This window comes from Corvus cornix, chromosome 3, assembly GCF_000738735.6.
Source record: "Corvus cornix cornix isolate S_Up_H32 chromosome 3, ASM73873v5, whole genome shotgun sequence".
Lineage (NCBI taxonomy): Eukaryota > Metazoa > Chordata > Aves > Passeriformes > Corvidae > Corvus > Corvus cornix.
The window spans coordinates 70,456,850-70,713,904 of record NC_047056.1 but is presented as its reverse complement, the minus strand read 5'-3'; the positions used below and the strand labels follow the sequence as shown (position 1 = coordinate 70,713,904).

The window sequence follows — 257,055 nt, the reverse complement described above, 5'->3', positions numbered from 1 at the left end:
TCTGTGTTTCAATGGAAATACTTGAATGCTATCTGTCTCAGAGATATGTGACCAGGGTTCTCATTTACATTTTTCCAAATGATTGTCATTTCTGGCCTGAAACCATAACCACCAGGACCACAATGACACACTCAAAATGTCAGTGTGAGACCACTTAGTCCTGTCTCAGCATGGTGGGAACTGCATTCAAAACAAACGTGGATCTGTTGTTAAGTGCTCACAAAGGAGATGTGAACACTGCACTAAATCCAGGGGAAGGCCAAGTGTCCACCCCTCCCTCCCCACCTCAGCCCAAGAGTAACAGCAGGCCAGGATGCCCCAGAAAGCTAATTCAACATTTGCTACTTCCATCATTTACCGTGAGATCTAAACCAGAGAGGCCATGTGCTGCCCTGCCCTACCTGAATGTTAAAGAAATAACGTTCCTGCGCATATTGAGACACTCAGCGCCGTATGATGTTTTAAAAGTATTTCACTGTCCTCTTAAAAAAATTCATTTAAACATCTGTCTCAAGAATTTGAAATACTGCCAACACCGAACTGTGGAGTTAAGAAAACCAGAGCACTGTTGTCATAAACGTGCCAAATGCAGCATGTTATATTCCCATATTCGACAGAGCTATTGCTGTAATAATTTTTTGTAAAAAACATAGGATAACCATTACCGCCATAAATCATACTTCATTACTTGGCAGAGCGTTACGTTGTGCTGGAGAGTTATGTCCTGGGGACACTTGTAAGCTTTAGAAGATGTTTAATAAAACACATTACATAAAAAGACAATGCACGTTATAGATCACAGCCTCGCGAGGCCGAGCCCGGCAGCTGCTGCCTTGGTTTCTGGCGGCCCCCAACCCGGATGGAGCCGCTGATGGCATGTGCTCCGAGCAGCAGTACAGCGGGATTCAGCCATGGCAACACCACCACCACCAGGTCGGATAACCACAACAGCGTTAACTAGGGGCAGGGGGGAAAAGCTAATCGATTTGGGAGCTGCCACAAAACGCAGCCCTGTGACAGCGCGTGCCCCAGCACGGAGCCGCTGGCTGCCTGTGGGCGGGCAGGCCTCATGCCCGTCTTGCTGCCGTCAGTGTGAAAATGTTCAGGGGCCAAACGTGTTGGGCAATGTGGCCTTGCCAGCTGAGCTGCTTTGCCACAGGACAGGGTGAATTACAGCTGAGATAGACTCAAGCACAGATTTAGGGAGGATCCTGCCGTTCTGGCTGGTTTATAAAGCCCAGTGCCTCTCAGCTGGGTACTGGGGAGACACTGCTAACTCCCAGTGTGGCCAATTATGGCCTTGAGGTCGAAAATGAAAAATGTGACTCATTGAGGGGGTATGAGCCCTTTGGGTTCAAATCAGTGTCTGCCAGTGCACGGCTGCGTCTCAACACGTGCTGGGACCGCGTGGGATGCGGCCCAAAACCTTTGCTGTCATTCAGAGGTGTTACATTAGAGTGAGGGAAATAGTTGTGGCTGTAATTAAAGGCAGCCAGGAAACACTTGGCTAATTACTGCATGAGCTGGAGCTGAGTGGATGCAGTGCAGCTGAGGAATGTGCCCATCATGGGGCAGGTATCTGCAAAACACAGGCTGTCATGGTGGCTAAAGAAAAACTCACTGACAGCATCAAAGCAGCCGCCCTGGCACTGAGGGGGAGGTTTCCCTCCTCTGCCCAGGGTTGGGGTAGGCTGGCAGGGAAAAGGCAGCTGCCTGGCCTGGGATGTGGGGGGCACAGGTTGACATTTTGGCAACTTCAGCACAGTCTTGCCTGAACAGCAGAAAAACAAGACTTTTTGTCAAAGATATGGCACTTCCCAAAACCGTAAGTGTTTAATTTTTCATGAGATGATGAAACAGATCCATCCCGCAACCAGCATGGCTGCTGCCCTTCCCATTCTCATGGGAAGTACATGGAAGAGCTGGCAAGGAGCACATTTGCATCCCAGTTGAGGCCACCTTTGTACCAACTGCCATCAATGATAGAGTTTCCAACATGCTGCATGACTCTGCTTTCACTCATTTTTAAGAGATTGGGGAACATTTCCCAGCAATCCACTGTGGCAGCCAAATGGGAGAGGGACCACTAAGCCTCACCAAGTCCCTGCTGCTGCCTGAGTGCTGCCTTCTGATGCAAAGTTGTATTCTTGTCCCATGATAGAGAGGTCAGGTGTCTGCTGTGAGGTGTGTGCAAGCAGACATTGCCTTCTGCTTCAAAGTCAAAGTATCCTTAGTTCCACCATGAGAGCTTGCACCTTGGCACTGGTTGAACGGTGCTCTGCACAGGAAAACCCAGCCCAGGAAAGATGAAATGGTGCTTTCCACCTCCAGGCAGCACAGGCTCTGCTGGCTCAGGCTGTTCAGCTCTACAAACTTCAGCCTGCACAAGCTCACCTAGGAAAGGCCCCTGAGACATCACCCCCGGCACCCTTTTCTAGAGCACAGCAATACAGCTCCCTGTGCCAGCCAAAGCCCAGAGCCTGAACATCTGTCTCCTGGCACTTCAGAGGCACCTGCCAGCCACCACATCCAGCCACAAATTGCTTTCTGAAGCTGGGGGTTACACAGACTGCCTGCCACGATAGGTAAACAAGGGAGCAGAAGCCCAGTAGTGGCGCAAGGATCTGCAGTGACTGGGTGGGTGGCACACACCCCTAAGAGCTGATCCTCCCTGGCAGGGGGGAACTCTGGCACAGGGCATGCATGAGTTTCTGCTCCTTTTTGACACCAGGGCTTGGGGCAGAAACCTGCCCCAAAGCATGGAGACAGGCAGCACCGGTGTGTGCACTGGGCAGAGATCTCTAAAAAGAGATGCCTGGCCCTCCAGGAAAGGGAGATGGACACTCAGAGCTCCCTCCTCCCCGTGAGCTGTCAGCCAGGCACCTTGGTGACATTTGGGTGCAGTGGGCCTTCCTTCCTCCTCCCCAGCTGCACGTGGAGAGATGGTTGGGATGCCAAACCACTTAGGTAGGTGTGACAAAATAGCCCTATTGAAGGGAGCAAAACCAGTATGACTTCCTTATTGTGCAATGATTAATAAAGGCTTTCAGCTCTTTTTCTCCATTAATTGTGAATAAGCAAGTCCTTGATCATTTCCTTATCCAAGGACCGAGTGAGATTCCTTACAGCATTCCTGCCCCAAAGTGGCCACACTGCGCTGGGAAGAGAAGCGATTCCTGCAATATTGAAACCACGCACAGCAAAATCAGAGGCTGAAAACCTCTTTCCCAGTTCGCCTGTGCTGAGGACTCAGCTGTTAGAATGTGGTACCAGTCTTAGGGTTAAGGAGACCCAACGCTCCTGCCTTTACCAGCTGAATTTTACACACTAAATCCTAACTTAAATGAACAAAGCAGTGGCCAGCTTTTGGGCAGGAAGAGGAGTGTGGCAGGCAGCATTCTGTATGTGATTTCTTGGATATTATAGTTCCCAGTCTCCCTACAGCTTTCCTATGGCAAAATTTTCTGTGTGAGAGCTGTCCTGTGAACTCCAGGAAACATTTTTCTTCCCCCACCTTCACCTTCTTAGTCTACCTTGTGTATTCAGATGACCTTTTGTTTTTAAGGGACAGGTTCTGTACATCTTTACAGACCAGATTTGCTCTTCTTGTCAGCCTCAAAACCCTATGCACAAATTCTTTACTAAGAGAGGGGAGTTTGGTTTCTTCCGGCTACACTGGAGCCACGTCCCTAGGTGGGGACCCAGTTACCAGGCTGGGTGGTATCCCAGAGAGGTCTCACTTTACTCACAACCAGTCATGAAAAAAACAGAAGTTAAAAATGTTGTAGAAACTGCAACCAGGTGCTAAGGGGGGCAAGAATACATGAAAAGTGAAAATTTGCCTTTTTAATAAGCCGTTACAAGTTGGGTGTTTAGGAGGGAACACGCGCTGGTGCTTGTAGTCATTCAGTGAAGATTTGATGTGTGTGCGTGTTTTTAATGAGACCAGAGGGTGCAGAACAGGGCTCCTTTTCTAATCTATATTGCAGCAATTTGTGCATGTCTGTAGCTGTGGGTGTTATGTGCTTTCTACTCTGAGTGGTGAGTTTCAGTTTGATTCTGCTCTTGAGAGCTGTGGGGACAGTTTGCACTCGCCTTATCAATGCAGAATCCAAATTGCTTCACAGTGCACCCAGCCCCCTGACACTGCAAACTGAGAAAATACGCTTTAAGCACAGAGAAGTGAGAGAGGTGACAACCAGAGGGCTTTTTCTCAGCAGAGCATCCCAATCTGCCAAAACCCTCACAACCCAGTCAGTGGGGCAATAAGCTGCCTCTAGAGCCACAACCTCAGTGCCACAGTGAGAGGCCCCAGCCAGGATCCCAGCTAGCAGAGCCAGGATTCCAGGGCTGGGGCTCTTTTCCTACATCCCCTTTGTCCTAAAATCCTGCTTCAGCCCTGTTTCCTTGCACTGATGTCCCAGCACTGGGGTCCCAGCCTGGCAGCTACAAACGGGACAGCTGCAGGACATGCTTGCCCATCCCCATTCTTCCCTGGGCTGGCCCTGAGCAAGTCTGGCCACAAGCCACTGACCAAAATTGTGCCCATGATTAGAGATGGCAGCAAGGGAAAGGCAGGGCAGGTATGTCCATGGCCCTTGGGAAGCAGCTCTAGATTGGCTCCGAAGGCTTGTGGTCTCAATAGTAACTCCTGTGCCCAGCTGTGCAGTTGATTTCCACATGAGCATTGCTATCTTTATATCTGTTTGCTATAAACACCCAGCTTTTAGACTACACACCAATGTCCCTACTGGCTGTCCTGCTGTCCCCACATGGGCTGTGACTGAGAGGAGCCATTCAGGAGGATTTCAGCGTAGCTCCCTGGGGATACCCCAGTTCCTATTGCCCTCCTTGGGAGCCACATGCCACAAATCACTGGGAGACTTGTTCATAAAATACCTGAGTATTTCTAAGATGAAGTTATGACCTACATAGGAACTATGTGCAGATTTCCTTCCTCCCTCAGATCTGCCTGAGTTTGTAATCCCCTCCAGATACAATATTCAGGAGTGACTGTGTTGTTTGCTGCACTGTCGTTTGTCTTGCTTGACCTCAAAAAGGAGCCCAGGAGATGAGGTGGAACAGTGGCTGCAGGTGCAAGTGGTTCAAGATCTGCTGGGCAGGGGCAACACGGCCCAGGCCCTTCTGCTGTGTAGGGCAGGATTATCCTTATCCTGCTAGTGAGCACCCAACAGAGAGGAAGGCTGAGGAGTGGAGGGGACAAACCTTAAAGGAGGCACAGTGCTCTCCAATTTCTTTCAAAATCTTAGCTATTCATCTGAATTGAGGAGGCTAGAAAACAAGGGCCCTCCCTGACCATTAAACCCATTTCCTGAAGCAGCACACACCCCTGCAAAACACTCTAAGTGCCTTGTTAGACATGAACATGCTAAATCTCAGTTTTTTGCCACTGGTCGCTTGTCCATTATCTCCCTCTGCATCCATTAGCCACAAGAAAATGCCTCAACCCCATGCGAGTCTGACTCCAAAAATATATCCAGGGATGGAGCCAGACACAGAGTTCAGTTACAGGTTCTCATTTACCCCAGATTTTGGGTGTTTAAGTCTGGGAATACCAGTTGATGCCATTCCTACTACATTTAAAAAAAAATTAATTTTCAGTGTAATTATTAAATCAGTCTAAACACTAAGGCAGTGATGAGTATCTACATGGGGGAATATATCCGAGATCAAGCTTATCTAACAATGTGGTTTAAGGACAAACTTTTTATTTTTAATCTAAAAAGTTCAGTACTTCAAGGCCAGAGCTAAACAATAAAGACAAGGACCCTGGAGCCAAGATGGCTGTGTTCTGCTTTTGATACGTCCACTAACTAGTAGTGAGGTCTGGAACAAGTCAGTTGACCTTCCCATACAGCACCCAACTCATTTGTAGAATAGGTATAAGACTTGTTCAGGCTGTGGTGTAGGACTAATATTTGTACCTTGTTCTGAGATCCTCTGATCTGTAACTGCATGTATTTTGTTGTTCATAGAGAGAACAATTTGCTTACAGGACTATCTGCAATACCGTAATATTTAGAAATCCTCACTTACGGGCTATGACTACCCTGAACTCAACACAAACTCTCTCTGCCCCAAGGACCTTACAAACGAAGCACTATTAAAAACCCAAAAACCACAGTGGCTAGGTGCACAGCTTAAATTTCCATTTTCTCTCAGCATTTTCCCACGAGGGGATTGCATGTGAGAGCACACAACAGAGAGTCAGATCATGCCCGGATCGGTTGTGCTGGCATGCCATTTGGCAATACAAGAATGACATAAATTAAAGTGAAACCTCTTCACCTCAGCCTAAGTGAAAATGTGAAGAGCAAAGGAGGGTGAGGAGGAAAGAGAGCTATTGATCCATATCTACTCAACAGTCAGATCAGTGGTGTGGTGGCAACAAAAGACATGCCTTTGCTTTTTCAGTAGCTAATAATCTATAGAGAACCATTTCCTTTTCTGCTGTTGAGATAACACATTCGCCACCTCAGCTGCATGCAAATAAATCATGCCTCTGCTTAACTAATTTACCTCTCTGGTGCAGACAGAAGGGCAGAAACCTCCCACCAGCGCTGACTGACATGCTGAACTGAAAAAGGAGCCATCTCACCCAGAACTTTCTGAAATGCTTAAATCATTAGAGGAAACTGCACTAAATGCTCTGCAGGAGAGACATAATGTGAAATTAAATGGGTTATTTTTGCTGGTCTTCAGTCCTGCCTCTGACCCACATGTGGTTTGCAGGCTGGAACTGACACTATCCAAAGAAAAGCATTTGGTATCTCTGCACATAGACCACAGCTGGTCAACAACTCATCCCAGATTTAAACACAGTGTATAACTCTCATCTGTTGCCAGAAATTAATATTACATGGTATTAAAAGCCTGGGCCCCCAGAACTGTGCTGAACTGAGTGGGCCTTCACATTGCTTGGAAACAAACAGGTACCAGGTTGGACATGTGTCTGCATCTAATGGAAACCTTGTTCTGATCAAAACGCTGACACCACTTTCACTCGCTCACATACATTCACCTCTCTCCCTGTGTTACTGCACCACAAGCAAGGTTCAAACGTCAAGCACCAAAAAAAGCTATGAAGAGACAGAATTAATTAAGCTTGTCCACACATAGCTTCAGGAGCAGCCTTGCTTGCAGGGTCACACACTGGTTTTCCCACAGGACTCTTACCTTGCTCAGTGCACAAGGCAGGAAATGCTCATCCTGCATGGGACAGGGCAGAGATGCCATCCCTCTCACCCCATCTTCCTTTCTGGCTACATGGCTCTGGCCTTTGTGCTCCTGCCCCACTCTCCAGCTGGGGCCATTTGCTCTTGAGTGCTTTCAGTAGACTCACTGGAAAGATGGCTGAAGGCTTCACCTGTGTCAGTCAGCATCCATGTGGGAGAGGAAGGTGGTATCCCTAGGCAGGACTGAAAAAGAAAGAAAATACAGGAGTTTGAAGTCAAATACTCTCTTTGGGTGCCCAGAGTTTTCGGGGCAGCTTATCCCACATGTTATTTGACTTAAGCTTATCTTAACCTCAGGGGTCACTGGGAATCCTGAACACCTTCAAACCAAACACAAAACCAGGGATAACTATGCTACATGACCTGTGAAAACTCAGGTTGAGTGACTTGCTCCATGCTATGCACAACTCCTTGGGTAACAGCCAATGGAAAACATTTCCCCTAGGCAGCCCTCCAGTGTCTGGCCATGATAGCCCCTCCATCTATTCCTCCTCTTTGAAGAGACCACCTCCAAGGTGTGGGGTTTACACATTAGAGCCTCCTTTGGTTCCCGATTCCAAAGGCCAAGGGCAAAGGTAACACGCGTCCTGTAAAGACCACATCGTTATACACAGGCATGCAGGACTGACTGACTTAATTCCAGCTTTTCTCAGCCTCTGAGTGCCTGTGATTGCTGCCTCAGTGCTGTCCTCACTGGCTGCCTGGGCAAACTCTGAGGCTTTGGAAAGCAGATGCACTGGCAAGATTTGTCCATTCTGTGGCTGTCCCATGGTATGTCTGCACAACACAGCAGGATTGGCACTTTCCATGTATCAATCCACCAGCTCTGCTAGCCATGGTACTGCTGCTAGGAGAAGCCTGTCACCCATGATGCAGACTGGCATGGGAGGGTGGTGAACCTTCCGCTCTTTCTCTCCATCCCTGTTACCTTTCTCATTCTCCCCTTCCCTGTGCCCAGCCCTGTCCTCTTGCCTTCTAGGTGAGCATCCCTGGGGCTCCTGGATCCCTGCCAGTGCTGCAAGCCCTGCCAGCACACTGGCCATGGGGGACGGCGGCCACCAGCTTCTTCAGTCTTCCCAGAAGGAGAATTTCTGGTGAAGTGAAGCAGTGAAACAGCACCTTTCTTTGGAAAACATGGTGCCTCATAAGTGAGGGGACCCACACAACTAAGGGCAAGGGTGAGATGAAATACTAAGAGAGAGAAAAAGAAAAAAAAAAGGAAGAATATCTTTTCACAGTCTGTAGATGCAAAGTGAAACTGTTTTGATAGATTCAACTCTCCCACATTGAAAGGTCCAGAGTTTCTCATCTCCGACTTTAATCTGAGGCATGAAATTTCACCCATGACTTGACAAACTGTAACATCCATGATGCTTTCTGGCTCCTTGGAAACCTGTTGCCACCCTGCCAGAGCTCTCCTTTAGTATTTTGCTGGGTTGATATTGCCAAATTACTCTTTTTTTTTAGGATTTTCCTTATTTTGACACATTTTGCTAATACTTTTCCCTGGAGCTGGAAATCCAGTGATATGGAGCTGGGGCTCTTGTTAGGACACTGTCATCTCCATGACTGGATACAGGCAGCCAGGGAAGAAAATAACTGGGCCCATGCTAGCAAAGTCTTCCCTTTACTGGCAAGTGATCACCCCCAGCTTTTTTGTGGATGCTGAGAAAATTGCTAAGCTGCTAATGTATGCAAGAGCCATTTGCCTTCAGCCTCTTCAGAGATTCACCTGGCTCAGCAGAGGGCAGATCTGCCCATTGGCAGCCTCATTTTGGATGGTCTTCAACTACAACCCATGTAGTGTACATTTAAATCAAGATTGGCTTCTTCTGAAGCATTTTAAATGACAAGAATTGTGTTTCAACCTGATTTTACAAAAGCTCAGCCATGTGCTTGGCTTCCTGTAGTTAGCTCAAAGGGATAACAATTCCATATACTGCCTTTGAAAGGATTCTTGTTTTGCTCTATTCTATTTTAGTAAATAACTATCTAGCCACAGGGATGAAGGAATTGGTAAATGTTTCGGTTTGGATTGAACATCTTTCAAAAGGAAATGGTCTATCTCAAGGGAGTTACAGAAAGGTTCAAAGGAGTGGGTGAAACTCACTAGTTTGTATCATACAAGGAAACAACCCAGGATTAAAAATCTATTATCCTGGGATTACCCTATGAATTTTCCTCCAAGCATTATGAAAGGTTTCTGTCTCCCTGTTGACAAATCATCTTCTACAATGTTGTCTAAATACACAGTACCTCATCCACTCACTGTCACCATTGTTGTACCCTTTGATTCAGGGGAGATCAGAAGATAAGCCAAAAAAGAGGTAGCTGGTGACTGGTTGTACCACCTGTGAAATATTCATACCTGATGCATTGTTTGCTAGAGTTGATGCTCAGATACTTAGGATATGTTTCCTGCTTACTTCTTCTCCCTCATGACAACGTTCTTATATCATCTTGGTCAGTTTTGGCATTGACACATATAGGAGCCCATGTATGCTCTGCCCTGCTTCAGGGATAACTAATGTACCTCTAGAATGATTTTTAAAAGCTAGGAGTGGGGTAGAACAAAACACAAATTCTGTGCTTTGGAGAAATTTTGTCCTAGTATACACAGAAATCAAATTGTGTTTGTCTCCTCCCCCTGCTCTAAGGACAGAGATAGCATTAGTAATACAGAGCATGTCACTCTTCAAGCTCTCTTGCAGCTTTTAAAACATAGAGAGCAAATGGCAAATTTACCTTTCATCTCCTTCTGAAACTTAAGTTAAGCCTTATTGGTAACAAGTGAAATTAAACTGGTTGTTGCTGTTTAACTTCTCCGTGCTGTTTCCTCACATGAATTAGTCATGACCAACTCTACTTGGCAACTGTCCTTACAAAAAACAGAACAGAGAGAAGGGTTAAGCACTCTCATACAATTTACCCAATAAATTTGTCATACCCCTCATATAGAGTTGTCCCTCCAGTTCTGCCTGCTCCCTAACATATCTGGCAGTTTGAACAATGTTGGCAATATTTGAGCAATTAGGCATTCCAAGTGGAAAGGTTAATACACCTTACCCTCAAATGCAGGGTGTGTTTTGTCTTGTGTCTTTAACCATCCTTGATGAGCATTGATTGCACAACAGCCATGAAGTAGGAAGGTCTTCTTTCAATTGCAGTATGGCCTAGCTTGTTTTGGTTTAGCAAAAGGCCGATAGTCCAATGCAAGGACACGATAAATGCACTTTGACTTGAGAGTTATCGAGGCAGATCAGAAAGAGGAAACTTCACTGCAGTTATCTCTTTCCAAGTGTTAAATGCTTTGGTCATCCTGGCATGGTTGCAAAACCAGGTAAAAGATAACCCATGAAAGAAAACCCTCCAATGGAGCTTGGAATAGGACTGTCAAGGAGCTGTGAGGCTTGCAGTTTATTTCCTACTCTTTTGGTTGAGCAGCATTAGGACCTCAGTTTCTTTTTTGGCAAATTCTCAGAGACAGAGGTCTGTGGTCCAAGCAGCAAGTTCTGGGCAGGAGTGGTCAGGGCTGGAGAGATCTGCAGCCTTGCAGTGGCTGGGACCTGCAAAGATTGCAGTCAACCAGGGTAAAACCACCTCCCAAGCCAGTCAGCCATCCCAGGAGCCACCATCCTCAGCCCAAGCCACTGCTGAAGCTGGAGAGCAACTGTGAATTGCAAACAACAGCACTGCAGAGGAGCAGCCCAGGTCAGCAGGAGGCCAGCAGCTGCTGGACCGGCTGCCACAGCCCTCCTCTGCTGGCAGCAGGGCACACCCAGCCTGCCTGCCCTGCCCAGTAGGGATGCTTGGCTGTGTAGTCAAGACCTAACTTAAGAAAGAAAAACAAATCTAAGCAGCACAGAGGGATGTTTTGCAGATCACAGCCACCAGCAGTGCTGCCCATCTGCCCTGAACCTTCACAGGAGGTCTGGAGCACTGGTGGATGAAGGAGGTCAGGTCTGAGATGTCTACTTACCCCCTCCCACAAAACCTGAATGGGTCTGAATAACCCAACCTGTGCTTGGGTGCTCCTGCAAGGCCCCACATACCTCACCAGGGTCTCTTGTGTGGCAGCCCTGATCAGTAAAAACTGCTGAGAATTGGGCACCCGGACTCTTTACTTGTGGCTGGTGGTATTTCCCTTGCTGGGGTGATGTTGATGTTCATAATGAAGCTTTGGCAGAGAAAGAGAGACATGTTGTAACCATTACCAGACTTCACATTTAGAATTTATCACAGGAAAGGACAAAGGATAAGTCAGCTTGATTAGGTTTTTGTACAAGTTTGGGTCTACACTCTCCATTGTAGTATCAGTCCTGGTCTTCACAATCTTCTTCCTCTGACCCAGAAAAACTTGATCACGAAAATAATGTTAGTTAGAAAATAATGGAACTGATAAGTCATTGCAGGCGCATGTGTGTCTCATTATACATCAGTTCGGTTTCACTATATATTTTACACAATGTAACATAAATTTCACTATGCACCACAAGTATTTCAATATGTGATAGTCAGAAAGTGGCAGTTTACACTAAAAGTTTCAGTATGTGGTAGGATATTTCAAATACTATAAATTCTCCTTTTAAATGAAATGCATTGTGTAGATTAGTAAGAAATGCAGTTGTTTTAGTTTACTCAATGTGGTTTTCTTTCAGAACAGTATGTTAGTACTGTGCTGTTCAATTGCCATGTTTATTTTATTAATACATATTAATGGATAATTAAGTGAAAATTCATTAAATATACACCACACAGGACTCAGGCAGGAGTTCCATTTCTTAGATCTTTTATCTCAGCTCAATTTATACCATATTAACAAACACACTCTATTTACAGAGACTGTATTAATGAAAAGAATAAACTTCCTGCTTGACCCTTGTTATCAGCCTGGTTTTTTAAATGACTTTTCCTTGAGCAAGTAAAATTTGAGGGATCTGAAATCCCCTGTGAGGGTGAATTGTTAGAGTACCAGGCAGGCATATCCAGGGTTTGCACTGATTCACCATTTATTGCACATAATCACCATTTCAGTCACAACCAGCAGCAGAGGAGTTGGCACTGCCAGCGCTGTGCTGCTCCTCACAGCTTTGATCAATTGTCCATAGAAGTATCGTGTCAATCAGGCCTTTTGCTAGCAAACCCCATCCCAGTTACTGAAAAGGGGTGTTCACCATGACCCTGGTACACCAAAAACTCTGTCATGGAGCTACCACATCATCACATTTTCACACGTAATGTACTTCAGTGCCAGTTACCTCTGGGGGATACTTGCCATGAACCAAGAGCATATCAAAAATAATCACATGGGTTAGTAAAGCCAAGGCACATCTGGCAGCAAGGACCATCTCCTGCAACCTCGATCAAAGCTACAGTAACACTTCCAAATTGGTGCAGCAAAGCAATTCCCCCACATCCAATACCTACCATCAGAAATGCAGAAAGAAGAAAAAAATGAGGCTTATTTTTGGTTATGGATTCTCCCTCATTCTCATCTCCTCTAAACAGAAGCCACACCAGGAACAGCCCCATGCAAAGTTCTATTTTATTCAAAAAGCAGCCTCAGCAGAGAGCATGGGGCAATGCTGAACTCCCACCCAAGAGAGAAATATCAGTCAGTTAGCTCTGCTCTGCCTTCTGCCCTTCAAGGTATAATCACACAGATGATTTTCTAGAACTTTTCTCCCAATAATTTCAAAATGTTGATGATCTCTACTGAAGTTCAGCGTTCAGCAGAACTGGAGGCCTCATCTGCCCCATCTCACACTCGGGCGACAAGGGTGACCCTGCACCGACGTGACTTTGGACAAGCTACTTAGAGAGTTACAAAGGTCTGGATTAATTAGAAACGGGGTCCTTTAACTTAACTCCTTGCCCCATGGCAGACCCAGCAGACCTCATTGGCTCCCTGCCAAATAGTTCAAGCACCTCTTAACCAATGAAAAGGTAAAGAGCTTGGGTTGTAACGTGCTGGATTTCAGCCCAGCAGCTTCAAATCTCCTAACCCGCAGGAGCAGCTTATCTGTGTTTGGAGGTCAGAGACCTCAACAAAGCCCTGTTAACAGGTGCATGCTGGCACGAGCTCAAAAGTTTATCTCTCCAGATTGCAGCAGTTCCCAGGTTTCTTACAAAAAGGGCCACCAAAGTGACCCGTGACACACTCAGGGCTGGCTGAGTCTGCTTCTGCTAATTCATTTGGCAAAACATGTCACCACGAGTGCTTCCTTAGCTCACAGGAGCTGGAACTGAATGCATCCAATGCAAGTATAAAGCTTGGCTACCCTACTATTCCAAAATTTAAAACCAAGACCCACAGTTCTTCTTGTCTGTAGTCTCTGACTACTGTAAGAAACAAATTGTGCCCCAGACACACAAATCAAAGTTTGTGAGTTGTGTCAGATGCTTCCCAGGGACCGGGCTGAAGAAAATACAAATGTTTCTGTCACATGTGAGACATGTGGACAGTCCAGGTTTGCAGTGATCCCTGCTTTCATCCCAGACAGGGGCTGGGTGCAATGGGAACTGCCTTCCTCTGCCAAGCCCGAAGACCTGAACTGTGAGTTTCCCCATCTGCCTCCTCCGTGGCTGCTTGAGAGCAGCCCTGCTGTCTGCCTGAGGATCTCTGTTTTGGACTGGGTAAAATCTGGGCTCATATCTCCCTTCAATAAGATATTTGGGATGAAAAAAAGGTAATGGTTTTAAGTGCATGTCTATTTTGCAGCATAACCAAGCCTGAGCTGTCCCTGTTCCTGTTTAAAAAAAAAAGAGAAGCAACAACAGTGCAAGCTTTCCCATATTCACTTGTTCCCATGTTAGATCTGGGCTAAGATATACACAAAGCAATATATTTATGCCCTAGATTCCACTGCTGATACTGCCAGCAAAAGCTAAATTACAGTGATTTTCCTGTAGTCAGGCTGCTAGTCCAACAAGTTTTGGAAGGAAGCAAATGTATTACACACATCTTCCAAGTCCCCTCCTAAGCACTGCTAAGCACTGTCAGGCTATAATTTTAGCTTACTCCTATTAATTATCATGTGTAATTGGTGTTGAGCCATCCTTTAGCCAGCATGAAAGTTACATTATCAAAACTGTTGCATTACTTTCACTAACTCATCCTGCCCAAAGTTTTTAGTATTTCTCAACTGACAAGGTAGAACAGCAACAGAAGCTGACAAACCATATACCAACTCACTGATCAAATCCAAACCTTTTCGTTTGACCCAATTAAGTTTCACTTGTAGGCGAAACCACACAATTTCAGGAAAAGACATTGCCATGCAGCTTGCAGTATCCACTGTTGTGATTTCAGAAGCAGCTGGCGCAGGCTTGAAGACTGCAGTTTCATGTGCACCAATAACATTTAACAAAGGACTTTTCCATCTTCACTGACTGAAGAGTAGGAGCATTCATAGTGTATAACTGAGCTGGTGAGTTTCCATTGTTTTGATTATGACCTACCTTTTTTTTCCTCTTTATTCAGCTCTGAGTGAAGCTAATATCTGCTTATCAAAATCCTTCTGGTTTGAATCAATGCATCTCCATCTATGCAAATATGAGAGGGGAGGTGCTCACAACAGTTCATATTCCTGGTAGCTGAAACATCCCTGCAGAACATCTCTGATGCATTCATGGACATTTCTCTCTTTGAAGTCAGCTTCTACAGGTTTTCACACAGAAAATTATCATCAGTCTAATTTTCTCCAGCTGTAGCAACAAAACATTATCATCAGCATGTAACCTTGCAAAAACTTGATAAAAAATGTTTTCTTGGCATGATGTGAGGATTTTTAACATCAGCAGCTTCCCGCACTATTCTCTGTTGATTTTCACCAAAGCAACATTTCTTTGTTTTAAAAATAGAACAAATATTGGTACTTCAACAACAGACCACAACAAATAGCATTCTGGTGATCTTCTGTGAGAAAAAAGACCAGTTAGACCAAACTTTCTCATTCATTGTCACATGTCCCTGCCTTTCCCTGGTGTTCTCTTCAGGACAGTGGAAGCAGCTTTGCTTCACTTGTAAGATTGCTTGAGAGTTTTGGTGGGGAGAAGGCCTTTCCTCAGTGTTCACACTATGGCTTTTATGCTATGGGATACCAAAAAACTGCAAAATTCAGCATCTGTTGAATTTTGTCTGTGTGGACAGGGAGACAGCTCCCTGTTCTGGAATTGGGGTTTGCAGTATTTTTTGCAAGGATGACAAACCTCCCAACTTTCATTTGCAAAATGCTCCACAGATACAGATGAAAGCCATGAAAGAGGCTTGGGGGGTACTTTTGTATCCTAAGCAAGACAGCCAAGTGAAAAGAAACAGCTTGTCCGCTTAAAGAGTGCTCTGAGGACTGCTCTGTGGCAGCATAATGCATTTTACACTCTGGACAACTGCAGAGGATTACGAAATTGCTTGTTTAATGCTGGATTTCTACACATGGAAACCTGCTGGTTCCCATGTCCTATAAGCATAAGATAACACAGGATAACACAAATTTCATTGTACCACTGTAACAAGAAACAGTCAAAACCAGGACAGCACAGAGAGGTGTACTGTAATCAGCAGCTGTCCTCTGAAGCTGACATATCAAATCATGTTTTATTTTTTAATTTTAAAATTTTGGCATCCCGTTTTTTTCACAGAGCTGGCAGATTCAAAAAGCTGGAGAGGAACAGACCAAATCCAAACATCTTCTTACGTGCAGAAGCATCAGAGGATGCTGCAATCTCAGACTGTGTTTAGGAAACTCAAGAGCTGGGAGAAGTTTCTGCTACATGGGAGTTGTGCCCAAGATTCGTCATTGAGGGCTTTGGAAAGGGTGTTGCTTAAAAGGCACAAACCAATACTGGCAGAAAGGAACCTCACAGGTCTCAACAAACCCCAAATCACCACAGCCCAGGCAAAAATAAAGCATTAAAAGGAGTACTACTCTGAATTCATTCTCAATAAAGGCTGTCACAGATCAAATTCACACCTTCCTTGGAAGCTGACACTTGGAATTTACATTTATCCCTCAACTGCTTCTGTGGAAATAATGCAAAACACCAAAATGAAACTCAGGAATCTATCCAGATTTTTGCAGCACTCCAACGAGGCATATCCTAAACCATGGGTGGTGGGAGAGGGAAGCCACACTGTCTTTCTTGCTCAGTTAGCAGTACCCCAGAGCACACTGAGAGTAATTATTTCCATCTGCCACACACAACCTACAAACCTGAAAATGGTACTGCTGCTAGGAATCTAACACACCAGTGAGTAACCAGAAGCGACCCACTGCTTTCATTGGTGATTGGTCACAGTGCTGTGGAGATGCCACAAGTGCAGTTCACTTAGGCTATGCTTGGTAGGGTGAATGTTTAGTACAAGTCTCCAGACAGAGCAGTGTATCAGGCAACAGCTGGTAGAGAACAGAAATACAGAAAATGCCCAACCCACTGCAGAAATCACTTTTTTTCCTTTCAGTCTGCCTTTGAGAAGTATCGGACTAGTCAATTTTTCCTCTTCTTTTGAGAAAAAGCTGCTAATAACCCAATTATCTATTTGCAGAAAGATAACTGCTTTGAGATTATGAAGTTCTTTGTGCAAACAGCCACTGTTTGTAATAAAAAGTAATTTCAGGATACACGTGTAAGACTTCAGCAGGGACAAACATAAATTGAAGCAGAGCAGTTGCCATAGTTCAGCCCATAAAATCCTCAGGTATTTATATGATCACTATTATTGAGATTATTGACCACTATCAACCAGAGCAGAGATGTCATTCTGTCGATGCAGCAGCACTGCCCTTCATTCCTGTACATCTGACTCAAGCTGCTGCATCCATGTGTGTGCACCATTGCAACCCCCCTTTCTAACAGCAGCACTATGCTGGGTGGGGAGGAGAAGGGAAAGGGAAATGAGCTGTAGGCATCATTTCAGTAGCCCCTTAAGTCTGAACTATTTGATAAAACGAGGACCAGTGCTATTTCTTTATGAGACTTGTGCAAAACATTCCAGGAAAAGCAAAGCTTTATTATCTGAAGGCACAACTTAACCTTTGAACTGCATAACAATTTTCATCTCCACCATAAATATAGGACTACACAGGCCTATCTGCCTTCCACAGTCAGTGAGTGGCTAGGTGCTTTGTGCCTTGATCAAAACAAAGATAACAAAGATGATTCCCAGTCGTTATACACTACTGAGAAGTAAACACGCTAAAGAGGGGAACAGATGGCCTTCTTCAAATGACACAGGCAAAGTCTGGTACCTGGCTCTCTATATCCAGATGTAGACTCTGGATTTACCCAAATTGCCAGTCACCCAAGCTACACGGTGTGACCAGACAACCCTCGGCATTAAGACTCAGTCCCATGCACAGAAGATGAGCTCAGATTGAGTTACCTGGCAAAGAGCAAGTGGCTGGTTTAGCAGGACTGGCAGAATTTTAAATAAAAGATGAAAACACACCTTTTTTAAGAGAAGAGTCTTAGCAGCACATGTATAAAGCAAAGTTCTCACATTTGCTAGAGATGATATTTTAACTGATGAAGAATCTGCTCCCATGAATTTCTCAAAAACTGGGAAGTGGACTGGCTAGAAGCAGACAAGCTAAGGAGCCACTCTCCTATTGTCAAAATAATTGGGATGTCTCAAGATCCTCAGTTAAGATAACAAACGAACTCTTGTGGTTTGATCTTGTTGAAATATTTTGGATATTCTGCTTCTGACAGTCCAAGGAATTTTTTCTTTTTTTGGACAAAACAGGCAAAAGCAATAGATTTGCATGATGAATCCCCAAACAGTCAGATTGAACAGGACCTCTGTCTCTGACTGCAATATTCATCCATCCCCTTTCTTATTTCCTGGGAGCTGTATTTGTCAGACACAGTATTTTTCAGAAGGGAAGGTAGGATCCAGAATCTAAAATACTAGGAATGCCACCTCGCCCTAACCATACATACTAACCCCAGCCTTATCAAAGCAGACAAGAAAAACTGAGGGTGCTGCACTGCGTTGGTTCAAATTAAACAAGCCAAGCAAAAGATTTTTTAAATTTTATTTATGAGATGTGAAAAAGTTGCCTTCTACTCGCCAAACCATAGTGCTAAATACCAAAGACACTGTGAAAGGGGCGCCTCTATTATTCAAAAAATATTTGTATGCTTTTGGTGGATTAATTGCATTTAACATTTTGGTTAAACACACAAACAAGCACAGCTTTTTGTTGTTGCTTCAAATGAAGCCACAAAGAGAACAAAAGGCATCCAACTGAACCAATTTAGGTTTATAAACATATTAATTTTAAGAGCACTATGTGTACACTTAAAATGAATTTAAAGCAGTCGACCTTTGCAGTACGATGCCCATTTTCACTGTATCCAAATTATCCATAAATCCAGATGCAAGTTGTCACAGACACTTCTTTGGAGAGCTTGCAAAGCTAAAAGTTAATGTTTCCTATTAATTAATAATTGTTTTCAGCTGTTTTGGCAAGTGATTAAAACAAAGTGTCTGCCTTTAATGTTACAATATAAAAGTTTTCTTCCTCAGCAGCTTGAGTGCCAAGTGGGATTTGCCTCATTTGCAGGAAGGTGTCATGCGTGATTGCTTGGGGCATTTGTAAGCAAATAAGGTGAGCGGCTATTGTACTTGCCAGTGCAGTGATTTCCATTCCACATAGGCCTGGCTCTGGCCAGGACAGGGTTAATTTTTTTTGCTGTAGACAGGAGGATGCATGGCCAGGACCTGGAGGCTATTCTGTACCCCCACATGGCATTATCCGGGGACAGGGGAAGGACTCCCTCCTGGATCAGTGTAGCATGGTGGAGGGAGCAGCCAGGTGTTGTCAGGGGGGTTTCTGTGTGGGGATCATTCGCCTCTTTCTTGTACCCTCTGCCATTAATGTTGCTGCTCTTACTGTTTGTTTTCTCATCTCATTGCTGTTTCCAGTAAACTGTTCTCACCTCAACCCATGATCTTTACCTTTTGTGCCTTCCATTCTCCTCTCCATCCCGTGGCAGGGGGAGGGGGAAGTGAGCAAGCAGAGCATGGTTTGGAGTGGCTTCACTGGGAACACTAAATTGTGGAATACCATTCCTAAACCGTGACACTCATCCATTAAAATTACCCACCAAGCAGTTTCAGAGGAACATCAATGGAGATAAATAAAACAATGCTCCTCATGTTAATGGTGTACCATGCCTTTAAAGAGTCGTTCCATAACAAATACATACAGGCTGTGCATCACTTACCAAACCCTGCCATCCTGCAAATTCAGTATCACAGACTCTTCAAAGTTAGCACTGCAAAGCATGATCTGTCCCTTCTGAGGCCGAAGCCATCACACAGGTATTGCTGACAGACTTGTTTGACAGATCAGAGGATGGTTCAACACAAACCCAGTTCTGACCAGCACCTGATCCACAGCAGGATTAAACACGGCTCTGAGAAGGATCCTCTGCCATAAGTAACCTTCTAGACATCATCTTTTATTCCCAAGCTTCTACCAATTCATTCCCCCAGTAAAACTGAAATGGCAGTTCTCCTGGAAGCAGAATTTCCACATGCATGCAGAGGAAGGACAGCAGATTCATGGCAGAAGCTGATAAGCTCTGCTTGCAAAGTTGAAGGTACTGACATCTACATAAGCAGCAGTAAGACCCCCAGTTCTCTTCCCTACGTGAACCCCAGACAAGTTATTGGGAAACCTTTCTCTTATGCTGCATCAAGAAGCTTGTGAAGTGATGAAAAGTGCATGATTTGAGTTTTCTCTCTTTCTGGTACATCATGGGAGGTTGCTGCTAGCTCCTCCTAGCTCTAGCTTCTCCCTCTAGTTTGAAAAACTTTTAAGGTGTTCTTCAGCTGTTAAGGTAGGAATTTTTCAGAATAAAGAGCAGGCTTTATCTCTGCAAGGCAATAAATCCAGAAAAAAACCTACAGACTTGCTGAGCAGCAACAATGTGGCTTGTGCTCAGTGAGATTATTATTGTCAGAACTCAGAAGAACCAGACTCAGGTTTAGGTCAGCCCCTATCTTGGGCAAGGAGATTTTTCCACCAGAATAACACCCTTACTATGTGATCTGAACGGAAGAGTGATAATTCACCACTCCAGGCAAACAGTGACCCTCCAAAACACTCAGCAGAGACAGCACAGGCAGGAGCATTCTCTTTTTCCTGTGATCCTATGTGACACTACAAAATAAATATTTCTCAAGAAGTTTCCAGCCACACCATTTACACTTAATCTTATCTCATTCCACAATGAAACTTCATAAAAATTTTAGTGACTGATTTGCTTCAAATAATTAGCACCAAGGCTAGTCTACAAAATTATCCCAGGCCTAAGGTTACTTCAAATCCCTGAGACCCTCTTTGATATAAATAACAAAATCATTCAGAAGAAATCCTGCAGGTAAAGATGAACACTCAGTTTCATTCCTATTGGGTCAAGATGCATCCGTGTGCCTACAGCATGTCTGGCAAATCCACAGTAATCATTCATCCCTCCCTGGCCAGTGCCAGAGAAAGCACTCCACTGCTCTCAGAGACACTAGCAACCTGTTTACCCCGGGACAAGGGAAGGTAAAAGTTCCCCATCTTGGGGCAGCTCTGAAAAGCTTACGCCCTTGTTTATGATGTGGCAACTGCGGCACATGCCCATACATTAAGGTGTTAAGGATCTTCTCCTTTATTGATGGTATCCACGTTCATTTCAGCATAGCGCCCCACAGCGCATTAGGATCAAAGCAGAACACATAAATATATTACAGTTCATTTCAAGCAAGTAGTATAGTAAAGAAGGATTTTTATCCCATCCAGATCATAACTTGCAGCAAAGATCTTCTTGTTGATGCTACACACTCGATGCCTTTTATTACTTCAGCATTTTCTAATGCTGAAGAATAAACTCCCTTTAAAATATAAACAATTTTTTTTCCTGAATGCTCAAGTGTCCTGATACCATCAAATGACATTTTAGAATAGGAGCTGCTGTGGTTTTGAGCACTGTTAATTGCCTGGACTGACACAAGCAAGGGCTGAGCTGGGCGCGGGCAAGGGAGTTGTGCAACAGGCATCGTCCATTCCCTCCACACGATGTCGGTGACGTTTGCTTTTTGAAAGTATCCAGAAAGCTGATTACATAGAAACAGCAAAAACAGCCTGAATGAAGGCTGGGGATACTTCCATTTACATGAGTGCCAATTTTAAAAGATAATTTAATTTATACCTTGTGTTATCTTGTTGGGAGCTTGCATGGCTACCCCAGAACAAGTCTCTGTTAGAGGTGTGGCTCAGAAACTTGAAAGATCTAAATTTCAGAGACCCCCAAAATGACAGCTGAAGAATTAATCATTATGCTCAGTAGCTATAGTTCACCTGGTTTGTTGTCCAAAGCATGCAACAAAAAAAAAAAAAAAAAAAGAAGAGAGAAGGGTTGCACGATGGAAAATTGCGGCATCTCGTTTGTGGAAGGAGGGAGGGAAGAGTGCAAGTAGCTAGGTTGCAGAGAACTATTTTCCCCTATACCCCAAAAGACACTGATCCCAGTGTGATCTATGGAGGCCAGAAGGGACACAATTCCTGCTGCACCTCCCTGAGGAAGCCAGTTGCAGCAGAACCCTTGAATGCATTCAAGTTTCGCTAAGAGAAAGAATAAAAACCAAGTAGTTCTTGTTATTGGCATATTAACTAAAAACACACTATAAAAATTTCAAGGCAATTGTAGGCTGACCTGTTAGGATTGTTCCCTCTTACCACTGAAATAACTGAATGGACAACCAGAAGCAGGACATCACTAATTTCACTGAAAACAGACATTAAGATTTCTTACTGAAGGACATTCCATTCGAGCAATAAATTAAGCTTTCCTTTTTTTGTCATTTGGTTGTTCCGTTTTTTTTTTTTTTTCCATTGCCATTATGGCTGTTCTTCCAGTCATTTTCTCAACAGCCATCAAGTATAAATTTATATATAATAAACCAAAACTGGAGAGTTTCCATAGGGGAGCAGACCTCCCAAATTGGCAGAGAAACTGCCTGGGTGGTTCAGCAAAAGCATGCCTCAGCAGAAGTCCTCATGTATCTTCATATTGAAAGGTGTTGAGACGTACAGTGAAGAAATGCTGATGATTAAAAAGGACACATCCTCTTTCTACTGCCTGTACAGACTCATTACAAATATTGACATCTTGTTTTACAACTAAACCCCATATAATGGAATTTTATTCTGTCTGGAAAATGAAACAGAAAAGGCTTGTGACCAAAACTGGGTTTGGTATTTATTACCCACATTGAAAATGTATTCTGCTGTTCTGTATGCAACATTCAGAACAGCATAAAGTAAAACTTCAGAGCCACGAAACACTAATTTTCATGAAAAAAAGGTCCTTGAGTGACTCCATCCATCCATCCATCCATCCATTGAATAAAAAAGCCATGCCCATGAGTCAGTATTCCAGGATACAGTGTATTGAAACAGTGAGTGACCCGTGGTGCCTGAGCAGGATGCTTGTGCAGCAGGACCTCCCCATTCTGAGTCCTCACATGAAGGAAGCCCAGGCCGAGGATCTGCTGCAGAGGAGGAAGCTCTGAAACAATTCTTGAAAATAAAGGGCTCCTTCAGCAATGTGCTAAACCATCAAAGTTAAATACACACTCAGTGCACTGCTCACTCCAGACAACACCAGAGGTACCAGACACTGCCCACAGGTGAAAGCCATTGCACAGTATTCATGGAACAGATGGAAAGGAAAGCACGTGGTAGGAGCTGTAAGGTGATGAGTGAATGAGAAACCTGGGTGAGATCAAGAATCTGGCTCTGTCATTTCACTCCCCACAAAGTATTTTCTCTCAAGCCCCACCTTCACTGTTTTTTAATTCCTCTCGTTACCCTCTCTCCTCCTCTGCACCCTTCTCTCACTACTTTCCTACAGGGCCACCCAGTTTGTGGTAAGAGCCAGCAGAAATGAACTCATCCTCTGCTGGTGAAGGAGGAGCTGTGCGAGAAGTGCCAGGGAGGGCTCCAGAGATGGGGGTTTTAGTCACATGCAGGGCACCAATGGCAATCCCACAAGGGAGAGACAGGAGCTGCAGAGCCAGGGGCAGGCACAGCCTCATCACTACTCAGCTGAGGTCAAGGATCAGCTAAATAAAGAGAAGCTGCAAATTAAAGAAGAATCTGCAAGGATTTATATGATAAAATGGCCGCTGTGGAAATGGTGAAGAAACCGTATGACTTCCTGTGTCATGCCAGGATTTCAAGGCTTTAGGCTCACCCCCATGGCCTGATCTCCTCCTCCTGTTTGCCTTGTACAGACTCAGATAAACTTTAAAATTAAGGAAAACTAGCCTATTTTGCTAATTTTGAGCTGTGGAAAAAAATCCAGTGAGGGTGTACGTACATATGACTGATGGAAATCAAACCTCTGAAGTGCAGATTATTTTAATTATAGTCAGAAAAGTATGTAAGGTGCAAGTTTCAGCCAGATAGTTTCCATTCTGATCTTTAATTTTGTAGTAATAAAAATACTTGAGTGCCTCTGTCTAGCTGAAAGAATAACAAGTTGTCTGGTTTTTTATGTCAGCTGGGACTCTAAGTAGCAACACACACAAGGAGAAATTATATACAGCTCTGTACAAAATAAGACATCACCAGCTCTCCACATGTCTTTCACTGTAAGGCAGCCACTGAAGGCACAGGTTTAGTGAACAGCATTATTGATTCTTTTTTCTCCCACTACAGCCCAATCTTCTCTGAAGAACCAAGCTTCTAGAGGTTTCTAATCTAATGAGTGCTTGTGAACTTGCAAAACACACTTGTCAGAAGTTTAGCAAGCAATCCTCCGAATTCCCACAGATGCAACCAAACTACATTGCATATTGGCTTTACCCTTTCCACCATGTTATACTCACAGTTATGGTGAGATCTGAGGGTATAACGAGTATTAGTAGCTTGATCACAGATTTGTTTCCACAACATATTCATTCTATTGCATCTGTTGACGTAGATTAGTGAAATGATGCAAGGATTAAGGCTTTAAACATCTTCAGAGGAAAGTGCTACTTCAAAATTAGACACATTTTGGCGGTTTCAATTGCAGTCAAGATCCTCCAACCCTAACATGGTGTTTGACTGCCTCTCTTTCTACCCTAAGTGTTTTTTATACATATAAATACTACTAAAAGCACACCTTTAAACTCCATATAATGCTAGTTATTTTATACATATAAAAACCTGACATACACCAAATTCTTCATGTAGCTGTTTGCATAGCTGGTTTGTATTCTCTTGTATCCTTCAATCTATTGTTCAGGGAAACTGGTGTTTCATTACACAGTTAAAAGAACTTAATTACTTGAATTGTAGAGACATGAAAGGCAAGGGAAGGAAAGAAAACATCTCTCTCATTTTAAACTCATATTCAAACAGGCTAATTTGATAGTGTAACTTGAAAGCACAGAAATCTGAAATCTAGTTCTGAATGTCTTTTTACCTCTCTCTCAAGAGATATTACTCAGGTTTAGTGTGACATTTTGAAATGTCACCATGCCTATCTCAAAACCAGGTATTTGAACATAGAAGAGATACCTACCTGCTTTAATTCGGAACCCATTCTATATGTGATGATATTCTAACAACCTCTTTTAAGAAGTTCCTACTTATTAAGTATTAGTTAAGTACTCTTGTCATTCCATGACAAAGATCCTTATTTAGCTGGAAATAAAGACAGACTCAAACTTTGTTTTATTTTTTAATAAAGTTTAAATAGTTAAAGTAAGAGTAAAGAGTATGTTTTAAAGCCAAGCTATTTCTTTGTTCCATGCTAGGCCTTAAAGTTGGATTTACTGGCAAATATGGGCCATGAGAAGAGCTGTATACTTAAAGTGCTGGTGTAGAATATATTAAAATAGCCAGTGACTCACTCCAGATTACCTTAAAACAAAGGAAATACAATCTCTACAGTTTTTGAAATGTATTGCCTCTTATCCTGATTAATGGAAAAATTATCCCTACAAAAGTTTTTTTTTTTTAATATGAAGACTCTACAAAATATTTGCTTTATCCATTGGCAGGACTTTGAAATTCTCCAAAATATTTAGATATGTGTGCCTAAGAAAGTTTATAAATGCCAATCCAACACTGCAACAAAAATTCCAAACAGAACTGGAAATTAGAATAACTCAACCAAATCATCCCACCATAACAATATTATATTTCAATTCTGCATAAACACAGACCAGCACGGTTTGTTTTGTTTTAAAAATTCTTCATGTCCTGCAGAATACAGCATAAGTTTGTTTCATTAGTATCTTTACCCTTCCATTTCCTTAATTCTATTTCCTCATTAACATTTAAAACAGTATCTAATCTGTCTACTGACTTTTTCTGCCCTCAGGGCTCTTCTTAGCCTCAACCCTATCCTCACTAATGGAGATCCTTCCCCTCTTGCTTCAGAAAGAGGTTTTTGTTCATTTGATTGATTTTCATTTTCTTCTTTTTCAGACACAGGTAAGTATTCTACCATAAAAGGAGCATGGAAACGAATGGGAACAGCACAGGGAGTTACTGGGACACTTACAAGCCAAGACTGTGAGTAGGAGCTTCGACAGCCTCTATTTTTGAAAGAAAAATGTCATGCTTTCTTTATACTGGATAATATTTGACATATTGGATAATATGTCTACAAAAACGTAGTTTTGTGCCACAAACAGCCACAAACTGCAGACAAAGCAACAGAGCACAGAGTTTGATGAATTTAGTGTAACACAGAAAAAATTGGTAGAGTTTGGGTAGCATCTGCAATGGCAACATTTAGAAACCAAGATGATCCAATAACCTAAAAATACATCTGCTGTACTAAGAAAAAAAATCTGTGCAATGAGATTAGAAGCTTCCAAATTTTGGACTGATTGCTCAGGGACCACAGATGTAAGAAAGTATTAGCGTGGAAAAGCCTCAGCTTTCCAAAATTCAAAATTATTAAGAAGCAATCTGTCCATCATTCTATGATTTAACTGTTTCCTAGTCTATGGGAATTAACAGCAGGATACAATCCTATTTGCAACATCCATGTAGGTTTAAAAAAAAAAACCTTTTAAAAGTAAATTAAGAAAATATATTCTTAGAGAAAAAAAAATTAGATGAGCACAAAAAAATGCCATGACGAATCCTGAGACAAATTATCCTACATCATTGCTAGTCTGTGAAAACTGGTTTGAATAATAAACACACTGGAGTATTCAGTGACAGCATACAAATCAAAAGTATTTGTAATTTTTAAGTTGTGCATGTTTTTAACTGACAAAACATGCTCACGGGCTTACTTTAAAATCTCTCACTGCTTGTTATCAAAGTTAAAAGATCATTTGCATACCAATACATATACTGTAAACATGAACTTCTCATTAAGGAAAGATGGATTTACAGTAATTTGATCTTTTACAAAAAGCTATTGGTAACCAAATCTCTCAGTGTCTAACTTTCTAGAAAATTAAACCAATGTTTCCACCCTCAAAGCTGAAACACTACCTCTTTAGGAAACAGCCCTGTTTATTTGTTAATCAGAAATACAATCAAGTGGCATATTTCCATTTGCTCTTCAGCTGACAGTTTCAGCTTCATTATATTTTACAAGAAAACAGCAGACTTGCAGAAGTCCTGTAAATTCTTTCATATCGCAACTGATTTAATTACAGCGGTGAACAAATGCAGCAGTGATGCAAAATAAGACCAGCCCAATTGCCCTTATCTGATGATAGGATCTCTCTTCCTGTTTGGCTTACAGCAGTGAGGACTTCTTGTTTTGTTTCGGCTTTTTGTTGGTTTCTTTTTTTCTGGTCAGGCTGCTTCTGTCAAGACTGACAGAAGCAAGGAGTTGACATGCCCTTAGAATTCCAGCTTGAGAATGATCCTCATACGAATATAGCTGAGTTTCAATCAGTGGGTCGGGGAATGATACTAATGTGGAGAAAATTATCTGGATAGCTCATATGTTCGCTTAGCCACTGAATGGGTGTTTCCAGCATTGGCTCAATTCCATGAATCATCACTTGAGTCTTCTGCTCTCCATCTAATTCAAAGAAAAAGAGAAACCACTAGTATACCATTCAAAGTTCACAGAACGATTAAACATTTACTCAATTTACGGTAGTTTTAATTGGTGTTACAGAGTTTAACATTTAACAGAATGAAAAGTAGGAAATATCAGTGTGGAGAAAGCTGAGATTTCTATAATCTAAAATAGAAACTTTGAGCTAAAATTAATTCCAAGAAAAAACTAGAATTAAGTGAAACTCGGTGGAAGTGCCACTCTTCTTTATTAGTCGCAAGGGACTTTTTTTAACTCTACAGTGATCACAGCTTGTTGTCAGCTCAGTTAAGGCATGTCCATCTCGCCCAGCTGTAAAGCATATGAATTTTACACAGATCATGCTTAAAATGTTGAGCTTCCTAAAACATACTGGTAAGTTGTATTCTTAATACTGTGATCTCCTGAAAGCGCTGGACTATGTGTAATATGTCACACATATAATACATGTATTATTCCTGAAGTAATTTTTGTTTTGCTAAGAATAATTTACAAGAATCACTAGCAATATTTCAGAATTACTCTGAAGGCTGACTTGGCACCGGTTTTTTCTCACTTAGTTTCATCTCTTGGAAAAGCTAAGTTAGCAAATGATTCCCAGTATAACAAGAGTATTTTCTAAGAATATTTCAATTCTTTTTATTTATACTTGTCCCGGAGGATGCAAGTACTTTGATCCTTTGATTCAAATGATGGGAACCAGCTAAAGCAACTGACATAACAGTCATGACATGAACTAAAACAACAAAAAATGAAAATTTATTTCAGAGCCATGGGATGAGAAGAGCATATGAAATATGCTTCAAATAATGGTTAGGGGGGAAAAAGTAAGCAGTGACCTTTCACTCATGTTATACTATACTATACTATGGCATTCTCACATGGATCTACCACAGTGAAATTCACATTCAGTACTCAAAAGTATCACTGCATTTACTAATTGGCATTTTATGTTCCCCTCCAGTGTCTATATTACAGAACAAACCACCATCCTCGTCAAGAGCGGCATGGCAGAGAGCAGAATCTAGAAGTGTAGGTACCATTACTGGCACTTTCATTCAGTGACCCCAGTTCTAACATAATTTCTATTTTATAACACAGACAAAATCATATTTGTTTGGTAGCCAAAATGATTTGACAGCTGCCTGAAAATGTTTGTACCATAACCAGCTATCAATGCCAGCATAGCTAAATTACACTGGTAAAAAAATCATCTTTAAATATGTAGTTGACTTTATGCCAGTAATAATTCTTCCTGCAAGAGCAGACAGTTTTGTTTGCCTAAAATGAAGCATTATGCTTTTGTTACTTGTTACCTACATATGGTATATTCTGTACAAAGTCCTGATTCTCTAAATGGTATAATACACACATTATCACACTAAATTAAGCATAAACATTTGCTGGTTTCTGGTTTTATTGCGGACAAGTCTGAAGAACAAAACACATCATTTAAAAACAAACTTCTTATTTCTAGCCAAAACAGGTATTTATTGGGCTGAAACACTACCAGTCAGATTGTCAAGAGAATAAACTCCAAAAGAAAAGATCTCAGAAACCCAGTTGTGGTGTTCATTTACAATACCAGTTCTCTTTATTCTTAGAAGTGAGGGAACACCTAAATATTTTTAAGTAACCTCCAAATACATGTAATAAACACTTTAAAATGAAAATCTACCTATGGTATTCTTTAAATGGGTGAGAGTTAGTGACATTTTTTTTACATGTTTCATAGTAATATTTAATTTTCAGAAACAACTAATTTGCATAAAAACAGATGACAGAATGCTGTTTCAGCATTAGCACTGTGATAGCAACCTACGCACATCTGACTTTTTAGCCATAACTTGCAAAAAATAGATTCAAAGCCTTAGAACCACAGTACCATTTTTTTGCCATTGGAAGAAGAGCTTATAAATGAGAAACATTTTCTTTGGCTCTTCCATTACTGTGCAACGTAATATTTTTGGATGTGTGTGCATGTGCCTACTCTTGCTTAAAAATGAAATGCAAGTAATCTTGGTGTCTCTGTTCCTTGTTCCTTACCCAGCTTTGTCCCTTTCTCATACAAGTCTTTTATTCTGTTCCTTGGCAAATTGAGAAGGCCTCAGAGGTCAATGAAGAATTTACAGTTTAATTAAAATCTAAATCTCTGCATTAGCATTGTTTGTGCTTTAGTATTATCTCTGACAAAGCATCACTTCTCCTTAATTCCTTTTCCCCTTGAGGCCTGACTGAAGAGATCTTATCTCCCAATTCTGTATTTACTGCAGCCTTCTTTCACAAAATCCATTGTTTTTACTTCAACATTCTTCCCTCTTTTTGTTACTAGGAACCATAAACTCTCACTTAAGGCACATTGACCCAAACTTTCCTCAACTTTCATGTTTTCAGTCACACATCCGATTTTAAATCAGAGTCTTTCTCATATAGACATCTTTTCTACTTTTTGTAGCAAAACATTGTCAACAGCAAATACACTAAAAAAATTACTGAAGAGTATTCTTGCTTTCTCAGCAGCTAATTCTTACCCATTTCCACTGTGATCTGAGTACTGAATGATTTGCTAGCTATCATGAAAACTTCATCCACCTGTTTTAGAGATATAATAGATTAACAGATTTACAAAATATTTTTTCTTTCCATGATTTTGGATTCATCTTGACACACCAACCGCTGTCCTCTTCTTCCCCACCCCATACTCGATGATCACGAGAAGTCTTTTTAAAGTGGCAAAATGCATTTACAAAGTGTACAAGTTGCCAAACACAAAATATATTTAAATTAAGTGGTATAAAATTTAAATGACCTAATTACAAAGGGTAATGCCACTCTATATCATTGGCTCATGCCTGTGAAAATTAGGGCAAACAACTCTGCTTATCTGCAGCACATGGGGTCCAGACCTGATGATACCATTACTGTCAATACCCATTTTACAATGTTCAGCAATGTAGTGAAAAAACCCCCAGGATTTCCTCAAAACCACTAAGTTCAAAATTTCCAGTAACTTCATCAACATTTTCTGTCCTCTAAAAATCCTGTCAGAACTGAGTTACATGTTATTTATCACATGACCTAAGGTTTTTTTTTTTTGCTTTGCTGCAAATTACTCTTGGGAATAAGATGAAGTGGAAATACAAGAAAAAAAAAAAAGCATAGCAATATATGTTTTCTAAGTTTTCATAATGTTACTTAAAATCAGAGTATTTTTATAGTACTGAAGTGATGCACAAGTAACAAACACTGTTTGGCATTTGCAAAAAGGAAAAAAAAAGCTGAAAACAAATTAAGTCATCTATCAGAGTGGTTGCCCCAAGATTAAAAGATTTTTTTTCTTCTTTTCTTGTGGAGCTGTATCAATAGAGAAGGTACTATAGCCCCCTGAAGTTACTAGAGGCAAGCTATAAGCACGGATGGTAAAGCTTTTTGGTAAAACTTAACAATATTCCATCTCCAGAAGGCAGATAACTATGGTTACATGTTATGTACTAAGACATTTTTGAGACATTCAGCTCACTTAACTTAGACCCTAACTCAAGGCTGCAACACTTTAAAGTGTTGACCAGACCCAGGCTAATTAATCATACCATGTGTAGTAGCCAGCTTCAAACCATGACACCACCTAAAGACAGAAGAGTTTTCCAGCTCTGTACAGAAAATGGAGAGAAACAAGAACCTCTGAAGTGAAGGGCTTAAGAAGAGATCTGCTTCACTGTCACCTACAAGGTGGCTCAGTGTTCCTGATGAGGAAACCACTACAAGCAAGTACAGGCAAAAGACTCTCTTTTGCAGATAGGCATCTGCTGAAGGAAGCAAGAGAGAGTGGCCTGTTGCATCTTCAGTGAGTCCTTGAGAGTGGCTCAAAGCCCTCCTCAATCTGAGGCAGCTTCAGTCCACTCTCCGTTCTTTAAGGGGAATGCCCTAACTACAATATTCTCTGCTGCTAATCCCCAGCTTCCTTTAAAACCCCTCAATATCCAGGAATCAGTGAGACACAGTGGAAAAACAAACAAGAAAATTTGTAGTCTTCAGAGAACGTGGCGAGATGTGCAATGTCATGGTATCACACAGTAAATTTTTCTATTTCCTCCAGCTATATAAGTTGTTGCTTGCAAAGTAAACTACTCAGTATTAGGAAAATTAGTTTATTCAGCATCAATTCAAATTGTTGCACAAACCATTGATATATCTAAATAAATTTTTCCACTGAATTACATTATTATTTAAAAGAAAGAATTGAAGATGAAGGGAAAAGATTGGCTTAGTTTTGAGATAGATTCAAGTGCCTGAGAGCAGAATAGTGAGAAGGCACTGCCTCTGTCACAGGTAATTATTTCAGCCAGTTTTTACCCAGATTAACACCTCAATGCTCACCAGCGCTGCAGTGACATACTCCCTTTCACCTACACAAGATCAGCTCCTCTAGCCAGACTATATCTGTGATGTACCACTTAAAATTCTTTAGTGGGATGAAATACCTCCCTTCAGATTTGTGGCCTCAAGCAATCACCTGTCAGGGCAATTTAGCAGGCTTAAATCCCTTAACTGATAGACAATACAAGATATTCAGGCTTTAGCAAAAGTGCCCCTGTAGTACTCAATTAGAATCCTCAGTATGCAAGTTCTCTGCATAGCAAGTTCTAGAATCTGCCTGTAGTCAGCGGCAGCCCCACTTATAAAATCGGTTTTACAGCCCTAAAAAGGCAAATAGAATCTGGTACTTCAAATTAGGGGCAAACAATGCATTTCTTGTATGATACAAGGCCATGGGACTATAGACAAGGACACTAAAATGTGTAAGGAGTAAACACAACCAAGTTTCATGCAGTAGCAGCATTTTAATAGCATGACATATTTAGATGCCAACTTTTCCAGCTGTGAAGTGGGCCATAGGCATTTGGTTGCTTATCTTCAGAACATATCATATGTTCTGGAGAAGATGATACTAAAGGTATTCCTGATAATAGGCTATACCATATTGTAGGAAAACTCATCTTGGGACAGCATTATAAGGAGCAGAATTTTCTTTTTGTGACTGTGGTGTGGCTGCTTTCCTCCCCATTTCTTCTGCTCCTCAGATTATCAGGCAGGAGAACAGAGTGTGCTCAGTACCTGGTGCCTCGGACATCTCTGAATCTGAAGAGACACACCAACATCTTCACTGGAAAGATTTTAATCTACCTCTGTAGGATCTCTTAGGAAATTACTTACAGAAACATAGTTTTCAGTAATATGCTTCATGTGAGTAACATAGTGTGCAACCATTTACTGAAAGATATTGCTGACCCAATTTTGAAAGCCTAAAGCCAAAGCTGGGCAGGGCTAAATCTCCAGTAAGCAAAAGTGAAAATTCCCTTCTTGGAAGCTAGGCTTCTGGTGTAGCACCAAGGATCACACATGAATCTGTGCACTTATTTACAAAAGATTACTCTATCTTAGCAAGGAAATTCAAATACTGTGTTCTTATCTGTAACCACATGTGGTATGAAAGCACTGGACACTGGCTGAAGTTATTCTTTCCCTCTCTAGGCACCTCAGGTTGGATATTCTAGGACATACAGAGGAGAGACAGCCCCAAACAAGCCTCACAGTCTAAAGAAATTCTCCACCAGTAACTTCTGCATTGGTAGCAGAAAAGAAACAAACAAACATTTCATGAATGTACTTCACTTTTTGTAATTTTAAGTAGGTAGCATCTCTAAAAACCCTCAAACCTCAATATAGTCAGCAATGGTTTAATTCATTAGCCCTGAAACTCACAAAGATCATCCACCTCATTTAACAGTAACCTGTCCAAAACTGGAAACAGCTCCAATGTCCAGTATTAAAATTGACAAAGACAGGATACCATTTACAACAAAACAAGCGTTGCAATTATTTTCATTGTGTGTGCTACAAAAAAAAATCCTGTATTCATAAAATACAAAAAAAATTAGCCTAAGGAGTATTTATGAACATTTTCACATCACTTTTGTAGTACTGACTATAGGCAGATACCATATATTTTTTAATTCATGGCAAAATATTTCTCTGCTTAGTGAGCAACCATAGCTACAGAATTAATTAAACCCATGTATAAATCAAATATTCATGCTTTACTTTTCTTCAGTACCTTTAAAAAAAATACTAGAAATTCACACATATTATTACAGGTTTCTCCATGCATAAACTCCAACCTAACTGGAACATCTGCAATCAGTTTCCAGCATGTGTATGTGTAATAGTGACCAAGGTACAGAAATATGGTGAGGTGTTCTGATTCCACAGTAACGACAACCTCAATATAAAGGGATCAAATAGAAAACCAAATTTGTATACTGATCAAATTTTACTTAACCAGCTGAGTACTAACAGGAGCTCAATACCTATGTAATTTCATGGGAAGTGCATAAAAAATGTTGATTTTGGTCAAATCTTGTGGCCAAATGATATTTTGCTCTTTGAATGAACTCAGCAGAAGTACTTTGGACAGCAAACATGTTCTCTTTACTAAAACCAAATATTTCATACTCAAAAAACTATAGCTTCAAGGTCTACGTTTGCTACATGTTCTATTGAATAGAGTTTTTTTAGAATTTTTTAACTAGGAATAAAATGTTATGAGCTTTCAGAAGCTTCACACTAGCCTATTTCAGCCAGCATATCCCAGGCTGTCCTTACTTTTCTGTGAATTCCATCCAGTGCAAAAAGGACCCTGCTTCTCACAGTAGTAGGCTCTGTTGCTAGAAGTAACTAATTTTCCATAGCAATCCTAACATGGTTTTAACCTCACATCAACCACACAAACTACCAAAATCCTTATTCTTTTTGTCTCCCCTAAGTTGGAATGATTATCAGTTTAAGGAGACACACAGATGATACACTGCATCATGTCAGCAGAAATGCTGCTCAGTATCCTCTGACCAAGAGCAAGAACGCACAACAAGTTCTGCAAAGCCAACTCTACAATAGCCTAGCCACAACAAAAGGTTCCTCTGACCTCAAAATTTTAGATGCTGCTATGTGACATGAAAGCACAGGACTGACTTTTCCTTCCTGCCTACATATCTCACCAACACTGGGGAAAGCCACTGAAGCTGACTTAAGGTGAAGAACTCACACACAGAAATGCAAGGTCAGTGCATTATTCAGTACACGTTTCTTTCTCAAAATGATTCCGTGTCTGAAATAAGCATTGTTCCAAACACAAGATGTGGTTTGAAGAATAAGAATTACAGTTCCTGGATAGACTCTAACTGCCTGACATGAATATAAATAAACCATTACATAAATTTAGTTAACTGTCAGCAACAAGACAATATCACTCATTTTAACCATTGGTAGTAACATGAGTTCAATTGCTCAAACTGAAGGTCATAATTTTCCTAAATGTATGTTTTCAGTTTGGGGTATGGCAAATAAAATCTACAACTCTGAATTTTGTTTTAAAAACTCTTTTAAAAGGAATGTTAATTTTTAATACATTTACTGAACAACTTACAAATAACAGGAGTGCTCAACCTATCTTTTCTAACTCATTAATTTGATTTTTTAAATTCTTGTCCAAAATAAAGAGTTAGAAATGTCAGTCTATCTGTCCTGGAGTGTTTTGTCACTCATATTACATATCTCAGTTTAACCCTTACAGCACCTTCATGTCATCTTACCAGAGCCCCTCATAAGAACTACTTCTCCAAAATGCTATGATAGAACTAGACCTGTATCAACCTCAGTGAATACTATTCTTGCAGAGTACCTGACTACAAAAGCCCAGCTCCAGGCAAGATATAAATATGGATCCATATTCACCGACTGAGCTTTAATTATTACTCTACTTCTTTACCTGGTTTTCACACAGGCCAGTTGGCTGATATCTTCATGATTGTCTCATGGTATAAACATCTCAACTTCAATTTAGACATCTGTGACTTAACGGAGAGGAAAAACACTTTCTTTGTCACAGTTCATACATGATTACATCCCTTGGATTATATTCAGCTACAGTCCAGGCTTCTCTATCCCCAAAATATAAGTGCAATATTGTCATATGCAGTATTATCATCATCTACATTAAATATCACTAAATACTGAGATGGAATCAAATATTTGGCATCACCCCATTCATAATTTTCTTCTCCATGCAATTTTTCTCTCGTTATTTCCTGTCATCTTCTACCTCAAGTCTATCCTCAGGTTAGATAGCCACATTTCTGAAACATAGCAAAAAAAGCAGATTAAAGTAATCACCACAAGTTTATGATACTTTGGAGCAGCTTATGAGAACTTGGCTTACACTTCTAATCTCATAGGAGCCAGAAAGCATGTAAATGAACTAGAAAACTTTTTTTCTAGTCCACTCAAAAAGTTTTTAGAGAAAGTGAATTTGGCCTGAAACACCACTAAGCAGACTAAGCCTGAGCAGACTATTTTTTACAATTCCCCAAAACAGTTAACACTGAGAGTAACACCATGTAACACCAGGGAACTTTTCCTTCTGTAAAAGAGTTCAGCAACTCAATGGAAAAGTAGAGAGAAGGTGGAAATGGGTTAAGCTTTACTTAACTAAACTTTGGTGTTGTTGCTTTTTTATTATTATTTTATTCTTGTATATTTCACAGATGTTTTTTTAATGGGGTTCTTTGAATAAGTCCCAAACTAATTTATGACAGAACCTTAAAATATTTTTCTTAAATATCTGACATCTTAGTCTTTAAAAGTTTTAGAAGACCTTACAAGGCCAAAGATGTTTCCCATCAAACATCCAGCTTCAGGCAGAATAAAATAAAGGTAAGATTAAGACTATCCCAGGGAATATTATAACCCTTCATCCTTAGCATCAGTGTCTTAGCCTCAGCTTTGAACTAGCAATAAACCTGTGGTAGTTTATAAAAGACTGGGGTTAGCAGCTGAGGCTTATAAAACAATTTTCTTCTTCTTTCATGGGAATAAAGTGACAAAGTTCAATGTAAATCGTGCTGCTGTTCCGTGGAACAAGCAAGCACACAACACATTGAGATACACGAGGAACAGGCAGGGTGTGCATCTAAAAGATAAACACTTGAATGCTTGACAAATTGAGGCCAACTCATCCATGATATGTTTTCCATTGTTGAGGGAGAGCTAAATCACTTTTAAGAGTTGTGTAGCTTTTTTGAACAGCAGGAATCTTGACTTACAATAAGTTAACCCTTTCATGCACTATGCCCTTAATTAGATTTGACGTTGCCCTTCCCTCCAAACTGTGCAACTGACCTTCAGAAATTAGGGCTATCTCTTTACATAGCTAGGGAGCTAAACGTGATCAATGTGGTTCTTGGAAAAAAAAAAACAACACCAAAATAAAAAAGAATCCCATTTGATAAAGATTTTTCTCTACAAAGTTTGGTCTAAAGCAAATCATCTTGCTGTAAAAGACCTTGTTACTAATAGTTTGTGGGAACTTTTATAATGTCATTGTTTTCAAAATAGTATTATGCCAAATAATTAAATAACAAATTTTCTATTAAATATTATATATCCCCTAAGTATATGCACATTCATACACTTTTAAAGGTTTTTAATGGCATTCTTGAACTTTCAACCTCAAGCTTACTTCATTTTCAAGTTACTATAATTCACATCATGCCTGCAAATATTCTGTGATCCTAATGGCCGTCCATCTTTTATAAAGAACTTTTCAGCTAATCAAATGATGACCTATTCCTAGCAAAGCAAAGAAGGATTACTGTTTCTGAAAAATCACTCTCAGTACAGAAGAGACCAGCACATTTACTTGTTTTCAAGCCATAACACTAATTGCTCGTTTATCTGCCCAGTTTAATACATCAAATTCAAAAGTGGACATTGGGACATAATTACCATTTGAAAACATTTGGCTGAAGAGTGATAAGCAACACATACAGATCGGAGGCTTAATGGCTATTATTTCATATTTTGTGCCTTCCCCTATTTAACTAGAGAAAAATAAACTGTTTTTTCCTTTTTAAAAATGCTACTTCCAGGAATATTATTGTATTATTTATCAAAGTAAACAACTTCATAAGCAGACTACATGTGAAAATTGAGGTGAGCTATTCAATTATACCCAAAGTATGGACAGTTTTGTTCCATGTCTGACAAATTCTTCAACCTCTGCTAAGCTGATCAGTAAAAACTCAGCTAATTGAATCCATCGATGTGAAAAACCACAGGCTCAAGTCTGTACTGCATACATCAGGCTGAAGGATTTCTGCTCCAGCCACGGCAGTAATAGTCAGTGGGGTCAGGTCAAAGAGGGTTAAAGTGAGTCAGGATATAGCCAAAGGAATACATCAAACACTGATTTTAAAAGGGCAATTAATCTTAGACAGAAATGCTTCCTGGGGAATGAGATCTCAATCTTAAGAGCACACTACATGATGTAGCAGTAAAAATGTACATATACAAGCTTAGAGAGCTTTCATCCTGTGATCACAAACAGAAGGGGAGTGCTGTTTATCAGAGAAATACAAACCCTTGCTAAAATACTTACATTAGCTTCTTCCGGGCTCTTACTCATTGAAAAATAAATTCTGTAATGAGCAGGCTGTGGAGTTTGCACACATGAAATACCTTTTTTTTGTACATGTACTGTAGGTTCTTTTGAGCTAACAGACTGATGTATTTAGAGATCTCTACCAAAGTAAAATTAAAGAATTTAGCATTGAAAAATTCAGGAAAGAGTGGTGAAAGGAGTAATGGAATACCTGCAGGACTCGTTACACTGAACACTAACTTAAAAAAAAATAACAACCCCTTCTCAAAACAGCTACCTGGTCAGAGTCAAAATTGGAAATAAATTTTCATCAAAAGTTCTTTTTGGCTTTTCCATTCTGAAAGAATAAGACAGTTAGCTGCAAAGCTGATAGATTATAATATAACCTTTATTTTTTGACTCATAACCTAAATATTTTTTAGAGTTCAGAACATATTTTTCCACTTCAGAGTAGAAAAATAGATCCATAAAGCTTAGAACACAAACATACAGCACTTGCAAACAAAATTTGCTAAGTTAGCATCCTCAATTAGTTAGCAAGATTACTAGGAATCATTAGCTATGTAGACAAACATACACAGCTCTGAAATTAATTACCACTGCTTTGGCTGCATTAGTTCGCAGCACTAAAGAGAACTGGCTTTGCAACCACCCTCCATCTGAGGATACTGATGCCCAACATCACAAGTGGCAGAAGGGCATCTATTTGTGTATCTGGTCCATACATGGGGCTTCTTGGCTTAAATGGCTGCTGCCAGCTTTCACAGAGATACTGGACCTAGTGAAGTTTCCTATAGTCTAGAGACCCGCTGCATTCTGCCATTGTAAATGTGGTGATGATAACATCAGGAAAAAGGACAGGGAGCACAAGTGCATTCAGATCTTTACTGACGTAGCCCCTCTGTGCATGGGCCAAACCACTGCATAAGACTTTGGCTTTGATGTAAGGAAAAGTTTTACCCCTATTTTTTAACAGATATTCTCCAAATGACTACAGGTGCAGAGCAAAATATAAAGTTATCCACTGAATGTGAAGTTATTAAAATTTCTGATTAAAATGAGATATTCAAACAGGGGACAACTACTGTTAGCAAGTGCTGCTGAATCCTTAGAGAAGAGAGTAGGACACATAGCAGATTGTTCTCCTTTACATTATTGGTAAAACTGCTACTTTTCTCCTAATTATTTTTGTAGGTCCTTTAGTTTTGCAGGTTCTATTCTTTCCAGCCCTGTAAGAGGTTTATCTCCTGGAAAAATCAGGTGATACCTATATGCATCAAGGCAAAATAGAGCCAGACTGTAAGAGAGATGCAAGGAAGATGGGAATGATTTTACTCAGACAACCCCCAAAGACACAGTACGTGCACCTAATTTAAAGGTATAGATATAATTCAAAAAATGGGCCAGAACTCACTCTTCGAACTTCAGGGCAAATGCCAGAGAACAAACAGCTCATGCCCGTTCAGCTAAATTATCTCCCTCTCTCTATTGCCTATCGAGAATAGACCCCAGACTGTTAATCCATGAACACTGCTCAAATTTTCTGGGAGAATATTAATTTGCCTTGACCAAAATTATGCCAGAGAACTGCTAATGGTCATACAGCACAAACAACACATGTTCTAACCCTCTTTTGTTTACTAGTATAAATAAAAACACTGAGACCACAACATTTAAATCCGTTTGTGCACTGCAGCGTCCTGGTTGAGAACTTCACAGAGGGTTATTAATGTCTCTGTGGGTCTTCACAGAGGGTTATTACTATCTCCTGAAAGCTTTGGTAGACCCAAAACTCCAGTTACTCTTGCACCAATTACAGTACTAAAGGAATTGTCACATTTTCTATGAAACCAACCATAAGAAACATCCTGTAAATCTATGTACTTTGTATACTTCAGCTGTTACTGACATGATTGTTTCTGTGAGCAACGATATATGAGAAACTAGAAGGAAGGTTTGGTTTGGGTTTCTTTCTGTGAAGTTTTTGATGGCTCAGTCATACTGAGTGACCTCTGTGGCCTCTTTGGAGTAAGACAGACTGACTTAGATCACAACTCAATAAAATCCAATTCTTAACTCTGCTACTGACCTCAATGTGACCAGGTACAAGCCACATCACCCCTCTGTGCCTCTTAATTTCTCCTTCCTTTTTGTCTCTCTTCACTCATCTTTTATCTAAGTGATAAGTTCTGTGGGAACACACTGCAACGTGTACAGTGCATAAGGAACCTGAGGTCTCCTCCTAAAACACAAAAAATACTCATTTTAAAACTGAAAATTCAGCACAACCAAAACATTTTGTCAAGATGCTTTGAACCCAACCATTCTCCTAAAACTCACACACATGGCAGATTACTAGAAATCAGGCAGGTTTTCTGTCAGTAATTTTCCACAATCTTTTCTTAACTGCCTGGACTTCCAGCTCTATATAGCATTCAGTCAGGAAATTGGTGGTAGAACACTGATGTTCCCAGGAAGAGCAGACTATTCTAGGACAAAAAAACCCCACCTCTCTTCTGGAGAGAATTTTACAAATGCTAGCTTGTGATTTTCAAACAAAATAAGTTCAATTTTTGAAGAAGTTATTTTGCTCTGTGGAGGATTTTACTTTCTCCATTTCATACTACTACTGTTAATGATAGACTTGAAAAACTTTGTTGTGCCTGAATGAAGTCATTGGCCTTTTGACTAATTTAAAGAGAATAGTCTGGAGTCTGATACTAATAAAACTTATTGGGTGGCCGGCAGAACAAATTTAGCTGAAGCTGAAAAAATTTCCGAAGGCTTGTCCGAGAAACAGGATTATTTCCCTATTTGCTGTACCTCTTCCTACAGTCTACCCTTCTGAATGTGTGTGCCTGTGCATGCCCAGAAACCACTTCTAAGTCACAAAGAAACAGCACATTACTCTTGTGATGTTAGCAAAGTTGCTGGATGCAAGAGGAAAGACTAGACTAGAATAGACTACTGCAGTTGGAAGGGACTTACAAAGATCATCTCATCCAACTGCCTGAGAAATCTAGGGCTGGCCAAAAGTTAGAGCATGTTATTAAGGGCACTGTGCAAATGCCTCTTAAACACTGACAGGATTGGAGCATCGACCACCTCTCTAGAAAACTGTTCCAGTGTTTCACCACACTCATGGTAAAGAAATGCTTCCTAAGGTCCAGTCTAAACCTCCCCAGCGCGGCTTTGAGCTATTCCCACATGTCCTATCACTGGATACCAGGGCAAGAACTTAGCACCTCCCTCTCCACTTCCCCACCTCTGGAAGCTGCTCCTCACAGGACATGCCTTCCAGCCCCATCACCAGCTTTGTTGCTCTCCTCTGGAGGCACTTGAGTACCTTAACATCCTTACATTGTGGAGCCCAGAACTGCACACGGCACTCCAGGTGAGGCTGCACCAATGCTGAATACAGTGGAACAGTCACCTCTTCTGACTGTCTGTCTGTGCTGTGTTTGATGCACCCCAGGATGTGGTTTGCTGTCTTGGCTGCCAGGACACACAGCTGCCTCATACTGAGTCTGCCACTGGTCAGCAACCCCAGACCCTTTTCTGCAGGCTTGCTCTCCAGCCAGTCCTCTCCCAATTTATATCTGTGCTCCATGCTACTCTGTCATAGGTGCAGAATCTGGCATTTGGACTTATTAAATTTCATCCCATTTGCCAACAAGACAGGAACAAAGGACTCACAAGATACCAAGTGGATAATCCTTGTAGAGTTGATTGAGGTGAAGTTGGTGAAGCCCCTAAAACCAAGCTATGTTCACTGTTTCCCAAGAAATTGTATGCAGAAAGATCACAAGCAGCCCCACATACCCACTATGTTTTCTTTTGAGAGCAAGTGAGCCAGAACATTCTGCACACAACAGAAGCCCTCTCTGATTATGTAAAGAATTTGTTTAGAAATTAAGATGGCTAACAAGAAGCACAGCTGCCACATTATTCTCAGATTATTTGCACCTTTCCATGTGGTCATGACAAATTAATACTATATTAATTAATTCTGTAGTCACGACTATTACTTCTGTAATCTCAAGCCAACCTCTGGACTTCCACCCCTTTTGATCAAAAAGGACTACTAAATTAAAAGGTACACAATTTTTACACAGAAAAATGTTTCCACTTCAACTTGAAAAAGAAAAGGCAACTGGAGCAGGTAGGTGTTTGTGGGTGTAAAAAAAAAAACAAAAATCAAAAAGTTGGCAGTAAGATGAAAGTCAGATGCAGAAGAATAATCCAAGCAGATGGCCTAGTTAGGAAAAGATAACAGGCACAAATAATGACTCACACCAGAAAGGAGAAGTACAGGATGACCTCCTCCAACATGGAAAGCACCACTGAGCCAAGGATGTGAGGAGGAAGGAATAGCTTAAGCAGTGGTCTGAAGGTCAGTTGTGGCCTGCAAGATGACTCTCACAGTAGAGGAGACAGTGGACCAGAATTCGTATCACTGGTGAGCTTTAACCATCTTTTAGTACACACCCACATTCTACAAGACCTCTAACCCTTCACAATGCTCTCACAGCTTTGTGGGATGAAAGTGTGGCTAATAAACTGCCTAAAACTGCCCAGGGCTTGTTATATTTCTAAATTTAGGTAGCCTGGGAAAGTATTTCCACACTGTACCTCAGCACAGCACTGAAAAGCAGAGACCAGTCTGCAGAGAGCACATGCAATCAGACTTACTAGTTAGACATGGGGAGCAAAGACTTCCTTCTGTTTGCTCACTGCAAGAGCAGCAAGGACTGGGATGGTGCCGTGCTGGTCCAATTCCCACAGTAAGCCCACAGTCAAGCTAATTCTGACCTCAGGCAAAGCAAGCCCAGTCATATTTCATGTCTATCCAAACACATTCACACTGCATAAATTTACCTCCTTCTGTTGCACCATTTCTCATTTGTATCAAAATTAGGAGCCTACATGGCAAATCTAATCTAAATTCAATTTTCTGTTTAACTAATTTACTGGAAGTCAATGCTTAGAAAACTGAGGGAGAACAAAAACAATTAATATGTAGTCTCTCATACATTATACATTAAAAAAAGCTGAGAGTTAATTGAAAACAGTTGATCCCTAATTTTACAAAATCATTCAGTACAGCAAGTCTTAAGAGAAAAATCCTGGAAGTCTTTTTGATCCTTGTTTTATTTCTGAAAGAACTAATGACACTGCTGTAGAAAGAGGTCAGTTCACACAGCTTTTCTGAATGAACAACAATGCTGTGAAAACTGGGATTGATTGATAGCCTACTGTTTGCGTCATTATATCCAAATGTTTACCATTTGAGTCTTCAAGGAAGCATGAGACAAAAATCAAAACAAGTTTTATGAAGACTTCAACAACACTGGCAAATTAAAATTGTATCCAGAATTGTTTAGACATTATAGCAGTGGAAGAAAACTGCTTTCTTCTGCATTATACAGTTTTTATCTTTGCATTATGCCCAATGTCTTAAATTCCTGGTGTGGAAGAGGAAAAGTCTTTCCCTCCCCAGAACTCTGTTTTCCATCATTTTAACCCTTTGCCTCTTCAAAGCATTCTGTTGAACTCAACACTGTTTCCTCTTGCAGTTGTTGCTTTGTAGTTATGTAAGATCATACTGTGTTCCTCCCTTTCTCCTAACAAGATGAGTCACTATTTCTAAATGAACTGTTTATAATATTAGGATGTTCATTTACAGGAAATTCATAAATCGGTACTAAACAAAATATTTTTTTTCAATAGTTGTGAATTATTCACTTTTTTTTTTTTCAATTTGATAAATGCTGACGTTCAGAACTGATATTACTTCTGGAAACAAAGGCCCCTTAACTGGCAACAGGAACACTATCACCACATACAGAAAATCATGGGGAAACACAGCATGACTTCCTTGAAGCAACAGATAGATAACAATTTTATTATCTGTCATAAATGACAGTGTTGCTGTAAGTAGGTGGACTATTCCACCTAATCTCAGAAAAACAGAGGATTTTAGACAGTGGGGGAGAGTAGCCATGGTATTACCTCCTTCAGGGATGGATAATTTTGTTATTCATCAGTTTGGGGAAGAATACCCATAAGTAACATGTTCTACCATATCAGGTATGTGACCTTATGCTACAGTTGCAGGTAACAACATGGTCTTAACATCTTCTCTTCCTTACCTGCATAGAAACTACAACAACACAGTCTAAGAGACCACAAGCAATATCAAGCTTCATCTTAGCCTGTTCCTGCATAAGCCACTAAATCTTCCCACAAATAGTAATAACTCTGAAGTTATTTAAATGACTGCCTAAATTTCTGGAACTGGAACTACTGCAGACAATTGCACTTTACCACACAAGAACTGTCCAATTAAAGAATCAACTTTTGTCTGTGCAAGTGCCATCCACAAGCATAGGAAAAAAGATCAGACAATGAGTTTACAGGCTGCAGCATGAATAATCAGAATAATCTAATTCTAACCCTGGAGTCCTCATGAATGGGTGTTTCATACTAAAATAAAAAAGCCATCTGTCATGAGCTTAGATTCAAAACTACATGATGCACAGCCTGAGAAGCAAAACTATAGGATCTTTGACTGTTGGCTGGAAAGGATACTTGTACAATTTCAAGAGTGTAAAACGGTGAATGAGAAGGGGGACACTAGGCAACTTTATTCTGACTTCCCTGAGTAACTAACCAGGAACTGGTCATCTTGGGGGACAAATTAAAACCAAGAGAAACTGGTAAATTGAAGAATGCTGATAGAGAGGCACAGCCCCTAGGTGTCAAAATATTTTAGATTTTCATATGCAATGATACAAAAAATTGTTGGAAAACTCTAGGAAACTGAAGTAGAAGTCTAGATAATAGAACACCACAGGACAAGAAGACAGAAAGCAAAAAGAAAAAAACAACATAGAAGTGACTACTGACTAATTACTACCCCAGAGAACCAGATCTATTCCTGTTAGGAAATCAGCCAAGGTCTGAAAATCTACAAAATTAGTTAAATAAATTACAGTGAGCTTAGTCAAAGAAGTAGGAAAGTTTGTTTTAGAGGATGCAAAAGCAGATACTAAAAGAGTAACAAAGACAGCAAGAGCTATCTATTACTAGAACAGATGATGAAGGAACATGAGCCAGAAAAAGAAGAGACATTGATAGAAAATGAGTCAATGCAAGTTGAAAAAAAGAACTGAAAAATAAGTACCCCTCTTTCCTGATGCTGCAATTAGGATCAAATATAATGGAACACCCCAAAACCTAACTGACCAGCTTGCCTCAGATTCAAGTATGAACAACTAGGGAGAAGCAGATATAAAACCCACATGTACACACACTCCTCCAACAGAGGGTGATCACAACTGAAAACTAAACACAATTTGCTATGTTCAAAGCACAGAACTTATAAAGTTTTACCTTAAAACACTGAAAACTGAAATGAAATTGCCCATCTTCCAGTAAGGATTTCCAATAACTCTAGATGGTCAGGAATAGTAGTCCATGAACATCAAGCTAAGTATTTCTATATAACTACACAACTCCCAGATTTGATTTCAATTATATGCAGCCTTTAGACAAACTGAATTAAACAATAATTATGGAAATACAGCAAATAAAAAATATACTCATACACAATATAGATTTATCCATAGTAAAATTTCAGACTGAGGTGACTTTAATTTATGAACTGCTGCATAACTGATAAAATACAACTTATTACTGCAGTATCTAAACATAAAAATATAACATGCCTTAAAGAAAGATTAAAGCAGGCCACAATTCAGAGGAAGTGATTATTGGATTAGTTTGAAAATACTGATTTTAATATTTATTAAACATGACAAGAAGGACTTCACTGCTTCTCAAACTTTATGTCAACACAGGAAAATCAGAACAAAGCAAATAAGTGGAACAAATGAAATGTATCAATATTCAGTGGAAGGTAATGACCTGGTCTTACTGTTTCTGTTGCCACATAACCACAACCACTGCCTATGAAGCAGCTAAATAGGAAAAAAAGAAAAATTATTCAGCTAATGAGCAAACAGCTGATTTAACACATTTACTGTCTAAATACTCATTTAGACACAAAATTAGAGAGGGTTATATTAGATCTGTTCTAACCTAGCCTTCTGGAAGAAAGTACTGTACAGTACTGCAGCAGGAGCAATGCAAGGTGAAATAAATGCATCTTCCTTGAAGGGTCTCTGAACATTTTATTACTCTTAAAGATGTTTCCAGTACCTAAAGCAGGCCTACAAGAGAGCTGGAGAAGGACTTTTTACAAGGGCATATGGTGATAGGACAAGGGGAATGGTTTTAAACTGAAAGAGGGCAGGTTTAAATTCGGTATTAGGAATAAATTCCTTACTCAGCTATAATTCTAGCTGTAATTTATAATTATATAAAGAATAATATATAATTTATATAATTTATAATTATATAAAGAATCTATTCCTTACTCCCTGTCTCAGGTGGAGATAGCAGCACAGGTTGTGCAGAGAAGCTGTGGCTGTCCCATCCCTGGCAGTGTTTGAGGCCAGGTTGGATGGGGCCTAGAGCAACCTGGTCTAGTGGAAGATGTCCCTTCCCATGGCAGCAGGGCTGGAACCAGATGAATTTTAAGACCCCTTCCAACCCAAACCATTCTATGATTCTGTGTTTGCTACTAACACAGACAGCCATTCTCATTGCAGCTTTAGAAAAACAGGGTATTCTTCACAGTCAAGACAATTAATGTAATTGCCAATAGTTTTAAGAACTACACTGGCGTCTTGGTGCTTGCTCTAATTCCAAGTACCGCTTTTCTTTACACTTTCTGACCATTACTACTAATGCATGAAATGCTTCATACACATTTTGACAAATGAGTTCCCAACTACTGTGCACTCTGCTCCAACTCCACTGCAGTGATTGAGGACAAGAGAAGATAAAGCCAACACTCCTCGCAATCTGAGGAGTTAAAGGATGGACTCTAAACAGAAGCCACTCTTTGCTTTGGTATAACAATGCCCATGACAAAAAGCCTTTTGCCCACCAGTTTTTCTCTGATTAACAGTTTAAGGAGATAAAACTGTTTAGCAACCCAGAAAGGTGAGCATTGTACAGAATTCATTACGCAAAAAGAAAATATTCACATATACATGTTTTTAAAATATATATATAATTAAATAAAAGACCAGTTTGAGGAGAGACAGGAAAGTATGGGTTGAGAGAATAACAGTACAAGTTTTCATTTTTTACAGCACTTCAACAAACAATAAAAGCTTTGAATAAATAGTTTCATAAGCTAATTTAAATAAAATGCAGTTTTATTTAAAACAGTTAGCTAAACAGTTACCCACAGTCTGTAACAGTCCAAAATAATATTGACACAGCATTTTACAAAGACCATTTTCACTATCAATCTTTTAATGTCATTATTTAACCTGTTCTTTTGACAATGCTCCTTACGCTGTGTTTCCAACAGTTGGTAATCAATGCATATATTCAATCCATGTATATATAAATATATTTTTTCATTGAAACATTTTTCTCAGCACAGTTAAAAGGAAGACTTAATTATATCCATGTTTCCTAAAGCAAAGGCATATAGACACTGTGGGTGGTTCTTGAAACCCTTCCCTCCCTCTTCTTGTGGTGGTCCCTAAGAATCTGGCAGCAGGAACAGCTCACATAATACGGCTACAAATGCTGAGTCTGAAAACCTTATATTCTCTGTGTTCCCACGGCACAAAGCTCAGTTACGGATGTCACCACGGACAAGCAACCACCACAATTACCATGAAGCTTCCAGTTGAATGAAAAGTCATTGGAAAAGAGAAAACCATAGAGGAAAAAGGAAAAAAAAAAGTGAACAGATGGAGAAAAACAGAAAGAAAGAAGTTCATATTGATTATGTTGCACTGAAGAAAAGATGAAGTTAATGTCACCAGTGAATTAATTCACTAAAGAGGGAGGTTAAATACAGCTTGGAAAAATACCTAAATGACTTTGATAAGAAGAGTAAAAAGATGAAAAACCACCTGCTTCTCCAGTATCTATTATACCTTTAAGCATATCTTTGATGAGATACTACTTTTATCCCCTTTGTTTAGAAAAATTAAGTAAATCTAAACTTTGATAACTGAATAGTCTGAAAATCCAGATGTGAAAAAGTTTTTCATAATTTTCTAATAAACCTTTGATAATGTATTCTGTTCTGTTACAATATTATTTTAATGCCTCCACCGAAATAAAGTGTAGATTAAGACAAAACATACAAGTTTACAAGAAAAATATTAGAAGATACTAAATAATGTCTAAAGAGACAATTTTTAATGTCTGACTACAATCTATTTTTCCTTCAGAAACCATTTTAACAAGAGTTTCCTTTAGAAAGAGACTGAATTATCATCATTTTAGAGATCACAAACTGAAGTCAAAGTGATCTTATGCCCAGAAATATTCATTTTTTGGAGGGTGGGACAGAAGGATAGTTATGAGAGGCCTAAAATTTACTTCAGAAAGTGCCTGGGGTTTGCACACTCAATGGCCCAGAGCTCTCACTGATTACAAGTACAAGCAAGCAAACTGTTCAGCAGAACATTCATCCTGATCACTAGATTTTTCTGATGCTCCTCTCTATAAAATGTGTGGGTTTGTGACACTCAGCTTACCTGCAATCACATATGAATGAATTCTCCAGGAAAAAAGAATTAAATTCAGCTCCCAAAGGCAGTATTCAGCTGTCTAAATTATAATACTTCCTGAAGCACATTAATTCTTGATTTATCCTTTCAAGAATCAGGACTGTGATTTTTCACTACACACACCTGACACTAAAACATGCCCAGTCTGGGCAGAAAGATAATAGTCTCACAGAAGACAAAGAGATGAGAGGCAGAGAGCTCATTCATAAGATGAATGGTAAGTGTGTAAGGAAATTACAATTGTATAGGCAGTCTACAGCTCTGACACCATCTAAACTTCAAGTATTCAACTTCAAATGGAGACAACTGCTTTAGAAGTACAACCTTTATGTGTAGTATCCCAGGTTTCCAAAACATGCTTGCAAATTAAACTCTCCTACGCTGATATCTCCTCTGTATTTTGAGCTGATGGAACATCTTTGACAGAGGAAGCTTGTTAAATTCTCAGTGATCCAGCATCAGAGAGAAAATGATTTTACTGAATGGGTTTCATGGAGACTTCAGTAGCACAGATGTACTGTGGTTCTGTAGTCTCAGGAGTTTAGTCTATTTGATGGAAAAGGGTGATGCTTTTCCTTGTTATGGCTGCTAACATTTCTACAGGCAAAACTCAAAAGTGGCACTAAGCAGTCTGGAGAGTTAGTTGGTTTTTTAACAGCTCAAAGCTGCATTAGAGCATGAACATTTAATATGGGGCACATTACATTTGAATAATTAATGAGTGTATTTAGTCAAGCAAGAGAATAATCAAATTCACTTACTGGCTAAGTTGAATAATCAGTGAACAGAGTATGATGACCTCTAGCAGTAAAGCCTAAACCAGCACTGTCCTTTCCTGTCTATGATCCTTAGCAGTAAGAATCAGTGCTGTCATGGGCATCCATCTTTTCAGGTCAGTTTCCTTTATGTCTGAACCTTTCTCTATCATCCCTCTGGTTTGTTCTAATTCTGCTTCTTCCTTTTTTTCTTTCCATGTTGCCACGCCTAAAATTTCTACTTTGTATTCCTGTCTGGGGTACAGCAAACCCTGAACAGGTTTTCCTCAATCCTTTATCTGACTATCCCCAGCTCCATCTGAACACCTCTTTACTTGCATCTTGTCAGCACAAACTGCCCTTCTTTTCAACTTTTGAGTCAATTTGCTCCTCCAAATCCCTTCTTCAAATCCCTTGGCCAGCAGGGTATCTACTCACCATTCTTTCACAGATGTGCAAACTCTGTGCATGTCCCACAAGCAACACGCTTCTTTTCCTCCCTCATCCTTTTATCATCTCCTACCCCACTTCCTCTGTCCAGGTGTTCGCATTTATAACAACAGGTTTTGACTTTTGCCCCAATCTCTTTCATTCTGCCACATTGTTTACAGTCACTCTCCCCATCACATTTAATGACTCCCAGATCTGTCATTTTCTTCCACATTACTTGTTCAGTCAGTCTGCCTCCCCGCTCCACTGGCTCTATGTATCAGTCTAATCCCACTCCTCCTGAGGAGCCCACATTATTTTCTGCATTTAGCTCAGACAGTTTTCCTTCTCTTAAGTACCAGAAGGGGCAGAGAACACTCATAATACAAGACGAACAACTGAATGACACTACAATACAAAGCTGCATTACAGGAGAAAATGTGCCGAGTTTTGGATAGCTCACACCCATGTGAGGGACCAGATTTATTAAACTGTTAAGTTTGTGAGTTGCTCAGTAAAAACTGGGCCAAATTTAAGCAGATGTATACAGGAATAGACAAGCATATTCCAACACTCCAAAACCCCCCAAATTTCACATCCCTCCTTGCAAGTATACGAATAGTACCTACTTTAGTTTCTCCCAACTTTTTTTTGTCTAAGTTGAGTAAATACAAGGTTTTTTAGCTTTTAACAGAAACTAAGCAAGCAATTAGCACAGCATATTTCTGTTCTGCTATTAAAGACTGGTGCTTTTGTCGACATCTGAAAAGAAGGCTGCTGATGGGAAGCATCATCACTGGTATTCAGATAGAATTACATTACATTCACACTTTTAATAAGGGCAGTAACTAGCACATTCATCATCTGCAGCTTTGGCAAATCCACATAAAAATTATCATCCCCTAAATCCTGGAATAACTTGTGCATAAATGCTTTTGACTTTCTTTCATCTAATTTGTGCTCGACTGCCTTCCAAGTTAAAATGCATCCATCCTTTCAATTGATTTTTTTTAAACTCCCTCTGTACATTTTCAGTAGGGTCTGTATGATACTGACAGTTAAGTACTTAAAGATGGTTAAACTGGTGCTAACATTCATGTATCTATGGGTATCTCCTTTATCTTTTGGACAGTTAGTGGAAAGCGGTGTTGGGGTCCCTCCCCCGCCGTGTAGCCCTGGGAGGGCAGAGACACAGGGTTTCCCTGCCCCTGCTCAGCCTCGTTCCCATTGGTTGGTTTGTGTTCCCTGTGCGGGCAGAAGGACCCTTGTCCTGTGACTGGAACAGTTCCTCAGCAGAGCTCCGGCCATGCGGCTGGAGAAATAAACATCTCTGAAACATCTAGCAAGAATCTGTCTGTCCATATATATTTCCTTTCCACGGGACTCCTGGTTTGATATATGCGTGTTGCAGTATCCCCACTGCAACAAATGGTGGAGAATGCGGGCAGAACGATCCCCGATCCCTAAGCGACTGATTTGTGTGAGTAAACCCTGGAAACTTTGGATTCCTCTTCTTGGTTTTGCTTTGCTATTCCGTATCTAAACTATGAAGGAACGGTGGGAAGACTCTTGGCTCTCAGAGCCGCATATGGACATTTATCTTAAACTTAAAATGATTCTTGAACAACGATTTGTAAATTTTAGCTTGATTCAAGCTCAAAAAGAACTGAAACACTTCCTGGCATGGTTGTTTAAGAACTTTTTCTATGTTTCTTGGGATTTAATTCTTACCAAGGGCTTTTGGAAAACCGTTTGGACACAGTTAATATTGGAGTCAAAATATATGCCGATGGAAGAATATTTTCATGAATATTATTTAGTTACCGAGACTGTTGAGCAATGTCAGCTGTGTCCTGGCGAAGGGAAGCCTGGTGCAGGGACCGTGCAGCCCAGGCCACGTGCGCCAAGCGCTCTGCGAGCAGCAGCGAGGCAGTTCCCGCCCGTGGGTGGAGCCACGCGAGCCGCAGTGTCGGCGGCGGAGCGAGGCGCGGCGGGACCCGGCGGTGCCCGCACGGCCCAGCACAGCGCGTGGTGGAGCGAGCCCCGTGAATGCCCGACCGAGAGAGGCGGCGCGCGGGCGGCGGCGGGCGCGGTGGCGGTGGAATGGAGCCGCGCCCAGCCGAAAGGCGCGCTGGAGCAGGGCGCGGGGGAGTCGTCGCTCGGGGGCCCGGCCGAGACGTGGGTACAGCGCCTGGCAGCGGCAGCGAAGCTGCGACCAGAGGAGGCGATGCACGGAGAACTGAGCGGCACGGCCCGGCCCGGCCCGCGCAGCCCCGAACGCGACCCTGGGAAGAGCGCGCAGGCACCAGCAGCCCCGACAATTCCAACACGGGAGCGACCGAAGGAGAGAGCAAAGACGCAGCGAGACAGAAAACAGCAGCCACTCGGAAAAAGGAAAAGATCATAGTAACTAAGACCTTAGGGATAGTAAAATGGTATAATGTTAAGCAAAACTATGGTTTTATAACAAGGTGTGACAACCAGCAAGACATATTCGTGCATAGAACTGCTATTAAAAAGAATAACCCTGAAAAATGCATCCCAAGCTTGGGAGATGGAGAAGTCGTGGAATTCAAAATTGTTCTAGGGAGAAAAGGGTTACAAGCATCGCAGGTCACTGGGCCTGATGGTGTTTCTGTGAAAGGCAGTATATATGCAAAAAATCGTAGTCATGTTAGACAATATCTCCATTGTAAGCCCCCCCTACAGTTTCCCTTTCCTAATCCCACCTTTCCCTTTTACCCTATGTCCTATTACCCCAGTGTATTCCCAATCTGTTTTTTCATCCATGGTTTCCCTCACAAAACCATGCTTTTGCCAATTGTTTCCCCAAAAATCCCTTTCCAATGCCGAGTGGGGGATGAAAAGGGGGAGGGAAGAAGTTAAACCCTCTCCTGCCTCAGTTTCCCCACAAAGCATGCTCAGAGAGTTCTGTCTCCCTTCTGTCAGCCCTAAGATGTTCCACAGAATCTGATTGGACATTTAAAGACTCAGGAGGGTGGCTTGTTTTGTCTTGAAACGGTTCTTGTTATGTTTATCCAGTTGTTTTCATTCTCCTTTTATTAAAATAAAACGGGTGAGGTGTTGGGGTCCCTCCCCTGCCGTGTAGCCCTGGCAGAGGGGCCCTGAGGGCACAGACACGGGGTTTCCCTGTCCCTGCTCAGCCTCGTTCCCATTGGTTGGTTTGTGTTCCCTGCGCGGGCAGAAGGACCCTTGGTCCTGTGACTGGAACAGCTCCTCAGCAGAGCTCGGCCATGCGGCTGGAGAAATAAACATCTCTGAAACATCTAGCAAGAATCTGTCTGTCCATATATATTTCCTTTCCACGGGACTCCTGGTTTGATATATGCGTGTTGCAGTATCCCCACTGCAACAAAGCATTACTTAAAATAATGCTCCAAAATTTATAATAGCTTTATGAAAAATGGACACATGGTTAGCAACATTCCATATTTTTCTTACCTTTTGTTATTTTTGGAAAATGTTCCCATGTGTTAACAAGTATTAAAAGGGTAAAAAAATACTTTTGATATTTCAGTGAATTTCTAAAATCACAGTATGTGAAGAAATCCATGACAACTGTTTAATTTGAATCAAGTGGCTTCTGTGTACAACAGAATTGTACAGATTTTTATACTGATTTCAAATTTAGTGCTTCCCTGTCAAAAGATGCTGATACTACACCAGTAAATTCTGTGCCAAGATCTTCTCCAGAATATCACACATTTCTCCAAAGTTCCTCATTTACAGGTAAGACAACAGCACAAACAAGATGAAAAACCTTTTGCATTAAATAATTTTGATCTTAATTTGCAGAGAATGTAACTGTTACATTTACCCCCCCAAAAATGTATATCACAGCTCCAACACATGTAAGCTTTGAGACTAAAATGACATCAAAAAATGTCTATTTTCTGAGTAAGTGCAGATCAGCAAATTGTATGAAATAATACACTACATTAATTGGTCACACAATACCACTTTGTAATCATACATAAACTATTATATACTTGTAAAAATCTCTTTCTGGTACATTTTAAAAGGCTGGACTTCAAGAAGGGAAAAAAGCATTCTGAAAACATCTTCAATTTCTATCAGTTTTGGAGTTTTACATATAAAAAGTTTCTGGAATACAAAATTAAAGGTAACTTAAAACCTGCTGACACTTTCAGAATTTTTTTTTTAAAGTGCAGAAAATAACATGTGAATGTTTTTATTATGACCAACATAACGGCAAAAGAGTACAGGAATTTTAGAATAAAACTTCTAGCAATTAATTCTTCAGGAGTGACTAAGGACTCAATCTTATCCTCTTGAAACCATGCAGATGATGCAGGGCACACTAAAGAGCCAGGAATTAATGAAATCTGAAACTCTGGCACTGACAATTAGTTCTACCTTCAAAATACAAAAAAAACCCCCAAAAAACCCACAAACAAACAAACACCAAAAAACCCAATAGATCAACAGAAAAAGAATTATCTTATTGGACAAAAAGTTATTTCTGCAGTACCTTCAGGGGTGATAGCACTAGGACACACATCTTTTAGCAGGTCTCCCAAAGTATGCAACTGTCCTCCTGAAGCAATTGGTCGAAATAGCTTCTGTATAAAAGGTCTCTCTGTTGTTGCCTGTTTTAATAAAAAACAAACAAAACCAACAATTTAAGGACCATGCAAATATGTAGTATTAGCATTTGAGACAGGTAGATACTAGGACAGACCTAAAGGTTGCAGCAAAAGAAACATCAGGTATTTCTCCATTCTCCCCTTCTCCCATCCGCCCCCCCCTTGCATTTCATCCACATCATGAAATGCAGGTAAGTTTTTGCTTATTAACAATTGCAAGTAAGCCATCACTCCAGAAAAACTGTGAAGATCATTTACAGACAGTGTCATGGATGTAAGAGTGTTAATTTTTTTTTTGAAGCCCCAGACCTCTGTTACGGGAATATAACCTGCTTTAAAAAACCACTTGAATATATCCTTAACTTAAAAAAAACCAAGAAGGGAGCACAAACTCAGGAGTTCAACACATCCCTATATATTTTGCCAGGTCAAAGCAATACTGTACCCTTACAGCTCAACAGGTGATTTCTTCCCAGTAGATTTTATATTGAAAATTTCAAACTATTTCAGGTGCAAGAAACACTACAACTTAAGACAAAAAAAGTCTTGTGCTCTGACAGGCAACCTAGAACCTTCTGCCTACTTAAGGCATCAGTCATATGTAAAGAACATATATGGCCCACTTCTGCTGCAGATATGCAAAGGAATTCATGATTTCAACTATGCATCCTTCAGTTTAAAGCCATTCCCCTTTTCCTAGGGCCACATGCCCTTGTAAAAAGTCCCTCTCCAGCTCTCTTGTAGGCCACCTTTAGGTACTGGAAGGCCTCTTGGGAGTGTTCTCTCCTCCAGGCTGATCAAGCCAAATTCCTTATTCCCCATATGCATTACCATAGTTTCCAGGAGGATTTGCTCCATGACTTCTGCTGGGCACCAAGATAAGACTGACTAGCCTGTAGTTCCCCAGGTCTTCCTTATTTCCCTCTTTTAAAAATGGGGTTACATTTCAGTAGGAACTTCACTGGACTGCCACAACTTCTCAAATATGGATGGTGGCTTAGCCACCTCATCTGCCACTTTCCTCAAGATCTGTGGGGATGACTCTCATCCAGTCCCACAGACTTGTGCACCTTCAGGTTCCTTAGATGTTCTTGGACCTGGTCTTCTAGAATGGGCACTTCTTTGTTTTCCCACTCCCTGCCTTCTCCCTTTTGTGACTTGGGCAGTGTGGCTGGAATACTTGCTGGCGAAGACTGCGGCAAAAAAGACACTGAATACCTCCATGTTCTGGGTAAACAGGTCTCCCATTTCCTTCTGGAGAGGGTCCACAATTTTTCTAGTCTTCCTTTTATGCCTGACATTCCTATAGAAGCTCCTCTTGTTGCCCTTAATGTCCCTGGCCAGATTTAATTCTATGAGATCTTTAACACTTATTTAAGAACTGTGGTTATGGTAATTAAAAATAGAAACAAAACAACTCAACATCAAGAGGTATTTCATCTCCCAGAGAAGGTTTTTGGGGAGAAAAAACAACCACTTAAACAAACAAACCCCTGCCAAACAAAAAAAAACCCTGAACAAAGCATAGCAAAAAGTTTAAAAAAAAAAAAAAAGTTAAAAATTATTTTTGAAAGAAAGTTATATGGTGTGATCTCTGTCAGCAACAAGCAGATCAAGAATGACAATACAACTGTCACTCACTCACAGGCAGGCAGAGAGCTTTTGCCTAAGAGTGGTACACTACCTCAGAAGTAATTCCAGGGCAGTACAGTGCAGAAGTGTTGACACACAGCTACTTGTTACTTCTTGCTAATAGTCTTCAAATATGGAAAAATAGTCTTTTCCCAGTTTTTCTTATGAAGACTAATCAGAAGTAGTCTCCGAGCTGCTGTAGTCAATTCTCTATGTCCTCAGGGAAGCAAATGTGGATATCAACAGTGGTAGTCAAATATGTGAAAATTTCAAAGATGATGGGAGGCACACAGCCAGCAAGATCCATCCACCTCAGACAGACCCACAGAAGTGAACTCTGGCATATTATGTTGAAGAAATGTACATGCAAAACTTAAAAAAAAAAAGACAAAAAAAAAAAGGACAAACCCCCTAAAACACTGTTTTAGTCAAAACAATTTTGTACCAAGTTTAGTTTTTAAAAATAATTGGATATTCACAGAAGTCCAGTCATAACTCCCAAGTGTTTAATGTCTGAAGTAGCAGAAGTGGAAATAAACAGACGTATATGCAGGCAAAGATTGTTATCATCAGACTTTTAAGATAAGAATTTCCCAAGTGTGTACTGCAGTTTCTCATTATTTATTAATAAATTTTGGTTAATTTTTTCCATAGTTATAATAATTTAATGCCAAGAGGAAAAAGCCAACGTTGTTTTTTCTCAAGTCTCCCACATAGTTGCTGACTGCTGCAAACAATATCCTTAGCTGCTATCATGAAACATTACAGAAAATGAATTCAATTTTGCATTTTAAGTGTTAAGCAACAGAGATGTGGTAAAGTAAATAAAAATCACTGGTCTTCATCAATGTTAAAATGATAGAAGTAACTGCATGTTGTTTATACAATGACTGTGATTCACAAATCTAATCCTACAGGCAGAGTATTAACCCAACATGCTTACACACTTCTTCCCTCACATGCAGCAGAGGCTTTATGCATTAAAAGAATCAAAAGAAAAGTCCCATCTACATTCCACAACGTTTACAGGATAACTCTTCAAAGTATCTCAGTCATACAGGAGCATATATAGTTTTCAAAAAATCTTGCCACCACCCTTTTTCAAGGGTAGTAATGTAAGACCAACTTAACTACAACTTCCTACTCTATTCCCATCCCTGCAAGTGTCCTGGCCAGGCTGAATGGAGCTTTGAGAAACCTGGTTAAGTGCAAGATGTCCCTGCCTGTGGCAGGTGGGCTGGACCAGATGACCTTTGGAAGGTCCCTTCTGACTCAAACTATTCTATGATTCTATTTACTACAACAAGACATGAAGGAACAGCCACATGAATAACTGCTTACATAATGTTGTGGTTTGTGCAATATTTGCTTAATCAATCATGAGAAAAAACACTACCTGTAATTTAACCCATAAACCCACAGCATAACTGATGATTTTAAATAATCTACATCAGATCTAAAGCAAACATTCATACGATGGCTATCATTTTGTCTAATAAATAATCATAACTTCAACAGAATGTAGCACTTTTTAAATGATTTTATTTTACAGTGTAGCCTCCATGTAGCTGTGAGCTGTTCAAAAGATTCCAGATGCATTTGCAGGATACAACAGGTGAAAGTCTATCAGTAATTGCCAACCTGTACAGAGCAAATGCCTTCAAGTACATGAGCACATGAAGACAATCATTCAAATTCAAAAATTGCAGCGCATTTCACACTGATCACATCCACAATTTAGTATCAAATTATTGAATTTATAGGAAAGCAAATCTTCATCTCTGAATTAACAAATTTTCTAGAAAGTTGGACTTCACTGCAACTGCAGTTTCTCATTCTTCTCTACTACCACAAACCTGATGATTTGCAGAACAAATGAAGACTTTACTCTTTTTAAAAGAAAGTTTAAACCCTAACAATGATAGGAAAGTGACAGTGAAAACAAATTACACCACAGTGAGAAAGGTTAAAGTTACCTATTCAGGTATACTGGCATTGAGGAGAGTTACAGGTGACGGCAACTTTTAAGAGACACTTTAAGGCAGTGTAAAGCCTCAAATGATCAGAGACAAGCTATACAGTTACATACTGTGCTAAGAATTGTAACTCCTCCTTCCCTATCATCCTGGCAAAAAAAAAAAAAGGAGTTGTCAGCTTGCCTGGTCCTTTTCAGAATCAACACATCAAACACTGCATGAAATCCACAATTTAATTAGTCAGATATTTATACAGGATGTGTCTTAAAATGAAAAACATAACTCATGAACCACTGGGTTTTAATCTGGAAAAATCACAGTTACCAGTATTTTCATCAAGAGGACGGGATTTCGATTTTCTGCTTAAACACTCAGCTGCTCCTCAATATTCAAACAAATAAAAGTTACCATACATACTGAACTCACAAAGTAAAAAAAGAATTTCTTACAATCCCCACATGTGTATAAGCTGGCAACCTAAAACCATAAAAGTTGAGACTTCCCTATATATTCTATCATATTTGCAGTAACTTGCCAAATTCATAATCTGTGCAGCTTTGTAATGAACAACTTTACACTAGAAAAAGCTCTCTTAATTTCATAGAACCATTTTGTTTAAAGTCATTTAAGCTCAACCAAGAAGCTTTAGAAGTAAGAGTTTGCATAATGATGCAAGTTATTTTATATAAAAAAGAACAGGAAAATTAACTAGTGCCTGAAAATAAAATTATGCAAATATTTGCTCAAAAATATTTTTCCATACATTTTAGATGTCTTCTTTCTAGTTTGTAGAAATGTTTTCAATAAAAAATCTCAATGCACAATGTAAAAGTGACTAACTGAAAAGTTGTTGAGTTGCTGTAGTCACAGAACCATCACAGCACCATGCCTCTCCAAAAGCAAGATACTGCAAATCCGCATCCGAAATACTGGTCTTTCACTGGTGCTGAAAGGCTGGGGTTTTGCTGGTGATTCAGGATGGGTATCTTTGACTTTTTTTTGCTTAATAGTAGACCAGACTCATTGAGTATTTAATTGTGGAGAAGACACAACAATGTTTCTGGGTGGGAGTTGATGGGTTTTTGTTGTTTCTTTCCTCTTAAAAAAACTTTTAAAAATAAACTTCCATCTCTTTCATAAAGGTGATTTTCAGCTTAACAAGCTAAAGTACACACAAAAATGATCTCGTTTTATCTATTTGAAATCTGTCAGCTTTCAAATTTTATTAGTATTTTTTGAGCTTCTATTACAAGAGGCATAAAACATGACAATGTGATATGCCTTTATCCTGTAATCATTGCTCCTCTCCTTCAAATCTTCCAAGAAATAGAGGGCTTCTCCCAGACAACCCACTGCTTTATTCTATACCTTTGACAATCTATTTCACTTACTCTTTAAGACATTAGGACTGGAACAACATTCCAAAAAAACAAAAAGACTATTTCGAGCATTTCTTTAGTCTCTGCAAAGTCCATCAAGTAGATGCTCTAGTTACGACTTTGTGGGCTTTGAATAAGCCTGGCACTGCTTTTGTTAGCATTCAAAGTTTTGAACCGCTTACCTGCAACACCACATCCGTGTTCAGAGAACAAAGTACAACTCAATGTAAAACAGAATTAATTAAATTTTTTTTAATAAGAGAACCAAGTAATGCTTTTATATGTCCAACATGTAACTAAAACTCGTAAGACAAAAAGAAGAATACACGTTCTCAACACATCTACCCAGAATTACCACAAAAATTGAGTCACTGACAGGATGTACTGTGGGTTGCAGGACTAGTTGTACAATCAACAAACGTGTTAAATCAAATTATCTGGTTTTCCCATATTACATTTCAAATTTCTCTAATAAATTAGACATTTTCAGTGGCTGTAAAAGTTACAATATATGCCTGAGTTAAACCTATGGAAAAAAAAAAGAATTCTGTCACCTTTTTTTGAGTTTGTATCAGAATTTCTGCAGTTATGTTGCAAAAAAGATGCTTTGGTTTCCTCATTAAATTGAAGGTTTTTATCATGATGGACAGGAATTTTACACTCCCTAATATTTTTAAGAGGCTAGAAACAACAACAACAACAACAAAAGATTCAACAAACAGGCTACACTTTATACATTTAATTACATTAACTCCAGTCACCTAAATTAGTAGTGCAGAAGTTTATCCCTAGTTTGAAGCTGAAGATAATTCTATGAATAGATGCACATATGCTTTAATATGGTCATGCTAAATGTGTATTTGGTTACTTCTTTAAAACTCCTTAGATGGGGAGGTAATCGTCGTATCAATCACACATATCAAGGAAATCACAACATCAAGTAAAGTGAAAATTCTGTTATTGTTGAAAGCACTCCTAATAGTATTACACAAGCTAGAATGCCTTTAGGTGGTGTTGAACATTAATGATCACTGGTTTAAAAGCAAGATGAATTATGTGTTTTCTTGGTGGAAGCTTTAACAGACCTCAACAATGGCCCCCATAACATGTGGCAAGTATTACGCCAAGAATTGATGCAAGTAATAATGTCAAAATTATCTAGTATCTTAGCCAAGACTGTAGTCAAATTAAAGCCACAACTAGAATTATAAACACATCTGGAATAAGGTTAAAATTTTATGTAGTAGGGCTTATTACAGTTATGTCTAGACAATAATATTGAACCATTTTTGATCATGAACGGTTAAGGACTCTTCTCCTATCATTCATGGACAATAACTCGTGTCTTCCTTGATGCCTTTCATTGAAGAGAGCACACTTATGAAACAACTTCAGTTCTATCCTAACTTTGTACACAACTAACAATAGTTTAGCATTATTATAAACCTACAGAGAAATATGGCAACTATTTCAGTTAATTCTCCCTTACATTGTTGAGGGCAATTACTTGCTCATCTTTTTAAAGATTAAAGAACCATTTAAAATATCACCCTTTTCCATATTATTTAAACTGGCAGAGAATGCTTCCTTACAATCATTTAGAAAAAACTTTACGTAATAGCAACAAAATGAGTAATTAGAACCATTTAAAACATTTGAAAGTTAAAGTCCTACCACATGTTTTACTTATCTGAAAAAGATATGTGTAGTTAGAAAGCAACCCTTAACAGATTAAAAGTTTAATGGGCTGAGCACATTGTGACACTTCAGAATATTCTGAAGACATTGCTTCAGTTTCTGTAACTCCTTGTAAAGATGCATCATGTTGTCCACATTGATTTTGCACTCACAGTATTTTCTGATATTCAGACAGATATCCACATTGATGAGAACTCCCCACCCCCAAATATTTTCTTCTCTAGGTTGAACAGTCCCAGTCCTGCAGCCTTTTTTTCTCCTCTCACATTAGATTCAGCCCAATCACCTCAGTGGCACTTTACTGTACTCTCATCCCATAGTTTCATGTCTCTCTTGAACTGGAGAGCCCAAAACCGGATTCCAGGTGTGGTCTCACCAGTGACAAGTAGACTGGAGGGATCCTGTCCCTCCAGCTGCTGATAACTCTCATCCTACAGCAGCCCAGGACACAATTTACCTTCCTTGTCATAGGTCTCACTGCTAAGGCCCTGTTATAACTTGTGGGTCATTTTTAACAAGAGTATGTATTGCCAAAAGTTCCAATTCCATACAAAAAACTGCGAAAGTACCACTCAATATGCTTAACAAGCATGTCTGACCACATTCTGGCTGTTGCCTGGTTTTTCAAATGATCTATCAAATTTTCTTGTGCAGGGAAAGTATTCTCTGAACAACTGAATTTGCATTATTTAATGTCAGGTGAATTGGACAGATCCTAGAAGCAGAAGGTCAACACTTGAGACACAGAGCAGACAACAGGCAACCATCATATAGCCAGAAATAGCAGAGACTAAATACAAAAAACAGCTTGAAGAGGCAGTTTTGTTGAGCCCTGAGAAGACAAACACACCTACAATAAAAGCATGGCCTCAAAGTATTACATTTCCTTCCCAGGAAAGAATTTGTATTTGTAACTGGTAAAATATCAACATATCTGAAGAGTCAGAGACAACAAATCAATAGTGCACTTCACAGCTGCAGCATTTTATGTGCACATGCAGACTTAAGGCTCACTTAACAAATGAGCAATTGAGTACTGACTACCTATGAAGCAAACAACTTTAGAAATGGATTTACATCCACAAAAGCAAACACTACATTGCTTGCTTAAGAGCAGTGAAGAATACAATACTTCATAAACCACTTTCAAGCTACTTTAAAACCATTAAATCCAATATTTCTCTGTAGTTTCCTACAATAATGATTAACTAGAAAGAACTCCTATAATCAAGGGCAGCAAAATTTCAAAAATTTGTTTGCTAATTCATATTGTACTTCTAAAGTATGGTGTCATATCCCACTTCCTCATAGGTTTGTTCCATTCCACATTTACCTGTAGGGAATTTGCTTTCAGTCTTCTGGAAAGTGCAAATAGAAGTCTTGGTACTTTCCAAAAAACAGAAACTTTCTCTATTTCCTAATCCTCGATTCTGTGCAAAAGTTAACCTGCTTTATTCACCTATTTTATTTAAAAATAAGTAAAGGTGGCACACTGATATTGATAAGTCAAAACAAGTACTGGCTGTGGCTTTCATCTATGCAGAGTTTTGCATCAGCATCATAGGCTAGCTAGGCTTAGTTCTATAGGCATTGCTTATACTGCACAGCCACAGAAATAACCCTTGAAGATGACATTCCTCATCTCTCTGAAGAAAAAATTCCGTATCAGCTTTTTCCCTTTTTCTAAGTAAAGCAGCTCATCAACTACTTTTTTTTTTTTTTCAATTTTGCTATTACATCAGAGTACAAGAGCCAATCTCTGAGGAATACAGCTCCACATTAAGCTTCAGGTAGGCAAAGTCCCTTTTGCCACAACATAAGAACCTGCCCACATTACAAAGTATGCGGTGAAAGTGGCAAATCAGATTGTGTTGACTAAAGCAAGTGAAATGGAAAAGTAAAGTGATCACCTTTAATGATCAGAGGAAAGGCAGCAATATACTAAAGAGCAATGCATTTAAATTATAAGATCTATGAGTATCTGTACACAGACCCATCTCAACTGAATTACTGCTTCATTCCTTGTCTTCATCACAGCTTCTCAATGTATTGATATTCTTAAGAATGAAGATTCAAGGTTGAGGTAAAAAGTGCAGGTTTTTTTTTAATTGCATGCATACACTTGTTTTCCTAACAAATTTAGGATTATATATAAATCTACAAGAGTACCACTTTAATGAAACAGTTTAGGGAGCCACAAGAATTCAAACCTCATGGTTTAAATTCAACTTGTTGCACAAACACTAACCTGAACTTATTTACACCAAACTCCATTCTCATAAGACAATCCAAAGAAAAGACAACAATTGAAGAATTTTATACAGTACCAATTGGTTAAAAAAGTAACAACTCATTTGTAATTGGGGGTGTGTAAGAGGTAAGATTAAGGTATTTTCAAATTGGCAACAGACTTTTTTTTCCCCCCACAAAGTGTTCATTATTTCATTGTAAGTCAAGATGTACTTTGACTTTAAAAAAATCTATAAAACTGTTTACACAAAGTTAATTTAGTAACTAGTAGGATTCTATCAGTTTTTCATATAATTAGATTCTTCTGAGATCTACGAGTTACTTAAGTATTGCAAAGATAAAAAAAGGATTTAAAAAAAAATACTACCCATTTTTTTCCCCAATATGCAGAATCGAGTATATCCTAATTTCTTTTAAACTAGATATAATGTAACTTAGAACACCTCAACAAACTGCTTCTCATACAAGCAAAACTACTTTATTCATTGTATAGAAGTTACATCTACACTCAACTCTGAAGAATTACTGTAGCTCCTAGTGACAAGCCTGAACTAGCTTAAAACCATCCAGCTTGGTAACAGCTCACACAGCAGGGAATCAACCTCAATCGAGGTTTTACAGCTCCATCTCCTCTGCATCTCCTTCCCTGAGCACTGTGCAACTTTTACAATAGCTTTGAACTAGGCAGATTGACAGATTTACAGACAACTTGGGCATATTTATGGAAACTTTAGTCACATTTTGACAACAAATACAGTTTATCATCTCAGAATTTTTCTTTGAAACTCTGATTGACAGCTCCCATCCTGTACCAAGATTCTTAAAGGCACAAGAGGCTGATCTTGCACATGGGTTCCTTAAGTCTTCTAAGAGAGCTGCACGAGCCCTCCTTAATATAGAATATGTAAGAAAAGTCATCTTTAGCAGCTCTGGTTTGAGCCAGCTCATTTCATTGAGCATTGAGATGCATTAAGAAAAGCTTATGCAACTATGGAACCTCTGGTGGAATGTGGTGACAGTGACCTTCAACTCAAGGTGACAACTAGTCACATTGCTATTACTTTCAGCACAGAACAAAACAACCCAGTTCAGAAAACAAGTACATAAGGATCACACTGCCCCAGTGCAATATGTAATAGAAGGGTTTCTTTCTTTTTTCCCCCAAACATGAGGCACTAGGAAAAATATTACCTGACAAAGCTTTTAAACTTTCTTATTCATAGAGCTTTGATTTTGAAGTAATTTAAAACTGGTGAAAGTGTGCTACTGTTTCTTTAGTACTGAACCATCAATTATTAGAATAAATCAGAGTCCATTTGTTTATCTTCAGCACAGAAATTCAGCTGAGCCCAGTTCTGTTACACAAATCAACATTTCACATGATTTTCCCATTCGCTCAAACTTCTTCCTTGTAAAAGGAAGTTCTTAAGAAACAAAATGTCTATTTTCAGCAGGTCCTTTATTAAAACATCATTTTCAATAAATAAGAAAAAAAAATAAGGCACTGCACACACATCTGTTCAAGAGCATTCTACACTAGCCAACAAAATGCTGAAACTTGCTGTGTTGTGCTGCCCTCTTCAGGTTGACAGCACTTATATTTTCTAGTTCTTTTGCTTGACGAGTTACTGCATTGCAACTTCTTTCATAACACTTTTCAGATCTGAAGTTTCAAGTAGCAGCTAACTTCACCTGTATTCCGCCAGTGCTTGAAGCACTTTTGGCTTAATATCCTATAAATATAAGCTTTACTTTTGCCCTTTTTGTCTCCCCAATGTCAATATTAATCTTGAGGATTATCAAAATATCAGCTAGCGTTTGAAAATATGACTAAAAACCTACTTCAGTACTGATAAGAAAGTCTCATGACAAAAGGCTTAAAGAGTTCAATTGATTCAGCTTACCAAAGAAAGCTCCTGATATGAATCCATAAGTGAACTTGGGAGGTCAGAAAGTCACATGACTTTAACGTGGGGTAAGGCAAAACAATCTATAAACTGAAGTCAGACAAATTCAGACTTGAAATGTAATGGAGACTTTTCAACAATAACAACAAAAAAAAATTCATAATCTACTAGCACAAAAGGGTAGATTTATTATTACTTGAAAACTTTACAGGTAGACACAATATCTTTCCAAACAATCTGTTTTCATCAGTTTTTTTAACAGTTGTCATAACATGGGCCAAACTGTGCTGTTGATTTGCATACTTGTAATGGGTTTTGCAGTTGCTTATCCGAGCTCTGCCAATTAAATGTGGAAATATGGATAAAACAGTCTTCAATTGCTTGGAAGTGGCCACGCTTGAGCTTCTGATTCATTTATTGAGACAGATATTAATAATGTCTTAAAATGTTTCATTTCCCACTCCCACTTTGCTACTTTTAGAGGACAGGTCATGGTAAATATTTATGTCTACTTAGACATCTCAATACTGCAGCTTTGACATAAAGAGCAAAGTGTTGAATTTAACTGATATATTATTAGGTATGGAGATTTTCCCTCATGTTACAAAGGAAGATAAACATTCTAACAATTTGTGACTGTACAACTTAATCTCAACATTTTAAGGGACTTATGATAGGAAAACCTGTTCAAAGTTAAGGCCTACTATGTAATTAAGCAATAAGATGAATAAGCTAATCAAAACCCTTACAAAATAGAAGCAAAGGAAATGCTCATTCCAGTATCAAATGAAGGAAGAAGCAAACAATCGCAGATCATCCCTTTTTGGGCAAGCAAACATACAACAGCCAGCCTGCCTCAATCAATTGTGACTCTAGAAAAACTGAGGAGAACTTGTCATGAAGAGTTTTTGTCCATTTTTTTTCCAATACTTTTGTAATTTTAATCTCAAGAATGAAATACAGTATGCCTCTTTAAATCCCAAACACTCACAGGGCAGAGTCCAGAGAAAAGCAAGATGAAGTGAGCATGACATGGGGAGAGAGCAAGACACCAAAACTGGGGGATGAGTGCAAACTAAGTCCACAACAACTGAGACTCAAGAGTGTTCCCACAGCAGGCAGCAGCTCATCAGAGCAGTCTCTGTTAGCACATAGAGACTCCTCTCCTGACTAATATGCCCTGTCACAGTGCCTGGAGCCAAAGACTGATGAAAACTTTCAGCCACCTATCAGCCAGTTTGTTCAATTAGACTGTGAAACGTCAGCTGGTCTTATAAACACAGGGGGAAATTCCACAAGCCAAACTAGCTCTAGTACTGGACATGAAAAGCAACACTTGAATTCAGAATATACTCAAAATGTTACTATTATTTTCTCTCTCGCCATTAAAGAACAAATGCAAAAAGCACTCTATTCTACAGTACTATCAGATAAAAAGGCAAAAAAAGGTTTTGTGCACCTGCCAGCTGAAGACAAAGCAGCTTACAGCTCTGAAGTGATGAAGTGGGGAACTTCTTTTTTGATACATTGAAGTAAAAGTATCACAAAAATGTAATCACTATTTTTAAACTGTCTCTGGTAAAAGAAGTTTCCACCTATGTCAAAGGTTTATCTGGTTCAAGTTCCAGCTAACTGAATATGACAGCTGGCAGTAAAATCTCCAAGATTTCTTACCTAACTTTAAAAATTGCAAATGACTTGATCCTTAATGATTCTCAACCTTTTTTTAATATCATCTACTAGAGATGCCAGGATGCTGGTCCAATCTTAGCTGCTATTCTTAAAAGAAGAGCTGCTGGACAAGGGTTTTTAAAATTACCCACGGTTAGTTTAGTTCTGACTTACCCAAGTACAATGTTCATGTTTTTGCCATTTCTTTCACCCACACACTCCATCAGATTTGGTCACCACAGGAGGTATGATTCATATTACTCTTTAGAAATGTATTTTAATAGACAAACTTTACAACTGAAAGAGTTCTTGAGTTTTTAAAATAATTAATTCTTCAGTGCAAAAAAAATCTATCAGATCACTTTATTGAATGCATTTTTTCTGCAGCAACTTTGCCAATTCACATTTAGTTGCTGCTAAGACTGTTTCTTCTTATGTGATATCATAATCTAGTATATTTCTTTGAAGGAAAACAAATTCATCCACCTTGTATTGCCAAAAAACAATGTAGACAGTTCCCTTCACAGAATTTCCTTCTAATAATTTGGGGTAATAGAAGGTAAGGAGAGGACAAGGAGGAGCTCTCCCCACTGAAAGCAATGCATCATCATTTCCTGCCATCCACCAGTGTATCATTAAGTATCTGTAAGAACACTGTGTGAAGACACACAGGGAATAAATATCCACGGCAGCACAAAATCAGGTTACATCAGGTGGGGATATACAAGCATCCAATTAGAATGCCATGCTTTACCAGCACTAATGCAAATTAGATGCATTCAGAGTGGTGGTTAAATACATCTGAAGAACACTTTAGAATCAGTTATTTTTCCATATGCAACTTTGTCACTAAGTACTGTAAAATTATGTTAAAACTACAGGAATTAGCTGCTTGTTTGGAATTAAATTATAATCTCACCCTTCCTAAGGCTTTCTGAAAATTCCTTTAAACACATAGAACAGTAATCAGTACACACACTAACAAACCAAACAAAAAAGCTAGAGACATCTGCATCCACTTTTTAAGAAAGACTGGAAATATTTAGAAATTGTAAGAGCAGCATTACTGAAAATAGTATAAACCAACCTTCTCAAAAGTTGTCTCAGGATCATCTTTATTTATGTTTGGTCTTCAATTCTTAGTTAGATATTCAGGGGTTAAACTATAGCAAGTAAGGGTTTCCAATTGAAAAGGTAATGGGAATCAAGATAAGTACTACTGGTTCAAGTGATAGATTTTACTGATTTATTTATTTATTTATTTTTAAAAATCTTTACTAGCTTGAAATCATGTGGTATCACAGAAATCTTCCCTCACGCCTTGAAGATCTGCAATCTATTCGGACAGCAAAACCTCTTTTTTTGCAAACCCATTTACGTGATTTCAACGAAAAAACTTTTAAAAAATCCCACACCTATCAGAGAACAAGCAAATAACTTAGTCACCAAACAAACAAAATGCTGTGAGTACTACTTTTCGTGATACATACTTTTTGATTCTTATACAAACCTTGCCATCTGCTGCGATCTCTGACAAAATAACGGACTTCCGTTCTCAATCTAAGGTTTCATTATGACAGTAAATGTCTTATATCTAACATTAAAAGCTACCCCAGTCCCACTGCAAGACTGTATAGGCTCCTATGGTCATTATGACCTGTTACAAAGTAGTATCAGAATATTCACTACAATGAATAAAGGACTTTCTTTTCACAGCTAGAGGCGCAAAACTTAAATACAAATAGATTAAAATATTCCAACAGAGCACAACTGTTTAATTTACAGAGGCTACACAAGTTTTTGTATAAGCTTTTAACCATACATTATTCCAAACTTCATTGGGACCTTAATGCTATAAAAACTAAGGAGATGTTGAAAAATTGTAAGGATTCCAAGGAATATGTCTCCAAACAAAATGCTGAGAAAAATAAAGTGCTGGTGTATTAAAACAGGAAAATAAACCCCACATTCAAAGCTAGTTTTGGATTCTAAGTATACAATTAGAAGACAAAGGTAAGAACTAGATGCAAGACCTATGCCATTACTTCCACCTTAAAATGCCTACAAGAAAAGAAGCCCATACAGCAGTTGAGGGGAAAGTGTTGCTCCTGAGGTGTTTGGCTTAGACCTTTCACAGGGTATGCTGCATCTAAAGCACTCTTCATAGTTACTAGTTATTTTTAATAGCAGAATTAGGTTGTTGGATTGTTTTTTTAAAAACAACAGACAAACATCATCTACACCAGCCATAGCATGTTCTCTAGTATTACACACTTGCAACATAATGAATGTTAGTTACCTATTAGAATAAATACAGTCTATTTTGTTTGCTAATCCATACGACTCAAGGGTCCAGCAAAGATGAGCATGCAAAGTTTTGCCATAATACTAGAAAAGGAAACATATAACTCTGAAAACAGATTACAGTATATGACATCTCAGTGGAACAGTTTGGTTTTACTTTGTTGTCTCCTACCTGATAAATTCTAAATGGGATGTATCGAAATCCATTATCTTCTGGAGGATACTCCATGAGTTTTCGATTTATTGCCCAAAACTGCTCAAATTTATCTGTGAAGGTAAAATTAGGCTTTGTCAGTATCAAGAACATATTTTTTTTCAGCCTAAAGAGGTAAATGAGACACAATTGCAACAACATGCAAACTTTTCTTACACAAGTTTAAGCTGTATGAATTTATTTTTCCCACACATCTCTTCCCTATTTAGCCTGAAGCCAAAGGTAGGTCATCTGCATTCTCCTATGAAAACAGTGATGTGGTGATTTATTGAACTGAAAAAGAAAGCAACTTTAACTCATATTTTATCTCCCACTGTTAAGGAAATATTGGGCTATAAATTATGGATTGCATTACCTCAGCTAACAGTGCCTGTTTCTCCACTCCTTGCTGTTACTGGTCCATACTGTCTCATAGTCTGCTAAAAACATCTAATTGTTCTTAGCTATAGATGAACAATGGGTGTAAAGTACAGAGAAACTTAAGCAGGAGAAATACTTTTTGAGTGGTTTACATTTGGATATATAGATCTTAAAATAATCTGCAACAATGCATGACAGGATCAGAAAATACACTGCCAGATTTATGACACAACCTGAAAATAAAAGTTTATGCTTGAAACATATTTTTGTTATTATCCAAATAACTAGAGTTAGTACAATAGCCTGCACACCATTTCATGTTGTTCAGGCATTACAAGAACTGAATAGTTTATTACATTTAAAATGTATTAAGGACAGCATAAGGACAACTAAGAGTAATAAAGGCTTTTATACATGCAAATCAATTATTCAAATGAAGCAAATAACTAACATCAGAAGTGATAGAAAGGAATACAAAGAGCTAAGATGAATAAAGCTGATGCTAGCCTCACTGGAGAAGGCAGCTTTAGAAGGGGAAGAGCGACGGATCAATTTCCCTATAGGCCCTAACGCTCCAAGACACCAAGCACAGTGGATGTTTCCACAGAAGGAACACACAGTCTCCAATTTTCCCTCCTTGGCACAATGTTCAGCCAAGTCTTAAGAAGCTGGGCTCTTACGGAATATACCCATTACAGAATTCAGCCCCACCGAAGCAAGGTAAAATTCAGAAATGTATTCACAGGACAAAGGTTCTTCCTGCTTCCAAAAGTACTGATTACACTTAAAGCAATTGCAGAAAACAAGTTTGAGATTTGCTTCCCTCCAGCATACAACACAGGTGCCTGTCAGTGCACTAAAAGGCACAGGTTAGTATATATTGCAGGGTTTATAATACATTGCTTTTCCTGACTGAATGCAACACAAGGCAGGAATTTCCAAGAAACTGTGAGCAAGCTCCTGCCAGGTATGCTGTAGGAGCATTTCCCGATACTTATCTCAGAAAGTACTTCCACACGCTTGTTTCCCGATTAGCAGCAAGTGCCTCTTGACAGGCACTTACCTGAGCTACCGTCAGCACCACCAGGCAGGCACCTGCCCGGCATGAGAAGCTGCCTGGATGCAGGATGTTATCCCATAGCAGGGTGCTACCCCATCATTCACTGGGCTGGGAGTGACAGTGACACCCCTGGAGCAGACTGTAATCAAGCAATCCCACATTTGGGAACTCCAGTCTACAGAGTCAGAGGTTTAGCCTTAAAATGTCCAGCACAAAGGATGACTGCCTCCTCCTCAGGAACTCCTTCAGAGGGAAGGTGAAGATTTAGCATGCTTCCTTTATCCTCGGAGGCAGCACTGAGAATGGCTTGCAGCTTTCACTACAGATGTGTGAACAGGCATTCCACAGTAGGCACTGATAGATTTATACTTCAATTACCACTTCTAACTCACTTGAGAAAACTGTTTTGGCGATACAAAAAACAAAACAATCAAGACCTACTTAAGCTAGTGAGCTTCAGCAGACTTAAATAAGGAACCTCCATATTTGGAGACATCCTACTTGAACAGAAGTAAAACAAACATTAACTCAATTTACTTGTTTAATGCTCATATTACAACAAATAGGAAAATTGGGTGAACAGCTTACTGTTCTCAAAATTCACCAGAAATGAGCAACACATCTTACAGATTAGAAGAAAAAGAAATTATGAACAAATGAAAGACTTATGTCAGAAGATTAAGTATATTGACCCTTGTGGCATGCATGTACAGCAAACAAGGGAGGATCTGGATCACAAAAAATGTTCAACAGTGGTAATGTGCAGTTAACTCGCTTCTGTTCTTCATTGCTGCTCCCTCACCTCCCACAAAACATGCTGGAAATCAAGTAATCTTATTTAAGGCAGTTAAACTTAAAAATTTATCTCTCTCAGATTATTCTCTGAACACTTAGGCAGTGCTTAAGACAATCTATTGTTCGAAGTTCTAATTGTTTCTGTAGTTTCCAAATACAACAGTGATAAATCTGCAACAGTTGAATTATGAACTTGCTGCATTTTGTAATCAAGCATGTTCTGTCAATCCACCTGATATCCCAGGCATTTTAGCTAGACATAATTGAGTCAGGTATCTTAAGACAGATCTCCACTGTGTGTACAGCACTGTCTGAAGACCTCTAAACAAATTCCTCCTCACAACCTTATATTGCTGTCTTCCAAACATCTTTCCAGGGATACAGTATTTTTACTACAGGAAACAGAGTTGGGTGTAAGAGAACTAAGACAAATTTTTAAAGCAAGCAGCAGAAAAAAAGCTATCCAGTTTGCATACTGATATATACAACCTGGCAAGAGCTTTTATTAGCAGACTGGCTGACTGCCAGAATCCTAAAGCTCCAAAAGTACAAAATGCAAAAGTGACTGCTTTTCACAGAATCCTTAAGACTCAAAGCTTAAAATAAACAAACAAAACCCATAACACTGACGAATATCCCCCCCAATCTCTTTAAAAATCTAAGCGAAAGGATTCTTCCTTCTCTCATTTTTATGTATCAGTACCCCCTGTTTTTGCAAAGTCTCAAGGAAGCTATTAGTGCTACAATGAGCTATAAGAACTCATTAGTTTATTGGCTAGACAAGACAAAGACAGAAGGTGCTGGCCAGAAATTTAACAATCAAAACAAAACTGAGTTTTCATCAAGCCAGTAAACAAGGAAGAGTTCTCTACCTATCAGCAAAAGCACTTTACACATTTGTCTCCCTCCCTCATGAAAAGCTTATGCAGTCTGCATGACACCTAAACCACCGTAACAGTCAAATCTGATTTCTTTTGTTTTTCACAGTCCATCTGTTTTTAAGAAAGTGCTTGCTTGAAGTGTTAGAGTTTCTGTATTAGCAAAAAGCAGTACTCGCAAAAGGCAGATGTCCATATCTGAATAACAATGTTTAAAGTAATGACAGTAAGATTTGAACAGAAGTGAGATTAATGACAGTATAAAAGTTTCATGACTCCACTAATCATATTTCTTAAACAAGAGATGATAATTGCTATATAACTTTGCCTAAAATGAAATTTAAAAACTTCTCCATGTATTTTATGTCAAAGTTCAGAAAGTTTATAACCAAAAAATTGAGAAGAGAAACTTATCAGCCAAGTCCCTTATATTTATAACTATTCATTTCTTAGAAATGCAGTCACTGAATGCCCAAATGCCAGACAGACATTAGCCTTCACTACTACAGAGATGCACAGAATCTAAGGAGAACTTTGAAATTAAACTTTTTATGTATTTTAAAAAAGTATGAGTTGGCAAAGACTTGGTGTCACCCATGACAATAATCTCAGTACACAAATTCATTAAGCAACAAAGTAAACTCAAACATAAATTTACAAATACAGTATGCCACATTATGCATGTAGGGTTCAGAAACCTATCAGTAAAATTACTCATGCCTTTAAAGTACCCATTGAAACAGCTGAAAAAACTACTGACACAGGGAAACGCCGAAACTTGTTGTTTCCTCCGTTAAACCAGACTGGAGATCCTTTAGTAGTCATTGAAATTAATCCAAATTTATACCTTGTTATGTTAAAAAGTTCTTGGTAATACCATCATACTTTATTGTTAATAGACAGCAAGTGCTGAACCTCTTACTAGTGAGCAGTGCTAACTAAGGATTAGTCCAAGCTAAGGGCTAAAAGGTTGGGTCTCTTTTGCCCCTGGGTCTCAGCCTGAAATGTTCTTCAGGCAACCACAAAAATTAGTTTCACTCATACTAGCCTCTTACAGTCATTTTCTGAAACTCAAGTGCTGTCATGCTTCAAGCAACTTGAAATTTCACATGGATCTTGAAGTTAGACACGTCTCCTTCACCCACATGAGGCTACAACAGGATGGATCACTTAGAGGGTAAAGGGCACTGCTCAAGTGCTCACCATCAACATGTGCATTTCACTGCAGCATAGCTTTAAATCTGCGTACACAAACAATCTGAGCAATTATCACAGAATGGAAAAATACATCTACAAGTACCTTGCAGTGAGAAAAACCCTGGTAAGAGCATATAGACAGTTAAAATGGAGTTCCCACTGCAGCATAGTAAGCAAAAGAACTAAAAAACCCCATCCCAATCTTCAACCTTATCAACAAAAGTATCATAATAGTAAGGAATTATTTTGTTTCTATATTTGATAGTGATGCAACTGCTATCAGACTATCAGTCTCTAGGACTGGACATATTTCAAGAAGGCTGTTGAAAGGGTTTTTAAAACAGAAGGAATTAATACAAAAATGAGGGAAAGACTTGAAATCCAGAAAGGAAATACTGATTTCATGGCTCTTGTATTGCAGTATCTTTTTAGAAAGTCAAAGAAGTGAACAAACTGGTGCAGCCCTCAGGGTAGCACATATGCACAATTTTGTCTGGACTATCATGGTTTCGTCTTAAAACTAATTTTTAATACAAATTAAAAAGAAAGCTTGGAATTAAATTGTATCCATAGCTCTATACAAGCCATACTAACTCACAGCTTGCATACAACTATGTCCAATATCGAAGTTTAAAAAACACAAAACTTGCCCATTCTCAGTGGTTCACCACTGTCTAACAACCATATGAACCATAGAAGTACTTGGGCAGAATCACACACAGCACTAAGAGACCAAAGACCGACATACAAGAACTGATGTACAGGAACCACATTAGTTTGGAAGTGCCTTTGGAGGTCAAGCTTTGGAATAATAGCTCCTCACCCTGCCCCAAAAGAGCTGCCTACACAAAGTTAAACTAGTTTGCTCAAGGCCTCGCCCAGTGAAGTTCGATTGTCTCCATGGGTTTCAACTCAACCACTTTCACTCCCCCAGCCCATCCCATCCCATCCCACCCCACCCCACCCTCCCTTCCCAGGGTCCCATCAGACTTTCTCCTGCTGTAACTAGTAACTGTTTTTTCTTTGGTAATTGCCTAGCTCCACTGCCAGTGGAGACAAGAGTGAGAGAAGTCTGACTCCATCTGCCCTAGAGGCCTTCCTTTCAGGTAGTGGAAAGCTGGTATTAAATCAACCGTCAGCTTCCTCATCTTCAAGCTGAACAAGGCAGTTCCTCCACTCTCTAACACAGCATATGCTCCAGCCCCTAATAATTTTACCAGCACTCTGCTGCATTCTTTTCTGTTTGCCCACATTTCTTTTGGCCTGGGGTCCCAAGAGGACACAGCACTCCCGGTGCAGCTTTACAACTGCTGAGCCAAGAGGGGACACAAGGGCTTGAGTAGCTCCCCACTTAATCTTTATTTATGCAACACCACACAACAGGCTTTCAACTCAGTTTCTTCTTCACCATTACCCACTTCCAGAAAGCTGCTTCCCAGTCAGTTCCTAGACTGCGATGACGTATGGGCTTCTTCCTGTCTCTGGTGCAGGACTTGTCTGCAGCTCAGGGAGGGTCCAGCCCATCATGATCTCTCTGAATGGCAGATCTGCCCTCCAATCCACCAACTGCTCCCACCAACTTTTCCTCTCAGTCACAGACAAACTCAGTAAGGGTTAATCTGTCACAGATATATATATAATCAAACTGTAGGATACAGAGAGCTGCAGCTGAAAGTCAAGGATACGAAGTGTATTTCCTTAACATTAAAGCAAGCATATTTTCTATTGACTCATATTTTAACAAGCATTGCTTTTAACTGCTATAGCCAAAAAGAAGTCTTCTCAAAATTTAGTAAAAATACTACTTCCACATTGTTCCCAGGAAGACTAAGACTCTGCATGCATGCATAGTTCTGCTCACTGCTATTTCTAACCAATTTTATAAAAAGTTAAGTTCTTGTGTGGTATGCCTCAAGCACGAAGGAGCTTTTGTTGATGACATAAATATTTTGAACATTTTAAAAACGATTACTTTGCTATTCAGAAACATTATTTAAAGCTGATTACTATAATTTCTCACCTATTTAAAGACCTGTCTCTAAATTACTTAGTTCACCTAAATTCACCATTCATATTCTTGTTTTACAAAAACACTGATAATTACAACTATCAAGGACTTCAGGAAGATTCTGGTACATATCTGACTCTCAATGACTACTACAGTTAGTGACAGCCTTTTTGAGAGCACAGCTTGAAGTACTGGTATGGCATCATTAAGATATTGACTTTTCTCTTCCATTTTGCACATTGCCACAGTTAAAATATTCTTGCTATTAAACACTTAGTTCACTTGGGCATTTTGAAAGATCATGGTATATAATACAAATCCACCACTGAAGAAGGAACACAAGTTTACTGAACTGTTCAGGCTATCTTCATATATGAGTCACTATCAGATATGGAGAGACAGGACCTTAGAACAGTTTTGACTTAATGTAGCAGAAGCCACAGAAATACATGAAAATATTCTTCTTGTCACAGATAGCAAAGTAACAACATTCAACGTAAGAGGACATTTTGAAAACTGTACAAGAAAGCAGCATGTCATTCTTCAGATTATCTATCAGATCAAAAAGGCATTTTCCCCCTATTTTCTTATAGTATACACAAGGGAGCCATATCTTACCAACATTCTTTTCACTTATTAAACGTACTCACAAACCAGAAGTTTCACTTTAAGTACATGGTTTCCTTAACAGCACCTCCCTTCATTTCTAGGTCACTAGTTTACCTGGAAAAGGTTTAGGCAAAGAAAGTCATCAAGATGGACTACTTCCTTTTTTTTATTCAAATATAAAAATGCATACATCCTACAAAATTTAAGCTTTCTCTATAGTCAAAAAGCAGATGATCTTGGGAAGTACTGTTGCTTAAACTAAAAAGAAAGCTCTCATGACCAACAAGTATAATCCATTTTTGAAACACATAGCCTACAGGTTGTATAGGAATTAAGCAGCAGTGCTTGTTACAGACTTTCCTAAGTCAAAGGGAAAAGGACTCCTGACAATTTTATCCATCCTCCAGCTCTCTGCTCCATGTCTAGGATAGCCTTGGAATTTTGATTTCTTCATCTCTAATTATGCTTTCTACATATACATGAAAAAAGAGCAGCATAACAGCATGTAACCTTCTAACCCACTTTGCTTTCCTTGTACTACGCTTTTTCTAAAACAAAGCTTTTCCTAAAAGTTAAGGAACCTTTATATTAATGCATATTAATAAATTCAGGACTTTACTAGCAGAAGATAACTTAGATGCATTTCAAATTGAAAAACAAGAAACCCTCAACAACTAAAGAAAGTTAAATTTAAAAGTGAAGTCCGTTTTTTAGAGATAGTTTACTCTAAATTTTAGTTAGACCATACACATCTTTCAGGAAATGACTTATTTTGAGAGCGAGGGGAGGAAGAAAAGCAGAATGCAGCAAAAAGAGACCTCGAAGTTTGCTCCTTCATAGTGTAATGGTTTTTATTAGGCACATGGACGTCTAACACCAGATGGTGAAAATGCTAGAAACACTAGCTCTGTCTGCCTATCTCTAAGCAACCTCCTCTCATAGCAGAGACTTCAGCAGGATTGTGCACGCTGTGTTACTTTTTGCTTTCCTTCCTTCTCTGCCTTCATACAGTTCATGCTCTCCTTTGAGACCCACTAGTTCTCACTGGCCTCAGACAGAGCAGACCTGCTCTGCCCTCTTGTTTGAGAGCAGAGGAGAGAAAGCCAACGGGGAATGCAGGCTGCCATCAATTCCCCACCTTTGTGCCGCAGCAAAGGGCAGCTATTCAAGTAGATACCAGGCCAGCACAGAGGAGTAACAAAGTCAAAAGCAGTTTCAGGGGGATGGCAGTTTAGACTCACAATACTGCACCCATGCAAGTGGAGCATTGGCTTAGTCATTTGTGCAGAAAGGGTAACAATCCCATAAACACTGCAGAACTAACAGTGAGGTCTAGGTCACAATCCATTACCAGAAAAACCACCACAACTAACCAAACCCCAAACAAAACCCACCGCCATGGAAGAAAAACCAAAAACATCCCCAGGAAGGCCTGCTCTGACACAGCTGACTCATTCTGCAGGTCCAGCCTGCCCGAAACCAGACCCTGCTCAACACCAAACCAGTACTGGGCTGACTTTGTGCAGGGCTGTCTAAATCACATTCCCTCAGTTCCATGGTATCAGCAGCACTGATGTTTGGGGTGTGCCGTGCTATCTTAACTCCAGAATAAGCAGATACTGACACTAATTATAAGGCAACTTGTTGCATTTTGGGAAATTTTTAACTAACAGGTAAGGTAAGGATTAACAGGAGGTAAGGATTGGGTTTTTTACATCTCTTTTAACCAATACCCTTGCTTTCAAAGCTCAAAGGAATTATTTAATCTTTCTTCACAGTTAACCAAACCTCCACAGATTGAACACGGAAAGAACTCCCCATTTTGACAGCAATACACGGAAGAAGCAAACAAGGTAGCTTTGTGATTTAAAAACTAACAGCTTTTTTATTCATTCTCCTGATAAACTCCAGAAGATTTTCTAAGCAAATTTTAAATTACAAGCTGAGATCACAGAGATTTGCTCAGCTACTAAAGCATGCTCATCATAAGGTAAGGAACAGCATTGCTTCCACCAGCTCTCTATGAAGAGGAGAAACACACCTATCAAACCTGAGTGGGTCAGGTGTACACGCCACAAGAAAAGCTGATATTGTAAGACACTTCCTTTCACAGTTCCAACATTTCTAAACAGAAATTTGATAATTGAGAACAAACACAACTTCTGCCTCTCAAAAACCCAAGAATAGTTTAGATAAATTTTGGAACTAAATGCAAGACAACACAGGCTTAATTCTGTCAGTAAGACAAGAAAGATCACATGATTAAAAGATAAAATACTGTATATTCTGAATGCTTGCAGGATTTTTCTCCTCTAATAAAAACAATTCAATACAGCCACTTAACTTTTGGTAAGCCCTACAGCATGAATGAGCATTACATTCTTTTTCCATAATATTTTCAGTAAAATAATGACTTCATTATATTTTATAATATATAAAAGAAACCTTATAATGGTTATGGGTTCTTACTGTTTATTTCTCCCACTCATGTATCAGAATTACCAAGTCCCAGTCTTCATTGGTGATAAAAGGATGCCTGTGAAAATTTCAGGGTACAGTTGCTTCTGTTAGTCCACAACTGATAAAAAGCAGATGTGCTGAATCTAAATCCCCTCATTTATCAGAACTATTATATACTGAAGTTAGAGATATTAATTCTTTGAACCACGCAAAAAATGCCGCTCTCCCCCTAGAAAGAGTTGGGATTTCATTCGTTTGATCCTGAGTCATCAGTAGGCCCATAGAGTCTTGGAGTTTCAAAGCTGAAAGCCTTTATTTTTCCACACAAAAGGCAAGAAGAAAATAACCCACCCACTTGAAAATCCTCTTTATCCATGGTAAAAATGGCCATAACTCGATTAAAGCAAAAACAGTAGTAACATTTTCCATGAATTCTAACCAAGGAATTTTAACAATTCTTACAAAGGAACAAAGGTCAGTATAAGTGCACAGTCTGCTTTTATCACTTCCCTACCACAGACAGACATCCATGACGCTGGTCAAAAATGTACCTGTCCCAAAGAAGAGTTCTAGCTAAGAAATATCTGGTTTATGAATCAAAAATTGTCTGTGAAGAGCAAGAAGAACCACAGCACAAAACAGAAGAGTATGTTTTCTTTCCTGATTTGGTATCAGATTAACATAAAACCAGAAATGGTGGGAGGAGGGATGTAAAGGTTGATATGAATAACCACCAGCTGTTACCAGCACAAGATTTTCCCACAAATTCACTATTACAGCTCTTCTCTTAAAAGCCATCTACAGGCAACTGGTAAGTTTCACGTTACCTGTTCAAGTAGTGGCTTCTCAGCAGAAACATTTATACCCAATTACACATTACTTGAGAGTTACATTTCTCCAAATAAATAAAACTGGATAGGTTTTTTTCAAAAGCGTAAATTCAGGGCATGTCTTCTAAGTACAGCTATCACTCGTTAAATAACACTTCCTATAATTAAGAACTGAAAAAAATTGTTTGAAGTTGTAAAAAAAAAAACGGTCTGCAGATGTATCTTTACTTACAAAGCAGTTATCACAAATGCTACTTTCTTTTCTTTTTTTGTGGTCATTCATTCTGTTTCACAAAGTGGTTTAAAATTATTACATCTCAAACGAAAGCCTATAAAAACATATTGAAAGATACAACATGCTTAAAAAGAGTTTTCTTGGTTTCATAAGCTTTTCTTGTTTCTCTTTTATGAAGAGTTGAGAAATTAAAATTAGCATTTGAAAGTATTCAAAAGATTGCTTAAACTTCTCATTCAGGTGTCAGATTCCACAGGTGCAATTTCTCATTAAGTACAGTGAAACCTTGAAATCAATTTTGCTAGGCAACCTCTGTTCTTAACATTATAGAGCAAAACAGAAAAAATCTGCTTTCCCTATAACTGAAGATATTCTTAGACAAATAATCAATGAAAAGATAAAGCCTAAGACAAGCACAAAAAAATAAAGCATGCTGTTCATCTGTCCTCTTACCTTAAATACTGAGAGTATTGAGTTTCTATAACTTCTGGTTAAAAGAACTTTAACTTGTACTGTTTCATAATTTAGTCCACTCTTCTGTCATTATTATACTCATATTGTAACTCTTCACTCACAGTGTAACTCATGTTAAAGGTCTTTTAGTATTCATTTTAAAAAGCATTAATAAAAAAGCACATAAAGTGCACTGCTGGGAACACCTCAGTACAGGGATGAAGTGACAGAATTTCTTTTTGCAACAAATATAATAATCTTTTGAAATAGAAAACAAAATTATGCTGGCACAGATTTTTGCTTCTTGAACTAAACTGCTTGCAAGACAAATTCTATTAGAGCAAAATACTTCTTTTCCCACAGAATTATTAACATTTCTGCTTAAATTGACTTGTAATGATATAAGCTTTAGGGAAACTTCTATTTTTTATACTGATTTTGGCTTTCACTGGACCAGAACTCTTACTTAGTGTGAATTCACGAAATTGAATACAGTATCAATAAGTTTGCTGACTATTATCTATGCAATACAGAATCTCTCAAGAAGTACTTGGAATCGAACCAGATAAAGTGCAACTTCTTACTTGATAAAATTTGCAGGTATGCACGGCCTTCCTCAAGATCCTACTACTAAAATGGCAAATTAAGATAATCCCTCAATTTCTAGCTCTCCTCCAATTAAATAAGAAATAGAAAGCAGAGTTCTAATAAGCATTCAACTTCAAAATTATCACTGGAGTACCTTTAAGATGAAAGGCAGTGCCACTAAACAACAATGGAAAAAAATGCCACACACTCACTAAATACAAACATTAAATCAAAACTAACTTGGAACCTTCTTGTCTAAGCCAAAAGCATGCTTCAAGTCTTCTTGCATTCTAAGGTTCTTCTGTTTCATTTAATTTTTCTTATACACATATGGGAAGATGTTATTACTAAGCGTTCAGTATTTTGTATCTCAACACAGAATAAACATCTTCATGCTTACAGTAAAATGCTTTCAGAAAATAAATTTACTAGTGATAATATAAGTGACAGCTTCAGAAGATGAGAAAAATGCAATAAAAGTGGCATAATCACCCATTCTAGAGAGCAGTTTCTGAAATACTTACAAAAGCTTTTCAACTTACAGGACTCTAAGAACCATGATATGGAAGACACTAAAAACAGAAGTTTTATTTTGTGCTGCAATATAGATTTATGCCATCTGTGCAAAGTAAGAACACTAATTATAAGATCTTGTTCTGAATTATTTTGCTGACTTTTTCAAGTCAATACTTATCTATGCAGAAGTCCTTGTGAAAGACATAAAGCAATTTTAAAAAATGGCAGAGAGAAAAGTAAAATTATTAAATCTACTGGACAACTTTTTTTAAAGTTTACCTGCATTGTTTACCACTGACAACCCACAAGCATTAACTAGAGGACACAATCTCTTGTATGGTCCAAGACAGCTAATACTGAACACTTACACCCCAGGTGTCTCCCAAATAAAGACCATTATTTGCACAAAAGTATACTAGAAAATACTTATCTATTTTGTTTTGTTGGTAGTTTTGGTTTATTAAAACAGCGTCACAATCCAATCCTTGAATAACTCAAGGCACATTTGAATTATCACCAAAGTGATGACTTTAATTAAAAAAAAAAAAAAAAAAACCCCACACCAAAACCATCAATGCTTTCCATGACAGTTGACAAAAATTCTGCAGAACAGTGACGTTTCATATCTCATGCAATAACTAAAATTTGAAGAAATTACTTATTAGTTTGTTTGACCTGAATATAATTAATACTTGATGTGTTGTATTTACCATTCTGTAATCCCATCCACAATTGCTTATGATCCTTTTTTTGCATTTCATTGATGACTTGACTTTTGTGCTTTAAAGCATCTGCTTCTTTTATACAAGCCATAAAATGAGCTTCAATCACATCCTTAGAATGGCAGTGTAGAAGATCCTTTTCTGGAAAATTCTACAAAGAGAAATGACAGATCAAGAAAAATAAATGCATCACATACTTTGTATGATGAAAAATAAGTGCTAATTTTAAACAGGCATGTATTTATGCAAAAGAAGCACACTGGCATCTTCTACTTACAGAAGAATGTAACAACCATTCTCTCACTCTGCTGACAAGAAACAGGTTGCAGTAAAAATGTTTCAGGAAAAATAAAAGCTGAACAACTTTCTGTAAAACCAGAATTTTAACATGTTTTCAAGCAGATATTCAATTCTCAGACAATAAACAGGAGAAAATGATGAGAAGTAAGTGACAAGCACCTATTTTATATTGGCTCTCTATGATATTTTATCAACCATTTCTATGCAGTTCCTTGAAAACCAAGCAGAATCACCCAAATATATCAACTATAGCATATCTGCCACTTACAAACATTTTTCATTAGAGATACTGGAAATCTTTGTCAGCTCCAGCTTCACCTAATCCACATGACTACTGCTAGCCTGTGTGATGTTATTTTAGACCCCTTTTATTTGGCTAGAACTGGGACACAGCATTCAGCATTGCAGATGTACAACTACCATTCCTCAGGTAACTTTTATCCCTTCAGTAAATGACATCTACCTCTCCTAATTAATTTATTAAGGAGTTATAATAGTAAATCTCATTCAGGCACAAAAAAGATTTCTTTGGAAATTAACTGATCAGAAGTCCAGTATTGTAGAAGTTGTGGTTTGCCTTCCTCCAGTTTTTCTTCTATCAACACTTACTATCATTTGCCATTTTATAAGAACACAAGCATTCACTAACACAAATCCAGTCCTTTAGTTTTCAGAAGTTTTAAAACCCACCTTTATTCCCTCCTTATTCATCTTATTTTCACAGTTGCTTATGATCACGCTGAATGAAGCAAACCTCAGAGCCAAACCAGGGTGGTGGCATCATCAGTACCCCCCTTTCCTAACAAGGGCTTGCCACATTTTTATACTTGAATTCTCATTCTATTCCAACAGAGGCCCTTTCCTCTTAACCCATAACAAATTGGCACTTTAAAAAGCTTTTATTAGGGATTGTCAAAAGCATTTTGGAAATACAAGTACATATAATGGGATATTTTTCAAAGGCTTTTACAACATAGTTAACATGTCAAAGTAGGAGAAATCTAATGCTGGAAAAAACCCTACCTTCACTCCCCCGCATAAACCCAGGAAAAATAGTGAAGACCCCTTCAAAATATAGAAACCCAAAGTATCAAAAAAGGGAGCTGGGGATTGCCTTACCTGAAGGAAATTCTGAGGATAACAGTGATAGTTCCCTCCTCATTAAGTTATTGAGAAGAGTTGGAAATTAAATAATGAAATTTCATATAGTGATTCCTCCTTATGACAGTGAGAACCCAAACTCTGGAAACTGTGGATCAAAAGGATGAGTATTTTCCAAAAACAGGGGCCTAAAGAAAAGATTCCTAATATCTTTTCCACTGAAGTTTACATGGTTTGGTGTTGAACTTGCAAAAGGGAGTGCTGCTGTTAGGACTGATGTATGTTAAGATGACTAGAAATCTGAGGACAGAGGTAAATCTAACTTCTCACATGAGAATGGCCAAGCAAAAGACATTTAAAAAGACACAACAATAAGGAAAGTTCTTCTGGGGCAGATCTTGCTCCTGTTCTACCCTACAAAGCTGAGTGTCTCAGCATAATTGGGCCCAAGATTACTAGGAAAACATTACTGGGATTGTTACTTGCCAATTGACATCTGCATAGGCCTGTAAAATACTTTCAGAAGTTCAATTTACTCACTCAAATAAAAATGAAAAGTCTTGTAACCAATCCAGAAGAAACAAAGAGACAGAAATAGCATACTTAAAGATCAAAAAAGTTCTTTACATGCAAGAATTCAAAATGAGACACTGGCATCCCTCAAAACAAAGGAAGAAACAGTGGTATGTACCTAATGCCAAGTAATATAAGAACCTAGAAACTGACTTTCATAGTTAAAAACTGATGTTTGAGCTAAGTTTAAGAAAACAACAGTTTTGTTACAACTGTTTCACTACACATATGTCTAAATATTGAACTGCAGGGTCTTTTTTGGGACATTCTTCTCTTTCAACAGGTAGACGTCTTCCTGCTGACCTTCTTCCAATGAAATTCAAATTGCAGGGAACATCACTCCGTGGGGATGAGTTCCAGAAATCATACACAGTGTAGTCTGCAGAACAGCAAGGATCTATTTAAAATTGGTCAGAGCTAGTTAAGCTAGTGTAAAGAATCTAGACACAGTAGTAGAACTAGGTATGGCATGATTAATTTTCCCAGCCTCTAAGCAGTAACACTGTGAAACACTGGAAAACACTCTTGAATCTCAGTGCTGTGTACTCTTTCCTTTAGTAGGAAAACACTGACACATTTCTAAGAAGTACTGTGAGTAGAAGCTGAAAAACCTAAACATGAAAGTGACAACTTAGAAAAAAACACTGCACGTGTGCAAGAAACATATGAAACAGTTTCACCTACAGGAGACTGCCAACAAAAAACACAGTATCCCCACTGATTTATCAATCAGGGCACAAAATAATAAGTTTTATACTTAAATGTGGATCATGTGTATTTTTTTTTTAAATTCTACTTGCCTTCTTTCAACCTGAAGAAATAGTGATCCATCATAAATAATTTTATTCAGTTCCCTGAAGAAAGGGACAATTGTAAACAAACTGGTAGCCACCCCTGGCTGTACAACTAGGAGATTTGCAAAACGTATTAACAGATAACATAGGCAGCTTTAATTCAAGTACTCTTATTGGTGGTGTCTTACTCCCTGCATGTCCTGCATCTTTGAAAGAAAAGTTACTAAGGGTTGACTCCCATTTTCTTAGAAAGCTCAGAGAGTTCTGTTTTTTATTATCACATACCAGTAGACCCTTGCAGCATGAACTGGTCACAAAGAAATAGGTATCATTTGTACAGACAGGAGTACTAAATGACCTCTCACATAAAACTGTACCAAAAACATCACAGGCAATTTCAACAGTCTGGTTTCATAACTCCATTCCACCCATATTTATCTCTCAGTTCTAGTTCACAAAACATCTGTTTATCCTGTGACAGTCTACTTGCTGCACTGGACTACATTTACAGAAAATAGGTCATTAAAAACCATAAAGAATGTATCCAGTGGCAGGGGGTGCATCTATGTATTTGTGTTTAGTTACCATCAGTGGTCTTTCCTTTAAATAGATTAATTTCAAAAAAACCCCATTTATAATTCTGGCTTCCACAATATCTCCTAGCAGTTCCACAATTTATCCATATGCTACACGGAAAAGTACTTCCTTTCCATTCCACCTGACCCAATTTTCACCTAAAAAAAAAAAATCACAAAGATGATGACTGTCACAAAAAGACAGATGCTGTCTCTCCTCCTGTACGTCAGGTCATGGGTGGAGAGGCAGGCACCAGCAGACAATGGCTTCAGCAGAACCTCAGCCTTTCCCCTGGCACACACGACTTCCTCTCCCCTCCAATAGCACTACTGTTTCCAGACCAGTTCACCACTTCTTATCTACTGCCCAAAATCTGGAGAGGTGGTTACACTGAGAACGTGAATAGCGTTTAGCAGGCTGCAGAGTAAGGTGAGATGATTGTAACAGGAAGGGATAGAATTTCCCTCCTTCCCGTAAAGCCACACCTGGGTAACAAAAGCAACTTCCCAGGCTACATCTTCTCATGATTCTCACACCCCAGTACGCTGTTCAGCCTCATCCTTCTGCAACTATTTAATGCAACTGTTTTTCAACTTTACAAGATACAATGCATGTAATTTTATTGCATACCAGAAGTACAAATTAACAAACTGTTTCTTCAATGCAAAAACTAAGCGTGTTTATGATTTGGTCTGCACACATAACACAGCAGGACAATTACAAGCATCTATCAACTTGAAAACTTTTGCTGAACAGAAATAAACCTTTTCCATGTTTTTAACATCAAACAAAGAAACATGAGAGGGGGAGTCTGACTTTTAAAAAAAAAGTTGAAAAACACTCTTTACAGATGCTTGAAGGATCTGTTGTTGACTCCGTGCATTGGTAGAAGAAAGGAGACAGCCATGACAACAAAAGTTAAACCCCATAAAATCTAACACTGTTTGATTAAGCCAAATAAAAATTACGGCTCTTTGACAAATAACTACACAGAAATGAAAAGAATACTCAAGTCAGAAATCCCACACCTAAACTATTCAGCTGTAAGGAACTGTAACACATGAAAACCTCTTCAATATTTTGACATACTTTGATATCTTTCAGTTATGTTTTGACTTTAAGGATTCAGAGGAGTTTTATTTAAATAAAACTTTCAGATTACATCAAAATAGGAAGAGAGATTATGCAGGTGCTAACTCCACAGTATTATATTACTAAATTACATCAACTTTTTAAATGATACTACCTTAGCAGTTAATTATTTCTGCTGATCTTTAATGTATACCTTTGAGAAAAACTTAAAGTAGCAGAGCTTTTGGCAAGCAGCAACACAAGGACATTAAAGTCAAATTTATGTTGCTGTGTGAAATTAAAAAGTACTGTGGTGCTGCAACTTAATTCTCAAGATGCCTCTACTTTGTGATGGCAACATCCACACATTGCCACTGTTAATATCCCAGAGCTCTCAGAACATAACAATTAAACCATGACTTATGAAACTAGATGCCCTACATTTTCTTCAGAACATTCTGGAAGTTTCTTCATCCCAGGTCTCTAACATTTATCAGACAAATGTAGCAATTATAATGGTTTCAAAAACATCCCCAACTTCAGATCCATTAAGTCAGTCATTTTAGAAGTTTCAACATGTAGAAATACATATAAGAATGTATGGTTTCAGCGTACACTTCCAAAAAGAATCAGATTACTGTTAGAAAAAGCTATTCTAACACACCTTCGAGAATTGTTTCAATGAAAACGTTCAACACAAGTGCTTCCCAATATGCTTTTCATTTCACTCAAATCTTTCACACACTAAAGTCAAGCCTATTAATGTAGCATTGTCCTTCAGATCAGCTTTCCTATTGCATTGTTTCTTTTATAATGGAGAAATTAACATTTCAAAGCTAAATATCATGATTTGTAGTTGTGCTTTTGACTTCAAAACATACGTGGAATTACAGTCTCAATGCATTTCAGGGCACGCAAGAATCCTGCACCAAAGCTAACCCTGCTCAAGTACCCTTCTGAGCAAAGATCAGTAGTGCTATTAAGTCATACCTAATGGTTTTACAATGCATAATCAAAATAATGCTTCTCCTGTGACTAAGCTGTCACAAGACCAAACTCATTTCACTCAGTTCTCTAAAAGGGACCAACATTAAGTACAGCAGCATTCCTGTCTTCAAGGACTTCTACAGCATCTCATATCCATGCTCATCTGACTCAAACCAATTGAATTAAGAACATTATAGAAAGTTCTTCTCTTATATCATAAGTCTCATAACTTATCTTGAAAAATAATCTTGGATTTTGAGATTATAATACAATAATTTTCTAAGGAATCTCATTAATCTCATGGATGGACAATCTCACAGAAAATAGCTGCAGATTTACAGAAACCTTTATATGCTTCCTGAACAATGAATATTCTCCCTTTCAAATCATACCATTCACTTGTTTTATAAAATAGCTATAAAACCTTTACCTAGCTCCAAGATGTCATGCAATCTTATGCTCACTTGTTCTTAAAAAAGGGTCTGTGTCAGTTTTACCTTGAAATGCACTGTGATGCTCCAAGGAAGGGCTGTATTTGATGCATGGAGATCAAACAGTAAACCAATTGGGTAATGCCTAAAAATGACAAGATATTAATTTAATATAGAAGCTGTGCATTTAATTCTACATATCACAGTTAACATACCAGCATTTACACACACACACACACACACACACACACACACACAAAATAGCTGTTTGACTCCCACAATTGGCATTCTTTATTGCTTACTTAGAAAAGTTACACAGGCAAGTTTAGATGACCGACAGGCAGAATCAAGTCTGGAATTTACATGTTCAGTATCTAAACCAGTGGTCTCCAAGCTGTGCCCACAAAACACTGCTACTTTTGCAACAGCTTTAAGTGGCCTACAGCTGCTTTGTGGAACCTCCCAAAACAGTACTTTTAGTTAAAAAGCATCAGACCAGGAATAGCTGGTCTGACAGAAAAGCACACATGCTTTCAGAAGCTTGAGTGTCCTGCATTTATACCACACTGACCCTTAACATCCCTTCCCTCTCCCACATGCCTGATATGTCAATGTAGAGAATAAGTGGAAAAGTGAAAAAATCACATATCTGTAAAAGGGCTGAGAGAGGATAGATCAATATCGACTCCATATCTTTACTATCAAATTAAAAAGAATGAAAGGGGAGGAAAAAATTAATTGGAGTTTTGTAATTCAATGGTATTCTAGATTAAAGGAGTTAAGGAGTTACACACAAAATAAAAAGCTTTCTTCTGGCAAATATCCACTTCTGTCTCATAGCTTGGTCTCTTAAATTCATTACAGTATACAGCCCCTAGCAGTATATGGAACATATATCACACACACAAAACCTCCACAGGCACTATAAAAAAAGCTCTTCCTTCAGTTTTCTCACCAACAGACACTGTCAAGATTTTTGATAAAATATTTTTTTTTTACATTCAGCATATCAAGACCCAGTCTCTTTATCTTTCAAAAACTAACATGAAGAGCCTTACTAGCTTTTCATCCTACTAAGAGAGAAACACATGCTGAACTGTAAACTCAGTAGTTTCACTGAATTAAATGGGACTGATCACAGGTCACAGAGCCAAGCACGTACAAAAGTTTTGAAAGTTCCAAGAGCACTAACCGAGAGTGTTGCTTTAACAGCACCTGTGCCAAGCTATTTTCCAGAGCGGTAAACTCTCACACAACAGTGCTTTAGCACCCTCTGTGGGTGAGCCACCCCAAAGCTAAGACAAATTCACCACAACAGCAAAATAAAACCCAAAAAATTACTACAATTCCTGAGCTTACCTGAGAATAAAGAATAAAGAGAATGCATATCCAGATTTATCCTGATTCACTGCTAATGCTCAAGTTTTTACCACGAAGACTTTTTACTACTGTCAATCATGTCCTAAATACTTAACAGGGATTCAGCAAGAGTTCCATGAAAGAGTGGTTTTCCAGGTGAGTTAAGCAATAAAAATCAGATTTGATAATTAGATAAACACAAATTTCGAACACGAACAATGACTTCCATTACTTTCAATTTATACAACAAAACAGATAACTAAGAAAAAGAAAACCAAAACAAAAAACCCACACAAAAACTCCTGCATCAGGTCTTGGCCTACATCTGTATTTTCTAATCAGTTTAGATTACAAAGTGTAATCAAATTTCTTCAGTAAAATCCCTGTGCTTTGCAGAGGTGATACATGCCTGATCAAATAAATGGTGCTTTGACCTTTTGTTTTCTGCTAATTTATGAACAGAAAGGGTCAAGCATCCATCCAGTTGGTACTAGAGAGGCACCTATACAACTACCAGGTCTAGAACACAACCCACACAAAAGGGACAAAAACTCCACTGAAAGTCATGTGCAAGTGCTCAGACAGGATGGAAACAAGCTGCAGGTGTCATCCCCTAGCATCTGCAGAAAAAACTACTCCAGCACAGAGTGGCATCACTCAGGGAGGGCTCCTGAGAAAGGCTGCAGCTCTCCAGGTCTCAAGGTGCCAGCAGAGCTTGGGACCTCTCCTGAGGGTTGAGGCAAGCAGAGGGAATGTCCTTGCCTAGAGGAGGTGCACATTAGTGAGGAGCTGTCACCAAGTTAAGGAGCTGTGGGAGGTCAGAGAGCTGCACAGCATCAGGGAGGATATGGAGATTGATGGCATCTTCACCAAGATCTCAGAGATGAGAACCTGGAGAGAAAGAGTCAGCAGTCATTGGAGTGGTCAGTGGGGACTCACAGGATGGGGAAGACCAGAGTTGTGTGAACTCTGGTGTTGAGGAATCCATTCAGTGCCAGTAGCTCAGTGTGCAGCTGCAGAGGGAGCTGCAGGTTGAGCTCTGGGTGATGGAAGCCCCAGACAAGAGGACGGGAACTGGTGCCGACCCTTTGCACAGGAAAGGACATGGGGACCTGTGGCCCTGCCAGGTGACCGGACACCAGAGACACGGCAGGAGCCAATGACCCAGAGGAGAATCCCCACACTATCGCACACACAGACTGTGAGCGTATAAAAGCCCAGGGGTTCTTTGCTTTGGGGTCCTTGCTCAGGGGCACCAGCTCAAGCTGTTATTCTGTTGTTGCACCATGATTAAGGTCTTTTAAGGATCCTGATGCCTGAGGCTCTGCTATGGGAAACCGAGGGCTGAGTGGGTAAGGAAACCTTGCCTGACTATGTGGGGTGTGTAGGGAGTCAAGCGAGGCACCCATCAGCTCCCTGAAGCTGCCTGCTGTGAAGGGGCCTCGGTCCCAGCTCAGGTGGTCTGAGTGTATGACTGCCAGAGCAGCTCCTGGATGGTCAGAAAGAAAAGTTTCCTTAACCTCTGGCCAAGAGAGGGCAGGCCTTCTCCAACCACTGGCAGCTTCAGTGGCAGACAAGAGGCTGGAAGTTCTGAGGAAGCATCAGAGCTGTCTGAACAGCACATCCACAGCCAGAGGAAGCAGTCATAGCACTAGGAGACTCCGTAGTACGAGGGAAAGAGCCCCATCTGCCAACTCCACTTGATAACCTGCAGAGGTTTGCTGCTTGTTAAAAAGTTGCAGACCGGCAAAGTTTGTCCTCTGCTCGGATTATTAGTCCTTGTTGCTCACCCACATGGGCACAAATTTTCATTGCTTCAAGGGAACCCCTGAGTGTATCAAAAGTAAACTGTACAAGTTCTAGCGGCAAGGCGGCATCTCCACAATTTTACCATTAGAGGAGACCGGTTCAGAGAGGTGTCTCCAGGTCAGGAGTTGGTTGTGCAGCTGGTGCAACAACAAGGACTTGGCCTTTACAGACATGGGACACTCTTTGGGGATAATGGACTACTAGGGAGAGATGGAATCCACCTAAGTTAGACAAAAGTATCTATGCCTTCAGGTTGCCCAGCCTGGTGAGAGCTTTAGACTATCAACAACAGGAGTGTGAATAACAACCAACAGATAAATAGAAATTAATGGACATGGGTGGATAGCAAGTGGTGAAAGGTAACAGCTACAAGGGAGATGTCAAAAGAAGATAAAAGAAGGTAGAAGAGAGCCCACCACAAGTATCTACATAAGTGCACACAGCTTGGGAAACAAGCAGGAAAAACTAGCATTGCACATGCTATGATATTACTTTGAGAGTGTTGGTCTACCTGAGGTACAGTGAGACAGCTTGCACAACTGGAATACTGCTGTGGAAGGACATAAGCTGCTTAGTAAAGGCAGGCAGGGCAAATGAGGACAGAGGGTTGTCTTCCATGTGAGGGAGCAGCTTAGATGTATGGGACATCATAATGGGACAGACAACAGGTTGGTTAAGTTCTTGTGGTTCAGGAACAGAGGAGGGACTAGTAAGGGCAACAGATCATGCAATCCAGGTGAGAAAATAAAAAAGTCTTCTTTAAACAACTCAGTAATGTCTACATCACAGATTCTGGTTCCTGTTAATCTCTGACATCTGCTGGAAAAGCAACACAGTGGGGCACTAGTAGTCAAGATTTCTTGATACAGACACTGGATGAACCAGACATAACCCAAAGCTGAATCTGCTACTTATTATTAAGACAAAAGAGTTCTGGATGTGATAATCAGTGGCAGCTTTAGCTGCAGTGACCATGAAATGGCAGAGTTAAAAATACTGGAGAAAGGACAGGAAGCAGAATATGGACTTTTCACCTAATTTTTCAGTTCCTCCTGGTGCCCCTACAGAGTTCAGGCTCAGCCACATCAGATGGATCACTGGACAACACTTTCAGTCCTTCACCTGCAGTCAGAGCACCGAACCCATGCTGTACTCACAGAAATGCAAGCATAGAAGGAACAGTCCTATTGCGAGAAGTCATAAGCTTCCAGCTCTTCCAAATCTTAGGAGACTGTTTTCTAATCCAGTGATCACAGTCTTTTCCTGCATCTCCTTCAGTGTGGTTGTAGGTTTAGTCTCCTGTTGCTGCAGGATGGCCTGAGGCTTGATCCATTTCCTTCTGTAGTCTCTAATGCTGCATAGTCTGATAACCTCTTCCTGAAATTCCTTACCTTGGTGACACAGACCCTCCCCCCCCAGCACACACCTCCTGCAGGCAAAGAAACCATTTTTCCTTGTCCCAACACTCTCAGCAGGAGAAAGAACCCAGGCCCCTGTAACTCCAGGCCCTGAGAGCTTCACTCTCTTTTAGGAACTTGACCCACCACCGCAAAGCCTGAAGTTGAAACTATGTTTCAGACTTCCTCCAAAATCTCACTGAAAAATGGAAGAGCTGCATCTGAACAGACATAGACTTCACCCCAACCAGGTGTGAAACTGCACAGACAGTAAGCAATAAGACCTCACAGAGCAAAGTAAATAATTAGAATAAACAATATTATTAACGAGTTCTATTTGATTCTGAATGCACAAGTCATAGCTAAAAAGATTAAACATTAATGCTCACTATTCTTTCTCCACCAACTACTAGCTCCATCTAATTGTCAGCCCTGGTGTTTGGGTCTTCCCCAGAAGCAGCTTTGGCTCTTTACGGGACTACCATTCTCCTAAAATACTGGTTTACAAATAGCACTTTCCTTAGAAAAGCAGTTCCACCAAAATCAGTGGAGCTGTTCCTGGCAGATTATGCTTTGTTTTTCTGAAAGATGAGAGCCTTAATTAGCAGATCATCATTACACTATATATTTTCATTTCTGTGTTCAATGACTTTAATAACTCTTCACTTAATTTTAGAATTACAAGTTATATTTTTACTCTATACCTATATTCTATAGTTTGGATTTTTTTATTCTGGTTTAAACATCATGGTATTTGAAAACTTACAGAAAATATGGATCTATTTATGGTTCAGGTACAAAGCCTCTCTTTCCCTTCTTTTTACAACTTCACTGAAAACAAGTTTCCTCCCAATATTTACCTGGGATTATGAACACACTGGGATAAACATGGTACTTCGCTGTTTATTTAGGTAGTATCCATGACTCAATGTTACTATGGCATGTAAGAAACCATTTCTTGCTAAATTCCACATAATTTAAATAGATGTCTAAAGTTGGTTTTGCCAGTCAGTTATAATAACAGTTTAAAGAGCTAGTTTTTATGGGTTTCTATTTACATATTTTCAAGGTTTACACTAGGTTGGTCTCAAAGAAACAAAAGACTAGAAGAGATCTACTGCATCACCAAGTCTACAAGGACTCCATGATGTGATGCTTGCTAATCCCAAGACAATCCAGGTTCAGTAAGATAAAAAAACCACTAGTTTTCTTTCCTATGATGATACATGAAATAAAAAGAGATAAAAATCTCTTCATCATTCAAAATACTAAATTCTGGAGGGCTAATGCTATCTGTACAGAACTAGCAAACACTGCAGCTCTCAAAGTATTTTCTTTAAAACTCTTTAACAGCAGAAGTAGAAAACCTGATGAACAGTATTTATGAAAATTAATTAAATGAAACAATGTCAGTCCAAATCCCTAACCTCTCACAAAAAAACCAAACCAAAACCCCAAAAGAAGATAATTTTAATAGACTATAGAACAGAATAAAAGCAGAATCAACAGCAATTAGCTCAGTAAAGTTGAATTAATTGAATACAACAAAAACTTGCAGATCAATATTAGATTTTTACAGTGCAAGCACATATTATACCGGTGAAAAGAAAAGGCTACTCATTTTTTATTACCTTCAATCATATAAGCTATTTGCATTCAGACTCCAGAAATATTGCTTCCTATCCGTGTTATTAGACATCTTTCAGGAAGGTGGAATATGTTAAAGATTTCTTTGGCAATTCTACTGCAAGCAACGGTAAAGCCAGAACCACAGGCATTCTGAATTATGGTTAACAACTAGAACAAACCCAGTAAGTGCAGCACAACACCCCTGTCTTACACATACACTAAAAATTCAAGCAGAATAATAAAAAAATATATTCAACATTAAACCTTCTTTTGTTTTTCCCCAAAAACATGCATTTCTTACCCTCCTCCTCTTCTGCCATCTTTGAAACCCAAGGGAGTGATTACTTTAGGAAAACTACTGGCACTGTGCTGAACCTGGGAACTCTCTACATGATAAACCGCATAAAGTACAAAGTTCAATAAACTCACCATTTCAGTGGTGTACCTTCATATTCAAACCATATTTCACTAACTTCCTCTTGTCTCATAACTTTCTGAAAGTGTTTCTTCACTTTGTCTGTCACCAGTGTCAAGTAGCTTATCCTTGGCAAAAGCAACTGAAAAAAATTACAGAAACTTTAAGTGTAAATAAAATACAATGAAGTAGTAAAGACCTGTAACAAGTATGCATTTTCACAACCAAAATTCAGTTAGCATTCTCTTTTTCCCCTTTTTAAGGTAAGAAGTCTTTTAGACAGTTTACTTATTAATGGTCAATGAAAGGCTATAAAATGGTGTACTCAGAAGATGCAGAATAGCAGTATTTAATACATTAACACAAAAAAAAGTAAAAAAATAAGTTCTTGATTCTTTCAGTGGGATGGGAGGGAGAACACTGGAGCTCAATTTCTGCTTTTCTGTATTTAAATAATGAAGTTTTAAACCTTTTTCATATGAACACGTCAGAAGAGATTCTAACTTCTTATTGAAAAGAATGAGCAACTGTGTATCAGCTATTATTTCAAAATGGAAATTCCTACACAAGGAAAAAAAAAAATGAAAACTAGATGCTTAAGGGCTTGGTTTCCAAGTGTTTTGTACTTCCAATAGCTGGCAAGTTCCATTTTCTTTGCACTGGGTTTGCCAATTCAACCTATTAGTCAAGACTACTATTCTTCCACGACTTAACCTTCACCCAGCAACTAAAATCAGAAAGAAAACTGTAGATATTTTATTAGTTGAAACAAGACACCTTCTTACAGCTTTGTCATATACTGTCTTCTTTTATCAAGTGTATAGTATCCAAATCAGAACATTGTGCTATTTTTATTTACAATATCTTCCCCACCATCATTTTTTTTGAAGTCTCATGCCTAGTAGGAGTGGTTAAGCACTCTGTAGCAATCAGTGCATTGACTGATGACTGTGTGGCACATTTACTAGAAATAAATCAATCCATAAGCATTAACAAACAATGCTTTTCTGTGTCTCAATGAATAAAGATTAACCTCCCTGTAAAATACCAATTTGCTTTAGAGCAGACATTTTAAATTAATAGTATTCATCCTGTAAAGTTCTGCTTCATAATTATTAATAAAATAGATGGGCCTAAGGTATATATAAATTATATTTTGCATGTTTAGAGAAACACTTGTTTTCCAGTGTTCCTCATAACCAGTGTTGTTTCTTAAAGTATTTTCTTTATAGTATATGAATAATGCCAGGCCCTAAGTGAATGTCTGTGGTACAGACATCCCAAACCACGTAAGGATATATTTTGCGTGACAGAAAACTTGATCTCTGCTGCAACATTTTTCCATAATTTCTCCAATAATTAGACCACAGTTTGATATATAAATCAGGTAATATTTTGGCCATGATACTACAGTTCATAAATACCCAATCCATAGAGAAGTATGGAGAGTACATCAAATTCCTGGAAGAACAGATTCATCTTTTTGATAATGCCGCATTAGGTTACATCTGTGACACAGCTAAATTTTATAATTATATAAAATTACATAAGGCCAAGTGTCACCACTATCACAGCCATCATGTCAGTTAACACTCCTTTTTTCATGTACCATATGGTTTTCTTTTTCCAACTGCTGCTTTTATTACCACCATCACATCGTTTCTACCTTGTTTCATAGGAGCAATGTAGTCAAAACACAGCCTTAATTTTCAAAAGGCAAACAAGCTCAATAAATTTGATAAAGTTATGTACACACTCAAGTGAAAATTGTTTGGTACTTTAATGACTTGAATGACAACATAAGCTTATCCTTTATTTATCTCATTCCACCTATCTTCACTGATTGTTCTTGAGACAATACAGTCCAGGCTATACCAATCAAACCTATATTTTTTTGGTAATAATTTCATGTTATTTCTGCATGATATGTACAGTTAAATTAATGCTGGTGTACTCTGATAAGACTTACTAGGACTCATACAAAAGCCAATTTTCAGCATGTTGCATGTAGCACAGTCATGCTGGAATTGATAAATATATTAAAGCATTATTTATTGCAACAGTGTTCCGCATAATCCTTTAAACTGCATAGCTTCCTTTGTAAAATATTCTACTTCAGTTTGTATTGTGAAAGAACAACCCAGTTTCTACTTCAACACAGAGACCACAGACAATAGCCAATGGCATTTAACTGAATTTAACAGAACACGGCCAGCACTCCCAAAAGGCCTCAACAAAAACTGTACAAAATCCAAGTTAATCGGGTTAAGAGGGACTACCTGTTTTTCAGAGATGCTAAGCACTTGTAGAACCTACTGAGTTCTTTGTTTGGTCTCCCCACTTCTTTTACCTCGCTATAGTTTTCCCCTTCAATGGGAGAAAGGATCCAATTCTACCACTTTTCTAGCTTTAATTATCTTAGAGATTTACAAGTATACTAAATCTGTTAAGTGAGATCTTTAAAATCAGCAGTTTAAATACATTTTCACTTTGTTACCCCTTTTAATATCGCTTCCCCACCCACTGAAAGATAACGAATAAGATCATGAGTTCTCTTCATTAAATTAAGAAAATTCAATCTCCAAATACATCACCAAGCAGAATAGATCCTCGCAGGCATCCCTAAATGCCATCCCCAAAAATTACACAAACTGCAACACCTTCCTTTTGCACACTGTATATTGCTACAGTATTTCATCACAATAACCACGAATGTTTTCTTATTCATCAGGAGGTTAAATGAAATACAAAGAACTCTGAATGCCTAAGTAAATACTTGCAATATAACTTCGTGTAAACAGAGTACCTCTCCAGGTATCTCCGCAGGGTTTGCTGCAGAAAATACAGTATTTTTACATGGAAAGCCCTAAAACAGAAAAATTACAGATTTAACTGGAACTGGACTGGTCTGATCGCTAAAGTATTGAGGAAGCTGAAACAAAGCATCCTAATGTGGAATGGCTTCACGTTGTTCACTCCTACAGACATCTTAACAAAATAATACTTTTGACATCGAGCAAGCTAAAGAGTGGTCCTGCTAAAGACCAGTCCCTTGGGCAGAGCATCATTCTAAGACTGTACCCTGCTGTGGTTTTGTTCTTTATATGCCTGACAAGTCTCAGCCAACGAGTCTCTGCTTCCTGTATATTTCTTTCCTTCTTTTCTTTCTAAGTGTTGCTTGCACCAAGAGGCAAACAGTATATAATTTTAAAATACAATGCACAGCAATTTTAAGATAAATCAGCAACAAAAGTAGTTCCACCTAACTGTTCCTAAATACTTTGTCACTCAAAACAAAAGTATCTGTTTGAAACACTCCAAAGAAAATTATGTATCCATTTCTCGTGTAACTGCAGAAACCTACCTGACTTGACTGTAGCAAGACCCAGGACAGTGTTTTACCAGAGCTGCCCAGTCTTTACGTCACTACTCTTTCCAAAAGATAGACAAGTTAATTTTCAATTACTTGTCCTATCCCCGTGCAGTGCCAGAAGGTGACACACACATGCATCACTCCTGTGCTGCACTAACCCATCTGACAGACATGGCTCTCCTGTCACACCACTCACAACAAACCAAAACCCATCCCACAGACTCTGGGTTGTTTTTCTAACCCCTCACCCTCCAAGTCCATGTCATCCTTCATGTTCATAAAGCAAGTTCCTCAGAGCAGAATCCTTTATCCTCTCTCAGCTTAATGATGGCAGTATTTCCTTCCCACGTAGTCTTTCCATTTACAAAAGGCAGTCTGGAATACAGAGCATGTATCTATACTAACAACTAAGAGAGAGACAAGTAAAGCCGAAGAGCTGATGTCAAAGGCTGGAATATTGACTACATATACTTTTATACTTAACCCATAATTTTAGGGAGTTTGATGATCTTTTACTTTGATTTAGCTCAAGTTTGCTCCCATACACCAAATGTCCATTAGCAACTGAAGCCCATCTGCTGCTTCAGCTTCACGTGAAAATGATACGGCCCATGGGCTATCAGACTGCTCTGTGATGCCAGCCTGGGCACAGGAAGTGGAAAGAATGAAGACTTATTTTAAATGCACTCCAGATCTGAACAAAGACATTAATGCAGACACTCTGAGACTATCAGAACTATACCATGATTTAAAACCTTGATTGCTATTCTGCCTCATACTACTATAAATCCTTGGTCCCTCCAAAGACGCAAAGCTGTATTATCAGCTCCAACATGAACTGAAAAATGAAGAAGCTAAAATTTTAGAACTGTAATCTGTAAGTAACCAGATTTCACAGAAAGAAAGAATTAAGCATTGAGAATTTTTGAGCACACTTTACAAGGAGTAAATAAAAGAAATCCTACAACCTTAAAACCATCTCCTTGACTTAGAAAGCTGGCCATACCACGAAGATAACGTGGTTTCATGGTTTCCATGCCCATGTAAAACAGATCAAGGCTGCATGCCCCTAAACTTTAACTCATACTTTTGTGTAGCTCTTACACAAAGTATGCAAACATATTTTAACTCATATGTATAATTTAAAGTCTGAGACTTCTAGGTAGTTTAGATGTATTTGGCAACAGGTCAAATATGAAGTAAAGTGCTTATCTTTTACCAGTGATGGAACTAAAATATACAAAGATGAGTACTATTATTGCTGAACAAAAAGCACTAATAGTTTATCATGTTTCAAAACAACACATGCAAATCAGAAACTGATGACACAAAGATGCTATTGAACACAGAAAAAAAAAGTTCTATCTCTTGTGGAATGGGATATGATAAAACGTAAGAATTTCAGAATCCCATAAAAATTAAAAGGTCAAGATTTCCCTCCCACATACTTGTTACGTTTCAAATTTGCATATCACTTTTTTTCTCAATTACATGTCTATTAGGTGCTGAAAGAATGAAAACTGATGAGAACACTATAAATAAATACACAATTATAGAAGGCACTTCCATGTTACAACTCAAATACATCCATCATCTTTTTTTTTTATCACCAGCTAGCAATCCTGTTCAGGCAGTGCTCTGAGTAGCTTTTCTCACTTCTGAGCTAGATCTCTCATGGCTGCTAGCATTTAAAGAAAAGAAAATGAGCAGAAGTCATCCATGGAGCCAGTGTTCATTATGAGTTTGTGTTACACAGGTAATGTTTAATATTTCATAAGTCTCTGACTAAGTTATTTCTGCACTAACATAGAAGTTCTCTCCCTTCGATTGTTCATTATCCAAGAACATACAAACTCACATACAGCCTCCTCCTTTACCTAGTCACTCACTGACTTTCTCAGAATTTTTTCACCGATCTTAATCATCTGTGATAAATTTCTCTCACTAGTGGAACAAATCTGAAGTTTTCAATCTGCTGTGAAGAAAGACAAAATCACACAGCATGATTATATGTTTACTTTCAGAAGCTACCAGGAACAGTAAGAAAAAAAGCTGGGTTTTTTCATGACATGCAGTTGTACACGTGATGAGAATGAAGGCAACAAACATAACCATGGCACTGGGCTATTTGTGACTACCTTTGTCATACTCACATAGTAGGGTTCGGCTTCCCTTTCAGTTATCTCATCCTGATACAGAGTGAAACAGGTCGGTATTCTCCCAAACCACACATCTCGAAGTACATCTTTGTCATCTGTCATTCTTCCAATGGACAGTGAAGTACATGTAGATCAGTTTGTTTCTTCAGCTACAACTGTAACCCATTACCCCCACCCCCCCCCAAAAAAAAAACAAGTCAGCACGACTGCAGATAAAATACATCTTGTTAAAGGTTCTTCCATAGCTACGTTCCTGCAGGCTGACCAACGCTGTCACCGGGGCACTAAATGCATCACTTGATACAAAGAACGGGATGAATTAAGTTCTCAACTACAAACACATGGTGGATAAGGACTGAAATATAAATGAGCATTTCCTAAGGGGGCACCACGCCCCACCCGCAGAGCCAAAAGGTCCTTTCCCGTTACCACCCCGCAGTCAGCCGGCAGCGCCGGCACCCCGAGGCCTCTGTGCCAGGGGCAGAGCCCACGTCGGCAGACGGGAGGGCGGGAACACCGAAATGAGCGGGGCTCGCGGGGGCGGGGACCGGCCCGGAGGGTTACCGAGGCCGCAGGACGGGCCCCAGCATCGCCCAGTGCCGCGCTGAGACCCGGGGGTGTCCAGGGCCCGGCCAGGCCCCGTGGAGTCTATCAGTCTGTCTGTCTGCCCGCCTCCCTCCCTCCTTCACTGCCGGCAGCCGCCCGAGGTGAATCAGCGGCACTCCCGCCCCACGGGGCCGGGCCGCGGAGCGCCGCGGCGGCAGCGCCAGGCGCGCTGTCCCGGGCGCCGGCGGGGCGGGGGCCGCGCGGCCGGGCCGTTACCTCTGTCGCGACCGGCGACACCCGCCCGCCCGCGCGCGGGGCAGGAACCGAGCGGCGGCCACGCCCCCGCCGCGGCCACGCCCCCGCGCACGCGCCGCCCGCCTTCCGCCCGGTGCGCGCGCCCGCCCCCGCCGGCGCCGGAAGCGGCGGGGCGGGGCCTCGGCCGGCCTGGGGAGAAGCGCTGGAGCCGGGAGTCGGTGTCGCTGCTGCTCCCGGAGTCAGTCCCGAGCCGCTCCTGGAGCGCTGTTGGTGCTGCTGCGGCGGCAGCGCGGGAGGCGGAGAGTCGCTGGGCTGCAGCTGTGCTGGACCCGGCCATGGGCCCGCTCCTGAGGCATCGGCGGGGTCGCTGAGCCCATAGACCGCGGGTTTGAGGATTTTGAGCACTTAGTCTCTCTGTTTTCTCTTACCCGATTGTTCTTTTTCTTACGTCCCCAAGGAAGCAGTCATAGCACCAAGCCTCACAGAGTTCAAGAAGCGTTTGGACAATGCTTTCAGGCACATCGTGTGACTTTATAGAGTGTCTGTGCAGGGCCAGGAGTTGGACTCGATGGGTCCCTTGCAACTAGGAATATTCTATTACTTTTTCTGTAGTAGATCTTACCCACCGTGATAGATGGAGCAAGTCCAGAGGAGGCCACAAAGCTAAGAGGACTCTGGAGCACCTCCCCTACAAAGGCAGGCTGAGAAAGTTGGGGATGTTCAGTCTGGAGAAGAAAAGGTTGTGTGGAGACCTCATGGCAACCTTCCAGTATCTGAAGGGGCCTACTAGGAAGCCGGAAAGGCACTCTGCGTCAGGAGCTGTAATGACAGGACAAGGAGGAATACAAACGGAAAGATGGGAAATTTAGGTAAGGTATTAGGAAGAAGTTCCTTATTGTAAGAAGTTCTATTGTAAGGGTAGTGAGGCACTAGAATAGGTTGCTCAGGGATGCCCCAGCCTGGCAGTGTTCAAAGCCAGGTTGGATAAGGTCTTGAGCAACCTGGTCCACTGGGAGGTGTCCTTGCCCATGGCAGGGCAGATTGTGACTATATCATATTTAAGATCCCTTCCAGCCCTTCATAGTCTATAATTCTGTGATTTTATACTATGTTCACAGGAGGATGAACCTGTTGCCACCAGTGACCTCTCTCACATACCAAAGCATCATGCTGCAAACATTCTGGTTTTTATCAGCTCAGTAGGCGCAAGTTCGCAGTGAACGCCACCTCTGCATTTCAAAGAACATCTCCCGCAATTCTGTCGCTCTGCAAATCCCCATCTCGATGTCCTACAACTGTAGGAGTGCCGGGGAAGAACAACGCTCGTGGCGGGGAACATCATAGCTCCAAGGAAAATATGTATCCTATTGTGCTACACACTAGCAGTTGGCAAAGCTGGGTTGTTCCGTGGCAAGATGTACAACTGCAGCAAACATCTCACAGCGGGAGTTCTGGCGCTTTTGGAGGAGAGCTGATACGGTGTGGTTTCAGCGAGTGCTCACGCTGCAGTTTCAGTAGTGCCACGCTCTGGCCATGTTGCTTTGTCGCCACCAGATGTCATGCAGTGGCCACGGCTGCTGAAGGAGTCTTCGGGAATTCGGGAACTAACTGCAGTTGTTACGGACATTTGGTGGGGTTTACCTAAAGACAGGCATTTAATAAGTTTGTATGTTGCCGATCCAACGGTATGCAGAACTCTAGTATTTTTTCAGTCATCTGAAGGATTAGAAAGGTCTGAAAGGCTCATTAAATTTTTTTTTCCAGTTTAAATAAGATTGTTACGATGACCTCTTTTTGATAAAACATAATATTCCAAACATGAGCCGTAAACAATCTTGCTAGTGCTCTATAAGCAAAAAGTTAAGCTGTGGCACTTTTGTGATTTGGGACATACACAAGGTAGCTTTCCTTGCCTTGTCTCCAAAGGTTTTTGTGACACATTAATTTAAAAAGCAGGTAAACGGCTGTAAACCTGAAGAAACCAAATTAGTATTTGGTATGGCCAAAGGATAGGGAAAGAAGGCAGAGAGCACATGTGGTATTGCAAAGGCTTTATGCTCTGAAGGAACTAGTTCCCTTACACTCCTGAATATGGGCAACTACACTCACCTTGCGTGTGTTGGGTATGATGGTGGCAGGGGAGAGGTTCCTCCAGAAGTACTGTGTGTGCATTCACAAGTTTTAACTAGTGTGCATGGTGTGGAAATGACTGTTTTGCAGACCTGAAATGGCAGGAGACCTGCACAGAACTGATCCCAAAATTACAGAGACATCCAACCTGGAAGCACTGCACATTACTAAAGGCTTCTCTGTTTCTGCAAGGAATCCCCTTAATGCTGTTACAGATCTGCTGAAACCAGTCTCAGGAGGATGCACTGACCAGAGGAGCTGCTGTGAGATGCCAGCACCACTGGAAAAACAAACAAACAAACAGAAAACCCTGACTGAACAGACAAAAAAATAACAAGATGTTTACAAATATTTTTCCTGGTTACAAGATTTGCCAACTTTCAGAAAGCTTTGCACATATGGATATTCCTACAGGAAATCAAGGAGAACCACAGGTTTAGTCTTTGCCCTTTCCTCCTATGAGCTCCTCAGATTTCTCCTACAGAAAAGGGTGGTTTTGGTAGGGTTTGTAGGCTGAAGGGTTTGATTGATCATTGTAGCAGCATCACTAAAGGTAACGCCAGGTGATTTTTTTCTCACAGGCAGGCAGGAGTCTGCAGGTTATTATCAATGATACTGTTAGGATGTGACTCCTTGATGCTGCCTGTGCTCACCTCCTGAGGTCCTACTTAACCCCCACTGCTACAGTTCTTGAAGCACGATATTGGCCAGCTAGACTGTGTAATCAGCATTCTGTTGATTACTGATGGCAACTACCAAACAGATTAAACATTTACTTTTGCATTTTTGTCTCGTGTATAGTATAAGGAACAGAAGCACCTGACTCAGGCGTACGGATTCCACTTCATAGGCTGAAAACTGAGCTCCATCAAGCACCCAAGTCTTTTGCTGGATCTAGATACAAGAAGCCAGGTAGAGAATAAAACAGTTAAGTTATAAGGTGAGATAACTTGCTATTTAAATGATCTTCCTGTTTAAACGCCCTACTGGTGTAGTTACCAGACACAGATACAGCAAAATACATTGTCCATGTGCGATTTTAAAGACAATAGTTCTATAGGTGAATGAGGCTCTGTTACTGAGACAAAATTGGTTGTAGATAAACACATGAGATATAATTGACTACTGAACAAATAAACTAAACCTGAAGTGAACGCCAGCTTTGCTGTTATTATGACTACAAATAAAGAATCTGAATCTAATCATTAGAAATAATTGCTAAGATGTAATGTCTAAATAAATACAATTAAAAGGGAATTAACTTCTTTGACATATTGTTTTCCACATTGCTATCTAATGCTTTAAGTTGCACCATCACTTGGCACAATGGGCCTGTGTAAATTGGAAGAAGAGCTCAACAAACATATTTCCAATTCCAAAGATCCTCAAGCAGTATTCCCTCATTTTAAACGTCATCATCAGACACCACACAGTGAGTCATTGCCTAATGGCAACTGAATCAAAATACCTGTTATTGAGTACATATGGAATGTGAAGATGCTTGTAACAAACAAGATTATAATTAAAGATGCATTAATTCTAATAAAAATAAGAGAAATTGAACAGATGGTTTACATATTTGTGGGCAGTTATGTTTTTGTGTAATGGTAGTGCAGATGAAGATTTGTAAGCAGAATCAGTGTATAATTTACTTTGGAAGGGACCTCTGGAGTTCTTTCCTGACATCTAGGCCAACACCCTTTCTCCAAGCAGGAGTAACTACAAAGTTAGAACATACTGGTAAAGGCAAACCATGCTAGCATTTGATTGCTGAAAAGTTACCTGAAATAAAACATGAAATATTATTTCCTTCTGTATTTTGCTAGAACTGGAATAACTGATATTCATTGTTTTGATCACATGGAATGAATTTAATGGTGCTTTCATAGAATTGGTATTTTGTGTCACCTACACATACCACAAAGTAAGGATACTTTGTATGTATATAATGTATATACTTATGTAAGTTATACATACGTGTATGTATAGCAAATAGCCTTGACAGGTGGACAAAAGATTCCAGTTATTCAGTCCTGGCTCCTCTCTCTGTAAAGCAACTCCATTAAATCATTGGCAAAACACACAGATATGTGAAACTTAACCTGTTCTAGTGTTGTTTTATTAGCAACTGATCAGCAATCACCATTGGTTTTTTCCCTTCACTTCCCTAACAGTTTTCAGTGGAAAGCAAAACGTACTTTGATTTTCTACCTATTGTCTTTTGAGTGTGTAAACAAAACCACATTGTGAGAATCATTAATGTACACCTTTTAACATGCAACAGTAAGAGTCAAATGAAACTCATAAAGCTGCTATTTATATCTAGCTAAATAGTTCATTGTTGCCTACTCCCAGTGAATAGTTAATTTGATTAATTACATGAGAAGCTGATTCATTAATCTGAGAACTTCCTGGAAATATTATGATATGGCACTTAATGTTTTCCAGATACAGCTTATAAATTAAAGTTTGTGGGAGCAAAAAGAATCACTCTTCTCTGGATGTAGTTCTCCTTTCATGCTCTCCCCACCTACTAATATTTGTTTTCTGTAACAGGGAATATATTTGGAAATATTCTACACTGGTTTTAAACTCCTTCTTGTCTAAATAACAGGTGTGCTGACAACTGTCCTAGTTTTCACTCACAGTTGTTAACTCTTTTTTACTTTGCTGATTTCATAGAATCACAGAATGGTTTGCATTGGAAAGGGACCTTGAAGAACATCTAGTTCCAACCCCCATTTCCTATTTTAGTCCTAACTTAAAATTCCAAAGTCATATTTCAGACTACCAAAAAAATCTTTTATTGCCAAACCAAGGGACTGGACATTAGGAAATCCTAGTTCTAGGTCTGCTGCTTATTATTTACCTTGAACAAAATTTCTTGGTTTTGCTACTTTGTTTTAGATTCATGAAGACCTCTTGGTCTTAGTGAGGAGGAAGGGAAATACTACTTTTTAAAATTTCACAGTATGTACATATGGAGATTTCTCATGCATGTAGATCAGATCATAAGCTTTCTTTTTTAAAATGTAATGGCAATGCCAACAGCCAGTTGTTCACTTAGCTAGATTTTTACCCCTCTTCATTCTGACTTATTCTGTCAACTATTCTCACTTATCAAAGAAGGGCATTCAAAAGGTGGTAGGATGATGATTCCTGATGCTTCTGGTTTTTTCTGTTGGGAATACTGACAAAAAGGTTAATGGCTTTGTCAGTACTGTCTCAGGATGGGACAGGTTTGGCTCCATCTATGATACATAAATTTAGCCACTTATGATCAAGGATCAGCACTAACTTAGTGCTGAATCACAGCACAGCCAGAAAGTAACACAAAAGTAGAAGGAAGATAGTACAATAATCCTGTGCTGTTTGACAGTTGGAACAGCCTTTAGGTTGTTTACTTTTAGGCAAGAAGAGATTTCACCAGTAACCTACCTTGTTTATACCGTTGAAATATCAGCCGCTGAGCCACAGGCAGTCCAGCCCTTAGTACAAGGAGACACTAAGCACCCATGTGTCACCCAGCAGTCGGGAACTCCCAGAACTGAAACCAGAATTAACTGCTGTTTGTTGACGAGTAATCTTTTATACCTTGGTAAGAAGACTTCTTGCTGTACAGCTCTATATTAAAATCGTTTCTATAAGGACTTCATTCCTTTTCTGTGTTACACTGAGTAATTCCAAGCATCTGAGTTAGACTTGTTACAACCTGGTGTGTTGGTCAAATTATGAAAACTGACTTACTCTTGCAATAAACTACTAAGTATCATATGGGTTCATGGATAAACACAGTGCCAAGTGTGACACAGAGACACCAGCCCAGATTCCCTGCCCATCCAAGTCATCAAAGCTTCAGAAAAGTAATTTTCTATTCTCAGTAAACGTATGTGTCTTACTACATCTGACACAGACCACAGTTTTGTTCTTAGATTTCTGAAAGAAATAGTACTGATTTGTAATAAAACACAAGATTTCTCTATTGCAGAAAAGGGTTTTTTTGGTATGACTGGATGATCTTCAGTAGTTTTACCCAGGGAAAGAATTTTTCTCAGTGATTCCAAATTCACTTTGATAATTCTGTAGTACTAAAGTGTCAATAACTCCAGTTCTGAAGCTCTGATATATCTTTGTTTCTCCACTAATAAAGTGTGTTATGGAGATTTAAATTTACAAAGACTTTTTAGTGAATATAAAATCAATATTGGATGCAAGTTTTTCTGGTTTTCTTTTCCTCTTGGCTGTATTTGTACAACATTTGTTATATGAGTTAGCTATTAAATCACTGATTTCTCAGGGAAAAAAGTAAGAATGCCATGCACATAAAATAGGAGAATGGGTGTTCAAGTTGATAGTGGAAAAAAGTAAAAATCCTAACGTCTATCTTATTCCATAAGAAGTATAATTACTAGTGGCCTCATCAGTGCTGAGGGGGGGAAGGGTTGTTGGAAATCACCTCCCTTGAGCTGCTGGCCACACCATGTCTAATATAGCCCAGTGTATGCCTGATTTTCACTGCTTACACAGGAGTTTGCATTTGCCTCTCTTGAACTCCACGATTCTTCCATCCTCTTGTTTGCTGAGATCCCTGTGAATAACAGCTCAGCCCTCCAACATATCAGTCACTTCACCCCACCCAGTTTGTATCACCCAAAACCCCAACAAGTGTATGTTCCAGCTTGTCCAGGTCAATGATAAACATATTACATGGCTTTGTGACGTGTTGACTGTGGCTGGATGCCAAGTTCCCACCAAAGCTGCTCGTATCACTCCCCTCCTCAGCTGGACAGGGGAGAGAGAACGTAATGAAAGGCTCATGGGTCAACATAAGGTCGGGGAAAGATCACTCACTACTTACCATGAACTGCTCCTGAGTGGGTCCCTTCCATGGGGTGCAGTCCTTCAGGAACAAGTTGCTCCAACATGGGTATGCTATAGGGTAACTAGTCCTGCCAGCAGTCGTGCTCCAGCATTGACTCCTCACCACAGGTCCTGTTAGAAACCCACTCCAGCATGGACTCCTCTCCATGGGACCACAGGTCCTGTCAAAAACCCACTCCAGCATGGACTCCTCTCCATGGGACCACACGCCTTGTCAGGAGCCTGCTCCAGCGTAAGCTTACCACAGGGCTGCAATCTCCTTTGGGCACCCACCTGCTCTGGCGTAGGCTCCTCCACAGGCTGCAGGTGGGGATATCTGTTTTACCATGGACCTCCATGGGCTGCCTCACCATGGTCTGCACCAGGGGCCACAGGGGAATCTGTGCTCTGGCACCTGGAGCACCTCCTACCCTCCTTCTCCACTGACCTTGGTGTCTGCAGGGCTATTGCTCTCACATTTCTCACTCCTCTGCTACTGTTTCTGCAGTGGTTTTTTCCCCTTCTTAAATCTGTTATCCCTGAGGTGCTTCCACCATAGCTGATGGGCTTGATCTTGGTGAGTGGTGGATCCATCTTGGAGCTGGCTGGTGTTGGCTCTGTAGGACATGGGGGAAGTTTACAGCACCTTCCCATAGAAAAACACTGTAGCTCCCCTGCTACCAAAACCTTGGCATGAAAATCCAATACACATTGAATTATTAACCACTACTCTCTGATCCCAACAGTCCAGCCAGTTTTTCACTACCCTTGCAGTCTACTCATCCAGTCCACATCTCCTCAGTTTAGCTACCAGTATACTACAAAAGACAGTGTTGAAAGTCTTGCTTCAGATAAGCTACATCTGTTACTCTCCTTTCATCCACAGACCCAGCTGTTTTATCATAGAAGGCAATCAGGTTGGTCAAGGATGATTTAACTTTGATAAATCTCTGCTGGCTGATTCCAGCCATCCTTCTGTCCTTCATGTGTCTGAAATGTGGAGGACTTTTCCTAGGAGCTGACCATGCTGTAGACCTTCCTTATTGATTTTTTAAAAATATTGATGTGGTATTTGTCTTTAACCAGCAACTGGGGAGTTCCCCCAGTTGTCACAGCCTTTCAAAGGTGACAAAGACGAGCCTCACAAATACATCAGCTGTCTCAACTTCTGTGGATGCATCTTTTCTGGTCCTATGTCCAGAAATATTTAAATTCTTCCTAATTTGATCTTCCTGTAGGATGGGTGCATCAGTTCCCACAATTTACTACTATGCTCAGAGACCTGACCTTGGCAGTAAAAAACAAGGCAGAGAAGGCACTAAGTATTCCAGTCTTTTTTATGCAATTTGTCACTACATCCTTTCCGTCTTGCCTGCATTATTTAGCAGTGAGCTTACACTTTTCTTCACCTTTCTTTCAGGGCTGCTTATCTGTAGAAGCTCTTCTTGTTGTCCTCTATGTTCCTTGGTGGTTTTGACCCCAGCTTTCCTAATTCAACTCTTGAATTCCTGGGTGATGCTGCCAGACTTCCTGATAGCCTCCTTTCTATGTCTGAGCTCAGCTAGGACTTCCCTCTTCAGCCAATCTGGCTTCCTGCCATATCTGCCCAGCTTCTTGTGCAGTCACAATGGAGATTTGATTCAATGCTTCAAGGAGATTTGATTTGATTTGATTTGATTTGATTTGATTTGATTTGATCTGATTTGATTTGCAGACCAATCTTTTGTTTTCTTTCTTGGCTCCTGAGTTATTCCTGCAGACCTATTCCCTGACTAAGCTGAAGTCCACTCTCCTGAAGTTCAGGTCTTTGCTATGTACCTTCCTTGCTTCCCTTAGCATCTTAAATTCAAGCTGTTTTCCCACTTCTTTTTAGGCTCTGATCTGCATACTTTGATCAACCTGCTTAGAAACCTTTCTCAACAGCAAGACTATTGGGAAAGATGCTCTCGCCTTTCTTTCTTATGCTGGTGCCATCACTTCCCACCAGTCCTCACTCCCAGAAGATAATCCATGGACATAGAAGTCAGAGGCTCTCCCTGTCTGTTTGGTCAGCTTTGTCTGACCAAAGCTACACTGGCTTTGGTCTGCATAAAACATCCTCCTTTGGAGCCCATATCCTTAACTGGTAGGGTCAAAGAGGAACACCACCTTGGCCCTTTACCACAGCGCAGAGGTCAGCAGTTGTCTTTGATCTGCTCCCGGTCTCTTTTGACAGCAACACTTGTGCCCAGATGGGTAAGGAGAAGTACACAGTAACAGTGAAAAGGCAGTAATAAATAGCAATAATCCTAAGACACTGTTTGTCCTTCTGTGGTGTCCCACCCCAGGGCCCAAGCAATCAGCTTCCTGACAGCTGCTCTGACCTGCAGGTGGGTACTCTGGCCCCTACAGAAGGAAGTCTTTTAAATAAGACTAATCTTATTAGAGAAGTTTAAGGAAGTCCATTCCTTGTTTCATCTCATATTGATTATTCTTACTCTTTCTGTTTGCCTTTTTTTTCCTGAATCCATAGTAGTTTCCTTGATAACTTATTGGGAAGGGCATGTTTATAAAGGCTTAGCTTAGCTTACTCATTCTCTTTCATCTATCTTTTTGTGGAAGAGCTGATAGATAACTCTCTAATTATTGTTTATTAATGGCAGAAATTTACTGACCCACATTCTCACAGTCACTCTCAGTGTTTGTTTTAAATATTACATCCTTATTCTCTGTAATCGCAACTGGTTATCCTGGGAAAAGCAAATGCTGACGAACAGCTCTACCACTTCATGCTTTTCCTCCCTGGGACTCACAATAACTGGTTTGTTTCATCAGGCTGTTTCAACATCTCCTCTTTGGATAAATTTTCATGGGACGGTGCAAGGTTTAGATTCATCTGGAAAGAGGACAGAGCTGACGGCTGCACAGAGGCTGATGGTTTTCACAGGGTCTATATTATAGACCCTGTGTAATATACAGGAGGAAGAAGTGACTGGTAAACATAACTATGAACAGACAGTTTCAACTTCCTAGTAATGCTCCTGTATTATCTGCAGATACATAAGAACAGTTATGCTTTTAATTACATCTGGTCAGCTTAATATTAATTGCAGATTCTTTAGCACCCGTCTAGGTTACAGAAGACTGGATAGCTGTTGGATTTGTCACAGGATGCTCATATCCCATAGCAATTTAATCAGCTGTGCTTACGTTTCATTCTTTAGCACATTGGCTTTAGACTGTAAATTGCTGAAGATACTGAGCACCTTCCTTCATGTTTGTCCATTTCCCAGCCCATCTGTTAGGCAGTATGAGCAATTATACATAACTGGTAATTCTGTATTTAATTTTCAGGGCTATTGATTTAGTAATATACCTAGAATCTCTATGAAATAATAAATTTTAAATTTTCTGGTGGTTTCTGCCTTCCTTCTTAAAAACTAAAAAGGATTCTATTCTAACTTAAGCCATGCTGGCTGATAGATCTCCATGAGAATATGGTAAAAATATAATAGAATGCCATTTCTGATTTAGTCAAACAAATTAAAAATTATTCTTTAGGGTGACAAATCAATTTCAACCTAGGTGATAATCAAAAATTTAGACCAGAGAAGAACATGACCTATAGCTTTCCTTTTGGGCAAGCATGAAAGTGTAACAGTACTATGCACACTGACCAGTGGTAAACTGGAAAGCAAGAGAAACAAAGCCATTAAATATTAGCCTGGAAATATATACATTTCAGCCAAGCTATATCTACTCAGGAAAACATAAGCACATCTTGATATTAAGCAGTAAATTAGCAATTTTTCAGTATTATATTCCTAATGCCTCATTATTATGTTAATTTGTGGTGTTTTTCTAATTGAATTAATATATGGTCTTACCAGTATACCTTTAAATTGTGACTACAGGAGAACAGTACTAGAATTCACATCCTTTTTGTTTTTCCTTTTACTCAAACTCCAGAGGAGGCTGGAGCCCCTGATGCACAGAGTAGCATTGATGATGCTGCCAATCAGTGGCATTCTGCTCCCATGAGAAGCAGCATGTCCCACCTCCCTCCCCCTTTCCCACCAAGATGGGAAAGAAAAAAAGCAGCCACAACGTGGAACGTTCTCTCCTCTGAGTAGCATCCGCAGCATTTGTTTCTGACTAGTTATATAGTCTGTTTTCTCATAGCTATTTTATCTTCCCCTCTTACAGTTTTGGGGAGGAAAAAAACCACTTATTGAAAATCTCCAGATGCCAAAAAAAATGCTATAATTGAAGCAACATTGACATAGCACACATGAAGTGTTTTACAGATATTAGTGTTCAGCTTGAGACCAGACTCAGAATCTTTATGTAAACCCTTATTGCAAACTGGTAAGTCCAAAGACTGAAAGATCTGAAGAAACTGTAAGTTGAAAAATGCACAGAGAAAACATTAATCTTCTACAGGTGGGCAGAAGAACAGAATACTTGGATACTCAGAGCAAGAATGAAGTGACTTGTAGGTGTTGTCTTTACTTTGTACTGACACGGCACTTCAGCGAAAGATAGTTATCATTAAAGAAAAGTAACACTGGATTGTCATTAACAGGATGAGAAAAGCACTTGGCAGGTAACAGAGAAGAAAACCCCTGAAAGAAATGTTTTCTGTGAGACTTTTTTTTTCCTGTGAACTGAAGGAATGTAAACTACTGCCATGGATGTATTAGCAAGAATAAGAGGGATATTCAACACTGGGAACTCCTGAACATTTCATAACTGAAATCTATTTGGCCATCTGCCTGGACTTATGGGCTGCACCTAGCTGGCGTTGAAACCAAACAGGGCACTCTCACTGTTAACATCACGATGGGAGTATTATGTGGAGGTAGTAATTGATGCAGAAGTAGTTCTCTTGTATGCTAAAAAAACCTACAATGGCTCTGGTTAGCACTGTAAAATTTCATGTTGAAGTCAAAGACCACATGCTATACCTTGGCCTCACTGTGGGACACTTCTAATGGGTGAGCACTGAATTTATACAACCCCATGGATTATATACATGACTTATTCTGCTTGCTTCCCTTGAGCTGTAGGATTCTAATGCAAAAGGCTCTTTAAAGGCCCAAAGATGGGTTGTAGGACTCTTCTTTGAGTAGCTGACAGGAGATACATGGGTAGCAGGGAGGTCTATATGACACTTTTTATCTATGTGAATATATAAGCAACTCAAAGGCTCAGATAAACTTTTGGCGTTCTACAGCAAAAATAAGAGTAAAAAACCATGCTAATATTGAATTGATTAATTGAACATGCTAATTTCCCATTAAAAAGTCTACCCACACCCATCTGCTGTGGAATACTCAGTTTATTAGATCTTATTGATCTTAGAGTGTCAATGGGTTTGGCAGAAATATTCATGAATAACTGGGTTATAAATTAAGCCAAAGCTATCAGAAAAATAAAGGTGAAATCTTGACCCTGATAAGAATCACATCCAATTTTGACTTATCTGATCAATAACTAGCACCTAAGAGATGGGCATTGCATGCTTTCAAGAGAGGTATTAGCTCACAGATGAACCTAAATACCAAAGATCCCAAATTGAACCATGATGGGAACCAGGCAACTTAAAATAGGACCAAAAGCATCCAACACCCAAATCTAAATTGCTGCGTGAAGTAATTACACAGTGGGTACAAGAACAAAATTCAGAGCGTGAGGTTATGTAAATTCACCCCCACTCCAAAATGTCCTCAGAGCCTGAGGTACTTCCATCTACTTGAGCTGCAGTGCCTGTGTGCTCCCCTGTGTATGCCCTCAGGCAATCCAGCAATTCGGCCACCAGACAGACCAGGGTAAGTCATGGCAACTGGCACGCCAATAATGATTGCCCTCTGAGCCTGAGTGATGTTTTGCCCCACCTACCAGGTATGTAAGGCAATCCCAGAAATGCTTGACTTCCAAATTTACTTCTTGGTTGAAGCTCATCACTGTCTGTTGCTTCCAGATTCCTTAGTCCTACTCTCTGTCAAGCTATTGCCATTTTTCTAAAGTCTTTCCCTGTGACATGGAGTTGCTTCCCTTTAAGGGATTTGCCCTGCTATTTGTTTTAATGGTCTCTTTGCTTCCCCGGCTTCCTACATAGTGCTCTTGCTACAGTTCTGGCTGCCACGTTCCTGAACTAATTTGTTCCTAGCCTTGGCTTTTCCTGATTGTAATATTTAGTTGCATTTTCCAGGCTGTCTTTAAACCCCAGGGGTGATCACCCACATTCCGCCATGTCTGATAATTTACTGAGGACACTAATTTATGCCTTTTTTTCTCAAGGCATGGAGTGGGACTCAGTCCTCTTTTCAGGTGTGGCCAGGGAACCTCTAGTCTCTTGTTGGGCCAGAAAACAAACATTAGTGGTGATATGACTGTGAGATAGAACATATTCTTGTAGGTAGGATATTCCTGAATTAAGGCTACCATTTCCATCACTATTTCTACATCACACCTGGAACTCCTGGAAAAAAATGGAAGCCAATATAGCATTTTGTACAGAGCCTGCTGCATGAGTTAAATAAGATCCAAATATGCAACCACAGGGAGTCCCAGCAGAGAGTAAGGCCAAGCAATACCTAGTTTTTAGCCCCTTGTCAGACTTAGGCAAGAAGCAGGCACCAGACAGTCAGTCCTGTGAAGACTGAGGCAACTCTGAGCATGTGGGGAAGTGAATCCCTAAGTACCTGGGGCACTTTCAAGACAAACAGGGAGGCAACCCTGGAATTTAAGTGCCTGCAGGGTTAGGTGTCAAATGAATGTGGGATTTCAGGACCATAGTTTGGGACTTAGGTGTTTTATGTGGGACACAGGCAGGATTTGGGCCCCTGTGTACTTTATTGCCCTTTTACCACCAACTCCAAAGTGTAGAAATCCAAAGCAGTCTTCATATATTCTGACAGGAAATTATCTGAATCTCAAATGTTTGCATGCATGTACCATTTCTGAAGGAAATTTCACACATCTGTTGTATTGGAAAAGAAAAAAAATTGATGACAAAGTTGATGATAATCCATTCCTATTTTTCTGTAATTTGTGTATGGGTTTTAGACTGGAGGTTTGTTTGTTTCAGAGCTATTGGAATAGTTTTATATTAGAACAGTGATTGTTTCTGGTTTGAAAAAATAAAAAGGTGGAATCAATTATTTGAATAAATAGTGTTATCTCAACCAGTGTGTTAGTTGATTTCTGTAACAACTTCAAAGTCTGTATTTATCAGATTATCTTTGTAACTCCAATATTAGCATGTTTCAGATTTGGGGGTTTTTTGGTTTTTTTAAATCTCACATAGAGGTTGCAGTCAAGCTAAACGGATACTGAGTAAGGCAAAGTCTAATCAAGATACTCAATCATCTTCTTTTTCACCATGCTGGAATGATACCAAACAGGAGAAGGATAATTTGTTGCATAATACCTTTCTAAGGTATGAAGTACTATGAAATGTTGCAAAATTGTGTTGGTTCAGATAAACCTAGACTGACTTGTTCTGTTGCATGTGCCTGGATTAAACTGACATAAACTGGCTGCTGACATAAACATGACCATCATTTAAAATTTCCTAAATGACTGGCTAATTCTTACGAATGTCTGTCTTAGCTAATGGTCTTAAAAATGCCTTTCCTGAATTAAGAGATCCAAACCTTCTACATCAGTCAGGTACAACTAAAAGTACTGGGCCTCCACAGATATGTTTGGATCAAAATCACACATTATTCTGACACAGCCATATTTAACAACCAGACTTTAATTTTGCCCAAAGTTTGAAAAATATTAACAACCAAACCCCTTCGCTTACTTCTGTGTATCAGGATTTTTTAGGTTATGTTAACACTGAAGCACAAACGTCAGATACCTCAAGGCTTACGTGGAATGCATATTTCTTGTATGTGTCTCTCCAGAGAGATAGGTAACTCTGCACATTTTCTAGGTACTCTTTGGTGCTAATGCTAATCTAGACCCTGCCAAGATAATCTAAGAGGATTTGAAAAAAAGTGTGCCTTGTACTTCTCCATTTTTGTTCTTCTGTCAGTTAAACTGTATATTTTCAGGCCAAACACACCTATTTTTTTTGGTGTGGAATGAAGTAGCACAGGTCTGCTGAACATACCCTCATCTGCCTGGTCTGCCATGAACTCAAGGTACCTAACAGGTAGAGTGTCAGGGAGAGGACACATCACAACTGAAGTGGCCCAGACTCCTTGCTCTCCAGTGCTGTTTAGGTGAAGTGGTTCACCAACACCAATTAATTTACCTTTGCTCTGGCAAAGCAGAGTCCCAGTTATAACTGGCACCTAAATGGAAATGTAGCACACAGACTCAGTAGTATATTTATCTGGTTTCTTCAATGGTGAATGTCAGAAAATGCCATGGTTATGACAGCTGTGGTCCTCTAGTCAAGGAAGTAGAATGGAATAATTTTAGGCTAAAATAAGAGAAGAATAGCTATTTGAATCTTTACAGTGTCTATCCAATGTCCAAAAATCCTATCCAGATATAGCAGACAGGACTTTCTGCTTTGTTCCTAGCCATCTGTCAAGGACAGCTTCTACCTGCCATCAGATCTCCTGTCTCTGTCCTCGGAAATGCTTAAAATCCAAATGGACATGGTCCTGAACAGCCTGCCCTTGCTGACTCTGCTTGAGCAGGGAGCTGCACTTGACAACCTTCAGAGGTCCCTTTCCACCTCAAGTGTTTTGTGATTCTATGATTTTCATGCTTATGTAGCTTGCTTTACTGAAACTGACTTTTTTTTCTCAATTTCTTATGCAGTTCCTGAGGGTACAATTATCTTTCTTTCCAGTTCTGCCCAGTTTTGGCACGATGCATATTTAATTTTGGGGAAAATCACTTTCTTTTTAAGTCATTCTGTTTAGTTAATCACAAAACAAATAAATTACATCTCAGAAAAGAACTGAATCTGCCGCCCAAACAGGTGTACATATTGGTTGGAGTAAAACAGCAGCATAGGTAAGACTTAGCTGCTCAGCCAACTCCTCTGTATTTTGTGTTCCCCTGCCTTGCTCACATCCTTTTCCTCCTGCCATAAAAAACCAGAATTAACTTATATCCATCAATTTATGTAGTGTTTGTCAATTATTGTCTTAAAATGACTATTGTATGATGAATTTAAAGTTTTTCCAGAACACAGATTTCCAACATTTTTATTACGCCATCTTAGTATTTGTAGCAGACCATTGTAACATCCATGGCCCATCAGTAGCAAGCAAAAATCAGAATTAAAACCACAAGTGCCCTGAAAGCTCCTTACATCAGACAAATGCGTGCTTGTTAGGCGCAATTTAGGATAGACGGTATCCGTCAGCGCACAACAGTGTTTCCTAAGGAAAGCTGGACCTCAGGGTCATTTCAGAGAAGATTCCTAAAAGCACCGAGGAACACATGGGATAGCCAGGTCCTGCCAGGGGCTGGTCACGATACGACCTGACACGATCCTCCCCTCTGCAAGGTGTCTCAGGCTGACCCTTCACGCGGGAGCGGCTCTGCCTCCCTACGGAATCCCTTCCTCGTCCTCCTCGGCATAACGAGCCAGCAGGGCGGTCAGAGCCAATTTATTCCCAGGGAGAGGGATAAGCAGCTAATTAATTAACGTGGCGGGCACCGAGACAAAAAGCAGCGCTGCAAGGTTTGGGGTGTGCTGGCTCCTGAGTCCCTCGGCTGTAGAGCTGACTTTCTTTATTCATGTTTTTCGCCTTAAATTAGGAGGGGCCGGGGGGCGGCCGCGGGAGGCTGCGGAGCCCGCGGTGCGGGCGGGCGTGCAGCCTTTCCCCGCGCCTTGCACAAGTGTCCGGGGCGCGGGGCACACCTCAGGGTTAGAGAAAACAACAACAAGATAATGGCCCCTAATGCGCACCCTGGGCAGGGATCACACGTGGGCCGCTCCCTTCCTGTGCGACCGGCGGGGAGCCCGCCTGCCGCGGCGCTGCGCGGCTCGCTCCGCGGGGAGGGACCGACGCGTCCGGCGGTGGGCAGGGAGGGAGGGAATCTCCTTATTAAACGCATACACCGGGGCGGGCGGCTGCCACCGCCGCCCCGTCCATGCCCGCGGACAGCCCGAGAGCGCCGTGCTCCCCCCACTGCCGCTGCCGCCCCGGCTGCCGGCGGGAGATCCCCGCGGCCGCGCACAGCCCCGCGGAGCCCGGCATGGCGCGGCGCAGCCGCTTCCAGCGCCTCTTCGGCCGCAGCGAGTCGGAGGACTCGGAGCCCGAGGGGGCGGCCGCCGCCCCCCGCCGCCGCCCCTCCGCCGCCGCCGCGCCCAAGCGGCGCCCCGCGTTCCCCCACTGGCGCCCGAAGAAGAAGGAGCAGCATCCCCGGGGGGGCGGCGGTGCCGCGCCCGCCTGGACCCCGCCGCCCGCCTCGCCCCTCGAGTCCCCGGCCCCGCGGTAAGCACGACACCTGAGCGGGCGGCGGGGGGACCGGCGGGCCGGGCACGGCTGGAGGCCAGGGGGTTTTCTCCCGAGGAGGGAAGCGCGGGTCCCGCAGCCGCCTTCCCGTCCCGCGCTCGCCTCAGCCTGCTGGCGGAGCGGCGCCCAGCCGTGTTGACAAACAGCAGCGCCCGTGTGAATAAGTAACATTCAGCCCTGTGCCCGGAGCAGGGGGAGGCTTCCCGGCCCAAACCAGCCTCCTAAGGGCGGCTGGTGTGCGTGAATGGCTTTTACTCTTCTGCAGCAGCGGGCTTGTCCTGTGCTCGCTTTTTCTGGACCTAGTAGAGGAGGAAGATGAAAGAGAAGGATTTGACAGCACTCTGCTACATTGCTCCCCGTAGCTGTTGCTCCCCAGTGTGGTTCCAAGTCTCCCGTGAGTAATGACTATCTAGTGCGTGCTGGCTTCTTGGGGACACAGGCATTCCCCGGGGGCTGTTTACAGCCTGTGGCCGCAGCATGCAGAGAGCCTCAGTGAGACTGTGGGGTTGCCGAGCAGTAAAGTCTCTGACGTGATGGTAATTCACAGTAGCATATGGTGAACTTGAGGCTACGTCAGGAAAGGGTTTAGTTAATACTGCTCAGATCTGAACATCACAAGCCGGGCAGTAAGAAGATGTCAGTGCTGCCTACATTAAAAAAAAAAAAAAGCTGTAAGCTATTGATTTCTCAGGTATTTGGTTCAAATCGAGAAATCTCTAAGTTTCAGAAGGTGGTTTTGTATGAAAATACTAGTACTCGCTGGAAAAATAGGCATCAGGTAGAAGTTAGAACTTGACTAAAGTATTGTCTAATTATGTTTGTATTTGGTATTGAAATGTATTATTGAAGACTTTAAATGCCAACCTCTTTTATAAAAGGAAAAAATAATGCTTATGTTTAGGTATTTGTAGGAAAGAGAAAATGAAATCTGCTTTTCAGAACTTTTAAACCAGGAAATTATGTATTTCATAATGCTATTGAGTGGCCAAGCTCAGGGCAGTTCTGCAGGTGACCTCAAGCAGGAGCAGATCCCTCTTTTGCCTTCCGAAGCCAGATAAAACAGCAGGGTGGAAGCGAGTCCCAAACAAGGCTGGCACTGAGTTCAGATCCCAGTTGCTCAGGACTGTGTCCACTAGAGTTTTGAAATCTTCCAAGAAGAGAGAGTGCACAACAAATTTAGGCAAGCTGTGTTACTGCCTCATGTGAAATATTTTCTTGTGGTAGAAGGCTGGAGCATATTTCAACTCACAGCTTGTGCTGTGCCTGCCATGCACTACTGAAGAGTCTCATGGCTCTTGGTGACCCTCTCATGCATACTGGCAGACAGGCGATGGGTCCTTCCTGTGGTCATCTCTTCCCTGGGCTGAACCAGCCCCACTCCCCCAGCCACTCCTAAGGGCAAGATCTCCAGCCCCTCAGTGTCTTGGGGCCCTGTGCTCAACCTCTTTTATCAGTGCTCATTCCTTTTTATCAGTGTTTTGTATTGAGTGGCCCAAAACTGAGCAGAACATCTAGATGTGGGCAAATGAATGGTGGCATAAGAGAAGTGGCGTAAGTCTTTAGGTGTGGGTTCGTTTTTCTTCCAGATAGCAGGATTTTTTTACTGCATAAATTTGTTTCCAAGTTCTGTGCCTAAATTACAAGAGAAGTCTAGTAATTGCAAGTCTTCTGAAAGGATAGGTTTGTAACTCCTGTTACAAAACACTGGGGGTTTTGGGTTTTGGTCAGGGAACCAATCCTTCTGCTATAAATGACAGGTGGGGTTTGTGCTTCAGCGCATGAAAATACACATATATGTCACCGTCTTTAACTGCAGTTGGCTGTGTTCAGAGAGCACAAGCTTCTCATTTATGTAACTTTCTACCATCCTTGTCTTTCAAAAAAGATGGAATGAACTAAGCCTTTAATATACAGCCAAAAACACTAAATGCATTTTTAAAAATATGTTGAAGATTATAGTAGCATTTCTCAAAAGACATGGTTTGAAGTATTTTATTTTTATTACATCAATGGTAGGTTGTAATGTTTGATCTCAAGAATACTTTACAGGCCAGATAAGGCATCCTGTTAGGAAGGATGGTTTTGAAGATACAAGATGCTTAATTAGTGGCCGTGGTTTTAGCTATGGTTTGGCACATGGCAAGCACGACAGCTGTCAGTTTGAAGACACCTATTTATATGATACGCCAGTTAAAAAATTATCTCATCATCAGCTCTTTTGCTAGTCTTATTGTTGTGTTGTTATGTTATTATGTTATCTTTTCAGGTAGCCAATACTTTTCCTTGCTGCTAATTATTTATCTGGAAGAGCAGTACCCAGTATGGTATAAAAAATATCTTGTGAGAAAAACCAAACAAGTATCAAGCTGCCTTAAACTTGAAACTACAAGTGTGCATTCTCCTGTCTCTACGAAATTTGTGTTGTACTGCCGGTATTCATGGGCTTAAGTCAGGGCAGCCAGATGAACTCCTCTGGTTACTTTTTCCAGCAAAAGCTTGTAGAATCTCTTTCCCTCAGATAATACCTACAAGTCTGAGCCTCTAAACAGAAGAAGGTGCAGTGAAAAAAAAGGAAAAGAATTACAGTTGTCACCATGCCATAGATAACTGCATCATATTATGAAACCAATTTTTACTTGTCCCTTGGAAGTCATGTCTTTACACAGCTGTCATGGTTTGGACACTGAATGATCTCCACCCAATGGCAACTTTAAAAATGAAGAGGATGACTTGGAACTGAACTTTGGAGCAGGCGGTTGACTGCAGGAGGACAAAGAAAACTGTATATCTTTGGGGTGTGTTTGTTTAGCAGTGCTTCTCACAATGTATACTACCCTATGAATCTGGAGCTTTTTGTATTTGATGGTCAAGACAAGACAAGTTACTTGGTCCAGTTATGAGTTGGCTACCATATAAATGACAGTAGCTAGGTTCTTGCCCCAGATGTGTCAGTGTAATCACCATGAAAAAGGAGGATATTTTTGCTGCTTATTACTTCCTCAGTTTCGAGAAACACGGGTATTTGCTATTCAGTGTGTCAGAAATGCTACCACCAGCAACACCCCTTGTTTTTATTATTGCTCTCCCCCGATTAAATTAACTCAGCTCGCCTTCAACAATATATTAAGTATGTGAAAGCAGATAAACCTGTGTGACTATTATTCTACAGTGATTTGGCATGGAAACAAAAACTATTAAGGATTCAGTAATAGCATAAAAATAAGGAAAGGGAAACAGCATTAGGCTGCATCCAAGGAAAGTTAGACTTATCTTGGGGATTATACCTTATCTTGGGGTGGAACATGCACATCCATGAGATATGGTGAATGTGAAGAAACGTTATGTTTTGAGTGGAAAAAGTGTCAGTGAGACCAAGATCTGCTATCTCTTCCCTACTTCCATGTTCTCTAAGTTACTCTTCTGTGACTTCTGTGTTAGGTGAAGGAGCTATGGTTCACAGCCCATGTGTAACATCATCTTTTGGAAAAAGATGAAGAACAAATGCTTCATCCTGTGAAAAACAGAGTGTGTAATAACACAGACCATTAGTAGCCCAATTGACTGACAAGAATAAAATGTAGAAAACTGTTACACAGGTGGCTGTTTTGCAAAGTAAAATATGAGCCCTCAGTTCAATGTACTTTATATGTTTAACTTCACATTTGTGCATCGTCTGGTTGATAAAAAGAAAAAGGAAACATTCACCCATGTTCTTTTGTAACACTGAATATGGATTTCTGCAAGTGTTCCTAGTTGCACTTAGTTAATGGGAAGTGGAAATGGAAAAGGGTAATTCAGTTTGATGTATAATTCTTGGTAATCTGTAATGTAAGCATAACTCATTAGGAATAAAGATGTAGTATTTTAATTTTTTTATAGGGGAGAGAAGATATCTTAAGCTGTCATGATCAAAGAATTAAAAGCAGATTTTTTTTCTGAATTTCTTTGCTACATTGTGACCTAATGAGGAAATTGATCCTTAGAAAAAATATATGTTTCTCAAAGATACTTAGAGGAATGATGTGCTAAAAAATTCATTTGCTTTTTTTTGCATTTTTAAGAAGTAAAAAATACTGTCCTGTGAAAGTGTAATGACATCTGTGCCATGAAAGTAGTAGTCTGTCTCTCCTGCATGAGTTTAACATCAGCTGCAGGTTTGGTGGCTGTGTAAACACCACGGTGAAGAACACTCTCTTTTTCATTTTGTCCTTTTCAAAATCAAATGAGAGTCTGAAAAATATGAAGCAGTAAGACTGCTGGTGTCTTCCTGGTCAACCTGCTTGGATGTCAGGGTATGAAAGGTAGATCCTGGTAGAGAAGAGTGGCACCTCATTCCTGACTGCTGTGGTGCACAAGAATTGCTGACTTTCTTTGCTTGTGCTTTTCCCCTTAAATTAGAAAAGAATATCTTTAAAAAACAAAGAAGTGAATTAATGGACTCATGCCATTCACAGTCAAGGATTTTTTCCTTGGTTTTTTGGGTGCTTCTATCTTTGTTGGATGTTTATTTGAGGAGATGGTGTACCTTACTGTATCTGGGTGAATCTGATCCATGGTAGTGCTGAGTTCCGTTCAGGTGACAGGAGTTCTGTACAGAATATTTAAATGTCTGTTAAAACAAGGACTGTTGTGAAAAGCAGGTTCTATCCTCCTCAAACTAGGTGCCAGTGTCAGATCCACACTTGGAAATAGTGACAAATAAAAATAGAATGCTGTTTTGGGAAATTACTGTTACAAAACATCACTGTAGAAACCACCCAGGAAGATGCACAAACAAAAAGTTCTTATTGAGTGCAGGTACATACAGCTGGCACTTAGTGATGCATGGAGTGCTAAAAACGGTATTAAATACTGAGTGCATACTAATTCAGTGAGTACCGCTTGTCTGAATGAGGAAACAGCAGTTTTCAATTGCTGCTCTTTCTCAACGTATCTATCCCTTGTCTCTTCTTGTCTTGGTCCTTGCTCCTACAACTCTGTCCCATCTTTCCTTCCCTCTCCACCCTCTCAAGATTTACATCATGCAGGTTATGCTGCACATGCTAGTGGGCTCCTGCTTGCACGGAACAGCAAGAGCGGTACTTTATTGCACCTGTGGTGATCTCAGGGAAAAGGCAGGACAACATCTGTAGATAGAAATTAGCATGCTATAGAAAGGGTCAATATAATTCGTTTAATTTACTTCATATACAAGATGACATGCATATCCTCTAATTTCAGATATCTGCATCTGAAATAGTTCTTCACTTTATAATTAAGAAGGGCAAACAGTCATGTCTGGGTGCAATACATCTCACCTTAAGGTGAGTGTCTAAACCAGGCTAAATGAATTGCATCTTAGAAGTGCAAGCTTCTTCTCGTTGACTTTAAAAGCTGCCTGAAGGTGACACCTCCAACATCTAAATCTGGGCATCTGAGTTCCATCGATGTTATCCAATATGAGGGAGTCCATAGGCTGATAGTCCATGTAGGAGATGCTTCAGTGCAAAGTCAAACAGTCATGAGTTTCAAAAACTGTGTTCTGGTTTTTCATGTGCAGCTTTAAGGCACCTTCTTTGTTCACAAGCAGTCTGGTTTTAGAGACTCATTTTTGCATAATTCCTGTTATTCCATATACGCTGTTATTCATTTGATTGTGGTTAAGACTTTCCAAGTTTCTTTAGGGAACTGGGATTGATCCCTACTTCTGCATTTTCTTGGGAAGGCTGGGAAAGGCATGGGAAACAAACCTTCCCCAGACGGCTAGAGTAAGAGAACAGGGGAAGCAGGAGAAAGGGGAGAGGATGCTACTACACCTATGGTCTGATTTGCATTTTAGCCAAAATAGTAATGCTTAGGAAAGTTACATTCTGCTGGAAATATAATCCTGTGATAGGAAAGATGGGGAACTGTTGATACTAAGCAGTTCTTCCTTTAGCAGCTTGCATTTTAAAACAGAATAAAAACATGAGGACCTGTTCTGTCATCAGAGGTTCCTGTGCAAGGAAAAAAAAAGCCTGCTTCAGCTTTCAAAACAGACAGAAGTCATCAATGGTTTGCATGCATGTAATGCATCTGATAGCAGTGTATTTTTGTATATACGATTCTTATATTCATCACACCAGCAAACCTTCTGCTGTACAGCTTATCGTCACACGTGTTTGTTCATGCAGCCACATACTGTGAGCTCACACAATCTATCATCAAATATTTAATCATTAGGTGCTCCCTTGAGACAAGAAGGGAAAGATCAGGCAAAGACTGATCAATAGAAGAGATTGGCCTCCTTTAGTGCTCTCTGAAAAAAACCTCCATAGTATTTATTTAAAGACAATAAGATATCATCTTCTGTATTATTCTGGAACTGTACTTGGAAATTCTGAAATAAAAATTTAAAAAATATTAGTTGGATAAAATTTCGTTTTGGTACCTGAATCCTTTATTCATTTAGAATTCACAGTTATGAAGTCAACCAAACTAAAATTTTAAAGTATCCTGAGCTATGAAAATCTGTAAAACAGACATGTTTGATGAATTCCCCAAATCCTGAGTTTCAGGTAGACCCCAACACCAGAAGCAAAACTTCCATTTTTGTTGTCCCAAAATAGGTTCTTTTACTCTGTGTGCAAGGGGCCAATCCACACATATAGTCAAGGTATTTGATTTATTTACAGTTCTGTGCAGAAAGGGGTGCTGGGTGTCAAACCCACAAAGCCAGCACTACCAAAACTTTTCACTATACATTTTAGCATTGATTCATTGGCTACAAGTTACACAGTTCTCATATTAATTAGTGTTCTATCTTCTCTTGGTTAATGATTCTTTCGCTTCTCATGCTAATCAGTCCCATGGTGTTTCTCTTCTTTTGGGCCGATGGGTTTTTGGGTCGATGAGTCGGTGGTTGGGATCTCCCCCTGCAGAATTACCTTTTACCCAGTCAGAGCTGATTCAGCACAGTTGCTGGGTAGGGTTTATTAGTTTGTTCCTCATCTTGGGGATTCTGTCAAATGTCCTTGTGGCCCATAAATTCTGCATTCTTTGTGTCTGCTGTCAATGGTACATCCTTCTTCCCAACTTTGTTAACCTCCCTCTAGGTGTGAGATGGCTGAAACCTGTCAGGCCCTAAAGCTTAACAAGGCATTTCTACCAACAAGTAATTTGTCTTTGTAACACCTGGACATCACTTAGAGCTTGTTGTCTGCTCTCTGTTTCACAGATTAAATCTCCCCTCTTGTTGATTAGGCTTGAAAGTATACAAAGATCAAATATCAAAAAACTCCTTTCTTAAGAAAGTTTTTACATATTTCACGTTTTCCAACATTTTGACAAAAGAAAATATAAAAATCTCAGTAAGGATACCTTATTGCAGTGCTCCTTGTGCAGTTTAATCACTCTGTAAGTACTCTAAGAAAAACAGGCAAAGAGGGGCCCCTGTGCATCCTTTAATCAGCTTTTTTATAGTTGGTCTTTCTTCTTTGTAAGCTACTTTTTTATTGCCTCCAGCATATTTTGAACTGTTGCTGGTGCCACAGCTGTGGTGCTGCTGTTGAGGCAAGGCTGTAGGTCAGGAATACTGTCCGATGCCATTCAAATCCAGAAGCATAAGCGGCCAAGTCCACAGACTATGAGCAGTTGAGCAGAAAACACTTAAGTTGCATGGCCTAGTGGAAACCATAATTTTCTATTTGTCCCTTCTTTATGGCCAGGAGTAGGTGCCACAATGCAGTCTCTCAGGGCTCATGGAGAGTCATGTAGATGGCTTCTAATTAAAAGATTACTTTTTCTAGGAAAGTGGGAGAGAACCTCTAAAATCAGTGGACTTGTGAGGAGAAGCTGCTTTTTAGGAGGTGAGGAGCTTGTATGTTTTTTCCTGGCAGGAGGCTAGCAGAATTTCTCATGCTTGCACCTTGCAACTTGCACCCCTTGCATCTTAGTCCTTCCCTGTGCACCTCCAAGTAGAGATTGGTCCCTGCTAAGCAGCCAGTTTCTACAGCCAGGTGTTTCTTGTACCTCACACCCCAGCATCTAAGCATCTTGGTGGCCCTTCTCTGTACTCACATCATTTTGTACACCTTTCATGTACAGGAGATGTACAGGTAGCCCACATTGTCACAAGGGCGTGCTGCTGATAATGATTGATAGTAGAATAATATGAAGACTAAGGACTTGCAACGACTCGGCACTGAGAAGTGCAAGGTCACTGTGAACCTGTGGATTTCTGGGGGAGTGCCTATAGTTTCTTATTCTTTGACTTTCAGAAAGTTTTACTGATCTGTTTGGTTTTGTTTCCATAATTTTAATTCCTTGGAAACCACCGGTGGGATTTCACAGTGGACATTCCACAACAGCCAGGGACGTGCTGTGTGATTAGCAGTCCTGACACATTTTCCTACCCTTGGCTGGGAATCCTGTGACACTTACGAATTATTTAGTGAATAACCAGTAATTCTTGTGGCAAAATAAATATTTTGGATTTTGGTACAGTATAAACACATTTGGCATAAAATGAAACCATATGTTTATTAATAAGATTCTGTAACATTGTAGTGCCATCTCCATCTTCTAGGAGAGCATTTTGATGATTCACCCCTGGTTATACTGTTTTACAGATAAAGTACAAATAATTCATTCTCCATGGTAGAGGGAGGACACCTATGCTGGACCTTCCCTGTTGTCCCCTCTTGAAGCAAATTTGTGACCTCCCTTAGCTATGTGCAAAAGCTGAAGGAGTAGGGGAGAAAATAGGGATGGAAATGGTAAGATATCTATCCTATGTTCTCTCTGTTGGAAATGAAATGTTATGTTCTTTCTCTTTGAAGATTTGTGGGCTTGGTGAAGAGGAAGAAATTGTTGAGTCTGGAAGGCTGCAATTAGGTCACCCTGAAGCTGCCTCTTTTCCAGGCTAAACAATCCCAATTACCTCAGCCTTTCCTCAGATGAGAGGTGTTCCATCCCTCTAATCAACTTGGTGTTCCTCCTCTGGACTTGCTCCAGCAGGTCACTGTCCTTCCTGTGCTGGGGAACCAGAGCTGGATGCAGCATTCCAGGTAGGGTCTCGCCTCCCTGGGTTAGAAGTTGTCTAGGAACAAGGTACCTTCTCTTCGGAAGCAACATAGCTGGGTTTGTCTAGCTACCATAAACAAAAATAGCTTAGTGCTATCACATTCTGTAGAGAGGCAGATTGACTGATTGGGCTGATGGATTTGTTTCTACAGCACTGAGAAAAATCTCTTGTAGTCAGCCTGGAAGGGCAAATGTGCAGACACAGCACCCAGCTAACACAGTGACATGGCTTTTGAACTAAAGCTGCTTTTTGCCTGGCTGATTCGGACTTGGGCACATTGAACACAGATGTCTGCTTCACTCCACCTTGTAGAGATATTCTGAGTTAACTTTGTGGGATTCTTCTGATTTGTGGCTGGATTCCTTAACTTATTCAGTGGGAGGTACCCTTGTCTGTTTTCAGTTTAGGCAGTAAGAGATCTTTTTCTCACACCTTTTGTCTGTGTTGTTAGTTTACAGAGTAATCTCTCCCAGGCTGTGGTGGCTTGGGTTGTGTGTTTATCAAATGTCTAGAATAATGGAGTCTGGTTTTGACTATGCAAATAGTAAATAACAGCACAAAAGACCAAAAAGAGTTGGCATCTTTCAAAAGCTCTGAATGAGTGCATATCATTTGCAATTTCAGAGCGGAACTTATCAGGCTTTTTAGTCCTTGTGTAATTTAAAGGGTGTGTATGAGATGACGGATTAAAAAAGAGGCTGAGAGGCCTATGAACATTCCACAGGGGAGTATTTTAAATACAATGTAAGTGACAGTCCTGCAGGTAATAAGTGTATTCACGTGAAATGGACTCTGTGGTTCCTGATGAACAGCTCAGTGCCCATTCCTGTCACGTTACCTGTCAGTAGTAGAGTGTAGCCAGGGCTCTTCTGTATTTGGGTTGAAACCTCCTGATGTTTTCAGGAAAAAGCTGATATTTAAAGTTCTAACAAACCTGAATTGTGGTGATTTCTGTCCTCTCTGTTGGAAGAGTGGAAATCCAAAGGCAGCCAGAGCTGTGTTATTACTCATAAGAGTCTGTCTCGTTGGCACTATCTTAGGCCCCGTATCTGTGGCTTGGAGCGACTGGTAATTGAACTAACCAGTTCTTCAATAAGATCTAGATGATATCTTCCTCTCTTGGGATGAGTAGAAAACTCCACTATATAGCCTTTGAGTTAAGGTAGAGTTAGTCATTTTAACACAGGATTTTCAGTGTTCCAGATGAGATAAATTTATGGGTAAGTTAGATTCTGTGGGAGACACTTCATGTTTTCACTGTAACTCACTAAAAAAGGACAAAAATGAGTAGAGGCACAACATGGCTGTCTAGTGGTTCCGTATAGTTAATAAAACAAACAAAAGACCTAAAATTAACTTTAAAAATTCTGAGGCCTAAATGCAGCTTTTTCTGTTAAGATACCTAACTTCTCATCTTGACTTTCAAGAACGATTTGTTAGTGCAAACATAATATGTTTGGATTGAAGCATAGTCTATGAGGATGCTTTAGTTTTTATAAACTTAGGTTCATAACAAACAGGAGTCTTATCCAAAACAACTTCTACATGTGTGCCAGGGTGCTAAGAATATCTTACAGAGAAATAAAAAATTAGAAAATCAGCATGTATTTCATAATGTAAGTTTTTGTCAGAAGTTAATCTAGTCAGATGATAAACTGGTCTGTTTTTTATGTGAAAAGTCCCCCTTTTCCCCCTGTAAGTACTAACCACAATGTGGGGGTGAGACTTTAATACAAACACATGATTGAAAGGTGACCTCAAGTACAAACATTGTGAAAAAGTGTAGTAATTTAGTCCTGAGTATTTTTATGAATCCTCTGCATCCTAAATGAACTTAGGTATAATGGGCTTATATCTCTTTTCTCCGCACTGCAGAGTACAGTGCTCAGAAGCCATGTGTGAGCCTGGCAGGAGCTGCTGGCGGGCTGCTGGTGCTGGAAGAATGTCCCACTAGCTGCCAAACCAGTGGGGCAGCATTGGAGGCAGTAATAATAGTTCAGGGCTCAGCCGGAGGTATTCGAGGGAGGAGGATTGCATGTTACAGGGGTGCTTGCTTTGGCTGCTGGGGAGAAACTGAAGAGGAAGTGTCCAACAAAACCTCAGCAACTTTGAATTCTTAATTTCTATGTCTACATGTCCTCTAGCAAGTTCAAATATTGAGCACAACAGTATTTTTGATGATGTTATAGTGTTGCCTGATGTAATCAAGATTTTTGTGATGACTATTTATGTTTTAATATTCTGTCAAGTTTCTTCTAGAAGTACAAAATACAGTTAGGCCATGAGAGATGTTTAATTACTGTTAGAAATGTATTTGGATCACTTCTCACTGTTGGATGCCTGTTTACTTTATGTGATTTCTCTTGAAAGATTTATTTGTCAGTTGTTTTCCTTGGAATTGTTTAAATTTTTTTTTTTTGTGATTTTGCTAAGTATGATCAGGGTGATTCCTTAATATCACTGCCATTGTGATTAACTTGCAGTTAATTAACTCTACAGTTTAATTTTGATTGGTTTTGTTTGGTTTTAAAAGAAAAAGAAAGGTCTGTATACCTGTTTGGACATGTCTAATCTCTTCTAAGCTAGATCTGAGTTACTTGACAACCTTTGGCATATTTCCTTGTGTAGTTCTTCTAAACAGCTCTCTCCCCCTCCCTGCCTGTTTTCTGCAGCAGGGCTTCTCCTGCATCCATCTTAAAGCAACTCCTTTATGCTCTAAGGACTCCACATTTTGATAATTGGTTAAGGTTTGTCCAAGTCCAGAAATTTTCTGTTCCCACTGTTCTTTACTGTGTCCCATGGAATTCTTTCTCACCAAATAATGGACTGGATAGGCTTTTCCAGTTAAATTGAACTTTCCTGTCATTACCGTGGGAGAGCTGCCACAGCAATGTGCTATTATGTATTCATTTCTTCCCACAGTGAGATGTATCCATTCTGACTTTGTTTCACATGAAGTAGCAGTTGATAACAGTTTACCATTAGTTTCCTGGTCGACACTCTGCCACCAAGACGGAAGGATTTCTCTCTCATTAGTAGTATTACTTATTTTTTACCAACATGCAATTCCCTCTGTTCTTTTTCTCGACATAATAATCCCCAGACTATCCACCATCTGATCTGTTTCTCTCATATTTCTGAAATACACTTTTATTTATTTCCAGAGGACTCAGTGATATACAGGCTGTATTGCAGCATAGGTGTAGATTTGATATAAATTTTAAAAATATATACAAGACGTAATAATTGCTTTCATCTAACGTGCATTTTGGTTTACTACTGTGTTTTCTTACTAGCAGGATGTCTATTATATGTGCAGATGATTATAAATAAATTTTACTGCTGATGACAAATTAATTGTTTATGTCATCTAATGAAGCAAGTGTGAGCAGTCAGGTGTTGGCAGCAGCATGCCATGATGTGTGTGCCTCCTTTTTTTTACTTTCAAAAGAAATCAGGGTCCTTCTTCAAGCGTAGTTTTTGTTACTTGGTGGGTTTGTTTTGTTTCGGTTTTTTTTCTCTGTGTGTGTAATATTCCATCTAGTGTTTTACTTTTGAAAAGAGCTGTGAATCCTCTTCCAAGAAGCCTCTTACTCAGTTGTGGGAAGAACACATGCAGATGCAGTTGCCTTTACCTCTCCAATCACATTAAGAGTGTCAGGGGAAACAGCTGCGAAATAAAGACTGTTAGGAGTTAAGGTCATGAAAATAAATACTGTCTAACTGGATACTGAAATTTGGATGGACTTACTTGGTTTAGCATTTCTTATGTCTTCCCTGGGTTGCCCTTGCTTGCCTCTTTTCCTTGTGATTTTAGCCTGTGAATACCAAAACTGTGGAGAGACTTTTGAGTATGCCATTTTCTGAACTTTAGGGTCAGGTTTTTACAGGAGATGTTAGAAGTTGGTCAAAAATAGAGAAATTATCATAACAGCTCCTCAGAACAAGGGTTTGGCAGAACCTTTTTCTTTGCACATGTATGTTAAATCGTCTGTTTTGCTTTTGAGCAGTGGTCATCGTTTGTGTTCACAGATGCATGGGTGTGTGGTTACTGGGCTCAAACGTAAGGACTTTCTGATCTAGCAATATCCACAAGGATCCATGGATTTGCTGCTGCCGCTTGTGCTTCCTATCAGAGGAACAAAGGGCCAGATTTCTTCCTATGTTTCAAACACTCCTCAGCCTGAGTGCAAGTTTCTTGTTCTCGCAGAGCTTTTACCTTCAGTTTCCAATACTTTTAATAAGCTGGGGTTCATTGGTTTAGGTCCTTTGTCACCGAGTTCACAAAGCTAAAGAAGGACACATGAACAAACAAGGCAGTGACTGGGTTCATCTGGAGGAGTAGTGAGCACCTCCCAAAACTGGGAACATGAATATTTTCCATTGGTGCTCACGCAGCTTTGGATGTTGGTGACTTGCTTCCAAAGTGCTTGGGTGAGGAACAGGTGCTGTGGCACTGCAGTGCCTTCTCCATCTCTGCCAAGGTCAAATCACTATCAAGGGACAATAAGGAAACAATTTGGGTGCTATCTTCCTGGTAGTATCTTGTTATGTAATCCTTATTATCACTGTGGTGTCCAGTACCATTGCTGGCACAAGCCAGGATGCCAGGTTATATTTGGAAGAGAAGCCAGATTCTGTCAGGGTATGTGAGCAACAGGCAACGCTGACTAATGCTCCAGGACTTGAAACAGTGCTGCTGATGCCATTCAGTTCCTGTCATGACCCTGCTGCCTTTGGCACCAAAGTTACCTCTGTGCGAAGGAAGGGTGTTGCCTTTCCCTATGACTCCTCATCATTCGCGGGAATTTAGGAGGACGTGGTGGGTGTAAATATTCTCAGTCTTTGGCAATATGAGTAGGTCCTGGAAAAAAAAGATGGTTTCTGAGACAGTCTAGGGATGCAAGGCATTTGTGGTGGACAGGGTGGCCTAATTAGAGACTCTTCAGCCCCGCATCCACCCAGGAGCAGTCCCCATGGCAAAAAAATGTTTGGAATACAGTAATTGAGTTCACAGGAGATCCTGTTTCCAGCTCATCCTGTCAAGATCAAGTGACTGTAGATGAGCACTCTACAGAAGATTTCAGAGAGTTAAGGTCTAAGATGTCATGGACATGCCACCACATCAAACAGCCTGACAGTATTGCTGGTAGTCCAGCAGACAGCCTTGGGAACAGGCTCTGTGCCTATAAACAAGTGTCCTCTGGGTGATGGACTTACTGAACTGACCCAGGCTGCTGGGGAAGTAGCACCTCCAGCATGGTCAGAAACTGTATTTATCTTATTTAAGAGGTCCCACAGACAGTTTTACAGTTCCACATTCATGAAATACTACACATTTTCTAAGGGCATCCAAATTTGATGGTATATTCAGAAAAACACTCCTTAAAGTCTTCCTTTCACTTCCCACTTCTGAGTTAACTTATTATTCCTTTGTTATTATTCATGTATGTGCCTGGGGACAACCACAAATAGAAGAATGGAATTTTTTTAATGTGTTACTTAGCTTTCCTGAAGATATGTAGTGCATAGGCACCTTCTGCAACAACCACTTGCTCTACACATATGGCAGACTGGGATCACAGGCTCATGAGGAAACTGAAATTTTGGGTGTGTTTTGTCTTTTATGACACCAATGCAAAGAATATTAAGCTACATATGAAGAATATCAAATGCATAGGTACTGCTACAAAAAGCTCATCAAGTATGTATGCTTCTACTGGAGTGTATTTATGGCCAGTACTGATTTAACTCTGGTATCTTCTTTTTTTCTGTTTAGAACAGTCACACAGGATTGAATTAAAGCAGTTTTCTTTAAGTGAAAGAAATAGTGCAACATGATGGCAAAGTAAAGTAAAACCAGAGCAGTGTACATTTTTGCATGATAACCAAAAAATGGTATGAGTTTCATAAATAGGCACTGGAACATATATAATCTCCTGAGGACATTTTATTGTGAAGGAATCCCAATCCCAGCCCCATGAGAAGGATTTTGTGATGGGTTGACCTTGGCCAGCAATTAAGCACCCACCCACTTCATTCGTTCCTCCCCGTCAGTGGGATGGGGTAAGAACTGGAAGAGCAAAAGCAAGAAAAGACTCAGGGGTCAAGATAAGGATATCTTAATAAGCAAAGGAGAAGAAAAACAATCCCAACTGATGCACAGTCCCTCAATAATTCCACCAGCAGACCAGTGCCCAGCCAGTGCCTGAGCAGCAGCTGCTTTGGAAAGACATCCCCCGTGACAGAGTTTGTATTGCTGAGCATGATGTTACATGCTGTGGAATATCCATCCCTTTGGTCAGTTTGGGTCAGCTGTTCCCTGCTAGCCCACCTGCTGAGGAGAATGTATGAGAAATTGATAAAGCTTTGGTGCTGTACAAGCACCATTCAGCTGAAACTTTGATGTGTTTTTCTGTTTTGCTCTAAAACACAGCACCATATGAGATGCTATGAAGAAAATTAACTCCATTCCAGCCAGACCCAGTGCATGCCCTTAGGTGCTTTTCCATAGTTACTGATTTGTTCTTCACTGAAATATTTATTATATCACTTTGTGATCTGAAAAATTGGTGGAAGAATCTTGATAGTTAAAAGTGTGGTGAGTTTTATGCACATACATACTCTGGAAGACAGAGAAAAAAGCCAAACAGCTGTGACTTGGAAGATCAGAAAAGTCATTATGAAATAATCCAGGTTGCCAAAAAGATGAATATTTTCTTATTTAAAGCTGAGGAACAATATTGTTTTATACATGTTTAAAACCCACACAGAATCTTTAATGTAGGAATCACCAAATTAATAAAGGAATTTTAAGGCTGATTTTTTTTTTTTAACAGGAATTAAGAAATGACATTGTATTTTGAAAGCTCTTGAAATGAACTGCCTGGGGTGCACATGAGGTCAGAGCTGCAACTTAGTTTTAGCAAAGTCCTTGATAATTTTTACAAATGAAAACATTTGTAGTTAGTAAGCTTAGAGCAAGGAAAAACAAATCCTAGACTTCAGAGCTTAATAAGATTGCTTAGGAAAGACAGGAAAGGCTGTTTTTGCTCAGTATGCTTTATCACATAATTAGAGAAAAAATTGCCCCACTTTGTTTATAAAATAAATGAAATAGTGTAATAGTGTCTTTTTAATGCTTTAATGAAACACAGGTTTGCACATCTAACCTTATTTCACTCTCTTTAACTTTTTGTTGTATAAGTTTTCTTTCTTCCTTGTAGACTTCCTTTTTGAATACTTGTTGTTGAACTTCCTGTTTGTATTTCATAATCCATGTAAGCATCAGTCTGGACACAAATCCATGTCCAAGCAAATGGCTGATCACACCTTACCGCAGTGTGACATTCCCTGATGTCCTGCATCACTTAGGTAGTAGTGAAGTGTTATCACTGATACATCTGCTACCCAGGAGGTTACTAGAGATGCCACCAAGTTGGTGTGGCTGTCACTGATCCCCCATGATCCTGATTTGAAAGACCATAGAGATACCTATGTTGTGTTCATCTTGGATGACTCCCGGGAACTTGCTCACGTCCTCTCAGTGGCTTTGATGTTCACACCAGCTGTTACATCGTGTTGGTGCCTCCTGCCACAAGTCTTACCTGGCAGATGCTGGGTCTTGGTGATGATAAATCTGATGAAGCAGCTGCTGGGCTGAAACTGTTAGGATAATTGCAGATGTTTCAGTGTAATTGTGTCTCCTCCCTTCCCTCTTACTGGACATACCCAGTTTTTGGTACAGGGCTTACCACAGCGAGACTCAAAAGACTCTCAGCATAATTGCAGTGCAAATAGTACTAGATTTTACCTCTTACACCCTTTTCTTTTGGCTTTAATGCAGTTTACCTGTTGATTACATTGTATTACTTACTATTTGAGTTTGAATTTTTATGTGGCACCTACATAGAACAAGTGCAGCAGAAAACAACAAATTGCAAAAGCTTGAATCACTGCAGACAATTTTTTAATGTTTATACAAATTAATTTTTCCTGAAATGTCTTTCCATTTCCTCCAAGAAGAAGAAATACATTATTTTAAAAATGGCTTGAGGAGTCTCCTTCTTCTGCTAATTGTTGAAGAAGTCCTCACACTCCTTCATCTCTCATACTTTCAGAAGTGTTTTACTTCTTCCACTCTGGTTTCTTTATGTCTCATATGCTGGAACAGTCTCATTATTTACATCTGCTCAATAATCTGTCCCAAATGTGTTTATTTTGGTTATTTTTGCACCCTTCCTTTTATGCTGGTCCACTATCCTTTAATCTAGCCCAAATTACTATTTAATAATGAAGGTGAGGTTTGAGGAGGAGAGATAGTTCTAGTTCAAAAAGTTATCTGTAAAACAAAAGCCTTCCGCCCTCTCACATCTTTTGGTGTTGTGGTCCATGGTTCAGTCTGTCCAGGCTTTCCAGGGCACTTCTCTGTTGTCTTGTACCTGTGTACAGAGCGAAGTGCAGACTTGCTGCTGCATGTGGCTTACAAAACCAAGGGGGAACTGAGGCTTTTCTTTAATGAAAACTCTGTGCCTTTTTACTAGGGATGAGAAGAGTCTTTTAACAGAAATAGTTTGCTAAGTGCCTGCCAAAGTTTCTGTAGCAAAACTGACTTTTGAGCCAACTCTTTGAGTATTTGCCTAGTAGAGCACTAAAGAAGAATTACTAAGGACATAGAAGCAAGCAAAAGGAAAGCAGAGTATAACATAATCAGTTTGGTTTGCCCCTTCTTGTATTTATCTTCTAGAGGGTTTCCATCTTTTCTTCTGCATCACAACAGCTTTATTAATTTGTTTTATTCCAATTAACATGGGGAGGTGTTTGGCTATACCAGCTATACCTGAGCTGGAGATCTTTTGTTAGGAGATTGATGTTTCATTTTAACCTATTTTGTGACTTCTGATAAATACTGGGAGGATAAAAATGGATTTGGGGTAATATTAAATTATACAGACTTACGTGGTAAGAAAATAAACTTCTAATGAATGAGCTGGTTTCATACCCATAATGAGATGGGTGTGTAAAATGCAGGTTGTTAATTCTAGATTTTTGTGCTGAGATTTGTAAAGCTTGACTTGTGTTTATTGCCTCCATTTTCACTACTCTTCTGACACGTCCTTAAGGAAGACGTGTATTGGGGATACTCGTGTAAGTTATTTTGTACAACTGAACTTACCTCATAAACCACTGCCTGAGAAGGATATAGGGTCTTGTTTCCAGGTACAGCCATTGCTGTTCTGAAGTTCCTAAAAATGTTACCACGTGTTAATTAGTGAGACCGAAATTATTAAAATTATGTTGAACTAGCTCTCATTAGGGAAACCAAGACTTCAGAGTCCTCTTGTTTCTGTAGCTCCTGGGGTTTTTTTTCCCTGTTAATTAATGGAAACATTAATAGAAAATGGCGTATTTCATTTACTTTTCTTACGTTAAAGATTTGTAATTAACAGACTTACAGACCAGGCTACAGCGCTGCCTTCTGATGGAAACAGATCAGCAGAGGTCTTTCAATAAGGCTATTTCTTTATGATGCTTCTGCAAAAGCATACCATTTTCTGTTTATACCTATAATTTACTATTTCATAACATTTAAACTAATGAAATCATCCATCTCAAAAATAAATTTCAACTATTTAGGAATTATTTGTCGTTCTTAGTTACTTCTTCCTGATCTTTGACTTCTTTGAAGTCAGTACTATTGCATTTGAAGACAGCAAAAAGTACAGTTCTGCGTTATGGTTAATGAATATCTCTTGACAGAGATTTCAGGGTCTGTATCTTTGCAGGAAGAAACTTTGCAGTCCTAAAGGTCTGTTGCCAGGTTGACTGCATCTTCACATGTGCATTTACTGCACACAGCAGCCTAGAGGAGGCTTTTAGAGTGCTTGAAGGTCTGGGTTTGGAGACTGGGTCCAAATATTTTGAAATTGTCCCTTGTTTAATTGTGCATGTAATACAATGAAAACACAATGGTTTTCTTTCTTTTCCCTTGCATAACTGATTCCAGTAAGAGAGTGTTGATTACCTCTGTTGTTTACTCATGGTCTCTTTTGGAGATTACTTAGGGGTTTGGAAAGGAATCTGTGGCTCCTTTAGCTGCAGGAATATTTTTAAGAAAGGAGGGGTTTACATTATACTTTGAAAAATCACCGAGACAAAATACTCTGCTGTCTCAAACCAAGTATCAAAAATGTTTTGCCCCCAGATCCTGAGGCTTTATCTGTGGGACATTCTGATTTCTTGTTCCTTGTGAATGAGTTGCCCCATCTGGGTCACAAATGACGAGATAAATGCCTTGTTAAACTGGTTCTAGCCCTTAGAGGGTTGAAAGTAGGCAAATGCAGAAATTAAAATAGAAGGTTTTAGCAGGTAACTACAGAGTTGCTGGCAGATGACTCTGTAGTCAGCTATTGTAAATAGGACATCCTAGATGACTTAAGTCAGTCTTTGAACTGGCTCCAGAACGACTTGCATTTCATGTGTAAAGTCCAAGGCTCATAATGCATTTGTACCACATGATGCTTTAGGATAAAGTTTACTGTGTGAACTATTTTAAAATTAAAATGTGATTGAAATGGTGTAGTAGAATTATTTTTTGTGATTTGAGATGTTTGCTTAATTACCCTTTGTACTCAACTGTCAATTAAACATCTTGCGTAAGACCCAGAGCCAAACTGAGCCACTTAACCTACTGAGACACTGGGATGGTACAAACACCCTTGGCTCCAAAAGAACACCAGAAAACTTTGTATATGGAGCTTTTGCAGTTTTGTTTGTTTTTAAATGGTCACATGGATATTTTAAGACTTGAAGCTTTCAGCAGCTTGTACACTGAAAGCCCATAAAGCTCCCTGAGATGGTATTCACGCACACTTGAACAGTGCGGTTTGTCACCAGAACAATTCATTTCTTGATGACAAAGAGCTGAAGCACGACATTTACTGCAATGAAAATTCCTTCCTTCAGCAAAGACCATGGAGGCTACTCCTGCTCAGTACAGACCAGGTCAGGTACACATAAGAATATGCAATGTTATAGCTGTAGGCTATTAAGAGTGAGTTCACTCTCTTAAGTTTTTGTTTTAAATCAAACGCTTCTTCAAACACTACCATAGTAATCTCATCGTTTTATACACGGCATCTTTAATCAAAGATATGGGGGGTAATATAAAAATTTGCTTGTCACATGGAGAGGGAGATTTCATTAATTACAGACTTGACCCAAACAGAAGAGTAGGTGTGGCTGAAAGTTAATGCTTGTGGTGGACAAATCAAACTTGTTTTCATGCAGAAGTGCATGTGCATTGAGATTAGCCACCTCTGCTCTGGCTGTTTGTTAACTCTAAGAGACAAGATAAACTTATTTTTTGTATAGAGGTGTGGCCACAGATCAGTGCCAGAGATAGAAATAGTTTGTTGTAACCAGCTTCCTCGAAATTAAGACCTTGTTTTGGTTTTTTCTGAGGATTTTTCTTTACATGTAATGATTCCATTATAGGAGCACATTGTTTTTACTCATCACAAAGAGCCTGTGCCTGGTTTACTGTGTTCAGAACTCCTTGGCAGGCTTCAGCTCAGACAGTTAATATAATTAACATGAAGGTGTTTCCTGCTCAGGAGGTATTTAAGCATTCTAGGAAGATCAAGCATTGAGGCTGGAAGATGAGCTGTTCAAAACCAATAGTTGAAGGCCTTGTAGATTAGTAATCCAGAAGAGAGCTGTTAATGAGCAGAGTGGAAGCAACATTAAGTAAGTGAACTGAATTGTAACAAAATGCTCATCATTTTAAATAACAAAGCCTTACACAAAATTAACTGGGCTGTCAGTGTCCCAGTTTAAAAAATATTCTCCCTAGTTTGTCTGCACCTCCTTTCCCAGGAGCCTCCCATTTTCGCTTTTCATTTCCTTGTCTCTTCTGTTTTCTGCATCCTTTCTTTTATCTTCTCTCACTGCCTGCAAGATCACTTTTGGTAGCTGTGGAAAAGAGAAGGAGGTGAAACAGGGGAGTGGTAAATGGATTTGACAAGAGGCAAAGATACTGTCAGGAGACAACTCATTCCTGAAAAGGTGAAGCAAAACAAACTCTGAAAGTGAAGCCCGTGGTCTTCTGGCTCTGTAAAGATGCAGAGATGCAGGTAGGCTGCCTTCAGTGAGCTTGTATCCAGAACAAATCCTGAATTCTGCTGCTATTTACTCGGTAAGCTAGTCCTTCTGAAGAAGCCAAAGTGACTTCAAAGAAGCACTTCATAGTGTAAATCCATGTTATGATGTCTGTTTGAGCTGGCAGAAAGCCTGACCTCTGTGGAGGTATGTAGAAAACCCATCCACATCCATGTGTTTATTTTGATGTGTAACTTTTGACAACTTAAGTAACTGTATTAATGGCTTTTAAAGGAATGCAAGAATGAAGAGCTCTGATGATAATCTGTAGGGCTATGGAATGTACTGTGAAATGGTATCTTACATTGGTGCTGTGCTAGAATTTGTGATAAAGATCACCTTCTGTGATGCATCTGTGACTGCAATTGATACAAGTTTTTGAGTCACCTTTTCATTTTCTCCACTGTTATCCTGTTGGAAGGTCTAATATTTTTCAAGACTTCCCTGAACTACTACTTCTGCTGGAGATGTGACTTGAAAAGCCATATGAAGTATGAGAATAGATTTTTACAAGTTGTATCTAAAAAGATGTCTGTGTTAAAGCATTTTTAAATTGTTTTCATAAATATAACTGTATATACACATTAAAGAAGATTGTTTGCACTAAGACGTGAGAGTCATGGACCTGGCCCATTAAACACTCATAAATTGTGATTCAGTATTGTCATCTTTTAAGAAATGATGCTTCACTCAGATGCTCCATATTGAAATATGCAGGGAATTTAAATGAAAGTAATTAATCTACGATTTATATTAAAATCTCTGCAGATGCGTGTTTTCAGGCAAATGAAAAAATCCGTAGTGATATCTTTTGCAATAAAGTTATAATTACTTAAAGCCTGAAATGATAAGTCCATTATTAAGTCTGGAAGCAACAAAATGTCTCATATTACATGAACTGCCTTATCTAAGTATAACTCTGTGTTTTCCTACTACTTCTTACCAAATATATCATTTCAATTCAGTTTTCCATTCCTGACATCAAAAAGAAGTTGTTTAATTACTGTAGTATAATTGTTCTTCCTTTCTTCTTCAAGCTCAGTAAAATTTTAATGGCCAGTTTTCAAAGCTAAATTTACAAATCTAGGTCTACATTCTGAATTGGTGCCTCTGTAGTGCCACTTGAAAAAAAATGTGATCGCTCTTTTCTGCAGCACGTTTGTAACTGCAGGTTACCTAGGTACTTAGATTGTTGATATTCAGAGGTGACATAAACTTACATTAATGCAATTTGTAATCACAAATCTCCATTGAATGTAAGCCACTGTGTTATTTTCTGAGAAAAAGGTTGCTCAGTGCCTTGTTGCCAAAAGTCTGAGTTTCAATTGGGCTCAGCATAATTGATGCAAATGTGGAATGGCTGGTACCACACTAGTTGCTTCTCTTTGTTCTAGACAGTAGGCTAATTTAGTCCATGAAATCAACTCATTTTAGGTGAGTTCCTTTGCTGAAATTGCAGGGTGTGGTTTATGAAGATTTTGATGCTTAGATAAATGGATGAGTTTATGCAGCACCAGCCAAACCTCACAAGTCCTGGTTGCATCTCATTCATTTGGCCCTTTCTTCGCTCTCAGGCTGTGCTGTCAGGGACTCACCCTCATGCTGGACTCAAAGACCTGCCCAGGGTCTCCTCATTGGCCCAATGGGTAGAGGAGAGGCTGGAGCAGGGGAGAGCATTAGATTGCTCAAAGGCCATGTAATCTTCTAGGATCTCACACTGAACGGGACCTTCCTGTCAGCTGCAGTCCCCAGCTGCAGCCTGGAGCTGTGGTCATTCATTTCCATGTGACAACTGGTGTCCCCACCACAAGACCTAGTGTTCAGGTGTGTGTAACAGTGCATTCCTGCCTCCCTGCTGCCTCTGTACCCATCCTGCATGGCCTTTCCTGCCTTTGGACGGTGGGAACTTGAGAGGCTTGTTGTGGTGTATGCAAATTAGTAAGGCACTGTGGACAGAAAATTTTTTCCCAGGAATTAAAGACTTTCCTACTTGTTGCTGGACTTGCACAGTATTTAGAATTGTCCAGATGAATTGGACTTATTCAAAGTTCTGCTTTGTTTCCACTAAAGTGGAACTTTAGTCCAAGGCAGATTACTAGATGCTCACAACAAACTTTAAATAGTAAAGAGCACAAACTGTGCTGATTTTTTTCAGCTATCACTTTGAACCAAAATGCTAAAACTCTCATAAAAGAGTAGATGGGGAAATGCTGCAAGTGTAAGTCTGTATGTTCAAAAGCATTTTCATGTCCCTGGATTTGTAAGCAATCTTCTGTATCTCCCAATATAGCTACAGAAAGTAGGAAAATGATGCAGTAACATTTCTGTTCCTCAAGTCATGGTGAGTCAATATGAACAAAGGAAGACAAGCATCATGTGTTTAAAGAAATGAGTGATGATGGCTTTTCGTCTCCTCAGTCAAACAGCTTCATCTGGTTCTTTGAGCTTCTTGCTATATAAAATGAGATATTACCTGTGTTAGGTAACTCAATGTGATGATTGTTGTTTATACAATGCTTTAGAGCTAGACCAGAGTATAAATATCAAGATGAGCTTTTCACTCATTGAGATAGTCTAGTGCAGCATAGTTACAATTGACCTCAGGGGCAAGGACATTATTAGTTCATTGCCCACCAAAACTGGAATTTAACTTGGCTTGGGCTTGTTGGATGCTACTGTAATATTAGACATGATTTTTTTTATATTGCTACAAAGCAACAAAGTTCATTATATATTTACTCTGGCACATCTGTCAAAACAATTTCATATACTATCAAAAGTTGCCCATACCTACACATATTCAAAGAATCAGGTTTCCCCTGACAGGTTTCTCTGTACAGATTAATTTTTCCCAAAAGTTAGGAGTTGAAAAATTACAGGGGAAAATCCCAGGAATATTTCACAAAGCCAATATTTAGTAACCAGCTTTGACTGTCTCCCAAACATGGCTGTGTACACGAAGCTGATGTAACGTCAACACTTGGCTGTGGGAGGAATGGAGTGATTATTGAAGGCATCATGGGTTTGTTGGGGCACACCTGGCATCTATGTAGAGGTGCCACCCAGTGGCTGGATGGTAATAATGAGCTTTTCTGATGAATTTTTTAAAAAGGCCAAAAAAAGTAGGAAAAAAAAAAAAGCTTAAAGGAGTACATCTTACATTAATATTTTACTAAGATTGGGGATCTTCTTTAAACATCACTATCATCACTATCAGGAGTTCAGTTTCACAAAAAGTAGTAACTGACAAAATTTGTTAATGGCCTTCAAATTACAGGATAAAAAAGAGCTTCAGTAATTCAAATAGTCTCCAAGTGATGAAATGACAAAATGTGTTTTTCCTTTGAAGTGAGGCTTTAGAAAGTGGATCAGTACATGTTCCCGTTATTTTGTACTAAACCAAATTGTTGTTGGTTGTTAGATTGTGATTTTTTCCTATGCAAATGAGGGCTAGAAATACAACTAGAGAGAAGTGATTGTTTGTGGTAGGCATTAACTGAAATTTATGATGGATTTCCTCATAGTAACGTCAATACAGAATGCTAATAATCTGGTTTGTGGATATAAAAAGAGAAAAAGTGGAGTTGCTGTGAAGATACTTAAGATGACAGCAAGATACAAAATTAAATCTATTACAGTTAATTCCATAGTTGAGAACATCAGGAGGCAAAATAGTGAAAGGGTGATGAGCATCTGGCACAAGTCTGGTATAGATCAAGCTCTATGCTACTACTCATGAATATTTTAACTGGTTATATAATGGCAGGGTTTCTGGGCATCTAACCTCATTATTCTCTAAGTTTCCAGATTATCTAGCAGATAGCCTTGTAATTCAACTTTCTTGTTGGATTTATAATCCATCTTTCTGTAGTGTCTTTCCTAATTAATAGAGGTGCTAAAGGAGTTAACTTTAAACATAATTAATAATGGCAGTAATTTCTATGATGGAGGGGCTTTTTTGTTTTGTAAAATGGAAAAGGATTACTTGGGATAAGAAACCAGAAGCTGCTTGGATTCACTGTATTAAATATTTGGCTACAGAGCAGCACTGTGTGCCTGTGTTAGCCCTCAGAAAAACATGTTTTGAAGGCCTAATGACTGTAGTATTTCCAGCTGAATGCTGTTTGAAGTGCAGGAAAGCCAGAAGCTTGGAGCCATTTCATCTCATGAGCAGTTGCTCAGAGCTTCAACAAACTGCCAAATGCAAACAAATACATTTAATAACCTGAAATTAATATATTGTACCGGGAAGGCGGTAGAAAGAAAAAACAAACACATGTAGGAATGGAAGTGGACAACAAGTATGACAAGTTTGTGGTATTAGAGTGGCTCAGAAAAGCTCTGTGCAGTTTTTGTGTGAGCAAGTGTATCGTGGAACAAAGCAATGAGGCAGTGGATCTGCTCTTTGTGAGTGGAGCAGGGACATTATATCCAGCTCTGGACACATCTTGGCTGGAGAGGTCTTGTCAGAAGGAAACAGAGAGGAGAACATGGAAATTCCTTTACAAAAGGGAGGATGATGCTAAATAAAGATTGAGTGAGAGATACAGGTGAAGTCTGCAAGTATTTAAATGGTGTGAATTTGCCAAACAAAGGAAGGAATTATTCAGGCTGAATTAGTAAGGCACTGTGGAGTAACTATAACAAAAGGTACTTTTAGGTGAGGTATTAACCCTGTTATTAAGATGTATGACAAAACACCTCGAAGTAAGCCAGTAGGAATACTTCTGTGCTGACAAGATGGGACCTAAGGTAGTTTAAACAGACTTTTCTATCTCTAGGATCCAGAACGGTGGAGACAAAAACGTAAAACTTGATTCACCTGTGAATCTGAAGCCTGGCCATTAGATGGCAGGGTGCTGGCACAAGAGGGTGCATGCCTCCCTGCCACTTCTTAGTGCCATGACCAAGGAGGAGCTCAGAGCCATTCATCAGTCCCAAGGCCTGGGAGAAGTTTGAAATGCTCAGTTTCCCTGTAAAAATCACACACACACACGCACACAAACACCCCCTGTCACTCCCACAACAGAGGGTCATGTAGTACATGTCCCCCAAGCATACATCCCTTCAAAGACGTGTGTCTGCTCCGGATTTTCATTCCTTGAATCTCTGTGTGAATAGGTAGGTATGTGCAGAGGTGTCCCAGTGCAGCAACCACTTTGTGTAAGAGCTGAAGTTGGCTCTTCTCTTCTGTAACCAGGGACACAGAAATGGGACTGCTGAGGCAGTGGGAAGAGGTGTTATAAATGTGGTAAGTAGCTTGCTGTAGACTGTGCAGGGAGTCCACATACTGGTTCTGTGGAAAAGATGACAGAAAGAATAACAAACAGTAGCTTTGTAGGGAAAACTTCAGCCCAGAGCAGGCTGTTTGAAATTCTCAAAAGATATTAAGACTGTAACGACAGCAACTCAAATAATGCACAATTAAAAAAACCCTTGTTTAAAATAGTCTACACTGCTAAAGCATCTGCCCCAAGGAGTGATCCTTACGGATGTATCCACACCTCTTTCGCCTCTGGAGTGAACTGTTTGTGTTTGTGCTGCCTAACATTTGACCTGGGTCCCCATGGCTCTAAGATCATAATTATATTTTGTGGCATCAGTTCAAAGTGTCTGAAGTAATGTGAAGGCTGCTTTGTTGCCTGCAAGACTGGTGTTTTTATAGCATTATGCCAAAAGTATGCTGCATGCTCTGGGGTGTGGGGCACACAGAGGCTGTCTGAGGACAGCAGGCTGGTTGGGATGGTGGAGGGAAGGAGAAGCCACTATTGGTCTAGTCCCATCCTTGCTGTGACATCCTTAGGGCAGTCCATCCACAGAGCTGCACCTTGGCTTTTCCTCGGAGGGAAGCAGTCGGTCTCCTTCAGAAGAGAGTCCAAGGACACGGTGATGCATGTGCGGTACAGCTGACAAGGGCACCAGGACCAGGGAGTGAACCAGGGAGGTAAATTATTTGGCAGTGTAGGTGCACCTATCGTAGCCACGAGCACTGAGGTGGTGGATGAACCAGGGGAACGCCCCTTACTGCTCTTCATATTGTTCTGTGTTTTGCAGTAAATCTTTAGTCAGGTATTTTGCTGATCAGATTGATATTTCCTGCTCCCAGGGAAAAATTCTAGTGCTGATATGGTGTGGGAGGGGGAAGATTGGGTAGAGGATCTGAATAAACAAACAAAATATCTTTCCATTTTAATCGAGTTGCTCTTGCTCATGCATGCTCTCTCTTAAAAAATTATACTGTGTTGATTGAAAAGTGGAAATTAGTAGGCAAGAACCATCTACTGGATACAGACTGAAGACTGTTCTGAAAAATAGCAGATGGGAGATGGATCTCAGGGCTGAATATGATGGATTATGAAGGAAGCCATGTCTGCAAAATTTATAAGGATGTTAGTTTAGTAAGCAGTGTTAGTTTAAAATGTATGGCAACCCAGTCTTTTCTTCTTTTTGTTAGTGAGTTGTTTGCTCATTGGTCCTACATTGTTTTTATATACTTTTGTCCGCAGGCTAGTTCCCTTCAAAATTATTTGCAATTGTCATATTTTAAGTCGATATGTTAAGACAGTTAATAAGATAAGGTTGTGTTGCTACTTAGCACTTAGGCAAGGACAGGTAAGAGTGATGGGGCTGAACTGCGTGGTCTGCAACATAAAGAGAGCACTGCCAGATCAGTTCCCATCTGATGGTTTCCTTTTCCAGCCAGAAGTTCTACTGTAAATCAGGTAAAGAGAAGATGTATGTACCTACAGAACTCCTCTTTCCTCCTTTTCGTGCCTCATGCTTTCTCCAACAGCTTGATAATCTCCAAGGCCTCCTGCTTGCTCCTCCTTTGCTTCACTGTAAAATTAGTTGTTACTGTAACTAATAGCTCTATGAAAACATATATGCTGGTTTTGGCTTGCATAGAGTTAATTTTCTCCATGATTGCAGGTATGGGGGTATGGTTTAGATTTGTGCTGGAAACAGTGTAGGTAATATGGGGCTGCTGTAGTTACTGCTGAGCAAAATGTCTGGGAAGGTTTCATAACATGCTCAGTGTGTTGCAAGTACCTTCTCCCCCCAGAGCCTCAGGGCTCTGAGCAAGTGGGTATAGTTACACAAACATGCCTGGGTGAGAAAAGCAAGGGTGTGGGTTGACAGTGCCTCCATTTCTCTATGGTGACTGTCCCCCCATCTGCCCTTGCCCTACAGTGATTTTCTCTGCCATGCGTTGGGGTGAGCTGCTCCGCATCTGGGCTGGAAGGAGAGAATTTGGCTGGGCAGCTGGGGCAGAGGAGGTGCAGCCCTGTGCCTTCACACCCTGTCTTGCCCTCAGGAGCTTGTGTGCATGCCCATGCCTTCAGGTGGGAAGCGTACTGCAGCATTTCCCTGCAGCATTTTCCAGTTTCCCTGGAAAACTGCCCAGTGCCATAAAGTAAGACTTCTTGGAGGCTCTGGTGAGCTCAGCTTGTCAGCAGATTTTTGGGAGGATAGACCTCAAACCGTGAAGAAATTCAAAGAGTACCTTTTCTCACCTGTTTAGAAATCTGGAGCTGGCTGTTTTCCAGTGCAAACATCTTTGGGTTGAAACCTCCCAGGCTGCTTCTGTCAGCTCCAGTGAAATCGGTGTGAATTTGGTGTGAAACTGTGTCCTTTAAAAAAAAGGTGCCTGAAAGAATCAGTGCTGCTTCACTGTATTCTGAAGGCAGCAACTTTCTGGCTACCACACTGTGAACATGCCAGAGCCCTGAGGTCTCATGGTGTCTCAGGGACTGATGGCCATCAGGAGTGGGCACATGGGGCAAGGTGTGATGATGTCCCAAGGAGGCCCAGCCTTCATTGCTGAAAGGGAGCCAGCAGGAGCATCCCAGGTGGATGTTGCTGGCTTGCCTGGGGACCTGCACAGCCCCCTTCTGCAGCAGGACAAAGGGTATCCTGGCAAAATACTATGACTTCCTACCTAGAATGTGTCCAGAGCTTCCTCCTTTTGGCGTTTGGGGATGTGTTATTTTCTGACACATGTTCATTGGATATCACCTGGGGTGCAGAAGCTTGTCACCGGCCCACCAGCACCATGATGAATGGTGGCCTCTTGCAGAGTGTCAGTGTCACCTCAACAGTTGATGGCTCTTCCATCCACTTCCCTTGGTGTGCCATTATTTTCCTCCTCCTTACCCAGACTTCTTATCCACACTTCAGCCAAGTACCTTCCCCATCTCCTGCACATACCGTGTCTCTTGTTCCATTGCTCTGAGTCACGGAGTTGACAGTCCCCAGCCTACTCTTCCTCCCTTCAGCAGTATTGACCTTAGACAGGGTAGGGTGCCACAGGATCTTTCAGCACTACTACTTTCAGCAGCTTTTTAGTGCAACTTTTGAATTGTCTCATATGTAATGTGTGTGGAACCACCCCAAAAGCAAGCTCTATCGGTGGAGGCAGAACACGAAAATCAAGATGGACAGCTCAAAGTCAGCTATGTCCTGCGGAGGGTAATCAGATATTAAGAGTGATGCAGTTTCTTCCTTAGAAATAGGTAAATAAACAAAATAATTGCACATGTTTATTGGGATGTGTTAAAATGTCAAAACATTTTCACCACAATTATGCAATAAACTGAACAACTTTATAAATATGCCCGAGGCTTTCCTGCTCACTTATTTACTCTTTGAAAACTCTATATGAAAGTCAGTTACAAAACTGAATTTGCAAATAAAGCTGTACAAACAGAGCTGGATTTGGGACAATATGATGAGTCTGGAAAAGAAGCCTGTGGGAAAAAAGGAGTTTTGTTCCAACCAAAATGGAAAATATGTGTATTTTAAGGACAAAAAAAACCCCAAGAACATTTTGAGACTTCTTTTTTTCCCCTGAAAGCAAAATATTTGATGAGGGGATTTTTTCTGCCTAAAGACCTCTCAGTGTTTCAAACTGGGGTGAGTTCACTGAATGGCCACCAGTATGGTGGTTGCCTGTGAGGCTCCACTTGCCCTCTGAGGAGAGGATGGAGAATTGGGGCTTGTTCAGTTTTGGAGAGGAGGCGTCCTTGAGCGGTGATGGAGAGGAACCCAGACTTTTCACAGTGGTGCATGGTGGGAAAACGAGAATACTGGGAAAAGTTGATAAAGGAGAGACTCAGATTGGACATAAGAGAAAACATTTTCTCTGTTGTCCAGAGAGGTTGTGATGTCTCTGTCCTTGCATATTTTCAAGAGTTGGTTGGGTAAAGTCCTGAGGGATCCCATAGCTGACCCCCGCTTCAGTCAGGACACTGGACCAGGGACCTCCTGGCATCCATTCAAAACGGAATTGTCCTATGATCCTATGAAAAATTTAGTCCAATTTTGAAATAAAAATACCAAAATACATACAATTCTAAAAAGCTGAATTTTAACCAATTGTTGAATCATCTAAAGGAAAAAAATATATAAGGTGTTGTATTTATGAACCTTTTAATAAAACTATCTTCAGAGAATTCTGGATTCTTGCTACTTCGGTTTTTCAGACAGTGAAGTGAGAGATTTTATAACTTGGTCAGTTTTTACAATTTTATTTCTCTCTTGGGAGGAGACTAAGTAAAATTTTTCACATTCTTTGGATTCAGAATTTGAAAATTGACACTGCAGAATAAACATAAGAAAAATTAGGTTCCTTAAGTTTTAGGACTGACTTGCTAAAAATGAATGTATTGTTTTGAAGATTGTAGACAGCCTCTTCCCAGTAAATGACTTGTTCTGAGAATTCAACTGATTCTTTACTGAGACATCTTCCAGAAGGAAAGTGAATGGAACATGTGATGTAATGTGGAGCTATAAACTCCAAATGTTGTAATCTGCTGTCTCTGAAGAGGTGGAGTGACAGGAGATAAGACGACTAATTTTTCTGCCTTGTGGCTCTGATATGGTTATCCTGCTGAGTACTGTATTTGGATTTTGGTTGCTTTATTATCAGGAAAAAGCTGACAGATTAGTTTCAGAGAGCTAAAGCAGGTGGGATGAATTAATGTCTAATAAGAGGAGCAAGTAGTTTGGCTAAAATAAAGCAGTAAACTTTAGAAGTACCAGAGGCCCGGAGCCACTGCAACAGGAGAAAACATCTTAGTGTTTTCTCAGAAATACAACGAATACTAACTCAGGCTTTATTTTGCTAGGGTGCAGTAGTTGAACAGTGTTTCCTCTCCTCGCAGGTACTATGATGTATCGGGCAGACGCTACACTGTTCAGGAGAGCCAAGCACCGTCAGTAACCTGTCCCCACTCTTACGCTCTGCCAGCGATATCAATGTCTACTGCCTCATTACCAGCAGCACTTAGAAAGGTAAGAGAAAATGAAATATGTGCCTTTATATAAATGTAGATATACACAAACATGCTTACATATATCATGAAGATGTCTATTCTGAAAACAGGATTTAACACAAGGCATAATTGTAATCTTCCTTTAAAAGACCTGTGTTTGAAGTACTGGAAAATTTTCAAACTAATAACATGTGTGGAAATAAGGAAGGTACATAATGACTATAGCTGACATGAAGAGACAACAAAGAAAATGGCTCGAGGAGATCTTCCACATGCTCCCACAAACCATATGGCTTTTTCCTTTTTTTTCCATAAAAAATATATAAGCCAAAATAATAAAGGAACAGCACCTACATTTCTACAGTTCTCCTCTTAACCCATACTGTTTTCTTCTCTTACTGTGTAAGTTTTTTTCCCAGACAAGGAGGAATGGCTACACGTTTGTTTCTAGTGTTCATTTAGCTCATGTAGTGTTACTCATTTGCTTGGCAGCAGTATTACTGCATGGAAGCAAGCTAGGGAAAATGCTAATTACTCCTGTTCTAATGTGAGAACTTAATTTCAGATTGCAGACAAAGTTGTGCAATGCCATTCTTGTCTTTATTGTAATCTTTCCATGGAGAGAGAAATACTGTTTTTCCACATTAACAAAAGTACTCAGCAGGCCAGTAATTGAAAAAGTTGCTTTCTTCTTCCTTGTGGAACTAATATTCATCTGAATGTATTTGATGAAGGCTTAAAATATTCTGTCTTTAAAACAAATACTTTTATTGTCTAGTCTTCTCAAGCCAGGAAGTCTCATTGACTAATTTCTGCATTTGGAAAAGATTCATTGGTCTTTAGCTGAATACACAAATAACACAAACCCCAAACATCCCTTTTGGTCTCATTCAGCACCTTAGTTCTATTGATACTGTTGAAACATCCTATAAAAAGATCTCAGTTCTTCACAAAACAGCAGAATGGCACATTACTATGCTGGGATGGCATTCCATTGTAGTAGAGCTAGCTGGGGAATTGGCTTTCCCACAGAAAAAATTGCTGTTCACTCTGTTGCTGTCTTGTGTATTAGCTCCTTGCAAGGACTTCTAGAAAAGCAAGTAGAGGTTTGGTATTTTTCAGTGGAAAGAATAGCAGGATTCAGCTGTTGCTTAGAAAGCTCTGAACTGGCATTTAGTTCTTCTTTTGGAATAATTTGTTCATACTTACAGCTAAATTAAACTGGTGGGGTGTCATTTCTCTAACTTGGAACCAATCCATTTGTACTAAGAACATTTACAACCTTTTAAATGAAACTTCTGAAAACGAGTGAGACCAGGCCATATAATTTTACACTTTGATGTATAACGCAAAGGTCTGATTGTTAGATAAACCATAAAAATCAAGGAAATTGCCTGGGGTGTGTGTGTGTGTGTGTGTGTGTGTATGTGAATTCAGCAGTTTCTTTTGTACTGGGATAATCTCCTAATGTGTGCAATAATACAGTCACCTGCTGATGACAGATGGTTTATGGGAATTGGGATTTAAGGAAGCCCTACCTTCTCGCAGCATTTCTTGTGGGAGACTGGTAGAAAACGGTGCATTACAAAACATAAACTGTTTGCATCAGACTCCTCTCTGTTGCTGCTCTTTCTGTGGAAATCTGTTCAGAAGCCTTTCAAAGGTAAATGTACTGAGTAGAGTCTTGCAGAATAATGTACCCAGACTAATTTGTTTTATCCTCTGTTTTTACCTAATTCATATTATTCCCTTTACCTCGGGTAATTAAGAACTGACTCCAGCAATGACTAAAACAGACAAGCTCTCCTACATTATTTTATTAATTAAACAGTCTTCCTAAGAAACCTTGCTTATCAGTCTCTGGAGCTTGTGAAATTTTGGTTTTGTTTTCTGGGAAAAAAAGAGTAATTTTGTTTTGCTTCTTTCCGTTTTTGTGGTAGTGATTATTAAATGATGGAGTTCACTTTCACCTAGATTGCCTTCCACTCTCAGCCAGTTCATGCCCTACTAGTCAGCAGATCTAAAATAGCCACACCCTTAATGGTTTTCTTTACCTTCTGAAGAAAAGGCTGTCCCCAGCATATTCCAAGAACTTGTTGGACTGTCTCCTTCTTGTATTTATTTTCCAACAGAAAAAAATTAATTCCAAGAAGTAATTAAAGCCATCAGGTTCTGTCCTTTTGGATGCTTCCCTTGCATGATCAAAAAACACAACTTCTCTCCACCCAAAAAGCTAGTCTATAATAAACTTCTATCGTAATATACCCTGGTTTTCCCTTTTCATCTTCTTCCAGGATTGTTTAACAAATCTTCATCTTGCCTCTTCCTGTACTTCACAGCAACTCTTCTTGATGTACAGTGCAACTTTTTTTCTCTTTCTTTTTGTTTGACTTCCATAAATAGTGATGGTAAAAGCAGGATATTAAAAAAAGTTTAAGATCACTTGCTTGATTGTATTACTCAGTGAGTAAATGTTGTGTTGCCCAAATTATAAGGTAAAAAGATTCGCTTTCACTACACCATTGTCTTAGGAAAAGAGAGGCATCCTTCTGTAATAACTTTGCTTTCTCATCAAATACTTCTGATGTTGATTCAGATGTACTTCTGGTTCTGTACAAAGATCTCCACTTCTTTTTCCTTTGCAAGGCCATCTGAAATTTATAATTTTGTTTATTGTAAGCTTCTGATTGGAACAACTGAAAATGTCAGCTATATAACAATGAAAGAGAGATTTCAGAGTGCTCTTATCAAAATATAAATAACATATATTTATTAAATCACTGAAGGTAACTGGATCTATGAGAAATTAAAAATCATATAAATCTGAGTATACATTTCATTTTTGGGTTTGAGCCCCTTATAGGCCATTCACTTAAAAGTTGGACTTGATTATCCTTGTGGGTCTCTTCTAACTCAGAATATTCTGTGATTCTGTGTGATTCTTGACTTTTCTAGTCCTGTGATATTTAATGTGCAAAGCATTTACTTCATGAAATCAAAGATTAGCAGTTTCTCTTCTGGTATTTTGACAAATAGACATTTGATAACACATTATTAAATACTAAAAAGCCCCCTGAAATAATTTCTAGGTGTCAGATCCACAAAATACACTATTTCTAGATTCTAAAACTCAGCTTATTCCTTTTCTTAAATAATGCATTACATCACTGGTTACATTTTCATAATCCAGTTTCACTAATTGAAGCTAAATAGGGGTATTTGGTATCCTTGAGTTTGTTTGCAAATGAAGGGTAAATAGCTTTATTAGATTCCTGTTTATATTTAGAATGTCTGTGTGGATTCACACTGAGGATTGTTTGAGCTGTCATATAGCCTATACTGCATGAAGTAGATAGCTGTGCCCATGATTTTGTTATCTTTTTTTATATCTTTTAGACTGTTTAATTAATCAGTGTGGCCAGTGTTCTCACTATGAATAAAGAAACAACTTCCTGAATGTTTGATTCATTCCATTCTCCTTGGATAAATAATAATTCAAATTGAGAATCAAATCACAGATACAATGTGTATTTTGCAGTCATACAGCTTCAACAGTGACAAAATGCTAATGCCAAGGGTGAAGGAGTCCTACCTGTGCTATGGCAAACTCAAATGACCTTAAATTATGTAGTTAAAGACAAACAGGTGTTAAGGTGATAGGTTTCTGCATAGTTAAGCCAAAAGGCATTTATTCCCCTAGAGAACAATTTCAAATTTAGATTGGCTTCTGCTGATAGTAAAATGAGTGAATGAAAATAGAGTTCTTCGTGCTTTGTTATTTATATATTTCCTGCGCATTAGGAATAATGATCGCAAAAATCTAGACTTTAAAATTTCATGCAAGATACTTAGACTTCAGCATTTTTTTTTCTAAGTCACATCTGTGTGCTCTAATGCTGCCTCTGCTCTTATATTCAGGTGTTGATTAGTCATATTTTCAGACTTATAACCAAGTACCTGTCTAAAGGTTTCTCAGGATTCTCCATCTAGATAAGAGTTCTCACACCTACCTGCTACCTGAACACAGCTACTGCCTTTCACACAAAGATTTAGTTCTATGACATGAATATTCATCGAAGGAAACCGGGTGGAGTACTTCTAACACCCAGGTGTGGCTATGGAAGCCCATTTTGATTCTGCGTCAAATTACTGGAATAAATGAGTTTATTCTATCGCTGCCTTTGCCATATTCCTGAGACAGCAGATATACGGATCCCGAATTCCTCCTGCTCTTTTAACTCATCTTTCAAGATGATAGTTCATCAAGGTCTAAGGTATTTTCATGTTAGTTTTCCTCGTCTGCTTCTTTAATTTCTGTCTGCCTTGCCCAGAGAAGTGTTAGCAAGACATCCAGCCCAGGTCCTCATACTGCTTCTTCTTACAGTGGTTGATTTTCTCAAGAAATAACAAAACCTAAAGTCTGTTTGGGATCCATGGGGTTACTAAATTACCTCCCAGAGCGATGTTTAAATGGTAGAAACAAAGCATTTAATACTGTCATTTGATAAACTTCCATACCAAGTAAGTGAAAAAGCAGGTGAGTCGCTTTCCAAGGTAACAGACAACAAAATTATCAGTTCATGGGTAGGTGAGAGGAACCTGTCCAGAAGAGAACAAGTCGTTGCCTTAAGGTTCACCCCAATTCTTAATAGATAAGGCCTTTCAGTGGTTAACCAATCTCCTCCCAGAATTTGAGACCGAAAGAAGAGAAGGCCTCCTTCTCCAGCTTGGAATCAGAAAGCTGAACAAAACCTTGTAGCCAAGGTCCTGTGAAATGAGTCATGCAGGGGCTGAGAATATTTGCTGGTGTTGGTTTTCTCAAAGGAGAAGAAACCCCCGCAATTTCAGGAGAACACAAACCTCCCTTGTTCAAAGACTGAAGGGAGAAAAGGAGGGGAAACTATATGACACAGAAGCATTTTTTTGTTTTGAGGTGAAGGGGAGTTATAGGAAGGCAGTCACCTAAGAGAGTCCTAGGTGAGGCAGGGGGCTGGGCTTCTCCGTGGTTTTGTTTTGTTTTCTTTTCTTTTGCAATCTAGACAGGTCCTCCCTCAGCTGTTTGGAATAGGTTATATCTTTCCAGCTAATTAAATGTTGCAGCAGGACAAATTTTATTGTATTACCTGGAAAAAAACAGGAAAAAACCTGCTCACTGCTGTGCTGGATATCTGGATTCTTGCCAGAGTTTCTATCTGCTTAACTACAATTATGCTCAACTTTTTTTTTTCTCTTCTTCAGTAGAACTGTTGTGTTCCTTACCTGGTAAAATTACTGTTATTCCTTGCGTGGGAAATATAGCAAGGGTACTCAGGGTGGTTGTACGCCTCACTGAGAGTGCGTGTTCAGTGCAGACAGGTCATTTGCTACCATGTGGTGGTTCCAGCCACCATCCTTCCCCCAGTGTAACTTGTTTTCCTGAAATAATGGTCATACTTTCCACCTCCCTCTCAGGCTTAACCAGATGAATAATTTTCCTTTCCTTTTTTCTTTCTTTTCTTCTTTTTTTTTTCTACTAGGAATTCCCCCATGCTACTAGACACATAGATTCAAAATCCCTTGGTAATCCCCACAAAAAGCTGGCACTTACTCCCTTTTCAATTACTCATATTTGTGCTCACCCTTCTAGGGTTACTTTTTAATCACGTTGCTCCCCATTATCATTCCTACAGAGGAGAGAGTAGCCTCCCATGTTTTAAATTTAAACTTTTAAGTTTTTTATATAGACAGATTTGCTTGTGAGAGTTACTTACATGTGATGTGCCTCTAGTTCACTAATTTATGGGAAACCTGGATAAATACATTTCTTTGATTTAAATCAATCAAAAATACAGCAATAAATTTTTTTATAGGCTGAAGTATGTAGAGTAATTTTATTTACATTTTTATATAGAAATGAATATAGATATGTATGTATGGGTGTATATTTAAATGTAGATAAGAACTGGAGGATTTTTTGGGGGATGTTATTCATAAGCCATGGCTTTGGGATTGCTGTCCTGATGTATTTGTGTGAGTTGAAGAAAACAGTATATAGAGAGAATGGAAAAAGAACAGATGTGGTGAAGCACAGATCACATGAGAGTTCTTTGACAACATTCAGAACAGCTACATTATTCATTGTCATGTATTCATTCATGTATGGCTGTTAATAGGATGCTGTTGTGCTGACCAGCACAGTAATTCCTTATTATGCTTTAAAATATCTAGGAAAACATGAAAATGCTATAATGGTGTATTTAACTTGGTTTTTTTCCTTTTTATCCTTTCTACACAATTTGTTCCTATTCTTGGGCTTCAACCATGATGTGATTTGGGCAAGAAAGTGATGTTAATGTGAGAACACTGAAGTATTTACTTTGAAATTCATGGGGGGGAAGTAATCAGACTCTCAAACCAAACCAGTTGAGTAGAGTGGAGAAATGTGGGAAGGGAAAAAGAATGCTTCATTTTGCCCTTGCCATGCCAGCGTTTCTTATATGGTTGACAAAGTATCTATACACTTAAAAAATATTTGATTTGCTCTGTCCCTTAAACTTTTAGAGTTTTTTAAGATGTTTAGTTCTGAGTCATGCTCTGTTTTGCAATAGTATGAGATAATTAATACAGAAGTATTTTTTGAGATTTATTTAGTTGATAAACATGCAATTCATAATTAAAAACACAACATCACCATAACCATTAAGAAAAAACCAGAATTTAGAGAGTATTGAAATCATTATGGAAGCCAGGAAATGCAGAACTGGTGGGACAGAATTTAAATGCTGACAATTTAAGTCACAGTGATGTCTCCCACAAACACTTGTGCTCCAAGAAGCCACTGTATATTAAATTACTTGACCAAGTGTTTTGGTGAGTAGTGTCATAAACCAGTAAACTGAAACGGCATGGCAAATGTTAAAACCCACAAAGTACAGGGGCAATAATTTGAATATAACTTCTATCGAAGCATTTTCTGCAAAGAGAATATTTAAGAACATGGTGTACAGAGATGTAATGGCAGTGTTGACTAGCATAAGTATATTTAACTGAAAGGGGTGCTCAGGATCGTGGAAACAAAGCAAAATTGACCCCAACATGTCCAGATAGTGTTTGTGTAATGCCACCTGCCAGCAAGAACCCACGTGTAGGCAAGCTCTTCCTAAAGAACAGCACTAAATAAGAGTGGAGGACTGAACTATGTTCTTGTTAATTTTTTCAGTTTTAATAACTTATGGTGCTGTCTTTTAACATAGAGCTCTCTCAACATTAACACTAAAAAATATAGAAGTAGCAGAGCCCTTATACAAGCAATTTGCTTTTAATAGTGCATGGGCGCTGTTGTACCTGTGGGAATGCTGAATCAGGACACTTGGGCAGCCAGCTGTAGTTGTAAGTCACCATTTTGGCTTATTGCACTGATAGAACCTAGATACCGTGTCTGGTTTTATGAAAAAAAATAAAGAGAAATGTGATATGAATTTGTGTACATCAAGCCCATTTGCTTTTGGGCTGTGATAATTGCACATCCATTGCTTCACCTGTGTCTGTTCTTTGTTAAGAACTCGATAGGAGAAGGGAAGAGGGGACAAGAGGGATACCAGAGAGGACTGACCAAAAAGATTGCACAAAAGCAAGCCAAAACCCCAAAGCAAGAACAACTAATTGTTTATAGATTAAATTCACAGCAGATAGGAAAGAAAGCTAACCCAAAAATGGAAGTAGGAGTGTTCAGAACACTGAATAGGCAGTTTCTGTCATTTAAATGCTTTCAGTTACATGATAAAAGGTTTGTGCTTTTCTAGGATTCTGCTGTAAGTCAGATTTATTTTATGTCTCTGCTTAAAGAATTACCATTCTGATATTTGCATCCCTAAAAGAGTAAGTGATTCATAGTAGAATTGCCTTTCTAACACAATTGATCTGTCCAAGACACATGACAGAATTAAGGATTCCTTAGTTTAGAGTATCCATAATGATACAAACTTTTAGTTAAGCTTCATTCTGCCCAGGTTTCCCAGGACACAGCAAGCATTCATAATACTGCAGCAGAGATGCTCTGGATACAAAGATATGGTTCTTTAACAGAAGAAGGTAACAGGTGTCCTCAATTCAGCCGCATTTGCTAATAATGAAGACAGAAAAGTCAAGCAACTAGTTAGTTATACATGCAGTGTCATATTCACTGTGTAGGCAGAGACCAAAATTCCGAGTGTCAAAATGCCTGGGCAACAGGTCCACTATAAAACTATCTGATTATTATGATTTGGCTTTAGACCACTGAAGACATGCTTTTGTCTTCCAAAAAGTCTGGAAATTTATGGCTAATTACAGCACAAGAGAGGTTCTCAGCTATCCATGACAAAACCTCTCTGGGTATTGCTCAACAAAATTACTTCTCTGCTTAATAAAATACTGCGCTGCTGACTAGACTGATGGCATCATGGCAATTTCCTTGTCGGCTAACTTTTTTTCCATATTCCCAGCTCATTATTCCTCTTATCCCCATTTGAACCACAAATTCATTTCAGTATTAACTTACAGAGGTTTTCATTTTGCTGTTTCCAACATGGCCTAAGACATTAACTCTCTTATTTCCTAAAAACATCTCAGTTGGGTTATGTCCAATTCTTATGGCTGACTCTGAGAGACCTTAAGAACATCCTTTTCTCTTATATTTCTGCTGCTTTTTGGTGAGTTAAATAGGAGAGCATTTAAGCTGTGATTGATTTTAGGTGTGTAGGACCACAGCTGACAACAAACATCGGCCTTAGAGAAGGGCAAAACACAGGAGGGAAGACGGCATGGGGTTACATACCATTTTCATAGAAGGAACATAGATCCTGGAATACTGGTGCAGGAGGAATCTGTCTCGGAGTCTAATACTTTGGCATTCAAGATGGCAGTGGATGTACTGAGTCAAGAAGGCTCCCTCCACCCCTTTAGAATACATTTGAAGGCAGGGATACCAGTAAATTCTTACTCTGATAGACATCTTTCAAATACTTGCAAAGTTTATTGAGGAGATTGTTGGGGTTTTATATACACAGTTAAAAACACCCAAACTAACTTTAACTTGTATCAGACAACTTACACATATTTATTCTTGGCTGGCAACTTAAGACAGATGTCACTTGGACAACTCTCCTTCTGAGCAATTCAATACATTCACCTTGATGCAGGTGAAGTATAAAAAGGTTACGTTCAACTTTACATTGGATCTGAATCCTGAATAGTATTCATGTTGAGCTATGTTTGGAATTGAATTTCATCTGAGTTATTGCATGCTCCATGTAATATTGTGAACATATTTAGTGGAAGCAATGGATTAAAATGTGTTTCTGCTAGGATTAGTGATGGCCTAGAGCCATGTGAGCAGTGGTCCCAGAATGTGATAGTGCTGAGGTCTTCAGGGCTGGGCTGCTGCATAAGCTACAGTCTCCCAAGCAGGGACAAAATAAAAGGTCTATCACACCAGCACATGTCTGTGCTTTGCATGAGTAAGGTAATGTGGACAGCCACATACTCCATGTGGTATTGCCCAGGGAAGGCAATGAACCCTTAATGCATTACAAATTATTTAGGAGGTCTGTCATCAATGATCAAGCATTGACAGCACATAATGACTCTGGTAATGGTGACATGGGAGTGTGCACCAGGCAGTCTAGTATTATCGGTGACCATCCTTTATCTGCCCCACCTCTGTGTATCATCATGCCAAACACCTAGCTTCACAGCATTTCAACATTTCACAGGTGTTACTTATGCTAGTACGTAACTCTTCCCTAGGATGACACCAGGCACTTTACTGCTTTCTTCCCAAAGGGTATACTCCTCCCTTCTCTTTCCCGTGGTGAGTACATCCTGTGAAGTTGCTCTTTGAATTACCAGGGGTTTGTTTCTGGCCTCCACGATAGACTGCTGTGCAGTGATGTCTGTGGAGAGCTGAGGACTTGTTCTGCATCATGCTTTTCTTGTACCATTTCCACACTTGTGCAATGTGTTGGAATCATTTTCAGGACCTTGGCAGCTAGCTCTGCGCTCTCCTTGGGTGTGGCCCTCTTTCCATTTTGCCATGCTACGTGACCAGGTGGCTCACAGTCTACCTGAGCACCCTCAGATCTGAGGAGGTTGCGACACAAAGCTTTTAAGCTTTTACTAATAGTCCATTCCTCCTGACCAGGCTTTTGCCACTTTTTAAGCTATATAATGCATATGACAATTAGGAATGTGTATATGCTTACATATATGTGTAATTTATTGCTCTGTAGTTCCAGCTGCAGTGTAATAATGGGTTTGAAGAGGGTAGTCATGAAAAACTTCATCTTTCTGGTTTTATTGTCTCAAGAACTGAATTATAGTGAGTAAGATGGAATGCTCCTTCACTTACCTCTTTAAAACAAGCGCTTGACCTGCCATGGCTCAAGATCTGCAAAAGCAAAGCATGAACCACTTAAAAAAACCAAACTGCCTAAATTACTGTTTGAATAAGATTTAGAGATTGTAAGAGAAATCTGCCATTCCTACAAACTAGTATTGTTCATATAATTTTCAAAATCACAGTGGGTAACATTTCACCAGATAAGTTTTGAGTTTGTTGTGGTTACAAATAATATCTAAAGACTTAAATAGAATGTAATGTTTTCTACTACAAACTTTGCTTTTTTATGATGGAACCTTGACATCATAATTTCCTCTGAATCATACCTTATGACAGGCAAATGAAAATATACCTTCTTTTCCTCTCCTATCTTTACAATTCTCCTTCCCCCCTTATTTTTTTTCTTTTCTTTTCCTTTTACCCAATTTGCTTTCTAGGGTATATTTGCTGAAAAAAAAAAGAGAACAATTGTCTCAGAGGAAAATAGGGGTTTTAAAGTTTTTGAAAAGCTTTTGAAAAGTCTGAAAAATCTGACAAACTACACCATAAATGTTTAGCAACCAGAGTTCAGATAAAAAGAACATCAAGATCTGTTCAGGTTTTTTTGTGTTTCATCTGGAGAAATTCGTGATTTTAAAAGGCTCACCAGAGGTAATTCTGGATATTGCCCCTCCCTCTTCTCCAGGGGAGTTTTGATGGTTTTGCTTCTGGAAACACCAAGGGTATGTTTTTTGTCTGGTGTGTCAGACGGTTTTTGTTAAGTAAATTTCTGACTCTTGGACCTGAAAAGTAATCCCACTTTCCGAACATGGGAGATGCATAGACAGTTTGTGAGGGTTTTTTTCCAAGTGTCCAGCAAGCAAAATAGAAGCTCCCCCTGCTTGCTGCTGGCTGCTGTTCAGAGCCTTGTGCACAGCTGGGAAACTGAAGAGGCTTGTCAGGTTCACCGTGTGGCAACTGAAAAAGTTGCAGAAGAGATAAGAAGATGGAATTACCTGCAGAGGAAAAGGGTAGGTAGCTAGAGAAAAACCATACAGAGCAGGAGAGATTTGTATTGCCAGCCTTTCCCAACAGGTGCCAAGAAGGCGTGGGAGGGAAGCGGTAGATTAGGAACGGGAGCGAAGACTCACGCCTGCCTTCTGCATGTAGGAAACACTTGTTGTCTACCCGGATTTCATGGTCGACAACCACCTCCCTCCTGCATTCCAAAGCACCAACAAATAATGGAATAAGTTTATGCAAAGGAGACTCCAGGAGCTGCTAATGCAGTGGTTTTGGTATAATTTATTTAGAAAGTATCTAAAATAGTTTGAGCCCAACACTAGAACTGTTGTAGCTAAAACTGTGGTTAATCATGATGCTTTCAAGGGTTAGCTTTAAAAGTACCTTTGTCAAGTCTGTTGCTCTAAATCACAGATGCCAAAGCCAATCATAGAGTATGTTGGATTGGCCTATATCCAAATTAACAACTTCAGAAATTTAAGTGCAGAATCAATAACTGTGTATTTCTTGACATTTCCTGGAAATCTGGGTATTTCTGAACTGTACAGTTTCATCCAGTTTGATCTAGTTCATTCCCTCTTGCATTATGTTAATCAAAAAAATATATTTTTAGAGGTAAGACATGATGTAGGTTTTTTAATACCAGGTAGGAATTAGAAATTCCATCCAATTATCCACCAACAATAGTAGTGCAATTTAAATGCTGTTCTAGTTGTATCTTTTTAGTAGCTAACATTTAGCAGTTTGAGTGCACATAATGCAGCATGTCTGTAGTAATTCATCTGTAATAGCAGGAAAACATGTATCTCCCTTTTTCTTCAGAAGTAATAATGTATCTGTTTTCTAGACAGACATATTGTTTATTTTAATGCTTTCTACATTAATTAGTTCTGTTTGGAGCCTAAAATAAACACACCTAAGAATATAAATGCATTTCATGAGAACATTTCCTCTTAGAAGTTTCTCTTGCTTAATGGAGAATATTGCGATATGGAAGTAATTGTGGGATTATAAGCAAAGAGTTTGAAGGACTCTTCCACTTGATTTACATTTTTGCCCACAGCACTGTAGGGAACCAGTGGGTTTGGAGTCATTCCTATTTTCTTCATACTGGTTTTATAAAGTTTATTCTAACCAATATTGAGGCAGTTCTCTGTAATAATTATTATAAGAAATAATTTTAATGACTTCCGGAAGCCTTAGGTGAACAGTGTTATTTAGAATAACTGCTAAATTATAATACTGTAATTTGGATGTAAAACAAGGTATCCAGCCAATTTTTATTAAGCCAGGATAAGGTATTTTAGTAATAATAGTTTCTTGTACCTAAAACTCTTCATTTGTACATAATGAAAAATCTGTGCATCAAAGAAGTTATCAAGGAGTATAAACACTTTATACACTTCATAAAAGGGCTCTTTGAAGCACTAGACTATCAAACCTAAATTTTCCAAAGCAGCTGCTATGTTGGGCACCTTCATATTGGGGGGCTGACTTGAGACACATTTCAGTTGAAAGGTACCAAATGGTACCCTGGTATAATGTGTAATAGGATTTACATTGCATGATCTATTTAATGAGAGCTTCTGTGAAGAAAAGAGATTATATTAATTTCATATTTAAATACAGTTTGATTAAATGTTGTCATTTTCTGCCCTGTTAAATGGTTTTCAGAGTCAGAATCATACAGCAATTTTTTTCTGTCACAGCACCACCACATCAACTTTCCAAAGCAAGCATGTTAAACACGTAGTTCACTTTGTTGTCTATGAAATTTGGCTTTGATCAAATTAGCAATCCAATTTACAATGTGTTTACTGTCTTTATTCTTTCACACTTTAACAGCCTCACCTCAGTAACACAGTGCTCACAAGAATGGCTTTCTGCCTTTTGGCCGGTGACAGCCTATATTCTACTGTGCCTGACCCGGGGAAAGTCCCTGTGTTGCTAGCAAAAGGCTTTTAGTCTTCCTTTTATAGTTTCAGCCTATCTGATACCCAAGAAAAAGATCTCTGGTTTTATAAATTTCAAATTACATAACAAGTGACTTCTGTGTATCTAGAGCTCGAGCTGCTGAAGGACACTTTGGTGCTTCAGTTAGTTAAACTAACTCCTGGGCATCTGTTCCCTAGACTGAATTTAAACTGCAGGTGAGACCTAGGTTTCCTACCTAGTACTGTGAGACAATCTATAACCTTCGCCTGCCGAGCTTTTACAGCTAATGAGAAACACTGGGCACAGGAGTGTATTAGAAATTCTGCCTTACTCTTGAGTTACAGAGAATCATAGAATATCCTGAGTTGGAAGGGACCCCCAAGGACGATTGAAGTTCAGCTCCTGGCCCCGCACAGGACACCCCAAGAGTCACACCCTGTGCCTGCGAGCATTGTCCAAACCCATCTTGAACTCTCTCAGGCTGGTGCTGTGACCACTTCCTTGGGGAGCCTGTTCCAGTGCCCAACCGCCCTGTGTGGGAAGAACCTTTTTCTAATACCCAACCTAAATCTCTCCTGGCAAAACTTCAGGCCATTCCCTCAGGTCCTGTCACTGGTCACCAGAAAGAAGAGATCAGTGTCTGCCCCTCCTCCTTCCCTTACGAGGAGGTTGTATACTGCAGCGGAGTCTCGCCTCAGTCTCCCCTTCTCCAGGCTGAACAAGCCAAGTGCCCTCAGCCACTCCTCATATGGCTTCTCCTCAAGATCCTTCACCATCTTTGTAACCTTCCTTTGGAAGTTTTCTGATAGCTTAATATCCTTCTTATATTGTAGCACCCAAAAGAGCACACAGGACTCAAGGTGAGGCCACATGCAGCATCATGTAGAGACGCCCAGGAAAAGCCAGCTCAGTTAACCAGCACAGAGTAGCCACATCAGTGCCCTGTTTGGAAAAGGCTGATAATATAGGTGGCTCCATAGGATTATTTTTTTCCCTATATTCATTTAATGTAATGCTGCAAGACTTTTTCAAGTGCCATATACTTTCAAGACTGCTGAGCTCCATTGACAGCAACAGTTTTGTGTGAAAGCATGAGGAAGAGATCAAGATTGATGGTGCTTAAGAAAGAGCTGAATTCCAGAGATTGATTGCTCTTTCTGTCATACAGACACTCTTAGGTTTGCAGAAAAAAAATCTTATTTCTTGTCTCTGGTAACTATACACAAATTCTTCATCTAAAAGGAGTAAGTTTTGCAGTAAGCTATAGATCTAAATTAGACAATTTATGTTAAATCTATATTAACCAGTATACACCATTTAGTTAGTGACAGGACACTGTACACTCACAAAACAGAAGAGAGACCTACAAGCCTAGAAGAAAAGAAAGAGACCTCCTAAATCAAAACCACTTACATAATAGATTCTTTATCATTGTGAATTGCATTCAGAAATGAAAAAAAGGGTAAGGGTTACATTTGTTAGTTGTGGCTTCTGAGGACACTGTCTTCTAAGGACACTTAAAAAACTCCAAGGACACTTAAAAAACTAAGGACACTTAAAAAACTCCAAAAGCTACTCTCTTGCTCTCCAAAACGCTTTTGCCATTTATCCTCTATTGCTCAAGAGAAGAAGTACTTTCAAGTTCCTATCTCTTAGAACAAAACACATACATGTTTATTTTCACTCTTTGAAAGAGGTAGTTTTGATGAATCTTTACCCTAAGTAGATTATCTAATGATACAGCTCTGACCCAACAGCAAGAATCAAAATCCTGAGAGCGAAGATGTGAGGCTAACTGATATCAAACTTCCTCAATTTCTCTTGTAATGAAACACAATGAGTTTCAAGTGCAATCATTTATGTTAATACTATTTTTTGCATATAATTTTTTAATGTATGTCTTTAAGGTTCAGGAGAGTTTAAATATTCTCTCAGTTATTCAGTGTTGAATAATCCCTGCTCCTACTCTTGGTGCTAGTTCTTTTCTGCTTTTTCAAGTCCCTTTTTAGTACCATTTTACCATGAGTAGCTGAGAAAATACAGACTTAATATACCAACCTAGGAAGGTGAAGAACCAAGGACACCGATATAAATCAGTCTCTTTCTGCATAGACGCACAGGTGATTTTTTTTTTTCTTTAGCCATCTTAAATGTGGATCAGAAAACAGTAACCAGGTCTGTGAGAACCAACGTGTGTGGTATATTTTTTCCTACTGTTGCATATCTCCACTCTAGTATTGCACTTTAATTAATACACGTAAGGCGTTTGGCCAACACTAACTTTGTAGTTTTTGCAACATGTTCTCTGCTTCTGTAGAGCTGCTTACTGAAGGACTTGCTGCCACCCTTCTGCAGTTCTTTCTCCTATCCTCTAATTGAGCCCCTTTCATAATTTGTCTGCCAAGCAACTTATCAGTTGGAAAGGCTCAAGTCAGATACTACTTCCTTTTTTTTTGCTCGTTTTTACCTGAGTGCTGCCAGAAGAAAGAAGGGGTTAAAGCGTGGGAGGATTGCTAAGAAAAAGGGTTTGGTTAGTGACACACAGGACTGCATCTCACACATGATAGTTTGTTTATTCTTCTGTAAACAGCAGAAAGAATTATCATCATCATGGTAAGGCAAACAACACTATTTTATTCCCTTTTTAAACCCCACCATAAATCTTCAGGTTAATACACAGTTATATTTTTTTTTAATCATAAAACCAACTGATCTCCATTAGTTTTATAGAGCATTTGTTTAACCAACAGATGCTCCTCTTGACAGAAGGGGAGGGGGATAGATTTTAGTTTATGGAAATAACTAGCTCTGGGGAAGAGGAGATGGGAGCAGACATGCCTTTTCTGACATGCCTGTTCTTATTTATCTCCCTCCTCTCCTAAATACTCATGTAAGGATTTGTTTCATTTGAAGAATGCTTCTTTGTCTTTCCTGAGCTCTTTTGAAAGATTTCCATTTATTTGATTTTGCATGATTTGCTCCTTTCAGTTTTGCTGTTCTTTTCTAATACATCCAATATCTAAATCTCGGTGTTTGTCACCTAAGAGATAATATGGGATTTATAGATACATCTATGCTTCTTGAGCTGATTATTTCTGTTCCAAAAATCCATTAAACATGCAGGCTCAGTAGTCTCATTAATCTGGATGCTGCTGCAAAATAGTCAAAATTTACAGTGAAAAAATAAATTGGAAGGAGACAGGTCCTGTTCTCTTGAAGATATGAAATGTTTCACTGAAATATCCTGACTTAATAGAAAATACAATAAGTGGAAAAATATGACTATTAAGAAAACTTACATTTGTTTGTTTCATCTGCTCAAGCCTCACATTTATAGCCCCTTGGTTACTCAGGTAAATTCCCCAATCTAAATAAATGCATTCCCTGCACAAATTGCTCAGGTGAAGCTGAAATTGTTTAAAATCCAGTTTTTGCTGTTTATAGCCTCTATCTGCATAGCAGGCAAAGAGCTGGAAGAGGCAGAGAGTGAATTCCATGCTAGAGTGGACTTTTTAAATTTAAAGTGTGTTTCTTTCTCTAACTCTGAAGAGGACACTGTCAACCTGGAACATGGTATACTTAAAAGAAATGCTAAAAAAAGTTTAAAGAGCATATGCCAAACTCTTGGTGTTTGGAAGAAGGCAGTTTGGGATTTAAAATAACATAAGTCATACTTTTCCTAATAGTAACCCCCCTTTTGTGTCTTTGTGAAGGGTCAGCATAAACAAGGAACAATTAGTGTAGTGAATTGAAGTAATTCAAATCTATTTGATTGACAGCAATGTCAGTTAAACTGGTTAAGTTCAGAAAACATTTAGATTAACTTAAAACATAACTGCTTTTTTTTTCCCTCAGTGAATCACAACAAGAATTAATTCAGGTCAAATGTTTTGTTAAGTATATTTTTTCCCCATGGTTTTAAAAGAATAACATAAGCACCAAACCTTTATTTCCATCTGCAACTCACCCCTCTCCTCTGCCAGTAGCTATGGGACTCACCTGTAGGAAATCAGTATGAAATCTTCTCTCTGTAGGACTTGAAACAAGGACTCGAGTGGGTCTTGTGCTTCTCAGACTTTTCTCTCTTAGCTTTGATTTGTATATTGTTCCTTCCAGTTTTTCTACTAATATTTTTACAGCATGTTGAGCCAGCAACACTCCAGAGGGATTTTCAGTCTCACAAAACCTGGCGGTGTTAGTGTGGGATATTTGAGTCTCAGTCTCTGCAGAATGCCAAAGCCTGAAGAGTAATAGTTTATTTATTTAAATGTTTTTGGCTAAAGCACTTTTTTGGATGTCATGTGACTGCTAGAACTTCGAGGCTTTCTGTTTCTCATGGCTGGTGGAATTATGATACCATGATTTAAAGATACTTGAAGTTACTGGCTTTCCAGCATGAATTTGTAAGGGTCCTACACTACTAGAGTTGTTGAAGATAGAAGGGTCTCAGAGGTTTTCATATTACTTGAAATCCAGTTATTTATGACCTTCTAATGAATGACAAAGCTCAAACTTACTCTTCACTAAATGGTTTGTTGTCTTTTCCCCTCTGAAAGTGAACATATGCTGGAAAAATAAATGTTTAAATTAAAGATCTGTCCACACTAGATATTACCATCTATTAGTTACCACAGAGTTGTTAATGACTAGTAAAAATACTGCTTTTTTGCTCTAATGTGTGCTCTAAGAAGTGTATTCATTTATGTTCAGCTGACTCAGATGAACTCATCTAAGAAAATAGCATCCAATTGATCCCTCAAGACACATCCTGACATTTTGATTCAACAGATCATAGTAGCTTATGCTCCCTTTCCACTGGAGACCAGCAAAGCACATGTTTAATTACACTGTTAAATTAGGGGTTTGGCTGTGGCAACTTACATTAGCTAATGAGGAAAAAAACTCAGCCAAAAACAGAGGAAATATTTTAAGGCTAGCATAAAGAGGTATGAATATAAATACAAACAAGATTTACGTTTCCTGGTTAAGAAGGCAACGGCATTTTGCTTTCAGATTAGAACACTTTAAGGCTTTAAAGGTTCATGCAGAATGCTTGAAATGACTTCCTCCACAGTGTCCAAGGAACGGACATGCAGGTCCTCTGGGCTTTTCAGTTGCCAGAGCCTTTGATCGGTTATTTCTCAAGCAGCTAATATCTCAAGAGTAAGAATGCTTGAGCATAAACACGTTGAAGAAGCCTGATCTGCAGAGCAAGGGTACTTCTTGCCTTCTGAAATCAAACAGTTCTGTGCGGTGCTCTGGAAGTCAAGCATTCTCGTGCTGTGCTCTGGCAGGCTGGGTCCCACTTCAGAGTCCCTTGAGAAGCGCAGTCTCTGTGCCCTCTTGCACCGGCAATACTGGCTCACCTACATTTATCTGACTTAAAATACAAGCTCTTCAGGGCAAGTACCTGGTCTTTTATGTGTTTTGAAAGAGCTGTATATAATTAAGGTACTTTGTATGAAGAAATTACTTCAAAACAGTTCACATAGGGCAGCTATTTCAAGATCAAGAAAAAATCTTTAGCCTTGTTCCCCGAGGAAACAAGGCTTATGTGACTGGACTGGCTGTCTGTCCCTCCTCACTTCCATTCAACACCTTTTGAACTTGTTGGTCGTAGTTTAAACTACATTTGAAAGGGGGAGACGTCTCAAAGATAATTAAGTTCCCATGGACTTTATGAAAATCAGTGGCTGGGAAGAGAGAAATCCAGATCCCCAGTTCAAATAACTAATTCTTCCAAGTGTAATCTTGCAAATTCAAAACTTGACAGCAAGTGTAATAATGACAGTCAGGTGGACAATGTACTCCCAACTACTTTAGAAGACTGACAGCTATTCCATCCAAATATTAATGTGCAGGTTGACACCACAATAAAGTTAAATTTTCCCTGTTGTAGTGTTCCAACAGTTTTTAGTATGAACAATATAGTCATCCTCCTCACACTGGTAGTTATAATGAATTTTAAGATAAATCAGTATCATACTTTATTAGCTTGCATTAAGTGTAAAAATTTTGTATTTTTGCTTATTTTATCTAGCAATGGTCATTATCGTAATCTTATCCTTTCCCCATAATTAGTTAGTACTGGCAATATATACATAGAACAAGAAATCAATAATTGGGCTGCATTACTCATGATTGTTACATCTGATAGGGAAATTTATAGTTGGCTTTGTTATCACTAAAGCACTTTACCTGTCTGAGCTGTATGAACTCAATGCAGCCCTTAATGTTGCTCTTTAATTAATTGTTTTGGTTCTACTGGCAGAAAAAAGTCATCAAAGGGAGGGGGAAAGCACAGGCATCAGCTTTCTCATTTGTAGATTATTTCACTGTCTAATAAAACCTAAACCCCAACAATACAAAAACTTAGCTTAAAGTTATGATCATAGACTTGCCTATTTGAAGGCCACTGGTGGAAGATCACTGTGTGAGGACACAGGACTTGGTTGGTGGTACAGCTGCTTATCAGTTGAATGAGTGATATTGGTTAAGAGAGGGTAGGCAAAGACAAGGGTTCCACGGATTTCTGTTAGGTTGCAGTATGGTAAGTCAACTCTTCCTCTTCCCCAATTTAGGCTTTCTGTGTTTTTCATGTTTTTTAGTGTTTTTCATGTGCTTGGGCAAGCCTTGCTGCTGCACATTCACTGGCATTAAGCAGGTTCTGTGCAGCTCTCCTAAGCCAAGACTATGTAGCCTGTTGCTTAAGAAAAAATAACTAACTTAACACTTTTCCAGCTGGAGGAGGAAGTGACTCCATAAGAAAGGTCCTTATTTTCTTCAATAGCCGGAGGGCCAGACACACCGCAGGCCGGGCACCCCGGCCAGCTGCAGGCGAGCTGACCTGGTGTCTCTCCCGCCTCCGCGCTAGGCCCTTAGACGCTCCGAAGTGAGACTTGCGTGGTCCTTCCTGTTGAAGCTGTTCCACTTCATATAAGTAATTAAGCGTTAATTAGAAGACGACTAGTTGAGCATTCATTAAACATTAAATACTAATTGAGCGCCCGGGGAGAGTGCCGGCACCATTCGGCCGCGGAGTCATTCTCACGCCGGCCCGGCCGGGGCCGGGGGCAGGCGGGGGAGCCCCGACCGCCTGCAGCCGTGTCCCCGGCCCGCGGGCGGCCTACCCGGGGCGGGCAGGCACAGACAGCAACCAGCCGCGCCCGCCGGGGCGAGGTGGAAGATGCGGGTTCATCTTTCCGCAGGGCTTTGAACCCAGATGTCCCACGGCAGCCCCGGCGGCCGGGAGGTGCCGGTGCGGGCACACCTTCCCGGGGCTCGGGGGGAGCCCCGCCTGCTCCGGGCACCTCCGACGGGCCGGCGTCGGGGGGCGGCCGGGTCACGGCGGCTCCACACGCCCCCGCGCTCCGCTGCCCCTGTCCCGGCTCGGGCGCCGGCTCACGCCGGACAGCCCGCACTGCAGCTCGCCGGGGCGGCGGCGGAGCGAACCGCCCGCCTCCAACCCTCGGTGCTTTTCCCTCAACATCAAAGGGCGTCGGTTTTGCCCGGGGCGGCGTTTTGCCCTCAATAACAAGGCGGCAGCCGCAGCGCGGGCTGCTGGGGCACGTACGGGGCGCGGCGCCCACCCGCGCCCCGCCGCCCCCTCGACGGCCTCGCCCGTGGCCGGGGGCGCCCGCGCTTCCCGCTGCCCCGCGGCCCTCGCTGGGGGCCGGTCCAGCGCCGCCGCCGCCCTTCCCTCCGCGGCCGGGAGGGGCGGCCCGGCCCGGCCAGGTAGAGCCGCTGCCCGCGGCGGGGCGGCGGCTCGGGGCGGGCTGCGGGGGCGGGCCGAGGCGGAGCGCACAGACGGCCGGCGCCGGGGCAGCGGCGTGGGGCGGCTTCGCGCAGGGGCCGCCGAACCCAGCCGAACCGGGCGGTGAGTGTCGGGCGCTCGGCGGGATGGGGAGGCGAGGCGAGGATGCGGCGCGGCCGGCGGCGTATAAAAGTCCGCCACGGCACCTTCCTCCTGCTTATCCCGTTTTGGGACGGGGAGGATAGTGGCAGCCTCGGGCGTCTTCACCCTTCTGGTAACGCGCGGACCGGGGTCCGTGACTCCTCCGGTGAGGTGGTGCTGGGCCGGTTCTCCGCAGCCGTACCTGCGAGGAAGGGATCGGCGGCCGCGGGGCTGCGCGGAGGGCGCGGGGCTTCAGCGCCGGCCCGCGCTGGGGGGACGCCGGGCAGTGGCAATTCGCTGGGCACTGACAGGCGGTCTGAGCGTTTGCAGCAAGAAACGAGTTGGAAACTGACGAAGCAGGGTCCGTGCTGCCGAGGGAACCCGCTCACCTCGAGGGTCTGGTGCGCCGGAGTAGAAAATACTCGCGGTGTTTTGAAATAGACGTCTCAAAACAAGTATTCATCGTACCGGCATGTAAAAAGGGCTAATGTATTAAAATGCAAATATGCATGTGTACTCGGCGATGCTGTTGCGTGTTTCCTGTTTACCATGCTAATTAGAAGTTGTAAGGCAGAACTTCACCAAGAGTAATCCAGGGCAGTATTTGACCCAGTAACGCTCACTGAATGATGCAGTGGCTTTTATAGTTCTGGGTATTTTAGCCCAAAACACAAGCCAAATATTTACTGAACTTCATTATTGAGAAATGTATGAATGGTAAGACAACTTACACCTTTGAAACTATTCTCTACCAGCACAAGTGTGAAAACTGACTCAGCCAGTATGCAGAGAAAGTTAAACTTCCCACTCTTGTTTTCATAAGGAAAACGTTGACATGAAGTTTGTCCCCGGTCTTGCAGGCACCACGATGCCTTTCTGTGATGTTTTGGGTGATGTTAATTAATTGTGCAAAAGTTTGAGATTTGGGACATATAATGCTGCCATCATAAGGCAAGATGAGCACGCTTGTAAACAAATGCAGGTAAAAACATACAGAAGCATTGTGGAATCGTAATTGTTTTGCAAGGGTTTTGTTTTTCTTGTTCTTTTTTTTCGAGAGCTAGTATTGTTCAGTAAACTGTTTTGTTTCTATTCACTGTGTCCTTTTAATTTATAGATGGTGCTAAAACAAACAAACATATTACAGAAACAATTTTGACATTAACCAAATGTTTGTTTGCTTTTGTAGTCCACCTCACACCTTCCAGATCCTTCCAGAGAAGAAAATAAAAAAAAACCTGTTTTGGAAAGACTTGGAAATTTGTTTGGTACAGGGAAGAGGAAAAATGTCAAAAGTTCACTAGAACACACTTCGCATCATAAGGGTGAGAGGTCAGGTTCTCCTCACGGGGCGCAGCCAGTATACTGTAGGCACTTCAGAGAAGGACACGAAGCTCCTCAAGTACAGAAACAAGTGAGAAACATAAGCGCCCTTTCCGAGGCACAGGAATATACTTTCAGTGGGGAAGTAAGACCACTGTATCACGATACAATTTCAGAATGGAGTAGTAGGGGAGTCTCTTCTGACAGTGAGTGGTCAGCAGATTGGAGCGGCAGCAGTGAAACCATTAAAAACTCTTTCTGTGAGAGTAGCCTGAATGTGGAAACACTGGGACTGGAGAAAGAATCCATCACAGATATAAGTAATTCCACAACTCCAGATTTCATACAGAGCTTGAGAAATTTGTCTAGTGAAGACTTAGAAAAGAGTATCTTAAGCCACAAGCAGCTTGTGAGCACGTGGGTGTCTGAGGAGCCTGGGCATGCAAAACCAAAGGATTTGCCATACGAGTTGGAATCTGCAGCGAGTGAACACGCATATTCTGCTAGAGTGCTAACAGTTGATATCTATCTAAGGAAAACCGACGAACTCCTTAATGAACCCGTGACTCTCAAATCAGAAGAAAATTGTAGTGATTCAGACACAATGGATAAAAAATCTGCTAGTAAAAGATCTGGAAAACGGAGAAAGTCTCAGTCATCTAGTGACATTCCAAATGGAGAGAGAAACCAGGCTGAGAATACAGCAAGAGAAGAACCTGTTTTTGAGGATGATGCCCATTCTGAGGTGTTTTCAGACAAGATAATAAACTCTGAACGAAAAGTGAGGTCTCTTCAACAGACTCCTGAAAGAAATTCCTCTTCCTCGGGTAATAATCAGGACCTAAAAGTTGGATCTGCTCACAAAGGGGCATCTAAAGCTGAAGCTGACAAGGGCAAGCAGCAGATCTCAAACACAACTTCTGCAAGGAGAAGATCATATAAAAAGAATCAGTCGGATTCTGTACCCATTTCCCCTACTGGATTGAAGGGTCAGGTGAAAGATTACTCTTCAAAAAGGCAACCATTAGCATTGCCAGAGACCAACCCAGTAACAAAAAGAACTTCAGTGGAAAAGGGAACTATACCTGTGGCTTTTGGGGAAGACAGTTTGGAGTCTCCCAAAGCTTCTTTGGCTACTAAGACAGAAGACAATGCCTTGGTGTTTGCTGAAGGCAGAAATGATACCAAGGTAGTAAAGCATGGTAATGGTCCAGATGGAAGAGCTTTCTTGCATACTGATGGGATTAAAAATGGAGACCTGTGTCTGTCAGCTGAGAGACAGACAAATTCTGATTTAGACACGTCGAAGCTGAAGAGTTTGGATGCTTCCAGAACAGTTACAACAAAGATTAGCCTGTAAGTAACAAACAAGTTTACCTTGTCCTTGTAGCTGTAGTTTTGCTTGTGTCTGGGTATAGAATCTATAGAAACACTAGCTGTGTATCTGTTATCAACCTAAATTGTTTTCAGTTAAGAACTGCCTTAAAAAAAAAAAAAAAGTTACCATAATTAAAGCCGCCACTTAACAAGCACTGTAGTCTGCATGTATTAGAAAAATAATTCATTTTTTCATTTTTTAAACGGATAGGGAATGTCTTTGTCCATTCCATTATATGGAATAACTTAACATATATGAAAGCTGCCCAGTCATCATTGTTGTGGATCAGAATAATTCAACTATTGTTGACCTTAATGTTATTTTTTGCTCTGTAACCAAATCAGAATGTGGTTGAATATTTTGTATGTGAAAATCTTTGAATAAGAAATGTGTTCAGGTTTTCCATGAAACAGCCTAAGTTCTGCTATTATTTTATGAAGAAATGTAGGATGCAATGTAGAACTTGATTGTTCAAATTATATGATTGATCACACTCCAGAGATTTGAATACATATGGTTGCTTTCTTAAGTATGTGCAGGATGAATCATTTAAATTTTGATGCATGTGAATAACATCAGGTATTTGCAGAATTATGCATATATTTGTTTCCAGTATTTGGTTTTACACTTGAAGAAACTGTCTCTGTCAAACAGGTGATCAGGACTTTCCTTAGGATTATAAAGAATTGGCTGTATTTATAAAGTTCGCTGTTATCACTAGTATGAGGCCAGTGATTGATTTCTTGGATTCTTCTGCATTCTCATCCACAGGGAATGATTTTATTGTGTTATTCATTTCTGTTGTTTGGTTGTCACAGCTGTGTGCTGTGTGCTATTGCACTCCTCATTCTGGCATGTTCAGGTACAGGTGTTGGGATACACCGAATCCTGTAGGCCCACCTGAGGTACACCGTGTGTTCATAATTGTCATTGTTTTAGAGAGGTGTGAAGGTTCAACGTGATGGTTTAAGAGATATTTCTGTTTCCAGTTATGCTTCCCACATCTGAGAAGCACAGAGCAATTTCCTTTGCACAATTTGTAACACTCTACATCTGAGCTGTTAATTTGTAACTTAAATTTAAAAAGCCGAATATTGAAAGTTAAACTGTGGTGTTTTTGTTCTTGGTGATGCTTTGCCATCTGGCAGTATAGATTGCAGATCTTAAACTCCTGAGTTTGTATCTTCGTAGCTTCAAAGAAAGGGTAGCTTTCATATTGTTTTTTCTCTATGTCTCTGTTATAGTGATGATGAAGTTATAAGTGCCTGCATAGCTGGATTTCATTTTTCGGTGTATCTCCTGGGCTTGCTGTACAATGAATTATCTTTTACTGTACTCATAAAGTAACAGATAGGTGTCCTTTCTAAAAGAGACCAAATTTTAACGAATAAACAGCCTGTTCTATTTCATCCCATTTTGTCAGGTGTGTGACACTGTGTCTTGGCCTTATCTGCTGCTATCAGGACTTTAGCCCTGGGTGTAGACTGCTGTGTTGCCTGCAAGGTTCCTGATGCATCTCAAGCTGCCATTGCACAGCACCAAACTCTTTCTCTAGCCAGAGTTACATGCTCAGGTGATCTGGTATAATTTGTAGTCATTCATTAGAGCATACGAACTATAAACCTGGCTGTGGTTTAAGGTGCTGTAAAATGGGAAAGGAAAAGTTGGTGCCATTATTAGAAGATGGTGTGTTTTTGTTCTCTAGTTATTGCTTTGAAAAGATAACTTTCCCATTTTCAAAGGTTAAAAAATTGTTGTTAGGTAGTTCACATTAATTCCTTTCACGTTGAAAAATACACATTTACTTACAGGTTCCTTGGCCCCCTGTAAGATGGATTTTGTATAATACAAGTAGTTCTCCCTTAAAAATGCATGGTGTCTCTTACTAATGACATTGTGCCAATTCTGGGAATCAAATTTCTTTAGAAACCATTTCAAAACAGGTCAGTTTCTCCAGTCACCTCCAGAAATGCAGGTTTCCTGTAAATAAAGATAGCATTTTCTATCTTTTCTCCATTTATGTCTCTGTACTGGATAACTTGAAAGCCACTGGATACTTTGCTTCTAGCTTTTGAAAGGGAAACCTATCAGATTTGAGACTAAAATGAGGTTGATGGTAAGTCTTAATTGGCAAATAAAACCTCAGGCAGTAGTTACTTTGATGTGCTTAGCAGAAAACTTGGCTTCAGTTGTCATACTTTATGTTCAGACATGGTTTTGTAGTTGCCTTTACATTTAAGCCCACTTGCTGAATTATTCTGCTCTTTTCACATGCCATTTTTCTTTGCTCACCTCAATCTGATATTTTGGCATCAGAGTTTTTTGGCACCAGTTGCATGCTTGACGTATGACTCACCTTCCATTTATGACTGGGAGAGGTTTAACTGCTTGCTTCTCAGTTTAGCTGCAAGGTGTAGCCAAAGAGAAGGACATTGGTATTTCTCTTGTGCCTGCTTGTTCCTGGCGTTGCAGATCAGGAATGGGTAGTAAGAATCAGCCACATTGGACTGTTTGTTAGGAAAAGCATTTGTACTGTTAAGTGAATCCATCTTTCAATGCTTTTTCCCCATATGAGATGAAAGGATACTTGTACTTAAAGGATACTCAAACAACATCTCCTTTTAAACAAGCTTAGAAATTCAGTTCTTGCAATAAAGTGCATCTTTTGGCTGTATTTAAAATCAGTATTTTGTAGTGTGGAAAAAGGTGTAATGAAAAGATTAGTTAGAGGAGGCCAGCTGTAGTGAGTAGAGCTGCGGGGCTGAGCTTTCTCTTGCTCTTTGGTCTCAGCTGTTTGGCGGCTGCCGCTGCTGCGCAGAAATACTGCAGAATATAAAATACAAAGTGTTGAAGTGGTTGTTTCTGCATAAATTTGCAAAGCTTGAAACTATACCTTTGAGGGGTTAGCTCTTCATTTAAAATAGGTTTTAGGTGTGGTTGGTAAGTATCACTGCTAGCCATTAAACTTGCTTGTGTCAGGGCATACAAAGAGACATGGATTTTATCGGGAAGATATGTATTGTTATGTTGAAATAAATGCATGTAGTAGCACAAGTGACAGGCTGACAAACGGGTGGAATGGGAATGAATTTAAGACAATTGGGCCATTAGTATTACCTCTTAAAATTACAGGTAAAAGAAGAGGATAGGTACATTCTTTTTTTCTGATCAGGAAAGGATATGAAGGGTCCTGGTGAGCAGGAAATTTACACATGTCAGTAGGGCATTGTAGCAGGTGAAGGCTAAGCCTGTTGCTCCATAGGCAGGAGCATAGCCAGCAGGTCAAAGGACAAGGTATTTGGTGCTCGTGAGTCTGCATTTGGGTCCCTATATTGAGTTGTAGCACTTCCTCCCCTTCCAACTCTCTTCTGGTACAAGAGAGATGTTCCCAAATTGGAATGAGTCTAGCGGTGAGCCATTAAAGAAGGTGACAGCTCTGGAGCAAATCACATATGGGGAGAAGCTGAAGCAGCTTGGTTTCTTCAACTGAGAGAAGAGAAGGATACAGGTAGACCTCAGTCATCTCTCACTACCTATAGAGAAGGCAGAGCCACATTTGTCCCTGAGCTGTAGAGTGAAGGGACAACAGCCACAGCTGCAAGTTGTAACAGTGAAGTTTTATTGGCATATAAGGCAAAAAAAATTCACAGCAACAGTGGCTGCCCTGCTGCAATGCTTCACTAGGAAGGTTGTGAAATCTTGATCCGTGAAGTGATTCAGAACTTGGTCAGGCAGAGCCTTCAGGAACTTGATCTAACTTTGAAGCTGTCCCTGTTTTGAATAGGAAGTTGGACTAGCTGACCTTTAGAGGTCCCTTGCAACCTATGTTCATTTTCCAAAGAGAAAAATCATAGAATAATTTAATTTTTAAAAGCTTAGGAAAAACCAGATGTAGTTAAAATCAAAAGTAGGGCCTCAATGTATTTCATCTAATGCTGTATGATAATTCCCTCCATACCTCCCCTCTTTCAGGAACATTTTTTTTTTCTGTTCTTCCATAAGTTTTCCAAGCGTGTTTTATTAGGACCTATCTGAAGTATGGACAGTTGCTTTTAAGTTTGCTATTTCCTCTTTTGTTGATCATGCATTCTTCATAAGAGCCTTCCGGCTGTGAACCAGCTTGAGTAGGCTGGTAGTTACAGGGAGCACTGTTGGGAAGTCTTCTCTGAAAAGACATGATGATAAGAAGGAAATGGAACTGTTGGAGCAAACCCAGAGGAGGCCACAAAGTTGATAAGAGGACTGGAGCACCTTCCCTATGGAGACAGGCTGAGGGAGTTGGGGCTTCTCAGAGAAGAGAAGGTTGTGTGGAGACATCATAACCTTGCAGTATCTGAAGGAGGGGTCTACAGGGAAGCTGGAAAGGGACTCTTTGCCAGGAACTGTAATGATAGGACAAAGAGTACTGGGTGAAAACTGAGAGACAGGAAGTTTAGGTTAGATATTAGGGAAGAAACTTTTTACTTAGGGGTGGGTGAGACACTACAAAAGGTTGCCTGGGGAGGTTGTGGATGCCCCAGCCCTGGCAGTGTTCAAAGCCAGGTTGGATAAGGCTTTGAGCAACCTGGTCTAGTGGGAGGTGTCCCTGCCCCTGGCAGGGGAGCTGGGACTAGATGATCTCTTAAGATCCATTCCAACCTCTTAAAAGTCTATGATTTTTAACAGTTGCTCTCTGTATAGATTCTTAGGTAACTATTTTCGATTCCTTCTGTTATTTCAGTTAGTTTGTTCCTCGTGGTATTCCCAAGAAATAAAGCTTGTACAATGGGGAGTCTTGCATTAGTAGGGTTTAATTTCTTACTTGGGATGGATTGCTTGAGGAAGACAGGAAAGGATCTCACTTTTTGGGTTGTTCCTGTATCTCACACCTCTTTCTTGAGCTAAACAGCTGCCTGAGAACTCAGTGAACACAGTTTGTGTAGGTAAAAAAAGAAGAAAGTACTGGAATACCGGAATCATCCATTGATTGGTAGAACATTTGGGACTCTGGAGATTGTTGCATGCTATTTTCTTTTTATCTCCCACCTTTGTCAGTTTTCATACAGGGCAGTGTTCCCCTATCACTGAGTGTCCCCAGATTCCTCTTTGGAGAACAGGACTGTCTTTGAGGTGATGGTGGGCTCTTTGACACGCCTTAGATCTGACTGATAAATTTTGAAGCCATCTGCCTTGCATCTTCACAGCTGTTCATACTGTACTGTTGCTGTTGTCCCCAGGGACGGTGAGAATCATGACATGGAATTCAAGCCCAGGATAAATGGGATTATTTAATTAATTATCACCTCGTTTATATAACTTGGTTTGCAATAGCGAAATGACATTATTGGCTGCTTGACCATACACCTCCCAGAGTGATTGGCTGAATGCTACAACACCTATTTCAAAATATGTTCTTCAGTGAACCAAAACAAGACCGTGCAGGTGCAAGATAGTTAGTTTACAAAACCGTCTTTCACTGTTTCTCAGCTAAAGCATGAGAAAGGAAAACTTCACAAAACGCTTCAGCAGCTGGAAATTTCCTCTGCTCCTGCTCTTTGGCATCCATACTGTACAGTATGCTAAGTAGCAAGTTACATGGACAAATAATTTTTCCTGGTTGTAGGTATTCAGAAGAAAGGAGGCTTGAAACTCAGCTACGCATCAGCAGCCTTCTGCCATAGCACAGGAGCACTGTGTGCTATGTACTTGTACATGCATCTCTGTCCACTCTGACAGAGAAGTTTTGTGTTTCCAAATTCAATTCTCGTGAAATTATTAGGGTTAGTTTACACAATTTAAATTGTTAGCTAAGTTTACCTGAAGGAAGTGGAAGAGTGCTCACATGTGGTGTTTGCTTAGCCAAGGTGGTGATGCAGTGCTTGGGGACAGCTGACATTTTCTGCAAGCACTAATGAGAGTGGAAGAATTCTTTCACTCAATTTAAGGTTGCTTCTGCAGTGTAGGTGCAGAAAAAGAATCTGGGCAGATGTCTTCAAAACTCATTGGAGAGAATATGCAAATGTTAACCAACTCATTATCACCTTAATGAATTGGGATTTGTTTTCTAAACTCTGCAGGGAATTGCATGTTTATAATTTATTCTCCCTATTCACTACTAAATTTTAATGTTCTGTCAGTCATAAGTACTTGTGTTCTCTGCCTCAATTGCAGATGCTGTAGGCTGTTGTGTTTTTTGTTTTACTAACCTTAAAGAACTAAGTATGTTTGAAATATATGTTCCTTATTTAGTGTCTAATCTTTTTTCATCCATATAGTTACTCCTCTTTTAGTTGATTCCTTTTGAGATACCAAAATTCAAATTAAGTCTATGGTTTATAATGCTCTATTTTATTGTTTTGAAAATTGTTACAAGCCTGTTCAAGATGAATTAAAGCTGTCACTCTGTGTCACTTTGCCTCCTGTAGTCCAGCCAAACCGAAGAACATAGAGCTGAATTTTAAAACACCTACAAATCAAGACAGCTTAGAAAGTGAGCAGGATATTCTTGAAAAACCAGTTAATAAAACTAACAGCAACATTGCCAACAAAATTTCCTTGTTTGAAAACAAATGTGCTAACCAGAGCCAGAGGCCTACTGACATCCCTGCCTCAAAAAATAGTACTGTACCAAGCACATTCGTTGGCAGAGCAAAGCTGAAATTTGGAAAACAACCTAAGGAAAATGAACAGCCTGATAAAATTTTAAATAAGCAAAGCAGTCGTCAGAAGTTATTTGAGAACGGCACGCAGGAGAAAGAAAGCACTGCAGAGTTAAAAGGCAAAAATGAAGAAGGCTTTGCCCCCTACGAGGATATTGGGAAGACACCAGAACTTAAAGTAAAAGCTGCCATATCCCTTTTTAACCAAAGCAGCAAAAGTGATGCTAGTAGTGCCTCTCTGAAGCAACCAGAACCAGAATTAACCACAGCAAAGAAAGAAAGTTCACCTTTTAAACTGTCTTTGCACTCACCTGTTAAAAGTGAAAATGCTCAAGATCCTTTCTACCAAAGAAATTACACAAGCTCAGAATTCCACAGAAATGAAGAAAAGATGCTGCCAAACACAGAGGCTTTATCACCTTGCAATAATGATAAATATCCTCTACCATCTCATCAGGTTTCCAGATCAGAATTTAACAAGATGGAAAATGGAGATAAAAAGGTAAAGCCAGGAGATTTGAATTTTGCAGCACTGCAGTATGACGACAGCAGTCAAGACAGTATATTGGAATCAGAGCACAACACCAACACACAAAAGAGCCCAGGCAAAACCTGTAATGGATCTGCTGAAGATGACAGCATTTTTGATTCCCCATCTGACATGAAGAAGTTTGCTGAAACAATAAAAAACTTAGACACCTCAGTTTGCTTACCCCAGAAAAAGAAGAGATCAAAGCTTCCAAAGTCTCCAGCACCCCACTTTGCAATGCCTCCAATTCATGAAGATAACTTAGAGAAAGTATTTGATCCTAGTGTATTTACTTTTGGTTTGGGACTGAGGAGGGAAAAAACACAGGATCTGTTACCAGCACAACAAATTAAAATGCAAAGCCTGGAAACAATAGCCAGAGTCAGGCCCAAGCGTGCATCAACAGAGCAAAGTATCATATTCAAGTCTCTTCAGTCATGTAGAGAGGAACCTGCCTTTACTCAAGAAATAAATGGAAAAGAGAACACTGATTGTACAGATGGTGAAGTTAAGAGATCACGGCTTGAAAAAAGCTCCCTCTTCTCAAGCTTGCTGTCTTCTAAAGAAAAGTTTTACAGTCCTTCTGTCACTTCAGTAAATAACACAACAACTTTTGCAACTGACTCTTCAGGGATGCTTCCTTTACAACAGGATGCTTCTGGGCCATTCATCATGCCTCAAAAATCTGAGGTAATAAAGATCATTCAGGAAATGAAACAATGTTTGTCTGCTGCTGAATGACTGTTAATTTTGATTTTGCAATTCAGTCTCTTTCAGATATGAAGTTTCCAAGTTTTGTGGAGAAGTTCCTGCAAGCAGATAGTGCAAAAAAAGAGCTAAGTTTACAAATGCCCAGCTACAGCAACCCTGAAAAAAGTTTTTCCAGCTGGTTAGGGACAAGCAGATATGAATCAAATGTCCCCCCTGGTTTATTAGATGTGGATGTAAGTATTGTGTTTTTTAAAAGCTGCCTGCAAAGTTATCCAGCTTTTATGTTTTCGAAAGGCAATGTGCATGCATTGGTTTTTTTCCCCTCTTTGGGATACATATAGTTTACAAATACATTGAGGTGAACTTAGGTATGGTACCAGTTTGATCTGAAAATGAGATGGCATCTATCAACATGACTAAGGGGTATTTATTTTGAGACTTTTTGCAAATATGAATGAAAAGCATATGTCTGAATATGTCTTCATACTTGATTTTGTATTATATTGAAACAAATCTTACGCTAACTTTAATTTTTTATTGCAAATTACTAGAATGCTTTCTGTGAACTTCAGAAATCTTCTGTTGACAGTAATCTGTATTCTCTTCCAACAAGACATTCAGCCATTGTACTGTTAAATAAGTAACAGAGCAAATTTTTCATTTTAGCCTTCTGTTGTATTCCCATGCATTTGGCAGAAAAATATATATTCTTTAAGAATAATTTAAGAACTGGATAGTAGGCATTATTGAAAGTGCTGTTACAGCAGAGGGCTGTCCCTTGCTCTGATTACAAGCATCTGTTCCTCATGACTGAAGACAGACCTATGTTTTCCCTTCAAAGCAACTTTAATGTGGAATATATTTGTAATTTCTGTTTTTAAAATGATGAACAAATGCCCTGTAGTATTTGCTATTTCTGTTGATGTAAGCCCTTATTGTGACCTGAGAGGAAAACTATAATCAGGAGATCTAAGAACCATGGGAAGAAATACATTTTCCAAAGTTTAATAGCCACATGAATGTGACCTGTGGAATTGACGCAGCATGTAAGAAGTTGGAGAAATACTTTCCAAAGCTAATGGTTATCTGCTGTAACAGTTCTAACTAAAAGGAGTGAGGTAGTAGAAATAGCCCCTTTCTTCATCACCTTGCAGGAGGCAACCATCCATGGTACCTTGCAGTTTTGAGAACGTAGGTTATTACGGGAAGTTTTCTTAATTAGTGTGGAGATGAAAATTTACAGTAGTGTAGGTTTATGTTGCCAGTTAAACAGGCTTTCTTACTCTGACAGTCCTGCTTGGATTTAAAACTTGAATTTAAAGCTAAATGTCTAGTACTGTTTTAGTTTGGATTTTGCTACTTAAACTGTTGTTCTTGAGTGGTTTCAGTTTTGCAGTAGAGTGTGGAGGCCTGTTATAGCAGAGGAGTGTGTACATACCTAAGACTGCACTTGAGAGAATCCCTTTAGGCTTCAAAGGGTTTCTGGACTTCTGTGGCAGTGTGGCACTGTTGCTGACTGAATTATCTTGCTCAAGTTGGGAATCAAAAATGTTTCTATGAGGCGTACTTACTGTGCATCTTCCACTGACTAAGAAAGTGGTGATGCAATGGCTACTGGGCAATGTGAAGGAAAGAGTAAGGGTAGTCCAAAACAATGACTTTGGCATTCCTCAAAACACAGAACAAGTTTGAACTGGAATTGAAGCGCAGGCTAAAAAACCAGTCATGCTTCAACCTGTCTCAATGATGCCTACAAAAACCTGGTGGTGGTTAAGAACTCTGTCTTACGACCACTGCCTGCTCTGCATGGTAACTACTATGTTCTCGTTAATTCCTTGCACATATTGCTGGTTGCCTATTTAGGGGCAGGATCTGCTTTGGTCTTTTTGTTTGTGTGAATAATTCCTAGAAGAGCAGGACCCTGTCCCAGAATGAGCACTCCTGTCCTTGCTAGGAAACCAAACACCTAATTTCGATGCTACCTTTATTTGTTTGAAGATGACGTGATGCAACCACAAGTTTCCCAAATATTCTATATCATATAATTTACTGCTGACTTCAACATTGTTTTAGATTTTTGTACACCTCAGTGTGTTTTATTTGTTCTGAATATTTTTAGTTTGTCACTTAGTGCACAGTCTCACGCTCTTTGAGGAAACCTGTTACAAGGTGTTCATCACAAAACTGATTATGCTAGTTAGCTCATACATGTATGTGCCATCATGCCCCCTCAGCCTTATGATCTATTCCTTCAAAATACTTCATGTTTTATGGCTTGACGCTTTTAGACATTTAAATTCATCTTTATCATTGTACAGCTTGGCATTTGCCAATGCCAATTTTTAAAGTAGTCTCTTGGTATTGAACTCCTAGAGTATATAGAAATCTGATCCGGAGGATTTTAAAGGGCTTCAAATCTGAAGTTAGTTGACTTCAGTGAGATGATAATTCAGAGGTTAAAAAAGCATGTAAATTTATACATTTATGGCAAGGTGCTCTGCAAGAGGAAGTAGAGATGGAAGCGGTAAGTAGGTATAGTTGAAAGGTTACCAGCTTTTACTATTCAGAGTAGTTTTTATTTTGTTCTACTAGACCTTTTTTTATAGCTGAGTATAATTATTGAAAATTTTTGATTTTGTGGGGTTTTTTTGTGATTTTTCTCTCCTCACTGTCTATTAGACACTTCCAAGAAACGGACAAAGTAAAATCAATCCCAGACCTGGCAAGGTAAGATCAGTTTTAATGGTTTTACTGTTCCTTTCTGTATGTAAAGCCTAGGAAGATAGAACTATATGTTGCTGGTGTGTTTTTCTGTTTTGTTTTTTTTTAACACAGCTGGTGATATACTGTGACTCAGATTATCAAAAAGCTGGCATTGAAGTTTTTCATGATGTTCCGGATTGCAGTTCTTGGGTTCTGTCACCCACAATTTTAGTTAAAGTCATCAGAGGATGGTAAGAGATCAATTTTTACTCTTTATACAAAGATTTTTACTCTATCCAAAAATGTTTTGAAACAGAACTGGCAAGTAATTCACAGTAAATCTGCCTTGTAAATGGTAATGTAACATGCTGTGAGCAAGAAATACAGCATTTTACCTCTGCAACAGGAAGTTCTGAGCTGAAAAACCTATTTTACTGACCAGTTGAGTGAGTGTTACCATCTGGAGGGATGCAAGATTTCACCAGGCATAGGTGGGGGATGAAATGACAGATTTCTGTCCAGCTATTTTGCCCTTCATCTCTTCTGGTCATTAGGGATTCTTGGATGGTATTTGGATTGGACTAAAAGGCTAGCAAACAAGTTTAAAGCCAGGTCTTACATGATTAATTTCATGACCAAAGGAATAAGATGATGCTATAGGGATAATTGACTGTTTCTTGACAAAAGGAGGGATTTTTCTCTAAAAGCTATATTGCTCAAGAGTAATTCAAAACAAGTTCATCTCCTACTTTCTTCATAGCATCATCAGCAGAGGGGCCATTAGTAGTGTGGCTAACATGGCAAGTTATGCTGTGGCCAGGCTATAATGCAGTCAAATAGCAGGTTCTCAAAAGTAATTATCTGATAGTAAGTTGCAGACACAAGGGCTAGCTGCAGTAGGAGGTACTGGGAAGCACACTGATTGCTGTTTAGCTTTAGAAAACTGGAATGAAAACCTTTTGATCTGTGTAAACCAGGTTGTCTTTTCCAGCGTGGTCTAGAGGGTTTTTTCCTCCTTCCATTGACAGCTTGAGTGAAGGGTTTGTATTTGCAGATGGATAAAGTTCCTATTTAGTTATATATTCCAACCTGCCATTAAAAATGAAGTTATCCTTGTCTTCTGAACAGTCTCTGGCACATCTACGCCAGCTCCTGTGGAACTCCAGGCTGTTGTTCACAGGATCCAAGCAACTTGTCTGTTTATACATGATGCAGCAGTCTGCAGTGTCATTGTTTTCTGATGCACACATTGGTTATGATTAGTATCTCATACAAAGTCTGGTCTTCAGAGACAGTAGTCCTTGCTGCCCCAAATTATCGATTTAAAAAGGTGGAGGAGTTTTTTGTGAAAGTACGATTCAGCAGTAGACTTCTTTGTTTTTATAATTGCTTTTAAAGGTATCACAGAGGTTGGAAAGGGCTTGCATCAGCAATGTTGGGCAAATAAGCTGTATTGGGGAAATGGGAAGGGTCTGGAAACAGCACTGTGTATGAAACAATGTCTTAAGTGGGAACAAGATTTTTGCAAATCACTTGATAAAGCACCATTAAAAATTAGATTTTTAAAATTTATTTTAAGCTGGATACTCTACGAGAAACCAAATTTTGAAGGCCCTTCTATTCCATTGGAAGAAGGAGAGTTGGAACTCACAGATATTTGGGGTGCAGGTACTTCCGAAGAGCAAAGTGACTGCAAGTCTCAAAAGCCTGCAGTGATCGGTTCAATAAGACACGTTGTTAAGGCAAGTAATACAAGTAAAAAAAAATCTTGCATGGAACTTAATGTGTAGTGATGTTTTATACTGATACAGAGTGTGATTGGTCTATTAGGACACAAGTGTAACATGAGCTACAATTGCATGAAACAATCTTCCATGCTGAATTTCATGTTTAATCACAAAATGCATGTGGGGGCTTTTGCGCAATGGGGATTGTGGTAACATCAACAGGAAGGATAGGATTGGAACGAAACTTGGTGGGCTTTATTAGAATAGCCACCAAAATGCTACATGCAGCATATGGTTTATAGTCTGGTCAGTCTCAGGAAAAGCATCCCAGAAAACCATCAATAATTCTGTATTTTTGAAATACAGCTTTTTCTTTTTTTTCCAATACAAACCAAATTTGCACTCAATACAAACTTCAATGTCAAACACCAAACTTTGGTTTGCCCGGTATGGGCAAACTTACCAGTGAGTTTCACACATGGGGCAACAGCCTTTCTACATGCACTTTTAACCTACCACTAAGCGGTTACAGTTGCAGGTTGCCAAAACAAGCACGAGCTATAAAGTTATTTGACTAGGAAAGAAAAAGGAGGAATATATATTGCTTGTAACTACAGTTCTTGTTTAAGTTGCAGTTCTCTTCAAGGATGGCTTGTTTGGTGTTATCTTAGGATTTAATTTGCTAGAGGAGATGTTAACTGATGAAAGAAGATGCATTCCTGCCTAGATGGCAGAAAGTAAACAGTGTAAACGCTGAAGAGAGATTGACTGACTGTCTTGGTTCAAACAGAGACAGGCAAACTGGCTTAGCTATACTTTTATTATAGGCATCTAATAGCAGTAGTAATTGACAAGGGGGGAAACAATTTAAAATAAACAGGTGTTTCAAAACTGATTTAGTTATGCACAGTAATTACAGAACTCACAGCACAGATCAAGTGATTATGGCAATCTTCATTTTTCAGGATTACAGGGTTTGCCAAATTGATTTGTATACAGAGCCTGAAGGGTTAGGAATCGTGACTTCCTTTTTTGATGACACTGAAGAAACAGGGGTGTTTGGAACCACTCAGAAGACTTGTTCTATTAAAGTACATTGGGGCATGTAAGTATGTAGCTCTGTATGAATGTGTAGTGCAATGAAAAGAATTTGGTTCAAACCCTTGATTACACCTGTCAGACTTGCAAGCGGGCTGTATTTATTCTAGTCCTATATTTTGGAAGTATTTGTTGACAGTAGTGTTAGTACATCACTGTAATGCTTCACTCTTGGGAAGTCTGACCTCTTAGAATGTTTTGTTAGAGCCAGATTTTCTTCTGCTTGCGTGTAGCAAATACTGAATAATCCCAGCGTATTTGTAGCCAAGGAATAAGAGTTTGCCTCTCTTGCTGTTTCTCATTCAAGCAATCTTACCATAAGTGAGGGTGGGGAATGAACTGTTATTATATATATATATATATATATATAATAAGACCACATTTCCCACTTGCTTTCTTCTAAACTTGAAATCAACCTACTAAATGAAGAAAATTTTTGAAGTCCTTCTATTATAAAATATGGCTTAGTGCTTTAGAGAGTCCATACGTGACATTCCTGTATTTCATAGTGCATTTTGATCTGGGTTTTTATGATGATGTTTAAGACAAATATGTTATGTCACCTGAAACTATCTGGCCATCTGAGTTAGGAGGGTAATATTGTGAACCAAGCAAGCTTTTATGAGAAAGGAGGCCTCTAAGGAAAATTCCAGGCACTGAACCCATATTAGTTTTCATGACTTAATGATTTACAAGTTTGTTTATTATGGAAAACATGCCTCAAAGTAGTACTGGGAAAAGTATGCAGAAGAGAGAGGCTTCTTTCAGAAAAAGTGAGACTGGAGCCACTTCCAACCATGTTGGATCCTGCAAAACTTCTTACAGGGTGTACAGACCTTGGTTGTTAGCTCTTACATTTGGGCACTGATAGCACTTGCCTTGCTGCAAGTGGTCTAACTATCAAAAACTGCCCAGCTAAAGGCACATGTTACATACCACTGCAAAGATGTTTCAAATATGCCACATGATATATGGACCTCTTTGTTGTTAGCCGAAGGGTATTTTATCTGAGTAAATATTTACACCTTGACTTGTGGAAAAAAATGAAGCATTTTGGTATATATGCAAATTTGAAGATGTCCAAGTAGTTGGTTCTCTGATGGGAAGTTATTTCTCGTGAACTGCAACCTTAATCCAAATTACATGTCTCGCAAGAGTAATGAGATCAGATACGTTATTTGGAGGTTGATTGTTAAGTCCATCTACTTCTCCACTTTATTTCTGTCTCACTTAAAAGCCATCTGTTACTAGTAAAATTACAATTTTTTATTTTAAAGGAGGCAGAGCCTGTGCACATCTCTGAGCTGTCTTTTTTTTTTTGCATCAGTGTAACAGCACTGTTTTACTAAATCCACATAAACTCTTGCTGTCTTAACATCTCTCCCTTGCGTTTGGATCCCTGAAGGAAAACAGACTAATATTCGCACCAGGAAGTGAAATAGATTATTTTTCAACTGTCTTTCTCAGATATCTGTTCATTAGTCCAGAGTAGAAAAAAGTTGCTTCCATGAGAAATTCAGCAGATGGCTGCTGCTTTTTTGCATGTTGCAGGGTGGGGGGGTTTTTGCCTTTCGTTTACAGGCATGACATAGTTCACTGTATTGGCAGGTGAGGGAGGCTCTGATGCTGAGTCACCTTGCCATGTGGGTGTGGTTGTATCATCATAAAGTTTCCCAGTGTTCATGCTTAATTGTTGTTTGTTAAAAGCTGCCAAGAAAAATGAGTCAATGCACCTTTATCTTCTGACTGTACTCTCTCCTTGTTCTTCCATGTGTGTCAGTTCTTGCAGTGAACTTAGTCATAGAATCCTTTAGGTTGGAAAAGGCCTTATAAGACCATTCAGTCCAACCATTAACCCAACACTCCCCGAGCCCCACTAAACCATGTCCCTAAGCACCATTACTGCACATCTTTTAAATACCTACAGGGATGCTGACTCCACCACTCCCCTGAGCAGCCTGTTCCAGTGATTTGACAACTCTTTCAGTGAATAATTTTTTCCTAATATCCAGTCTAAACCTCCACAGGTGCAACTTGAGGCCACTTCCTCTTCTCCAGTCACTTGTTACTTGTGGGAAGAGACTACCTGGCTACAACCTCCTTTCAAAGCAGTTCTAAAGAGCAATGAGGTCTCCCCAGAGTCTCATTCTTTCCAGGCTGAACACCTCCAGCTCCCTCAGCCACACTTCATTAGACCTGTGCTCCAGACATTTCACCAGCTCCACTGTCCCCTTCTAGACATGATCCAGCACCTCAGTGTCCTTTGTGTAGCGAGAGGCCCAAAACAGATCCTGAAACACAGGATTTGAGGTGTGGCCTCACCAGTGCCAAGTACAAGGGGACAATCACTGCCCTGGTCCTGCTGGCCACACTATTGCTGATACAGACCAGGTGCCACTGGCCTTCTTGGCCACCTGGGCACATGCTGGCTTACGTACAACTGCTGTTGACCAGCACCCCCAGGTCTTTTTCTGACAAGCAGCTTTTCAGCCACTCTTCCCCAATCCTGGAGCACTGCTTGGGGATGTTGTGACCCAGCACTTTGCCATGTTGGACCTCATCCCATTGGCCTCAGCCCATTGATCCAGATCCCTTTGTAGAGCTTTCTTACTCTTCAGCAGATCAACACTCCCACCCAACTTCTTGTCATCTGCAAAACAGCTGAGGGAACACTCAAATCCCCTCATCCAAATCATTGATATTAAGGTATTAAACAGAATTCACCCCAGTACTGAGCCCTTGGAAATACCATGTGTGACCATCCACAAGCCAAGGGCTTACTGAGTGGTGTGAATACAGGGCACACAATATATCAAACATTCAGCTATAGACAGTAACAAAACTAAAGCACCTTGTTTGTTTCTTTCAGCCATGTATCTGCAATGAAAATATACCAATTCGTGCCACTTTACATTAGCTTGGAATCTCCCTTTAATGCATGACAGAGTGATGGATTATTTTAATATCTTTGATATCACCAGATTTATACATTATGATCCTTACACGATTAAAGGGTTGGCTGCAAAAAGTGTTGCTGTTTATATGTGTTTTATACTGCTCCACACTGCACTTCTCTGAGATCAGTAAATTTGAATTGAAGAAATACTCTGACATCTTTAGGCAGAGATCAGCAGTAAGATTTTTTGTTTCCATTAAGTGATTACTGGGTAAGGTTTTTTTTGAAAAAGCTTTGAAAAACTACTTTTGCTGCCCCTGTCAAGAATTCTCGAAGTTATGGCTTTCAAAGTAGATTTATTAGCAGACACAAACCATGAGGAAGCAGATTTCTAAGGAGTTGTCAGGATTTTCTATGTATTAGTAAATAACATAAGGTCAGAATTTTTTTATTGAGCAGATTTTACATCAAATACAAGTCGAGTTTAGTAGAGATTTTTTTACATCTTGTAAATTGGTTCTGCACTTTAAAACTATTCTAAATAATACTAGAATAACCTTAAATCTTGATATTTCAGTCTAAATATGGTTGCCTTCAGATAAGATAGAGTGAAATTCTTACTGTTTGCTGATTTGTTTTGGGTTTTTTGGCCTGGTCAAACAAAAAGCATGTTTTATTGGTGGCTCCTTTGGGGGACAGAAGCTTGTCAGTATACCAGCTGTTAGCTGGCAGTTTTGGTGGTAAAGAAACAAAGTTTTGTTAAGGATACAATGATCTCTTTCCTAAAGTAAGCATATTGTCTTGTTCTTTACTGTTCAGAAATGTTCTGGGGTTTTTATCTCTTGCTTTTGTCCCTGCACCCCCTCTACTTTTAGATGGCTTCTTTATGAAGAACCTGGTTTCCAGGGAGTCCCTTTAATGTTGGAGCCTGGTGAATATCCTAATTTGTTGTTTTGGGAGAAGAAGGAAGCCTACATTAGGTCCATGAGACCCTTGAAAATGGTAAAATACTGTTATTACTTACAAGTTAAATGACTTATGTTTGTGTGTTCTATATAACATATTAAGGTGGCTAGATTTTTCAAGATTTACAAAAATCTAACTCTTTTAAAAAACCCAAACTTTTTAGTCTATAAAATTCTTGAACTTTTGATTGTATTCATCTCTGCCATTAATCTGCCTTTTATTTTCACTGGTGCCCTTTAAAGAATATTCCACATTAGTCCTGCCTTTTTGTAAAGAATTGATGACTCTTAAAGATATCTACAAGTTGCCTGAGTTATGATATTATTATATATCATAACTTATATATATAGTTAGGCATAAGTAGGCATAATATATATAAGTTAGTTTAATTTTTTCTTCTTCTTTTTTCTTTGGCAGGGTGGTCGCAAAGTTGAATTCAGTGGGGAGCCAAAGGTAAAAGTCAGTATTTATTTGATTTTCCAAAGCTATTTTACAGCACATGAACGACACACGGGTAATTCATAAGTATGCTTTGATTGTATACCAGCTACTGAGGGTTTACTGGGTAGTCCTTTTGTATGTGACCACACCATGAAACTGCCATTTCTGTCATATTTCTGCATCCATCACATACATATATGACAGTATTAATAGCAATCCAGATAATGCAGATAGGTAATGAATGCTCAAGCCCTCATGTTGCATCTCTAGTGGAAAGACCTCTTGTAAAGGATCCCACTAGTTGGTGTCCTCATTTTGCATTCTCCCTCTATGTGCCCATCCAAAAGGAACTGTCTATTGTCAGAACTTATCATCCTCCCTGCAACTTTTCTTTTGCTTCATTTCCACTACAGGTAATTGTTTATGAGAAACCTTTCTTTGAAGGAAGACATGTGGAAATAGAATCAGAGATCTTTATGCTTGATGACAAGGAATCAGAAGACAAGACAAGGCTTCCACTCACATCAGTGGGATCCATGAAAGTACTGGGAGGAATGTAAGTGTGGAAAAGTCATATTTACCCTTCAGCTGAAGTAGTAACTCCACAGGTTGGAAGTTGCAGTGGACAAATCCAGTCCCTGTTTATTTTGTTTTCCTAGTTTTTGGGTTGAGGCACACACCAGGGTTAAATTTGAAAATATTCACAGCAAAAGAATAAATGTCACATATCTGTACCTGCTTCACGAAAGCATGGAGTGGCACTTGTCCATTTGCACATGCAGACTTTGCTGTTGTTGTTGTTCAGTTGGGTTGCTTACGAGAAGCCTGGGTTTGAAGGCCATCAGTACCTGCTGGAAGAAGGAGCGTATCGGGATTGGACAGACTGGGGTGGCTACGATGAGGAGTTGCAGTCCCTGCGACCAATTGTTGGTGTAAGTTCCAAGAACACGTAGTAGGCATCTTCTGAATGCTCTGAGATGTCATGTGCCACTTTCCTTATGGTGCTTCTCTTTGTTTTAACAGGACTTCACAAGCTGCCATATGATAATGTACAGTGAAAAAGACTTTGGATCAAAGGGTTCCAATATCAATGTGTTAGGTATCATTTCCAATTTGAAAGACACTGGATATGGGCTGAGGACACAGTCTATAAATGTGCTAAGTGGCGTGTAAGTGATATTTTTATTCACTCTTTCATTTTAGATATGCTGGTCTTTATAGAAATTGATAGTGTTTGCAGATGTTTTTCAGCCCTCTGACTTCTGTGTGGGGTCTTCAGATAAAATTTTCTGCCCTTGATCACAGAATGTGAAAAGTAAAGTTTGAGTGAATATGTACAGTAAATCATCTTTCTTCTCACAGTAAGATAAGATGGTCCCAGGAAGCACTGACTTTGTGATACACAAAGTATGAAAGCATGAGATAACATTTCATCAAGAGAGGGAGAAATAGCTTGTTCTTGTGGCTGCATTTAAGCATTTCAACAGCAAAATTGTTATGGAAATAATTTCCAGGTTAAAAACTAATTTCCAGGCTTCTTGCATTTGACCAGAGGTAGATTCCTTGCTCTTTCTCTCACTTGTGTGTTAAATAGAGATAATTTTCACCATGCTCACTAATACATTTTGATACTAGGGAGAGTAACTGTTCTGAAAATTAACATTGCTTTTGCAGTGAATCCTATAGGTTAACAGTGGTTTAGTGCAATGGTGCTGGTTTTTATTGTTTGTTGGGGTTTTTTTAACATATGGTTCCCAAAACTCTGTATTAGCCATGGCCATTAACAAACCAACTCTTTGTGCCATGAGTGCTATCATGTGCAGTTGATCAGTTGATAGACTTTGCTGTTTGATTAGTTGAGTCCATCAATTGCAAATTGAGTTTCACAGCCTTGCAGACTGTATCAAAGAATTTTGGAAATGCAGACAAGTATTAGCAATCATGGCTGCAAACACACAAAATTAACTAAAGTATCAGAACCAAAAGAACTTGAGATGTACAGTCTGTCTTCCTGCCTGGTATGCAGGCAGGTGACTTGCTGGAAGCTCTGCTTTACCTGCCACACCCTAAATCTTTCCATGTGTTATCTGTGCTATATCTCTGCAAGTTTTGTTTGGATAAAGGTTGCAGAATCAAGCTCCGTGCATTCCAGAGGAATGCTTTTAATTTGTGTATGAATATGGTGTGACAGCAGGTTTTTTTCTGCCTGGTGACCTTTGAAGTCACTGTGCTCTTTTGTCTTCTGTAATATGCAAGGGAGATTCATAGGAAAGAGTGGCCTCTGAAGGTTGGGAAACAAATTGTGGGTTACCTATCATGCCCTTCATGTAGTCATTCTAGTAAATGTGTCTGTTGCATCTGAGATAGGAATCATATGTGAGTTTGAGCATTCTAGTAATTAAGAGTAAGTTTAATATGCTGATGGCAAAGGAGGCTAGAAGTCATTATGAACAAAACTTCTCTGCTACCGCTCCAGTAATCTCACCTTGTAGTCTCCAAAAGATGTAATTTGTAGCAATAACCTTTTTAAAAGTTCAGATGCATTGTTCATAACAAGTGGTTAGCGCTCAGCTTTTAAGAGCCTGTTTTCAGAGAGGTTGTGAGTGTTTGGGGGTTTTGTGGTGATGTTACAAAATGTTAATGTGTCAGAAAGCTTGAATGATCTGTGTGAAGTCGTGTTTGGCAATACAGTGCTTCATTTTAAGTGTTAACCATCTGTTCAGGTAGAAGATTTTTTTATATCTTCCAAGAAATCTGTCATAGAGCAATGAATAATCTATTGAGCAATTTCCTGAGCTGTTTAGACTGTAATGCAGATTATGACATAGTGAACTGTGACAGAATCAGTAAAAGCTTGTCATAATATTTTGAAGTAACCTTCCTGGTATCATATTGAAAACACTTAATTAAAATAAGAAGTCAAAAATGTAAGAAGCCCTGAACCTTTCATTGCAATTTTTTAACTACAGGTATCTGGGTAAGCAGTTAGAGCAGTAAAATAACAGATGATCTGCATTTCCCACATAATTAATTTGATTGCTCTGTAATTTAAAGGGTATATCAAAGAAAAGAAAGCCTGACACTGCAGTGCACAGATACTACTGAACAAGTTCTGAGCTCAGCTGCAGATCTAAACTGTATTGCTGGAGACAGCCCAGCTTTGCATTTGGGGAGTGACTATTCCATTTTGGGGTAATTTGGCATTAGCTGCATTAAAATTGTTAGCTATTGTGTTTCCAAGCAATATTTTCATGTCTTTGCTAAATCCATTGTAAAGACATCCTGAAAAATATATCCTAAGGAGATGAGGATTGACTTTTTGAAAAATGAAAATGTACTTCTTTAAAAGTGAAAATGTTTTGCCCTTGAGCATTTTTTGAAGACTGGCCAAACATAAAATTCAAAAATTATTTTTCCGCCATTAGGGTGGGAGAAAGCAATCTAGGCTGCCCGAAAATAGGAGAGGCCTTTCTTCTTTTAAGTAGGGTTTGATCTTTATTTCCAAACTAGCAGAAGTTGAAGTGGCGGAAAATGGAACTATTTACTAGCAACAGGTAACACCCTTTACAAGTTCAAGCAAGTACTAAAATCAAGTGTTGTACTATTTTGATTTCCCCTTAAGCTTAAAAACTTCTTCAGGTTTATATTTAATAGTGATGAAAATCATAGGAACTGCATGTTTGAAATGTGCTTTTTCTTTATCCATAAACACACCAAACTTTTTGCAGAACTCCTGAAGAAGTTCTTGTCTTTTAGTTGATTCCTTTTGAACTTGCTGGAGGAATTTTTCCAGATTTGTTTATCTTATGTAGTCATCCGTTTACTGTGGTTGTGTTATCAGCCTGGTTTTCCCCTAGTTTTCAAGTAATTAATCCACAATGTAGATTTGGCTGCTTCCAGTGTACATATGGATAGTGATATTAAGGAAATAATTAGGTAATGAGTGGTTCATATACAGAAACCAGAAGGTGTAGTAAATTTAATCTAGATGCCTTCAGGAAGGTAACACAAATGAAACTGAAGAGACACATGGTACAAGAACAAACCTCTACTGGGAGCTAAAAAGGGCAAGTACCCCTGGTTACCCCATTGGAGAACACTTCAAACAAAGCTTTAACTTCTCTCTATAACTGAACTGATGTTCAGAAAAAAAAAACTTTCAAGGAGTCACAAAATTAAAGTTTGCAGGTCCCTGGGATACTGGGATCACAGTCACAAAGGAGCATGATGAACCTGTTTTCTCTTTGCTATAAACAGAATTTTATTACCTCATCCTATCTGTTAATTATGGTACAAATGTGCAAGTGCCAGTTAACTTTCTGACCTCCCTCCTAAAGTTAGACAAGGTGAGTCCTGGGCCAACTGAGGGCAAATCCGATTTTTGGTGAGTTATTACTGTAGCCCGCAGCCGTAGGGAGGAGAGGGGAGAAGACACAGCAGGCAGGAATTGTGTGGCAAGATTATTTAATTATTTTACAAACTCTTTTATAGACTTTTTCTTCACAGTCTAATTGGACAAAGGATCAGCCACCCCCTGGGTTGATTGGCTAAAATCCTAAACATCCATTGTCAAAATATTTTTCTACTGTACCATAAACATAGTTCTACAAGGTCGCAGGTGTTCATAGTTTACAGAACTTCTGCTAATCTCTCCGTGAGAGAGAAAAGCATCTCACAGGGCTTAGAAAGTAGCAAGAAAAATTCTTGCTAGCAGCAATATTGTATCCACAATGAGTTACCTGTGTCTGGATTATTTTCTTGGCTCTACTTTCAGACCCTGTTTGGAGCTGCACTTCCTAGATGTCATACATAGAGGGTTTTGGAGAAAGATTCTCTGTGTGTAATAGTACTAACAATACGTAATCAAAGCTTAACGCTACTTCTGGTTTCAGGGGCATGGATGATGCCCAGGAGTAAAGGTCTCCAGCACCCTCCTGCCAGCAACCTGGGAGGGAGCTACTGCTCAGCCTCACTTAGGCAGTTTGTACGTCTGGGGGTTACAAAATCTGTTGTGTCAGGAGAGCTCACTCCCTGTGGGGCAGGATGGTTGCTGCCATGCTGCAGAGCAGTATTTCAGTTTTTGTTGTGCCTGGCAGCTGGAATGTGTCTCTCTTGCTCAGACATGGAGGCAATGTCTTGCTCTCCAGGTCTTTCTGTTAAGTGAGAAGTTGGATTAAGGCAGTGCTCCTTCCTAGGGATAGTCTTGAGGTCTGACAGGTTTAGCTGGTACTGAATTCAGCTGCCTGTCCTTGATGATGTTATTACTACTTTAAGCAGGTTATATGGGCTTCTGAATGGAGAAGCACAAGTGTTTCACCATTAAGCCCTGACTCTAGGAAGTGTCTAACTGCATGGGCTGAGTTGGATAGAAGAGTGGCACTTAATTATTTAAATCCCATTTATTTAAATGTAAACATATGCAAGTGAGATTTGTTGATTACTTCTGCATTCAGGCTTCTTTTTAGATGGGGGAAACTAAATAACTGCTATCAAGGGATTCTTAGGAGGCTGCTGACATGTCTTACAATTCACTTTGTATCGGAAACACTTGTTTGCATAGATCTCAATTGAGTACAACTACCATGCCCCATAGCTGTATCCTGGCACTTGTGCATTGAACAATCTAATGAATGTCTGCTGAAGAAATTGTTTAAGGAAACCTCATTTTCACTGCTTTTGGTACATGTGGTATACAGGTATAGACACACCTGAGAAATTTGAACTCTCTGCTCAATTTATTGTACATACCAATGTCTCTCTGATGAATTACTCTGAGGTGAGTTTGAAATGGGTCTTGAAATATGCCGTAAGTAATTAGTGTGTAACAAGTTGGAATAATTGATTATATCTGAGGCAAACCAAGACATGTGAATAGTGATATATGTGAATCATTGTCTGAGTGTTTGCCATGTACAAGTAAAACAAAGTCCATACTCTTGGCACATGTTGATGCAGCTTTATTTCACTTTGAGGCTATCCCGCTTCTTGTATCTGCAGACACTGTGGCATTTGTACTTGGAATAAAACTGCAGCTTAGTAGAATCCACTTGATTGACACACATAGATAATTTATGCGGAATTTCAATGTTGAGAGTTATCTTCCCTTGCAGACTTTAAGATCTGTATAATTTTACTGCTTTATGATATGAAATTTTTTGTTAGTGTTGAAACTCAGTAAGTTTCTGAGCCCACTGAAAGTGGATTTTGGCATAACCTAGCATACACTCGTTATGCACCACACCGGCTAAAATTAAAAGCAGGTTTACTCTGAGTAGAAGATTTCCATGTAGAACCAGGAACCAGCAAGATGTCCTGATTCCTGCATAAATTTAATGAACAAAACGCAGCTGCTGCTGTGGTCTGTTCGAGTATGGGCACTCAAAAAACAACCAAACAGGAAAAAAAGAGTGTAAGTATGAGAAAGTTTAGGAAATGTAGTAGTGAAAGGCAAGAGAAGTTCTGCAGGTTATCACTAAATCAAAGGTAGTATAGGTGCAGGAGGTGCTCTCTTTGGGCTCTCAGTATGGAACCAGGGTTAGAAGAACACTGTAGTAGATTTATTGAATGTAGTAGACTATGCATAGCCAGACTAACTGATACCAGATATTTAAAATTGGACCTAAAGCACTGCAGGGGTAATTGGACATCAGAGAGATATATGCAGTGATTTGGTTGCTTTTCCAATACTTCAAGTGCGTATCATCTCAAAAGTTGAAAGTCTTTTCAAAAAAGGCACATTCCAACTGAGACAGAAGACTTGATGCAGATCTGAGTTTGTGGCCTATGTCAAGCATCAGATCTAACTGAGCAGTTACAATAATGGCTTTGCATTTAAATACATTGATCTGGTCAAATTTGTGGTGGTTTTAATGCTTAACTTTCAAGGATGTTCTTCTTGCTGTCTCTGATTCCTAGCAGGGAAGTCTGCTCTGATTAGCATATATGCCTGTTGTTGCAGCTCAGCATTCTGTTGGGGTGTGTATTTGCTTAAACACAAGTGAACCAAGGCTACAGGCAACATTAAAAAACAGTATTGCTACATTTACTGTCTAGATGACTCTGAAAGTTGGTTTTGTTGGAAAAGCTGTATTCTGGTATCTGTCTGGTTTTTTGGGGTATTTTTTAGAGAAGAACTTGACCTAGGTAAAATAATATCATTGTAAAACATCTTGGAATATTCTTACTGGAGATAACTTCTAGGATATGTAGCAGATGATGTGTCTGAACTTGCGGTTTGCTTTAGCTAATTCACTCTGATTTGTATCAACATACTGAAGAAGGTAGTAAAATTTGCATGGGGTTTGCAGTATCAGATACACTGCTTTGCTCAGGGTTTTAGCAGCATCACAATTTGGCACTTCGTATTTTTTATTTGTTCTTACATTAAGAGAGTTATGAACATACACATCTATATTTTGGAACAGTAGTGTGACTTCTACCAACCACCCTCCTCTTCTTTCTCTTTCAGATGGGTGGCTTATGAGAATCCTGAGTTTACAGGGGAGCAGTATATACTGGCTAAAGGGCTGTATCCCAGTGTTGAGGCATGGGGGGGAAAGAATTGCAAAATATCTTCAGTTCAACCCATTGTTGCGGTAAGGAGCTAACTTTATACTTGTTTTGCAAGCTTCTCTGAAGTATTTGGAACTCTACTTTTTCTATCAAGTTCAGTTTATTTACATTATTTAAGCAATAATTAACAGTAAATTTTGTATGTTATTTTATCACCGTTGAAATTTTTTTTTTTCACTTTTTCCCCTCAAAACTTTTGCAGGATATTGTTGGAAGCGAAAGGGGTAAAGTCAAGGTAAGACACTTCTCTAAGCACATGAAACATACTGTGTAGTGTCTCTAACGTGTAAATGAAGGAATGGCTATTTGTCCAGTGGAAGACTCATCAGGTATTTGCATAGACGGCTGACTAGTCAGACAAAGAGTGAAAACTGCAGGCGAAGGAAGGCTACTTTCCAAACCTCTTGAGTAAGGCACATTAAGACCCAAGGAAGGTGGGATTTAATACACAGTTGCCATCAGAACTTTCTTAGGGCACTGGCAATGTTTTGGTTCAGCGACTGAGGTGTTTTGGGGTGCCAGTGATTGTTCTGAGGAGCTGGAGCCCGCAGCCCTCTATGCAGAGGTGCAGGACCTGGAGTCTGTTGCTGAGGTGAGGGCTCTACAGGATAGATTTTGTTCTTCTTGGTACAGCTGACTTAACTCCTTTTGAACCTATTTCTTTGGTTAACAGTTTTGCTAGTGGTGGTTGTACTTGAAAGGAGTTGTTCACTCACAAATACTGCTGAGTTGTGCTTAAAAGTTAATGCCACCTTTGTCAATAAGTTAAGGGAAGGAAATGGCAGGGAGAACTTGTCTGTTCAGTGAGTTAATATATTTCTACATTGGATTGTCTCCTGTGTGCAAGTACTAATATGTAGTTTTGACAGTAAAGCTAATGGACAGCTTTTTCATCCTTCTTAATTCCGAACCTTTGTCCCTGTACAAAGTTATTTTTATTTTCATTTCAGTGAAAATGGTGAGTATATCATGGAACTAAAAACTAAGGAGACAATTCTTAGCTGTCCTGGTTTGCTACTCCTGATTAGTAGCACGCTTCACTGGAATCTCCTGCACAGGCATAATGCATAAACTATGGGGAATAAAAATCTCAAGGCTGCTTATTTTCAGCTGTGTGCATGAAAAATTATTTGCATCTGTATATTATGTGCCTATTAAGACCCTATCCTAAGGAAGACCTTATCCTAAGGAAACAAAGAAGTAGAGGCTTGCAGCCAAGAGACTGCATCCATCGTCAGCGTGTTCCTCTTTGGAGAACGCTGTACCTGCCCACACTCCTATCTCTATTAAGAGTGAATAAAGCTGGTAGGCATGCAGTAATGTGAATGACTTCTGTGTGATCATGGCTAATTATCCTCTAACCAAATTAGCAAGTTTGCTGCTTAGAATTTTTTTTTAATAAGGGCAAAAGACTCTGGGGGATGTATCCTCTCTGATCCTTGGAGCAGAGAAAGAGCCAACATGAGGCTGTGTCTATAGCTGTAACAGGCCCATAAAGCCAATCTACCCTGGGAATATATACCATGCCTCTTGGCATGCTGTCTGAGTCCATTGCCAGGATTATGCACTGTTAGTGTTCTGCAAAGCAGAGAGTTTTCATTTACTGGGAAGAGTATGCATTTTTGAGATTAAGCAGATTGATAATATAAAAGAAAACTTTTAATGGCCCTTTAATAAAATGTGTGCCTATTCTGGCCATTCTGTGGGAATTTAAACATCTTACCCAGCAGATAGACCAAGGAGCTATATTCGTTAGTGTTGTTTTAATTATTTTGTATGTTACTAAGTGATGTACAGCCAGAAGTAATTTTTGGAATTGTAACCTTGCTCTCTTGAACAAGTATTGCAACACTGAAGAGGTAACAAACATAGGTAACCAAGGAAGTCTGGGTGTTTTAAGTATGTTTCTATCTAACTATAGAATTAATGGTAGAGATGTAACTGAAGACAGAAGAATGAATTTCCTTAAATATGTTTATAACTTTTTAAAGGTCCAGTTATTTTCAGAGCCTGAATTCAAGGGTAACTGCCAAATATTTGAAAAAAACACAAGATGTATCGATTCATTTCCTGTGAAGTCTTCAAAAATTTTAGATGGCAGGTAAGTTATATTGAATGAATACTGCAAAATCACTAAAATGGTAGAAGTTTTAGAAAAACAACCAGCTTTCTAACACCTGGGGTGGTTCATATATGGGGACTTACAGAGAACAATGCTTTGCAGTTTGCATGTCTTTCAGGACAAAACATTGTAAATAATGTTTCTGCATTTTACTGGCACAGATGTCTTAAGAGGAAATTTATTCTCCTCCTTTCTGCAGCTGCATAGTGTATGACCAGGAGGAATTTGCTGGCAACCAGTATGTGTTAGAAGAAGGGATCTATCCTGATCTGACGGCAATGGGTTGTTCACCCCAAGCAGTTCTAAAATCTTTACGGATCATAAATATTGTAAGTAAACATATTAGAAATACTGTAATGATAAGACAGCGATAATTCCCCATTTCTTGCAACAGTAAAAATTCAAACATGCAACAGAGGAGGGTTTGGGTTGGGGGGGTGTTGTTTGTTTGTTTGGGTTTGATTTTTTTCTGTGCAGTAGCAGTTAAATGTCCTAGCTGCATTAAGTCAGGTTTTTTTGACCTCTGTGCTGTTTTTGTAAAGGAGAAGATGTCACAGAAGCAGTTGCCTGGGATCCCTGTTCTTAAAAACAGCTTATAAAAGAACTTCTGTAAAGAATCAAGTCTATTTCCCAGTAAGAGAAACCACTTAGAACGGGTTGAGAAAGTGGTAGGACAGTGTGAAGAAATATCTGTACCATGGGCCTTGTTTTTGATGCATATTGAAAAAACAGGCTAATTTAAGCAACTTTGCATGAAATACATGTAATTATAAAACACTGTTGGTATCATCAGGACAATGGAATTTGAGTTAATCACAAAATAATGGACTCTTCTAGATAAGGTAAAGCAACACCCAATACTATTTGGCAAAATCAGGCAGTGATGTTATGTGTTGTGGATACAAACTAAATTACATTTACATATTTTGTAACTCATCAGTGGCCCGGAACGAGTTCAAGCTTATAACCAATCATTATGATGGATCACTTATGGAATCTGCAAGTATCTTTTAAGATCGAAGTAATTACTAGCAAAATGTGGTCAAGATTCCAGGAACTTAACAGCAACATGAGGAGATGGTCCTCATTTTAAAAAAGGAGGAGTTCACTATTGAATATCTTCTTGAAGATATCTCTGTATTGAATTTGGCAGCTTTATTGCACTCCACTGTAATTTTAGTAACCTGTCAGCAGTGTAGCAGTTGATGAAGGAGAGCTAAAATGTGTCATCCTCTTTCATGTCTCTGGAGAATTTTGATGTACTCTGTAAACAAACAACTGCAGCAAGAATGTCTGCCTTCTGAACTCTCTGTCTAGTAGACAGATCCTATTAAAAACAATAGAATTGTTTCTAGCCAAGCTAGGTGGGTGATCATCATGAATTAAAATAGGTTTTTCTGTACATGTCAGTAGTTCCTGGGTTTAGAATGCTTGTTTCAAGCCGGAAGGATCAGCTTACTTTTGAAAGATTTACTATTTGTGACAGACTGTTGCGTTAAAACATAAATGCCAGTTCTGCGCTTCTTTAAGTTCTTTACACTTGTGAAGCTTGTTCTAGCATTTTGTCACACTTCAGACAGTAGCACAGACCTGCATCTGCTTGCAAATCATGTGCTGCTGCTTCCTTCTTCAGAGGCTCCCTATCTGCGGAGAAGAGGAAAATGGGTTACTTTGCTCATTGGTTTATTAGCAAACCAGTACAGAAAGAATGATAACTTCTATTTAACTATTTATATTGTTTATTTTTCATGATTTTCCAAAAGCTTGAACCTTATTACTTTAGCTCCTGGTTTCACCTCTCAGACTTATTTTGGGCCTGTATTTTGGCAGTGCCAATCTTAATTCCTCCCCACCATCTGCTGCTTCTATAACTTTCCTCAGGATTTTTCTGTGACATTTCTATACAAGAAGCACCTTTGCTATTTTAATGTCATGTTAGTGTATTTATCTAGTTAAGCTCCCCTTTGCAGGGATCTTTTTGTAAGGAACCATTAAAAAAAATAAAAAAAGGAAATTAAAGGGATATTTGATACACTTGTAAGTGAAAGCCAAAAGGGCTTTTTTAAATCAGGGAACTTACAAAACTATGCAAAGGGTTGTTCATAAGCTCAAGGTTTTTGGGGTTTTTATGCCACTATATCTCGGTTGTGCTTGCTTTGCGTGCTCCACATGGTTATGCTGCAGATACAAAATAGTATTTTTCCTTCTTGAGTTTGACACGTTCTTTTTCCTGAACATACTATAAAAAACAGCTGTGAATGTGGTTTATGCTTGAACAGTCATCTGAAATTACTTTTTAATGAGCAACTCTGTGGAATAACTAAATGTAGATATACAGGAACACCAGCTTGGTACAGTAGATGGGAAGTACTGAAAGAAAATTCATGAGCTGACCTTGCACTTCTCACTGTGGGAAGTGTTTTATGTAACAGTGTTGCTGCTGAATCAAAAAAATGCCCAGTGTAAGGTGTGGCAGAAAATTGGAGGATTTCCTTTTCTGTTTCTGTTTTCTTTGCAAGTAGATTATTTCTAAAGCACTACATGAGGTTGAAAGGCTGTTGCCTGAGAAGTTGCATGTCTCAGAGGGCAGGTGCCAGTCGGTAAAAGGGCTTAGAGTTCAGAGACGGGACATCATCACAGTGTGACTAGTCCTGCTGGGCTCTTTACCTGTGGTGATGCATGACAGTCTAACTGGTGTTGCCTTTCATGGTGGGGCTGAGCATACTCTGATTTTGGAGTAAAGTGAAAAGGCCTCTCCTGGCATTTTCCACAGCCTAGCAGCATGTATGCTATCAGGAAGCATAGCTCAGCTGCTGTGTGGTAACCTGGACCGCTGTACAGATAATGGTGACACTCACACAACGCTGTCATCTGAGTCCTTAAACATCTAAAGGAAGATTAAAGAGGAATTTAGGCATTAAAAATTGGTAGATGGGATGTCTTGACTAATAAATTCATATGGAAGCATGCATATATGAGCTGCCATGCATGCATGGAGCCAGATCTGCCTTGGAGGGCCTGTTTCCATGCCTGAGGCTGATGGGAGTCTGTCGAGACTTTGCGTCATGTCAGGCGTTCCTGATCCAGTTGATGTGAGTGCACTGAACACATGCCAGAAGTAAGGAGCTCTTCTGGCTGTGGTGTTGGTTTTTATGCAGTCGTTGCTGGAAGATTTATGAGAAAGGGAGTGGCAGTGTCATTTGTGTCTATGAGTGTACACTGTAACACCAGGACACTCAGGCTTAATTGACTTTACCCTGGGGAACTTCAAACCCTACCTCCCAGCTTCCACAGGAAGGCCTTCATTATGACAGGTTATTTCCAGTCCACTAAAGATACCTTGCCCCACAGAAAAGAGTCCAAGGTTCCTTTTCCAGAAGACATTCAAACTGGATTCAGTGATGCAGGGAGCTTCATGTGGGCAGAATCCCTTTGACACCAGAAGCACTTTGACAGAGATGGAGAAGAATCATCTCCCCAAAGCGATTTGGAGGATTCAGATGTTATAATTTTCACTTGTCATGAATTTTACCTCAGTAATATGAATCTTGAATTTTTTGTCTAGTCAGAGATTGATGTTGCCGTAACCTACTGTAAAAGTTAAAAATTAATGCAGTTAAGTGATAAGCAGTGCTGACAAGGTGTCACCATTTGAAGCTGTAGAAATCAGTATTATCTTACTGTCTGTTCAGCTCTTTATATGAAAATTCCCTTGAGTGGGGGTTAGTGCAATGGAAGAGAGATTTGGCACTGATTAAAATGTATTTTAAAACATACTTAAGGTATTGTGCAAGAATCAGCCAAAGAGATCTTTGTGCCTTAAAATAAGGAAGTTTTATGTTCCATGCAAGAAGATCCCTTGTGTGATTTGTATAAGGGTTTTTTATGACTTTTCAAGTTTAAATAGAGAGCTGAAGAGCAAAAACATTCAGGGTTTTTGATCTTAAACGATCAAGAAGAAACCTCTGAAATAAAAGGGCTTATGTGGAGTACTGATGTTCACAGTCACCATCTGGAGTTCCAACACCCTATAAAAGCACTCATCTTCCTTTTGCAGGAGCTGTCTGAGCCCTGCATAGCTCTTTTTGAAAAGATGGGTTTCCAAGGAAAGAAAATTGAATTCAGTACAGAAATCTTAAATCTTCAGTTCCTGGGATACAATCCTCGAATAGCTTCAGTTCAAGTCCTCGGCGGCATGTAAGTTTAAAATCACCTTTTGATTCTTTAGAGTGATGTACTTATTCAAATTTACAGGTGAAATGGAATCACACAATGTAAAATTAGAGTATCATAATGTGTGTAGTGCATTAATGCCATTTCTTCTTACAGAGCATTTTCATATCCTGTTTCAACAATATGTTATCATTGACTCATGTCCTGTACTAAAGTTGAAATGAATTTGAATAAAGCTGTCAAGGAAACTTGCATCTTCTCTCATGTCCTATTATAAAAATCAGCTTGGATAGCATCCTTAAAACCAACTTCTATGCTCTTGGTTTAGGTTTCAGACATAAAAAAATAATTTAGTTTGTGATCTGTGTCATAAGTTCAAGATGTTTTTTAATAAGTCTTCATGTTCATCCTTTAACCTCTACTATGGACACAGAGGTGCAATTAGACCATGATCTCACCTATTTTGGTGTTAGTAGTAATAGTCCCTTTTACTTCAGGAACTGGATGAGAATCTAGCAGTTAGATTTGGTAGGTGTTTTCAAGCAGTTGTGTTCTCTGAGTATACCCTTGAAGATCATGTAAAAAATAGTCCGTGATGAAATTTAAAAGCTGTTTGGAAGCATTTTTGAAACTACTGTCCTATATTTTAGGATTCCAGCAGATCTGTTACGTTCTCTTTTTGGGTTTTTTTCCCCCTGTTGTTAACCTCTACCTCTAAGATACTTGCCTCCAGTTTTGGTGGGTTTTTTTGTTTTTAATGATAGATCCATGTTACTGTTGCTTTGCATTTAAATGTGTTCTTTTGAAGAGAGGAATTTCCAAGGTGTGTGCTAGAGAGATGCTGTTGGGTAGCTTAAGACTGCCCTCAAGTGGATAGCTATAATAAATCTGTAGAGCAAACCATTTTCCCCATCTGGATAAGCTGGTCAAAGGGTTTCCTTAGCACACTGAACTGAACTTTGACACAAAGGGAGTAAGAAAAAGTACATATTTGTATTCTGAAGCCTCCTAAGGTTTCAGTATCTTTCACCATAACCACAATACAGTTGATTCTCACTTTCCATAACATGAAGTCAAACATCAAGTTACTCCTTTGCCAATGTCATGATTCCAGGTAATGGAATCGTGCATTGTGTGCGTTTCCTGTCCAATGAATATGTGTGGGGTGTTTTTTCTGGTGGATCACTGGAAACATAGAATATGATATGAAAATTCTGATTTCATTATAGCAATGTCAGCTGCTGAAATGTGTCAAAGTACAGGGTTTACAGTTTCCTTGCCCCTGCTGCCTCCCTTATTGAAGAGGGTTTCATCTTCTCTTCCTTTGCTAAGAGACCACCATTTATAATTCTCTTAATTTCATACCTGGGGCTAGATGTGTATTAGGCAGTGAAAAACCACCAAAATTAAAGTGAGTGTGCTTCTGGATGGAGATGTCTGGTGACAAATCAGTCAGTGGAAGGAGGTAACCTGAAAACTTGCATATTGAGTGTTCATGTGCTCAAACCCCCATGGCCACTGGACCGTCCCAGCACATCAGTGTGAGAAAACTCTACAAATTGCACTGTATTGCAGCCTATTTTGAAGCCCAGCCATAATTCACTGGTTGTGCCAATAATGGAGAATCAGAAGTTGGGTTCTGACAGATTACACTCAATGTGTGATTTTAAGCATAGTTGGATGCACACTATGGAACGCTAAACAAAATTTTTCTATGTGCACTCTTGCTCTATCTCTTCCCCACCACCCTTTCAGGTACTTGGAAAGAAGAGAGGTGTTATGAAATAAAACCTCTACCCAAATACCTGAGAGAACTTCACCCTGTTGCAGTTTCCAGTATTTGCTTGCTCCAGTCTGCATCCATAGTAGTTCTTTCTCACGCACACCAGGCCTGGCCAAGTTCAGATACACAAAACAGCTGGAAAACAGCTGGTTCTGCACCTGCAGCAGTGTAGCATATACAGCACATGTGGCATATAGATCTATCCTCCTTGAGGAGTCACAGTGCCTCCTGAAAACAAATGGTATTTACAAGTTGGGTTCTCAAGAAAATGCTTTGTTTCATTCAGCTTGTAATTTTTAAATAATAGGACTCTAAAATCTGAACTCCTGTGTACTCATGTTAATGTGGCTGATCTAAATCAGGATGTAATGTTGTTATTTTTTAAGGCCTGTTACAAAGGTCACTGGCTTTCCAAAGCTAAACACTACTATGTTGTGGGACAGACTTCTATTAAACTCATTTATTGATTCCAAAGCAGAATTTGGCAGTTAAAACATTGTCTTATTTTTTCTCCTCATAGATGGATAATTTACGAACACACTAATTACAGGGGACGTCAGATGTTGTTAACACCAAATGAAATTCCAGATTGGTATAAAGCCAGTGGCTTTTGTCAGATAGGTTCTCTGAGACCTTTACTGCAGGTGAGTAGGCTTTGACATGAGCTTATCAAGTACTAATTTATATCTTGTTATGGGGTTGAGGAGATATTATGCAGTTGAAAGCAGTGTTACAGCCTTGTCACAGGCATGTGACAAACTTCAGCATTGGCAATTGTGTAAAGAAATCACTCCAGAATTTTGTGTGTAATAAAAGCTGTTTGATTATGCTACATGGCTTTGCAGTTACACTGCTTAAACTGTTTATTAGGAACATCCTTTAAACCAAAGTACAGAAGACAGCATATAAGGATTAATTAAGGATTAATAAATAATGGCTATAACTGCTATATATGAAGTATTGTAACTTGTTTCATAACTAGCACCCAGACTGGTTGTTGGCATATCCGTATTTTTTATGGAACAACAAGAAAATTGGGGGGAAAAAAAAAAAGATACTTCAGTTAGTAGTGATTTTGTATTGATTTAGGAGGGAAGGTCCCTCCCTGCTTATTACTTGGCAGAATGATTTGCAAATCTAATGCAAAATTTATTCTTGTCATGCCCTGTTCATTTTGTTCTCTAAATAAGGACCATATGATCTTGTCCAATGGTGCAGCAGTCCTGGGAGCTTTAACATCTGAGGTTCTTGCTGAGCCATATTTCCTTGGAGAAACAGCTTTTTCTAATTCACAGGGTACTTGTACCTGTAACCAACTGCATTTTCTTGCTGTCATAGCTTTGTCTTTGTATAGCCCTAAGCAGAGTTAGGAATAATGCATTTTGACTGCCCTGCTGAGAGCTTGTCTGAACAGAGGTGTTCATGTGTAATGGGCCACACAAGTGCACCCTTAATAAAAGCTCAGAGCATCTATAGGAGTTAGCAGAGAGAAGTTAGTTCTGCTCTGAATTAAAAATTTTTAGCTTTCCACTGTGTGCTGATTTCAGTGCTTAGGAAAGCCTAAAACTCTCCATGCAGAGTGGCAAGTTCTCAAAGCTTGTCTTGCCCAAGATGTTTATGGGCTTCTGAATTAAATCATTGAATAAAAAAGTCAAGGTTTCAGAAAGAAAGAGGGAGTTTTGGGGTTCAGCACTGACAGTAGCTGCTCTGAAGTTAACCCAGAGCAGGATATCTTCTCTGCTGAGATTGTGGTTAAAGAGTTCTTTTGTTTTCTGCAGAAACGTGTGTATTTCAGGCTTCGAAACAAGGAAACGGGAAAATTCATGTCAGCTGATGGAAACCTAGATAATCTGAATCTTCTCAGAATACAGGTTGCAGAAGATACAGACTCAGATGATCAAATCTGGGTTTATCAGGATGGATTCATAAGGTGTCGGGTAAGGTTTGAGTTCAATGTGCATTTTCTCTTTTCCTTTCCAACTGTAGGGCTTTAGGAATTTAGTTTCTACTGCAGAATCTTCATTTATTTTATAGGCTTAATCTGTTTCAATTATAATGTAATCTTTCTGTTGGGAGTTGGTTTTTGTGGGTTTTGTTTTGATCAACTCTGGCTTTTTCAGGTGAAAAACAAACAACAACAAACTAGTTGTATGATACTTTTTTGATATAATTGAAACTTTGAGAGAAAATATTGCAGAAGTATCCAAGCAGGGGAGACTTTTTCAAGTACTGATAATATTTTGAACTATGCATACCTTGTGGTAGGACAGTTAGTGTAATGTAGATTGATATCCTCTTCTGCATTTAGGCAAGCTTAAAGATAAAATCCCACTCTCTTGAGCTGTTTGGGAGTGGGGGGTTTTTTTTGTTTTGTTTTGGGGTTTTTTTGTTTGTTTTCTATCCCTGTATTTGTCAAATCCATCCTTTTTCCTTTCCTCTGTACAAGTTTCCAAATGAAGCCTTACTTTTCTCACAGTCCATAAAACTAATCACGTGCAAATTGTCATTGAGGTGAGCAGAGGTATGCGCAGTTCATATAATGTTTAAGCATGAACAGTCTTAGGTAGGGATGCCACCCAAAAGAAAATTAAGTTACTTTAATACTGTTAAACAGCTTGACTGCAAAGAATCATGTGAACTTTTTCTATAGGATTGTGTAACTTCAAAGGAGCCATTTATAACTATGTCATCTATGCTGGAGGGAAGAATCTTACTGTTAATAAGCTAAGGCATTGTTCGGACATGTTTACAGGACACATGCAGTTGTAAAAGGGATTTATGCAGACAGCAAAATGATGCAAAGTAAGCTAAAAGCTTTAATATCACATACAAAAGACTTCTCTTTTGATGGTGCCTCTCAAACATGTCACTGAAAGTTTTCATATTGAGGCAGTGCTGTATTATACGGCTTTGGATAAATGCTCCTGGTTTTTGCCCCTTTTTCTGTATCTCACAAAGCAATTCTTCTGTGCACAGAAAATACACAGCTTGTGCTGTATAGCAATCAGGTAGCTTAGTGCAGAGTGCAAGCTGGCAACTTTGATCTTAAGTGACTGAACTGTTACAGAGCTCTGCCATCTTTCTGGCGAATGATAGTAAATCCATTTTGCACAAACCAAAAATTGGGGTTTACCACATATTACAAAGAAAACTGGGCTACCTGCACATAGGCAGACATAGGTCACTGGAAGAACCTGCACCTTCCTGTAAGCTTGGGTCATCTCAGTGACTGTGTCACAGTACCTTGGGTTGTGCCTGGGGTTTTCAAGGAAGGGCCGTTTTAAGTATGTGGGATAACCAGTAAGCAGGATATGAAAGTCAATCTGCTCCTTTTTTCAGAAATAGATGTGAATGCAGGTTTCCTTACTTTTTATGAGTTTCTTGGAGATGGGTGAAGTACTGGCCCAGTGGACCTAATGTCTAAGCTCAGAGTTTTCCTAGTTCCACTAGAGAATGCTTCAGATACAAACGGGAATTTCACAACTAAATCGACTTACTCGAATCCTAGGTTATGATAGTCAGAAGTATGACTTTTTCAAGAAATAGTGCTTTCAAAAGCACTTGTAAAAATAATTTAGGGCCATTTCAACAATGGCAGATGAGTGTTTAACCTGCCACAGAAGTGCATTCAGTAGTTAAAAGGCACAGCTTGTGGTGATCTACTGAAAATCACTTTATCTAGAAAAATTGACTGTTATTTAGTAATACAGCCTTAATAATCCTTTGAAGTAAGCTTAATTTTTGCCAGCTCTTTTTTTAACCAAGAATACATTTGCAGACTTTTGGAATCAAGTAATACAAGTGACTAGGAAAAGAGTGTAGAATAAAGAAGCAAATATTACTGTGATACCCTGTGAAATGCATACACTTGATACTGTGCAGTTATGTCCTTTATCTGAAAAGGTTACTGCAAAACTAAAAGTGATTGAAAGAAAAAAGAATGTTCAGAGGAAATGGAGAGCCTCTATGGAAGGAAGAGACAAAATAGCGAGGACATTTTAGCCATTTGAAGGATGGTGTGCTTGAAGTCTCTGCAAACATAGCATGGACAAGACATCCCTTAAAATGATCAAGGGATGAGGAGAGTATCAAATGAAACTAGTTGCATATCAAATTATTCCTAATTTTTTTAAAATAGTGGTAGTTAGGATTTGGAACTGCTTGCCACAGTATCGAAGGGTTACGATACACAAGAGTGTTCATGTAAAATCACTGATCTTGGTGGGTAGTGACTAATAAATTTACACATGGGATGGAAAATGAGCATTAAAGATATGGGGATGCATGGAAAAGCTTCTGGGCTGGCAATTGCTGTAGACTGAAGAGATAACCAGGAACATACTGCATACAAGAGTTCGGTCAATGTAATCTTCCACAGTATCAATGTAATCTTTGGTTATTGGCTGCTGCTAGAGACAGGTGCTAATTGTTCCTTTTGATCTGATACAGGGTAGTTATTTTACAGTTCCTGTGTAGTGGAGAGTGTCAGCAGAAACAGGAACAAAAGAAAAATGAGTCTTGAGTTTGGGGCAAAAATAGATTCCTTGAGGGAAAGTAATTCCTAAATTCTATTCTCACCTGATGCTATCTCTCCTATTTGATAAAAAAAACCAGCTGACACTAGAAGTAAGGCCATTTTGAGTAATTGCTGTTGCCTTCCTGATGACACAGATGGCAGAGGATTGCTGCTTGACAATTGTTGGAAATCTTATAACTCCTGGCTCTAAACTTGGTCTGTCATTTGAGCGGAATGAAGACAAACAATATTGGCATATTAGTCCCGATGGCAGAATTTATAGCAAGATGAAACCCAAGCTGGTTTTAGATATCAAAGGTAAGCAAATGTTATCTCATTACATTGGGTCTTAATTACATGGTATTTGCAGTGGGATACACACTAAACGTGCCTATAAATTAAGGATAGTGCTTTAGTTGCTTTAATCTAGAAGCAAAAAAGACCCGATCAGCTAGTTTGACCTTCTGAATTATACAGGCCCTAAGACTTCATTTCATTTCTCCTACATACCATTTAGTAACTCACAGTACTTGCTTATCTTGTATTCTCAGTGTCCACTCACTGTAGATAGCCTCAGTTAATTTTTGGGCAATGTGAATATGTTTACTTAAAATGCTGAAGCAAGAACAACCTAACTTCTCATTAACTTTAATTTCTATAGAGCAAATTTTCTTACCTAGTAGTTGTAGATGAAATAGCCAAAGGATATTAGGAAAGCAATAGCAGGCTTGTATACTGATGTGATTAGATGCAAAAAGGTGGGGGGTTTTTGTTTATTAATGGTTATGCTGCTATGGCAAGCATGAGACTCTGCCATAGCAGCCTAGGGTCTGTGAGCACTTGATGTGTATTTTGGAGTCACTTTTGTCATAGTAATTTGATTTGTGTAGATACTGTTTCTGAACTTTGTTTTCAGAGCTTCACAGAAAGTCTGAAAAGTAGAAAATTGAATGATTAGGAGAATTAGCATAATCAAATGTTCTTACATAATTGCTTTTTTGGGTGAGGGGAGTAAACATTTTCTATATCTGTTTTATTCTATTTCTATTAATATTTTAGCTGTTTTAAAATTAATTCTTAATTGATGCTATGACATTAATTACATCAATTACAACCACCACCCTCCCCCCCCAAAAAAAAAACCCAAACCAACCAGAAAAATATCACAGTCAACAGTCAGCATTTTAGAACTAAACAGGACTGAACTCCTAGAATCATAGAATATCCTGAGTTGGAAGGGACCTATAAGGATCATCAAAGCCCAACTCCAGGCCCTGCACAGGACACCCCAAGAGCCACACCATGTGCCTGACAGCATTGTCCAAACGCTTCTTGAACTCTGTTGGGCTTGGTGCTGTGACCACTTTCCTGGAGAGCCTCCTTCAGTGTTCAAACACCCTCTGTGGGAAGCACCTTTTCCTAATATCCAACCTAAAACTCCCTGATGCAGCTTCAGGCCATTCCCTCAGGTCCTGCCACTGGTCACCAGAGAAGAGATCAGTGTCTGCCCCTCTTCTCCTCACAAGGAAGTTGTAAACTGCAGTGAGGTCTCTCCTCACTCTCCTCCAGGCTGAACAGACCAAGGGACCTCAGCTGCTCCTCGTATGGCTTCCCCTCAAGGCCCTTCACCTTCTTTGTAGCCTCCTTTGGATGCTCTCTAATAGCTTTGTATCTTTTTTATATTGTGGTGCCCAAAATTGCACACAGGACTCAAGGTGAGGCTGCTCACTCAGGGTGAGCACAGAGCAGAGTGGGACAATCACCCACCACAGCTGGGTAGGACTGTCAGAACTGTGAGATCAGGGTTATCTGGTGTCTGACCATAATACAACAGTGGCACAAATGGTCACAAATTCTCTTTACTGCCACAAAAAGCTAATGAAGATTAACTATAAACTTAACAAAACCACTCCAGTTCAAGGAGAGTCTAGTCACAATGACTGCATACCTTTTTTTAAAGCCCATTCTAAGTGGCACCAAACAAGCAGAAACACTATTGCATTGCCTTTTCTTCAGTTAATCATGTTGAAGGCAATTATATATTCTGCATTTATAACTGAAGAAGTTCACAAAGGATAGGTCTGGTGGTGGAAGTATAGATGCACTCTTAGCTTTAAAACAAAGTAAATCTGTATAGTAAATACAAAACAGTAGATACATGTGGCTTTTATTTGAGAAAGCCTAGTAGGAACATTGCCTGTTCCTGCCAATTCTGCTGATCCATTCTGGACCACGAATTGTGCATTAAAGAATTCCTCAGCAAATGAATGCAGTTGTTTAACTGTGCAGTTGCCAGTGCCACCTTGTGGACAAACTGGCACAGCACAAAGCCTTGTCCAGAACACCACGCTATCAAAGTAAACAGTCTCTCCGTCCACTGAAAAAAAAATCCCATCTTTTCCCATTTTAGCGTGTTTACATTCTATCAGACACCACTTAAAAACAAATTTTGCACTCACAGTGCTAACTGAGCTACAAAAAATAACATGAGCTACATAGCCCAGTATGTTACATTCAACACAAGCTTTCAGCTGTCAAGTTTGTCTTTTGCTCAGTCAGGGAGGGTGAGGCAATTGGGGCGCAGAACACAAAGACAGTGGTCGTGGGAGCGTTGCAGTGCTTTGTATAAATGGTTGGCTCAGATGGCTGCTTCCAGTGGGAATACCACTTGCTTTGCAGGTGTGTTGTACTACAGGAGATGCACGTGTCCTACATTTCTGCAATACGTACTAGATCTGAGGGAAAAAACCATCAATTCTGACTTTCAGCTCTAGTCAAATGTGTCTTTGCTTCCCAGTTTCTTAAGTCAGAATATTAATGGTGCTCTTCTATGAGAACGTGTTTGGCATTGCATCGTGTAAGCAGATTAAGCTCTTCTAAGAAATGTTCTTATTTTGCATTCAGATATGCTCAGCTGCCAGTGCAAACAGCTGAACATTCTGGTCAAAATAAAGGATTATAATGGCAAGGAGTAAACCAGTGCCAGACCTTGTCTCTGACATGGTCACATGCATATTGTCTGTTAGTAGCAGGACTTACTTCATCATCTAAACATCTTCACTCCATTTTCAGAGCCAAGTGACAATTGACAACTGTTGCAAGAAAACTGAATTAGTCAAGTGTGACTTTTGGGAAGTGACAGTCTTCAACACTGAAATACTGAGTGTATTTCAGTGTTTCTTTCCCTTTCCATCCAGGCTGAAAAAGCCAAAAAACTGAATTACTGAAGGGGTGGAGAGAATAAGGCAGATTGATCCTGGTTAATTCAAAAACTGTTTCAAAATGAATTCCAAAAGCAGGCAGTGATGAAAATACATTTGTCTTCTCAGATCCATGGGTTGAAGAGAAACTGTCTACACCAGCTCTTACTAGAGCTTTTCTGAGACCTAGAGTATTTGTCTCTTATTTCAAAGATAATCTCCCCTCTTTGAAATTTCTCTCTACAGGAGGCACACAGTATGATTGTGACCATGTCGTTGTCAACACAGCCAGTGAAGAAAAGTTAACGCAGTGTTGGGAACCGCTGGTTGTATAAACCCAAAGAAGGAAAGATGATGTTTGAATTGGCCACTATTCTGGACACTGGAATCAGCACTGCCATCTCTGGAGGATACAGGATCAACAATGAGAGTTTTGTCTTTTCTTCACAATTTTAAAAAGAACAAGCAACAGAATGATTTCACCTCCCTATCCAAGATTATTATCCCTATAAAAGCTTGGGTATCTCAAAACCTTTTTTTTTTTGAATCCTTACAACTCAGTGTTGGATAGAAAGTGGCAGTATGCCTCAGGCTAGAATGGGACAACTAAACACGGGTGAGACCACATGGAGTTACAATTCTGTCAGTGTGTAGTTAACCCAGAATAGTCAGTAAGTGTAACCTATTTTACAAAGGACAGGAGTGCAGTGTATATGTGGCTGTAGCAACGTGGACCTATGAGCTGTAGTATAGAGAAATATTCACTACGGGAAATTAATATATTTGGTTCACTGGAACAAACTTATGTTTACTGAAAATTTAAAGACTGCTAGTACAGCACATCCAAAGAATTTTTAACATGTGGCTTCAAGTTTAGTTAGTAAGCTAATATAGTAAGTCCTAAATGCAGAAAAAATTCTAGATTTTCTCATGTATAGAGGATGTAAAGTAGCAGATATTTTGTTAGAAAAAGAGAGGGCTGGCAAAAGGATGCATTGAAATATGAAGAATTTGCCCATTTTCTAGGTTGCCTAACTTCTTGAGTTGTGGCTATTTTTCTTCTTTGCCATGTCACATTTGTACCTTTTAAAACAATTTCAGTAAGTAGAGTCTTCCTGAACTCCAAAATCTTATAGAAAACAAGAATTCTTAGGGAAAATATCACTAAAGATGACTCCAACAGCACATAAGCACTGTGGTTACTGAGTTTTCCAGCCGTTGCCTGTTGGGCTTACCATGGAGAATGCCAGACTCCCCAAACATTCTGGTGATGTTGGAGAGCAATGTTTGTGGGGGGCTGCTGGCTCCCCATTGGACAGAAGTGTCAGACTCCCCTAGGAAAGGGCACAGCCAAGCCTGGATATGTGCCCAGCCACAAAGGCTGTGCCCATTCCAAGTAAGTGTATCTGGTTTAGTAAAGAACTTGTGACAAGTAGGATGTCCTGATGACTGAAAGAGGTCCTTCTGTTGCCCTGCTTTGAACCTGGTCATGTTAGTTTTCCTTAATAATGTTGGCAAAAAGGTAAAATACAAACAAACTCTTGTACTATGCTGCTGTGTTTTGTTCTGGCTTAGACCAGTGTTATTACAAGCTGCTCCTAGGAGCATCCAGGCCTTTGTCTTGCATAGTAAGTCTGTTCAAAATTAACATTTTCATTACTATTGTAGTGCCTGGTGCTTTTACTATTACCACCCTAGAGGAAGTGCCTTACTAATTTTCTTCCTTTTGTAAAGGCGCACTGAAGTTTTGTTGCTCTGAAATGTGCTGCTTTTAGTCCTTAATAGAAAATATGTTGTTACTGGTTCCAAACAGTGGTACTTTGTCATATTGATGTGCTCTTGCTATATATAATATAGCATTTTAAAAATAAATTTAAGTTAGGTAACTTTTTATTGAAATTATTTTTAAAGGTAGAAAGGTGAATTTTATGGTTCATCTTGTGCCCATCTCTGTCCATAATTCCTCTGTGACAGCCAGCCCCTGAGGAGTGAATACATGGTGTAGAATAGCTGCAGGCTCTGAGGAATGGGTGATTCTTCTATGCAAGCACGTGTTCAGTGCATTTGTGCATGGGGTCACCATTCACATGGCTGCCACTTCCGTCCGCAGGTGCAAGTGCTGCATGACATGGTTTGTGCACCACCACAGCTGCACTGCAGCAAATGGACAGCTCTCACTCAAGAGGTTGCCATTTTCCTTCAATCCACCTGCATAATTGCAGGGGAAGTTACTCCATAGCCCATCTCTGGCAAAATGGCAAGTTTAAAACCAGCCCACCAGACACAAACACCCCCTCCAGTACTTCACCAGCAGTGATGGGACACAGCAGGAACAAGGGCTCCTGGCTACTGACAAAATCATGTCTACCCTACCTGCATAAGCACTGCAGTCAGCTGAATCTGGGCCACGAGTTGGGCAATTAGAATAATTATCAGTTACAGATTGATTTTGTTCCATGCTTCTATTTAGATTAGCTATGTCATGAGAGAGTTGCCATAACAAGATCAAAGTATCAGTCTTGAGACAGTGATGTAACCATTTAGTTCTGAGAATGAAATAGCTTGAGTAATAATCTACATTAGTGAAGGTAAATAAAACTAGGAAAGGCCAAGGAAAAACAGCACAGGTTTCATATGGACAAGTAGATAAGGGTGTCCATTTCAGGACTTACATCTGGAAAAGAAAAGCTCCAAGATGTACAAAAGGAAAATGCTGCAGACTGTTCCTCTTATTCCAAGAGTGAGGGGTGTTCTGCAAAAGTCACAGTTACACTTTTAACATGGTTTTCAGATAGAAATGCCTAAGGGACATTAGTATGTCTTGTCTGCTTGTTAACAGGCACCATGCAAAGGAATCACAGGCTTTTCTAAAACAAGACTTTAAGTTATGCATCCTGTATGAGCTTTTAAAAAAGAAACACTTGCTACATACCAATTCATGTTCAAGGACTGACTGCAGGCAGAATAATGATTAGAGATACTTTATTGTCTACTAATTACATTGATCACTGTTTTTCCACGTGCATGTCCTCCTTCCAATTTCAGAAAGGCCTTTGGAACTTCAGAAAAAGAGAAGACTTCATCAATAACTGGTTGAATCTACAGAATAAAGAAAAAATGTCTCTATATTAGGAATAAAGTAATGCATCATCCTCGCACTTCAAAACTGTAGAAGAGAGGGGGGAGGTTTCTTTAAGGTAGTTAGGACAGAACTTGCCCTGTAGCCACTAGATTTTAAGATTTTTCAGAGATACCTCTGCACGCAGAAGCAGGCTTTCTGCTGCTCTTTGCCCGAGTTTTGAAACACCTCTACTAGCACAGTTTAGAGCCCTTACCTGGGGCTTCTACCACTAAAGTCACCAAGTAAGGCTCTAACGTTTTCATCCTTTCAAAAACTGACACTGTGGTTTAACTTTTTGTTGTCCACAATGATATACTGACAGAAAGAACATTTTTTTTTCTCGTATTTCTCTACTGGTTTTCTTGTTAAACCCACGAATTCTCACACTGTCAGATATTTTAAACATATCTATAAATCTGATGCCTATCTGCATCAGTACATGGCTCAGTACCCTTAAAAGACCACAAGTGAAGTACAAAAAAAAAAGTTCACCACTGTTTGTTGCTGAAATCATTTAGCTACACTTGAAAACTCAGCCACTGTGTATTCCAGGAGGCATAAATCATTATTAAGCCCAGCTTGCATCAACTGCTGTTCTGGCATTAATTTTGTAGAGTGGCCTTCTAGATTGTTTTAGACTCATTTCTAGCAACAGTGAAACTACTTATTCACTCTCCCCATTATTAACTAAGGAGCCTGAAACCCCTATAAGCATTTTCTTTAGATAGCACAGTGTACCAACAGAAGCAGAAGAAATTCCAGCTCTTCTAAAAAATATTTGTCACTGCTGGTCCAAGGGAAGAGGTTTTTTTCTACTGTCAAGTTCTGAGTCAGCATTCCAAATGCCAAAATAAGATTTGTATACAAAAGTACCTCCCACACCTCCTACCAAAGATCTGCCTACCCTGAGGTTGGTCCTTTACCTTGGATTCCATAATACCAGCCCAGTGGATGTTCTTGCACTGATCCTAATCCTCTTACCAGAGGAAAACATGACCAGTAGATGAGTCTGCAGCTAGCGCTTGCAGTGATGAAGATTTGAAGTACCAAAGATCCAAACACACTATTTACAGTGCTAGAAGATCCTATTCACTTGTGTCAGGGAAAAAATATTTTCTGCATTTTCCTTATAGCTGTGAGCATGCACCATCTCTTGTTGCATACTCCAGAACTGGTAATTTCCCTGTGCTGGCAGGACATGCGTCTTGCTTGACAGAAAAGGAATACAGCAGCAGTAAGGACACAAACAATGTGCCAGCATTGGAATGGTGCTGTCTTTCAAAAAGCTGCCTTGCTTTTACCAGAAGACAAAGAGTTTTACTTTCAGACATGCTGCTTAGAAGGTGAGTGTGCAGCACTACCAAGGAGAGGTTTTCATACACACACACTTTACAAGCAGCAGTGCTGTCCATCCAGCACCCTCCCCAATGGCACAACAAATGCTATCTGATAGCTGTCCATGCTCAGGGAGGTCCTTTTCTCAAATCTCTTAATTTCCCCTTCATTTACACATTGTGCCTTACTTTGATGTCCACTACTTGCACTTAAATAACTGCTGGCTTTGCCTGTATGATAACAGTAATCCAAGACATCAGTACTCCAACTTGTACCACAGTATCTCCTAATATTATTACTAGATTTTCCTTTTTATTTTGTCAAGGCAAGCTTAGCCATAGGGTGAAACTGTACAAGGCAGAAAATCAGGAGTGAATAAACCCCCTCCAAAGAATGCATCAGAATTAGCAGACAAATCACTTTGAGAGCAACTGTGCAAATAAATATAGTTACCAAGTGCCTTGAACTTGCCACGCAGCAACATAAAAGGCTGAGTAATTTATTTCCCTTGTTCTGCCTGGACAATATCTGTAAACCAACCTCTAGCAAAGTGAGCAGTAACACACAGCAGAGGAGCCACAAAGATACCCCAACTGAGGAAGAAATGTTGGCTATAAATGATCATGTTCAAGACAAACTCATGTCTGGTCAGCATTCAGTACAAAATAGAAATGTTGTCTTGGACATCAGCAAAGTCAGGGACGTGAACCCAAGGCAGCAAAAACACTGAATCAGACAACGGTTTGGGGTAAACTGAGCATCTGAGTGCAGCTGCAGCTGCCGTGACCATCAGCAGGAGGAACGTGCTGCTGATCAGTACTGACTGTTTTGAGGAAGACCAACCCTTGCTTTCACAGCAGATGCTTGGGAAAACACAGTTCATGAACCTTGCTGAGCCAAGCACTTGTACAGTACTCATTGTTGGTGGCAGTTGTGTACAATGCTGTGCTTCAATTAAGGGGAAAAAAAAGAGATATAGAAACCCAGCCTGCTGGAGCATGGACACAGATGACCCTGACATGGCAACAGTCTAGGAGGAGGTGGAAAGTATTCAGGGAAGAAAGCAGAGCAGCAGCACAGGGGATGTAAAGTGCAAGGGATTCCAGGGAAAGGCAGAAGTTAACTTCAGACATGTGCAGCAACTGAGAAAACATAAACAAGACACTTCACTGGTCTGCTAACCCGCAGTCCCTTACTGTAGGTTGCAGCTTATAACCCTCACAGAGGGTTACATACTCAACCTGCTGGGTAGAGTTCAAAGCATTGCATTTGAAAAGTGGTGACACAGTGATTCAGAGGAGCCTCACAGTTCAAAACACCGTGTGTATTGCAGCCACCACATGCTCAAAACCCATCTGCTACATTGATGTAACCTCTAGCTTCATTTAAATGCTGGCTTTAGGCAGTGCTACAGAGAGACATGAATACCGAATTGATGATCCTGGCAATCTAGAGCATTAAACATTTTATCTGACTGGCTGGACAGTCCCATTGTTTGAATAACCCTGAAAGGGCTGACCGTGTTGCAGCACAGTGATTCACTCAGCCTTTACCATAATCCACTGACTAAGATAAAATTTCTTCCTGTGAACAGACAAACAAGTAGGGGAGCGTCTGCTGTTTGTTGAATGTGTGATAATAAATGGAGATTAACTGGATAACAAAAACACTGCCTATTTACAGCCACGCATCAGGTCCTTGCCAGAGGACACCTATTTGTTCAGGGAAAAGGGATTAAACTAAAGTCTGGGAGAGAAAGGATTACACATACCCACATTGAAATGTTTATCTGAAAACAGATTGGGCCTGAAAGGTATTTTCCTCCTCTTCATTCTCTCTGATGCAGGACATACTATAGAAACGAATCTCAGGTCTCTTGAAATGAACTCATGTGTTTGGAAAAATAAAAAGAGTAACTGCTGATGCTGATTAAGGCTATCCTACACACAGCACAGAGGTGGTGTCCCAGCCCCTCCACCTCTGAATGCAGCAAGGCAGTGAACAGCACTGGCAGGAGTGGACTGGTCAGCAGGAACACACTCCTACTCATGACAAATTCAGGCCCATCCTTGGAAGTCTCACTTTCTGCGGTAACAAGGACACAGTTTGAATTTATCAGGAAGGGACAAGTGAAAAAACATGAAAGGAATGGAGACGGCTTTGACCCTCATAGTAGTAACAAGTCGCTCCAGCGCGTGGAGCTCTTTCCTGCCACTGGAGGGGGAGCGAGAGCCTTGAAATTCTCAGGAGAGCGACGAACTGAGCGCAAGCCTAGTTCAAAGCGCGGAAGGACAAAAGTGCCCTCACTCAAAGGACAGTGACAGTGCACTGGCTCTCCCCCAGGTCTGCAAAGGATGCCCGTGTCAGAGCTGCCGGGCAGCCTTGCTTGGGTGACTGCCTCCCTCCCTCCCAGCTGCTGCTTCCCACAGCACATCCCCTTCCTATGCCTTGCTGAGGCTGCTCAGGCTCCCGTACGGCACCCCGCAGGAAAGGTACTTGTATGTGCACAGAACAAAAGCTGGGATGTGCTCCACCAGACATCAAAATCCTCCTGAGGGCTTCCTGGAATGGAAAAGACCTGCCTGCTGTTTTGACTAGCTGAGTTAAAAGACAAAGGCCATATTCCTCCAGAAATTACCACCGTGCCTAAATGCGGTCTGTGAGCACAAAGGCAGAGCTCGATAGTCTCCTTTGGCCTTTAGTGAGTCTCTCATCAATGTCAACAAGAATCTTGAATAGAAATCGTTAAAAAGAACAGTCGTTGTCCTGGAACTAAACAACTGGTTATCCATTTGTTACTTTATTGTCTTCCCATAGGGAAAAATGATGCTGTTTTGGGACACTCCTGCTTTAGCTGAGCATCTTCTCTGCTGTACTCATGTTCCACGCTCTTTGGATCTTACTCTCACCCCTTTCTTCATCCTTTCTTCCCCTTAAAATGGCATGCAACAATGTATGCTGAGCCTCATATTGCTTGCCAACAGCAAGTCCTAGGGTCAGCCCTCACTGAAGACAAAGACTGAAGTTCTCACCTTCTGGAACAGCTGGCTCTGGTCACATGTACAGGTAGCATTGCAACTGCACAGTACCAGCATACAATCGTAGGATGGTTTGGGTTGGAACCCAAGTCCAGCTCCCCCTGCCATAGGCAGGGACACCTTCCACTAGACCAGGTTGCTCAGAGCCCCATCTTTGAATGTTTTGTAAAAAACTTCCTTGCTGTGTTTTTTATTAACTTGTACTTCAGAGAATATGCACTTTCATCCATGAGCACATTAAAGGACATCAGGTACATGATATTTCTATCCCAAATACCTAAATGAAGTAAAACTGATCCAACAATACACCCATAAGAAAAATGGTGCTGCAGTGGTTAAGACATGGGAATGGAAGGCAAGTGTCCCAGGGTCTAATCCCACAGCCATCTTACCAACAACTGTATTATCAGATCTTATTTGTTTGGTTATTAAGCCAAAGTACGTTCTTTCATATCAAATCTCTAACAGTAGCCCACAGGAATTCATGAGTATCATGTACAATTATTCAAATGCTAGCAGGCAAATCCCAGTTAAGCAGGCTATCAGGGTACAGTTCAGAGCATAGAAGAGGCTTCAAAAATCTCTCGTTTGTTAAGTAGCCCTGGTAGAACAGCTTCTACAGAACACAATGAAGAGCAGTAAGAAACTGGGACAAGCCCAGAACTGCAATGTGTGCCAGCCTAGCCCAAGCTTAAATCAACAGAAATAAGGAGGATCCTGGGTTTAGTTACGTACTGGACCATGCTGAAAAACTGTTGACTAAAGGAAAAGCAATTCATCTCTTCTGGAATCCCCTGTCAGGCACATTCTTGGTAATTGTCCTGATATTTATGCTGGTAATTAAAGCAATCTGGGGCAATGTCACCATATACTTAAGACAGAACCAACTTTAGTACAGTTGTATATAAATACATATTTACATATGAAAGCATATCATATATAGAGATTAGAAATTGGTCCTGCATGGTCCACATCTCCTTAGGTCTCAGCAAGTTAAACTCACAGCAGACAAGAGCTGCCTTGTTGACCCCACACTTTATACCTGCACTAGGCACAATTCCCTCCTACACTAGGGGGCTAGAGCTCAGAACACCAGGACTGACTTTCCACACAATATACAATTACATCAGGTTAAGGGAATTCATCTGATTAAATGCCTGGTAGACAACGATGAAATTTTTCCAGACCTCATTGTGGAGTATGTGAATTTACATATTCAAACCCTATCTCCCACAGTATGTGAAATTTCCATTAGTGCCCTTCACAGACACTTTGTGATGTAACCACACAGCACTTTCATGAAGAGCATAAGCAAGCTACCATGTCCTGGAGGAACAGGAGCAGCTGTGTTTTAATAAAAATCACAGTGGGTTTTTTTTTTTGGTGGCCGTGACAAAATGCAGATAGAGGTTCTTTTTGGAAGAGAAAGGGCTGAACAGAGCTTTTGGCAACCCCTCCTCGGTCAACATCTCTGTGCTCTAGCCAACCAACCTGGCAAGCAAATGCACTGCAACAAGAAAACACAAAATTAAAAGCAAAGCAAAAAAAAAGGTGCAAGCTTTGCAATTTAGCATGAAGAAAGATGGTCATCAGAGCAGGTGTGAGTGACTACAGAGAGTGGGGAGAAGGACTGATCTCTAGTTAATTTAGACATTTAAGTGCAGAAATCCCTGTACTTAGGCACCCTAGTGCCTTTTCTAAGAGAGACTAAAGCAGGCACCACGCGAGGGCGAGTTCTCAGGTACCTTAGGATACCTCAGCACAGTCATAAAGTCTGGAATTACTGTAGAAAAGGCCACATCTATAGATACCATGTTTGGAGAACAGCCAAAGACTCAGTGTTACATATACTGTTTGATATTCATACAGGTGAGAGAAATACAGCAATAGTACAATAAGGGCCAGGGAAAAAGTTACTTGCAGAACTGTAACAAGATGAATTGGAAGCAAATCAATACACACAGGTTAAGATACTGAGTCCAGAAGCTGTGATGACCTACACTAGCAGTAGGTATAAACCATCTTAAATCATGGCCAACTCTCAGAACCCATGGCATGTCAAAGTGGATGACCATATTCATTTGTGTTATTTACTTCCTGGATAGGAAAGACCAGGAACAGAAAACAATTGAATTCCATATTTTAACAAGGTATCTCAGAGTAAATCACCGAAGCTGGATAAAGGGCATTAAGCCCACATTAGGAGATCAAGAAATTATGGTAGCAAAATGTTATGTGATTTGTTCAGCATTGCACAAGAGGACAGCAGCAGGGCCAAAGAACAGTCAGCATCCTGCCCTCCAAACCATAACAGCAGGTGCTAAGTCCAAAGCATCTAGTGCCTTCAGCAAAATGTATAATCAACACTACTCACAAATTACATTAATATAGGCATGAAGTTGTTCTTCCTGTGGGTGCCTGTGCTGGAACATCTATCTAAAAAGCAAACATCAGAGAGAATGATCTATCCATTTCATGATTGGAGACTCTGTTTGCCCTTTAGCCTTCCTTCTGCAAAAACAACTTTTACCCATCAGCCCATCTAATGCAACAACACCCTGAAGGAAAGAGTATTAAGTCACCAGAAACACTGCACACACACTTGTACTGCATTTAAATAGCACTGAATTAAAATGAAAATGTCACATTTCTGTTGGGCTGCAGGTTAACCCACATCCTATCATGATCCGGCAGGAACACACAACACACTCAGTGCTCCTGCTTATGACACTAAGGAGACTTCTGAGCCTGCCTTCCTCCACCAGGCTTTATAAAAGGCAAAGTTAGTGCTCAGTTATGAGTTAGAGGCTTTCTACCAACTTAAGTACTTATATGAATTCGGCCTATTTTCACCAAGGACTATATGACGTCCTTAGGAGGAAAATTCTGGGCAAGCAGCAAAACCGGAAATTGTCAATGTTAAATCCACAACACTGATCACAAATACACCAAATTAATTCCTAACGAGCCTTTCAGTGATGATGCTTCACCAGACAGCAGATCTGTGTCCTGAATTAAAGGCTCTGTTGATTTCAGTTGTCTTTAGATGAGAATTAGTAATTCACCAGGAACATTCTACCGTGTAAAGAGACACAGCAGCTTCTGACATGGGCTTCGTCAACTTATTTGGTGGAGCCCACATTAAGACAGTCCTTACTGAGTCATAATTAACTGCTGCAATTCAAACCACAACAGGGATTCCCCAGGAGTAGAGAAAGTAGCCAGTATCTCTAAAATTTGTCAAGGAAATACTGGATTTTCTCCATGCCCACAACTGCTGCAGCAGTCTCCCAGACCCTCAGTCTTGCAATAGTCTCTTTGAAAGATGTCCAGCTTCAAGGCAGAGAAAACAGCTCATAAACTGAAAATGGTTTTACAATTCCCAAAACTGACTGATGTGCAGGTAAATTACACAAGGAAAATTATTCTCTTTTCCTTGTACTACCAACTCATCAAATCCTCTCCTTCTCCTCCCCATTAAAAAAAGGCTGTGAAAAGAACTCCTCCTCAGAGCTGACATTTTGCAAACCTCTATTCCTTGCTGCAAAGATCATCCAGGTGAAAACCAAGTCACTTTAAACAAAATTGCTTGTTGCTCATCCACTGAAGGATTGAGAATCCTTTTGCTTTCACAAAGGAACATGATGAACTCATCAGAACTAAAAATCTCTGTTGGTGCAGAAGGACTGTAAGGAGAAACACTGTAAAATCAAAATGATCTGTAAATGTTTCAGAGGTATGCTCTTCAATGCTTCACTGTAATATCTCTTTAAACCATCATCTCTTTTTAATTTCCTACGTTTAATCCCCCCTCATCATTTATTCCTGACAAAAAAGCTGCTCATTTTCAGGAGCTTTCTAACTGCTCTCTTATTCACACTTCATACAATCTCAAAATTAAGATGTCTTTAACAGAAAAGACTAACATTTAAAAAAAGCCCCCTGCATTACTCAAAAATATTCACTCAAAGGTAACAAATTCAACTACATGAACTCAATTTGCTGGCTTCCCCAAGCCTTCTTGATACACTTCATTGCTTTGTGCTTTTTTCTTTCTCCTTTATTCTCTCCTATTCAAACATAAACATTTATTTTCACTTACTTATAGGAAATTGTGGTACAATTTCTCCAGTGATTCTCTCCTGCCTTTTTTTTCCAAGCACCTACTCTTCTGAATGTATGGTCTGTCCATTTAAGAGAACTCTTGTGTCTAAACAAGAAAGGTCACAGTCTTATTAATAGCTGTCTAAATGGAACACAACTGGGTCTTACAAAATCCTGATGACAGCTCAAATGTTTACAACATTGCACAAAATAGAGTAAAATGCTGCTAGAATAATGACTCTGCAGACAAACAGTCTGACGTTAGGACCTGTTTGTGCACAGAGAATAAAAGACCAAGCAAACATCTTTGTCCTCATGATCATCTTACAACCAGAAGTACATCAGGACATTCATGTATGTATGACGTACCTTTTAAGTGGCATTGCAATTCACCTGTCCAGGTTACTAAGCAAAGAACACTGATTAAGCCCTATCTCTATTGCATAAACAGGTGTTTTCCAAGAGGCTTTCATGAGCATATTCTGCATTTGTTTTGCATACAAGCTAGGAGAAGAACACAAAACAAATTGCAACTGGCTGAGAGCAGGACAAATGGTAAGAACAAATACAAGGGCATTTCTTTTTCTTAGACACTTATAATTTAGCAGTGTGACGGAATGCAATCACAGGATGAGGACCACCTTCTACAGCTTCTTTCTTGACCACAGGATTATGCCTATGGCACTGGACATAATGCAAAGCAGAGAACTTTTTCTTACCAGCAGCACTGAGATGGCAAAGTAGAAGCAATCAGATCTTAAGTACAACAGCAGTTTATTTACTCTTTTCCAAACTCCGGAACATATTGCATACCAAAAGAAAGGGGATCAACACTCTGAGAAATCTAAATTTTACTAATATGCACAAATTTTGAGCACAAGATGGCAGTTCACATACTGGAATTACCAGCACTCATGGCAGATTCTGCTTACTCTTCTGCTTAGGTACCACACAGAAAGATTAACAGCAGTTGTCCATATTCTCTACTCTTGGATAATTTCATGTTGCCAAAATTCCCAAAGAGGACACTGCTGGGACCTGTATCACCACACAATCCAAAACATAGGAAATAAACTGTTCACTCCCACAATATATTTTGTAAGAAGCTCATAAACCTGAAAAGATCACAAAAACACACCGTAATCTATCTTGGCTTTTCCCCCAAGTCCACTAAGATTCCCCAGAAGCTTATGAATGCTCACAATATTCCAAGTCCCTGTGCTGAATTAGCACAAACATCATACTCTGCAGCACTGAAATAATGAAACACAAGATTCCTGTCACCACTCTGCCAATGGATATCATCTATTACCTGCAATAACCAGAATATTCTAGTTCTGCGCACACTTCGGGCAGGATGCCCAACCATCCAGGCTGAGCAATTTTGCATATGCAGATACACAGCCATGTTATTCTGCCCAAATGAACCAAAGGAGAACTCTTAAAACATAATTTTCATACAGAGTTCATATTAAATGATTCCCACTGGCAAAAACAAACAATCACTGGACTTTACTCCTCGTAACTTTGTAAGCTTTGTGTTTTTAAAGATGTACGCTCAAGAGGGAGAAGGCAGAACAGTCTTAAGGACCATGAACTCCTAAATTCCATGCAAAAGGCAGAAATCAGAAACTGGAACAAGTTGATTCTCAACTAGTTTTCCTCACCGTGACTCTCATAACATTTTATTTCCCAGTAGTGAACTCCATCATTTTTAAGTCCAAGCAGCATCTCTTCCAGCACAAATACGCAAGTAACCTTCACTGACATACCTTTCCAGAATCAACCAGTTCTGCTATTTCATCCAAATTTGGGCCACTTGGCATGAAAAATGCCCACCGATAATGGACTCCTTTAAGGAGATGCTGCAAGAAAGATCACAAAATCTATTAAAAAGTCATGAGAGCAAACTGAAATGGGAACTAAAATTAATGACAGAATCTCTAAAGAAGTAACAAGAAAAAGACATGGAAATTATATACTAGTGTCTGAAAAAAATGGCACCTAAGCATGTGGATTAAATGCACAGACTAGGATGTTGTGTTCCACAATAGGATCAGGGTGAATTTTGTGTCCAATTATACAAGTCAGCTAGTAAAGGAAAACAATTACCTTGTCTCTGCAGCTAGAAACAGCATTATTTGTTACATAAGAGAGAAACTATGTTATGTGTTCATGTACATTCACAAAGGGGGTGAAATAAACCCAGCAATGTGACATTTAGAACCTTCCACTTCAGTATCAGTGACTTCATTTTCCACCATCTTATCTGCCAAAGTCATCACTGTCCAGTGACAGATGGCAGCTCACATGAAAAGCATTTTGGGAAGATCTCACAGGCACAAGTCAAGAGCATCTCCTCTGAGTAAGCTATTACAAGAGTAAGAGCCATCATCTGCCAGAGAGACATGATTTTTATATACGGCATAGAATTCTCTTCATCATGGAAACACGCAATCTGAAAAATAATATTACATTATTTCTTCCCTGCCTTTTCATTTTATCTTTCTTGTGAAAGTACTGCTGCAGGACTTAAAATCCTGTTCAGCCAAGCCTTTGCAGGAATACCATAGCAACTGCTTGAAAAGCATTCATTTGGAGAGCGAGTACACAAGCACAGGGAAGAAAGGGAAACTTTCTAAAAAGCCCCACTGATCTGGCCACTGGCAGAATGTTTTAAGATCCACTTATGAAAACTAGAAAAATCAGTATCACCATCCAGACACATGAACACGAAAGAGATGAAAGACTTCCTAGCCACCCTCGACCACTCTTATTACTCTCTGGTGCTGGAACAGGATGAAGAGAATCAGTCATGGAACAATGTTTTGAGAGAAAGCCTGACCAGCCTAAAGCAAGTAACAAAACTGCCCTCACTTCAGTGAGGCAGGGATTTGCCGTGTTTACTATTAAACCCTGGCTGTCAGCAGGACTCACTAGGGAGGCCATAGGGAAAAGGCCACAATGGAATCAATGGAAAAGGCACAATAAGGAATCAAACTTCAAAGCTCCCCAAACTACTACATACACCCAGCAGCACCACCCCAACACATTTCTTTCAGTACTTAATGACATATGAGGACAATGCAACAGCTGCCTCTCCATGAGCTCTGTGACTGACATCCAGGCCACAGAAGTAGTCACTAAAGTACTGCAAAATATCAAAGTACATAGGATTTTGTCAAATACCTTGAGAGTTTTGGAACCAACAGTGACTCCTGTTTGCAACATGCCATCAGCCACTCCAAGTTTGTCCATATTGATCAGGAAAGGTGTCACTAAGGTAACATATGTTGCTCCTGACCATTTCTTCAAGCGATCTAGTGCCCACTTCTCAGTGGATCCGCCAACATTATCTAGGATAAAATCAAACCTGCAGACATATAAAGAACAGGTTTAAAATCTCGATATGGGAAAAATAACTTCACCGTAATTAAGTTAATTAATAGCAGAAACCAGCTATACTTCACATTTACATGTCACTGCAATGCAATAAAATAATCAGCCTGCAAGATAGCACTAAGAAAGTCCCAGAACTTCAGCGAAGTCCCAGCTTAATGTACAATGGGATTGAAATTTACAGGTTATTGCTCATTCACTGTGCAGCAGACACAGGCTATTTAAAAAGTACACTTAAACTCCCAAAAGCAAACTTAGATGCATGACTACATTCTGTACTTGCTTAAAGCCTTCTAGAGCTCTGTCTCTTCAGCCCTCCCACAGAGACTACTGGAACAGTCTTGAGGTCTAGCTCTGAACAATATGGTACGTACATGAGTCTGGACTCATGCCCTCAACTAGGAACAGCTCTTGTACATGCTGTACTCACATGAAAGGCAGTTCCAGTGGCTAAAATTACGTAAACAAATTATTCTACTAACACTTATTTCCTCGCATCCTTTCTGTGACCCAGTTCTCAGCTTCACTTCTCCAAGGTTTTTTTGACCTCCTTATTTATTGAGGGGCCCTTTTACCTCTCCTGACAGCTCTTATCTTCACATCTACCTATTTAACATTGAACCTAACAATGCAAAGGATCTAAAACCTTCTCCCCATGGAATGGGTATATGCAGCCTCTAGCAAAAAGCCACAGTTTCAGTATTCCTTCTCATTATCCCAGCATGTGAGCCTGTAAAGGCTGAATTGGGCAACAGGGAGCTATGCACCTGTTCTGTTAAATACACAACTCATTCTCTTTTCATCAGTAAATTTTCAGCAATCTCCAGACTGCAACTGATACGTATATACACATACCTCTAATCTAAATAACCTACAAATATGAGGTAAAATACCTTATGCAAACTAAATAGAAATGTCCTTATCTCTCTGGAATGACAGTTTTCCTGCCTGTCTTCCAAAGGTGTGATTTCACATTCAAAGTTCAGTTAACGTAACAGTTAGCTGCCAACAAGAGAAGATCATGAAAACTAATGCTCCTGGAAAGGGTAGCTGACTATGGGTTCTGAAGAGTCAGTACAACTGAAAAGGGGAGGGAAGTAGGAGCATCCCTCTCAGTAGATCTGACTGATCAGCCTAGTTGCATCATTAAACTGCACCCCAGAACACTGTTGTTGATATCTCTTCAAAAGGGTCACTTGCTAGAATGGGTATTTAGCATTTAAAGTGTTGAGCTGCACAAAGGCAAATTTAGCACTGACTGCAAAGTCCATCCTGCCATACAGACAGTGTCACTACCCTTGCAACTGCCCTCAGGCCTGCTGACAAGTGCAATACAGTTAAAAGGCACATGGCTTCTTAGCACAGTTACCAATAAAATTCTCCCACAGATTGAGCAGCTTCTCTTCACCCTCCCAGAAAGTTAGCTCGATCTAGCTAAGAAGAGCACTGTAAATACCATATTCAAATACAAGTCACAGCAGACTACGTTTAAACAGATGGAAAGATTACAAAAGCAAAAAATACTTCTGTTCTAGAGAAAACTCCCAGGCTAGTTTAAACATAGCTGCTGTGACAAGATAAATGTGATTGTTTATCAGAGGCAGCTGTACCGAATGTTACAGAACAGAAATTTACTCGCAGTTGAGTTGCACAGTGGCAAGTCACTGCTTCATGATATAGTTGTTCCCTCTAGAAGATCAATTTTATATTTACCAGCTTCACTCAGGATTTCACAGACTTATTTTAATTTATTCATGCATTGTATATTGTCCAAGATACTTGGATGGAAGCTACAAAACTGTTCATATCACAGTCATTGAAGAGAAGCACGTGCAAGTGAGCTTGTCTCCACAAGCTCAATTTACTGGCTTAGTCTTACAATGAAATCTGTGCTGGGCATACTCACTTGCAAATTGCATTCAAAAAGGTGAATCTGCTTTACAAAACAATGCTTTAAAAATGGGGGGAAAAAATGAGGGAGTTCTGACAGAGTCAAGCAATCAAAGGGCAGAAGGTCTGACTGCCAACTCCTTCATCTCAGTATTAAGCTACACAAACACTCACAAGGGTAATGTTTTAAGCTGCTCTTCCAGATTTCTAGATTTATAATCAACCACATCATCTGCTCCAAGCTTCTTCACCAGTGTGCCGGCATCATGAGAGCAAACTGCTGTCACGTGAGCATCCCAGGCCTTCATTAGCTAAAAACAAGTATAAAAAAAAACAAGTCCAAAAATTAAAATTTAGTGAAATATTGAGAACAACTTAAAAAGCCAAAGTCTCATTATATTTATATAACAAATGAGCACCTTTAATAGGGAGTAGGGAGACTGTTCCAATACCAGATAATTTGTCACAAATCCCACAGACAAAATAATGGCTAGAATTTATCAATATTGAAGGTGGTTGTGGGGAAGGAGTTGGTGTGAAGGAGGAGTGTGGGGGTTTTTTAATGCCACTGAAAGATACCAGGCCTCATGACAAATAAGGCTCTCAGTTTGCCATCTGAATCTGCCAGCTAAACATACACCAAGAGGTACTGTCCAAGTTGTCAATCTACCAAACTGTCACCAGAGGTACCATTAAATATTATTAAATACATTCTTTAAGTATTTCATATTACTGCAAATAGGCTAAGTACTAGTAAGAAGAAAAAGAAGGAAGTCATCTCTGATTTACCACAGGGTCAGTATCAGGTTATCTTCTACTCCAAAAGCTATAGCAAAGTAAAGGATTTTTGCTAGTTATTTATCTCTTTTGGCATCTCATTTTTTCATTCACAGTAATACTTTTTACCTTTATTCCAGATTAATTAACGTAGTTTATTCAGGATTGATCAGTTACAAATTGTAACTAGTCAGTGGCTGGTCAGCCTTTCATACCGACTTTATTACTGACCTGCTTTATTACTGACCAGGCAAATAGCACACCACAAAAAATTCTGCTGTAAACCTCTGTGCTTATGGCCCAGTAACATGGAAAGTAGTGATGCAATCACCCGACTTCTGTATTTTTTATAATCTTGAAAGAAAGATGTTTCAGCATGACACTAATTAGAACCAAAACCCCCAAATTAACTGAGAGCATGAAAGAGTATGTTCCACAACTAACGAATCAACAAAAGAGCATAGTGACTTTCCAAAGTTTAGAGCTACTGGAACAAAGACAGACAAAAGGGCAGCAGAGCAAAGACAGTGAGGGAAAGTAAATCTAAGCCTCTGTGCTTTACATCCACTGCACACAAAAGCCTCATCACATCATTTGACCAACTACAGCAGTTGTGGTAGGTGATACGTTCTCCATCAGTTTTTCTACTCATACGCCAAGTTCTGTTCATATTTAGAGCACAGAGCTGACTGAAAGATAATGAGAACAGGCTACATATTTCAAGTCACACCATTCAGAGATTTCATGCACCCAAATTGTGAAATGTGATTTTACACACAACTCCTTTGAAAGTCCCTGCTTCCTACCTTAAAATAATACAACATAATAAATGGAAAGCAATAAATCTGAAAATACTCTACTTCTGGAAATATCAATCAGCTCGTTCAGGCAGATTGATCAGTAGCTTGCTATTTCTCTGTTCCTTCTCTCAATTCCCTTCTGTTATTTTTTTTTTTCTTACTGAAATGCTTGAAGATTCGTCCTGGGCATGCTGGTTTATATTACCTGTACAGCAAATGTACCAACTCCTCCTGAAGCTCCTAATATTAATACTCTGTAAGAGAAAATTAAAATATATTTAATAGTTCTTTAAATGAATTCTACAGTAACTATGTATTCTAATGTTTCTTATACATCTCTGACACTGAATTATTTTTAGCAAAAGATTGGTTTTGTCAATCAATGTTATTCAAGAGTTGTTAACTGTTCAGATAGCCAAAAATGTGACTTAACATTTGCTGATCATGTGTCCTGTCCCAAAAGCATTATCTCAGCACAGCCAAAGAGACTTCCTCACATGTGCTTTCCACTAAATGCAGGCAGTGGAGCTGTCAGGTAGTAGCATTTATATCCCTCAAAACCCCTGTACCTGTCCTCATTTTCCCAAACATAATTGTTTAGTTTGGGACAAAATCAATTAAAAGTCCTTTCTGTCTCCCAGACTCCACTGTCGTATCTCCTAAAGAAAAAAATCACAAAAATCAGCCTTATCTAAGAGAAAAAGTAGTTTAGTATCACATTATTTAAGGAGATTGCGAACTACAGAACATATGGAACATAATTTTCCCATATTGCATAATGTTTATCTAAAAGACAAAAATACAATGAAGTACCCTTACCATTAACAAGTTTAATTTCTATTAAATTAAGATAGGTGTCTTTTTCTCTAGAAAAAAAGCACTAGAATTTTTCTAGTTCTTTCCAGTACATCTCAACAAGACCCTGTAAATGCCAGATTGTGGAAACTGGCACACAAGCAAGAAAATGAAGGAGTAGATTACCAAATTATTAGCAATTGAGAGTTCATTTTAACTGATCACCCTAAATTTCAAAAAAATTAAAACAAGTTTACTTGTGTGAGGACCTTACTGCTAGAAGACTAATCACTGTTCAAAAATTTCATCCAAATACTTTATTAAATAACATCAGAAAGTGAATTAGTAAGACAACCTTGAAGTTCAAGTTGCAAACAGTGCTGGAACTTTGGATCTATTTGCTAATTCTAGGACAAAAGGAAGATCCAAGATGAAGTCCTGGCATAGGATTGGGGAACATCATGTTTCTCAGAGCTTCTGTTTGCCAGAAAAATCTCAGAATCTTCAGAAGCTGATGACATTCCTGTTTTAAATCTCACAGTGAAGGATGTTGAAGGAAATTGCTTTTTACAGTACAAAACTGTACTATACAATCTGGAGTCTCAGTTTACAAAAGTTCTTTGAAGTAGCTTAAGAGACTTGGCTTTGGTCACACTATCCATTTTAAAATGCTTCTTCCTTTGTAACTGATCAGATTCTGTTCCCTCCCATTTCACAGATCCAAGCTGCAAAATTCAGATTAAGAATATGAAACCACAAAGCCTGCAGCTTTTAAATCTGCCAAAATGTACTTATCCTCAGAACCAGGCTTCTAACGACAGATGCCCGGAGCAACATGCATATTTTGACTTTAGTATACTTGAAAAGGCTCCGGGATACCACACTCAAGATATTGGGTTAAGCCCATCTTTATCCTTAAAAAGGACAGTCAAAATGAAATCCTTTCAAAGAAACCTTTTCAAACCGCCTTTACAATTTTACTCCTTAGTTGAAGGGCGTTTCTTCTACCACATATTTGGGGGAAAGCTGTCATCTTAAAATGTACAATTTCCTCAAAGGATTTAGGTAAGATTTTCAGTTTGGGGAGCAGCTTGGCTAGGACTTTTTTTATTCTCCCCTTCAATAAAAGCCCTCAAGATTCTTCACATAGAAATGCTTTCAGATTCAGTTCGTTCCTATGTTACATGGGCTATTTTCTACCACATCTTCCAATTATTAAAACTCTCTCCACACATTATGACTTCAAGAAAGCTTTTCATTTCGGAGACAAACTACATCTGCACAGGAGATCCATGTGCAGCCTCTCAACAGATTAGCATTTTTACAGCACTGACAACAGTAAGACATACAAGTAAGTCAGAGAGTGTTTGAAGGTACAGGACCTGGTAGGACAGTACTGAAGGACCACAGATGGTGGCAAGTGCCGAAGCAGGAACAGTGTTGTTTGCACTGCCTCAGGAAAACACAGCCAGGAGAAAACATATCATAGAAACTACTTGTTTTCACTGCAAGGGTGAGCTCAGTAGTAAACTGTAATATCTAAGCATGTGCACTAGGGAACAAATCTAACAAATCTTCTGACCTGGACAGAGATCCAAGAGAACCAATTCTTTCAAAACAACAAAATGAACATTCGTACCCCAGGCTTTCCTCCCTTCTGACAACGGGACAATATTCACCAAGCCCCCACGGGGCTCCAGCAGTTCAAATGATCATAGGGAGCAGTTCTCTCCAGATAAGCATACCATGAGATTTGAAAGTTTAGCCCATCTCCCTGGGCCCTGCTTGAAACTATGGTGTGGTCAGAAACAAGCATCAGACTGGCAGGACCTGTTTTGGCTGTATGTGCCCCCCACCAGAACACACTGAGGATGGGGAGTGGATGTAGAGATCAAGGACTAGTATTTTCTCTGGATTATAAACAATTAACAATTTTCAGTGACTGAGTTACATGCAAAATAAAAATTGAATAAATGCATCAATTTTATATAGTTATAAAATTAATGTATTTATTGATTAAATATATCAACTTTATTTAGATATAAAATTATATTTCATTTGATTATGCCAACAAAATGTCCCCAAGAAATTTATTCCTGGATCAAGCAGTGTTTACCCTATCAGGAAGTTTTACAACCTACACCCAATTTGTACTTCTCAACAGATAAAATACACAAATGAAAAACATACAGATGAAATAACACACAGACAGTGAAAAAAATATATTCTTATGATACCATTCAAATTTTCACTGTAACCATATAAACCAGGAGTGTACATTTGGTAGCTTACATTAACAGAATCCAGCAACTCTGCCCAGCATACATGAAAGTCTAAGATATTGCCTCTGTATTTACATAAAGACTTTTACTTAATAGCAATGTAAGCACTTTGAAGAACTTCTCAAACTGTCAGGTTTGTTTTTATTCTGCATTTTGTGAATACAGAAAGCAAGATATTTAAGCCAGTCTTGAACAAGCATATTCCCTTTCTACTGAAACAGGTCAGTGGCACATCTGAGAAGCTGTCCAGGTATCCACAGAGAACAGAGTCATTTTGAACATTTTGGATAGTAAGAACATTCACTTTTAGCTTGTAAAAGAATACTGACATTAATTACAGTGGTATAGAATAAAAGCTATGGAAAAATGACTGGAATTACAGTGAAGCAGGAGGGTTCACAAAATAATGAGAGCACACCTCAGGTAACTTGTAAAAACGTAACCTGTGAAAGTATGTGCAGATGGAGCAGATAATCTGTCAGATCAATGTACAGCCAGACACTGGAATAACAGCAAGTATTTGTGGTTAGCTCACACTAACGCCTTAAAAGAGGCAAAGAGAACAATACACACCAACAGAAAAATCTCACTGCTTTCAAGATGTCTTAACACTGCAATAAAGCACCAGTGAAGTAGCTTTCATCAAGGAATACAGGCTGCTCTGCCAAAATAAGACACTTTTTTGTATGCATATACACCCTTCTACATAGCTATTTACATACAACTAAAGGAGACAAAAAGACTGACATAAAATCACATATGTAGGTAACTTCTTACCATTTATATGATCTAAAGAAATTAGGAAACACTGTATAAATTCTTGTATTTTTAAATTATTGACTTGAGAGTTCATGGAACATAATTTTGCACAGCCCCTTCCATGCATTTTAAATACCTTCCTACAAGTAATTTTTCAGGGGAAAAAAGGTACCATCACATAAGTAATTTGCTGCTGGTTTTACAGTTCAAAATTTATAGATAGGAAGCATAATATTTTTTAAGTACATTAAAATCAGGTTTTTTGCTGACAGAGTAATTAAAATTTTATTTGGAACATAAAAATAAATATTAAATGTAAAGACACATTACAAATGCAGTTTGAATTTTACCATTAACAATCTGAACACTTACCTGTAGTTTGGAAAGACACTTTAAACAAGGCTAGTTTATCAGTGTATCTTTAGATTAATTCTATTTGCATGTGAAAGTTAAGATAATAAAATGCCTAAATACTGAAAAATAAAAAGTAAGGTGATCTTAGGAATTTTGTTATTAGCTGGAAGTTAATTTCAATGATGTCTCTTTGAAACTCCTTTAAATTTCGCAATTTTGTTTTCTCAAAACATTGTTTATCTTTAGAATAAACAATTACTCAATATTTTCATGATGAAGGTCACTGTGACAGATGAACAACCACTCATTCAATTGTCTTCTAAAGATGTGGGTGAAGAATTTCCATAGATCTACTATCCTTCGCAATGTGTTGCATTACAAACTATCAGTCAAGATAAGAAGAGGTCAAGCATCCAGACTCCTACTGCCCAATAATTACTTTATGACCTAAATCTGTGATGCAGCATAGTAACTTTAACTATTATTTTTCAACTCCCATAGTTTTACTTTTGTCCTTATTTCCATTCTGAAGATCTTGCTATCTATTTACTCAAACATCCAAAGGTCAACATAACTGAAAATTTCAATTATCAGGAGAAAAATGGTATTTGCTCCAATCCTTCAGTGCATTTTTCATCTGCCATTGTCAGATTAACAGACTGATAAACAAAGTCAGTCTTTCTATTTGATTGGCTGCTCGTCTTGCACATTCTCCTTTTCTTGTCTGCATTCCTGACCTCATCAAAGTTCTGGCCTGTAGGTCAAGTAAGAGTTCATCAGCTGCTCATTTTTCTCTAAAAAGTGGGAAAACCAGTCTGTTCCAAATGGCCCACACATGCAGGAAGTGAGTGAACCACACCTCTGTCCTTGAGAGGGCCTTTTGTGAGTTGCCAGTATAACTGAGAGGATATCACATTTGGCTAGCTGTCCTAAAAAGGTGAAGTCCCTAGAAATTCTTGGAGATAACATCCTTAAATTCTCTATATAGCCCATACACTAGATATACACTGGATTATGACAGAATCATAAAATGGCCTGGGTTGGACAGGACCTCAAAGATCATCTAGTTCTAAATGCCCTGCTGTAGACAGGAACACCTTTCACTAGACCAGGTTGCCCAGAGCTCCACCCAACCTGGCCTTAAACACTTCCACTTGTGGATGTGGCAGCATCCACAACTTCTCAGGGCATTTTTTACCTCTATATAGGGACCTCATCTGAGCCTTCCTCTAAAGAAGCCTCTCTTGGCAGCTGTGTAGACAGAATCCATCATCCTCAGGCAGCTGATCTTTATGAATGTCATGGTATAAGTCCTTATCACTGCTGGACGTGTCATAGAAGCAGCTCATCAATATAAAAATGAAAAACTTCAGTTTTAGCACCAGAACTATTTACTTACCTTTTCCCACTACAGTTACTTTGGTTCAGTCCTCCCACTTGGTTAAGTGCAGACCACGCAGTGAGACCAACATATGGTAAGGCAGCAGCTTCTGTGTGACTGAGACACTTTGGCTTAAAAGACACCTGAAATAAAATTATATCTAAGTCACACAGCAGCTCCCATGTGACACTGAAATATTTAAGCACGCTTTACTGAATTGGAGATCGTGTATTGCACATTTTCAGCCACCTTCAAAACTAGTTGGAGTACAAATCAATACAAGCACTAAGAAATAAAGTTACTTAGATACTGAAGAAGAAAAATGCCAGTTTTTACAACTTTGGAGTTTTGTCTGTTAGCCACAGTTTTGAAAGTTTACCTCGTTTCCACTAGCTACCACGAATTCTGACAGAGTACCCTGTTTCCATGGGGGAATTGCTGCCCACACCTAAAACCAAATAGAAAACAACCATCAATTTTTGTAACTCTGTGCACAATTGTACGTACACAGAAATTTCCTTCATTAAAGAAACCTTTTTTCCAATTTACAGAATGTCTTCGTTATTTATCAGAAACCAGCTTTAGCTTGCTTTACACAAAAAAAAAAAAATCACAAAACTGACTAAATGAAGGACTGGAGGGCTATGTAAATAAAATGTACCATTGCAGTGTGCATAAGACATAATTTTTCAAGCCCCCCAAACTACTCCCATGCCAGGAGAGCCCAGATTAGAGGGGCAAGGAGGGTGCAGAATCAGGATTTGCTGTATTAAAACTGGTGAAATGTGAAAGCAACTGATGAAGGTGAAAGCAAACAGTATCAGTATTTGTTTAGGCATCCGTGAAGTGCTTCTTGGGTTAAGCCGAAGTTCCTACTCCAAGTTACTTATGAAAAATAAAAACAAATCCCTTCTTGTTGGAATTCTATCTTCAATTAAAAACAAAGTGGCATTTTGAGTATGCACTTAGAAACAAATTCCACTCTTGCCACCACTGAAATGGACCAAAAACTCAAACACAGAGGGGAAATTAAGTTGCAGAAGCAAGTGTCTGAAAGACCATGCTTTTCAGAGAAAAAATGAAGGGAAGAAAATATTCTAGGAATTTACTGCCAGATAGGCCTTATTAAGAATGCAACAGCATTAAAAAAAATAATTAAGAAGAAAACAAATGCTGAACATCCTATAGTATATTTTAACTATACATTTTGGAAAAAAAATAAAAGATTGGTGGTATCACCTCATCTCCAGGTTTGAAATAAGACACACCCAGTCCACATTCCATAACAACACCAGAGACATCTCGACCAAGTGTTAGAGGAAATTCAGTCTCGCCAGTTTTCAGTTTCAGGGGATCCCGCTTCATATTTAATGCAGTTGCACCATAACCACCTACAAAACATGGAATCAACCACAACACATCACACTGAGTGCTCATTTATTAATTGCCTAATTCCTATTAGAAAGCATTGTCTACACGTAACGTGCCTCATTTCTGTTACAACTGAAGCATGCAAGAAATCTGCAATATTTTATACTTTTACAGATTTTACAAATAAAGAGCAAATGTAAAAAAGTATTAAGGCATATCTCCTAAGATGAATAACCTGGACGTCTCTTCAGCAAGCAACAGACAAATGCTGTGAAGTCTCAGAATTCCCCATCTAACAACTGTATTCAGCCTAAAAATAACCTGCATTTGAGCATGTATCCCCAGAGTTTGGACAACTCTGCCTAAGGGCCGTACCGTGCTAGAAAGTGTCTTAACAGGAATCCTCAGACGGAAAATGTCCCATCACCAAACTCCCAACCATATACAAGGATTTTTAAAAATTCATTTATTAGAGACCCAAACCACAGATCACAGATCTATCAGAGGGCTTCCTGCTGATATATTTCCTTATTCTACTGCATCTGATTTAATATGCAAGCACTTCTGCACATGAAGTATAAGGTATTCTACTACCACAACTTCCTTTTTGTGTTTCAAACCCAGTAACTGGGGAAGAAAATCTAATTAAATGTATCAAATACAAAGAGTCGGGCAGTGAAAGTGACAGATTTTCTGGGCGGGATGACAGCACGTTCCCAGATGCCAATTCACGATGGGCATGAACGACACGGTTTGCCTTCGGTCGCCTATGCCGACTTGCTAGTACCTCGGACCTCCAGCCCCATTCACCTCAAAGAGATGGGAAAATCCAGCATCACTTAGGGGGAATGCTGCTCCTTGACCGGGCAAGTCTCTCGGTCAACAGAGCAGCACCACATTCACTCAATTAACAGTTCACCCTCGCAACACACTCACACTTTTGTCAGTGGCTTTTTGTATCGTTCTCCCCTAAGTAAGAACTTGAAAAAAATTTTTTTGGTATCGTTCTTCCCTGAGACCCTTAGAAAAGTTACGGTTTCCCACAGAGCTCGGGCAAACACGTGTGTTGAGGCACCCCTGGACACTGCCGAGACAGGTGTGTGCCGGGGCAGGACGGTGTCCTGGCACGACTCGGAGCACCGGGGGCCACTGGAGCCGCAGCCCCAGCACAGCCCCTGCCATCCCGGCAGCCCGGCCGCGGCTGCCCGGGCTCGGCACTTACTTCTCATGCTGAGGTCGATGGGGTTCAGGCTCGCAGCGTGAACCTTAATGATGACCTCGTTCGGGAAATGTATGATGGGGAACACCATGTCCCTGGTGAAGCGCAGCACCTCGTTGCTGCCGTACCGGTCTATGACCCAGCTGGGCATGGCGGTCCGCGCCCGCGGAGAGGCGCGGAGCCCGCGGGCCGGTGCCCGCCCGCTCGCCCAGCGCAGCGCCCGCCCGCTCGCGGCTCCCCACGACAGCATGACCGGGGCGGCCGGGCCGGGCCGGGCCCAGCCGCGGGTTGGCGATCGGGGTAAGGATCGGGATCGGGACCGGGCCGGGTGGCTCCCGCTCGCCACAGCGCTCAGCCCGGGCGGCACCCGCAGCCAATGGGCGGCCGCCTTCTTGGCCGCCCAGCCAATGGTGCCGCAGGGTGTTGCGGCAAGATGGCGGCGCGCGGCCGCCGTGCCGGGGGAAGGGTTGGGGTTGTGGTCGCTCGGTGGGCGTGAGGCGGCGGCGGTGGGAAGGGGGAGCTATGCTGCGCGCCTCTCTCCGACAGGTGAGTGGGGCCTGCGCGCCTGCTGGGGGTGACGAGGAGCGGGGTGGGGGTGCCGAGGAGCGGGGCCGGTTCGCAAGGTGACCGGGGTCCCCTCGCGTCCCCCCTCCCCGAGGCGGCCCGGGAGAGCCGTTCCCGTGGGCTTCTTCCCTCAGCGGGGATCGCGCTTTCTCCCCGTACCGCCCCGGCGCGGCCTCTGTCACCCGGCTGTCCTGAAAGACGGGCTGCGCTCTCAGGTGTCGGCGGCGTTGAAGGAAGGACAAGTCACTCCCACGGAGCTCTGCCAGCGGTGCCTGGCCCGCATCAAAAGCACCAAGTTTCTGAATGCCTACATTACCGTAGCGGAAGAGACCGCTTTGAAGCAGGCTGAAGAATCAGAGGAAAGATATAAAAGAGGTATGTTGCTTTGTAAGTAATATCAGTCCTTAAAAAGCTGCTGTGGAGGAACCGTCTGTGTTAGGCGAAGCACCTTTGCTTTTTAAAGGAGCTGTCTTGGCTTGTTTCACTGCTGGGGGATGAGGCTCACGCTTGAGGTTTCTGTGGGTGCTCGTGGGTGTACACTTGGCACTCAGGAGAGTATTTAGTCCAAAAATCTGAGGCAAAACCTGGACCAAACAAGGCACTGCAGGTTAAATAGGCTCTGTGCCTTTTGGACAGCACTGCTCCTTGGTGCCTGCTTCTTCTTTCCATCAGCAGTTCATTTGGAATGTGTAGCCAACAGGTACCGTGAATAGGCAGATGCAGTGGTCATTCACAGGTCTCCTGACTGGGATAGACAAACAGCTGGCACAACCTGTTGAGTTTTTAATTAAGAAAGCAAATTAAAATAAAGCAGCTTTGTTAATTGCAGTTATTAATTGGAGAACAGAACAGCTTTCAGTCCTGTTATCTGCAGCATTTTAGAAGCTGGGCATCCTAATTTTCCTTTGCATTTCAAGAAAGGCAGGGAAGGTAGATTTTCACTCAATAGAGTACATCTTTTTCTTCCTGGGTGACACTTGCTGTCCTCTGGCAGCTTAATAAAATTGTCAGCCAGGTTGTTTTGCTTCCTGATGTAGGCCTTTTAGTTTTTGGTTTGGGTTTTTTTTGTGGGGTTGTTTGTTGGTTCAGGTTTTTTGGATGATGGATAATCAGTCACTTGGGAAAGATTTTCTCTGCTTCAGTACTTTTTCAGGTCATACGTACTGTGTATGTCAGGTAGGCAGAGTTTATTGCTCCCAGCCTAGTGATAGAGTGGATTTAGCAGCACCTATGGCTGAAATAAGCACTGTGTGGTCACACTGGAAGAGGTATGCGCTCCTTTGGGATAGGCAGCCTGGATGAAGGCAGCTGCCCATCTGGAGGGCTTGGAGCTCTGCTCTGTGAGGCCGGGTCTGGTTTGGGCAGAGTGCTCAATGCTTGAGTTGGAATGGAAGATGGTTCTTGAAAATGGAACAGACAACCATCAAATGCCAAGTGGAGAGCAATCTTGCTTCCAAAAACCACCCAAAGGGACGTGTAAAATAAATAGTAATTGATGAGAGCACCATGTATATATATGGCACCCATTTTGCTTTAATCTGTGTTGTCTTACCGTCATTCCTAATGCAGGTCAGCCACTGGGCATTCTAGATGGAATTCCTATTGCAGTAAAAGACAACTTTAATACAGCTGGCATTGAGACAACGTGTGCATCAAATATGCTAAAAGGTACAGTAAGGCTTTTAAAGTGAAATCAGATCTTTTGCTCTTTAGAGGGTTTTATGGAGTGGAGTCTTCCAGAAATCCAAGTATTTTCAAAAAATGAGCTGGAGTCACTTGAGGAAATACATTTATCCAGTTTCACTAGCCAAGTTCATCAAGTATTACAGATAGATCTTTTTCTTCTTCTAAGACATTATCTCTTTATTTATATTTGCATGCATTTAACAACAGTTATAATAAAAACCTATATACTACAATTAAATGGTTCCAAAATTCACATTTACCTTCACATTGCTTTTAGGTCTAGAGGAGAGCAGTCAGTATTGTTCTGCCTAGTGAAACCCAAAGACAGTCCTTTTTTGTTGTTGTTCTGTTTATAATTGTTGACTTAAATAGTTTTTTCATATGGCTGTAGGAAGAGTAGACATTAACAATCCCAATATGCAAACGCGTTCTATAATGCTTTTAAGGCTTTTTTTTTAAATTTCCTAAACTCATTGTTTCTATTAACATGCCATGAACGTTTCCAAGACATTACAATATTTTTATAGTAAAAGCAAAAATAGGAAACGTTTCTTATGTCTGTTTTATTCTGCACAAAGTAAAACTTTATATTAATCCTTGTGGAAGATAGCAGAAGTAGATTAGCAGACCCTTAATCTGCTCATGGTTTTTTTAATAGCAGAAGAAACAAAATATGACTTCGCTGTTGTAAAAATTGTTATATTACCTGAGATGCTGTTCCTTAAAGCACATTCTCAGACCTGTTATGATTGATTGCAATGAGTATTAGGAGGGATGTCCTTGTTGCTGATGAAAGTGGGAATGGAGAAGCCCCTGTCATCATTCACAAAGTGAATTGCTTACTACCTGAGGTCTCATGTCACTGTCATAGTTCTCATCCTAGGTTATGTAAGGTCTAAGTGGTAATGACAACTGCAAAATGTTCAGAGTAGCTACTTGTAAAAATAATTTGTATCTCACCAGTTGCTCTTAATTGTTCTGATTATTTTCAGGTTATATTTCTCCTTACAATGCTACAGTAGTTCAGAAATTACTGGATCAGGGAGCTGTGCTTTTAGGTAAAACAAACCTAGATGAATTTGCAATGGGGTGAGTGATATTTATTATTTTTAATGTGTGATTGTACATAAAACAGCATACACACCATCTACCTGTAATCCTTAACTAGTGTTACTGTGAGGCGAGACAATAATGAATACTTACTGGAAGGGTACACAGAGCTGCATGAACTTCTCCCTGAGCATTTAGAGTGTTGTGTAAATGAGACAGACGCTGAGTTTTGTGAACATTGCATTCAGATGTTGCTGTGCTCGAAACGTAGGAAGCGGTCCAGCCTTTGCAGAAGGCCAAGGACAAGTGGCCTTCTTCTAGATTAAGTGTGTTAGTAGAATTGGTTACAACACAGGTAATTGCTGCCTTTTTGTCTCTCCTTACTGATGGCTTTTTGCCCTTAGGTAATTATTGTCATGCCCTCGCTGGCAGTCACTGCCTCTGCCAGTCAGCCACTGGAGTAATTTGTATGGGTACTCCCTGACTTGCTGCACACGGGCTAATTGAGAGCAGCACTTTTAGGTTGCCTAAGCTACTGTTGGTGACTTTTTGTCAGGAGCACATTCAAAAATGCTCCTACAAATTGATTCTTCTGCAAATCAGTGAAGGCAGCCAAGTGTATCAGAGAACAGCATTGGGCTGTTAGGGATGGGCATCACTGCTAGGTCTGGAAGGGAATTTCTGGGACTTTAACTACCTGTGAAAAACAATCAGTGCTGTGTTTTGGTTTTATTTTACTTAAACCAAAGTCCAAGGTTTGATTGGAAATTCACATGGATGGGGTGGAAATACTTTGACTGTATTGTTTTGAGTAAAGTAATTTGCATGTAAAAAAGCTATTCCTTAGAGGAAGAGCAGGCAAAAGCTTGGGAGAAACCTGATTACATGGTATTACAACAGGTTCATAAAAGCACAGGATTCTCCTAAAAAGGCTTATCCCAGTACTGGCTTCTCATTCATTTCGGGTCTGTGCGTTTGCATGATCTCTTGATCAGGGGGCGGATCCAGCTCTAAAGTAATGATGTCTCAATAAGGTTGGTTTTCAACTGCTGTCAGTTGCCTGTTCTGTTTGATGATTTAGCTGATAACACTGGCACCTTGGAGTCAGGGAGAGCATGGCGTAGGGGTCCTGAGGAAGGAGGAAAGTACCCCCTGCTCTTGCTTCTGGTGGCAGCTCACACTTAGGTGACACAAGCTGATTGAAACCAGTTTCTGAGAAGCCAGTCTGGCATTCTGAACCAGTGAAGTGTGGCCTCTGCAGAGGGCTACAGGGTGAATAAGAGTTTGTCATTTCAGAGAAATGCTTGTTCCTGGTATTGTGGAGCTTTTTCTCCACCTCTAGCAGCATGTTTTTCCTCAAGACTGTGATCTTACATCAAATGGAGGACTGGAGAAACAGAACACCTTTGTTTTGAAAGAGATGTGCTCCTTTACTTTTACATAGCTTAAATCAGTTTTATGTCTTTGTGACTGTGTTAATTTCAGTGTCATTAGCAGAAGTTAGAAAGGGGTACCAGTTCAGGTTCTGTGTCAGAAACTGATGAAGAACTATAAATTTTACAGTGGTAATGTTGTAGAAGTTGACTGCATAAGGATTTACATACACCAGTCTTCTTCTGTTGAAATTGAATTTGCAAGGATGATGAGGAATTGGATTAAAATAATTAAATTGGTGAATACAGTGTGTCATCTGTCACTTCTGTCTGTATTTGTCCTGTCTGACTATCTTAGATCTGGGAGTACGGATGGAGTATTTGGACCAGTCAGAAATCCCTGGAGTTATTCAAAACAGTACAAGGAAAAGTCTGTCCCAAAATCCCATTCTGAAGACGAAGAGTCTAGCTGGGTAATAACAGGAGGGAGCTCAGGAGGCAGCGCGGCTGCTGTGTCATCTTTCACGTGTTTTGCGTAAGAGGCTTTTAAAATGGTCTTTCCCTAAATGTCTCAAAATATGTTGGAATGTTTTAATTTTATAATTTTCTTATGTGCTAGTATGAATAGGAGGGTTATTGGCACTGGCATGCAAAAATTTATTTCAGCATCCCTAGTTAATTTGTGGCATATCATGAAGCCAGAATTAATCCATGCAGGCAAATTTAGATTTACTCATTTCAATCATTATTCAGTGGTATGGCCACTTTGCACTGTGTGAAATAAAATCATGATGGCAGTAAAGGAGTGACAGTTTTATTCTTATTCCCAAGAATAAAATCTCTTTAAAAAAGTCTTATGGGGTTTGTGACACATCCTCTTCCTCACTAGGTGCATTAACACAAATGCACACTGAAAATGTAATTCAGCAAATTAAGAGATCCCTTAATTTGTAGCAGTATGATAATCTTTCCTCCCCTCCTTTGTTTTTATAGCATAGTTACGTAATAGTACGTGAGATTTGGGACCTAAAAGCTTTCAAACCCGTGATATAACAAGAGTACTGAGTACTTGCTACAAATGTACAAACTTTCCTCTTTTTAAGTTAGAAGACAGTTTTAGTGTTGGGGGTTTTTTTTAGGCAAGTGTGTGTTTATGGTTGGAGGTTTTTTCCTAAAGGAATTTAAACAAGCTGGATGTTTTTTTAATAGTAATTATTAACTGTATGGAATAGCAACACACTATTTAGCAAATCAGTTGTCTATACTATCTTCCCCCTCTGACTGTTAAAAGAAAACTAATCACAAACCTTTACACCTTGCATTTAATTTAGAGCTACATGTTGAAGCATGTTTTATAGAAGATTATTTCAATTGTGCTCTTAATTGGAAGGTTTTTAAAAATGCTCTGTACTTACTCTATCCTTGTTTACCCATAGACTACATTACAAGCTTCTGTTTTGTTGTTAAAATATTCTTGCTAATGTTGATTACAGCTTCCTTAATTACCCTTTACTGGGATATAACCTACCGAACATTTTAATACTGTTGAAATTGAACTCTGTGCAGCCATTCCCAAGGACTGCTGGTCTTTATCCTGAGCCAGAATGGGCTGATCCTGAGAGGGTCTGGCACCTTTCCTTATGTTCCTGGGCACCCATTTTGCACTGCTCAGCACATTGTCAGATCAGGGAGATTTTTTGTCCAGCTATTTTATTGCCTATAACCTATTGTATATCCACCCTATTAGTGTCTTTCAAGCACCAGGAATGCTGCCAGACTTTGTATTTTCAATTTGAGATTTGGATGTCCAAAAATGCTATAAAATAGAGAATGTTTTACATCAACAGAAAAACTTTGAAAAAAATTCCACTTCAGAAAAGTCAATTGAATTGGTACAGCTATGTCAGAAACAAATGCCTATGGGAACAGTCATATACTCACTTCGATAAAAATGATACCTATTTCTGAAGTTTAAATTTGTTTTGGCAAAGATTTTGAATAAAAACTGCTGTATCTTTTTAATGCTGCTTGAGTTAAACTTACTAAAAACAAGAGAAAAGCATGTTTCATTTCAATACAATTTTTGAAATAAAAATTTCAATTTAGAAAGAACAAGGTTTCACCTGCGAACAAAAAATGGAAGTCAACTTCAAAATAATTATTAATAAAATACTGTGTTTTAATTGCACCTATGTGTTTTAATTGTACCTAAGCTACTGTAAACTGGGAGTTCTGATCAGTCTTTGTAGATTTGGAAACAGGAAAAACATCTTTCCAAAGTATGCTCTCTTGTTAGGGGCAAGAAGTGTCGCTCTTCATTTTTATACTGGAAAATGCTGATTCATGGTGCATTGGCTATCCAATAAATAAGACATCAGTGTTGAAAATTGTACCCTAAATCACATGAAATGTATCATTTGGAGTCCACAGTATTGGAACAGACCAACAGAGAAGGCAGAAGAAGATACTTGGGGCCATTTTCAGATGCTCTGAATTCTACCTATCTGCCTCTGCTTTGTGAAGAGAACTGGACTCCTAATGGCTAATTCAGAGACCCTAAGAAAAATCAGAGAACAGAAAAAAGATAGCCATAGAGAGCAGACTGTAATTTAGGCTGTGTGATGATGACTTCTGGTCTGGAAGAATTCAGAGAATTTTAAATCCATGCATCTTAAAGCCACGCATTCTTATGATTTGAAAATGTTCTGAATTATCTTACTAATGATGATCCTTTTGAAACCATAGAGCCTTAGGGTCAGACACAGGAGGATCTACCCGAAACCCTGCTGCTCACTGTGGTGTTGTAGGTTTAAAGCCAACATATGGACTGATCTCTCGCCATGGTCTCATTCCTCTAGTGAACTCCATGGATGTGCCAGGAATCCTAACCAGATGTGTGGATGATGCAGCGGTTTTGTTAGGTATTACTATGTCATACATCTTCGTTTACAGCATGTCCTCTAAACAAACTGAATCCTGACTAACTAATGTACGTTTTCCTGGCCTTCACATGTTGTGTCATATTTCAGGTTCACTTGCTGGACATGATCCTAAGGACTCTACCACAATTCAGGATGACTTTAGGCCGTTTGAACTACCTAATTTGACTGATGTCAGCAAGCTTTCAATAGGAATTCCAAAGGTAACACTTAAATCCTGTTAACAGTTGTGGACAGGAAGAGCAAATAAAAGACACTTAACCAAAAAAATACTTGTGTCTTCCCACCACCTCCCAGTCTCTTGTGATTTGAAACAGTGAAGGCAGTGCAAGCAGCTCCTGGAAAAGAGCAGTATGTGTGTGCTCTGTTGCCTGTTCAGGCAGTTTGGAGCACACATGCACTAATGCATCATCTAAAACGTTTTCTCATCATGGTGGGAAGCACTGTCAGGAACTTCAGGGGAAATGGGGAACTTCAGTTCTTGGTTCTCTCTGTTGCTCTTTCATTAGTCACCTCTGTAACCTCAAGTTGCTTTTGGTGCCTTCCCATGCAGTGAGCTTGGTACTGGTTTGTGCAGAGTTTAGAGGTACTTGCCTAAATGGCACTGTGTTAATACACAGCAGAATTTTAAAGGCAAATGAATGGCATAAGGAGCTGTGATTTGCAGAGTTCTAAAAAGAACTGAAAGACATCTGTAATTTGGCATCTGGTGTACGCAATTCAATCATGTTTGTAACTATAAGAGTACTTGAAATTTAGGAACAAAGTTTGGGACTTCAGCCTATTTTTAATTTAATAAAGGCTCTGCCTTCAAAGAGACAATGTGAATAATGTTTATTGGTTGGATTCTCAGTATTGGAACCTAAGATGGAACTGGCATACCAAAAGATTTAATTTGATAAGCAGAGATGTCCACTGACCAATTATTCGCAATCTGTGAAATGTAAAAATTACACGCCTAGAAAATTGCTCAGCTGCATACTGTTTAAATTTTGATAAATCTAAAATGGTGATATTGGTTAATTATTCCTATCCTTTGGACAGTTTTTTCTCCTGCTGCAGGGTATTCGAAACAGATCCATGCATACATTGAACATGCGTCATAGCTACTCAGAAATCAGACAGTACTATGACCCTGATGCTGTGGGTTAGAACTAAAGCAAGTATCTTCAAAAATAGGGAATTTTAATTGAATATCTGTAATTTGGCTGTGAAAGAGGAATGTAGCTAATCGAAGTCTTCTCCCAGCCCCTTGATTGTAGTTCTTCTTTGGTGGGTGGTTTTATTTGTTTCACTGAGGTGTGCCAGTTGCCACTGATATGGTGTGGCCATTTCTTTTTATCTTTCCTGCTTGCAGCAGCCCTAGTTTTTTTAGGATTCAGACCTGAAGAATTTCTACCCATGACTGCAGAGCAGTGCAGTACAGTCTTGATAGATAAATAAGGAGATAACTGGGCAATTACTTCTTCAGAAGAAACTGCTGAAATTCCATGATCTGTGATACATATGTTGATCCTACTGAGATGAACATAATACTCTTAAGAAGACTAAATCCTGTTAATTTAATACTCCTTGATTGTATAGGATTTAATAGATGCAAAAAGCTTGAATAAGTACTTTAAATCATATAGTGGTGAGGTAATGGTTTCAGTGTATTTTTAGCAAGGAGTATTTGTGTCTTGGTTGCTATTAGAAGTAAACCAGTCTGTAAAATAACTCCTTTTCTTGTTTTTCCACTAAGGAATATCATGCACCAGGGCTGTCTAGTGAAATACTGGGTCTCTGGTCAAAGGCTGCTGACCTCTTCAAGAATGCAGGTGCTAAAGTGGTCGAAGTGAGCCTACCACATACTCGTTACTCAATTGTCTGCTATCATGTGCTGTGCACAGCAGAAGTGGCATCAAATATGGCCAGGTTTGATGGGCTGGAATATGGTAAGGGTTTTGAAAAAACTTTTTTTCTCAGACAGTGGAAACACTGCTGGATGCCATGTTAAAGTGTTTGTTTTTATAGATGTTTTTGTTTATGGTTGGATGCTTGATGTTATTTCTCCAAGGTGGACTATAATAAAAAACCTTGTGCAGATAAAAATGTGTAAATAGATACATATTTTAATAAATTTTGGTACTAGGCATATCAGTGTCTGGGCTCAAAATCTAGTTTAGTTAGTTTCCACAATAAAACAGGAATATGTTTTGGTTTTTTTCCACAATAGTAGCATGTCAGACTGCAGCAAACAGTGACCTGTTGTATTACTATGTATAACCTTACCTGATGTTATTGAATCTTAAGGATTACAAGAAGTGTTAATACCCAAAATGCCTTTTCTTTTCAGGACACCGTTCTGACAAGAAGGACTCCACAGAAAGTATGTATGCTGCAACACGGCGAGAAGGCTTCAATGATGTTGTAAGAGGAAGGATTCTGTCAGGAAACTACTTCTTGTTGAAACAGTAAGAACATCTTGAAATTCAGCTTTGCCAGGGTAACAAATTTTTGAGCAAATGGTGATTAATTGTTCATCATGACATGAAAAAGAAATTGCCCTTACACTAGTATTTTTATTATTGCTTTAGCTCTATAAAACCTAGTGAACTGTTAATAATGAACGAAAATGTTTTCCCTGAGTCTTACCAATAAGCCTCCTAAATTAAATAAGTAAAACAATTTAGTGATATTTTTTTCTCCTACCAGAGCATTATTGGCATCCATTAGTTAAATTAGGCAGAAATCTACCCTATGGTATGACATTGAAATCATACTGAAGTCATTACTGTCCTAGTGTTAGAAGTTCTTCAGCTGTTAATGTCATTAAAACTGCATAGAAAAACTGCTGGTACATTGTAGAGAGGTCTTTTAGAGAAAGCCAGAGACAAAGCAATTAAATTAACTGCAGCTCTCTGCCTCAATGTACAGGGAAAGAGAAGCACTGGCAGAAATACTGAACTGATGTCTTTACAGAAGTCAGGGTTTTATCCAGCTCACGTAGCGAAGCTGGTGCATGGATCAATTGTACGTTTTTAGTTTTCAATCCTTATCCAGTCCTAATTTATGTTAGTAAAAGTGCTGTTTTTCTCTGTCTGAATTTGTTCAGATACTAACAAAAATATTAGGCATATAATCAGTCTCTGTAGTGTGCTTACTTTGAAAGAGCTCTGTCAGCAACAGTATTCATCAGATGTGACTTCTAATTGCTCTCAGAGACAGGAATGTTGTCAGTCAGTCTGCAACAACCAGCTTTTATGGAATGCCGATATTCCTGCCAAGTGTGCTCCCTCTGCTTACAACTGTCCAGATCAGCTTTCCTAAGGCTGCTTTAAAATTCACATAGTTAACTCTTCTGTGAAGGAATACACAATTGGCTTCCACCAAGATTGAACAGGGGAGTTCTGTTCCTGTTCTACAGTAAATTACTTTTGAAGAACAGAGTGCAGGGTTCAGAAAGCATTCTTAGAATAAGTAGTAGAGAAAACCCATTTGTGTCTCCTGCAAATGGTGCCTTTTACAGCTTATTATTTTTATCTTGCTTTTCAAAGCTTTAAAATGACCAGGTGACTGTTCAGAAAGTTCTGGTTAACATCTTTAGAGACAATGTGGACAAGGGGATCGGCAAGTTTGCAGACAACTCTCATTTGAGCGGTAGTGTTGATTTGCAGGAGGGCAGGAAGGCTCTGCAGAGGGATCTGGACAGGCTGGATCAATGGGCTGAGGCCAATTGTGTGAGGTTCAACCAGGCCAAGCGCCGGGTCCTGCCCTTGGGTCACAACAACCCCCAGGCAGTGCCACAGGCTGGGGCAGAGTGGCTCCAAAGCTGCCAGGGGAAAAGGACCTGGGGGTGCTGGTCAACAGCAGCTGAACATGAGCCAGCTGTGCCCAGGTGGCCAAGAAGGACAATGGCATCCTGGCCTGGATCAGCAGTAGAGCGGCCAGCAGGACCAGGGCAATGGTTGTCCCTCAGCACTCAGCACTGGCAAGTGCTGTGTCCCAAATTCTGGGCCACTCCCAACAAGAAGGACACTGAGGTGCCAGAGTGTGTCCAGAGAAGGGCAGTGAAGCTGCTGAAGGATCTGGAGCACCAGTCTTATGAGGAGCGGCTGAGGGAGATGGGGTTGTTTAGCCTGGAGCAAAGGAGGGACCTTATCACTCTCCCTACAACTACCTGAAAGGAGTTTGTGGTGAGGTAGGAGTCGGTCTCTTCTCCCAGGTAACAAGTGATACGAGAAGAGGAAACAGCCTTATGTTGCACACCATGAGGTTTACATTGGATATTAGGAGAAATGTCTTCACTGTAAGGGTTGTCAAGTGTTGGAACTGGCTGTCAAGGGAAGTGGTGAACTCCCCATCCCTGGAGATATTAAATAGACATGTAGATGTGGCATTTAGGGACTTTCTGAAATTAATAGCTAGGTTGATTTCTGAAGTGATTGTAGGAAAAGGTCTAATTCCCATTATAATTTATTAGCTTAAATCTGCTGCTTAAACCTTAAAAAATAATTTATTAGCTTAACCCTTTTCATTGCTGATTCTTGGAATCTTAAATCTTTAGATTACTCTAACAAAGTGGGATTTGGGCAGTTTCAGTTGTTTTATCTATAAACACTCTAGCATCTAGCAGTTGATAATACACCCCTCCATTTTTCTTTCACTTTAATTTTTCTTTCCCAAATAGCTGAGGGTTTAGATGGCAGTTACCTTTGAAACTGAACTTCTCTGAATTTAAGATTCCACATCTACCAGTTCTGCATATGAAATTAAAAGGAACAATAGACATGAAGCTGACTAATGTGTTTCTGCTTCAGACTTGTGTAAAGATAGAAATCCGTAGACCACATGTTTACATGAGGGGAAAAAAAAGGGTAAAGTCTTTATAGTATTCTACAGAGACGTATACTACAATCAGATACATAGTTTTAAATCCATTTGGAGTCCTCCACAGATGATGGGACTTTTTCATATGCTTCAAGTATCTTGCTGGATTGAATCCTAGATGGTTAATTCCTATTTTTCAGACCTGTGTAGTTCTATATTTTGCTGTGCTGCTGTACAGTGAAATTAGGTTAGATACCAGCTTTTCACCCAGGGGGTGGTTGAGCACTGAAGCAGACTCCCCAGGGAAGTGGTCACAGCACCAAGCCAGTCTGAGTTGTGCTCTCAGGCACATTGTGTGGTTCTTGGGGTGTCCTGCACAGGGCCAGGAGTTGGACTCCATGATATTGATGTGTCCCTTCCAACTCAGCATTTTCCATGATTCTGTGAAATTCAATACGCAGTTTACTTTCCAAATAGTCATAAAAGTGTTGTTTTCATTTTTAGTTAATTATTGTAAACTAGGGTTTTGTTTTCCTTTCACCTTTCTTCAGCTGTATGCCCTCATTTCTTTCTCTGACAGCTTCACTGCTATGAGAGCATAAACACGTGTGGTGACTAAGCTTCCGGTATATCAAAAACCCAAGTACCAGTGTGAGTCAAAATTTTGTCCAAAAGGATTACTGGGCTTGTCTTTTCCACAGTAACTAAGAAATAAAGTTCTGTATTTTGGGAATTAAAGTGTCAGGCCCTTATGTCCCTATTTCTTTCTAGGAACTATGAGAAGTATTTTGTCAAGGCACAGAAGGTGAGACGTCTCATTGCCAATGACTTTGCGAAGGTTTTCAGGAGTGGTGTTGATATTTTACTCACTCCCACCACTCTGAGTGATGCAGCACCGTACACAGAATTCATCCAAGAAGACAACAGGACCCGCAGTGCTCAAGATGACGTCCTGACACAGGCTGCAAACATGGCTGGTGAGTAGGGACAGGAATTCAGTTATGTTTTCCCCTGCCTAGTCATTTTAAATGTCTGGTCCCTTTAGCCGTCTAACCTTCTCTTTAGAATCAAGGTATTTCACCCCCATGGTGTAAGTCTTGCAGTGATAACCAGGTATAAGGATAGTTTATTAAATCCTTGAAAATGTAAGACTAGATTTTAAAGTGGGGCACCTTGGAGCTGAGTGTGGGCTGCAGGTAAGATGAATCTGTTCCAGAGACAGAAATCTCTAAGGAGAACTGATTATCTTTTTCAGAGGATGCTGACTCCTTAAATCTCTCTAATAATTTCTTGTGATCATCTAGCATTCATTTCATTGAATCAAATTATTTTAGCTAATCTTTTTTCTCTACATAATTTTTTTTCTTGTTCTCTTGAAATTGATACAAAAATTACTCTAAGGGTTAATAGTAAGTCTTTGCATGTGTATTTTTTTTTTCTTTCAGGACTGCCAGCCATAAATGTTCCTACAGCTCTTTCAGAGAGAGGCTTGCCAGTTGGGCTTCAGTTCATCGGACGTTCATTCCAGGAGAAGCAGCTTCTCACTGTGGCCAAATGGTTTGAAAAACAAGTACAATTCCCAATGATTCAACTAGAAGAAGTAAAGAGGCATGACAATGGTGTCTTTCAGCATCAGAAATCTGCTTCTTTTTCATAGCATGGGACTTGCTAGTCAGCTAGAGTAAGAAAGCGGTGGGGATGGTCTAAAAATGTATTTCTGCCATTAATTGTCTTTTGCAGAAGTAATGATCTAAGACGACGTTATGCAGTAATTCATGATGGAATCAAGACAGGTTGTTACTGTGTAATTAAGGCAAAGTGAATCATTAAGTAAACATGCTTATGTCATTAAGAGCCATTTCTTACTGATATTAAATCACCAAGTTGAAATTACGTATCTTATGCCTGTGAAGCTGATTTTTTCATCCCCAGAGGGTGTGTAAGGTATCTGACCGATTAATTACCTGAACTTTTGTGTGAAAACTCTGTTGTTGCCAAAGGGCTTAGTTACCTTATGGAGTGTAGACTTTGTAATGACAACAACCAGACAAGCTCTGTTGGAACAAAGGTATCAAGGATCTGTTCACCAAGAGTTAAATACAAAAGGAAACAAGGGAATAACATAGAACCACAGAATCCTTTAGATTAGAAAAGACTTCTAAGGTCATCAAGTCCAACCCAGCACTGTAAAGTTCACCACTCAGTCATATCCCTAATGCCTCATCTACACGTGATGCTTATTAAGGTCATTGTGAGAAAGCTAAATCACACCTGCATTTAGATCCATTTTTTATCAAAATTCAAGATGTGGCAATGTTATTTCATTTAAAAAAACCAGAAATATTCCCTACTGCTAGCTAACTTGTGCAGGAGGTGAAAATAACCTCTGGATTTACAAATCATACAGATTACATCCATGTAAGAATGATGAATTCCAGGTATCTTCTGGGGAAAGGTGTGTAGTAGTAGTCCTTGAGTAGTTATTTTCTTTTTCCTTCATCACTGTTCTTTATAATCAATACTTAAATACTTACTAAGAAAGAGATCTTAATCAGTGTGACTCCCTGTAGGAGTAACGCCATCTATTCTTTCATGTCATTCAACACAATAGTAATTTGAACTGAATTTCCAAACCATCATATCTTGTAGACTGGAAGACTTACTAAACAACTATTAACCTGTTTCAAATGTTGCAGTTAGCATTTCTTGAAAGTTAAAAACACGAAGGATGAAATTTGTAGATGTTTTTGCATCAGATTCACTTTCAATCATAGTCTACAGCATGTATAAGCACAGATGTAAAAGGTATAGAGGGGGGAAAATGACTGAGGTGGAATCTCCTATGGAAACATAAAGAATCTTCCTGAATTACATCTTGTCATATACTGTATTGTCCCCCATGTAAAATAGAAAGAGCTTATTTCTAAAAGTTGCAGATGAGTTGGTGAATTTTCTGTATGCCAAAGTGAGCTTTTTCAAGACCTTTTCCACACGATTAAAATGGTACAAACTAAAACCCCCACATTTAAAAAGCTAAATTCAATTTTTAAATATTAAAAATCAAGGTACAGCCTATTTGCAGCCTCACTCTGACTTTTTCCATAGTCTTTAGGGAACTTGTTTTTTCTATTAGGGGGTAATGATGAATTGAGGATCCTAATAAAATACTTTCGCTATTGACTTGTTGAGTAATTTAGGTGTGCTGTAATCATGCATCTTGTCTTACAGCAGCTTGCTGACCAGAGCTCTTGGTGAGGTTATCCAAGTTGCTACACCTGGATATATACTTGGAATAGCTGCTCTTTGATGTGCAATCACATCCCAAACCCAGACCTACCACT

At 39.8% G+C, this 257,055-nt stretch overlaps 4 protein-coding genes and 2 long non-coding RNA genes across 17 annotated transcripts; 3 read left to right on the top strand and 3 right to left on the bottom strand.

Moving 5' to 3' along the window:
• Nucleotides 1–22,502: 22,502 nt before the first annotated feature.
• On the bottom strand, nucleotides 22,503–100,920 carry ATG5 (autophagy related 5). 6 transcript variants are annotated; one of them, XM_039569593.1, is made up of 8 exons: nucleotides 100,839–100,920; nucleotides 100,011–100,171; nucleotides 94,499–94,626; nucleotides 87,942–88,020; nucleotides 82,031–82,193; nucleotides 69,290–69,384; nucleotides 54,186–54,303; nucleotides 22,503–27,305 (listed from the first exon to the last, which is right to left on the bottom strand). In XM_039569593.1, the coding sequence occupies exons 2-8, from the start codon at nucleotides 100,116–100,118 to the stop codon at nucleotides 27,169–27,171; spliced, it is 828 nt and encodes a 275-aa protein (XP_039425527.1). In that variant the 5' UTR covers nucleotides 100,119–100,171; nucleotides 100,839–100,920; the 3' UTR covers nucleotides 22,503–27,168. The 6 variants fall into 6 exon arrangements, with proteins under 6 accessions (XP_039425527.1, XP_039425528.1, XP_019143384.1 ...); XM_039569594.1 differs by having other exon boundaries at nucleotides 100,011–100,119; nucleotides 100,839–100,914; XM_019287839.3 differs by lacking the exon at nucleotides 100,839–100,920 and adding an exon at nucleotides 98,106–98,232 and having other exon boundaries at nucleotides 100,011–100,075.
• A 674-nt stretch (nucleotides 100,921–101,594) lies between these two features.
• On the top strand, nucleotides 101,595–104,521 carry LOC109144616. The gene is made up of 2 exons (XR_002045495.3): nucleotides 101,595–101,686; nucleotides 101,936–104,521. It is a non-coding gene; the product is annotated as an uncharacterized LOC109144616 (long non-coding RNA).
• A 13,620-nt stretch (nucleotides 104,522–118,141) lies between these two features.
• Nucleotides 118,142–216,555, top strand: CRYBG1 (crystallin beta-gamma domain containing 1). Of its 3 annotated transcripts, XM_039569218.1 has the most exons (23): nucleotides 118,142–118,207; nucleotides 149,594–149,723; nucleotides 172,082–173,571; nucleotides 179,998–181,450; nucleotides 181,528–181,704; nucleotides 184,151–184,198; nucleotides 184,307–184,425; nucleotides 185,754–185,916; nucleotides 186,867–187,006; nucleotides 190,771–190,897; nucleotides 191,279–191,314; nucleotides 191,716–191,858; nucleotides 192,108–192,234; nucleotides 192,326–192,471; nucleotides 198,771–198,897; nucleotides 199,077–199,109; nucleotides 200,866–200,975; nucleotides 201,196–201,325; nucleotides 205,054–205,193; nucleotides 207,473–207,596; nucleotides 208,731–208,889; nucleotides 211,624–211,786; nucleotides 214,915–216,555. In XM_039569218.1, exons 2-23 carry the CDS (start codon nucleotides 149,688–149,690, stop codon nucleotides 215,001–215,003), a joined length of 5,280 nt encoding a protein of 1,759 aa, XP_039425152.1. In that variant the 5' UTR covers nucleotides 118,142–118,207; nucleotides 149,594–149,687; the 3' UTR covers nucleotides 215,004–216,555. The 3 variants fall into 3 exon arrangements, with proteins under 3 accessions (XP_039425152.1, XP_019143304.3, XP_039425153.1); XM_019287759.3 differs by lacking the exons at nucleotides 118,142–118,207; nucleotides 149,594–149,723 and adding an exon at nucleotides 165,514–165,611; XM_039569219.1 differs by lacking the exons at nucleotides 118,142–118,207; nucleotides 149,594–149,723 and adding an exon at nucleotides 170,783–170,874.
• On the bottom strand, nucleotides 150,286–170,623 carry LOC109145040. The gene is made up of 3 exons (XR_002046174.3): nucleotides 166,998–170,623; nucleotides 160,071–160,109; nucleotides 150,286–152,355 (listed from the first exon to the last, which is right to left on the bottom strand). It is a non-coding gene; the product is annotated as an uncharacterized LOC109145040 (long non-coding RNA).
• A 1,075-nt stretch (nucleotides 216,556–217,630) lies between the features above and the next one.
• Nucleotides 217,631–242,092, bottom strand: RTN4IP1 (reticulon 4 interacting protein 1). 4 transcript variants are annotated; one of them, XM_010403355.3, is made up of 9 exons: nucleotides 242,017–242,092; nucleotides 239,943–240,094; nucleotides 239,083–239,151; nucleotides 238,722–238,846; nucleotides 233,338–233,386; nucleotides 231,730–231,866; nucleotides 229,456–229,639; nucleotides 228,039–228,131; nucleotides 217,631–217,767 (listed from the first exon to the last, which is right to left on the bottom strand). In XM_010403355.3, exons 2-9 carry the CDS (start codon nucleotides 240,066–240,068, stop codon nucleotides 217,651–217,653), a joined length of 900 nt encoding a protein of 299 aa, XP_010401657.1. In that variant the 5' UTR covers nucleotides 240,069–240,094; nucleotides 242,017–242,092; the 3' UTR covers nucleotides 217,631–217,650. The 4 variants fall into 4 exon arrangements, with proteins under 4 accessions (XP_010401657.1, XP_039425158.1, XP_039425157.1 ...); XM_039569224.1 differs by lacking the exon at nucleotides 242,017–242,092 and adding an exon at nucleotides 241,297–241,805; XM_039569223.1 differs by lacking the exons at nucleotides 217,631–217,767; nucleotides 242,017–242,092 and adding exons at nucleotides 227,017–227,304; nucleotides 241,297–241,757.
• Nucleotides 241,730–256,647, top strand: QRSL1 (glutaminyl-tRNA amidotransferase subunit QRSL1). Of its 2 annotated transcripts, none has more exons than XM_039569221.1 (11): nucleotides 241,730–241,839; nucleotides 242,073–242,232; nucleotides 243,427–243,525; nucleotides 244,536–244,632; nucleotides 246,325–246,501; nucleotides 248,712–248,887; nucleotides 248,996–249,108; nucleotides 250,647–250,839; nucleotides 251,241–251,358; nucleotides 254,486–254,691; nucleotides 255,160–256,647. In XM_039569221.1, the coding sequence occupies exons 1-11, from the start codon at nucleotides 241,816–241,818 to the stop codon at nucleotides 255,369–255,371; spliced, it is 1,575 nt and encodes a 524-aa protein (XP_039425155.1). In that variant the 5' UTR covers nucleotides 241,730–241,815; the 3' UTR covers nucleotides 255,372–256,647. The 2 variants fall into 2 exon arrangements, with proteins under 2 accessions (XP_039425155.1, XP_039425154.1); XM_039569220.1 differs by having other exon boundaries at nucleotides 241,734–241,839; nucleotides 241,992–242,232.
• Nucleotides 256,648–257,055: the final 408 nt, after the last annotated feature.

Coding starts and splice junctions, on each gene's coding strand:
- ATG5 (XM_039569593.1), bottom strand. CDS start 100,118: ATGACAGATGACAAAGATGTACTTCGAGATGTGTGGTTTGGGAGAATA. Junction 88,021..94,498: donor GAAGGTACACCACTGAAATG/GTGAGTTTATTG, acceptor TGTCATTTTTAG/GCATTACCCAATTGGTTTAC. Junction 82,194..87,941: donor GCATCACAGTGCATTTCAAG/GTAAAACTGACA, acceptor TTCTCTTTGTAG/AATTTTCCAGAAAAGGATCT.
- RTN4IP1 (XM_039569224.1), bottom strand. CDS start 241,543: ATGCTGTCGTGGGGAGCCGCGAGCGGGCGGGCGCTGCGCTGGGCGAGC. Junction 240,095..241,296: donor CATCGACCTCAGCATGAGAA/GTAAGTGCCGAG, acceptor CATGTTTTGTAG/GTGGTTATGGTGCAACTGCA. Junction 229,640..231,729: donor CAGCTTAAAACATTACCCTT/GTGAGTGTTTGT, acceptor ATATGTCTGCAG/GTTTGATTTTATCCTAGATA.
- CRYBG1 (XM_039569218.1), top strand. CDS start 149,688: ATGTCTACTGCCTCATTACCAGCAGCACTTAGAAAG. Junction 190,898..191,278: donor CCATGAGACCCTTGAAAATG/GTAAAATACTGT, acceptor TTTCTTTGGCAG/GGTGGTCGCAAAGTTGAATT. Junction 211,787..214,914: donor GCTGGTTTTAGATATCAAAG/GTAAGCAAATGT, acceptor TTCTCTCTACAG/GAGGCACACAGTATGATTGT.
- QRSL1 (XM_039569220.1), top strand. CDS start 241,816: ATGCTGCGCGCCTCTCTCCGACAG. Junction 243,526..244,535: donor TGCATCAAATATGCTAAAAG/GTACAGTAAGGC, acceptor GATTATTTTCAG/GTTATATTTCTCCTTACAAT. Junction 250,840..251,240: donor GTTTGATGGGCTGGAATATG/GTAAGGGTTTTG, acceptor TTTTCTTTTCAG/GACACCGTTCTGACAAGAAG.